The sequence below is a fragment of the Dendropsophus ebraccatus genome, chromosome 2, assembly GCF_027789765.1.
Source record: "Dendropsophus ebraccatus isolate aDenEbr1 chromosome 2, aDenEbr1.pat, whole genome shotgun sequence".
Lineage (NCBI taxonomy): Eukaryota > Metazoa > Chordata > Amphibia > Anura > Hylidae > Dendropsophus > Dendropsophus ebraccatus.
The window spans coordinates 48,330,269-48,618,626 of NC_091455.1; the positions used below are offsets into that span (position 1 = coordinate 48,330,269).

A 288,358-nucleotide genomic window follows, 5' to 3' on the forward strand; every position below is an offset into this window, starting at 1 on the left:
AGAACAGCCGCCGTTAAACAGGAACCTCCCGCGGTAGTGGGGCATACCGCGGGGGAGGTAAGGTGCTGGGATGCCCTTAATCACTCTCGGGATCTGATGGCTGAAAGCCCCTACTTAGAGGTGCTGATTGAAGGACAGTTGGTGAAATGTCTCATAAACACAGGATCGGAAGAAACCACAATGCCTGTGAACTTCTTTGAGAAAAACTTCAGCCATTTGATGAAACCTGACAAGGACACTTTGATCAAACTGACAGGAGTAAACCAAACTGCTATACCTGTGTTTGGAGTGGCTTGGATGAAGATCAAACTTTGCGGACAAGATGTCGGCAAGAAGGGAGTGATACTTGTAGAGAAGCCAGCTCGAGATGGAGCCCCAGTTGTATTGGGAATGAATATTCTGCAAGAACTAGATCGACTAATTTTTACAAAAGAGGGCCCAGGTTATTGGAGGAAGACAACTTCCAGCGGTTGATCAGAACATGTGGTATCCGTAAAAGCATCCCTGCGGGAAAACCCATTGGGGCAGTTTATGCTTCTTATGGAACTACCTGCACTGTACCTCCCCGTCAGTAAAAGATGATGCGTATGCCTATTGGAGGGCACCGGAAGTTAAATGGGATAGATGTGCTAGTGGAACCCCTGGGCCTGTCAGAAGCCAGCCGAAGTCCTGTGGTCGCCAGAACAATTGTGACAGTGGAAGATGGACAAGTGTTAGTCCGGTGTATCAATGTACACGATCACGAAGTTACTTTCCATGCTGGAGAGAAGGTGGCTCAGCTGTACATGTTGCAAGGAGAGACACTTGCAGGTAATCAGTTAGCCCTACGGGCAGTAAAAGGTGAAACCTGGACCTTGGCAGTGGACCAAAATTCGGAAGAGGAACCTACACCTGAGTGGAATGGCAGACAGATTTTAGAGCAAATGGAGATTGATGCAAGCCAATTTACCACTGATCAAATGGAAAAGATTGAAGCAGTGCTGTGGGAATTTCAATCCACTTTCTCTCGGAGTGAGAAAGACTTTGGGTGCACAATGGCTATTGAGCATGAAATACCTACTGGGGATACTCCCCCGATTCGAGAAAGATATCGACAGATCCCACCTACTCTTTACCAAGAGGTAAAAACCATGCTGTCTCAGATGATAGACAGTGGGGTGGTGAAGGAAAGTCAAAGCCCGTGGGCTGCACCGGTGGTTTTGGTGAGAAAAAAAGATGGGTCTTTAAGGTTTTGTGTGGACTACCGGAAGTTGAATGCAGCCACAGTAAAGGATGCCTTTCCTCTGCTAAGGATTGAAGAGTCATTGACAGCCCTACAGCGTGCCAAGTATTTCTCGACTCTTGACCTAGCGAGTGGCTACTGGCAAGTACCTGTTGCAGAGAAGGATAGGCAGAAAACAGCCTTTATTCTACCAATGGGACTATATGAATTCAACAGGATGCCCTTTGGGCTGACAAATGCTCCGGGAACATTTCAACGTCTGATGGAACACTGCCTCGGTGAATTGAACTTTGAGTCTATTCTGATCTACCTGGATGACGTGATAGTACATGCACCAACATTTGAAGAACATTTGAGGAGACTACGGCAAGTGCTTAGTAGGCTCCATAGCCATGGCCTTAAGATCAAACCAAGAAAGTGCCATCTCTTCCAAACTAGTATAGAATATCTGGGACATGTGGTATCAGCTGAAGGAGTTCGTCCTGCCGATAGTAAGGTGGAGGCTGTGAGCAAGTGGCCACAGCCTAAGACACTTCGGGAAGTAAGAGCGTTTCTGGGGCTGTCCGGTTACTACAGAAGATTTATAAAAGGATTTGCGAAGATTGCTGGACCAATACATGAACTCTTGAGAGGGACCTCACAGGGTCCGAAGACACGCCCTATATCATGGGAACTGCCACAGCAACAAGCATTTGAGAAACTGAACCAATCCCTGATTAGTGCCCCCATCTTGGCATTCGCTCAATATGACAAACCATTCATATTACATACTGATGGAAGTTTGCACGGGTTGGGAGCTGTGCTAGCCCAAGAACAGGAAGGTCAGGAACGAGTTATTGCGTATGCTAGTCGGTCCTTACGGGACTCGGAACGAAATCCGGAGAATTATAGCTCCTTCAAGCTCGAGTTGTTGGCTCTGGTCTGGGCTATAACAGAGAAATTCTCAGGATATCTGACTGGGGCACATATCCTAGTAAAAACAGACAATAATCCATTGGCCCACCTGCAGAATGCAAAACTTGGCGAAGTATAACTTTACCATCAAATATTGTGCCGGTAAAGACAATGCCAATGCTGACGCACTATCCAGAGTTGCCTGTGATGTCCCCATTGGAGAAGTTGATGAAGAGGATGAAGGGACTGAAATACCTGATCTTGGTCGAGTGCCTCGACAGTCACCTGTGGCAAGCTCAAGTGGGGTGGCAACTGGTAGCACAGTGCTACTAGGGAAGACTGAAGAAGAATGGGCCCAAGTGCAGAATGATGATCCGGACTTACAGAAGATTAAACATTGGGTTGAAACTGAGACCTGGCCCAAGCTTGAAGTACGAAGTCGTTTGTCTTCAGATGGATGGAAGCTATTGCATCAATGGGATCGGCTGAGAATCCGAAATGGGGTTATGTACCGAAGGGTGTTCCTGCCTACGGATCTTGAAGAGAGGTGGCAGATAGTAATACCTAGTGCTCTGGCCCGAAGAGTGGTCCTCGAAGGACATGAGAAGGGTGCCCACTTTGGAGCAGAAAAAACATACAAGTGGGTGCAGAGACTTGTATACTGTCCCCAGTTGGAGCAGATTGTCCGTGATGTATGCCAAAAGTGTAGAGCATGTGAACTGGCAAAACCTCCGGAGCAGAGAGCATCAATTCAAGTGATTCAAACACCTGCGCCATTAGAGATTCTGATGATTGATTACATCTTGATCGGACAGTCGGTGAGTGGACATCAATACTGACTTGTGATGACTGACCACTTTACAAAGTTTTCTGTGGCAGTACCCACCCGAGACCAGACTGCAGAGTCAGCTGCCCGTGCCATATGTAGACACTTCATCCAGGTGTACGGATGCCCAAAGTGAATTCATTCTGACCAAGGAGCTTGCTTTCAAGGAAAACTGATGGAAGGGCTGTGTCGATTGTATGGGATTAAGAAGTCACGGACAACACCATACCATCCACAGGGCAATGGAGCCTGCGAGAGTTTCAACAGAACACTTCTACAGATGCTCCGCACTCTAGAGGCTCAACGTAAGAGACGTTGGCCTGAATATCTGCCTAAGTTGCTCTGGGCATACAATAATCGTGTTCATAACACTACAGGCTATACTCCGTACATGCTGTTGTTCGGGCGTCCAGGACAAGAAGTTGCTGAAATGAACCTCAACCCTCCTTCCAATGAAGTGTCTAGAACAGCTGACTCTTGGGTGCAGGAGCACCAAGACAAAATGCGGACCATTCAACGGGTGGTCATTGAAAAGTTGCAAAAGCAAGTCCCTAAAGATCATACACCTGTGCAGACGGTACCATTGTTACCAGGTGACAAAGTATTGGTTCGTGCAAAGCGTCCCACTGAGAAACTGGACAACCGCTGGGAATCACAGCCCTACATTGTAAAACGACAAGTGTTTTCAGAAGGTCCAGTCTATGATGTCCAAGTGGAAGACTCTGATGGACCGACTAGAAGATTACACAGAAACATGCTCAAACCATGTCTTTCAGAAGGTCGGTCCTCACTTGATAACACAGGAGATGTTCAGCAAAGTCATTCAGACCCAGTGCGTCCAAAGGACACAGAGTGGTGGCTGTTCACTATGCCTCCTGTGCAGACTGAGGAGACACGTCCTGTGATGAATGGTATCCCACAAAGTGCGTTACCACCCCGGGAGGAGATGGATGCAATTCCTACACCAGTACTGCAAGACACAGGCATTCGCCGATCGGAGCGCTCCACGGCAGGTATTCCCCCTCAACGATATGCAGCAGACGAGTTTATTTGGTAGAGTTGTCGGGACGCCAACCTTTTAGTGGGGTGGCATGTAAGATTGTGCAGTTATTTGCTATGTGTCATATATTCTGCAGTAAATACTTTGGTCAGTAGGTGGCAGTGAACTAGTAAACTGCCCATACACGTTATATATGTAGTACTGCATGTGAATGTAAATATTGTTTTCAGTTGCAAAGTATGAATATATGTAATTTCTGGGATGTTTTGGACTCCTACAAGCCTATCAGTATACTGAAATTGCTGTTTTGATATCTTATATGAAAGATAAGTTATTGCATCATCACTTTAGCAGGAAGTGGCTGTGGTTGTCATAGAGATGCCTCCGGTCAGTTGGTGCCTATGCTGTGGATGAGGGAGAAAGAAATCTTGGAGCTGATGTTAAGGCTGCGATTGGGGAAAAAGACACAGAAATAAGTAATGTTTCCCCTGAGGTTCAGAAAGAGGGGATTCTGAATGAAAAGAAAGACCCCAAGGACTTGTGAGTAAATCTGTGCTGCATCCAAGTACATCACACAGTGCTGATATAGAGACTGACACCTCATCATTAAAGAGATTTATCTGCATAACAAGTGTTTCACTCTGGGAGCTGGATCAAAGTCTTTATAAGGGTATAAACCTACACACCGTATACGCAGCAGATATGCAACAAATACGCAGCAGATTTGTTGGTACAGATTTGATGCTGTGTTCAGTTATTTAGATCTAATCCGCTGCGAGTTTGCTGCGTATCGCAGCAGTAAATACGCTGCATATACGGTGTGTGGGTTTATACCCTTAAGGAAAGACTGCATTTACCTTAGGATTACAAGTTCACTGTTGGATTACATATAGTATTGCGCAATACTTAGGGTGCACCCCAACAAGAGATCTGTCTGGAAGAGATTGTTATAAGAAGACTTGCTTTGGTTATCTGTTTAAGAGACTTTGGGAACATAAGGGTAAAATTGTTTGTTTGTTTGTTCTTATATGCAGTGTTATATTACTGTGCAGTTGTTTCTATTATTACTGTATTGTATAGATTCCCAGTCTTTTCTTATCACTTTACTTATTAAATCTTTTTACTGGGAACAAAAACGCTGTTTGTGTCTGTGTGGCATCATGTACCTGCTGAACCTGTAGGCCCAGTCCTCGGCTCTCTTTCACAGCTACAGGAGACGTTTAGTTGAGGTGACTGCTGCAAAAGGAGATCTACAAGTTATGAAATGCAAGTGTTCACTTACTTTTTCTCTCTGCACTGTGGATCTTTACCTAAAAGACCAGAGAGATTGCACCAACATTACCATAGCCCATGTGCCACATTAGTAAATAGGCAACAATAAAAGACTCAAACAGAGCCTAAATACTTAGGCCGCAATAGTAAATATGGGTCATTGTGAGTACATATTGGGTGCTTTGATGTTATGTACAGTATGTATTTTATTCATCAAAGTTAGAAGGGGGAAGAGAAACATTTGGAAACTTCTCTTTCTAGTATCTCCATCTCCCCATTCTGATTGATAAATCAGATGAAGACACAGATCTGAAATCCACAGGCACAGGAAAAAGTAAATGTCTGTGGTACTATGGGACAACCCTAGTTGATACTTCAAATTTTTCTAGGTAAAGGGGTTTCCCCCACTGCAACCCCTTTTCTTAAAGGGGTACTTCAGCGAAAAGCTTTTTCCCAGTAATTAAAACACATTACAAAGTTATACAATTTTGTAATATGCTTCAAGTGAAGTAAACTCATTCTTACCTAATGAATGTTGACCTCAGGCTTTTCTGTGGCAGCCATTTTGTGACAATGACATCATCAAGAGGGAGGTGGGTCTAAGCCCTGTTAGCCCAGCCTCCCTTTGTCAGATGACTCAGGTTGCTCAGCTCTGATTGGCTGAATGAAATGTAAGTCATCTAATAGTTCTACAGTCAGTTAGACATCACAGGAGACAAAGTGCATCATTGGAAAGCCCAAACCAGGAAGTGAAGAAAAAATGAAGACACGAACTGGAGTTTTCTCCTCTAGTCCTTTAAGCCGGACTAGAGCACGTACACGTTATAATGGGGGTTCCCAATCAGTACTTCCTCCATTATATGTGGCATATAATAAAACACAACATTATAAGACACTAGGTAGCTCCATCCTTTTTATATGTTCTCACAAAGCTTCATCAATATGTCATATTTTAGCCTTTACATCTGGGAAGCATGCCAGTGGCATTTAGGTAGGGATATATTTAAAGAGGTATTACCACAGCTAGTTATGGCCTATGCATAGTATGGGGGATATCAACCTGAATGCTGGAGGTCTGACCTATCCATCTTGAGGACACAGTCCTCCCCGCAATGATTGGAGCGCTCACTGCACCTGTGTGACCACCGTAGCCTGTGCTCCATTCATTCTCTATGGGGCCACCAAAAAGCAGTTAGCCCCCCAGCGATCAGCTCTAGATTAGACCACTTTCAATCAGCTTGTAATCTCCTATCCTACAGATGGGCAACAACAATCTAAGATGGGAATATCTCTTTAATATTAGGCCCACAATGCCAGCATGTTAAGAGCGTGATTTACGCCTGGTTTCAAATGCTGAAACAGAACATTTTAATTCATGGTGACAACACTTTCAATGTTGTTGCTGATCCCAGTGCTATTAATGCTGGACCCATGCATGCTCAGGCATATCACATTGTGGGTGGGAAATTTCAGTTTGCCGTTAAAAAAGTGATACAGTTACATTTGAAGCTAGTTTGAAGGTACTTTCCAGGTTTGTGACATAAAACCTGATTTAAACAGTGGAAAATGTGTGTCATTAAAACCTAATAAAACACAAATGTGACTGAGAACACGACCTCTACTCTACCGAGAAAGGACCTGGAACACAAGGGAACTCCTGAAGAAAAGCTTGAAAAATAAATAGGATTTTATTATGTGTTGTATGGATGTTTTTCTTATTGCCTTCATGCTGATGTAGCCACATGATTCATTCAACGTCGGTTTGAGAAATCATTCCAATAGGAATCATAGATTCATAAGACAAATGTGCAATTCTTATACCGTCTATAAGGAGTCCAAATATGTAACCATAACAAAACGTTGTAATGGAAAGTCGAGATTGTTGCTTTATCCATAATGTCCATGTCCACAATGTCCTGTAAAAATTGTACAGTAAATAAACTGTGGTTCAAATAATAATACACCAAATAATAACCAATGCAGATGGACAAGCTGATATCTACCTGATAACTAGCTATTTTTGCCTAGCCCGTACCTGTTACCTAGCTGATACCTGTTACCTAGATGATACCTGTTACCTAGCCCATACCTGTAACCTAGCCTGTACCTGTTACCTAGCTGATACCTGTTACCTAGATGATACCTGTTACCTAGCTGATACCTGTAACCTAGCCGATACCCGTTACCTAGCCCATACCTGTCACCTAGCCGATACCCGTTACCTAGCCCATACCTGTTACCTAGCCGATACCTGTTACCTAGCTCATACCTGTCACCTAGCCGATACCTGTTACCTAGCCCATACCTGTCACCTAGCCGATACCTGTTACCTAGCCCATACCTGTTACCTAGCCCATACCTGTTACCTAGCTGATACCTGTCACCTAGCCGATACCTGTTACCTAGCCCATACCTGTTACCTAGCTGATACCTGTTACCAGGGCCGGATTAAGGTTGGTGGAGGCCCTGGGCGACAATTTTGTTTGGGGCCTCTCATTCCCCCCACCCACACCCACAAAAAAAAAAAGAAAACTATACAGCCATCCATACAAATGGCTGCCTTACTGTAGGGGATTTATAATGTTCATGAACATTATACACGGCTGTGACACCGAGCTCTTCATAAATTGTAGTGAAAATGTTTGTAGATGTTAATTTTTTTCAAATTCAGTGTTGAAAACTGTCAGTTTTCATTTAATTTCATGTGGGGCCCCTCTCTGCCTATTATCAGTGTGAGATCAGTGGTCCAAAGTCAATTTTATTTTTAAATCATAATTTTGTGTTTTTACTTTGATGCCCATTTTTATGCCAACCGTGGGGTCCTTTTGGCCATATTTATCACCAATCCCCTCAGGGCAGCTCACTTACTAGCAGGTTATGAATATTATACTAATATTATATAATTTACTAATAATATATAATATACTAATATATAATTTTCTGTAGGAATAATGGCTACAACAGGAAAAATAAAAATGAATAAGAAACTGCTGAATAAGAAACCAACTTCAGCCTGGTTAATCTAGATGCTATATACAAGCAACATGGCAGCCACTATGTGGTAATGGGGACAGAGGCTATTTGTCCAGCAGTACAGCAATACTGTGCACTGTGCCACTGAAGGGGTATTGGGTCTCACCGCAAAATGTGGGCATTGTTGTGGATACTGGGGGGGGGATGGCATTAAGGGGGCAATGTGGAGAGTAGCAGAGCTGTATGTGTGTGAGCATTAATAAAAGATATGTATGTGTAACAGGCAGGTGTGTGTGTGTGTGTGTGTGTGTGTAACAGGCAGTGCTGTGCTGTTTGTGTGTACATTGAAGGGCTGGTTACCTGCTCATACGGACATGAGGTCCTCTCCATACACATCCTTTCCGACAGCTTGCAGAGTCTGGCTCCTCCCACATCACATGGGCCTAACATCACCACAGGTCCTTTAGCTCACACTGAGCAGGGTATCCCGTCCTGCAGCTGCCCTGGTGTCCTGTCTCCCAGCCATATCACAGTCCTCACAGGGAGAAGAAGGAGTCACAGGACACACAGGCTGCTGCAACCATGGTTAGCAGCAAACAGTGAGGATACACAACACTCTGTGTGAGGTTGTGTATCCTCTACTGTTTGCTTTTTTTTCACAAACCCTACTTCCATGTTTGGGCTGGTGGAGGCCCCCTAGTGGTGGAGGCCCCTGGGCATGTGCCCCTGGTGCCCTCCCTTTAATCCGGCCCTGCCTGTTACCTAGCCCATACCTGTTACCTAGCTGATACCTGTTACCTATCCCATACCTGTTACCTAGCTGATACCTGTTACCTAGCCCATACCTGTTACCTAGCCCATACCTGTTACCTAGCCCATACCTGTTACCTAGCTGATACCTGTTACCTAGCCCATACCTGTTACCTAGCTCATACCTGTCACCTAGCCGATACCTGTTACCTAGCTGATACCTGTTACCTAGCCCATACCTGTTACCTAGCTGATACCTGTGTACCTAGCTGATACCTGTTACCTAGCTGATACCTGTTACCTAGCTGATACCTGTTACCTAGCCCATACCTGTTACCTAGCTGATACCTGTTACCTAGCCCATACCTGTTACCTAGCCCATACCTGTTACCTAGCTGATACCTGTTACCTAGCCCATACCTGTTACCTAGCTGATACCTGTTACCTAGCCCATACCTGTTACCTAGCTGATACCTGTTACCAAGCTGATACCTGTTACCTAGCCCATACCTATTACCTAGCCAATACCTGTTACCTAGCCCATACCTGTTACCTAGCTGATACCTGTTACCTAGCCCATACCTGTTACCTAGCTGATACCTGTTACCTAGCCCATACCTGTTACCTAGCCCATACCTGTTACCTAGCTGATACCTGTTACCTAGCTAGTACCTGTTACCTATCCCATACCTGTTATATAACCCATACCTGTTACCTAGCCCATACCTGTTACCTAGCTGATACCTGTTACCTAGCCCATACCTGTCACCTAGCCCATACCTTTTACCTAGCTGATACCTGTTACCTAGCCCATACCTGTTACCTAGCTGATACCTGTTACCTATCCCATACCTTTTACCTATCCCATACCTGTTATATAACATATACCTGTTACCTATCCCATACCTGTTACCCAGCCCATACCTGTTACCTAGCTGACGTGTCGTCTCAACTAGGGATGTCACGATACCAGAATTTTGAGTTCGATACCAATACCAACTTTTTTATTTCGATACTCAATACCATTTCGATACTTGATTCAATATAATGCTGTTTTCTGATTCCCATAACTTTTAAAATCTTTGAGCCGGTAGGGCTGTCTGAGAGTCTTTTTTTAGTGCGCAGTGATTTGCAGCTTTGATTGGTACCGTGTTTGCATATATGACTTTTTTGGTGCAAACACTGTATACTGTGCGAGATTGGGAAGGTAGTATGGCTGACACACAGTATAGTATGTTGGGGGTAGTAGTTGTATGGCTGACACACAGTATAGTATGTTGGGGGTAGTAGTTGTATGGCTGACACACAGTATAGTATGTTGGGGGTAGTAGTTGTATGGCTGACACACAGTATAGTATGTTGGGGTAGTAGTTGTATGGCTGACACACAGTATAGTATGTTGGGGTAGTAGTTGTATGGCTGACACACAGTATAGTATGTTGGGGGTAGTAGTTGTATGGCTGACACACAGTATAGTATGTTGGGGGTAGTATTTGTATGGCTGACACACAGTATAGTATGTTGGGGGTAGTAGTTGTATGGCTGACACAGTATAGTATGTTGGGGATAATATTTGTATGGCTGACTCACAGTATAGTAGGTTGGGGGTAGTAGTAGTATGGCAGATGCACAGTATAGTAGGTTGGGGGTAGTAGTAGTATGGGAGATGCACAGTATAGTAGGTTGGGGGTAGTAGTAGTAGTATGGCAGATGCACAGTATAGTAGGTTGGGGGTAGTAGTAGTATGGTAGATGCACAGTATAGTAGGTTGGGGGTAGTAGTAGTATGGGAGATGCACAGTATAGTAGGTTGGGGGTAGTAGTAGTAGTATGGGAGATGCACAGTATAGTAGGTTGGGGGTAGTAGTAGTATGGGAGATGCACAGTATAGTAGGTTGGGGGTAGTAGTAGTATGGGAGATGCACAGTATAGTAGGTTGGGGGTAGTAGTAGTATGGGAGATGCACAGTATAGTAGGTTGGGGGTAGTAGTAGTATGGCAGATGCACAGTATAGTAGGTTGGGGGTAGTAGTATGGCAAATGCACAGTATAGTATGTTGGGGGTAGTAGTATGGCAAATGCACAGTATAGTATGATGGGGGTAGTAGTAGTATGGCAGTTGCACAGTATAGTAGGTTGGGGGTAGTAGTAGTATGGCAGATGCACAGTATAGTAGGTTGGGGGTAGTATTAGTATGGCAAATGCACAGTATAGTATGATGGGGGTAGTAGTAGTATGGCAGATGCACAGTATAGTAGGTTGGGGGTAGTAGTATGGCTGACACATAAAACAAGTAAAGTATATTGGGGGTAGTAGTAGTATGGCTGACACATAACATTAGTATAGTATATTGGGGATAGTAGTTGTATGGTTGACACATAGCTATACAACTACTATCCCCAACATACTATACTAGTGCTGACCCAGCACTAGTATAGTACATTGGGGATAGTAATAGTTGTAGTGGAGTAGAACCCTCACCTCCTGCTCCATGCTGCCCGGTCCCGGCGTCACCCCCCCCCCTCCCTCCCCGCTGTGACTCCCAGCCCCCACACACAGGCCGCAGCCTCCTCACTACGGGACAATCTCCACGCACGGAGCGGCATCTACACAGTTAAATAGCCGGTGTAACGAGCTGCTCCGTATGCCGCAGCCGATGGCTTTGGAGATTATCCCGTAGTGAGGAGGCTGCGGCCTGTGTGCGGGGGCTGGGAGTCACAACGGAGCACAGCCCAGTATAAATACCGCTCCATTAGTGACAGCGGCATGCCGTACCCGGACGGCCCGCGCAGGTTGCAGACCAGGGGTCGGCCGGTGGGAAGTGTGGGGTTAACCCCCGGCCGTGACACATGTGCTGTGGCACGCTGGCTCACTAACCTGCTTGATCGGGCAGCATGGAGATGGAGCAGAAGTTGGTGAGCTGCGTGGGGGAGAGAGATGACACCGGGACCAGGCAGCATGGAGAAGGAGTTGGTGAGCCACGTGGGGGGTGGGGAGCACACAGAGAACACGGCCGGCGCTCAGATAGCCGCCGGCCGTGTTCTCTGCACTATACTCTATGTTAAGCTGCGCTATTGCACATCTTAACATAAAGTATCGATACCAGGAAATCCTGGTACCGAACCGTTTTTTTGCCCCGAATATCGATATTAGTATCGATATTTCGGTGCATCGTGCATCACTAGTCTCAACACGTGAAAAAATTATCTTCGGATTAATTACAAGAAAAAATATTGGAAAACTTTTGATTTTTGATAGGTCTTGTGTGATATACAGTAGTAAAGGAACTCTTGTTTTGCAACATGACCTAATATGTAAATTAATGTAAAGAAAGATAGATAGATAGATAGATAGATAGATAGATAGATAATAGAGAAAGAGAAGATAGATAGATAGATAGATAGATAGATAGATAGATAGATAGATAGATAGATAGATAGGTAGATAATAGAGAAAGAGAAGATAGATAGATAGATAGATAGATAGATAGATAGATAGATAGATAGATAGATAGGAGATAGATAGATAGATGGATGGATGGATAGATAGATAGATAGATAGATAGGAGATAGATAGATAGATAGATAGATAGATAGATAGATAGATAGATAGATAGATAGTATATAGAGAGAAGATGGACGGACGGACAGACAGACAGATAGGTAGATAATAGGAGTGGTGCAGACTACTACACATCACCTGTATGAGAGCGTTTGCAGCAACAGTGACACCTACAGGACATTACTGGGGAAGGTGTGCTGCTGTGGTTTGCTATTACATACTGAATGTATACAAACAGACAGTGCAACAAATAAACTGAAATTGTAACAACATATAGTGTAGCATAAAGGGTATAGAACATATTTAAGGACAAAACAGGAGGAGGCTAAGGAAGGCGAGGGTAGGGATATGGTGTGGTATTATGGTATCAGCATCAGCAGCAGGACTAGTGTGAGAACTTGGCAGGACGGCTTAGGGCTTTACCATAGGAGTCCCTGAACTTCCATTCTGGCATTTCATCTAATAAACTGTAAAATATCTTTTGATTCCTCTATAATACTAGAGCATATAACAGTGCTTTACACATTGTATCTAGTGCAGCAAGAAATTGCAGGCACTTACTGTACTTGGACATTTTATTTGCCCTGTGGATCTAGTACAAAGTAAAATTCATGATGGAGCATCTCACTTATTCTCTACCAATACACCTATAACTGGATGAAACTATACGTCTCAGTACATTACATTTAATCTAATCAATTGAAGAGCTGAGACGGTCCAAATGACTTTTTGCCACACGGGCAGACACCAAAATCATAGTACATGGGGGCCCTATTACAGGTTTGGCATTGGGGCCCAAAAGCTTCAACATGAACCCATATGGCCTGTCCGCCTGTCTTATACCATGTTATAATCGCCATTTTTATTGTGCTTTACAAATATTTCTTATACTTATACAAAGTCTATTGATAATTTGATATTTTCCTGGATTTGACCGCTCTCATCAAGGTCACGTTACGGTAGCTGATAAATACAATACAGCACTGTTACCAGTGGCATATAATGGATATAGTGTGTGAAATATCCAGATCATAAACCATAGCAGCATGGTGCATTCCTGTAACAACGTCTGACCTTTAAGGCACTGTGCTACTTGTACATAAAATGCTGATTTTGAAAACTGTCAGATAAGATATAGAGATGACATAATAGCTCCTGGTAAGCGACCATTATCAGGTTTCAGTAAAATGCCATGTGAATTCACTAAGGTCTGCCTTGGTTTTTGTATGCGTCCTTTGTTTCAGGATGTATTTGTGTAGACACATTGCCCCCTTCTGACAAGACTTCTTCACTGTCATTGACCTGATTCTTCAAAGCAAGGAAGGAAAGGTAATACTTCAAGAATATAGAATTAAATAACATAGTTTTGTCAGACATAAGAAAAAATGTGGTGCCTCCATACAACACTGCTTTATAAGGATATTTTCATAGAAAATACAAAGAAAGCCAATGATTTCCCTGTTTGGCTGCAAAACTAGGATTGGACTTTTTGGGCCCCAAGCGACACAATACTAAATTATTTTATAACAAACCGGGTAAATTATTACATGGTCATAGTCAGCTGACCTCATAGCAGTTTTGTACCATAGGGTTACCCAGTGTTTCCTGCTTTTAGTCTGCATCCCATCTTGCTACAGCATGAGCCTAGAATGTCTCCCTGCTTCCCATGCTTTGCCCAGTTCTCTGCCACAGTTTGTACATCCACAGTTTGTAGGGGCTTTGCTAAGCAATAACCCATGGGAATGACCTAGTAGAAATGGCAGACATGGCATAATGGTATCAGTGTGTTAGTGTGATCTCTGCAAGTAATGTCAGCACATACCAGATAGGTACAGGACTGGTGTGTAATGTGAATGTTATATGTACAGTTTAGGTCCAGTGTTTGGCTCACAAACACAACGAGTACACACAACATATCTTTTGTATTAATCACGGCCATAGTGGAAAATTGTAACAACGGCCATAATTATTACAAAAGATACATTGCATTGAAGTCAGGAGGAATTCCAGCCAGTGTATACACATAGGGGGACATTTATTAAAAGGCAAAAATGACTTTTTTCGGTGCAGATGAGCCTGATCGGCAGAAAAATATTCGCAATTGGTCTATTTTTTTTTTTGCATCGGGCCAATCTGCGTTACCTTCCTCAGTGGGGCTGAGAGGGGGCGTTACAGGGGTGCGGCCTCTGCGTGCGCCGCATAGGTTTCAAATTATTCGCACGTTATGCGCACTGGATTTATGTAGAGGCAGTGGCCATCTAGGTGCATGCATAAAATAAGTATCCTGCATATAAGTGGTGTGTACAGTAGTGGCCTAGGTGTAAGTGGTGTGTACAGTAGTGGCCTAGGTGTAAGTGGTGTGTACAGTTGTGTCCTAGGTGTAAGTGGTGTGTACAGTAGTGTTCTAGGTGTAAGTGGTGTGTGCAGCATACAGTATATCATATGTGTAAGTGGTGTGTGCAGTATGCGCCCTAGGTTGTAAAGGCCCTATTACACCAAGCAAATATCGGCCGTATTCGTCCGATACCAACCGTTATGGCCGATAATTGTTTCGTTTAATAGAAGACAACGATCAGCCGACATGCACGATGTCGGCTGATCGTTGACTCTCAACAGGCTGAAATGGCAACGATCAGCCTGTTAACAATCTGCTGCCATCGCTCTGTGCAATAGGAGCTGTGACAGCAGACTGCCGCTGTCTCCTAGGGCTGCCCGGACGATCTGGGGAAAGTGCTGGAAAAAAGTGGTGTGTGTCATAGGGGGAGAGAGTGTGAGGCACCTAGACCAATGATTTGGTCAAAACTAGAGATGAGCGAACCTCGAGGGGGGCAGTATATATATTGGGCTGGATATTCTGTCAGAAACCGGTCAGCAGGACAATACAAGACAGTGAGCCCTGACGCTGAACCCCGCCCACTGTCCCTACCTGCTTGCCGCAATCCGCCCTAAGATGGCGGCGGGCAACTTGGCGGCGGTCCCTGTACTGGCTTTGTGAGACACAAAGACAAGACAGACAGACAAAACATAATAAAGAGTAGTCCACAGTCCGGGTCACAATAAACGGGCAGCACAGTACAAAATCACAATCCAAAAGCAAGGTCAATAAACAGGCAGTATGGTCAGGGGCAGGCAGCTAGCAGGAATGGTCAGAAATACAGGCAAAAGGGTCAGAATAAATATAGCAAGAGACGCAGAACCAGGCAGAGACAAGCTAAATATCCGGCACTAGAATGAGCCTCAGCCAAATACTTATAGGGAACAAGGAGACAGTTCCAGACCCCTATTGGACAAGGCTCCTGGTTCCAAACAGAATCACCTGCGGATCAGAACTGGCAGCAGTGTAATGGTACTTTTACACGGTGCGATAATTCGCCCGATCGCACGATTAACGATTTTGAATGAACGATGTTTTTTTATAACGATCAGCGTTTAGAAGGAATGATACATCATACGGAAAAATCGTAATGCGATCAATTTGCAATCGCTTAAGCCTATCCTACACATAGGTGAAATCGTTGAAAGACTGTTTACACTGAACGATCTGCGAATTTTTTGCGAACAACCAACAATAATTTGAGAACATGTTGAAAGATCAAAATGAACGATTTCTCGCTCGTAGTTTGATCGTTCGCTGCGTTTACACGTACGATTATCGTTCGAATTCGATCGTTATCGTGCAAATTCAAAAGTACCATAACTCCTTAATAACCAGAGCACACAGCAAACGGGTGGGGCTGAACACAATACTAGAAATAGGCCAGTGTTCAGACAAGATTCAGGTTACTGCACAAGACATACAAAACACTGAATATGAGCACCATCTCAGCCGCGCAGCACGAGCTGAGGGGCGCACGGAGTTCATCCCAGGCACATTCATGACACACCACTAATCAAATGCCGAACGATTGGGTCCAGATGGACTCCAGCATGCTCGAGGTTCGCTCATCTCTAGTCAGAACCAGAGCAGCAGAACACACAAGTTAACTCTTTATGCTCCTTCAGCTGTCTAGAACTAGACTAGAGGGAGAGTGAGACACCAAGTAAGACACTCATCCCAGAGTGTGACACCTGACAGTAGACAGAGCTACCTTTTTACAGGTGGAATACAGAACTTAGTGACACACATGTACTGGGACACTACATCATCACTATACACAGAAAGTGGTGACATAAATAATTTATCCACAACATAAGTAAAATGCTGTGGCTGAAAATCTACAGGTAAAAGTCGCATTAATTCTAATTGGGGTGGTTTCAAACAAAGAGGAAAATGTTGGTTTTTTTTTGTCTCTTTCTCCAGGCCACAGACTCACTGAAGTACTGTCCATCACAAAAACCGCGAGTGCCTAATGGCAGATCCAGCCCTGACTGTCATTAAATATAACTTTTGACATGCCATCAGAAAGTTATTGATTGCAGCTGGTCTAACTGCTGAGACCCTCTGTGATCAGGAGATATAGTCAGGGAGAGAGAGTGGCAGCGCCATCCACTACCCAACCATATCTCACCTAATTCCAACCAAGTCTATGAGGCTACATTGTTTGAAGTAGCGATCAGCCAGGGAGTGGATCACACTGCTGTCAAGCTTTCTCCCTGGCTATATCTCCTATATTTGCCTGATAACATTTCAAAAGTTTAACAACAACGTCTCTTTACGGAATTGGTTCTGAAAGCCTGTAGAAGGTGAAGCGGAAGTGGGGTGGGGAGGGTCAGACAAAACTGGAGAAGAGGAAAGAAAAGTCAGGTAGCAACTGAGAGGGAATAATGCATCATGGGAATAACAGGCTCTGATATGTTGGCACTGCCATTTTTTTTGTTCTTAATGAGGCTTTTTTTTTACATTTTTACAATGAACTGCCACCAATGGCTGCATCTGGAACTGCAGGGCAGCACTAGAGACACTAAGTCTTTCCTGTCTAGTCTAATAACATGTTACCATTAGAATAGACATTGAAGGGTTAATCTGCGTTAGAAAAACATGGCCACTTTCTTCCAGAGACAGCACTTTTCTTGTCTCCAATTCAGGTGTGGTTTGCAATTAAGCTCTATTCACTTCAATGGAACTGAGTTTCAAAACCAACCACTGGAGACAACAGTTGTGCTGTCTCTGGAAGAAAGTGGCCATGTTTTTTTTTAATGCTGAACAACCCCTTTAACCCCTTCCCACACTAGAACGTAAATGTACACCCTGCTGCAGATGGGGGGCTTCAGAGAGGGGTCGTGCAATGACCTTGCTCTGAACTGACAGTTGCATTTAAATGGCTCTAAATAGCAATCCCTGGTGTCTAGTGGGGGATTTCCCCCCACAATGTGATCGCAGTGGGAAGATCCCTTCATCTTACCCGGCCAGGCCTCAGCGTCGCATTGACGCTGATCCCGGCTCAGTAATCCATACATCTTGGCTGCAGTGTCCTAGAGCAATATAGCACTGATCCAATGGATCAGTGCTCTATTATGTATACTCCACTGCACTCTATGAGAGCTAAGTGTAGTTGTATGAGAATTCCACCAGGGGGACTTCCAATTACTGTGCAAAAAAAAAAGTGTTTTTATTAATAAAAAAAACCCATCCCAAAACAAAAGTTTAAATCACCCTTTTCCCATTTTATAAATAAAAATAAATAAATAAATTAAAAAGTAAACACAAACGGTATCGCTTGCGTAAGCGCAAAAACCCGCCAAAGTGCAAAACTGCTGATTTTTTTTTTTTGTCACATCAAATCCAGAAAAATTGTAAGAAAAAATTATCAAAAAGTTGCATATTTGCAAGCAAGCTACCGATAGAAAGTACAGATCATGACGCAAAAAATAACACCTTACACAGCCCCATAGACCAAAAAATAAAAGTGTTATAAGGATATTTTAAACACAATTCTTTTTTTAAAGGTTTAAATTTTTTAAAAGCAGTCAGGTAAATTAAAACTTAATATAAATTACATATCATTGTAATCGTACTTACTTGAAGAACATATATAACATAACAGTTTTACTATAGAACAAATGGCGTAAACACAAATTGCTTTTTTTTTTTTTCACTGCGTAAAATTAATATTATTTTTTTTTTGTTTCACAGCAAAGGAGCTATGGCCTTTGCCTATGGCCGAAGAGGAGAAAATAAAAGCACAAAAATGAAAATTAGCCCTGTCCTGAAGGGGTTTGACTTGGGAAAACTGCTTGAGCATCACTCTGTAGAAGAGCAAGCAGGGATAACTGTCAATCACCTTATCAAAACAGATGCATCATTAATGCCATATGAATGGTTTCTCCAGGACATCACTGATTCTAATATCTAAGTTCCCCGGAGAAAGACTGATGTGTGGATGCCAATCTAGTTGAAAGAAACAGACATCCGCCCATCTAATGCCACCTTATCAGATATCAAAGTAGAGGAAGTATGCAGAGTTGTCACCTGCCAACCACCATCTGAGTTGTCACCTGACAATCACCGGCAGGAGAGTCTGTTAAAAACTTTGGATTTCAAGGGACCTTATTGGAAGTCTATCAAAACTACAATGATTCCTCTAAGACAATGAGTAAAATGGTTACGCAGCCTGCGGCAAAAAGGTCTTCTAAAGATTACGTAATAGCCAGACCTCATCTCCTCAAAAAAAAAAAAAAAGGAGTTTTACGATTTTTGACCCAAAGATGGAGTTGGGGCAGGTCTTCCACCTCTCCATTCGATTTCCCCATTCTGGCACAGGTCTTCAAAACATATGCGTGTATCTCGATTCTTCTTAGTATATGTGCATTTACATCACTTCTACCAGTCATTCGGGTCTTTTTAAATTAGATTTTTGATGTTTTTGTCAGCATTCAACCTTGTAACTGTAAGAGACAGAACTACATTTGATAAACTAATTTCAAGTAAACAGACCAACAGGGATCTAGGCCTAGACATATAATCTATACTAAGATGATTAGATTTTCTTATGTGAAAGCCTTGAAGAACAATCTATAGTATATGTATGTACAATTGCCTTTGGTACATTTGTTAATGTAATTTTGTGCAAATGTATTTATGATTATTCTCCACCAGTATCTTGTAACTGGAATATATACTAGGAAGAAGTAGAACCCATAACTATATACACCTCTATCACATAGGAAAGGTCAGTCAGCAAAGGTCAGCCTCTTGGACAAGTTACAGTAGTTAGCTGAACTTATGTCACACTGGCATTAGGGGTTTTGCAGACTTGCCCCATTCTCTGTAGGCCAGTACAGTGTCACGGAGGGTTGGGGCACAACCTGAAAGATGTCCAGCCTGATGGTATGGTGATGCCCTTGGTTTGTAGGGCAGAAAGAAGGCCAGACACTTGAGTAACCTAAAGTAGCCACAAGGTCTACAAGCTCTTACATAACGTGGAGATACAATCTCTTTAACAACTTAAAAAGCAGACTTTAACCAAAGCTAGGGCACCTCACAAATTGTAGTGATGTATGTCCTAAAGTTGTAAACTCCGTTCCAGCCTGTGCATAGTTGCCAACAGTCCTGGTTTTGTCCCAGTAAGCCCTGCCCTGTGGTGTCAAGCCCCACCCCTATACTTTTAACTATAAACACTCCTAAAGAGGCTTATGATTAAAAGTAAACTGCCCTCAAAGAGTTAGAAATCATTGGTTCCTTGCTTTGTCAGTCACTGTTTTGGCTGCAAGCAGTATTCTGCCTTAGGGTGCCTTCACACCTACCGGATCCGCAGCGGATCTCACTTCTGCGGATTCGCAGCGAGATCAGCTGCGGATCCAGTATCATTCACCCCTATGATAGCACACTGTGAATATGTGCATTAACCACCTGCTGTCCGCAGCCCCGCCGCCACATTCCCCATCCTCGGCCGCCGCATTCCCCATCCTCGGCCGCATCCAGCAGCCCGCATCCCCACATCCCCCCATCCCCGGCCGCATCCTGCAGCCCGCCGCCGAGAGCATACAGTACCTGCTTGGCGGCCAGATCAGCTGAGCGGGACCGGAGCCGGGAGCCTCACTGCAGCCGCGCCGCCGAGCAGGTATTGTATGCTCTTGGCGGCGGGCTGCAGGATGCGGCTGGGGATGGGGGGATGCAGCCGGGGATGGGGGATGCGGGCTGCGGGATGCGGCGGGGAATCAAGGCACATATTCACAGCGGGATGTCAATCCCGCTGTGAGTATGTGCTATCATAGGGGTGAATGGTACCAGATCCGCAGCGGTTCTCGCTTCGAATCCGCAGAAGTGAGATTCGCTGCTGCTCCGGTAGGTGTGAAGGCACCCTTAAAGTGACTCTGTACCCACAATCTGACCCCCCCAAACTACTTGTACCTCCGGATAGCTGCTTTTAATCCAAGATCTGTGCTGGGGTCCGTTCGGCAGGTGATACAGTTATTGTCCTAAAAAGCAACTTTTAAACTGGCAGCCCTGGGTCAAACGGCCATGGCCTACAATATCTGTGCCCTAACTTTGCACCACCCCTCCGTCCCTCTTGCCCACCCTCTTCATTATTAGGAATGCCCCTAGAACATTTTCTCCTGTCTGAAGATTACAAAGGTGCCTTAACAATCCAGCCCATGTGCCGTGCTGACACAGATGATAAATAGAAAACAATCTGCCTGGCGCATTCCTAATGATGTGGAGGGTGGGAAGGAGGGACAGAGAGGTTGTGCCAGCCTAATGCATACACAATTTAGGCTACGGCCATTGGGCACAGGGCTGCCAGTTTGAAAAAGTTGTTTTTTAGGACAATAACTGCATCACCTGCCGAACGGACCCCAGGACAGATCTTGGATTAAAAGCAGCTACCTGAAGGTACAAGTGGTTTGGGGGGGACAGATTGTGGGTACAGAGTTGCTTTAAGCCACTCAAAGCTGCTCTCTCCTCCAGGATCAAGGTACGTGGCAGGGACATGATTCATGCAGCAGGGCCTGAAGAGAACATGGTGGTGAACTGCAGGGAGCCAGGTAAGTATGTGTGTATGTTTTTTTTACATTTTTCTCTTACTAATAGGGGGATGCCCATCTGAGTGGTTTATTCTAATGGAGGGACGGGGACGGGGGGGGGGGGGGATACAGATATAGATGGTGAAAATAGTTTCCCAGCATCTTTTATTGTAGACAGTCTGATGTGGTCGCCCATCCTTTCCAGTATCTTGTATTGTAGTCAGTATGATGGTTGTCACCCACCTTTCCAGCATCTTGTACTCAGTGTGATGGAGGTCATCCAGCTTTTCCAGCATCTTGTACTCATGTGTATGTTCCTAACTGTAAGGTCCATACATTGAGGACAATATAGGGAATATTGTGCAGGAAAAAAAATCTACACCGATGACAAGCCACACCCCGGAATAGCACACTCACAATATACCACGTCCCCATAGGACGCATCCACAATAAACCACACCTCTCATCAAAGCCTAAGTGTCCTTGGAAAAAATTCAAATCAATGCAACTATGCCTGTGCTGTGTCAATGATGGTCTGCAATTTGGCAGCCACTTGTTCCAAGGCCCTGCCTAAAGCCCTGTAGAAGACCAAGTGTGATGCGATGAGTACATGTACATCTTCTCCCCATAGACTGTATAAAGCTCATTGTCTGCTTTACTCTCTCCTTGTCTTTTCTATAGAAATGACCAAGATTGGATCACTGGGTGAAGGTTGTTTACAGGAGCTGTAACAACCGCGAGCAAGCCTGGGTATACGGCAAACTAAGAGAAGGTCAAACATCCTTGTCATAGACTGCCAATAACCTTCAGTTAAATAGATGGTTACAGAATGTTGCGGTCCTAGTTCCCTTCAACCAATTTTTCCGTATCGATGTATGTTACACACATGGAAATCTACAGCCATAATTATTAGTACTAGATTGACATCACAGCAGTCTATAGGCACTGTCATAGGTTCTTCCCATCCAGTACCACTGCTGTAACTCTACTTGATGCTACATACTTGTCCTCTTCCCCATATCCCCTTCCCCTTCTCCAGCTGACATAACAAAGGATAATGGGGTGCACCTTAATGGGATGTGTCTGTTACAATAAGCGATCATTCCGCCCTTACGGTAACCTCAGTGAGATAATCGGAGTCATCAAACTATTGGTTTCTGGTTATAACTGAGGTACTTGCTTACCAAAATTTACCCTAGAGTCATTACCCCTAGGCAAGCCTCGTACCCACAGCTATGACCTACATTGGAGACTTATTCTCTAGATTTTTGTTCCTTTGCTTATTGTAAGGGTTTCCATTAGAGATGAAGCCCCAAGTTTACCTATAGACACATAACCATTCATGACAGCTGTATTTCCTTATGATGTGACCTCTTTCAGCACCTGCCACAGTGCAAAAATTTTCATGAATGGTTTGAGGAACTTAAAGGGGTAGTGCGGTGGTAAAGAATTATTCACAGAATAACACACATTACAAAGTTATACAACTTTGTAATGTATGTTATGTCTGTGAATCGCCCCGTTCCCCGTGTCCCACCACCCCCACCCGTGTACCTGGAAGTGTGGTGCGCTATACTCACCTGTCACGTGCCGACACCCGTCTCCGATCTTCAGTGACGTCTTCTTCGGCCGGCCGGCGAACAGCTCCGCCTGTTCCGAATGCCGGCCGCCCTCTGCAGCGTCATCCGATGCTCAGCCGCGATTGGCTGAGCATAACTGTGCTCAGCCAATCGCGGCTGAGCACAGTTGTGACGCGGCGGAGGGGGGACGGGCGGCAGCGACTCGGCCGTCCGTCCGAAGATGACGTTTGGCACAAAATGGCGGATGGCCCTTGACACGGATCAGGTAATGTATAATGCATCAACACTTCCGGGTACACGGGTGGGGGTGATGGGACACGGGGAAGGGGGCCATTCACAGACATAACATACATTACAAAGTTGTATAACTTTGTAATGTGTGTTATTCTGTGAATAATTCTTTACCGCCGCGCTACCCCTTTAACAAATAGTTCAAGGTGTTGACTCCAGATCTCAATACGATCAAGCATCCATGGGTTGAGACGGAAAAACAATTCTGGTCCATAGAGGCCTCCCCTGCAATCTACAGTAACATTTTGGTGCAAGGCCTGTGGAGTCAATGTCTTAAAGCAGTGCTTCTCAATTCCAGTCCTCAGGCCCAGGGCAGTTTCTAGGTCATTTTGACAACAGGGCGAATTTTGATAAAAGCGCCCCCCCCCCCCCCCCTCGGTCAGTTCAGCTCTGGGAAGGAAGGGGCGGGTTACTCGGGCTACTAGGAAGAAAACAGTAATAATGCTTACTGCTGTACCCTCCATATAGTAATAATGTCTCCTGCTGTACCCACCATAGTAATAAAGTTCCCCCCTCTGCCTGCAATAAACCTACCCCCCCCACACACACACACACTATCCCACCTGACCCCCCTACACACACTATCCCACCTGACCCCCCTACACACACTATCCCACCTGACCCCCCTACACACACTATCCCACCTGACCCCCCTACACACACTATCCCACCTGACCCCTCCTACACACACTATCCCACCTGACCCCCCTGCACACACTATCCCACCTGACCCCTCCTACACACACTATCCCACCTGACCCTCCCCTACACACACTTTCCCACCTGACCCCTCCCCTCCTCACACTATTACACCTGACCTCCCCACCTACACACACTATCCGACCTGACCTCCCCCTACACACACTATCTCACCTGATCCCCCTACACACACTATCCCACCTGACCCCTCCTACAAACACTATCCCACCTGACCCCCCTGCACACACTATCCCACCTGACCCCCCTGCACACACTATCCCACCTGACCCCTCCTACACACACTATCCCACCTGACCCTCCCCTACACACACTTTCCCACCTGACCCCTCCCCTCCTCACACTATCACACCTGACCTCCCCACCTAAACACACTATCTGACCTGACCTCCCCCTACACACACTATCTCACCTGATCCCCCTACACACACTATCCCACCTGATCACCCTACACAAACTATCCGACCTGACCCCCTACACACACTATCCCACCTGACCCCTCCTACACACACTATCCCACCTGACCCCTCCTACACACACTATCCCACCTGACCCCTCCTACACACACTATCCCACCGGATCCCCCTACAAACACTATCCCACCTGACCTCCCCTACACACACTATCTTACCTGATCGCCCTACACACACTATCTTACCTGACCCCCCTACACACACTATCTCACCTGATCCTCCTACACACACTATCCCCCCTACACACACTATCCCACCTGATCCCCCTACACACACTATCCCACCTGACCTCCCCTACACACATTATCCCACCTGACCTCCCCTACACACACTATCTCACCTGATCCCCCTACACACACTATCCAACCTGACCCCCCTACACACACTATCCCACCTGACCTCCCTACATACACTATCTCACCTGACCTCCCTACATACACTATCTCACCTGACCCTCCTACACACACTATCCCACCTGACCTCCCTACACACACTATCCCAACTGACCCCCCCTACACACACTATCCCACCTGATCCCCCTACACACACTATCCCACCTGACCTCCCCTACACACACTATCTTACCTGATCCCCCTACACACACTATCCCACCTGACCTCCCCTACACACACTATCTTACCTGATCCCCCTACACACACTATCTCACCTGATCCTCCTACACACACTATCCCACCTGACCCCCCTACACACACTATCCCACCTGACCCCTCCTACACACACTATCCCACCTGACCTCCCCTACACACACTATCTTACCTGATCCCCCTACACACACTATCTCACCTGATCCTCCTACACACACTATCCCCCCTACACACACTATCCCACCTGACCCCCCTACACACACTATCCCACCTGACCCCTCCTACACACACTATCCCACCTGACCCCCCTGCACACACTATCCCACCTGACCCCTCCTACACACACTATCCCACCTGACCCTCCCCTACACACACTTTCCCACCTGACCCCTCCCCTCCTCACACTATCACACCTGACCTCCCCACCTACACACACTATCCGACCTGACCTCCCCCTACACACACTATCTCACCTGATCCCCCTACACACACTATCCCACCTGATCACCCTACACAAACTATCCGACCTGACCCCCTACACACACTATCCCACCTGACCCCTCCTACACACACTATCCCACCTGACCCCTCCTACACACACTATCCCACCTGACCCCTCCTACACACACTATCCCACCTGATCTCCCTACACACACTATCCCACCTGACCTCCCCTACACACACTATCTTACCTGATCCCCCTACACACACTATCTTACCTGACCCCCCTACACACACTATCTCACCTGATCCTCCTACACACACTATCCCCCCTACACACACTATCCCACCTGATCCCCCTACACACACTATCCCACCTGAACTCCCCTACACACACTATCTCACCTGATCCCCCTACACACACTATCCAACCTGACCCCCCTACACACACTTTCCCACCTGACCCCTCCTACACACACTATCCCACCTGACCTCCCTACATACACTATCTCACCTGACCCCCTACACACACTATCTCACCTGATCCTCCTACACACACTATCCCACCTGACCCCCCCTACACACACTATCCCACCTGATCCCCCTACACACACTATCCCACCTGACCTCCCCTACACACACTATCTTACCTGATCCCCCTACACACACTATCTTACCTGACCCCCCCTACACACACTATCTCACCTGATCCTCCTACACACACTATCCCCCCCTACACACACTATCCCACCTGATCCCCCTACACACACTATCCCACCTGATCCCCCTACACACACTATCCCACCTGACCTCCCCTACACACACTATCCCACCTGACCCTCCCCTACACACACTATCCAACCTGACCCTCCCCTACACACACTATCCCACCTGACCCTCCCCTACACACACTATCCAACCTGACCCTCCCCTACACACACTATCCAACCTGACCCTCCCCTACACACACTATCCCACCTGATCCCCCTATACACACTATACGACCTGACCCCTCCTACACACACTATCCCACCTGACCCCCCTGCACACACTATCCCACCTGACCCCTCCTACACACACTATCCCACCTGACCCTCCCCTACACACACTTTCCCACCTGACCCCTCCCCTCCTCACACTATCACACCTGACCTCCCCACCTACACACACTATCCGACCTGACCTCCCCCTACACACACTATCTCACCTGATCCCCCTACACACACTATCCCACCTGATCACCCTACACAAACTATCCGACCTGACCCTCTACACACACTATCCCACCTGACCCCTCCTACACACACTATCCCACCTGACCCCTCCTACACACACTATCCCACCTGACCCCTCCTACACACACTATCCACCTGATCTCCCTACACACACTATCCCACCTGACCTCCCCTACACACACTATCTTACCTGATCCCCCTACACACACTATCTTACCTGACCCCCCTACACACACTATCTCACCTGATCCTCCTACACACACTATCCCCCCTACACACACTATCCCACCTGATCCCCCTACACACACTATCCCACCTGACCTCCCCTACACACACTATCTCACCTGATCCCCCTACACACACTATCCAACCTGACCCCCCTACACACACTATCCCACCTGACCCCTCCTACACACACTATCCCACCTGACCTCCCTACATACACTATCTCACCTGACCCCCTACACACACTATCTCACCTGATCCTCCTACACACACTATCCGACCTGACCCCCCCTACACACACTATCCCACCTGATCCCCCTACACACACTATCCCACCTGACCTCCCCTACACACACTATCTTACCTGATCCCCCTACACACACTATCTTACCTGACCCCCCTACACACACTATCTCACCTGATCCTCCTACACACACTATCCCCCCCTACACACACTATCCCACCTGATCCCCCTACACACACTATCCCACCTGATCCCCCTACACACACTATCCCACCTGACCTCCCCTACACACACTATCTCACCTGATCCCCCTACACACACTATCCAACCTGACCCCCCTACACACACTATCCCACCTGATCCCCCTATACACACTATACGACCTGACCCCTCCTACACACACTATCCCACCTGACCTCCCTACATACACTATCTCACCTGATCCCCCTACACACCCTATACGACCTGACCCCCTACACACACTATCCCACCTGATCCCCCTACACACACTATCCTATTGTGAATTCGAAGCAAATTGCGGATTTAGTGTGTTTGAAGGCACCCTTAAGGAACTTTTTTTTTAAAAAAGCTTTTAATTTTTTAAAAGATGTCAAATAAAATAAAAGTTATACTTAATTGTTAGCGTACTGACTTGAGGAACATAGATAACGTCATTTTTACCATAGTGCAAATGGCGTTCTCTTTCCAGTTTTCAGCATATTTAATGGAAAAATTAAGTCTGTAATTGCAAAGTACAATTAGTGGAGCAAAAAATAAGGGCTCGTGAGGGTCTGTAGGTGTAAGAATACAAGCGTTATGGCCTTTTAAAAAAAAAAGAAAGTGCAAAAGCGAAAATAGCAAATCTGCTTGTGATCACAACACAAAGTTTGGATTGGTTGGTGTCTGGTTGTTAAGATGGAAACAGGATAAGTGCATGGTTAGCTGCTATCTTTGTCTTGCTGATAGTGACGGCTGCATGGTAAGTGTATGGTGTCTGTCTCCTGCAGCGAGACAGAAAAGGCACGAGCCTGGGAGAGAAGCACAGTATATCCACATGTTCCACACTGGTGCTTCTTCATCATCATCCCTGATGACACGAAAAAAGATAAAAAAATAAATAAAATCCTACGCCTAACCTGATGTAACTTTACTATATGCTACATACTTGTCCTGGTGCCCATCCACCTTCCCCCTCTCCAGCTAACATTACAAAGGATAATGGGGTGCATTTAAGGGTCCATTTACACAGAAAGATTATCTGACAGATTATCTGCCAAAAATCTGAAGCCAAAGCCAGAAATGGATTTGAAAAGAGGAGAAATCTCAGGCTTTCCTTTATGACCTGATCTCTGTTTATAGTCTGTTTCTGGCTTTGGCTTCAAATCTTTGGCAGATAATCTGTCAGATAATCTTTCTGTGTAAATGGACCCTTAATGGGATGTGTCTATTACAATATGCAATCATCCCATTCTTATGGTAACTTCAGTGAGATAACCGGAGTCACCAAATGGTTGGCTTCTGGTTGTAACTGAGGTACTTGCTTGCCAAAATGGACCACAGAGTGATTACCCCTAGGCAAGCCTCGTGCACACACCTATCACCCACATCAAAAACTTATTCTCTGGACTTTTGTTTCTTTGCTTATTGTCAGGGTTCCCATTAGAGAGGACGAACTTAAAGAAATTATGGGTTCACATGATCCTGAAAGCTCAGCATTTAAATACTGCCTCTTGGAGAGCTGCATCCATCTTCATAGGGGACATAGGGCTGCAATCCATCTTCTCCAAGCAGCAGGATTCAAATACTGAATGTTTGGGTTCCTGTGAACCCAAACTTACTGTATGTTTGCTCTTCTCTAATTCCCATTTAAAGGGGTTATCCAGCACTACAAAAACATGGCCACTTTCCCCCTGCTATTGTCTCCAGTTTGGGTGGGGTTTTGAAACTCAGTTCCATTGAAGTAAATGGTGCACCTGAACTGGAGACAACAGTAGGGGGGAAAGTGGCCATGTTTTTGTAGCGCTGGATAACCCCTTTAATATCAGACCAGCCATTGCTGAACTTTTTCTTTTGTGCTGTTATACATCATACTGTACAGTAGATGGCGACAAAGTACAAGGTAAAAAGTTTACACCTGGCTGAAACAACTGTTTCCTTGAGACACCCACAATGGAAAAGAAGATAAAGAAAAGAATATAATTTTTTTTATGCATTTTTACTTAAAATTTTGAGAGACCAGACTTTTCTATAATCAGATTTGTCCATAGTTCAGCTATTACCAGATTAATGTTACTTTAAATAGATCCATAGAGCTCCACTGTACTAATTTAATACAAGTGACTATCATTATCAGGGTAGTTTCATGTAGTCAGAAATTACAGGATATCTTAAGCGAAGTTGTATTTCCCACAAGAGATTCATTTTTTCATTGCACCAGTGCAGTGTCGGACTGGGATACCTGGGGCCCACCAGAGGAAATGATCTTTGGGGCCACCAATATATAACCAGTGGGATACGACATGCTGACCCGCTTTTTTCCTGGAATCATCTGTATCTTTGACAAACCCGTGTGAATAACATTTTCAGTCAAACTAAAACTATCAGAATACCCTACATTTATACAGCTCTCAGGGTATGCTGGGAGTTGTAGTTTCTGAGTTGCCAACCTTTTAATAAATCACTGTGTGCAGAGTCTCCTGGTGGCTGCAATCTGTGGGTGACAACCATCAGCCCTGAAGGTCCAGCAATACATCTGTCCACAGCGGCAGTATCAGAGGATTGTACTACTGTACTACAACTCCCAGCATATCCTGAGGGCTGCAGACTGTCAACTTGGGCCTTGATCGAGCAATGTATGTGTGTGTGTATGTATATATACTTCTTTGGTAACAGAATACAAACACTGGATTCTAATCCTACAGGTTACAGTATCTTCACATCTCTGCAGTTCTGCTCTGTGACCCTCTCTTGTAACTCCAAATTGTAAATGAGCGGGGAAATCTTCATATATTTTAATTGTTTAATATGATAGAAATTCCATTATCATCTCCTTGGTCAATGCATATGGGGATTGGTCACTGAGTATCACTTTAGGCAAGGTTTGTCTGTTTGCGGATGACACACAAGGATGCAGCAGGGTTGTTATTATCCTGGAGGTGTCAGTAATATGGAAAATAATTTAGCTTTACTAGATATGTGGTCCTGTCACGACTGGGGTAGTGGATCCTCTGTACCGTCACCAGCGATGGCATAAACCGCACCAGGGAGCGGAGTCTAAGGGGCCGCTGGTTTTCACCAGAGCCCGCCGCAAGGCAGGATGGGCTTGCTGCGGCAGGAGACCCCCAGGTCGCTACCCCTGGTTTGGTTTGCTAGTGACGGCGGGCAAGGTGTAGCAGAAGTAGTAGGCAGGTGACTGTGCAGACGGTGGTCTTAGGTGTAACCGCAGGTGGCAGAGACAATGGATAGGAATCACGGGCAAGGGTAACGGTCAGGAACAAAGGTCAAGGGCAGCGGACAGGAACAACAGGGAGCTGGGCCAAAATGCTATGGGAAGCATGTGGAGGCTCCAACACGAGGGACAGGGCATGCTGGGATTTATAGGAAGTGATTATGTGAACATACCAATTAGGGGCGGACTGGCCCTTTAAATCTGAGACAGCCGGCGCACGCGCGCCCTAGGAGGCGGGGAGCGTGCGCCGGCCGGTACAGCGAGTGACAGGAGCGGGGCGAGGTGAGGCGCTCCCAGGGGCTGAACTAGGAGCAGCGCCGGGTCCCTGCATGTGGGCACTGGCGGCTGCAGGATACAGGGAGGGGGTGCGGCGGCGGCCCGGAGCATGGGACGCCGCCGCAGCTCTGACAGTACCCCCCCTTTGGCCTCCCCCTCTTTCTAGTCTGCAAGAATTTTTTGACAAGATCCTGATCCAGGATGTCAGTCTCGGGTTCCCAGGATCTCTCCTCAGGACCAAAACCTCTCCAATCCACCAGGAAGAAACGTCTTCCTCTGACAGTCTTCATTGCCAGAATGTCCTTCACAATATAGACATCGTCCGAGACGGCTTGTGGAGAAGTAAACGGAGACTTACTGGAGAATCGGTTGAGGACCACTGGTTTTAAGAGGGAGACGTGGAAGGAGTTCGGGATCCGCATAGTAGGGGGTAGACGGAGTTTGTAGGTGACCGGGTTGATGCGTTTTAGCACTGAAAAAGGTCCGAGGAATCGAGGACCCAACTTGTAACTGGGAATCTTAAGTCGGACATATTTGGCCAGAACCCAAACTTTGTCACCAGGGAGAAAGTTTGTAGCAGGTCTTTTCCTATTATCCGCCTGGACCTTCATGCGGTCGGATGCCTTGAGCAAAGACTGTCGAGTCTGTCCCCAGATGGACTGAAGGTCTGACACCAGTTCTTCGACGGCTGGAACCTCGGAGGACGAAGAGAGAGGCAGAGGAGGACGAGGGTGACGACCATTGACTACATAGAAGAGTGACTTGCCTGTGGAACTCGAATCCAGATGTTTGTATGAAAACTCCGCCCATGGAAGCAGATTGGACCAGTTGTCCTGGTGAGCAGAGACGAAGTGTCGTATATAATTGCCCAGGACCTGATTGACCCTCTCCACTTGCCCGTTGGTCTGGGGATGATAGGCTGAGGAGAAGTCCAGCTTCACTTGAAGTTGTGAACAGAGAGCACGCCAGAACCTGGAGACGAATTGTGAGCCTCTGTCTGACACGATATGAAGAGGAAGACCATGTAAGCGAAAGATATGCTGAAAAAACAACTGGGCCAGACGAGGGGCGGATGGTAGTCTAGCCAGAGCCACAAAGTGAGACATTTTGGAGAAGCGGTCAGTAACCACCCAAATTGTGCGGGACTGTATTTCCCGCAGATGGGGGCAAGTCTGTGACAAAGTCCATGCCTATGTGGCACCAGGGACGGTCTGGAACTGGCAAGGGCTGTAGTAGGCCGGCAGGTCTTAGACGGGAGGACTTGTTCTTGGCACAGATGGTACAGGAAGCCACAAAGTCCTTGACATCTTGAAATAGGCTGGGCCACCAGTAGTGGCGGGAGATCAGTTGCCCGGTCTTTTGGGCTCCAGGATGCACGGCCACCAAAGAGGAATGTCCCCACTTCAAAATCCTTCTCCGAAGTGCAGGGCGTACATAGGTCTTACTGGGGGGCATTCTCTGAAGAGCCGAGGTGGCGACTGGCATAAGTCGATCAGGAGGTATGATGTGGCGAGGAGACTCCTCTTGCCCCATGACATCAAGTGCTCGGGATAGGGCGTCGGCTTTCATGTTCTTTTCAGCCGGACGAAAATGAATGACGAAGTTGAAGCGTGAGAAGAAGAGCTACCACCTGGCCTGCCGAGGATTGAGGCGTTGGGCCGATTGGAGGTAAAGAAGGTTCTTGTGGTCCGTGAAGATGTTAACCGGATGCCTAGCTCCCTCCAGGAGATGACGCCACTCCTCCAGGGCCAACTTAATCGCCAAAAGCTCTCTGTCACCAATAGTGTAGTTCCTCTCAGCAGGAGAGAAGGTCTTTGAGAAGAACCCACAGGTTCTGGTCTTGCCTGAAGTGTCCTTTTGTGAAAGAATGGCTCCAGCACCCACCGAAGATGTGTCGACCTCTACAGAAAACGGCTTGGTGGCATCTGGGCGGACTAGAGCAGGTACAGAAGCGAAGGCTGACTTTAAACTTATGAAGGCTTGCTTAGCCTCGGGCAACCAATGCCTAGGATCCGCCTTTTTCTTAGGGAGAGCCACGATGGGTGCGACCAGAGTAGAGAAATGTGGGATGAACTGCCTATAGTAGTTGGCAAATCCTAGGAAGCGTTGGATTGCTCTGAGTCCCACAGGGCGTGGCCACTGAAGAAGTGCTGAGAGCTTGGCTGGATCCATCTGTAGACCTCGGTCGGAGACAATGTACCCAAGGAAGGGAAGGCTGTGCTGATGGGAGATGCACTTCTCCAGCTTGGCATACAGACGATTGGCCTGTAATCGTCATAGAACCTGACGTACTTGTGTTACGTGGGTCTGCAGATCGGGGAGAAGACCAGAATGTCGTCAAGATAGACGATGACACAGACGTAAAGAAGGTCACAAAATATATCTTTGACGAATTCCTGGAAGACCGCCGGGGCATTGCAGAGGCCGAATGGCATGACCAGATATTCGTAGTGCTCATCTCTGGTGTTAAAGGCGGTCTTCCATTCATCCCCCCCACGGATTCTGATGAGATTATATGCTCCCCTGAGATCCATCTTGGTGAAGACCCGGGCTCCGCGGAGACGATCGAACAATTCGGGGATGAGCGGAAGAGGATATAGGTTCTTCACAGTCACGTTATTAAGGCCCCGATAATCTAAGCAAGGGCGGAGAGAACCGTCCTTCTTCTGCACGAAGAAGAATCCTGCGCCGGCAGGGGACATGGATTTAGGGATGAAGCCCTTCAGCAAATTCTCCCGGATATAGGAGGACATCGCCTCAGTCTCAGGAACGGAGAGAGGGTACACACGACCACGAGGAAGAAAAGTCCCGGGAAGGAGGTCAATGGGACAATCATATGTCCGGTGAGGAGGTAGAGAGTCAGCCTCCTTGGCAGAAAAGACGTCAGCCAAGTCTTGGTATTCTGCCAGTAGGCCTGATAGAGGCTTGACGGGGTCAGGTGATGTCACAGGACACTTGAGCCGAGGGGACTTCAGACACTGGTTTGAACAGTCCAGACCCCAACTTAGAATCTCCCTGGTTCTCCAGTCTAGCTTAGGGGAATGTAGTTGCAGCCAAGTTAGTCCCAACAGGATGGCAGAGGAAGAACGGGGCAGAACGTAGAGGGAGATCTTCTGATGCAAAGCGCCCATCGGAGCGTTAGTGATGCAGTCTGAAAGTGCACGACATCAGTCAGAGTCTCGCCGGGAAGATAGTCAGGGATCTTGCAAGCCGGGTCACTGGTAACTGCCATCTTTGGACCAGCGTAGCTGCAATAAAACTGCCTGCAGACCCAGAGTCGAGGAAAGCAGTGGACTGGTGACTCTGCCCAGAGGGTGCCTAAATGGAGACTGGCATAGATAACCTTGGAGAGGTGGCATTCACACCTAGGGAGGCCTCTCCCACCGGACCTAGGTGCGAGCGTTTCCCGGACGCTGAGGACGTTGGGGACAGCTCAGCCGGAAGTGATCAGAGCCACCGCAGTAGAGGAGAGTTCTCTCATCGGGAGTCAGATGTGCTCGTTCCACCTGCATGGGTTCCTCCGATGTCGGCTGGGATGCAGGGGTGACAGGATTCTGGAAGACCGGTGCCAGCCGGAGATGGCGACAAGGTAGGCTTAGTCGCCGTTCTTGCCGAACCTCCTCCTCTTTCTCAGAGAACCGGATATCGACCCTGGTAGCCAATAGGATGAGGTCATTCAAGGAGGTCGGAAGATCTCGGGCGGACAGCACGTCTTTCACCCGACTGGACAGGCCCTTCTTGAAGGTGGCTATCAGAGCGGCCTCATTCCAATCTAGTTCTGCTGCCAGCATGCGGAATTGGATGGCATACTTGCCAACGGAGGAACTCCCCTGTACGAGGTTGAGGAGAGCAGTCTCTGTCGATGAGGCACGGGCTGGCTCTTCAAAGACAGCGAAATTCGACCAGTAAGGTCTGGAGGTTGGCAACAACCGGATCATCTCGATCCCACAGCGGTGTAGCCCAGGCCCGGGCCCTACCCTCCAGGAGACTGATGATAAATGCCACTTTAGAGCGCTCGGTGGAGAACTGGTTGCTTAGGAGTTCGATATGCATGGTGCACTGGGTTAGGAATCCTCTGCACATCTTGAGGTCTCCACCGTATTTACTTGGGAGCACCAGTCGAAGGTTCGGAGAGGGTGCAGGAGGTGATACAGTTGGAGGCGAGCGTTGAACTGTAGCACGCTGCTGTAAGGCGGCAGTCAGTTGTTGGATCTGCTGCGACTGTTGCTGGATCTGCTGGGCGACCCCTCTAGCGATGTCAAAGATATCTGGCACCTCGCCGGGATCCATGGTTGGAGCCTACTGTCACGACTGGGGTAGTGGATCCTCTGTACTGTCACCAGCGATGGCATAAACCGCACCAGGGAGCGGAGTCTAAGGGGCCGCCGGTTTTCACCAGAGCCCGCCGTAAGGCGGGATGGGCTTGCTGCAGCAGGCGACCCCCAGGTCGCTACCCCTGGTTTGGATTGCTAGTGACGGCGGGCAAGGTGTAGCAGGAGTAGTAGGCAGGTGACTGTGCAGACGGTGGTCTTAGGCGTAACCGCAGGTGGCAGAGACAATGGATAGGAATCACGGGCAAGGGTAACGGTCAGGAACAAAGGTCAAGGGCAGCGGACAGGAACAACAGGGAGCTGGGCCAAGACGCTATGGGAAGCATGTGGAGGCTCCAACACGAGGGACAGGGCATGCTGGGATTTATAGGAAGTCATTATGTGAACATACCAATTAGGGGCGGACTGGCCCTTTAAATCTGAGACAGCCGGCGCACGCGCGCCCTAGGAGGCGGGGACGCATGCGCCGGCCGGCACAGCGAGTGACAGGAGCGGGGCGAGGTGAGGCGCTCCCAGGGGCCGAACTAGGAGCAGCGCCGGGTCCCTGCACGTGGGCACCGGCGGCTGCAGGATACAGGGAAGGGGTGCCTTAACCCTTTCACGACCAAGTAACTGTATGTCCTCGGTCGGGTAGGGGAGTTCAGAGCTGGGGTCACGCGACCCGCTCTGGACCGCCGCAATCCTGGGTTCTATTAACAGCCCGGGACCACGGCTATTACCGGGCACGGTCCGATCGCCGTGCCCCCTAATAAGTCATTTAGATACAGCTGTCATGGCTGATAAATTGCTATTTATTCCCCATCCCTGGTGTCCCCCCCATCCCCCCCCCCCCCCGTGATGTGATCGCGGAGGGGCGATCCTTTTAACTTACCCGGGATATATGATGTTGGGAAACTTTGTAAACATAAATTATGTGTAATATGGCTTTGTCATTTTGAACATTTCTGAAATGCACAATATTGTAATTAAAAAAAAAAACATTTTCTAAAACCCTCAAAAAAAATAAATAAATAACTTACCCGGCCGGGCCTCAGAAAGCCTTATAGACCAAAAGATAAAAGCGTTATAAGCCTGGTCATAGAACAATTTTAAGGAGCATCCAGATCTTTAAAAAAATATATATAAAAATAAAAGTTACACAAGTTACATATCATTGTAATCGTACTGACTTGAGGAACATAGATAACATGTCAGTTTTACCATAGGACAAACAGTGTAAGCACAATTTCACTGCGCAGATATTTTTTTCCGGTTTTGCAGCATATTTTATGGAAAAATTAAGTCTGTCATTGCAAAGTACAATTAGTAGCGCATAAAATAAGGGTTTGTGTGGGCCTGTAGGTAAAAAAAAGGAAGTGCTACGGCCTTTTAAACGAAAGTTTGCGCGGTCCTGAGGGGGTTAAAGGGGTTATCTGGGTAACAAAAACAATATTCTAAACCAGGGGTGTCAAACTCGAATACACAGTGGGCCATATTTAAAAAATTGTAGAAAGTCACTGGCCAACCTTAATATTTTATGAAGATTGCATGCAGTCTTTCTGGCACTGTCAGAGCAGCGTGCGGCGTTCCTGGCACTGCCTATCCTAAAGTAATTTTCCCCACATGGTAGTTACCCATTATATCCCTCAAGCAGTAGGTAATCCCATAATTGTGCCCCATGTAGTAGCCACCGCAAATAGTGCCCCACATACTAGCCAGGCCTACTATTAGAGCCCCACATAGTAGCCAGCCCTTCCAATAGTGCTCAATATAGTAGCCAGCCCTCCAAATAGTCTCTTATATTGTAGCCAGCCCTCTTCAATAGTGTCTTATATAGAAGTCAGTCCCTAAAATAGTCTCTTATATAGTAGCCAGCCCTCCCCAATAGTCTCTTATATAAAAGCCAGTCCCTAAAATAGTCCCTTCCCCATAGTTTTATATAATAGCCAGCTCTCCCCAATAATCTCTTATGTAGAAGCCAGCCATCCCCAATAGTGTCCCATATAGTAGCCAGCCCTCCCCAATAGTGTCTTATAAAGTAGCCAGCCCTCCAAATAGTCTCTTATATAGTAGCCAGTCCGAGCGGCTGTCCGGACCACACATATTATAATCTGCTGCAACGTCAGGTGGGCCAGATTTAATACAGCAATGGAAAAGCTCAGCGGGCCAAAAATAATGGCACTGCGGGCCAGAGTTTGACATGACTGTTCTAAACAATCCCCCTTCCCAATACCACCCTATGTCTAATATACATGTATAACCTACAGTTTCTTGCACCCTTTCACAGTTTTTTTCCCCTCATACTTACTACTCCAGACATCTAAAATCATTTTCTCTATGTCCAATCTGACCACGCTCAGCTCCCTCTTCCCCCCTCCTTTTGTAGACACAGGACATGTGATCTCTCTGAGGGCCAAGTTAGCTGCCTATTGACTTGGTAACCCAACCCACCTGTGCTGCTTCCATACTTACATGTGTCCCTGAGCCTAGGTTTCTGTAATATGAAAAGTTATAGTTCTGTATCTGCTTGCTGTCAGTGAATGCAGATATATGTACCTGTCTTTGTGTTGCAGCTCTGTATATTGTAAGTGTTATGGATGTTCTTAGAGTCTGGATGTAACTAGAATGTTTTCATTCAAAGTCATCAAGCAGAGATCTAAACCTACATAACATTCCCACCCCCGGTAAACATATGCCGTTATGCACCACATAGCTACACCATGCGAGCATCAGCTCTACTACACCAATGCGCGTGACAGCTCTGCTACATCATCAGCTAAAATGGAATACATATTGGGGTGATATGATGCAAAATCAGTGAAAATTACTGAGCAATAGTAACGACAGTAGTGGGCAGGAACGAAAGCTAAGGGGGCGAGTACACAAACAGACCAATCAGGGAGATGCATGATGGGAAATGTAGTTTTCTATCTTGGATATAGATCAGCTTTTAGAAGAACTTGTAACTAAGGCATGGCAGCAGCTAGAAAGACAGGAAACGGCTCAAAATACTCAGGGAGACTTGGTGAGCTAGGTTTGAGAGCATTTTATTTTTTAGCTCTTAAAGCGACTCTGTACCCACAATCTGACCCCCCAAACCACTTGTACCATCAGATAGCTGCTTTTAATCCAAGATCTGTCCTGGGGCAGGTGATGCCGTTCGGCAGGTGATGCAGTTATTGTCATAAAAACAATTTTTAATCCGGCAGCTCTGTGTCTAACGGCCGGGGCTTACATTTGTATATGCATTAGGCTGGCACACCCTCTCTGTCCTTCCTCCCCGCCCTCCACATCATTAGGAATGCTCCAGGCAGATTGCTTCCTATTCCCCACCTGTGTGTATAATGAACATGGGCTGGATCGTTAATACATCTGTGCAAAGCTCAAACAGCAGTAAATGTTCCTGGATCATTCCTAACAATGAGGAGGGTGGGGAGGAAGGACATAGAGGTGGTGCCAGCCTAATGCATATACAAATGTAAGCCCCGGCCGTTAGACACAGCGCTGTAGGATTAAAAGTTGTTTTTAGGACAATAACTGCATCCCCTGCCGAACGGACCCCAGGACAGATCTAGGATTAAAAGCAGCTATCGGAAGGTACAAGTGGTTTGGGGGGGACAGATTGTGGGTACAGAGTCACTTTAAAGTCTCCAGTTCAACCAGATATAAGTAGGAGATTGTGATCCCGCTGTATAGAGCTCTAGTGAGACCACATCTGGAATACTGTGTCCAGTTCTGGAGACCTCACCTACATAAAGATAATGTTAAAATAAAACAGAGTCTAGAGACGGACCACAAAAATGGTTGAGGGTGTGAGGAATAAAATATATCAGGAAAGATGTTGAGATCTAAATCTGTGTAGTCTGGAGGAAAGAAGGGAAAGGATGGGGGGTACATGATCGAAACCTTTATATATGTTAAAGGACAAAATAACGTTCAGCAGGGAAGTGTTTTAATAAAAAAAACTAAACACAAGAACAAAGGGACCTAATCTGAGATTAGTTAGGAAAAGGTCAGAAACAAGAAAATAATATTACTTTACTAAAAGAGTAGTAGATGCTTAATACGAACTTCTAGGAGATGTGGTAGGCCAGAAGAAGGGTGGAACAGCTGTTGCCTGAGGGGGCATGTCCTGCACGGAATAAAGCATTAGCCATATCCTGAAGATCGGTGAGTGCTGGATTTGTTTTTCTCTACACCTGTGTATATGTATGGACTTGCCTTTGCATCTCTAGCACCCGGACTGGCAGCGTTTAAAAAAAAAAAAATGTTTTATAAAGGTCTGTAGCGTTGCACCGATTTCTTCTTAGTGGCCAACCTAGATAGATAGTGTTTCTCTGCATAGCTGATTTAAATGAAAAAAACGGCTGTTTATGTTAAGTTGCCATGCTGGAATAAACAGAAGTTTTTTTAATTACAATATCGCTTGTTGGATGCTGTTACCTACTTTTCTCTACGTTTATGGTCTCACTTAGGACACTGGGACTGGCAGCTATGTCAATCCCGCTACTGTGTGTTTTATATGCATTGAAGTAAGGGTCTGTTGGTCCATGTAAAGAGGAGAGTGAGGAGAGTCTGTATTTTTTGTCACTATTTATTTTTCATGCATTGTGATGTGGGCTGTTTATTGTCCGTATACTATTATGTCAATATTATTTATGTACTGTGACATCACTATTGTACTGTGACATCATCAGTGATATAGTAGATAATGTAATCAATAGTCCATGTGATTATGTCAGCAGTGGTGTCATAGATGATCTCTTTAATGATGTCATCAGTTATGTCTTTGGTGAGGTCATAGTTACGGTATGTGCACACTATGGAATCCCAACGGAACACCCGTTGCAGATTCCGCAGATCGCACACGCTCATGGACTCTGGCAGCTGCACGCATCCCCGCTGCTACCATAGGTTTCATTCTATGGTTTGCCATATTCCACCGTTTGCTCGAAGAATGAACCCGCTCATTCTTTGGGCGGACGGCGGATGATAATGTAGTTGATATTGTAATTGTTAATGTCTGTGATGAAGTCATCAGTGATGCAGTTGATTATTGATTATTATTAGTTCATTAGTGACCATCCTGGGCATGCCCAATCTTGTCTGATCTTGGAAGCTAAGCAGGATTGGGCTTGGACAGTACTGGGATGGAAGACCTCTCAGGAATACCGAGTGCTGTAGACCATTTTCGGCCTTCAAGTCTTGCCGTCTTCCCCTGCCCAGAAAGCATTGGTTAGGGCTCTATTTTGGATGTCAGCATGAAAGCATGCCAGAGCTACAAGCCAAATGTCCCCAAAAAAAGGCCAGTGGGCCGGAGCCCTGCTGCTGGTGGCAGCGGCACTCCGAGCCTTCCTGTGTGGGCCCCTTGTCCATCCGTCCGGCCAAATGAGCTCTTTGGCCCTGTAGCCTGAGGTGTGTAAATGAAAGTGTTAAAGGCAGTGTGGGTAGATCGAAGATTTTGGCAGGCCAGGCGCCCTAGAAAGGAGAAGCCGGCCGAAAAGCAGATTGCGGTCACCAGCAAAAGCATCTCAACTTCTTCCTTGAATAGACTCCTGGAAACCTTGCAACCTCCCGTGTTGCGGGCCCGGACGGCTCTTTCCTGCACACCCTGAGTTACTTCTGAGCCTGTGGAAGCCCTGCACCCAACCCTTTAAAAGACAGGCACCTACTGGGAGTGGGGGGAAGGGGGTTGGAGTCAGTGATGTGGCAGGTTTTCCCTGGGTGGAAAGAGCTGCCTTTAGGACCCCGCCCTCCCCAATGGGGCCAGAGAGGTGCTGGGATCTACAGCTTGAGAGCTCTTAGCCTAGCTCCAGGCTCGGGAAGACTCCTAGGTAAAGGGAAGGAGCGCATCTGTCTGTGCCCCGTCGCATCCCTGCTGGCATGGGCTGCTTTGCCTTATGGAAGAGGGGTGGGGGGCGCTACCACCCGACCAGCTCTGCAGTCTGCGGGCCTGCAATGTGCAGGGAGGTGGCTTTCTTCGGCCACGGAGTCACAGATGTCAATGGTGAGGTCACCGATGATGTCATTGTTGATGACATCAGTGATGTCATTGATTATCCCATCAGTGATGTCTTCGACTAGATCATTACTGATATCATTATGTCATCAGTGATGTCATCAATTATGTCAATAAAGATGTCATCCATAATGTCATTGTTAATGTCATCAATGATAACGTAAGTGATGTCATTGACGATGTCATTGATTATGTCACAATCTTGTAGATTATATCTTTTTAGGGGTCATCGATGACATCAACAGTGATGTTGATGCTATTGTCAATGGTGAGGTAATCTGTGATGTCATTGATTATTTCATCAATGAGGTATTAATGATCTTGTTGATTATGTCATCAGTGATATCATTGGTATCTACAGTGATGTCATTGCTGATCTTGTCAATGATGTCATTAGTGATGTAATTGTTACTGTCATCAGTTGATTATGTTGTCAATGATGTAACCAGTGATGCAGTGAGGTCATCAATTATGTCAATAGTAATATCATTGATTATGTAATCAGTGATGTCATAGTTAAAGAGGTTGTCCTACATTTTATATTGAAAAAGGGAATTTGTAATCTGTCCCTTTCCCTTAGTAGTTTTCTCTAACCTTTTTTCGCCTCTGTACCCCTGAGCATCCTCTGTTCATGCTTTTTGGATTTGTGTTTGTTTACATAAAGAACTTCCAGGTCACAGGGGTGAGCAGTGACCTCACAGCTCTGCAAGCCTTTCACTCCACCCCCACTTAAATCAGTTTGGATGCATAACCCCACCCAATTACTGACTGTTCCCTTACTGGCAGGAGCAGGATACAGAAAGAAAACCTGACATCTATAGATGAGCGAACCGGGTTCGAGTCCATCCGAACCCGAACGTTCGGCATTTGATTAGCGGGGGCTGCTGAACTTGGATAAAGCTCTAAGGTTGTCTGGAAAACATGGATACAGCCAATGACTATATCCATGTTTTCCACATAGCCTTAGGGCTTTATCCAGCAGCCACCGCTAATCAAATGCCGAAAGTTCGGGTTCGGATGGACTCGAGCATGCTCAAGGTGCGCTCATCTCTACTGACATCTCAGGAAGTAAAGAAAACACAGGCAGAGTGGTCATGTGACTGAGCCCGAGAACACAATAAGCGTTCTAATGTACAACACCCACAGAGGTCAGTGCAATGCTAGTTTATTGAAAAATTCCGGACAACCCCTTTAATGTCATCAGTGATGTCATTATGTTATTGGTGAGGTCATCAATGATCTCCTCGATTGTGATCAGTGATATGACCGATGATGTCATCAGTGACACAATTGATCTTGTTGATGATGTGAGCGATGAGCTCATCGAGGATGTCACTGTTACTGTCATCAGTGATGTTGTCATTGATGATTTAATCAGTAGTGAAGTCATCAGTGATGTCATTGAGGATGTCATCAGTGATGTCATACATAATGTCATTGGTAATATAATCAGTGATGTTGATGTCATCAACTATGTAATCGAGGATGTCATCAGTGATATAATTAGTGATGCAGTCGATTATGTAATTGATTATGCCATCACTATCATGCCCCCTAATAGGGGGAATCTTCCCACACAGGACCAGAGGATGCAAGGTGGCATAAAACCAATCTTGATCTGATGGTTTATACCACTAAACATGTGGCCGATAATTATATTGCCGCCACATAATGCGATCAGCCAGCGTATGAGCACATTCTGCATAGGAGGCTTGGACCTATAGGCTACCCCTCAAGTTCACTACACTATATAGAGTACTGTATGTTTAAGGCATTCAACTCCAAGCACGACGGACAGAACCCATGAGCACCTCCAATTTTGAAATCAATGTTGTTAGGTAGGAGGTATTCAATAAAAGTAAGCCACTTACAAAATAAATGCATCTGCAATCAATCCTTTATTCATCCTCGCAAGGATTTTTATCCGTGGTATTAAGTATAATGTGTTCAGCCTTCTCTGAGCTCAAAAGGACTAAATAAGAATTTATATCAATTCTATTCAGTTCTTTAAACATAAGGTGGCTTCTTTTTTAACTAGATATAGATTCTCGTGAAGATATCAGGATCAAGTTTCTGACCTTCCAAAGATGATCAAGCAGCAGGCGAAGTGGAGAGAACAGCAAAATAACTAATGGGATAAAAATACCATTGATCCCATATAGGAGGAGATCTTTTGATGAGTGATGTTATATAACAGAAGAGGCCATGTTATTCACTATGTATGCTTGTTTTTTGAAGTTTTATCGTGAGATTACAAAATGGGACCTTTTCTTTTGGTCTAAAATAGTGGTACCATAGTCAAGTAAACGAGAATGTATCACATAATCATTTAAAGGAGTAGTCTGGCGGGGTGGTAAAAAATCCTTTACATCTGGGAATTTATGGAACATAATAAAGAGTGTATATATACCCGCTCCTGGATCCCGCTGACAGTCTGCAGATCCCCCCTGCAGCGTCAGGACCTGGCTGACGGATCAGGCAGGACAACACTGCAGTCACTGACTGGCTGAGCGGGGTAAATCCTGCCCTTCAGTGACGTGGCACCCGCGGCAGCATCCCTTCCCCGCTCTGCCCCGCAGCTGCTGAAGGCTCCAGCCTCGCATCGGCATGCTCCTCTCTTCTGCTTGGCTCCGGAGCTGAAGAAAAGCTTCTGACCAATGTCATATGACATCCGGAGCCAATTAGGAGAGGGGAGAAGTGCAGAGACAGTGTCATCCTCCACTGCTACTGCTTTGTGGGTGAGTATATGTATGTATCTGTGTGTGTGTGTGTGTACTAATGGAGTGTGTGTGCAAGTTAGTGCTCATGTGTGGCTGAGGCAATACTACAGCTCCCAGCATGCTCCTGTGTGGATGTGGTAGAACTACAGCTCCCATCATGCTCCTGTATGGCTGTGGTAGAACTCCTCCCAGCATGCACCTGTGTGGCAGAGGTACAACAACTCCCAGCATGCTCCTGTGTGTCTGTGGTAATACTACAGCTCCTAGCATGCTCCTGTGTGGCTGTGGTAGAACTACAGCTCCCATCATGCTCCTGTATGGATTTGGTAGAACTACAACTCCCAGCATTCACCTGTGTGGCTGAGGTAGAGCCACAACTCCCAGCATGATCCTGTGTGTCTGCGGTAGAACTACAACTCCCAGCATGATCCTGTGTAGCCGTGGCAGAACTACAACTCCACCATCCTAAGTCACCCCCAATGCTCCTCGCCCAGCAGTATGATCCTTCACTCCACCTCCCCCTCAGAGACAGTATCATACTCCAGCGGCAACAGCTCCCCGCGGACCAAATATAGCAGCAGTATATAGTCTGGCCGCCACCGCTCTGAGGGACAGTGAGAACTGGCCCCCTGTGTAAAAAGTTTAGAAACCCCTGCTATACACTATGTGGGGGGGGGGGGGGAGCCAGGATGCTATATTGTATGTGGGGGCTATACACTGGCGGGGGGGGGGGGGGGTAGCATGGGGGGAGGCATTTGCCTTTTCTGCCTAGGGCACCAAAATTCCTTGTCCCGGGGCCCTACTTCTTTCCTTTTATTATGGTTACAAGCCTGGGTGTAAAAAAAAACATTACTAGGAAGATCTCATATATTTGTACAAAAACACTAAATTTGATACCCATTCTTGGTACTGTAACCCACACAATGCTGAACACAAGGTTCCATGTATGTTCTGCCTAGTAATTTGTAGAGGAAAAATTATGTTCTTGAGCATCAATGCCTCTTCTGATGGATCCCATGATTTGTCCAGCACAGTGTTAGTTCCTACAGAGCTTGGGCATGGATGCTATCTGGGAACTGTGATTTGTGGATTTTATAGCACCACCCTTAGGATTCAATAATGAATTTACATTGTCTTTACTTATATCATCTATCATAGGATTCTCTTGTGTAAATACAAAGAGAAGTGGCTTTTAGTAGATTGGTCATTTCAGTACACCCAGATTATTTCTGAGGCAGCCAACACTTTCAGATGAGAACCAAGTGTAAAACACATGGGGGTTACCATTTAGTCACATGACTAAAGTTGCCAATATTCTCTCAGTTTTCCTGAGAATGAAACAGGAAAATGACGCAGTCATCGTCTTACCTTTCACAGGCTGTATCTGAGCATGGGGGCACAGGTAAGATTTGTGGATGTGGTGTATACGGTTAACTAGCTGATGTATACTGTCTGATGATGATACATAAGACATTCACCAAGAGTCCGACTTGGTTTGCAATGATGAAAGAATTCAAAAACTTTATTGACCTATAACCTGATTAGATTATGCCAGATGAGAACCAATATAGTACAGAAAGTTGTACAGAATTTTACATAGAAAACTTTACAGGTCTGTACCATATACATCTTGTTGAATAACTCTACATCCACTGCAATAAGGAATGCTCGACACTTTAATCTGTTTCTTGTTTTGTTACCATTGAAGCACAATTCACAGTAGTGATATAGTTCCTGGAAAAAAAAAATTATAATAATAATTTTCCCACAGGCCAAACCAAGCCAAATTTACTTTTATATATTTAACATTAAATTTCTGTACAGAGTGAAATCTACATCAAACAAAGGAACATAAGTATAACAGCGGACACTACCTAGACTTGCTACAATGATTCAAGTTCCAGGTCACTGGAGGAATTGCTCTTAATTTTATTCAAAGCCCTACTATTATTTTACAGGTAATTCAAATGCGACATTGTCAGCTGAAAAGTCAGCAGCAGTAACGTCAGGGCTAAAAGAGAGTATTACAGAAAACTAAAAAAATATTCTTTTTTTTTTTAATTTCAAAAAAACCTAGTGCATTCCATAAATGATAAAATAATGGGAATCTGCAGCAAATCAGTGAGAAAATGAGAGAGCAAAAAAGAAAATCAAACATTGCAGGAAGATCGGCATATAGTGTTTTATGGTTTATATTACAGACCTGCACATCTGTACATTTTACCCCATAGATGTTAAAAAGTTCATCGATAAGCAGAGTGCAACATAAAAAAACAGCAACATCAGATTCCTTCAACCTTCACGACGCTAAAAGGGTTAATCCTTCCACGTGAAAGTAACCTCGAGGAAAGCTGAATTTTGCCATTTAAATCGCTTATGCAGCTGAAGAACAATTTGTAGGCCTCGGAATCCTAAAAGTTCATTTTATACGTTGTATACAAGTTGTACATCCCTGGACCTGCTGTATTGTACAGCAATAAGGGGTCTGGAAAGAGAAAATCCAGCTTTGTGCTGGAAAAAGAAGAAAAAAAAAAACTGTACAGAGACGGTGTTCACCACAAGACAGTCTGGAGTGTAATGAAGTGACAGCGTCCTCTTAAGCAGCTGTACCATTAAAACCGCAATAGAAAACCATTCTCATTCAAAGGTTATCTTGAGAGGAAGGCCTCTGCGTCTTCTCCTCTGTGGACTTAAAATCAGTAGCCTCCACACTTTGTCCTGATCTGTCGTGGTCCAGATCCGGGGGAAGAGAGATTTTAAAAACAAGCCCAATTCGATGGAAAAATCTTCTGAGGATTGCACGTAGTTCCGGAATCAAGTCAAAATGGATGGTTTCACACAGCAAGGGATAATAAAAGGAGGCGTGAGCCTTAAACTGCAAGAAGGAAATAGTAGGTTATTAACCTGACACATTTGTCCTATTCAGACGCTAGGTGGTTGATACTGTGGCAAGGGGGAGGTAAAACATACCCGTTCATCACTGATCTTCAGGACTTTAGTCAGGAACAGTAACAGGAGATTAGTCCAGGCTTCTCGGTGACTTTCAGATGTGAGGGTTAAAAAGTAACTCAAAGCTTCGCTGCAAACACTGCAAAAAAAAAAAAAGCACATTGTAGTACATCCCCAGTCATGTACCTAGATCGATAGAGGCGATGACAGATAGACAGGCAGGCGTATATGCTTACTTGAGTAACCGTTGCTGAACCTCATCCCAAGCGCTCTTGCGGCTTTCATCCATGTACATGCGGAATAGGATCCGCAAACCACAAGCAAGGCTGCTCGTCTCTTGTTTCAGGAGGTTTGGCTTTGATTTGCCCTTGAAACCTTATAGGGGAAAAAAATCAATAAAAGTTTGCTTCTTTGGTTATATACCAATAAGACAAACAATAAAGACCTTCAGTAAAGCCAAGTTGGAGGCTACAACTCCAGCACAACTATCCAGACCAGGGGTGTCAAACTCAGGCCCTTCCAGCTCTTGCAAAACTACAATTCCCATCATGCCTGGACAGCCAAAGCTTTAGCTGTCCATGCATGATGGGAATTGTAGTTTTGCAACAGCTGAAGGACCTGAGTTTGACACCTGTGATGCAGAGCACTGATAAAGCGGTGTCTTGAACTAGGCTTCAGTACAGGCATGTAAACATCTACGATTGTTCCCAACCTGTGGCTCTTCAGCTCTTACAAAAGTACAGTTCCCATCATCACCCGGTAGTTGAAGCGCTACACTTGTTAATGTTCAGACATCCCACAAAGAATGAATGAAGCGCACATGCTGTGAGCCTCATTTGTTCAGGGGTGAGTTTTCCTGTTCTCATGACGGGCAGAGGTTCCATAGTCGGACTCCATGGACCCACGGGATAGGAAATGACGTTGCATCAGGCTGAGGGGGTGCGTAAAAATGCTATGCATTATGGGATGTGGTGCAGTGTACCCTCTCTTTTGACTATTTAGTGGGAACTAATATGTTCAATCCAGCATTAATAAAAAATCTGAGAATTTCTATGAACTAAACTCATGATAGGTATAAGTGGGCTGTATGTGATCCATCTCCTCACAAGATGTCGTAGTACTAACCTGCCTTCCACAGAGCGGTCCTCTGCTCATTATTAGAGTTAAAAGCTTTTGCAAATCTGTGAGATTCAAGGAGACAGTCGAGGAGTTTGAAGAGTTGTTGAGATGTGAGGAAACGATACATGCCTTGATCCTGAGTGTCTACGTGGACATCAAAATGAACTGCGTCCCTCTGTAGATGACAGAAAGTTACAATCTTTTTACCTGTAGATGTCAAACTCCGGCCATGACAAGGGCAGAGATTTCTTCAATGCTACTGGATCATAATATAGCTCTCATAACTATTTCTCTCCACTTAGGATGTGCAAATATGCAACTGTATTGTGTAAAGAGAACCAAGGGCCCTCCGTAATGGGCTCAGCAATCAGCCAATGAACAAGCACACGTGTGTTTTGTCAGCTAATTACATAGTCTTGACATGATAAATATCCTCATTCTTTGGCTGAACTTTTTAAAACTAGATGTGTGGCTGACAAATGACAGAATTTAAAGGCAACAGGAACAATCATGTATACGTTCATGTAGCGTTGCCTGAATGATAACCTAGCTGATTAATACAACCCTTAAAGGAGTGCCAATGCTGTTTATTGGTGCTTGCATCAGTCTATTAAGTACCACCCTTAGGACGGGTTCACGCAACGTATGACACTGGCCCCTCTGTGACATGGCAGTGTCACAGAATGGCCGGTGTCAGTGAAGTTCATCCTAGCTGGTACTGCACTACCATTGATTTGCAATGCGAGCACGTTCTGCTGTGTGCGCATTCCAATTAACCATAGCAAACAATGTAAAGTGTGGCCAGAGACACACTTTACATTGTCTGCTCTGTCAGTCTAGTGCGGCCGCTATTCAACGAATAGCGGCCGCACAAAACTGACATGTCATTTTCTTCTGGAACCGCAAGGAATCCTGCCCAGAGTGTATACACTCCAGCTGGGATTCAATGTGATCGGCAATTTCATTAAATAACGGCCATGGTTGCAAAACTGAAACTAACGAAATTATACAGAGTGCGAACTTAGCCTTAAACTGGCCATAGGGGTACAGATATATATGGATAATAAAACCAATCATGAGTGTTTATTGGCTAAGCTGATGGGAATCTTTTTGCCACCTGGTGTTAAGTCTATGTCTCTATGGCCAGCCTCATATGATATTTAATATATTTCAAGGCATTCTTCGTTCTTTATTAAAAAATACCAACTCTTTCATCATATTACAACTCTGGCATGGACACCTTGTAGTTGGCTCTCTCTCAATGCCCTAACAACAGACGCAACTTTCTCTGGAAGTTCATTACTTCACAGCTGCCAATGCTGTGCAGAAATGATCAATAACATGGGACTGAGTCTTATACTAATATTTGCTATCACTGTACAATAATCGCACCTAATGGCCACATGTTACAACATTTTGTTGTGCTAATTTAATTAATAGAAGGGACTGTGGTGTATCCTGATATGACTATCCAAAATACAGACCTTTAAAGTGGTCAGGCTTAAAAAACATGGCTGCTTTCGACCAGAAACAGCACCTTTCTTGTCTTAAGTTTGGGTATTGTTTTGCAGCTCAGTTCCATTGAAGTCAATAGAGCTTAATTGTAATACCACACACAACCTAAGGACAGGGGTGGCGCTGTTTTTGCAAGAAAGTAGCTGTGCTTTTCTGTATTCTGGATAACCCACTAGGTACATAGCTTTGGGTTTTTTACATGAACAGATCGGAGCCAGTGCGGGGATGCTGTTGTCACAGTCCTTTTTTGAACTACCACCCAGTTCCTGAGCACTGGGGGCAGGCCGACTGGCCTCCAGTATGACGATCTGCTCTCCATTCTGTGGAACGGCTCTATTAGAATCAATAGAGCTGTGTCATGGAGAGGAGATTGTCCCACTGCTCCAGGGCGGGCTGGTGCTCAGTAACAGGCCGGCACCGTGCGCGGGAATTGGGTAGTGGTTCAGAAAATGGGCCGTGCCATCGCCGGTCTGTTTAGATAAAGAACCCAAAGCAATGTACCTACTGCTACATTCGCTTTAAATATGGTTACAACATTCCCACCTGAATAATACTTTCACTATTATTTTACATTTTCCACAATGGGATAACACACACCTGAGCGGCAGCCAGATTCTCTGCATCCTCTTTCTTACTGGTTGCTGGGAAGAAAACAATATTGTCGATGGTCTGAATGAGCTCAAGCTGCACTACACATTTGATTAACAATGCAGAAAAAAGCTTCTGTTCTGGAAGTTCTAAAAGGGGGGAAAAAAATCAGAAAAAAGGCAAGGAAAATCATTAATCTCTGGAAGAAGTAAAAGTCCTTTTCATGTTCAAAGACACTTGTTATCTTCTACCTTCACAAGTTAATTATTGACAATTTCCTATGCCTTGTGGACATTAAAATACATAATAATCCGAAGTTGAAACCAATGACATTTGCCGTATGAGAAGTGCCGACATAAAAGTAATAACCTTGCAGCAGCAGGAGGATAATTCGTGTTATTATTCCCTTACTTCAGTGAGTGCTGCTGTGCACTTTACCAGGCAGCGCTCCAATTACATCCTGCCCTCAACGCTACTTACTTCCTCCAGATCGTATCAAGTACGAGTCCTCAATAGCTACACTTGTTATTCCAGGCTGGATACTCCGTCTTCCATCTGCTGTCCGGGGCTGGATGGAGTCGTGGATATCCACAGACTTCTGAGATATAGAGTCCTGACGGAGACACAAGTTTACCTTGGTTAAAGGTTTTTATTCTGTTTTATTTTTATTTATTCATTTATTTTTTTAACACCAACTAAACAACAATAAAAGACTAATATAGTGTCCTTCCCCAATACAACTAAAATTGATTAATCTGGAAAGCTTCAAAAAGATCATAAACAATTCAATGTAAACTATCCCAGGCAACAAATATTGGGCCTGAGCTGTACTACCAGACACGGCTACTACCACACGTATGGAGCTATGACTGGTAAGCAATCAAAGGGATACCACGCTTGGCTGGACCCCCCACTCTCCTAATATTCATGATCTACCCTAAGGAAAGGCCATCAATTTTGAATCTATAAATTAAAACTGGTTGGGTGACGCAGCTGGGAATCGCCCAGACATCCTGTGGTTCAAGCAGCATGAAAGTGGCAACAAATGGACACCCAAGTGAGACGTTGACATATTAGACAGTATGGATATGAGCACATCCCTTCTTCTACCAGGGCATAGGTAGAAGTGGCTAGTACAAATCAGTCACCATTACTGAATAAACATGAACCATCGGATAAAAGGAATGGTCAAGGAAAATACAGTAGCTCTGGGCCTGACAAGTGTTCTGCTAACATGTATGGGCTCTTTTACACAGCCTGATAGTATGCATCAAAATGTGCTAGGAGCGATATTGCAGAGTATTCAAAACGAGTAATGGAGTAATGAAGTAATGAAGGCTGCACATACAATATCTGGGTTGTTCATGCAGGCATTTAAACGCATTGTTATTGGCCACACATCCCTGGTTTAGAAAAGGAAATCAAAGTCTCTTACATGGCCAGATTACAGGGTAAATGAGAGTTCCTAGGAATAAGGTAATACAACACTTACCAGCTGCTTATCAGACTGCGCACTCAAATCAATCTCTCCAGCCGCTGGCTTCCATGTTAACAACCTGGGCAAATATATAGCGGAAGATTTAGAACAGATACTTTTAGAACCTATTCACATTTAGTTTTATGTAACATATGTAGCAAATGTATCCATAGTGCCAAATTTACACAACTGATGCCGAGAGTGTGTTCTTTAGACATCTGTATGCATCTGTATAACTTTTTCCCCCCACTATAAAGGAAAGTATAATCTACTACGTTTTCTGACACAGCAACAGAGTAAAAAAAGGTAAATTTTGCCTACAGGTAAAGCATGCAGCGTACATCATGACTTTACATCAGAAAAAATCCCTGTCAAAAGGCAAAAAACTGACTTGTACCAGCATTCTAGGGCTGTAGCTTTATCTGAACTGTATGTTCTTTTATATAGTACCATTTAATAGTTGCATGCACAACAGAAGTGACGGTATTCCCCAGGGATCTTCCTACAGTTCCCTTTAGACACTTACGCATGTGGAATTGTAGTCTTGAAGATGTCTAGCATACAGTTGCCGGTTTTATCCCAGATCTCCAGGGTAAATTTCTCTCCATTAAGAATAACAACATTTTCTAGGCAATTCGTTCCAGATCGAGCGAGCTGTTCATTATCTGCCACGGAAAGTGAAATTACATTGGTGAGAAAACAGAATATGTTCGACCCTATCTGCTTTAAAAAGAAGCCATCACTTTGCTTGTGCGGCAGAATACCTGTTCAAAACTGACAGGTTCAGAGTCCGCTCCTAAAGCGAGTGGTGTACTATACTGCTGGAAGCGCCATAGTCTTGCTTTGTAAGTGTATTTTAAAAGGGCATTACCATCAGGACATTTACGGCTCATAGGTGGAAATTCCAGAGGTGGGACATGTACTTATCATGAGATGAAGGGCCCACCGCCCCATTCAGCTGTCACTAATCGTCCAGGGTAAGGGTCCATTTACACAGAAATATTATCTGACAGATTATCTGCCAAAGATTTGAAGCCAAAGCCTGGAACAGATTATACACAGAGATAAGGTCATAAAGAAAAGACTGAGATTTCTCCTCTTTTCAAATGCATTCCTGGTTTTGGCTTTAAATCTCTGGCAGATAATCTTTCTGTTCGTTCGTTCGTTCATCTGCTGGAACCAGATGGAGTGAACTATCATTCTGAACTATCATTCTGTGTAATATGGTGATCGATTTCAGGTAGCTCTTGTCTGCAATTGTTTATCATTAAAAATAGCTTGGTCTAATAGGACCCTTACTCTACACACCTTAGCCCACCTACAAATAAGAATATGGCAGAAAACCTGCAGACAGCAGGGATCACATTTTAATGAAACAACTTAAAGAGACTCTGTACCCACAATCTGACCCCCCCAAACCACTTGTACCTTCGGATAGCTGCTTTTATTCCAAGTTCTGTCCTGCGGTCTGTTCGGCAGGTGATGCAGTTATTGTACTAAAAAAATACTTTTAAATTTGAAGCCCTGTGCCAAACGGGAGTATTTGTGCCCTAACTTTGCACAACCTCTTTGTCCCTCCTCCCCACCCTCCTCATCATTAGGAATGCTGCAGGCAGATTGCCTTCAATTTCCCACCTGTGTCAGCCCGGCACATGGGCTGGATCGTTAAGGACCTGTGCAATGTTCAGCATAGAGAAAATGTTTCAGTGGCATTTCTAATGATGAAGAGGGTGGGGAGGAGAGACGGAGGGGTGGTGCAAAGGTAGGGCACAGATACTCCCGTTTGAAAAGTTTTAAAATATTTTTTTAGGACAATAACTGCATCACCTGCCGAACGGACCACAGGACAGATCTTGGATTAAAAGCAGCTATCCGACTGTACAAGTGGTTTGGGGGAGTCAGATTGTGGGTACGGAGTCGCTTTAAACAGCAAGAATAACGATAGGTATTGTTGTAGTTCACACAGTTCACTGAGGGAACGTACCTTGTTGTACACACCAGTAGAGCTGAGAGAAAATATCATCCAGCAAGACATCACTGAGCACTTCAAAGTACTGGGTGAAGACATCACATATTGCATAGAGTGCATGATTGCATGTTGTAGTCATCCATTCCGCTTTCTGAGAACAAATGTTATCAATCAGATTCATTTATTGTATTTCAAGTCACAATGCTAAAAAAAAAACATCCCCAAAGGCGCTCAGTGCTTCCCATTTTCCATTCCGACACGCAGGAAGTGTCTGCTCAACCAATCACCGGTTATATAAGTGACCCGCCTCTGCCAGTGATCAGCTGATCAGGCGTGAGCTAGAAAACTGAGCAGCAGGACCAGCACCGGTATATTAATATAGATACATCACAGTAACGAGGAAGTCTACAGAAATAATAACATAGTAGAAGCAAAGTACACACTGACAATCTCACCTCAGTCTGCTGCTCCGGTAGTTTCATATTATCAAAGATCCTGAAGACGATTCTGAATAAATCCTGCCACCAGTGCTTCTCAAAGGTGTGTCCATAAGTCTTCATAACCTCAAACATGACGGTCAGGCCCCTGAAGATAAAGGGAAATAAGTTTATGAACAAAGATGGAGGCGTTTTACCAAATCTGCCATCTTTATAGGTCACTAAGCCCATACACAAGGCAAGGAAACATATTTATCCAACAGGGCCGAGTACACAGATTCATCCTGTTGCCATCCTCTACAGCAGTCTTTCCCAACGTGAGGCTCTCTCGCTGCTGCACAACTACAACTCAAAGCCTGTTACGCCATGATGGGAGTTGTACTTTGGCAATGGTAGAGCCACCGGCTGGAGAAGACTGCTGTAGGTTATACAAGCCAATAATGTAAGTTCTACAATACAGTATGCTCCCATCAGATCTTACACAGTGTAAAATAGAGAGTCCAGCATGGGTCCTATTTAAATATACACGGACCCAACATACAAGACACTTCAGGCATATCTGTACATCCTATTATGCATAATGTCTCTCTATGTCTAGTGTATTTTATTTATGGGGACATTTATCTCTGACAGTATAATCACAAACAACCAGAACAGAATAAATACCTTTAAAACTGGAATTGCAAATACTGATTGTTACCTGGTTCTTACATCTAATTTGCATCTGTTGATGATGCAGGACAGCTCAAACAGAATGGGGAACCATCCTCTCACCCACACACGGTCTTCAGGCGCTACATTCATGTCATCACTTGTGTATTCCTTGAAAGCCTGCAAAGAAAAAATAAATAAATAATAACTGACATCAGTCAGAACATATAGGTTTAACCTTTTTATAACATACCTCACATAAAGGTTTAACCTTTTTTTTCCAGAATATAAAAATTTATAAAGAAACTTTTTCAAGGAATTCCTTTTAAAATTGTTTTTGATTATGTAGAGCAGGGGTGTCAAACCTTTGGCCCTCCAGCTATCACAAAAACTACAATTCCCATAATGCCTGGACAGCCAAAGCTTCGGCTTTCGGCAATCTGGCATGATGGGGATTGTAGTTTTGTAACAGCTAAAGGGTAAAAAGGTTTGACACCTGTGATTTAGAAAGTAAGTACTGGGAATCCAAACTACGCAAGGACAACCACAAAGAGGTTAGGGTTTAATCTTGCAATTCCCAAGGTCTAAAGACATACTTATCTACAAAGCATTTCTTCTTGACATGTCTATGTTGATATGGCTGTGTATATGTAAAGGTATGTAAATCTGAGGAATAAGTGGCCATATTAATTAAACATTTTATAGACATATTTATTGAGTTCTGAACAATCTACAAATGGGTCACAGTAAGGCATTATATCTCAGGGAATAAATGCAATTGCCTGTTTATTTGTATGTTGCTCATTAGACTGGTAAGTGACATCAATTTTTTTTGTTTTAAACTCCTATTGCAGTAGTGTGACAGATGGATTTACATTGGAATTAGAGCTAATAGCCACAATTATACTTTTATCTGAGCAAGGTTCATAAAAATCAGGATGAAACCTTAAAAATACTATTTAAATCTGCTGGGATCCGCATTATTATCAGATTTGAATATAACCCATACCTGTGGCCGGTCAGAAACGTATTTAGCACAATGGCGGATGAGACGTATGGCTTCCATGCTAGTATCTGGGAAGGCTGCATTACACGCAAATTCAGACAGACATTTCACTGCATCTTGGAAAGAATCAATGGTGGCAGGAAAATGTTTTTCAAACACGAGAGCTGCAAGAGAGATTAAAAGGGTCACACTCAATATGTGATCCATAGTAGGAGATAGATTCCCTTTAAAGGGGTTGTACAGTTTAAGGCTGGGTTCACACTACGTATATTTCAGTCAGTATTGTGGTCCTCATATTGCAACCAAAACCAGGAGTGGATTAAAAACACAGAAAGGCTCTGTTCACACAATGTTGAAATTGAGTGGATGGCCGCCATATAACAGTAAATAACTGCCATTATTTCAATATAACGGCCGTTGTTCTAAAATAACAGCAAATATTTTCCATTAAATGGCGGCCATCCACTCAATTTCAACATTGTGTGAACAGAGCCTTTCTGTGTTTTTAATCCACTCCTGGTTTTGGTTGCAATATGAGGACCACAATACTGACTGAAATATACGTAGTGTGAACCCAGCCTAAAACATTTTTCTCCCATTCTGACCCTTTGCCAAAGTTATACATACCACCCATATGCTTCCTGTACCAGGATGGTCGTTTTCCCTGACTTTGAGCCCCCTCTCCAGCTGCACAGAAAGTCCTGTAGTTCTGAAAATCTCTCTGACTGTCGTCAGGTGGGCGGTCCTGTCAGTGAGACAGTCTCTCCTTATTGGTCCCTTCCTCATGGCTAACTTACATATCTGGGCGTATGAATTCCTATTGGTGTGGTACACTGCCGTGCTATGTCATCCTGAGGAGCGGCCATATCCCCCTTTATCTGTGCTACAGTATCAATGTAATAACAGACTGTGGTCCTGCAATGTCCCTGTATGAACATCTAATCTCTGCTGGAATACAGCGTCTTCATGATGTAGCAGAGCTGAGTGTCACGTTAGTGCTGCCATGTTCCTGGAGGTAAGCTTCTCCAGGAACATGGCAGCACAGTAGAGAAACTCAGGGAAACTCAGACATCAGCCTGTCGCCGCAGCTGCCTCTCCCTGGCACCCCTCTACATTACTACCCCCCACTCTCCAGGAGCCCCCGCCAGTAGTTGCTCGCTCATCCTGTAGCCGCCGGTGGGTACATCAGCCTGCGGCCTCTTCTCGCTCCGCTGGTTACCTCCGGCGGCCTGCCCAATCAAGTAGGACCCCTCTCCAGCCTGCTGCCCAGCCTCCTGGAGTCCCCGCCGGCCGCTGCTTGCTTGTTCAGCAGCCACCGGAGGGGACATCAGCCTGCTGCCGCCGCCTCTCCCCTCTCCGCCTCTCGGCAGCAAGAGGCTGATGTCCCCTCCGGTGGCTGCTGAACAATATCATATTGGTGTAACAAAAATTTTGATAGTTTTTTATTAATGTTTTTCTGATATATAATTTAATAAAATCAGCAATCCTGGTGTGTTTTTTTCTGTCTACGTCGGTCACCATGCGGGAACAACAATGTTATATTTTAATGGATCGGACAATTCCGCACGCTACAATATGTAATATGTTTATTTTATATTTTTATAATGGGCAAGGGGGCATTTTAGACTTTTATTGCACTTTTTTTTTTTTACACTTTTTTCACTGTAAAAGATGCAATCATTAGATTGCATGTACTGATCTATGCTATGCCATAGCATAGCATAGATCAGTGTTATCGGCAATCTATGCATAGAGCCTGCCTGAGCAGACTCTATATATAGATCACCGATCCAACAGGATGGAGGTAAGAGGCTTACCCCTGCCAGTTGGTACAAGCTGATTCTGTCACTGAGTACCTTAAACGCCACAATTGCTATAGATCACAGCGTTTAAGGGGTTAATGAGACGCAGCTGCCTCTAATTATCCTCAGCCCCGGACACACTGATGTGTGCAAGACCGCTCTCACTGCAAAGGTCCCACACACATCAGCCCCTCAGTCAGGAATGTATATATATATATATATATATATATATATATATATATACATATACATTGCTACTGCACGGGTATGTAAAGCAGAAACGTATATATACAGATTACTGACGGGAAGGGGTTAAAGTAGGGGTGGGGGACCTCCAGCCCACTGAGATCTCCCAATGCGGCCCACTGTCCTCGTGTCCGATAGTCGCTGCAAACAATATAACACTGAATGTGGCAGCAGCCAGACACAGGAGGATGCTGTGCGTGCAACACATCATCTTTTTCCTGTGGGCCATGTACAATGATGTCATTTCATTGTGCACCGCCTGCAGGAGAAGATTGGCACAGACTACAGGAGAGAGAAGAGGACACTGGCAGCACGGGAGCGGAGGAAATGTGAGGGGGATGTTTGTTTTTTTAAAATTTGGTACAGACTACCGGAGGCATCACTGGGTGTTAACCAGGACTACCAGTGTATGGCCCTTAAATGGTTTTATAAATGCCCGAATAGCCCTTGAAAAGAAAAATGTTCCCCACCCCTGCTTTACAGCCCTAATGACGGGGGACTAGAATCTTGTCGCACAAGTCTGAAAACAATGTCATTGTATTCAATGTAGTTGTTATACACACAGAGCTGACAAATACTCACTGACTATGTGCCCAGTGGTCTGAAAGGCAAGCTCCACTATACTCTCATCCTGGTCTGATGCAGCCAAGTGAAAAACTGAGAATATGTTTTTCCAGCCTGAGCGAATGTTAGCAGCTTGGGAATTTACCATCTGTGCAATACAGCGAACAACCATGTCCCGAATGGTTGGTGACCTTAATAAAGAAGGAACACAAACTATGTGAGTGGCGCTGAAGTCATGGAATATACAGAATAAAATAATATGTATGTGCATTACTATTTAAAGACATACAATGAAAAATAAATGGCATAAAGAACAAGACATTACTGTAGAACATTCTGCCCTCATGGTGACACTATGGGTAATGTGGATGCGTCTGTAGCTGTACATTCATTGTTTAGGTAAGGGTTTGGCATGTGGTGTATATTTCTGGTATAACAAGAATGTATGACATAAATGCCAACCTTACTACCCATACTGCTTTGTGTCTTCATTACATGCCAACTACCTGTATTCCTGTGGATAGGGGAAAAGTTAATTTTTCCTGGACTATCCCTTTAAGGCCCTTTTACGCAGGTTGATTATTGTTCATGAGCATTGCTAGGGCCGAACATTCACTCAATAATCAGCCCGTCTAAAAGAGCCAGCGGTCAGCCGACAAGTGAGCAAACGTCAGCTTGGCCAATTTGATCCATTACTAGATGTACATTTCTGTGTCTAAACACAAGAGGGGAGATTTATCAAACACGGTGTAAAGTGAAACTGGCTCAGTTGCCCCTAGCAACCAATCAGATTCCCCCATTCATTCCTCACAGACTCTTTGGAAAATGAAAGATGGAATCTGATTGGTTGCTAGGGGCAACTGAGCCAGTTTCACTTTACACAATGTTTGATAAATCTCCCCCAAGATGTGCAACCAATAACAATGTCTTTAAATGGATGCACAAAAAAGGCAGTGATAGTATGTGCGGCCTGACCGCTCAATTATTCATGCCTGATTGGAACTCGTTTGCAGTGTACACGGGCCGTGCAAGAAGAGGCTTTCTGGTTCAACACTTTTTATTAGATTTTCTCCAACAGGCTTTCTACTGGGAGTTCCAGCACATCCATGAGTTATACCGAGTAATACTGATCATCAGAATTACCTTCAACTGGGTAAGATCAAATTAGGGAAACAATGCAAGACCAAGGCAACACTGTACAAAGTCAAATAAAAGAAGATATTGTAAACTCACCTATTTCTCTTCATAATGTGCTCAAATGGCCTTAAGAAATCTTTCTGGAAGCGGAAATTTGCAAGTTCCCCTTTTTCTAAAAATTTCATAGAAAGCTGTCTTAAGGAATCTACTGCAAAGATGGCAACATCCTCATTTGGGTTACAACCAACCTGAGAGAGAGAGAAATACACGTTTAGAGCCGTGTTGTATAATTTTCGATTGTACTTTCGACATTACATATGCAAGTCTTGTGCAGACGCCACCAGAGGAAACAGCACCGTAGTAAAATAGCACAGGGAGTCTGCCATCAGGTGGTGCAATATGATAAAAACCAGAAAATAGAAACAGATTAGAAAAAAATACACGTTCCAGTAATAATACTCCCTGAGTTCAGCAATCTGTTTCTCTTATGGCTCTACTAGGCATTGCTCCCACCTAGCCAGAATCCTGCTCCACACTGATGAGGGGCAACACCCCGAAACAGCTGTATGTGGATGGTTACCTAGCCTTGGTTTATCCCTTGTCATTACATTGACTTATAGGGCCACTTAATATGGTGGTTTCCTAACAGGAGCTGCCTCTCGGCTGGGTCCTTCCCGGAGGGATATCTGGCTAGTCCTGTGTTTTGAGACTCTTCAATGAGGCTCCACGGGCTCTTCTTTTTCATAGTAATAATACATACATACATTTTATGTAGGTGATACTTTCAGGGTATTTTCTGTTTTTGCAAAAAAAAAAAAAAGGGATGATAAAAAAAAAAAAAACGATGCAAAAACTGATATATTTGTGTGCATCCGTTTTGATCCGTTTTTCCATTGACTTCCATTATAAAAGAAACTGATCAAAACACATTCTTTTTTTAACTTACACAAAAACTTAGCTGACCTTATTTTTGTGTATGGTAAAAAAAAAAACATGCGTTTTGATCCTTTCTTTTTATAATTGAAGTCAATGAAAAAAACGGATTAAAACGGATTAAAACCAATGCACCCAAATGCATCTGTTTTCCGCAAAAACGGATGAAAAAGAGGGATTGCAAAAACGTAGTGTGAACCCAGCCTGACTTTAATATGGAGGCCAAAGTCTGCAACAAATCTGCAGCATATCAATGTGTGAACATTACCTTAACAGCTCTCTTTTAGCTTTTAGAAAACCCCCACCATCTAATGTCGTGCAGCAACAGAGGGTAAAGAGTCCATATATAAGTAATTGTACAGAGATGCAAAGGCCGATTGTACGTATTATCACCATCAATCTTACCTTATTAAAATGATCTCCAATGACCTCCCATATCCTGGACCACTGGAGTCTGATACGACCCATGTTGTAGTAAGAGATCTCAACAATTTTCTGTAAGCTAAACATACGTGGGTGTGTGGGGGACACCAGTTCATCCATTGAAACTGCACAAAGCCAGCGCACAAAATCCACTGCAAGCACAGAATGGGTTCAATTTAATGCTATACAACAAGTCTAACTATGAGATTAGAGAATGGTGAAAGCAAGAAGACAGGACTGTGGTGAAAAATTGGAATAAAGATCACCAACGCTGTTGGTTACAGGGATGGGTGTGAAATATTTACCTATAGCATTTCCATCCAGCCTCGTAGAGCCAGTGAATATTCTGCAAAGAGATTTATTGCATTTTACACTGACAATTTTAGTATAAAAAACATTATAAAAGCAAACTTGTCCGACATCTTCTATAAACCATGACAACTTTGTCCATGTGTGGATATATGGATGAAAGTAGTCAGGCTTGGGCTCAGGCAAATATATGGCAATTTGGATAATAATATGGTATTTCAGACACATTTTTAAGATATTGGAAACTGATTTTTGCTCCTGTTTCACCGAGAAAGAATGCCTTTCGAACAATCTATCAGGTATTCCGCTGTACCTCGCACATTGAGTCAGCTCTTAAAACGCTAATGAGGGGGCATTATACCCTGGCCAAGTTGTCCCAGATACAGAAGACTTCCTCTGATAGATGTTGGTGTAGTTGTCGGGAAAAAGGAGACTTGCTACATATACTGTGGAGCTGCCCCATCATCCAGCTGTAGTGTCAGTCTTGTTTTAAGATGTTTACTTCGGTACTCCCATCTGGGCTGCCGAAACCACCCCAATAGGCTCTCTTATTTCTCCAATTGTCCGCCATCCCCCTAAAACATAGATACTTGGCCTGCATTTTTCCATCCACGCCAAGACGGTGTTGACACGATATTGGAAATCGGACAAACTCCCACTAGAATCAGAGTTAGTAGATGTGCTCAATAATACTTACCAATTCGAAAAAGTGATAGCGAGAGGTTCTACCTCTTTTGATAAATTCGTCCGCAATTGGGGCTATTGGAGTAGTTCTAGATATTGTGTGAACCCATGATGAAGAAGGTGTTTCCGGAGCCAAAACTCACCATGTGTTATTATGAATGTGGCGCACCCTTGACGATACCTTACTTCTACAAGCTAACCCTGAGGCACGCTCTAATGACTTGTCTATTTATGATTATATGAAAACTCTTATTAGACTTTTCGCTGTGTACCTGCTCTTATGTTGTATCTTGGTTCTGCCGGAAATTTCCTTTGTTCATACCTTTATTTCTCTGTTTACTGTTCCCAGGGGTGTTTACCCGGAGTTCCTATTAATTTATGCTGTCTATATAAGCGATTCATATGTATTTTGTTTGTAATAATTATTTTGAAAAAAAAAAAAAAAAACTATTGAAAAGAACTATTAAAAAAACTATTGAAAAGAAAGTAGTCAGGCTTTATAGAAACCTTTTATGGAACTGCATTAGAATCAGAACCTGCAACCTCTCTAGTGCTGTGAGTAGGATACTGTGAAGGCCGGTTAGCACATTGCAGTAGCCATATGTCCTCTTTATTCTCAAATAAGGGGTGCTCCCATCTGGGACATTTACAGTATATCATATATGTCTAATAAATGCAGGGTCCACCTCTGGGACCCGCACTCATCTCAAGATTGAGGCTCCAAAGCTTCCTTCTTTCTGGTTGTAGCTGCCAATGTTGATCAGGAAACCAAAAACAGCATCCCATACAGGTTCATGGGGGTTGTGTAAATAGTGTAAGACCATGTGATCATAAAGGTGGTGCTACATTGTTTATGCAACTCCCATTAATATCAATGGGAGTTATACAACTGCATAATACAGCATCCTGACCACCTTAATTCTCAATCTTAAGTTAGGTGAAGGTACTAGAGATGGGACTCCAGTCTTTTAGACATTTATCACTGACGCTGCCACAAGCCCACAACCAAATATAATCAACTACAAACCACTATAGGACTGGTCAACTTTTGTAAACCTTACAGATCCATACCCATGCTACCAGGGACAAAGAGAAAAAGCAGCGCTCCATAGCACAGGTCAAGAGGCAGAGTAGGTGTGAGCACAACAATAGAGGCTCTCACCTGTGGAGGTTGTGCAAGGGGAGGCACAACACTCAAAACAGCTTGCATAAGAACCGCAGCCACTCCCCACGTAGATCCGACCAGGATCGTATGCAATACAAACAGAAAACCTCCTCTCAGTGTAGGGGAGTTATTGGGGCGCAGGTCCAAGGAATATACAGTGATAGGAAAAATATTTTATTTTAAAATTCCATAAAAAAGGTAAAAAGCGACACAACGCGTTTCCAAACCGGACTGGTTTCTTTTTCAAGTGTCAATGATTGACACTTGAAAAAGAAACCAGTCCGGTTTGGAAACGCGTTGTGTCGCTTTTTAGCTTTTTTATGGAATTTTAAAATAAAATATTTTTCCTATCACTGTATATTCCTTGGACCTGCGCCCCCAAAAACTCCCCTACACGGAGAGGAGGTGTTCTGTTTGTATCACATGCTACCAGGGAGCCTGTTATCATCAATGATTTTCTATTAAACAGAAATTACTTGCAAAAATGAAATAATAAAAGCCTGACCCCCTCTACTGCTGCCATGTCATGCAGATAATCCCCTCTGTCTCCCCGGGTCGGGCCACGGCTTCTCCGCTGTGAGCCACTCTCTGACAGGCAGGGCTAAAAAGGTTGCGGGGAGGGACGTGGTGTTTTGTGACGCTAGCCCTCTGACAGTTATCGTACATGGTACGCTCTCTGGCCTTTCACTGACATGCTTACACAGTGTTCCTGCTAGCTTGTGCTCAGCCATCTGGAAAATCCCATCTTGATGAAAGATTCATTTGTGATAAATATTACAGTAAAAGCTGTGATAAGTCTCCAGACTTCAGGGGGTAATGGAAAAAACATGCAGAAATAATGGGAACAACTCACTTCTGATTTGTAATTTAGAACTAGCTGGCGACACAGATGTCCTATGTCAGTACTCTAAACCGCAGGAGTCATTTACTCATTTTTTACATCTTTGGTACAGTCTGAGCCACATAATAAGCTGTCGCTATTAGCTATAGCTGCAAAAACTGCATATTATTAACCTGACCAGAGTTCTATTGTTCTACCTCCCACCTACTAATACTAAGCCAGCAATTGACTGTCACTAGTAAGGCGCAACGCGGCTCCTCTGCTGCCACAAATGGCTGTGTTGGGAACTGCAGGGCTCCGGAAGAGAGCATCAACCTGTCAGGCCAGTGCTCGCTTTCTTCTCGTTCCCTGTTCCGTACACAGCAAAATAATTTTTCTTTAATAAAGTTACATAACTTTACGAGATATATATATATATATATATATATATATATATATATATATATATACACACTCCTCTACCTTGCTCTTTTAGGACTTTAATCCAATAAGCAAAGGCACATCGCCACTTCAATCATTGCTCAATCCTTTATCTAAATTGCATGTTCATACAGTTTTAACAAAAGACATGCATCGACACTTGCACACAAGGAGTAGGCTGGCATGAGGAGGAATAAGGCTTTAAGCCTTTTGAGACATTGGCAGACGTGTGAACGTTGATGTTCTCCATGGAACACTATCCGTGAGTGCAGCTAGTTGCTCCATGTGAGCGTTATTATAACATGTTGATAGCCCTGGAATAGGGCGAAGGACTTAAAGTGACACTGTCACCTTCTTTTTGCATTCTGACATCTCTACACAGGTGTAAAGGGTAAATTTAGCAGTTTTCATACCTTATTTTATATCATACGTCATGGTGCTTGTTCAACTAAAAAGTCATCTTTTATCAACTGCAGATTGTGTTAAGTGGGCTGGGCCTCGCGGCATTAGCACCACAGTTGGCCCCACCCCCTCGCCGGCCATTGGAACAGGCTGGCCGAAAGGTCTAGACCCCACCCCCTTTACGTCGGCCAACCAACGGGCATTGCGGCTTATAAGACTTGTATACTGTTGGACTCCTTCAGGACTTTCCCTGTGACATCTTCCAGTTCCTCAATCTTCTTTCTACTTCTAACACAACTCAGCTCACCAGTCTGATCAACCAGTCACTGACTAAGGCAGCACACTGCCGAGACAAGTTTGTCTTGGAAGTAGAAGGAAGAACGTCACAAGGGAAGCCCAAAGAGAGGTAAGTATGTGTTTGTTTGTTTTTAGCATCTTCTAAAGGACAATACAAGTAGCCATAAATTGCAGCCTGAGTTCTGCTAACAGAAGAGCAACTTATTTACTGGTGACTTGTATATCTACCTACTTTCAATGCTAATATATAATGTATTGGGATGATGGAAAAGAAAAACATACCTGTCCACTGCCACCACAACACTTTGGGAACTTGTCTCCCCTATAGATTCCTGGATACTTGCCATTTGCTTCCAGTCAACATTTCCTCCAACTTAAAATAAATAATGAAAATAATGAATATCAGAACTAAAGTGCAACTTACCCTGCTTCATCTGACAAGTGCAAACACTTACCTAGGCCCACAAACTCATCTGAAGCCTGGTCTTTGGTTCCAGTGAATGACCCTTCTCTGTTCCGCACCGTGCCAGAGATGTATCGTGGTTTCACTCCGGTGCCTATTAACTGTGCCAGTTCAAGTTGGCTGATACACTTCAATATCTGTGAAGCAAAAGGGAAACATGTTGTTTGTAGGAAAAAATATTGATGCGTTTTTTTGTGTTTTTCTATGAAGAGAAATCATGGTGTACTCTTTTGTGGAAATACAGAGGTTTTCATAGGAACTTATCAGGTCATTCTATAAATATTACAGTGTACCCAAAAATTTAATTTATTACTTCAGTACGAGGCTCTTGTGTATTGTTATTGAACATCCTGTGGGCAGACTTTCGGCCGTTCAGTCACTCATCCTCACATCCTGATTAATCCTCATGCAGTAAGCACTTTTGTTGTATATTGGGGAATCGGTGAGTCCCTAAAGCAGAGGTATCCACATGAAATCGCATGACTTTAAAGTGTCACTGTTTTTTTTTTGTTTTGTTTTTTGGCAGAAATTAATAGTACAGGCGATTTTAAGAAACTTTGTAATTGGGTTTATTAGGCAAATTATGCCATTATCTGCATTCAAATAGACTTTTCCCAGGAGGGAGATTAGTCGCCAGCAGAGAGCAGAGAACAAAGGATTACACAGTGGGGGCTGTGTGTAAGCCGGTATTCAGAGGTCAGAGAGGTCAGTGCTGACTGTCAGAGGAGATAGCCCAGTGATGTAGCTGTAAATTAATTCTTTGTTGTCCTGTTTTGGTGCCTCATCTCCCTCCACCCCTCCCCTCTCAATAGAAAACCATGAAGACAGGGGGGAGAGCTTCACACTGAATTTTTCATGATAAAAATGCATTTTTCAGCTAATAGACCCAATTACAAAGTTTCTTAAAATCGCCTGTACTATGGACTTCTGCAAAAAAATAAAAATAAATAAAATTAAACGACAGGGACACATTAATGCAGATTTTTTGTGGATTTCCCAGCAGGAAACAGCTGGCATCTAAAATTACACAACTATGGCAATGCTTCCATGGTCCCACAGTCTCTGACTTCTAGCTTCCAATGCTGAACCATGTGACTGCTGTAGCATTGATGTATTGGCACAATAGGTCATCACGGTGCTCAATGAAAATTGCATGTGACTGCGACCTGCTTGCCACTTCTCAGCAATTTGGCTATTTTTTTTTTTTTTTTTTTACCAGCAAGTGTAATAAAGTTGCGCCCAAGAAGTGTCACCAGTTGATGGTTTTGTGGACCTCAAAAGCACGCATATGTGTGCAGGAGGCCTTACTGACTAGGTAATATATAAGTAGTTCTTTCTCATGGTTCTACCATATGTTTTCTCCATTGAGAAAAGTAGCATAAAAAGAAGGCGTACGTAAAAGTAACCTTCTACCCCACCACCACATAAATCTGCCCAATACCTCGTGCCATGAACTTCCTAAGTAGTTTCCATCGGTATGAGCCACAGTGATGAGAGTTTTGATGGTATCGATGTTCTTCTGTTTCATCTCCGTAATTCCAGAGCTCACGGTTAATAATGTAAACCTTGCGAGGGCTTGTACATAGGCATCTCGTTCCAGCTGGAAGGTAAAGAGAGGCCGTTAGTGCAACATAGACTATAGGAATGTACAATGTTCTTACAACTCCATCACTATACGCAGGATCTGAAAGTACAAGCAGAACACATACTATAACAACTTTCTTGTCTGAGTTATATTGTTCTTAAAGTGTTAATCTCATTTTCATGTGGAAGATGAACAACAAAGCAATATCTTGTACTGATCCAGATATACAATATATTAGAGTATATGCCGCATTATAGTTACCGTCTTATAGGCTTCATATGTGACATTTTCCAGCATTCCTAGCTGACTACATCACAGCACCCAGCTTGTTCTGGAATTGTAGTTGTGGCTCTGGTATAGGCTGGTATATAGAGATTTATAAGCAATGCTGTCTCTGTAATACCATCTATAGGGAGCTACAGTGTGGAACCATAAAAGAGCTGTCAACCATAACTAAGAATTATCAGCCAAACCACGCCCCTTTCTTGTAGAATAGACACCTGATTGGCTTATAATTGCTAGTCATGCTGCACTGACTTACATGGCAGCTACCTATAGGTGGCACTAGAGGGACTATCATTTCTGGAGAAAAGATATCTTGCACACTTGATAGAAAAATAGATGTCTGATCTGTAACTGGCCATTCATAATTCATATTGCAGCAGGTATTCCTGATTCTTACAACTGTGCAGTTCAACCTAAGAATGCAATATTCTGCAGAGTTTACGACACGGTCTGAGTTATCTACCAGACTGGCTGATTTCCTTTTAGAGGGTGCCAGAGAATTTCTTGCCTGTTTCATAAGAGGAGCACACAATCCACTTGAGACAGTGAACTATGTGTGACTCCAAGTCTATGGTGAATAATGTACCTCCTATGCTTCACTACACGTTATAGATATTGCACTGTGCAAGAGTTGGAGCAGTCAAAGTACCTTAAAGGGCTTGTCAGCTGGGAAAATACATGTTCATGCCTTTGGGCATAGCCTGGCAATAAGAAAAAAGGAGAAGAAAAACATACTCACCTGTCCTGGTCCCATATATATTACAGTCCTCAAGCTCAGCTGAACAGAACTGCCTCCTTTCCCTCTGACATGCAAAAAGCACCTGTCAGCCAATCACTGGCCTTAACACTGACCTAACTCAGCAATAAGGACTGTTCCACTGAGACTGGAGACAGCAAATGTTAAAGTGACACTGTCACCCCCTTTTAGCATTCTGACTGCTCTCCACAGGTGTAAAGGGTAAATGTTACAGCTTTCATTACTTATTTTATATCACACCTCATGGTGCTTGTTCTGGTAAAGTCGTTTTTATCACCTGTGGATTGGTATATGTGGGCGGGGCCTTGCAGCCTTTGTGCCACATCATTCCGCCCCTAGCGCCACTTAGCCCCGCCCCATCTGTGACGTAATCGCAGCATAGGCCCCACCCCCTGAGCGGCCATTAGTGTGGGGCAATCTAGGGAGTGGGGCCTATGCTGTGATTACGTCACAGATGGGGCGGGGCTAAGTGGCGCTAGGGGCGGAATGATGTGGCACAAAGGCTGCAAGGCCCCGCCCACATATACCAATCCACAGGTGATAAAAACGACTTTACCAGAACAAGCACCATGAGGTGTGTTCTAAGTATAAGTAATGAAAGCTGTAACATTTACCCTTTAAACCTGTGGAGAGCAGTCAAAATGCAAATAGGGGGTGACAGTGTCACTTTAAAGACCAAGGCAGACAAATCTGCCTTGGAATATAAGTTTTTAGCCCCAGCCACATCGTGTGTCAAGATGGGTCCGAGAAATGGGGACCGGTGGCAGCCCAATGAGCATGGCAATTTCAGCAGTGTGGGATCAAGGAAAAGACTAAGGGGTCATTCACATGTTTGCAAAATACTATTCTGGGGATGTGTGAATGACCCCATACTCTTCTCCTCAATCCTACACCATTGAAATTGCCATGCTCACTGGTTGGCCACTTCCTGGTCCCAGTTTGACCATCACTGTCTCCAGTCTAGGGGGAACAGCATTTATTGCTTGTACACTGTGTAAGTACAGCAGCGCAATGATTTAAACAGTTTTGGAGCTCCAAGGTCGGGGTCCACAGAATACTGTCCATGCACTGACAGTATTTTGTGGATGTGTAAATGGACGCCTAATCCTTTAAATATTTTTTCCTTTAAGTGTTCCTATGACTTTAGAAAGAAAAAAAAATCTCTTTACTGTAAATCTACACTCAGCTGCCAGTATTTCTACCTAGCATCATGTGCGCAACTCACCTAGCAGAAGAGAAAAGGCATTTTTTCTTTGTTAAACTTTTTTTTTAACATTCTGGAGAATCTTTAAAGGAGAAGTCCGGCCAAAATTAATTTTTGATATGTTATAACTTATGGAAAGTTATACAAATTTCTAATGTACATTAATTATGGGAAATGCACATACAGGGCTATTCCCCTTAATTTAGTAGATCAGGAAGTGTTAGAATTCTCTCAGATACAGTGACGTCACGACGAAAGGTGTAATTCCTATGGAGTGTCCAGCAGGGGGCGCTCTATATGTAGACGTCTATGGGACTTTATTGCGGATCGGCGGGCGGCGGGAGTGCGGCGGATCGGCGGGCTATGATATCCTAATGTACTGATTGAATAGATTTATGCAATAGTTTGGAGATGTATTCATTCAATAAAGCATACAGTACACTACATTACATTACTTAACATAGAAATCCATAGAAACAATAAAGTCCCATAGACTTCTACATATAGAGTGCCCCCTGCTGGACACTCCATAGGAATTACACCTTTCGTCGTGACGTCACTGTATCTGAGAGAATTCTAACACTTCCTGATCTACTAAATTAAAGGGGTTATCCAGCACTACAAAAACATGGCCACTTTCCCCCTAATGTTGTCTCCAGTTTGGGTGGGGTTTTGAAACTCAGTTCCATTGAAGTAAATGGAGCTTAATTGGAAACTGCACCTGAACTGGAGACAACAGTAGGGGGAAAAGTGGCCATGTTTTTGTAGCGCTGGATAACCTCTTTAAGGGAAATAGCCCTATATGTGCATTTCCCATAATTAATGTACATTAGAAATTTGTATAACTTTCCATAAGTAATAACATATCAAAAATTATTTTGGTTGGACTTCTCCTTTAAGTATGAAACCCAATAAATGGAGAGTAATGCAAGCCTCTGAAATTTACAGCAATTAGAAAGATCTATCTAATGTGGCCAGCTGCAGGGATGAGTAAATAGTAAGGCTGGGTTCACATAAACACAGTATTGTCGGTCAGTGTTTTAACTGAACCCAGAAGTGCAACCAACACAGTGAAAAACCATGATGGAAAGACTTGTAACCTTCCCTGCGTTTTAGAACTACTCTTTGGTTTAGAATACTGACCAAAAAAGGCTGTGTGTGAATCCAGTTTAAAGGAGAAGTCCGGTTAAATTTTTTTTTTTATATGTTATTACTTATGGAAAGTTATACAATTTTCTAATGTACATTAATTATGGGAAATGCTCATATACTGCTATTTCCCTTAAAGGAGAAGTCCGGCGAAAAAATTTTTTTTATATGTTATTACTTATGGAAAGTTATACAATTTTCTAATGTACATTAATTATGGGAAATGCTCATATACTGCTATTTCCCTTAATTTAGTGTATCAGGAAGTGTTAGAATTATCTCTGAAGCAACGACGAAAGGTGTAATTCCTATGGAGTGTCCAGCAGGGGGCGCTCTATATATATAGAAGTCAATGAGTACCATTGACTTCTATATATAGTGCGCCCCTGCTGGACACTCCATAGGAATTACAGTGTATGTAATGTAATGTTATGTACTGTACTTTTGTGACTTCATGAATACATTTATGGAATACTTTGGGGAGCAAGTGTCCTTGCTCCCCAAAGTATCCCATAGATGTATTCAATGAATACATTTGCAGGGCACCGAGCAGAGAGGGAGAGAGGTGCCATCTACCTCCCCCCTCCCTCCCTGCTCGGTGCTGGGAACATATACAAAGTACTACTCCCCCATTATCTGCAGATAATGGGGGAGTAGTACCTTTTACTATCCCTATCACCGCCCGCGCCGCTGCCGCTCACACAGGGGCTGCTTTTCATGCCCCCCGCCGCTCACCCTCCTCCTCCCGCCTTCAAACTTACTATCGCGCCGCTGATTCCCCGCCGCCCGCGCCGCTCCTCACTATCCGGCCGGCCACTGACTCCGTCCCGCCCGCCCGTTCCTACGCCCCGTTCCTCAAACTATCTGGCCGCCGCTCTCTGTTCTTGCGTGCCGGCCCCCACCCCGGCCGGGGACACCAGGAAGCCCCGTGCTCCCGGCCGGGGTGGGGGCGGGCATGCAAGAGCAGAGAGCGGCGGCCAGGTAGTGTGAGGAACGGGGCGTAGGAACGGGGCGAACAAGGACACATGAAGTCACAAAAGTACAGTGCATAACATTACATTACATACACACACTGTAATTCCTATGGAGTGTCCAGCAGGGGCACACTATATATAGAAGTCAATGGTACTCATTGACTTCTATATAGAGAGAGCCCCCTGCTGGACACTCCATAGGAATTACACCCTTCGTCATGACGTCACTGGTTCTGAGAGAATTCTAACACTTCCTGATACACTAAATTAAGGGAAATAGCAGTATATGAGCATTTCCCATAATTAATGTACATTAGAAAATTGTATAACTTTCCATAAGTAATAACATATAAAAAAAATTATTTTGGCCGGACTTCTCCTTTAAGTAGAATAAAATTGTAGACCAGGAGCAAAGGTGCAAGATTAATAAAATGGCACTGTACTAAACTATATCAGGGTATGTGCACAGTAAGGAATCCTGGCGGATCACCCTGGCTTGCTACCCATGCGCATCTCCGCCCTTGTCATAGACTCAGTCCGCCCGAATCTGTCAGACCATAGAATGAAGTCTATGGGACTGGCTAAGATTCGTGCGGCCGTGATCGGGGCAAGCTGCAGAATCCGCGACGGGGTGATCTGCCTGGATTCCTTAGTGTGCAAATCTTAGGCTCTGCATATATCGTGTTTAAACTTTTTTTTTTTTTTTGGCATGTCAAAAGTTATTAAAGGTCGGGGTCTCACTTCTAGGACCCCCAATGATCAGGAGAGATTTTAGAACCGAAAATGAGATCTAAAATAAAACTATACCAGAAATAGCTTCTTGTCCATTTCTGGATGACTGGCTATCCTTCTAGCTACAGAATGGCCAAAATGATAATTGTAGCAATTCCTCCTTCGCAGTGACTGGTAGAACTTCATCCATGTATGAATAATAAGTGCAGACGGAGTTTATTAATTTATAGTAAGCGACATCTGGGGCTGGAGTAACTCTGCTGGCTGGCGAGGAAGATGGCATCTTATAGGTAATGTAAGAAAATGTTAAACTCGTTCACGGCCATTTTTATTGGTAATTGTCATTTTATAGAATAGTTTAGTCGTGTAGGTTTTTTTGGGTGATCCTCTAGTATCTGCTCTAATCCAGCAGGACGAGCAGCCCAGGAGGTGCACACAGCTGTTTGCATTGATGCTAGTTTTAGTGCCGCAAATATATTCTGATCACAGGGTAAAGAGGAAATTAAAAGACATTAATAGCAATGCCCCAAGGAACATTACTACTAGGAACTGAATATTACAAGGTGAGATGGTTGTGCCCTTGGATAGAAGAAAGTGATTACTGAACCTCTGTTCTAATAACTACACTGAACCTATTCCAGCTCGTATCTGGGAGGCAATTATGGAAGTCAAAGTGACGTATGTAGAATTTTATTATTCTATTTTTTCTTTCTATGTATAATAAATGAGTAAGAAACTATATTTAGCTGGTAACATTAACCCCTTCATGTCAGCTAAATGTTTATATACGTTCCTACTGCCGATGCCCCGTCTAGTATGAGCATGCATAAATGTTCCTGACGCAAATCGGTATTAATGTGTGCAGGGCTGCTTCAGTGTGATCAGGCCCGCACACATTAGTGTCCCAGGAGCCGTGGATAATGATAAGCAGCCGTCATCATGCAGCTGACTGCCGTTAACACTTCAGACGCTGCGATCTATAGCAATTGCAGCGTTTAAGGGAGTCAGTCAGAGGAGAAGCATGACCAACCTATTAATATTGTTCCTGGACTGTGAACAACATAAAAGGAAAAAAGGAAAAGAAAAAAAAAACACTAGGATTGCAGATTAAAAAAAAATTATATATGAGCTATCAAAAATTCCCCTTTACACCAATATGATGTAAAAACTATAGATCATGGCCCACAAAAAGAGCCCCCAACCAGCCTGTAGGTGAAATAATAAAAGCATTATGGCTCTTGAAAGGCGAGGGGGAGAAAACTGCTTCAGTGTGACCTGGACATCTGTGCATCCTCTTCAGAAACTTTTAATCTCACCCTTGTGCGCTACTTGTTAGCCGAGTTATGCCACAAGTCTTTTGCCAAGGACAGACATAAGATCACTGCTGTTTCTCAGTAACTAAAAATCTCCCCCACTTGCGGTGTACACTTCTTCTTGTGTATATAAGCAATCTATTACATGTATCTATACTGAGCATAAATGTCAAGGTTTACATTTATGACTTTTCTTACACCCCAAAATATTCACCTTGCTTGGCAAGGCAGACCGAGGTTCACCTGTTACAGTGACCATACACCTTTAATCACTCCCATTTACCCCATATACATTTGCTTGATATAGCCAAATGTTCATGGCTTGTGAATGAAGAGGGGCGGGGGGAGGGAGGTAAGCCGCCACCTGACAATCGGTTGGGCAGCTTAAATCCTACATAGTGGACCGTTCCTTCATGAGAGTCAAGAGCTCTCCATACATACATATACATACACACACACACATATATATATATATATATATATATATATATATATATATATATATATATATATATATATCTCAGAGAGTTGTCTGGTCCTGCAATTTGCACAGTCAATTTAATTTTTACAATAGTGTATAGGGACCTTAGCTTCAGGCTTAAGACAATGATCAACAATTACCTGGATGCTGAAGATGCATGCAATCCTTATTGCACAGCGGATTCCTTCCAAACACAGAGAGGCAACTTCAGTATCGTCGCAGTCCTGTAAGCCCACACTAAATGCCGCAAGAAACGGTGTCCATGCCAACTAAAGAGCAAATAAACATCTTAATGTAGCGTTGACCTGTTATGTCAAAACCATTAGTATAGCACCTAAATCACACATCAGCAACAAAGAGCTGATGATAAGTTTCTGTAATCAGCTCTAATAAACTTTTGTATGCAAGGAGAATATCTCACCTTAAACATTGGCCTGACATGCTCCAGATGAGTGGCACTGGTAAAGGGGGCCTGGACGTGACTGACCGCCTCCATTAAAGCCTTGGCTGTCTTTGCCATCTGCTCCATTTCCAAGTTATAAAGTAACCTCCTCTGCTTTTCACTAGCAACACCTGGAAGGAGAATAAAAATGTCAGACCTTACACCTACTATGTCCCCTGTTTAGACCACAACATTTCAGATTTCCGATAATACGTCACTGCACTGGGTTTAAGTCCACCATTCTACTATGTATATCTAGTATCTACCATATTTCTCACAAATGTACAACATAGTAATGTATTTGACACTAATGTTATTTCACTTACTTGGCTTGGATGATTTAGTGGTGATTGCCAGCTCCTTTGTCTCCTTCATGGAAATCTTCTTCCCGGCAATCTCATTGTAGATAGCAGACAGATATTCTTCGGGAAGATCCTTGCTGTCATTAATACCTCGATTCATTTTGATATACTGTTCTTTTGTCATCTTGTTCTTCACCTGTGTCACATAAAAGAAGACAGAGTTATTAAGAATGAATAACGTGCGGCATGATGAAAATCTCTCTGTGTCTACCTTGTATTAATGGGTGTTCCCATCTAAAGAAGTTATCACCTATCCACAAGATATTAATAAGATCAGCGATCTGTTTGCTATATTTGTCTACTAGGTACTTCTCCCACCTAGCCAGAATCCAACTCCACACTGATGAGGGGCAACACCCTGAAAGCTGTCTGTGGATGGATACCTGGCTTAGGTATTTCTCTGGTCATATCATCAGACTCGTAATGGAGTTGGATATTTACTGAAGGCGTCACTTAAGATGGTGGTTTGGTGGTCTTCGTACAGGAGCTACCCCTTTGCTAGGTCCTTCCCTGAAGGGATATCTGGCAAGTCCTGTGTTTTGAGACTTGTAACTGAGTCTCCACAGATCTTTTTGCATATTCTCAAGATAGGGGTAACTGGTTGGTTGAAGGGTGTTGGACCACCTTCTTATTTATGAGAATAAAGATGGAAAGTCCCCCAAGTGAAAAAATAATACATATAAAAATATTTATAACATATTTGGTAACACAGTGTGCAGAATTGTCCGACCTATTAAAATATAATGATAATGTTCATGCATGGTGAACAGCGTAAAGAGAAAAAAAATACAGGATTGCTTATACCATATATATATATATATATATATATATATATATATATATATATATCGATCAAAAATTTCCATTTACACCAGTATGGTACCAATAAAAACTATAGACCATAGCACAAAGAAAATGATCCCCCAACCAGCCCTGTAGGTGAATTAATAAAAGGGTTATGGCTCTTAAAAGCAAGGAGGAGAATATTGCTTCCAGTGTGATCCAGACATCTGTGCATCAATAAACTTTGGTCGTAAAGGGGTTAATACTTACACCCCATTTATTTGTGGGTATTTTGGATGAGGAACACATGCTACTTATGACACAGGAGACATTTTAGGTAAGCACATGTTCAGTACATCCGCCATAGGAAACAGCTTTATTAATATTATGTAAAATTCAGAGAAATCACACTTCTCTATAACATACCTGAGGGCTGTGAAGATCTGTTGTCAGCATAATGATGGAGTAAGCCAAAACATACGCCGTGTCTGCACTAGCAAACAAGGTTTGTCTGTAGAATAAAGAGATATATAAAACATAAAAAACAAGTTCATACAATAAAAGGAAAATAAAGGTGACACAAATAAGAGGCTAAGTGCTGTATAAAAGCTTTTAAGCCATTCAGGACCGGGCTCATACGGTTCAAACGTTTTACAAAAGCTATTATTTTTCCTTAACAGCAATAATCTTGCACAGCGGCTCTGACAAGCAGTCACATAAAGAAATATGTACGTTCTTGTGCTAAATTAAATTGAGGAACTATAAATCTCTCATGACATTAACACGCTAGAGATGATACCAGCTCGCATTGTGTTTACATACTACATCTAAGTACTTTATCCCATTATATAGCTGCCAGGCTGTGTTCCCCCCGCTTAGTCACAGCCATGACAGGTCAAAGCAATGGTAAGTTCTACCACCACAACTTTAACGTAAGGACGTGTTAACACCATGGATTTTTGTCAAGGAATTGTTGGGTCACTTTCTTGTCTGCGGATTTAAAACTATGGCATGGATACTTATTAAAAACAACAGGACACAATTGAATGTTTCCTCCACTACTTCTGAGACAGGCCGATATCAGCAGTGACACCCCGCTCAGCCAATCACTGGTTGTGGTTCTGTTCCGCTGCAGTCAGTGATTGGCTGAGCGGGCTATCACTGCCAAGATGATTTTGCCATCTGTCTTGGAATTAGCAGCTAGCCCAAAGATGATACAGGGGGACCCCTAGTGGGCATGTTAGGAGAGTATGTGTTATTATTTTCTGTTTAGCCCCAGCAAAATATAAAAAGCTTCTTGCTCGGAGTACCCCTTTAAGTCTAGTTTAAACATATTAGTAAATGTATCACATCAGGTTATCACTTAAGCTTGTGCTGTGTACAATGGGGTGAGGTCAGCTGCCATCTCATTAGCAATAGCGGGCAGGATTGCAGTCAATGGGAACACCTCTATTATCAAGCTCGGCCATAAAAGTCCATAGGTTTTAATGTAAAGGTGACTAATATAAAGTAATACTCTGGAGCTTCTGTTTAAAAAGCATCTCAGACAAGATGCACCCTCCCTCTGCACATTGAAGAAAATAAAAATATACTAATAAAAATTTTAAAAATGATCAGTAAAAAAATGGTGTCGTCTTAATTATTAAAAAAAAAAAATACTATAGTGATAAGAGAATAGTTCCCATAGAAGAGATAGGAAGCCTGGCAGAGAATAAATCCCAGTAGTGTAGCTTACCCCTGGTTGCATTCCAAGTATCGAGCAGCAAACTTCTCCATCAATCGATCAATTTTCTGGGCTTCACCCGGGAGGCGGAATCCTTCCAAGAACATTCGGAGAGCGGATACAAAGTCTTTTCCCAAAAAGTCATGCTGATCTACATAGGCGTACATGACTTCTTTGTTAAATTTATCATTGTCTCCTAGGAACTCTCCAACCTGAGTCTGTAACATAAAATATGGACCCAATGAAGTGTAACGTCAGAGATCATTGAGCCATTTCAAGCCAAAGACAAATTCATACATAGAAAATCTTTGTGTTATCTTTAGAAGCACTTCTTATAAAATATATTTCATTTACCCTGCAGTGGTTTTAGGAAATGTGTCCACTATTCAGGACCAGCATCTAGGGTGGAAGCGGTTACAAAGAGTCTCGTTGTGGAGGACCTTGCACATTCATGTACAGCAGACTACTGCCTTGATGAGTAATTTTTCCCTGCTACTATATTGATTTCCAACATCTTACAGCTTACAAAATAATGTAATAATCTTATCACTTGTGACCACTCTAGCCCCCCTGGTGGACCACCCTGTAAATATTAAATTGCTTTCTTATAATATAAGCAGGATACTGGTATGGGGTGTGTATGGGGCCTCCCAATGTGCTCTTAAGAGATGACATTTATTAATCATGTCGTATTTCAAATGCCCGATCCTTTTATTCTAGAACAGTTACGTCAAACTCTGGCCCGTGGTGCCATTATTTTTGCTTTTCCATTGCTGTGTTAAACTTAGCCCACCTGACGTTGAAGCAGATTATAATATGGCCTGTGGCCTAGAAGTATCTCAGTAGTGCCCCAACGTTGGCAACGTGGTGAAGTCATCGGGCGCCTCCTGCAGCCTCTGAAGCCGCAGGAAGGGTGAGTCCAAGCTAAGGGGGCAGTCATGAACAACTACAGTAGGGTCTGGCTTCTTTTTTTAGAGACTATTCTTGAGGACTGGCTTCTAAATAGGAGACTGCTAGGGAGGGCTGGCTACTATATAAGACTATTGGAGAGGGCTGACTTCTATATAAGACACTATTAGGAAGGCTGGCTTCTACATAAGAGACTATTGGGGATGGCTGGCTACTATATAAGACACTATTGGGAGGGATGGCTACTTTATAAGAGACTATTTGGAGGGCTAGCTAATATATAAGACACTATTGGGAGGGCTGTCTACTATATTTGGCACTTAGGAGGACTGGCTACCATATAAAGACACTATTGGGAGGGCTGGTTACTATATAAGACACTATTGGGAGGGCTGGTTACTATATAAGACACTATTGGGAGGGCTGGCTACTATATAAGACACTATTGGGAGGGCTGGTTACTATATAAGACACTATTGGGAAGGCTGGCTACCATATAAAGACACTATTGGGAGGGCTGGTTACTATATAAGACACTATTGGGAGGGCTGGTTACTATATAAGACACTATTGGGAGGGCTGGCTACAATATAAAGACACTTCTGGGAGGGATGGTTACTATATAAGACACTATTGGGAGGGCTGGCTACTATATAAGACACTATTGGGAGGGCTGGCTACTATATAAGACACTATTGGGAGGGCTGGCTACTATATAAGACACTATTGGGAGGGCTGGCTACTATTTTGTACACTTAGGATGGCTGGCTACTATATAAGACACTATTGGGAGGGCTGGCTACTATATAAGACACTATTGGGAAGGCTGGCTACTATATAAGACACTATTGGGAAGGCTGGCTACTATATAAGACACTATTGGGAAGGCTGGCTACTATATAAGACACTATTGGGAGGGCTGGCTACCATATAAAGACACTATTGGGAGGGCTGGTTACTATATAAGACACTATTGGGAGGGCTGGCTACTATATAAGACACTATTGGGAGGGCTGGCTACTATTTTGTACACTTAGGATGGCTGGCTACTATATAAGACACTATTGGGAGGGCTGGCTACTATATAAGACACTATTGGGAAGGATGGCTACTATATAAGACACTATTGGGAAGGCTGGCTACTATATAAGACACTATTGGGAGGGCTGGTTACTATATAAGACACTATTGGGAGGGCTGGCTACTATTTTGTACACTTAGGATGGCTGGCTACTATATAAGACACTATTGGAAGGGCTGGCTAGTATATAAGACACTATTGGGAAGGCTGGCTACTATATAAGACACTATTGGGGGCTGGTTACTATATGGGACACTATCGGGAGGGCTAAGTACTATGTAGGTCTCTAATAGTAGGCCTGGGGCACAATGGGATTACCTACTGCTTGAGGGATATAATGGGTAACTTTCATGTGGGGAAAATTATTTTAGGATAGGCAGTGACAGTGCCAGAAAGACTGCATGCAATCTTCATTAAATATCATGGTTGGCCCGCGACTTTGTCCAATTTTTTTATTTTGGCCCACTGTGTATTTGAGTTTGACACCCCTGTTCTAGAAGAGATAATCTGCTGCTATGAGTAATCTAACAGTGGTTAACCCTGCCCTCTCTGAGCCAGGTCAGGTGTAGGGAGGGATCGGGAGAGGCAATAACACTCCAACATGTATCTCCTATGCAAGAGTAAGAACGGCCTTAAGAAAAAAAAAGAATAAAAACAAAATATCTGTAACGTTGAAGGACCAGCCTTGTGGAAACGTATTGGACAGAAGGAGATAGGTCACCTGGTGGTGCTCTCTATCAATGCTGGACGAAGCTCACCAATCTCTGCTGCAAATAAAATGAAGTAGGTTTCACCTCAGAGAGGAAATTCAATCTTAAAATCCTATTTCTTTACAGCAGAGAATGATATTCCAGACTTTAGTAAGTTGGATAAAAATTTCTATCTGCAACCACCTTTGATTTCTCATGAACATGTTGCATTCTTCACTAATAGATCTGAATAGAGAAATGGAATTGTAAAGTCTGAAGCATGGTTCCAGGTGAACTTCTTAGAGATCCAAAGGAAGAAGGGGACTAAACTGTGTATCACGGGAATCATCCAGGTTTTCCAGGAACTCTCTGCATCACTTGGTTTGTCCTAGTGTTCTCTACATAGAATAGTCCTAAAGGGTCATAATACCTCTATATGAACATCATGTAAGATTACATCCTTACAGAGAAAACGGTGAAAGGGTGATCACAGTGAACATGTTATTCCTTCCTTTCCCCGAGAGGTACATGTGAAAATTGTACAGGTTCCCCAAACAGCGTGCAGTCACTCCTGTCATCTGAAGTTCAGGTATCTATGGCTAGGACCACGCCAGGTCGCTTCCGTGCACCAGTCCTATTTTGATTCAATTGGGCTCATGTACAGAAATAACCCAGCATGGCCATATCCATAGACACCTGAACTTCAGGTGGCAGGAGTGACTGCACGCCGATCAGAGAGAAATCATAATGATGGGTACACTTAAAGGGTTTATTCAAAATTAGAAAAACATCCTCACATTTGCCCACAGTATGTGTGCTGTATAGAAGCTTAGTTCCATTGAAATAAAGGGAGTCAAGTTGGAATAAACTCACACTCTGGTGAAAAAATCCTTTCAATTTAACTGGTATCGGGAAGCTATATAGATTTGTAATTTACTTCTATTTAAAAATCTCTAGTCCTTCAGTACTTATCAGCTGCTGTATGTCCTGCAGAAAGTGGTGTATTCTTTCTAGTCTGATGCAGTGCTCTCTGCTGCCACCTCTGTCCATGTCAGGAACTCTACAGAGTAGAAGAGGTTTTCTATGGGAATTTGCTACTGCTCTGGACAGTTCCTGTTGGGGACAAAGGTGGCAGCAGAGAGCACTATGTCAGAGTGGAAAGAATACACCACTTCCTGCAGGACATACAGCAGCCAATAAGTACTGGAAGACTTATAATTTTTAAATAGAAGTAAATTACAAATCTATAAAACTCAGTGTCCCTGACTGACTGAGCGGGGCATCCATCAGTCAGTCGTGATGTTGTAGAAGGGAGAGAGGGAGAATGCAGGCGGGGGTCAGGGAGTGGGACGTAGCACTGCAGGGGCATGGGGACCAGTAAGTATTTAAGTGAGGGTTTTTTTCCCTGATGGACAACTTCTTCAAGGCTCCCATACATATTAGTGAAAGGTTATCTGAGCCCAATGATTCCAGTAGGACCATCCAACAATTTATTGTGTATGGTGGCCTTTTAACTTCCCCAGGCAGATTTCTGCTGCCCTACCTATTTCTGTCATGGCTGTCTGGCAGCGGCTTACTTAACTTTCTTTCTTTTTAGGGCAGACAGACATTAGGCTGAGCCAATGATTAATGTGTACAGCATGTGGTGAGATAGCCGTAGGCTGAATAAGCATCCACCTGGCAGCTATGGAAAGCATATGGGTACATGTAGCTTAAGAAAAGGCTGTGTAATTTATTTACACCACCAAGATCTGATATTTTACACCATTGAGCATAGTCTTAATAAAAAGGCATCTCTTACGGAATCTAAACGCTCCTCTTGATGCAGGAACTGGGCAATGTCTTCTGGGGTATTACCCAACATCCCTTGCTCTTGCAAATACTGGATTCCTCTTTTTGGTTTCTTATTAAATCTGTATAACGGATGATAAAAGAAAAGAAGATATGACCGTACAGCGAGTGCTAAGTGTGCTGCAAATAACAAATTCCAACTTCAAAGTTCGAGCAGAAATCACTTTGAGACACGGACAAAATTGTAAGTCAATGTTTCTGAACCTTAAATACCCTGGAAAATAATTTACAGAAGACAGAATGTTATGATCAAGAGAAAGCTTTATAGTTTAGCTGGAGAGATGCTACCCGGAGTAGCAGATGCTGGTGCACTCAGCTAGATGACATTAAATCAAGTGCCTCATCCAAGCCATCCAACAACAATGCTCTACAGCACAAATATCTATCATTCGGAGGCTTTTAGTGCTTGTCTGTCTGGGCTGTAGCTGCGGCTTCCTTAGATATGGCTTGCTTTTACGCTGAAAGCTGCATCCAGGGCTCCACAGTGTATCTTTTGAAGTAAATATTTGTTATTCCAAGCTGAGACATCTCATTTATAGCTGTATAAATCTGACCATCAACAAACTTCACTGATAAAACTTTTGGGAAATTTGTCATCATACATCAGGACTACCAACATGAAACAAATTACATCATTAAAACCCTAAATAATCAAGTGGAAATTGGGTTTAATAATAATTATTAATTGGATATCTACTTGCTAAAAAAAAAAAAAAGCATCTTATAAAGCAAAAAATCCAGAATTTATAGAAGTCCGGCAAAATTTTTTACTAAGGTATTGTACTGCCCCCCAAAAGTTATCTAAATGACCTATATACACTTATTACGGGAAATGCACATAAAGTGCTTTTTTCCCTGCACTTACTACTGCATCAAGGCTTCACTTCCTGGATAAAATGGTCGGGTTGTGACATCACCATGTTATCCAGGAAGTGACATCACCATTTTATCCAGGAAGTGACATCAGTAAGTGCAGGGAAAAAAACACTTTATGTGCATATAAGTGTATATTGGTGATTTATATAACTTTAAGGGGGGCAATACAATACTTTAATAATAATAAAAAAAATCTCCTTTAAGTTTTTTTCATACCAGGTATAACCAGGTCACACTTGTTTAGAATTTGCCATTAAAGGGCAAACCTGTCCCTATTTTCCTGCTGTTTGACCACGAATCATCAGGGCAGACGCCAGCAGCTTCTCTTAACCTAACCAGCTTTGATAGATATCTCTGTTTGTGTATAGGGATCTATGGATCAAGACAAACTGGGCAGGGAGAAGCTACCAGGAGCCTTCCTGATGACTTGTGGTTCAGGCAACATGAAAGTGATGACACGGTCTCTTTAACTAAACTGCTTCTGGCACTATATGCATGCTGAAAATATTACACGTACAATTTATTTTTCTTTTAGGGTCTATTCACACGTCAGTATATTTTCCAATCCGCAAATTTTCACCTGTATTGCATCCATAAATACGGACCCTATAGTTGTATTGGGTGTGTCAGTTACTGTCCGTACTAGGGCCTGTCCTTTTTTTTTTGCGGAACGGATTGCAGCCCAGTACACAACACGGATGTGTGTATGGGTCCATTGAAATGCATTAGTCCTATTTTTCTGCGGATCCGCAATTGCGGACAGGAACAGGATTTGTGAATAGGGCCTTAAACCGATGTCAGAAATCTAAACAGATTTGTAAATCACTTTTATTAAAAAATGTACTAATCCTATTCCCTGTGCTTTCTTTCTAGTCTGACAGAGTGCTCCATGCTGCTGCCTTTGTCAATGTCAGACCCCTAGAACAAACCTCTTTATTCTATTGCTCTGGACAGTTCTTGACACAGACAGAGGTTGCAGCAGAGAGCACTGTGTCAGACTGGAAAGAACGCCACAACTTCCTGCAGGGCATACGGCAGCTGATAAGTACTGGAAGGCTTGAGTTTCGAATCAGTATAACTTTTTTTGAAAATATTTTTTGCTCCACAATATTCCTTTAAAAGTCATTTCATCATGAACTGCAGTAAAAATAAATACGCGCTTGTACACGTACATCTTGCTTCCCTTGATGGACACAGAAGTCAGTAGTTTATTCACTGCTAAAAAAATAGATTAAAGAACAAAACACTTCCTTCATGTTTAGATGGCAAAAACAAGATGACAGCCAGAAATGAGAAATAAAGGTCAGCGACATTGTGAACAGTCAGTGCGACTTACAGATCTATGCCTTGCTCTATGATTTCTTTTTGTTGTTTCAAGACTTCAAACTGCTCAGGGTTATCTGTGCCAGACATCTGTGTGCTGTAGCTGCCAATGCCCGAAGAGGTGGTAGAATCCAGAGAGTTCAGGCTTCCGTATCGATTAATGGTCTCTGGGTGTTTAGTTTCATTTGTCTCTTGCTCTACGGGTTTCTCTTGACCTGTTGCATGAAAATAGAGAAATAAATTTGTCGGCAAATAGAAAGAAAACAGAGGAATATTACCACAACCGTTAACCTGTTAAATTACTGGCAGTGGGCATATTGTTAAAATAAAGAAAAATAATATTTTATAAAACAACATAACACAGTGGGTTTAGGAGCCAGTAGTGATGGACCTGAAGCTATTACTTTTCATTTTCATTAGCGTGCCCAACTTTGTTCTGATGCTGCCAGGGCTTACGACATCCCATGATTGGAATTACCAATCTTAATCTGAAGGACTACAGTTCCCATGATTCTTCTCACAAATGCTGCCTTTATTAAAGGAGAACTCCGGCGGACCAAAAAAAAAAAAAAAACCACCACAGACACACATAGCTTATATACTTACTATTCCTCCAGTGACTATTGCCAATTGAATCTCCCGCCGGCCGTGTCCCCGTCATCTCCGTCCGCCGTCCTCAGATCTCCCCCACTTATGGGTTGCAGAGCAGTGAATGGGAGAGAAAAGGCTGCTGGTGCACATGCGCACTGGCAGCCTTTTCATTGGCTGGAGCGCATCACATGGCTTGCTCAGCCAATCAGGGGGGGAACGGGGCGAGATAGCTTATTAAAACACATTACAAAATTATATAACGTTGTAATGTGTGTTAATTAGGCTTAAAAAGAAAATCGACGGAGTACTCCTTTAAAAGTTGCACGCATGCCCTGTTTGGACAGCAGTGCTGTACTCCCTTGTCTGCTATCACTTTGCTAACTGATTCTGCTTTATCTGCTGCCCAGAATGTGAAACATGATCTCACACATCTACATCTCACTGTCAGCACACAATAAAGAACAAGATGATGCCAGACCACACAGGAATGTATGCATTGCTTGTGTGATCTGGAAACTGACAGCACAGATATATGCTTATCCGTTCCCTCAGTTTCCACGGCCACACGAATGATACAAGGATCGTTCTTGTGGTCCAGCCACTCAAATAATGGCACTACAAATGAATGTGATCTCTCTGATCGGTGCTCCTTTGTGGTCCTGGCTAGCCAAAGATTGCCTAATAAAAAAGGACCTTTACATAGGCATCCTGCTAGAGACTGTAAATTAATATGATTAAGGTGTGTCATGCAATTAAACCATTTACACGTTTCTTTCAAAGACTTCAAAAACCCCTTTAAGACCAGATTAAATTATTATACAATGCTTAAAATATAAATCCTTTAAAAACAGATAATTTCCCATTTACTTATCCTTACCGAGGGTTGACTGAGAGTTTGGATTCACATACAAGTCTTTGCTCCACTCTACCATACATTTTAAAATGGAAACCAAGCATTCCAGGCCTTTCTTCCTCAGACTTAATTCCTTGAAAAAAAAAAAAAAAAAAAAAAAAGGAACGCGTTACAAGTTGTAAAAACACTTTCACTCTGTAACAAACACATGCACATTACTGTCAATTTCATCTACAGAAAACACTCTGCCTTTCCATTAACCTCCCTTCAAGCTTTCATTGACATGGTAATTAGTCTGTCTGATATCATGTACGGAGAGGAGAGGCTTATGCTGAGACAACTGCCTGCATTTCTAGCCACTTAAGAGCAATCTGTCACAATGTCTCTCTATTTTTGTTGGGTTTTTCAAATACATTTAAGGGAAAGACAGACACCTTAAAATAGTTTTTTCTTTTTTTACAGAACAGGTAGCCGCTTTATTATTCCTTACATCAATATACTGTATAAAGCATGGATGGGGAACCTTGCCCCCCCACCAGCTGGGGCAAAACTACAACTCCCATCATGCCTGGACAGCGAAAGCTTTAGCTTTGGCTGTCCAGGCATGATGGAAAATGTAGTTTTGCAACAGCTGGGGGGGGCGGAGGTTCCCTATCCCTGGTATAAAGCACGATTGGGGAACCTTCAGCCCTCCAGCTGTTGCAAAACTACAATTCCCATCATGCCTGGACAGCTGTTCAGGCATGATGGGGATTGTAGTTTTGCCACAGCTAGAGGCCTGAAGGTTCCCCACCCCTGGTATAAGCCACATTCACTAGCATTGTGCTGTACTTTGCAGTTTTTCAATGTGGAACCCACACAAACACGCTAACAATTCGGAATGTAGCCTAACATTCCCTTCATGAAGATCCATTGCAGATTTTATGAACTGATATCAGTGGAAAGCAGATTTCATATAGATTTCAATGCAGAAAATGTGGAAAAAATTAAAAATAAATAATCTGTGTGTGAACATACTCCTTCATTGAGCAATAGCCTCTTTGCAATGAGGACTGGAAGATTTCTGTTCTGCAGGACTCAGCACGGTATCATAACATATCATAATATAAACCAATGTGTAGTTCCCTTTTAAAATGGCCTAAAGCGGACTGGTCAGCAATGTACAAGATGGCTTCTTACCCTGAATCCGTCACTCCAGCGTTGACATAAATGCATTTAGAAGGTTCATGCAAATTGGAAGAAGATAAAGCCAAAGGGGCATTCCTCTAGGCTGCAAAAGCCCAGCAATGTTCACAGAGAGGGCATAAGGGCGTTAGTTAGAAAAGAAGAGGGCTGCACAATGCTGGTCTTTTGCAGTCCAGAAAAACGCCCCTTTGGCATTATCTCCCAATTTGCATAAATCTCAGCGCTGAAGCAACAGAATGAAATCAGACCGATATTGCCTGATTCAACTAAGCTGGTGGAGCTGTGTTTAAAAGTCCTTTCACAGTGTCTTTAATTGTAGAAGATTTAAAAAGGGGTACTCCAGAGAGGGGGAAAAAAACATTTTCAAATCAACTGGTGTCAAAGTTAGGGTGGGTTCACACACTATGGAAACCGCGTGGATAAGTTCTGGCGGATTCTGTTGCTCGTACCCGCTCACGCGCATCTCCAGGCCGTGCTATAGACACCATTCTATGTCAATTCTCTCGGCGGACGGCGGAATGCGCCCGACCATAGATTGGTGTCTATGGCACGGGTGGAGACACACGCGGCTGTGAGCAGGTACGAATGACGGAATCCGCCGGAACTTATCCGCACAGATTCCGTAGTGTGAACCCACCCTAATACAGATTTGTAAATTATTTCTATTTACAAATTTCAAGTCTTCCAGTACTTATCAGCTGCTGTATGTACTGTAAATGGAACCTGACACTTCCAGTGCTCTCTGCTGCCACCACATTCCGTGTCAGGAAATGTCCAGAGCAGGAGACGTTTCCATGGGGATTTTCTCCTGCTCTGGACAATTTCTATCACAAACAAAGGTGGCAGCAGAGAGCACTGTGTCAGGCTGGAAGGAATACACCACTTCCTGCAGGACATACACATCCATCTGTAGACTCTCTAGGCAAAATTTACGACCCAGGAATTCATGGCAGATCCACTTCAGGCTGGGGCTTGCATGAGGGGACAGGACTGTGGCGGTAATCTCTCCATAGCTGTAACCCCTCTCCCCCCAGAGAGCGCTGCATATATGTGCCCACATCTGCCCTGCTCATTCCTTCATGCTCCCTGCAGTCTCTGTCAGTCCTTGTGTTTCCCATCCTCTCCATTACTGTACAGTAACTTATAATATCACAGATTCTGCTGTTTCTGAATATTTGTTTCATCTGTTTTACATGTTATTCAGAATAATAAATCATTATTTTTGGGGTGTGGAACCAATTATCTGCATTTCTACGATTTTTTATGGGAAAATTTGGTTTAAGAGTGGACCTGGATTACAAGCACGCTCCCAGAACAAATTATGCTTTTAATCCAAGGCACCACTGTATATAGAAAAAGAGAAGATGACATGTGTACAGCATTGTATATTGTATATATACTATTTGCATCATAGTTTTGTATCCACTAGTACAGACAAGAAATGTAGCAGTCGCAGTTGTCTATGGCATTTTCTTCCCCGCTCTGTTATATACTAATTCCAATAATCATTTATCAGACCAGAGTTTTTCATTGGCCGACCTCCATATAGATTGTATAACTCCATGTAAATGTCCTGTAGGCATCCAAGCTGAAAATGACTGGAAAATTAACAAAAATACTTAGATTTGAAGAATTTGGCCTAAAAACGTCAAGTGCGGGGAACATTACCCATTAACTAGTAATTACATACCTGAACGTTTGACATGCCAAGTTCTTGACTGCCTCTTCCTTGAGCAATCTTAGAGAGATCATTAACCAATCTCTCAAAGATGTTTGCTGCATTCAAGTCACAGTCGTAATTGACATAAATATCTACGACGCTCTGTGCATCTGTAGGAGACATGGTAGAGAGGAGAGACGATCAGGATCAGTCGCTCGTACACTAATGGTATTTGTCTATGGCAGACAAGAGGGGTGGGCGCAGGATAAACAGATACTTCATACCTGCACAGATTCTTGTCAATGTCTGAATAACCATCCATTTGTGATCAAATGAACTCGTGGATGTTTCCAGAATGTAAAGGAATATTTCTTTGAAGAAGACCTGAAAGAGATAAAATACACAGTTATAAACACTACACTATGTAACACAGACTCAAGGTCCCCATATACCTTATACTTTTGTTGGCTGTGGTCAGTACATTGGTCTCTACCGACCAGCTGACAAATAATGTTGATGGTGATAGGGGTCAGACATGATGGAAAGTCACTGTCCAACCCCTTTGTTCTGGGAGAAATAAGCCGCAGCAGGAGCACTCTGGCTGTGGCTTAATCCCTCCCATAGAGAACACGGAATTGGTCGCCGTGCCAAATGTTCCTGTGTATGGGAAGGACCGGCCCAGACAGAAGAGATAACGGATGGCTGAGTGATCGTTCAGTCATCAGGTATTGAAGGTTTGCGGCCAGCTTTATTCCTCATATATGTATACACAGATCAAACACAACAGGTCATTTAATGCAAAAATGTCATGCAGATTTATTATCTAGAGTTCATCCATATAAGCAGCTGTCTATTAGGGGGTGCAAATCATAAAGAGGACCTCCTGGTGCCCCCATTTTTGTAAATACTTGTTTACTGGCCACGGCCAGTGATTGGCTGAGCAGCCTGTCACTCCAGACACTGCCTCTAAAGTTGCACCGGCAGTTGCGGAAAGAAGCCAGGAGAACACAGAGTAGTAAGGAGAGGTAATATATGAACTTGGCTCTGTAAGCAAGCGTTGCTCTAGCATATCGGCACTCGTTTACTATAGTGATTGGGCCTTCTAATACGGCCCGAAGAATCGTGAAACATTAAGGTGTACCTATCATTAGAAGGAGAAAAAAAAAACTTTTGACATTGCAGAGAGTGGAGCTGATTGCTTCTTTCCTTGAAGTCTATGGAGCCTGCCTTGTACAGTAAGACAGGCAGTAAATAACATGATATGCATATGTATAGGTAGGGTGAACAAGCCAGTGGGCTAATGGAATGGACGGTGCACTGAGGGGCCGGGGAAAGACCCTATGCACCAACGCAGATTACTTACATATATGGTTTATAAACTATTACTCTAAAAAGGTAAACTGGATGAAGATACAAAGATCATCGTTGGAATCCTCATCACTTCACCTACACTGACAGGGGTATCATTTATAACCTGCTGTTAGTTCCCCTTTATTATTATGGCACCTCCATAACTTTTAGTATCGATAGTAACCATGAAATTAACAACATATATGCGACATCTGTAGCTATGTGGGCATGCGGCTTATACTGGTTACCCTTGAAAACAGTACTTAGGATGTACTCCCAAAATGACTATCTATAACATGAAACCTACCTCAATCTGCATCTTTAAGTGCAATTTGAAGTTTGATAACAGGGTCAAAAAGATGGAGAGAGAAAGCTCAAAGACTTCAGGAACGGATGAGACACCGTTTTTAGACAGCGCAACACAGAGGTACTGCTTAATAGCATTGATGAACATCTCATTGGTCTTGAAGACGGGGCCTGCATTCTGCAGGATGGACAAAAGCAGCTGCAGTGATAATACCTTTGAGCGCAACTCATGGGACCTAGGAGAAAAAAAAATAAAAATGCATATGATTATATTATACCACTTAACATAGCACAAAATAATATATATATATATATATATATATATATATATATATATATATATATATACACATACACACACACACACACTATAAACCACCACTCTCATTATGCTGCAATGCACCATATCTGTAAAATTCAGCAGCCTCCTTATATAGCTGGTGTCTGTAAAGAGCAATTTATTCTGCATTATTGAGAGGAGTTTACTGTTCCTGTGAGCCATGTGTTCCCTATGGACTGCTCCTTACTTTATATACAATGTGAAGCTGATGGCGATGGGGAAAAGAGGACAACATTTCTATGTACAGAGCTGTACAAATGAGAAAAATAATAGCTCCACATCTTCCCAGCAATCTGTAACAAATCCATTGCATGGCTTATAGCTTTTCTACTACCGCAAATTCAAATGCATAGGAGAAAATGACCATCAGATTCTCCAATATGCTGGGAAGAGTCCACGATCATTAAAAGAACTACTAAACACTTACATAACCAAAATGCTACCCCATGTTCAAATGGAGAATATAACCAAGTGAGAATAAAGCACTGCATGTATAGCTATTTGTGAGAAAATAGTCATTCTGAATGGCCGCATATATTAGATGAAACTCCGGCGAAGCCATTAAAGGAGAAGTCCGGCGAAAAAGTATTGTATTGGCCCCCAAAGGTTATGCAAAACCCCAATATACACTTATTACGAAAAAAGTTTATTAAGTGCTTTTTTCCTGCACTTACTACTGCATGAAGGCTTCACTTCCTGGATAAAATGGTGATGTCACGACCCGACTCCCAGAGCTGTGCGGGCTGTGGCTGCTGGAGAGGATGATGGCAGAGGGATGCTCAGTGTCCCTCCAGTGCCCTGTGTCCCTCAGTGTCCCCCTGCCATCATCCTCTCCAGCAGCCACAGCCGCACAGCTCTGGGAGTCGGGTCGTGACATCACCATTTTATCCAGGAAGTGAAGCTTTGATGCAGTAGTAAGTGCAGGGAAAAAAGCCCTTTATGTGCATTTCCCGTAATAAGTGTATATTGGTGATTTGTATAACTATTGAGGGCGAATACAATACTTTAATAAAAATTTTCGCTGGACTACTCCTTTAAATCACATGTACAGTATGGGGGCCTTCTGACTTTTTGATGGTATCAGGGTAGATGTGAAGGGATGGAACAGGGCAGCTGGATTTCAACATAACTAATCATTTCAATAAGCAGTCACCAGAGGAGTCTCTTAGCAGCTTGTTTCCCTTTCTCTATTTAGATTAGGCTGGACCCACGCCACGTTTTTTAAATCCATTTTTTTCATTCGCTTTATGCAAAAAACGGATGCAACACGCATGCAAAAAACGGAAGCATTTGAGTGCATCCATTTTGATCCGTATATAATATATGTTTGCTGCACCCCACTTTAGATGGAAAGTAATAGTAAAAAGTATTATAGGTAATAAAAGGTGTATACTCCGAGTGCACTACTATTCCGACGCCCAAGAATGTAGAGAAGTGTAATAGTGAGTAGGCTCTCAAGGAGTATGACCTAAAATGTATTAACAGTACGTATATTTAATATCTAACGTCTATGAAAGGCAATAATAATTAGCGTTTATCTTTGTCTTCTAAAAACAATGTTAATTCATGCATCAGAAACCATAATAAACATGATCGTAAAAAGCAAGTAATAAAACAATAGGACAAAATATACTTAGATTCAAAGTCATACAGTATGAATTGCCAAAGTGGACTGTCCGCGCAGGGCCCTTGCGCTGACTGTTCCCATGTATGGAGATCGTGGCTCACATATAATGGGATATTTTTAGGATGTTATGAATTATAATGACTTGATATTGCACTAAATGTTCCAGACCATTTTGATCAGACTTTCCATTTTTTTTTTTTTTTTTTTTTTATAATGGAAGTCAATGGAAAAAACTCAAAATGGATGCACACAAATGCTTCCGTTTTTTCCTCTTTTTTTTTTTTTGCATAAAACGGATGAAAAAAAAATAACAGATTTCAAAAATGCAATGTGAACCCAGCCTTACATGTATGCTCAGGCAAGCCAAGCATTCGTGTTTTTGGGTGACAGCAGAAGTCGGGCCTTGATCTGGGTCCACCAACTTCAATACACACAGATAAATCAGCCTCCCAGAGATACTGTGCAAAGAAAGTGGTTTATTTCATCAAATGCCTAATAGAAAAATGTAACACTGGCAGCTGACACTGTATTAGATGGGATAACCCTCTATTCCTGCACAAAATCTCTGGAGCGCTGTGTTTACTCTGTCTGACAGATCTCCTCACACACAAACCCAGCTCGACCTAATGTATTTGTCTTCTAAATGGGTAGCGGGAACAAAGCTGCTGCCAGACAGATTCCTCTGACAACAGCTTGTCTCCCTGAGAATAAAAGGATTGGACAGCTAAAATCTGTATATGTAACGCACACACACAAATAATGTATGACAATATATTCTCCCTTAAAGGATTACCTATAAAATGGGCAGTACATCGTGGTGTGAGTTCACACACCTCTATGGTTATTAGCCTGATAAACAGCTGTAGAGGAGAACCATTGCTATCTGTGCGCTGGGAATTTATCTCTCTCTATATTGTTATTGTACCATCTATAAATAAAGCATTACTATTGGAGTGACACTCTTACCATATGTCTAGGTATTCTGCAGTGGGCAATTGGATACATTAAAAGGAGTGCTCCAGAGGGGGGGAAAAAGCTCATAAATCAACTAGTGCCAGAAAGTTATACAAATTTGTAAATTACTTTTATTCGAAAATGTAATGCCTTCCAGCTGCTGTATGTCTTGAAGGAAGTGGTGTATTCTTTCCAGTCTGACACAGTGCTCTCTGCTGCCACCTATGTTTTTTACAGGAACTGTACAGAGAAGTAGCAAATCACTATAAAAAACCTTCTGTGCTCTGGACAGTTCCTGACTTAGACAAAGGTGGCAGAAAAGAGAGCACTGTGTCAGACTGGAAAGAATACACCACCTCCTGCAGGGCATACAGCAGCTGATAATTATTTTTTTTAAATAGAAGCCATTTTCAAATCTTTATAACTTTCCGGCACCTGTGGATTTAAAAACATTTTTTCCCCGGAGTTCCTCTTTAATATATGTCAGGTGCCTGATCGGGTTAAGCTGGGTTCACATCTGCCTTTCTGTTCTACATTTCATTTCCATTAGTCTGATCTGTTCAAGCATTCGAGAAACAGAACTGAACTGGCCCCACTGATTTTAATGGGTTCCTTTAAGTATCAGTTTTAGTCAATAAATATTTCAAATTTTTTTTTTTTTTTTTGCACAGAGAAAAAGAAGGACAAGAAATAAAACATTCATTCACATTGAAGCAGGTTTTATTCCCATCCACGTTTAGGATCTGTTCAATTTCTACATGAACAGATAAGATTACCTTGATTTAATAATACAAGCCAACATGTAGAGTACTGTATTAGGGTGCAGAAAGGAGGACCATAAAGTGGCATAGATACAGTATCTGGCATTGGTATGGTACACAATGGAGGGCAACGTTCAGGTACATGTAGTGTATAGTTTATTATTGTACCTATTGTAATCACATAAGTATCAAAAAAAAAAGTCTTCAGCGTGTTATACGTAGTATATAATAAGGTAAGGAAAGGTCAGGAAGAATAATTCCATTCAGCCTGCAGACGTTATGTGTGACAAACGCTTCCTATAAACCTGTTATTACAGCTGGATAGTAATGGAGACTATTACACGCTTGTTAGTTTGTCCTCAACTTCTCTTTTTATGGAGGAAAAACAAAGAGAAGTGCATAATAATTTTACCTAAAGGAAAAGAGAAGCCGCAGCATCTTGTGAAATATTTATTCAGCAAGGAGCAATTCTTGGCTGAGTTAAAGTGAGATGTGATTCCGATATGTGAGAAAATCCCCGGGACGGGTAAAAGGTGGATCAGACGGCAGATTGGGATGATTTAGTAACCCCGACTTCCTATAATAGCAGGATTATTTCACAGTAATTGTTCTGCTGTATTTTCCAAATCATAAAGTCTTTACGATCCTACATGTACAGCGATATTATCTCTTCTATTCTCTGTTCCTTACACATCTCCGAGCGAGACAAGAGCGGCTTCATTTCGGGAGTCTGGGGCGGCTCTAGCGGCACCATAACTTTTGCTAAATAAAAAAATGCTCACTGCCCCCAGAGAGTAGGAACACAAGAGGCATGATACTGGATTCAAGAAGCTACTTCAACATTATGGTATAAAATCCTCTCCAATATGTGATGGGAACAACGTCAGAAGTGAAACACTCAGAAGCACATCCAAGGCAAACAGAGATACAGTTTACTATAGACACTGATCATAAATCACAATCACCCCCAATTAAAGGGGTTGTCCAGCGAAAATCTTTTTCTTTTAAATCAACTGGTGTCAGAAAGTTATATAGATTTGTAATTTACTTCTATTTAAAAATCTCAAGTCTTCCCATACTGCTGTATGTCCTGCAGGAAATGTTTTATTTTCACTCTGACACAGTGCTCTCTACTGACATCTCTGGCCAAGACAGGAACTCTGTTTTCTATGAATCCCCATAGAAAACCTCTCCTACTCTGGACAGTTTCTGTCTTGGCCAGAAATGGCAGCAGAGAGCACTGTGTGAGACTGAAAATAAAAAATATTTCCTATAATATATTTAGTAGCTATAAATTACAAATTTATATAACTTTCTAACACCAATTGATTTGAAGGAAAAAGATTTTCGCTGGATAACCCCTTTAATGGACAACTCACAATGCTGAACTTGAAAACAGTCAGTGCTCCCATAAAGAATGAACAATGGCTGCGGAGGCATGGTGGGCAATCTATATATTGCGGGGAAAATATATAGAGCATATATATTGCATCCCCGCTCTCAGGATTGTGGGGGGCCCCAAGAGATCGGACCCACATTTAGCAGCTTGTTATCCTACACTATGGATAGAGGATGGCAATATCCCTTTAACTATGTGTATTGTACACTAGGACTGTTGCTAGAACCTGCATGTAAAGGTGTTAAAGTGTCACTGTCCTTTAATTTTTTTTTTTTTTTTTTTGCAGGAATGAAAGATAATGGTAATTATAAGAAACTTTGTAATTGGGTTTATTAGCCGAAAAATGCATTTTTATCATGAAAAAGCAGTTTGAAGCTCTCTCCCCCCTGTCTTCATGGTTTTCTATGGAGAGGAGAGGGGTGGAGGGAGCTGAGGCACCAAAACAGGACAACAAAGAGTTAATTTACAGCTACATCACCGGGCTACCTCCTCTGAAGTCAGCAGTGACCTCTCTGACCTCTGAATACCAGATTTCCCACAGCTCCCGCTGTGTAATACTTTGTGCTCTGCTCTCTGCTGCCGACTATTCTCCCTCCACTTCCTTCACTCTCCATAGGTTACAAAGGGCTCGACTTATGTAAAAGAGTCGGGATTTCCTGATAATGAGCAGTAGATGACCGAAAGGAGGGGGGGGACCCTGGGGAAAGTCTTTTTGAATGCAGATAATGGCATATTTGCCTAAAAAACTCAATTCTTAAAATTGCCTGTACTATTGATTTCTGCAAAAAAAAAAAAAAAAAAAAAAATGACAGTGGCACTTTAAGGGGACCCCTTTTTTAAGCAACAGTGCTAGTGTTTAAGATAGCTAGATAGTTTAGGAAATATTGTCATCTAGAGGAGTAATCCCCTATCCACAGGGGACAAGCTAATCGATGGCGGTCTGACCGATGGGAACTTCACTGATTTTGAGAAAAGAGAAAAAAAATTGTCCCCATAATAAATGTTGCACAACACGTGTTTGTGCAGTAAGTTCTATTCTTTTTCTATAGGGCTGCTGAATCATTACATGGTTTGGCAATGTTCTACGACTCGACAGAGAATGAGCAGGACACTTTCCGTGCATGCACAGTGCACACCATTCATTACTGGCTCTCGATAGGGGGTCAGGGTGGTCAGCTTTCTGTTCATTATTGTTAAAACCAGTTAAACACATTTAAATCCCTTGCTATGGGGAAAAACTGCTTTGTTCTCAACTACTAGCATCCCAGAATGGACTGTGGTGGGGTACAGAGATAATATTGTACACAAACCTGCTGTGCTAGATAGCTAAAGGGGTATTCCACTCAAACAAGTCCCTGACTGGCTTTATCTGCAACATTGTAGCTTCTTTGTAACACTGGGAGCTACAATGTTGTGGATAAAACCTGCCAGGGATTTGTTTACTTCAGCCATCTCAGAAGGGAGGGGGGTGGAGGGGGAGACAGAGAAAAAAGTTCACACACAGATTTTTGTGTCTTCAGTAGAAAGCAGCAGCTGAGAACTGGGGGAAGGAGAATGAAAAAATAATAACAAGTATGGAATGAATTGTTAGTCTCATGGGCAGCAACATATGAAAAGTTTTGTTTGAGCGGAATACCCCTAAAAAGTGTTAGTGTCCCTTTAAAAAAACGGCCTTAAGCCCCTATTACACGGGGCGATTAAGAGGAGCAAACAAACGCCGACCTGTCAGGTCAGCACTTGCTTTCTTCTTGTTCCCCGCTCGCTGCTGCTGCTATTACACACGTCGGCAGCAAACTAGTAAGAGCCGGGGGGGGGGGGGTGACCAGGTGATCGCTAGATTGTCCGGGCAGCCCACAGAATACAGCGGCAGTTTATTGCTGCCCAATCGTTGTTGTTTCAATATGTTGAAAGGCAACGATCAGCCAACATCGTGCATATAGGCTGATCATTGTCTTCTTTTACACTAAGCGATTATCGGCCGTAACAGTCGGTATCAGCCGAATACGGATGATAATTGCTTTGTGTAATAGGGCCTTTACACACTATGTTACTATGAAAATATATCATAGCCATATACAAATCACTTAAACATTCTACTATAGCTGAGATAAAAGAGAGAAGAGAATATGCTTGTGTGGGTTCCAGCTGCCGGCAGACGTCTATAGACACAGGAGATTTTGTACAAATAAAACCTGGATACTCTCCAAGCTAATGATAAAGATACGCCGACATTCCTCGAGCCGATTAAACCCATTTACACACAGTGAAGAACCATCCATGTTGCTAAGTGATGATTACAATGGTTTTCCATCATAGGTATGAACCATAACAGCGGAGTCACCGAGTCCTATTATTTACAACACAGCCTGGAGCTTGGCCTCACAACGCACTATTTGCAAGACCTGAATATTCAACGACTGCAAAAGGGAACACAATAACCTGTTATTTTATCATATCTCATTCTGTCAATCAGAACAGCCTGCACCATGCCGGCAAAAAAGAAAACTAAAATATAAAAACAAAATATGGGTTATAGGAAAGTGACAAAGGAGCGGGAGGGGAAATTACTGAAGGGCCCTGCTAAAAAAAAAAAAAAAAAAAATTAAGAAATAAATCAGGAGTTCTCTAATGCTCTGCTCACACCACCACCCATATGTCAGACGCATTCCCTGGATTTACTTCCATCATATACACCACAGTCATCGGTCCATTATTGTATGTTAGCCACATACGCCACACTATACCAATGTACATCGGCCTCTTTCAGCCATGATATTTATAGAGGTGTCGGTAATATGGACAATGATTTTGCTTTACTAGACCTCACCTACTAAACAATATTGATAAACCAAAACGGGTCCAAAGACGAGTTACATAAATGGTGGAGGGTGTGAGGCATAAAACCCATAAGGGACTGTGCTATAAGGACCACTCTTGCTCTTGGGCCTCATTTGGATATACAGACATCACACAGGCTGTTCTAGGTTTGTGGAGCAGATGCAGGCTGGCATAAGATATCCTGCATGCACTTACCAGATAATAGAGAATTTTAATTTCCTGTAGTTCTGCTGTCACATCTTTAGATCATTCTTATTCTTGAGGCGTTACTGTCATTTAAATTAGCCATGGACGTGTGAAAAGTTAAGATAGTCGGGGGTCTCAGTGCCCCTCTCTGACTGTAAGTCATTGAAGGATGAAGCATGCGGCAGTAGTATACTTTATTCCCCAGCTCATTACTCGTTCTGACTGACTACGGGAGATGGTCTCTATTATAAGTCTAAGGAGCCTGTCTCCTGCAAACAGTTAGCCTGCGTGCAGAGGCGGAGAGTGAAGCGTGTTCCCATGCTCCTCACCTGTCTATAGCTAACTGTGAGAGTGGGTCTTAGCTCAGGGACCCTAACCTACCTTAACTTTTGACATGTCTGTGTTAAATATCAAATGTTACATTTAAACAACAGTAATTACAATGATGGCCGCCACAATAGTTATGTACTCGGGGCTGTATCCTTTAAGCAAGGTGATCCAACCACTGCAAGAAAGCAATCAAAGAAACTCCAGTGCTTCACTGATGATGAAGATGACACATTTCAGGCTTCTTATTGTACTTTTACACGGAGCGATAATTCGCCCGATCGCACGATTAACGATTTTGAATGAACAATGTTTTTTTTTATAACGATCAGCGTTTAGACGGAACGATACATCGTAAGCAAAATTCGCTATGCGATCGTTTAAGCCTATCTCACACATAGGTGAAATCGCTGAAAGAATGTTTACACTGAACGATCTGCAAATTTTTTGCGAACGATCAACAATGATTTGTGAACATGTTGAAAGATCAAAATGAACGATTTATCCCTTGTCGTTTGATTGTTCACTGCGTTTACATGTACGATTATCGTTTCGAATTCGATCGTTATCGTGCAAATTCGAACGATAAATCGTTCCATGTAAGAGGACCATTAGTCATTGCACCATGATTAAGGAGCAGAAGAAGCCAAAAACATATCAGCTGTTAGCTGTATAGTGGGATGTGCGATGTTTGAAACTTCATCATTGAAACACTGGAGTTTCTTCTTGTGATTGATGATTTACCCTTTAGAAAGAGTGAGCTGGAAACACTGTTGCCTAATGTCTCCAACATAGTGGCCACATAGCTATCCATAAAGCAGCCTGATATACGGTGTTCACGTGGTATCACAGTGACAGGAAGCAGAACACTGATTGCATCCAGCTTCCTGCTCATAGTGATCAGTGTACAGAGCTTAGTGCAAGTGTGGGGCTGGGCTCACACGGTGTCTGTGTTTACATATAACACACACAATTTAAGATTCATGAGGAGAAAAAAAAAACATATGTTAAATGGATGCTTAAAAAGGATTGTGCCTTGGATAATAGTTTCCAGTCATATTTCAGGGCTCCTAAAGGGGCCAGGGACCAGGTTCTCTTCCTTCTGGAGGAGGTCACTTTGTATATGAGGGGGTATTGAATGGGCTATAAGATGCCACACACCTTTGACTGCTCTCCACAAGCAAACCTCATGCCTTCTACTATCTTCTATCCAGATGGGAGAACCCCCCCCCCCCCAAGCAGCTATCTACAGATGGGTAACTTCATTTGGGCAGATTCTGGCTTGGCTAATAATCGCTAGTCATGTTTCAAGGCGGGAAGGGTATCTCAAATAGGTGGCAGCAGAGAGCATGCTCTCTTCTTTCTGGAGGCAGGCTGCATTGAAATAAATATATATATATATATATATATATATATATATATATATATATATATATATATATATATATATACACACACACACACACACACACACACACACACACACACACTTTTTTTTTTCAATTGCGGGCAGAGCAATTTGCCATTTTAAATTATATCGCAGTTGAAGGTAAGTGCTCCACTATGCTCATACTGTACAACTATAACCTATATCATCATACAGCAAAAAAGTCACGTGATGGCCTGACCGCTCAATGTCAGTGTCTTTCCTCCATCAGGCCAGCAAAGAAATGCCCTACATGATGTCACATCTCAGGCGGACGGCCAGATGCTGCAGGTCACTGAAACATCACTTCCAATTATATGACTCAAAGCATTAATGTAACTGGGAAGTGTCAGAATACTCTATCCGCTCATGTTTCTTTAGAGATAGTTTTCCTAAACTGGGAACACACTGCCCTTTTGACCTTTTTACACGGAAAGAAATTAGAACGATATGAACGCACACATGTCCTCATACAACCAGCACAAGGGACTGTGCAATAATAATTCAGAATCTTTATTTTTATTACAGGAAATATTAGGGGACATACATCATCCGCTCAGTCTACAGGAGATTGAAAGCAACAACAATACTTACTTTGGGTCTGGTGGTCCATCAGACAGTGGCTTCATAGATAATTTACATAGCGACCTGAAGACTAGGAAGGCATCCTTTTGTAGGATATGAGAGAATTTAGCACCAGGAGTAGGTCCTGACATATTTCCAGATTCCTGTAAAGAAGTGAGGCACATGCTATGTAATACTTGGTCACGTCATTTGTAAACATGTATCATTGTGTCAGTATTAGCAAACCAATGGGATATTTTCCCAGTTAGCTCTAGACAGATCTTAAAGGGGCCTATTAAGGTAGGGCTTCATGGTGCAGAAGCTGGACAGCAGTGAGATGCAGCCATGATGCAGTTGAGAACCATGCGGACAGGCTATCACACACAGTTCTTGCACAATCTGCAACCACAGAATTTATTCCATAGGTGTCAAGCTTGCGGCTATCCAGCTGTTTCAAAACTACAATTCCCATCATGGCTGGACAGCGAAACTACAGCATTGGCTCTATAGGCATGATGGGGAAACGTAGTTAAGGCTGGAGAGGCGCAAGTTTGACGCCACTGGGGTTATCCAGCGAAAATCTTTTACTTTCAAATTAACTGGTGTCAGAAAGTTATATTTGTAATTTAATTCTATTTAAAAGTCTCAAGTCTTCCTATACTTATCAGCTGCTGTGTGTCCTACAGGAAATGTTTCTTTTCCATCTGACACAGTGCTCTTTGCTGCGTCCTCTGGCCGAGACAGGAACTGTCCAGAGCATGAGACATTTTCTATAGGGATTTGCTGCTGCTCTGGACAGTTCCTGTCTCGCACAGAGGTGGCAGCAGAGAGCACTGTTTCTGCCTGAAAAGAAAACAACATTTCCTGCAGGACATACAGCAGCTGATACGTATGGGAAGACTTGAGATTTTTAAATAGAAGTAAAATACAAATCTTTATAACTTTCTGACACGCTAATTTCCTGCAAAACTGTGTTGTCATTAACAATCAATAGGAGACAGCATTTCCATAGCAGCCACAAGTGCACTGCAGCTGCATCACCATAGCAATAGCCTAGCTTTTTCCACCGGGAGACCTACTCCTAAAAGAAGAGTCTAGGTTATCCCATATAGTGATCTACAGATCCCTAAAATAACCATGCAGGTACAATAAGTGCACTTATTAATGCATTAAATTATTCACGTTAAATGGTATAGAAAAATAGTGGTTGTACTGTACTAGTATAGTAGAATAGGGCAGCTCCATGTATATAAACACGAAGGCAATATTACTATACACACTGATGTAAAATATGTCTCCAATATTGTGAAGAAATTACAGGAGGCTTGGGTATATTACACTATATTCAGTACAGAGAGCTGATCCTTGCCTGAGTGTCATTGGAGGAGACGGACAGCCTGTCATCTGGTAGGGAGGGTGTGTACGCCATAGATATCGGTGTGCCAGGTATACCATTGGCATGAACAGCATCCCCATCACTGCCATCCTCTGTTGTTTTTGCAGTACATTCATTATGGACAGTCTCATCATCTGGGTATAAAGTGGAGTAAACACAAGTGGATTAAAATGATACCAATACATAATAAAATATAATAAGAATATTACATCTATGTCAAGAAATTTAAAAGGGTAGTTCACCCCAAACTTTTTCTTTCAAATCAACTGGTCGCTGCAAGTTCTAGAGATTTGGAATTTACTTCTATTTAAAAATCTCTCGTCTTCGAGTACTTATCAGCTGCTGTATATCCTGCAGGAAATGGTGTGTTCTTTCCAGTCTGACACAGTGTGCCACTTCTGTCCATGATAGGAACTGTCCAAAGCAGTAGCAAAACCCATAGAAAACCTCTCCTGCTCTCCAAACTAGAAAGAATACTTCTTCCTGCAGGACATACAGTAGCTGATAAGTACCTGAAGATTTGAGAATATAAATTACAAATCTCTGGCACTTTCTGGCACTACTTGATTTAAAAGGAAAAAAAAATAACCCCTTTAAGACCCCCCCAAACTTCAGACCGCGGGGTAATTTAAGACTTAAAAAGAATTTGGCGTATGCAACATTACAGTATGTCATACAAAAACAATTCACAGAAACAAACACAGCTTAATAAGTAAAAGTACACATTAGAAGCAGCAACAATTACTGGGATCACATGGGGCACCAGCGGGCAGCGCACCATGGCAGAATAATAATAGCAGCAATTAAATAAAGCACAGGAGACAGAGCTTGTATGAGTATAATGTGATAAGGGCCAGGTGCTCGGCAGGCCGGACTCGTCTGCTGGTGAATATTGTGCGTCGGCAAAGTGCATTCAAGTTTATAGAGGCCGGGGAACAAAATGTGCTGAAAGTTATTAACTATCTAAATGAGGATTTTAACCTTGTGCCCTAAAAGAAAAACTGCATATTCCCTGCAGCTATGATACAGGAACACAAGCGGCTTCTCAGCTCCACTAATCACATAGAAAAAACAAGCACGGCTACAAGAGAGCAAAGCATGCTGCGTGTTACTACTGTCTCATATCTGGCTCAGTTTTCATTTTAAAGAAGTTATGGAGGACTGGAAAAACAAAGCAGTCTTCTTCCACAAACAGCGCCAGATCTGTCCTCAGGTCGTGTGTGGTATTACAAGCCAACTCCATTTACTTCAATCGCAATGAGTAGCACACTCATGAGGACAAGGAGGAAGGCGGCAGCTATGTTTTCTAACCCTGGATAAAGCTTTAATGTGTCACGGTTGTTATAACTTTCAAAATCTACAGAAGATGTGATATAAAACAAATTTGTTTTTTTTTGTTACCATGCTATAAAACAAAGCTGTACTTGCTTGTATCCAGGTCCAGTCTCCTGAAGGCAGCTTTTTAGTCTTGTGCAGGTTGGGGGGGGAAAAAAAAAAGACTCAACACAGTACAGTACAGAGAGTCATGGCTCAATGTGTCCATCAATCACATGACTGCCTTCTCTGTGACCGAGACATCCTGTGTTTAGTCGCTTTTTTTCAATCAGCACAAGACTAAAAAGCTGCCTTCAGGAGATTGGACCTGGATAAAAGTAAGTATAGCTCTGTTTTAAAGCATCATTTTCATCATAAAGCATCGAAAAAATGTAAATTGCATACCATACACACTGCACATCTACTGCTAAATTAGTTTTTGAAAGTTATAATCACAGTGACACTTTACATTTCAGTGACACTGAATGCTCCCCGTTACCAAGGCTAGTTTAATACAAGTATGTTGCAGCACTTAGGCTCATTTGGCTCAATATATGTGCGGAAATTACTTCATAGTTATTTAATTGCCTGTACTTTATGATCAATTTGCCCTTGCTGTAAAAGAATTCAGTTCTCTTCATACATACTTACTGGTATATACGTAATATATGGGCTGCTATGTTTATGTATAAGTACTACTTTATTGTGTTTTTAACCTAGTGGACTAACTTAAAAAGGCACATTACTGTGTCTATGAGAGTAACGTGCAACAGCAAAGGAAACAGATCTGACTATTTATACCTTTACTTTAGTTGTCTTAGGCTACAATCACCTAACAAAATGCTTTCTATGATCGTTCTAAAGTGTCATAGAGGAGTGGCCAGGGCACTGAAGGGCAGCAAAGTCTTCTGGCCACGTCTCTATGACACTTTGAAGCTCTCAGAAAGCTATGAATAGGTATGAATAGTCTCACAACTTACATAGCAATGTAGCCAGGTAAGCAGCTTGGGATGTCTTTTCTAGCTGTCACTTTACCTTTAAGAAGAGCTGCTGTGGAGCACAAACAGATGTTCTAACAAGTAAATTACCACAAATACAGTAACTAAGAGAACATGGGAGTGTTAGGGCATGTGCACAGTGGCTCCGTGGTTAGCACTGTAACCGTGCAGTGTGGCCATCTTAAAAATGGAGATAAGAGAGTTCTAGTATGGTGCAGTGAGTTGTGCATATAAGAACAGTGCTTAGCGGTCTTTGGCAGCTCCATAGAAAAGGAATTGATCAGGGGCTCGCATGCACAAAATAAGACTATGGTGCCCTTTCTTGAGATGGCAGTGGGTCCAGCGAATGAACTCTAACCAGGAGGAGACACAGCTTGGGGCTATGTTCACACATTGTAAGATAAAGCTAAAATACGGCTGTAATTTTGAGGTAAAAATACAGACATATTTTCAATACAATAATGCGCTCCGTTAAAGTTAATGGGAAATCTGATGGCAGTGTACACACCATATAGAATAATGAAAATGGCCATGTATGCATGTGTGGTGGACTGAAGATCTGTTATATAAAACCTGGTCTGGGTAAGGGATTGGTCTTCTCAAAGCGGTGGTCTTTGGGAGAGGTATCATTGTAAAGCTTTAAATCAGATCTTACCTCCCACTACAGACTTGAGCATGTCCTGTATTATAATGTGAATAATATCCTGGGTGTTTTCTTCACACTCATTACTACCATCTACTCCTATTGTCAAATCCGGTTTGCCGTGATCTAAAGAGAAGAGCGCATACACGAGGTTAAAGATACAACAATGAAACCAAGACAAATCAAAGATTTATGGTACTAAGCCTTGCTAGGACTCGTGGTCTGGGCAAAATGTAGCAAACAATGGATAAAGGGAATAAAGCAAGAATAGAAAAGCAGAAAAAGGAACATTACTGGACTTGACGTGAACATTACATTCTTTTGAACCATGGCCCTCTATGACACGGCTCCATTGACTGTAATGGAGCCGCGTCAAAAGGGGTTTCCTCCCACTTAGGTCGGGCCGGCCTGCCTATAGTTATTCAACCCGGGTCGGTGCTCGGTAATAGACCAGCCCTGTGCGTGGGAACTGGGACATGCTTCTATTCATGTGCTACACTTAAAGCGAACATTTGCTTTAAAGGGAACCTGTCACCCCCTGTACCGGGGTGACAGGCTCCCGACCCCCTGCTACAGCCCCCTATACTCACCTGATCCTGCCGGGTCCCGCTTCTGGATCCGGTCGGGTCACGGAGATATCAGCCGCTGCAGCCCGGCGCGCGCGCTGAGAGATGAGTCCAGCTCTTAGAGAATGACAGGAGAGTCCAGTGCTCCGTCATTCTCTATGAGCGTTGGACTCATCTCTCAGCGTGCGTGCCGGGCTGCAGAAATCAGTAGTATAAGCGATTTTAAGAAACTCTGTAATAGGTTTTATCAGCCAAAAAAGCCTCCTTCTGTACTCAAGAAGCAATTTCCCAGCCTCCCCCCCTGACTTCTTATCTGTGCATTATTAGGCAAACACGTCTTCATTACAGAGAAGCCAGTGAAGACGGGCTCTGCTCTCTCCATTGTAAGCCTATGAAGGGGGGAGGGGCTGAGGGAGATGAGGGAGCAGGAAGAGGTGACATGAAGGTCAGCTGTTTGTAGACTGTCTGGGCAGCTAAAACGCTAAATTCAGGTGTCAGAAAGGTCAGTGCTTATCTAGGAACTTACTGAGAGAAGATTGCAGGGTGTTGTGCTGTGCAGGACTGCTCCGTGCTCAGTCACTCCTAACAGCCCCTCCCCTCTCCATAGCCACATAATGGAGACAGAAATCCTGCTTTATCTGCAGTGAGGGGGGAGGCTGGGAGATTGCTTTTTCAGTCCAGAAGGAAACTCTTTTAGTACATAAAACCTATTACAGAGTTTCTTAAAATCGCTTGTACTATTGATATTTAAAGGAGAAGTCCGGCGAAAATTATTTTTTTATATGTTATTACTGATGGAAAGTTATACAATTTTCTAATGTACATTAATTATGGGAAATGCTCCTATACTGCTATTTCCCTTAATTTAGTGTACCAGGAAGTGTTAGAATTCTCTCAGAAGCAGTGACATCACGACGAAAGGTGTAATTCCTATGGAGTGTCCAGCAGGGGGCGCTCTATATATAGAAGTCAATGAGTACCATTGACTTCTATATATAGTGCGCCTCTGCTGGACACTCCATTGGAATTACAATGGATGTGTATGTAATGTAATATACAGTGTTTTTGATTGAATACATTTATGAAATACTTTGGGGAGCAAGTGTCCTTGCTCCCCAAAGTATTCCATAAATGTAAGCAATCAGTACATAACAGTAAGCCCGCCGCCTGCCGCTGCCGCCGCTGTGGACTACTCTCAACTACTACTCTCCCCACCTGCTCATAGCATGTGCAGGTGATGGAAGAGTAGTAGCCGGGTTATATGGCTGAGATCGCCGCCGCGATGCCGCGCAGGGGGAGCCGCTCATCACTGCAGCTATCACCCCCCTCCTGCTGCTTCCTTACTCTATGTGATAGCTGACTTCCTGCCGGGCCGCCGCTCTCCGTTCACACGTGCCGGCGGCCGGGCAGGAAGTCAGCTATCACATAGAGTAAGGAAGCAGCAGGAGGGGGGAGCGGAGGGGGATGATAGCTGCAGTGATGAGCGGCTCCCCCTGCGCGGCATCGCGGCGGCGATCTCAGCCATATAACCCGGCTACTACTCTCCCATCACCTGCACATGCTATGAGCAGGTGGGGAGAGTAGTAGTTGAGAGTAGTCCACAGCGGCGGCAGTGGCGGGCGGCGGGCTTACTGTTATGTACTGATTGCTTACATTTATGGAATACTTTGGGGAGCAAGAACACTTGCTCCCCAAAGTATTTCATAAATGTATTCAATCAAAAACACTGTATATTACATTACATACACATCCATTGTAATTCCAATGGAGTGTCCAGCAGGGGCGCACTATATATAGAAGTCAATGGTACTCATTGACTTCTATATATAGAGCGCCCCCTGCTGGACACTCCATAGGAATTACACCTTTCGTCGTGACGTCACTGCTTCTGAGAGAATTCTAACACTTCCTGGTACACTAAATTAAGGGAAATAGCAGTATAGGAGCATTTCCCATAATTAATGTACATTAGAAAATTGTATAACTTTCCATCAGTAATAACATATAAAAAAATAATTTTCGCCGGACTTCTCCTTTAATGTTTTCAGAAAAATGACCCTGAAATGACAGTTACGCTTTAAATATATTGCCATTGGCCACATATCCTTTATTTACACAGGGGGATGTGTGCCCAATAACAATAAATTTCACAACTTGCACAGAAGATGCAATCAGCTGACAAGCAGGCAGTTTCACACTCCTCGGCTGATCGCTGACACTTTTACACTGGCCAAAGGAGTATTTCCAACAACGCTCCTTGCACACAATCGGCTTTTACGCTACATTCATATCAGTGTCGGATGCAATGGTAAACAGAATGAGGCCAGAGAGCAGCACAACGGACAAAAAACAGAGCTTGGCAGACCTCACTGACTTTAACGGGGGACAGGGATCCGGTATTGCACAAACCATACCACATGCATCACTTGTGAATGAAGTCTTACAAAGGATTAGCAGAAACCTGTCTCCATTGTTTTCCCAGAAACAATGCCATTCTTGTCCTTAGTTTGTGTGCAGAGAGGCAGCTCAATGCCATTAAAGTTAATGCAGTCCAGTTGTAATACGACACACAACCGGAGGACTGGTGTGGCACTGTTCTTGCAAGAAAGCAGCTGTGTTTTTCAAATCCTGGATAAACCCTTTAAGACCAAAACAACAAGCGACCATGGGTGTAATGGACCAAACCACCAATAAGATCTCTGATGCTATAAAGTCTGGGTCATTAAACTTGCTGTTAGGCCACGACCTATCGCTATAACGTGGCTGCTACAATGCAGCTACATTACAGCTGTCTGAATGAGGCCTTGGTGGAAAGAAACCTTCATCATCCTCCTCTATGGATGACCATGCTTACAGGGCAGTAAGCATTGATCCTATAAGGCCATACAGAAGGCCATAATGCAGCTACATTTTAGCATTGGTTTCAGAGCTGCACATCCCGGCCTGATCACAGGTCTAGTGGCCTGAATACCTGAGATTCCTATGATGTCAGGCAGGGACTTGCAGGCACAATAAGAAAAGTGCTTACTAAATCATGAGAACTCGAGGGTGCAAACCATAATATTTAATACTATCTACACAATTACAAGAAATTATACATAGAGTCCAGATGACTTTTAGCCACATACCTTCAGTGTGTGCAGACTGGCCCACATCCGGGGTCTCATTCTCTGTGGTTTGAGCATCGTAACCATTTTCCTGTTTGGCGTTTTCTTCATAGCTCGGATGTCGGTCCATTTCACCTTCCTGCTCCAGAGTCTGCTGATCGGTCTGCTCCAGCATGTGTCTCATCTGTGGCAGTTCCAGCTCATGGTGGCTTATTGGAGAGTGCTGCAGATGATGCTGATGTTTGTGCCGTTCCTTCTCCATATGTTTGGCTTCTTGAAGCTGAAATGTGAGAGATCCACCTTTACACAAAATATGTTATTGTACAGCCTTTGATAAAACCTGTTAATGCTGCTGTATTTAAAGCGAATGTACCAGCAGTACATTCCCTTTAAGCTTTTCACACGGACAGAACAGCATCGGCGCAGGGAAGACGGTGCTGCAGTCCTTTTTTTCAACCGCGGCCCGTTCCTGTGCATGACGCCGTTCTATTCCCGGGCGCCAGCAGAGGCTGAAGCACTAGAGACAGGCCGGCCCGCCCCCAGTAGGAGGAAACCTCTGCCCCTAGCTGATGCGGCTCCATTGATTCTAATGGAGTAACTCAGAGCACCATAGGCTGCAATGGGGCACATCAACGATCTATGGGTATAAGAGAAACAGATTGCTGAACTCAGGGAGACCAGCCAAACAACAACACTGCTGGCTGCTAGTGAAAGCGCTCAATGCAGTGAAGTCCTAGGTGCATTGCCCCCTGGGAAACATGAATATGCAAAAGAAGATCTATGGGTATAGCAGCGGAATAATTATCTCACCAGATCGAATAATGCTGTATGCAAAGATTTTTGACCTGCTGCAACCCAACCGGAGGGAAACTATGTCAGATATAAGCGAATGCAATTTTAAAGGTTAGAGTAAAAGGAAATTCTGTACTAAGATGTACAGGTGTGGAACTTGGCTCTGTAGATCATAGTTTATCAGGTTTTCTCTGTCAAATGCCCTCAAGCCAAAGAAATATCTAACAACAAACGCCAAGCTGTGATCTGTTTATAGGAGTTTATACAAATTTCTCTCTGTAACATAAAAAATAACCCAATATCATTGCAACACTTGCAGAATAAAACTGACAACCATATTATAGAGTTACTGAAGCGTTACTGTCAAATAAACTTTTGACTTTCATCCAGACATGTCAAAAGTTTACACTCGTCGGGGGGGAAGGGGGGAGGGGGCTCATTGTCCAGTCTAACCTGCAGAAGACCAGCTCCATAGACTTGCAATCGATTAGATTCAGTCGTGCGGGGAGTGAAGCGCACAGCAGCTATATCCAATAAGCAAAAACTTTTATCATATCTGGGCAACATGTCAAAAGTTTATTTAAAGCGAACCCATTTACTTACCGCTTGGTTTTCCATACGTGCAAATATTACATTTAGCATCTGCGTCAGGGTCGCCTTGGCTGTGGTCTGATTGACAAGATTTTTGCTGGCTAGGTAGATGTTGTAACATGTTCTTACTGCTTGTAGTACGGTGCCTTCGTGAATCTCTATGTGCTGTGAAGTAACAGCTGTGAGCAGGGCCTGGAGAAATAAGGGGGAGAAAAAAATATTAGTGATGCAAAATCGTCATCAGAAGGTGTCTGCAATATAACTAATACAGTCTCTAGCCTTTGCCAAGTACAAGGGAACTTTACCAATGCAAGTACACCAGTTCACTGTCCTTATTAAGACTGAAGCCAACATACACATTAAAGTGAATCTGCCAGGTCCGTAATATGTACTTAGCTACAGACACAGGCAAATAGGGGATAGGGAAATAAAACAAGTGACGCTTTTGTCTTTGCTTACGGCCATTTGCAAAGTTATAAAATTGCATTTTTCCTGTGAAGCTGAAGTGCCACAGCTATCAGCTTGTAGTATTTTCCTTGGAATCTGAAATGCCACACCTGTCTGCAGCTCCACCTGGTAGGGACCTGACCGATTCCCTTTAAAGCGACTCTGCACCCACAATCTGACCCCCCAAACCACTTGTACCTTTGGATAGCTGTTTTTAATCCAAGATCTGTCCTGGGGTCCGTTTGGCAGGTGATGCAGTTATTGTCCTAAAAAAACAACTTTTAAATTTGTAGCCCTGTGTCAAACGGCCTTGGCCTAGAATATCTGTGCCCTAACTTTGCACCACCCCTCCGTCCCTCCTCCTCACCCTCATCATCTTTAGGAATGACACTGGCAGGATTTTTCCTATTCCTCTGCAGTGAACACTACACAGGTGCCTTAACGATCCAGCCCATGTGCCATGCTGACACAGCTAATGAAAAGGAGAATACCTGCCTGGGGCGTTCCTAATGATGGAGAAGGTGGGGAGGAGGGACTGAGGGGTGGTGCAAGGTTAGGGCACAGATACCACGGCAGGTTGGCACAGGGCTGTAAGTTTAAAAGTTGTTTTTTAGGACAATAAATGCGTCACCTGCTGAACGGACCCCAGGACAGATATTGGATTTAAAGCAGCTATCTAAAGGTACAAGTGGTTTGGGGGGACAGATTGTGGGTACAGAGTCACTTTAAGGAGGCATTCACATGTAAAACGTACAGGATCCACAGTGGTTTTCACATTCCGCTGCGATCCCGTGTCCTGTCATTTTCTATGGCTTTATATACTTGCAGTGGATTTTTCATTCCACTGCGAGAATGTATATTTTATATGACATTATTGCATCATTATAGTAAACAGTACAATAAGCTCAATTCCACATGAAGTGCTGTCTCATTGCTGAACATTAAGAGCTGCTGGCACACAAATGTTCCCTGCAACCTTTGTGGTGCTGCTTTTTGCATGTAAACACCACCCAAAACTATAATGGACGGGTAGCTTTCTTTAGCGATTTTTTATTGATCCCTTTATGAACCGGCAGCTCTGTTAAGCTTGTCTTGCCTGTCTGTATGAGATGACAGCAGATCACTGCTGCAATTCTCACAACTGATTATGTCTGTGGAACAAAGCAGCACATTCTTATTAAATATGCATTACTATCTTTATTCTAGAAATCCCAGGAGAAGGCACAAAATGTGTTTTATTTTTACAAAGAAACTTCTCCTTTGGAAACAAGGCCACCGTGTACTCCTCTATGTATGAGAAGCTTTATATTTTACAAGTACATTACCTTTATGATTTGCAGCTGGACATCTTCATCTGTTTGGGGTCCTTGGAAGCAGCCGCATATAGTTTCAATAATCCTGTCGATTAACTTTTTCCCGGGTGTTGTGCTATCAGGTGCATTGCCAGTCAAGTGTCCATATGCAATAAGTTTCTATAGAAAAAAAAACATTTATTTACATGTATAACATTTCTTGTAACCATTAGAAAAATACACATGCAAGTCCACAGATGAATACTCCCAAAGTAGAAGACTCTTAATGATAGAAACACTGTGACAGTCTATCATGCTGTATGATCTCCAGTCCAAGTCTTCTCCGAGCTGGGTGGTAAATTAAAGTGCTAATATGGTCATGAAAAAAAAAATTGCAAGGGCACACAATCTAATTAGCTATAGCAGATAATGTAAAGTACAGCTGGAGCCATACTTTACATTGTCTACACAGTCTATTTTGTACGTCAGCATCTCTTTTTAGGCTAAATTCATAAATAGTAAAATAATAGCAAAATATAGCTGCATAAAACATATAAAACACAGACGTATTTATAATCCAATAATGCGCTACATGAACGTTGATAGAAAAAAAAAAAACAGCTGTCCATGCACACATTGTAAAAACTTTTTTTTTTTTTTTTTTGTGCAATGTGTGCACAGACTGACATTTTTCAAAAGCACAATATTAGATTAGAAAAACAGCAGTATTGTTCCTTAGTTTATGGCAGTATTTTGTTTTTATTTTACTGTGTTTGAAGAAAGCCTTTACAGCATACTGACCTATACCTCAAATGTATGACAAATAATATTGTAAAGAGTCCCTAAGGCTGTGTCACTAGCATTGAACTTGTCCAGCCACGGAACCCTCAACAAATGCTCTTTAGAAGAAAGATAAATGCTTTCATCTGTGGTCTACATCTCTTTTCTTGTTGTCAGTAACTGGAAGAATGAAGGGTTTTTTTTGTTTTTTTTTAAGCATTGAACGATAAAGAAGACACAGGAGGTTATGTGAAACAGCCATCAAATGAGAGCAAAATACCAACCTGCAAACAATCCAGAGAAGTGCTCACAATCCGCGGGCATTTGGACTGGCACGCAAGCTCAAAAGGTAAAAAGTACTTGTCGGCTTCAATAAAAGTAGCCTTAGATTTTACAGGCGGAAGGGTGCTAGAACCGGCCTTTGCATCTCCTTGGGGAGGACTGAGAAAAGCAAAAGAAAATATAGGACAGTTAAAATACAGCCCTTGTCTACAGGCACCTACTTAGCATTAATATAAGCATAAAGTAGCTTGTGGCCTAAATATGTGCTGAGAGAACCTTTGGTGAATTTTAGAAGTAGAGCCCCTTTTTGTGGCCCATATAATGCACACTCATCTCAGTATTCCTACAGTGTCTTCTGTTTCATCCCATCTCAGCTGCATCAATACACTTTACTACTCCAAAAATCAGCTGACTGCCTGAGAACTATTAGGTCAGATGCCTCCTGGCAGCTCTCTGACCCCTCTGTCCCTTCTATGGGGTATACACATAAGCATTTACATTGTTATTTAATAATATCCTATATGATTATTCCCGTTTAGTGTATTTATGCATTACACAGGGCTGATCTATGACCATTCTACTGTGCAATGACAAAGGTCTACTGTGCTGGTGTAGTAGATAGTATTCATGTTAACATGTGGAACAGTCTACCACCGGATCTGGTCACAGCAAAAACAGTAGAGGGCTTCAAAACCGGCCTAGACAAGTTCTTAGACCAAAATAATTTAGTTTTTTTCCGGGTTTTTTTTCTTTAGCTTTAGTAGTACCTGTCATTTAAAAACCTGCATATTCTGACCGAGGCATCAATATCTAGAATATTTGTACTTCACTTTTTTTTGTAATGTTTTGTGTGTGAAATTTAAAGTTATAACATTGGCCACTAGGTTTTCCAATGTTAGCTCCACTGTCCATTGTCAATGAATGCATGTGAATAATTATAGCAATTTTGACGGTGACTAGGAAGTGAGGTAGATTCAAAGCTCTGCTCCCATGCGGTCAATCACAGTGCAGGGAGCCGCAAAAGTCATATAATACGTATAAATGCATAAGACATACCTTTGCTTTTCTGCTTCACACTTTATTTCCTCTGTAAAGGAAGAAAAATATAAAATTAGAAAAAGTGTTTTTGGGGTTTTTTTTCAAGTTAAAAATAACTTGAATCAAAGTCTAGAACAAATATAAGCCGTGGTTCAGTCACACATAAATGTCACCCAGTCACTGATGCAAACAACTCGTCTATCTGATTGTCACGGAGCCTGCCGGTAATCTGTAGGCTACGATATGATTGGTGTCAGAAAGTTATACAGATTTGTAATTTATTTCTATTAAAAAATCTCAAGTCTTCCCATACTTATTAGCTACTGTATGTCCTGCAGGAAATGTTTTATTTTCAGTCTGACACAGTGCTCTCTGCTGACATCTCTGGCCGAGACAGGAACTCTGTTTTGGTTTTCTATGAATCCCCATAGAAAACCTCTCCTGCTCTGGACAGTTCCTGTCTCGGCCAGAGATGTCAGCAGAGAGCACTGTGTCAGACTGGAAATAAAACAAACAACATTTCCTGCACGACATACAGCAACTGATAAGTATGGGAAGACTGCAGATTTTCTTAATAGAAGTAAATTACAAATTTATATAACTTTCTGACACCAGTTGATTTGAAAGAAAAAGATTTTCGCTGAATAACCCCTTTAATGGACTGAACACACTCTTAAAGTCACTACGTTTCTGAAACTATACTATTATATTGTAGAACTCCACAGTGTGGTCTGCTGAGCAGAGTCCTGCACAGTAATAGCATACTTACAGGAAATGGGTTGGCAGACCACATTTAGTCCATTAAAGTAAATGGGTAAGATCCATTATACCCTCTAGCTGGCATACACATGCAGGTACAATCCTAACTACTAATATATAAGGAAAGGTCACTGCTTTTATAAGGCTGTATAACACCTTTATGCATTAGGACTCTCTTGTACAGATACTGGTGTAATGTTTAAGGGGGGCGGGGGAGGTCGGGGGAGCATTACATTTGTATTTTAACCCTTTGAGGACCAGGCCCAAAATGACCTAGTGGACCGCATAACTTTTCATTTTTGCTTTTTTTGTTTTTCCCTCCTCCCCTTCTAAGAGCTCCAGCACTTTCAGTTTTCTATCTACTATCTAGCACTTTCAGTGCTTGTTTTTTTTTTTTTTTCAGGAATAGTTGTACTTTGTAATGGCGTCTTTCATTCTACCACAACATGTATGATGGAACCCCAAAATTATTATTTATGAAGGTATAAATTGGTGAAATCATAAAAAAGAAACCACCCAAAGAAGAAAGCATATGCACAAAAAGGTAGCACATCAAAAAAATCTTTATTATAACACTATCATAAATGTAATACAAATATAAATGTACAGGAGTAGTAAAATGAGGGAGACAAAACCCCAAATACTGCTCTACATTAAAATCACATTACAAGGGTTTTCTCTCCCTCATTTTACTACTCCTGTACATTTATATTTGTATTACATTTATGATAGTGTTATAATAAAGATTTTTTTGATGTGCTACCTTTTTGTGCATATGCTTTCTTTTTCTTTGTGTGGTTGATTTATATGTATAAGCATTGGTTTAGCACTCTATGATTACTAGTGGTGCCCACTACTTTTTGTATATAAATCGTAAAAAAAAAATGCAATATGGTAACGTTTGGGGGGTTCCTGTGTCTACGTAATTCTCTATATGGTAAAAGCGACATTATACTGTTATTCTAGAGGTCAGTCCAAAAAAAAAACATATGCAGGTTTGCACAGATTCTCTAATGTTATATTTTTTTTTTTGTATGAAATCCTTTTTTTTTTTTGCAATTAATTATTAATAAAATGGGCTGTGTGACGTGTAATTTTTTGCGCCATGATCTCTAGTTTTTATTAATACCATATTTGTGTAGCTCGGACGTTTTAATCACTTTTTAATAATTTTATTTTTATATATATTTATATATATATATATATAATGTAACAAAAAATCGGCACTCCTGGCACTTTTTTCCCTCTTTGTTTACGCTGTTGGCGATGACGATTATTATATTTTGAAAGAACTGACAATTATGCACACCACGGTATATAATATGTTTGTTTATTTATTTATTTTTATATGTTTCATTTATATAAAGGAAAAGGGGGGTGATTTTAACTTATTGGGGGAGGGGCTTTGGGGTGTTTTTTAAAAAAAATGTTTACTTTTTTTTTCTTTTTCTTTTACACATTTTAAGTTCCCCTGGGGGACTTTTACTTGCAATCATTAGATTGCAGTCAATGTACAACGCTATGCCATAGGCAAAGCATTGATCAGTGTTATAGGCGTTCTGCCTGTGGCAGACTCAATGAGCATATCGCCGATCGGACCACACAGAGGAAAGTAGGAGACCTCCGGCGGTCCGACGTAGGGATCGGGACTCCCGCAGTCACACTGCGTGGGTCCTGATCGGTAAGTGACAGGGGACTGCCCCTGTCACTTACACTTAAACGCTGCGGGCGTTTAAGGTGTTAATGACAGGCTGCACCACGATTGCTGCAGCCTGTCATTAAAGGTGAGGGCCGGGATGCTCCCTGCAGCCGGCCCCCACCTTTTGTGAAGTGCACTCTGCTCCGGAGTGCGCTTCATAGCACAGAACGTACCGGTACGTCTAATGTCGTCTAGGCGTTAAGCGCTTTTTTTTTCATAAAAGCGCGTGACAGGCAGCAGCGGGGAAGTAGTCATCTGGGTGGCTCCCTGCCCGTATCTAGTCACCTCGCTCTGCCTGTCAGCGCGCTCGGAGGAATGATTGACAGGCAGAGAGGCCAGTAATGGACCTCTCTGCTTGTCATTCATCCCCTCCGAGCGCGCACAAGGAAATATGCTGGGAGTTGCAGTTGTGCAGTAGCAGCCTCCAAACACAACAATAACTGCCAGCATACCTTTTTGTGCACTACAACTCCCAGTATATCTCCTTGTGCACAAAGTAGTATGGTGGAAGTTGTAGTGCACAAGAAGGTATGCTGGGAATTGCAGTTGAGCAGTAGCAGCCACCTGACACAACAACTCCCAGCATATTTCCTTGTGCACAAGAAGGTATGCTGGGAGCTGTAGAACACAAGAAGGTATGCTGGGAGTTGTAGTGCACAAGAAGGTAAGCTAGCAGTTGTAATGCACAAGAAGGTATGCTGGGGGTTGTAGTGCACAAGAAGGTATGCTGGGAGGTACAGGGGATTTAAAAAGTGTAAAAAAAAAAGTGTTTAAAAATTAAGAACATCATAATACAAGTTCTAATAATTCCCGCTTTTCTCTTTTGTTCAAAAATGTAAAAAAAAAAAAAAAAAGAGTAACATTTTGTAACATTTGGCACCATTGCATGCGTAATTGCCCGAACTATAAAATGTAACATAAATAAAGTGATCAAAAACTCACATAAATTAAAATTGTGGTATCGGTATCGAACTCAAAATTCTGGCATCATGACATCCCTACTGTAAATAAGGGTCTATTGCAGGAACTGCAGAAAGTTATAAAGAAAGTTAACTAATGTAATCTATGAAGAAAAAAAAGCTTTAAAGTACTTATAGAGAACATGTGGAGACTTCAAAAAACATTAGCAGCAAAAATCCACTTGTACAGATATAGGCACTGGGTGTAGCTTTAGTGTAATGGTGTCCGCAAAGACTGCAACGATGTCCATAGACTGTTGGGGGCACAATCACTGAAATAGTCCCCATCAGGAACGTATAGGTGGTAAGAACCAATGGCTCTCTATGTGATGCAAAGCTACAATTTCCATCATTTGAAGTTTCCACTGTCAAAACTACAACTGACAGTGGCATTTATACCTTCCTGAGCCTGCTCCACACACAGTGGGGGTCATCTAATATGTGTAGTAAACCTGCTAATGACTGCCATCAGTGCTCGCGCCAATACAGCCATTTAACCGCACCTGTCAAGTGTCTGATTGACAACCCCAGCAACGTGAGTGCCATGGTGCCAACAGTTAAAGGGGTTGTCCGGCGATAAAAAATTATTCACAGAATAACACACATTACAAAGTTATAAAACTTTGTAATGTATGTTATGTCTGTGAATGGCCCCCTTCCCCGTGTCCCACCACCCCCACCCGTGTACCCGGAAGTGTGGTGCGCTATACATTACCTGTCACGTGCCGACCACGGTCTCCGATCCTCAGCAGTGACGTCTTCTTCGGGAGGCCAATCGCGGCTGAGCTTCGGATGACGCTGCAGAGGGTGGCCGGCACTCGGGAAGATCCGCCGGCCTCCCGAAGAAGACGTCACTGCTGACGATCGGAGACCGTGGACGACACGAGATGCGGTGAGTATAATGCACCACACTTCCGGGTCTAGCGTGGGTGGGGGGAAACACGGGGAAGGGGGCCATTCACAGACATAACATACATTACAAAGTTGTATAACTTTGTAATGTGTGTTATTCTGTGAATCATTTTTTATCGCCGGACAACCCCTTTAATTTAAAAAGGGTAAGGTGTATACTCATCCTCCATCGCTGCTGGTGACTCTCTACTAATAGAGTCTGGCTAAGGCAGGCTGATTAGCAGAGCACTAACCTCACTGATCTATGCCCACTGATCTATGCCATACCATAGCATGGCATAGATCAGAATAAGCAGTTTATTGATTATTAAAGGTCCCTAGAGGGTAATTAAAAAAAAAAAAAACTAACATTCTAATAATTCCCCCTTTTCACATTTAAAAAAAAGATAAAAACATATTTCCTATAACCGCATGCGTAATTGCCAGAACTATTAAATTATTACATTTCTGATCTTACACAGTAAACAGTGTAGGTGCTAAAAAAAAACACCAAAGTCCAAATTTGTTGATTTTTGGTCACACTGCATACCAGAATTATTTATTATTATTATTATTATTATTATTAATAAATAAAAAAGTAATTAAAAGGTCACATATATACAAATGTGGTACCAATCACAACTACAGATCATGGTGCAAAAAAATGATCCCTCTCACAGCCCTACAGACTGGAAGATAATATTACTGTAATAGTCACTATTATAGAAATCAGAATACGGCAATGTTAATATTGTATCACAGCAACAGTACGGACCTGAAGAATATAAAGAACATGTCAGATTTAGGCTGGGTTCACCCTTGCGTTTTTAGCATACGTTTAACGGATGCGTTTTTTTTAACGAACAAATAAAATAGCGTCAGCAAAGTTTTTGTGTCCGTCAAAAAAAATGAATCCGTTTTGATCCGTTTTTTTTTTTTTTTATTGGAAGTCAATGGAAAAAAAACGGATCAAAACGGATACACACAAATGCATCCGTTTTTGTAATCCGTTTTTCATCCGTTTTTTTTCAAAAAACAGATGAAAAAAATGTATTGCAAAAACGCAGTGTGAACCCAGCCTTATTACACGGTGAACTGTGTAAAAAAAAAAAGTCTAGGGGGCATTAGATCCTTAGGCCGAGGGGTGAGTTGCGAAATACTAAAGTTTGTATAAAACTCAGAATTGTGATAATGTGATATCCCTACTCCACATACAACTGGTGACAGTCACAAGAAATCTATCTGAAGTGATTTCTTACAATTGTCAGGTCATGGTCGCAGCCACTTGTGGACACATTAGCCGCAATGTACCAGGATCCCTGCAGTGCGACACAGCGATCCGTACAATCCAAGGCCATAGTTATGGTGTAGCCCCCGCCTTATACATATATCGTGTTGCTATTGTATGTATAATGCATAACAATAATAACTTTTCAGAGAGGATTATTACTGCTTTACAGATTGCTGACAATGACCTTTACAAAGCGCACAGAGTCAATGGTATCTTATCCACATGTCCAACATATAACCATTGAGATCTCCACCCAACAGCAAAGAAATGTCATGTTCTTCGTACGCTCTCGGCTTTCACATGCCACAGATCTTGCACCTTATTGCGCTATTTGCTGTATAAGCCATTGATGAAATCGGGTCATTCAATGTCTTATTTTATTTAGCTATGTCACACAATAAAACCGTATTCTATGTCCGTTCGCACAAATCACTGCACAATGTAAAGACGATGGCGTGACGGGAATCAATCACATGCTGCCCTTTGTTCACCAGGAAATGTGAGTGAGCTTTGGTTACATTGTACACAGGGGCTGAAAGAAGGGAAGAGAAAGCATGAAACGCTTCATTTTTATTTGATGCTTTCATCTCAAGAGGATCCATCAAGAGAATATGTGAGCAGAAAACGCGGGGATAGCCGCATATGTCTTATGAGAAACAGTTCACACGGTCATAGGTGTCTGCATGTATGTATGTATGTATGTAGGTATGTATGTTCACAGGCAGCAGTATCCTTTATGTGGGGACTCTAGTCTACAAGGTAAATCTATACATATATACAAATCTATACATATATATGGGGGATTAGTCGGCAGCAGAAAGCAGAGAACAAAGGATTACACAGTCGGGACCTGTGTGAAAACCAGTATTCAGAGGTCAGAGAGTTCAGTGCTGACTGTCAGAGGAGACAGCCCTGTGATGTAGCTGTAAATTAACTCTTTGTTATGTTGTTTCGATGCCTCATCTACCTTCACCCCTCCCCTCTCCATAGAGAACAATGAAAACGGGGCAGAGCTTCAAACTGCTTTTTCATGATAAAAATGCATTTTTTGGCTAATAAACCCAATTACAAAGTTTCTTAACCCCTTCACGTCAGCAATCTGTATATATACGTTCCTATTGCACATGCCCTGTGCAGTAGGAATGTATATATACGTTCCTGCTTTGACGGGGCTTTGTGATGAGAGCGGGATCGCTGCAGAGATAGAGATCCCGCTCTCATCTGTGTACAGCACCGGAGATAATGAGAATCAGCTGCGATCTTCGAGGTATCAACTGCGATCTTCAAGGCACTTTAGTCTATCCTTAACAATTCTAGATTGTCTGTAACCCCTCCAGGTTGCCCGTAACCAAGGCAGGTAGTACATAACCACCCCAGGTTTCCCGTAACCAAGGCAGGTAGTGCATAACCACCTCAGGTTTCCCGTAATAATCCCAGATTACATGTAACCCCCCTGATTGCACGCAACCACTGCAGGTTGCGTCTGACCACCGCACGTCGCCTCTGACCACCGCACCTTGCCTCTGACCACCGCAGGTTGCGCATAACCACCCCAGCTTGCCCGTAATCATGCCAGATTACATGTAACCCCCCAGATTGCACACAACCACCGCAGGTTGCGTCTGACCACCGCACGTCGCCTCTGACCACTGCACATTACCTCTAACCACCCCAAATTGCCAGTGACCCCCTCCAGATTGCCCGTAACCACGCCAGATTACAGGTACCCACCTCAGATTACCTATTAGCACTTTATCCGTAACCCCAGCAGGTTGCCTGTAACCACCCCAGATTGTCTGTAACCACCCCACGTTGCCCGTAACCACAGCAGGTTGCCTGTAACCACCCTAGATTGTCTGTAACCACAGCAGGTTGTCCGTATTCACCCCACGTTGCCCGTAACCACCCCAGGTTTCTGTAACCACCCCAGGTTGCCTGTAACCACCCCAGGTTGCCGTAACCACAGCAGGCTGCCGTAACCACAGCAGATTGCCTGTAACCACCCCAGATTGTCTGTAACCACCCCAGATTGTCTGTAACCACCCCAGATTGTCTGTAACCACCCCAGATTGTCCATAACCACCCCAGATTGTCCGTAACCACCCCACATTGCCTCTAACCACAACAGGTTGCCTGTAACCACCCCAGATTGTCTGTAACCACAGCAGGTTGTCCGTATCCACCCCACGTTGCTCGTAACCACCCCAGGTTGCCTCTAATCACCCCAGGTTGCCTGTAACCACCCCAGGTTGCCTGTAACCACCCCAGGTTGCTTGTAACCACCCCAGGTTGCCTGTAACCACAGCAGGTTGCCCGTGACCACCCCATGTTGACCGTATCAACCCAAGATTACCCGTAACCGCCCCAGATTACCCGTAACCACCTCAGACTGCCCGTAACCACCTCCAGATTACCCGTAACCACCCCAGACTGTCCGTAACCACCCCAGACTGTCCGTAACCACCCCAGACTGTCCGTAACCACCCTAGACTGTCCGTAACCACCCCACATTACCTGTAATCTAATTTTTTTATTTTATTTTAGTAACTGCGCTATTCTAATAACTATTACTAGCTGCGGTTTTGCTTCAGCAAATTTGAACTCCTTCCCTTCTGAGCCCGGCTGTGTGCCCATACAGTGGTTTATGCCCACATATGGGGTACCGTTCTACTCAGGAGACCCTGCGTTACAGATTTTGGGGTACATTTTTTCTCCTGTTCCTTGTGAAATTTAGAAATTTCAAACTAAACCAACATATTATTGGAAAAATTCAAGTTTTTCATTTTTACTGGCCAATTTTGAATACAGTGGTGCCTTGGATTACGAGCATAATTCGTTCTGGGATCGTGCTTGTAATCCAAATCCACTCTTAAACCAAAGCAAACTTTCCCATAAGAAATCATAGAAATGCAGACAATTGGTTCCACACCCCAAAAATAATCATTTATTATTCTGAATAACATGTAGGATGAAGCAAACATTCAGAAACAGCAGAATATGTGATATTAAAAGTTACTGTACAGTAATGAAGAGGATGAGAAACACAAGGGCTGACAGAGACTGCAGGGAGCATGAAGGAATGAGCAGGGCAGATGTGGGCAAATACATGCAGCACTCTTTGTCCAGGGAGAGAGGGGTTACAGCTATGAAGAGATTACCTCCACAGTCCTGTCCCCTGATGTAAGCCCCAGCCTGAGGTGGATCTGCTATGATTTGGAAGGTGAGGGAGACTTCCTGGGTCAGAGTACAGTGCTGTAGACCCCGCTATGCAGACCATGCTTCTCCTCCACTCGCGCTCCCACCCAGTACAGGGAGCTCTTAAACCAAAGCAATGCTCTTAAACCAAGTCACAATTTTGAAAAACTGTGAGCTTTTAAACCAAAACGCTCTTAAACCAAGTTACTCTTAAACCAAGGCACCACTGTACTTTCCTCTAATATCTGTGGGGCCAAAATGCTCATCCTACCCCAAGATGAATTCTTTGAGGGGTGTACTTTCCAAAATGGGGTGACTTTTAGGGAGGTTCTATTCTGTAGACATTACAGGGGCTCTGCAAACGCACCTGGCGCTCAGAAACTTCTTCAGAAAAATCTGCACGGAAATTACAGATTATGGGGTGAATTTTCTCTCCTGTTCCTCGTGAAATTGAGAAATTTTAAACTAAAGGAACATATTGGAAAAATTCGAGTTTTTCATTTTTACTGTCTACTTTTGAATACTTTCCTCTAATACCTGTGGGGTCAAAATGCTCACCACACACCAAGATGAATTCTTTGAGGGGTGCACTTTCCAAAATGTGGTGACTTAAGGCGAGATTTTACTCCGCTGGCACTACAGGGGCTCTGCAAACACACCTGGCGCTCAGAAACTTCTTCAGCAAAATCTGCATTGAAAAAGCTAATTGGCGCTCCTTCCCTTCTGAGCCCTGATGTGTGCCCATGCAGTGGTTTATGCCCACATGAGGTACCTTTTCACTCAGGAGAACCTGCGTTACAAATTTTGGGGTACTTTTTTTCTTTTGCTCCTCGTGAAATTGAGAAATTTCAAACTAAACGAACATATTATTGGAAAAATTAGAGTTTTTCATTTTTACTGTCTGATTTTGAATACTTTCCTCTAACACCTGTGGGGTCAAAATGCTCATCCTACCCCAAGATGAATTCTTTGAGGGGTGTACGTTCCAAAATGGGGTGATTTATGGGGTTTTTCTCTCTGCTGACACTACAGGGGCACTGCAAATGCACCTGGCGCTCGGAAACTTCTTCAGAAAAAACTGCAATGGAAAAGCTAATTGGCGCTCCCTTCCTTCTGAGCCCCGCTGTGTGCCCATACAGTGGTTTACGCCCACATATGGGGTACCGTAGTACTCAAGAGAACCTGCCTTACAAATATTGGGGTGCTTTTTCTCTCATGTTCCTTTTGAAAATGAGAAACTTTAATCTAAACGTATATATTATTGGAAAATTTAAATTTTTCATTTTTTTACGGCCTAATGGTGAATACTTTCCTGCAGCCCCTGTAGGGTTAAAATGCTCATTATACCCCTAGATTAATTCTTTAAGGTGTCTAGTTTCCAAAATGGGGTCACTTATGGGGGTTTCCAGTATACAAACCTCCTAAATCAACTTAAAAAAAGAACTGGTCCCTAAAAAAAATCAGTTTTGGAAACTTTCACGAAAATGTGGTAATTTGCTGATAAATTTCTAAGCCCCGTAACACCCTAAAAAAGTAAAATATGTTTATGAAATGAAGCCAGAATAAAGAGGACATATCGGTAATGTGACTTAGTAACTAATTTATGTGATACGACTTTCTTTTTTTAGAAGTAGAGAATTTCAAAGTTCATAAAATGCAAATTTTTATTTTTTATGATATTTTGATGTTTTTCACAAAAAACACACAAAGTAGTGACCACATTTTGCCACTAATATAAAGTGCCATATGTGACGAAAAAACTATCTCAGAATCGCTAGCATACGTTAAAGCATCACTGAGCTATAAGAGCATAAAGTGAGACAGGTCAGATTTTGAAAAATGAGCCTGGTCTTTTAGGTGCAAATAGGCTTGGTCTTGAAGGGGTTAAATCGCCTGTACTATTGATTTCTGCAAAAAAAAAAAAATTAACCGACAGTGACACTTTAACCTTGGATAAAGAAAAATAAAATAAAATAGGCCAAGAGAGCTGCAAAATTTTTAAGCAACAATGAAAATGAGAAAGAGAAAATGTTAATATTGTTCTGTGCCAGATGTAATTTCTATTATTCCTTAGTATAAGAGCAGCTCTGAGCGCTGCCATCTGAAGTAATGCTCCTCAATCTGCTGTCAGTGTCTGCATTCACAGCAGCAATGAATAGTACGACATGCGCTCTATGTATTAACACCTCTTACTGTACAATGCAGGTCTTAGAGAAGCAGAATATAGCCCGGTGTCGGGGATTACCATCTGTGAATAGCGCAGCCAAATACACTGATCAGCCGAATATTACATCGATCCTACTTATCCGACCCATCATCGGGGCATTTATTACTATTATTTTCCTGATAGCTTATAACCCTCTTCTTACCGGCCTGTGAAGAGTGAGCCACTCTACACAATCAATTGCTTTAATAGGTATCGTATACATGTGTTACCAAGGCTCATGGGATCCCACAAGGCTATGTTCACACATCGTTCTTTTGAGAGAAGAAAAAAAATAAAAAAATTAAAAAAAACGGACACTGATTGAAATTAAATCTGCTTCCGTTCTTTTCTGCAGGGGTGGCATTGCATTGAATTGCATTGTTATTTTAACATCCATTCTTTAGAATCATATTATACAGACTACTGCCTCCCATCACCCGCTCACTGGCCGGTCCAATGGTTGTCCTTTCCTGCTAACCACTAGATACTGGGAACAACCCACCAACTGTTCTGGAGCTGCTCTTATCCAGTCATCACTATTTGACCCTTTTAAGATTCGTGCTAAGGTCCCTGCTCACCTTATGTTTTTGTCGGTCGTACCCCAAACTCCCCTCCCCCTAAAGGACACAAGAACATTTGGCCGTGCTGAACGTTCCTGTGTAGAGAACAAAGGAGAGACAGCTAACAGCTGAAACATAGGGTACTATTACACTGAACGATAATCGGCACTATCCGGCCGATTATCGCTCCGTGTAATAAAACAAGATCGTTGTCATCGGCTGATCGTTGATATAGGTTTGGACTTGTCGGCCACCGACTGCGCATCGCTATGTGTAATAGCGGTGCACGCCCAGCGGCTAACGATTAGCAAAGTAAATACATTACCTATCCATGGTTCAGGGCTCCTCCTGCGCTGAGCTTCTTCCCGGGGAGAAGCAGACCACAAGAGGAGCCCTGGACCATGGATAGGTAAAGTATGCCAGTTTAGGAAGGGCTGCAAGGGCATCGGTAACGATGTCAATGCCGCCCTTGTTAAACAATTATCGTCCCAGGTAATTTTTGATGTGTCGTCCAGACATGTCAAGAGATTATATTGCATGGAGTGTCAGTCCTGAGATCGTCTGCGATTTCTATTCATAAGCGGGTGAAGTAAGCAGCAGCGTGCTCCACTCCCCGGCCAGCCAAAAGACCCAACTCATCCGCTCTATAGACTATAATGGAGCAAAGGAGTCAGATCGGGCAGCCAGGTGAGAAGTAGAGCTTCACCAACTTATGATTGCAGCAGATCTGAGGACTGAGGCCCAGTACGATAAATGACCAACAATTTACGTTTACCTCAACTATTAGTTTTAATATTTAGAAGCACCCCAGAATTTATGCCAGAATTTGGTGCAATTTTTGGCATACCTAAGGGGCCTTTTACACTGGCCTGTTATTGGTAATGAGAGTTGCTAGGATGCCCGATCCTCAACTAATCACATCTTTTGGGCCGTACTAAAATATATCGCTATCGGCTATCAAAGTAAATAGGGGTTGTACAATCAACAGAAACATAAATGGCCTCGCAAACAATGTGGAGATCATCTGTGCGGCCTGGCAGTGCGACTGATCGTGCCTTGTGAATGCACTGCAAACAAGTATCTATCTCACTGATTGGCGCTTGTCTGTGTCCTTACATTTCCCCATATTGGGCCGTGTAAAAAGACCCTGGTGCTTCACTTTTTTCCCCTGTCCCTTTTTACACCCATCAAGATTGTGAAAAACACATAGTAAATTAGCACCAAAATTATAGTGCACTTGTATTAGTAAATCTGTGCCATTCTCTTCAAGTAAGGAAGGTCCAGCGGCCGCCCAATATTTCCCACTTTCCTCTTTGAAGTCATGAATGAGCAGTGATAAAACCGCTTCCCGTATCTAATGTCTGGCATTTTCCTACATCAATAGCATTAGAAAACAATCCTTCCCCTATAATTACACATAGCAGCAGGGTTGTACGTATACACCAGGGAGCCCCGTGTCAACAGGAAGAACCGTGCACAATAATTGTTCTTTCATTTGTCACATTAACTACAAGCAGATGACCTTAATCTGGACCTGCGAGCGACTATTCCAGCCGGAGATTGTGAAGGTGACAGAGCGAGAATTGCTCCTCTAGGTAAACAAGACCTTATACAGCAACAGTATAAGGAGGTAGGCAACTCTATTAGAGTCTGAGCCTTTATATGAGCCTAGAGAGAAGACACCACGAGAGCCGATCACTCACGTCTCTTCACAGGTCTAGAGCCAGTATTATCTGCCTATAGATAATAAGTATATAGAATGGATCAAGCTGCTGAATATCACATGAACAACTTTCAAGTTTGCTTTTTCCTCTTCATGTTTTAAAGGTCATAGGGTTGCTTGCATTTTTTCCTCTACAGACCCACATGAGCCTTTATTTTTTGTTAAACCAGTTGAAGTTTGCAATGAAAACTTCCTTTTTCCATTAAATATGCTGCTAAAAAATTCTGTGCATTGTGAAATTGAAGAAAAAGAAAAATTAAAAAGAACACAATTTCTTTCTTTTCGGGAAGTATTGTGTTTACGCAGTTTGCCTTATGGTAAAACTGACATGTTATCTATGTTCCTCAAGTCAGTATGATTACAATGATGTGGAACTTGTATAATTTGTAACTGCGTTTGAAAAATTAAAACCTTTTTAAAAAAACAACTAAATGTGTTAAAAATTGCTCTATTATCCTTATAATGCCTTTATTTTTTGGTCTATGGGGCTGTATGAGACGTCATTTTTTAAGCTATGATCTGAACTTTCTATTGGTGCCTATATGCAACTTTTTGATCACTTTTTATTACAATTTTTCTGGATTTTCTGCAATTTTGCACCTTTTTTTTTTTTTTTGCGCTTACGCTGTTTACTGTGTGAAATCAGCAATGTAATAATTTAAAAGTTCAGCGGATTCCGCACGCAGCAATACCAAATATGTTCATTTTTATTTATATAAAGAGAAAAGAGGGGTGATTTAAACTTTTATTATAAGGTAGGATTTTTTATTGATGAAATTTTTTTTATTTTTTTACACAGTAATTTGAAGTCCTGGGGAACTTCTATTTTAACTATACTGATCTCTCATGGAGATCAATGTAGTACATATCTGTGTTCCATTACTATGGGCTGCTGTCCACCTACTATACCACCAGTGATGTGCTTTACATAGTATCTAAAGTTTTGACAGCCACATTTAAATAGCTAATAGCTATTAGCTTTAAAAACAGTGGTCTGGCTGGTGTATATATAGTTATAGTATATATATTTATATAATAGAGTATGAATACACTATGGAGGAGATTGCTCAAACATGGTGTAAAGTGAAACTGGCTCAGTTGCCCCTAGCAACCAACCAGATTCCACCTTTCATTTTCCAAAGAGTCTGTGAGAAATAAGAGGTGGAATCTGATTGGTTGCTAGGGGCAACTGAGCCAGTTTCACTTTACATCATGTTTGATAAATCTACCCCTATATCTTTATATATCAACATTATAACTGTATATATACACCAGCCACTTTTAGAGCAGAGTGGTGGTCGGTAACCTAGACATCGAGCGTTCAGGGGGGGGGGGGAGCTGCATGTCAGGAGAGGGTGGCAAGTTTACTAAACAAATATAGTTGCAAAAAAATATAACTTGAGGAGTCCTTTAAGTATAACTATGTTATTTGAGATGTTATAGTGCATGAACATATTTATATTTTTATACCAATGCAGTAAGAACAAACAAACAAAAAAAAGTCTATGAAATGTCTTTTATTAAGATCTTACTATAAAAACCTTGGAAAAATCAGCATTGTGGCTGGAGGGAAAAGTAATGGAGGCGGCATCAGGAGGGAGCGCTGCAATGACTAAAACCAAGAGAAACGACAACCAAGGCTGTGAACAAATCTATAAAAGAGATGATGCTTGACAGACAGCTCCCTCCAGTCTATTGGCAGCCGGGTATCTGTAATCTGTGTGTTCTGTAGGAGACACTTCTATAGCTGTTCACAAAGTGTTCCTCTGCTCAGACCCCAAGGGAAAGCCTGGCAGTCAGTGTTCCGTTTCCCTGCAGCGCCACCACTGGGGGTGATCCCATAAACAAAATATAATGCACAAAAAAGCACAGACGTCTTTACCATTTGTATAGACTGCTCCGAGCACAAGATTCAAACATTTACAAATGATCCCAGTCTTACATCATGGCACTCAGTCAGGAAACTACATCTCCCAGCATGCATTGCACCTCAGAACCAACTGACGGGTACCCGACCTTGTCTTGTATCATCTGCCCACCACTGGTTTGATATGCTTTTACTTTGCACAGGAAAAACAATATCTATCTTTCAAGCTATCAATTCATCTACATAGAGAGAGATGAAACAACAGTGTCTCACTCAGGAGACGCTATTGTTTTCCCGTCCTTGGTCAGTTAATCACAGTTGATGTTGGTGGTTGGGGTTACAGATGAGGTGTTACAGCTTGCCTGTAAACATAACAGACAGATCATGTGACCTCTGTCTCAGAAGGAAGGGGGAGGACAGAGGAGTTGAGACAGAGTGGAGCAAGCAATTAGGATTTTCAACATCTTCAGGGTGTAAGTCAGGATGTGCTTCAGACAAACAGACCAATTCATGTAATAGAAACCTATTAAAAACAAGCTTAGATTATGGGTGGGTTAAATGTTTATTAACCGGAGTTCCCCTTTAAATAACATAACAAAGAGCTCATACACATCAATGTGTTGCCTGTTAAATGAAGGACAAATCCTCTGGAGTAAGAGGCACTCTATGTAACCACTCTCTACACTGGCCAAGGTTCCTATCTTGCTGAATCCCGTCCAGCTCATGGCTGCCGGAGTTGATCAGGAACATGAAAATACAAAAGCCGGCTGTTCTATGCAACTGCTGTATAATTCCCAATGACTTTACAGAGACACCACAGATGGGAATACCCCTTAACCCCCATAGAAAATAAAATCTTATATACAGTAGTTCTTAGTCAGACACACTTTTGTTTCAAACACATGCACAAAGAGAACACAGAAACAAAGAAAATGCTAAATAAATAAATAAGTAAGAGTTCCAGCAATTCCTTGCTTAATCCCCTACTTCCCTTTCATCCTATTTTGTCTCATATTGCAATTAAAACTGAGAAATATATAAAGAGATATTTTCTGTGTCCCAGGAGATCAGCAATCCCCCTCCTCCTCGCTGCCCTGTGTCTGGCGGTGTCTGTATGGATCCTCAGTGACATTATACTAAGCAGTTGTCTTTTTTTATATGTTTATCTCCTGGTTACTTTTACTATATATTTCTAGGTTCCGATAGGTAAACATGTTCCCCAACCTGCAGCAATCTAGCCGTAGGAAAACCATAACTCCCATCATGCTTTTGGCAGTTCGGGAATGGCGAGAGTTGTAGTTCTGCAAAAGCTGGAGGGCGACAGGTTAGGGAACACCGCCCCAAAATATGATTAAGGTAAACGGCTCCTATAATTTCCATTAGTGACTACTCGAGCACTATATACTGCGGGATAAAGCGGGAAGGGACATGCCACCATGGTAATTGCTCGGGGACCTGGAGACCTGACAACAAATTAATTAATCTCTTTATTATGCCATACAATTAGATGGGGAGATAAGGCGGCTTAAATACACATGTAGTATGCAAAGAAAAACCTGTTCTGGGAAAAAAAACAAGTATATCCTGTGCTTCCACTATCAGACAATACAATCAATGAAAGTTTTCTTACTGCTCACGCATCTAAACTAGATAGTCAAATACAAGTAATCTGATCCTTCAACGGTCACCATTGCTGATATGGGACAGGACCCGTGGCTATGACAAAAACTACTATAGGGCACAGGAATGGACTACAACGGTCCTAGATCAAAATAATGTAACTTGGCCTCCTACAGCAAACAGTAAGAGAAGTAGATCAGGCCATTGAGCATTGAAGACTGCCCAGGACACTGTCTCTACTCATGGCTTATAACCATAGGACATCAATTTTAAGGTAAAAAGAAAAAAAACTTTAAATCTGTTTGTTTGACGGGTTCTGTTTGGACTGTGGATTGTAGGCAACATCAAATAACTTAAGCTCACTAAGCTATTTTGTCTGGTAAGATACCGGACACCATCATAGAAACCTGACAGACCCCATTAGAGTTCACGATGATCATACTAAAAGAACTTCCCTTTGACTTAAAAGAAAAAAAAAGTTGCAGAACAGAAACATAGTAATATTAACAGTGCGATTTCAAATCATGCTAATACAATCTTTAGGGTTTGATTGGCTGGGTCTCCCATCAATCCACACCGATCAAGAGAACGAGCAGGGAGAAGCGCACAGTGTCCTGTTGCACTTCCCCGTGGTCAATGATCTCCATTATGCCATAGGCTCTATCCAGGTTTTCCAGGGCTCCCTATGGTTGCATCCAACTTCTTCAGCCAGGGAACTCGAGCATGCTCAAGTTGCTCTAATCTCTTATCCCCATCTATAGACAATAATGAAGCCATAAGGACGTAGAACGCTTCTTCCCACTTGTATTCTTCATCAGCCAAAATGTATGTAGAACTGTACAAATGCTCTCAGACCATGGAGGCCTGGGCTCTTTTTCCATAAGCTTTATTTTTTTTTGGGGGGGGGGGAGGGTGGAGGGGGGGGGTAGCTTCACACGTACCGGATTTGCAGCAGATTTCATGCTGCGAGTTTGCTGCAGATCCTGGTAGTGTGAAGTGAATGGGTCACATACCCGCAGCAAAATTTTCATTCCGCTGCCAGTATGTGACCTGGCCCCTTTAACCCCCAGCATCCCGCCGCCCGCAGCCCCCGGCCCGGAGCAGGTAATGTATGCTCCGGGCTAGGGGCTGTGGGGGGTTAAAGGGGCCAGGGCACATACTGGCAGCGGAATGAACATTTCGCTGCAAACTCGCAGTGTGAAATCTGCTGCGGTTCCAGTACATGTGAAGCTACCCTTTAAGGTGAGTTCACGCTACAGAACCTGAGTGGAGAATTTCCGACGGACTCAGTAGTTCGTACCTGTTCACGGCCGCGATGAGGATGATGGTAGAGGGGACACTGAGGGACACAGGGCACTGGAGGGACACTGAGCCTCCCTTTGCCATCATCCTCTCCAGCAGCCACAGCCCGCACAGCTCTGGGAGTCGGCTTGTGACATCACCATGTTATCCAGGAAATGAAGCCTTGATGCAGTATCAAGTGCAGGGAAAAAAGACACTTTATGTGCATTTCCCGTAATAAGTGTATATTGGGGATTTGTACAACTTTTGGGGGGCAATACAACACTTTAATAAAAAAAATTGGCCAGACTTCTCCTTTAACAATAGAGAACACTTGAGTTGTATTTGCTGCCTAGGATCTGAAGTAGTTTAACAGGAGGAGAAGAAGGAGTAACATTATTATTTCAGGTTTCTCCAGCATTCCTAGAAAAGCCAAAATAGCACAATAAAACAATGAACATATAGAAATCGGCTTCTAAAAAGCATGAATACGAGAAGTGACAGGCTAGAAAGGAAAATGATTAATAATGCACTACGGTCAGGTCCGACTGCGGATAAGAAGCCAGCGTCCAGTTACCTCGCCACAATGACACAGTCGTAAATAGGACAACACTATTCATTTATTAACAGCACCGACTCATTTTCCAAGTACCAGTGGTCGGTCAGGTAAGTACAGGCTGAGGACTATAGGAGGCTGGAAGGGCTGGACGCACCTGCTGCTCCTGCACTACAGAAACAGCAATTTCCCAATTCATGGACTTGTTCCCATCAAGTGCAGGCGTGCTCCAGTAATAAAGCCGCAAGTCGAGAGGAAATAAAGTTCTCGGCTTCTTATAGGATCAGTCCCTGTGATCTGTGTGAGAGCCGTATATTTATTACCCCATCGGTGGGAAAGGCTTTCCTAATCCCATAGGAAGGAATGGGATCCTATCCATGACACCATAAACACAGCTACTGAGTGCAGAAGCTCCATGCTGTGCATGACAAACACAGTGTGTGCCAAAAATAAGTGCTTTCTCCTGGACGGGATCCCATCGTATTCTTGGTACAAAAATAAAGCAAATAATATGCTCTCAACCATTGCAAGTGAACAGGATCTGCAGCTGATTTTCTGCAGCAGATTTCATTTAAATAACTGAACACAGAATCAAATCTGCTGCAGATCTGCTGCAGATCCTGTAGGTGTGAACGCACCCAAAGGGGTTTTCCAGGCTTAACAGACTGATGAGCTATACACAGGATCCCTCATAAATCACTGGCACCCGCCTTCATCAGCTGTTTGGCGCCTGCAGTACACAGTGAACGGGTTGGAAGCAGTTTGTTTCTATTCACTGTGGACCCGTTCAAGTGAATAGCAGCTGCAGGTCCTGCCACTACACGGTAAAGGAGATGACTGCTTCCATCCCCATTCACTGCGTAGTGTGGGTAATGACAGCTGGGTGTTGGGGGTCAGCACCATAGTATATCATGTGATTGGCGAGCTATCCCGTGGATAGGCAATCAGTCTCTGCTGGCATCTCTGGCCGAGACAGGAATTCTGTCTCAGTTTTCTATTAATCCCCATAGAAAACCTCTAAGTAAGCTAATAAGTATGGGAAGACCAGCGATTTTTTTTTTTTTATAGAAATAAATTACAAATCTATATAACTTTTTGACACCAGTTGATCTGAAAGAAAAAGATTTTCACTGGACAACCCCTTAAAAGGCAATGGGGGAGGGAGGAGGCATTCATGCTGTATCTCAGCCCAAATTCTATGACACTTCAGCTTAGAAGGAAAACAGGACTTTACAACTTTTCAAACAACCATCAGCTAAAAGACAAGTATCATTCTATCAGCTACCTTTCTATGTCTGCAATTTTGAGCATCATATACTACAGAGTCGACAGATTCCCTTAAGGACCATATTACAACCATATTTTTGTATTTCATCAAAGCAATCTGAAATAAAACAAGAAACCACTCTGCAAAAGGCAGAAAATACTACTGTATGTAGTATGTAAAGTGTGTAAAATAGAAAGGGGTGTAAGCTGCCTACATCCACCAATCACAGCTCAGCTCACAGTTATTTACAGGTATTGTAAGATGAAAGCTGGGCTGTGATTGGTTGCTATGGGCCATTTACACCAGTTTCTATTCTAAATACTTTGATAAATCTGGGCCAATATCTCCATAGTAACAGACAACAAACTCTGTGTAGTCTGACCGTGACCCTTCCTTTCTATCTGACCTCTATGAAATGCATGCTAGCATTAAGTAGGAGACTAATGGAATGTAGTACGAGACTGCCGAAAATACATTATACAGAATTTCTTTGTTGTCTGTTACCATGGAGACACGGCCTGTGTAAAATCTGTAGAAACAAAAACATTACATGTTTTTTTTCAATTAAAACCTATAAATGGTTTAATTTCTAATTTTTTTTATGTATATAATAATAATAATATACACTTTATAATAATATACTTTATTTGAAATATCTGACAAGCCTTGTATGTAGATGTGGGTATAAATACACATAATATAATTCCCAAACACAGTATAAAAGTGGGGAACTAAAGTTCAAGGGAAACTAAAATAATTATTAACTGCAGCTGCTCACATGGTAATGCAACTCTGTAAGCAAAATTACTTTTAGTTCCTCCTCTTAACATTTCCATTGCAGCATCCATGGAAAAACTGCTTTTATTTGCTAGTCCAAAGGGTCAAAGAGGAGTGGCTGGAGCACTGAAGTGTCCTGGGCTGCAGCGCCTCTACGCTCTTATTCTCCCCGCCCCCCCAGGCAATTTCCCACACATGCACCGTGTAACCTCAGAGTGTCAAACGTATGGTAAGCGTTCCCCCTCAAGTGGTGTTTTCAATGGTGAACACCAACCACTCAGTGACAAAGAAGAGAGGGAGAAGAACAAGCTCTAGCACTGTCAATGATGGGTGATGTGACGATGTGCACGTCATATGTAAGGGGAAAAAAAAGATGTAATAGAGTGGCCGGGCCACACAAATAATCCCTGTATCATTCCTGCAGCCATTTAAATACTATTATAAATTGCTATTGGCCGCACATCTCCTGTTTACACAAGAAGATGTGCGACTGGTAAACAATCCTTTTTAGAACTGCACAACAGATGCGATCAGTCGAGGAGCGTTGTTTTCCCTGATCACTGACACTTTTACACAGGCCAATTATTGGCACCTGGAAAAGAGCCCTAACTCCCTAACGTATAGCTTTGACATATAGTTATGACCCATGCTAAAATGACACTTATTTATCCAGCATCGAGAAAAGGGGGGGGGGGGGGTCTATAGATATGTTGGATGTCTATGTTGGAATATTTCAGCTCAGTATCTGTTCACATAAAGGGAGCCTGGCACTGGCTGATCCTGAATAAAAGCCTTAAAGGGGTATTCCAGGGGAAAAAAAAAAAAAAGAAACACTTTAGAAGTCAGGGTGATAAAAAAAAATAACAAATAAAACATATTTCCCTGCCTGATCCCACTGCTGCTGCTATTCCGACAGCTCCAGGTCACTGTTGTCCTTGCAGGAACTGACTGCTTGACCAGTCGCTGACTAAGCCGGGTCACCTATGCAGCCAGTGACTGCACTACAATGCATCATAGGAACCAATGGTGAGCAGCGGGGACCAGGAGCTGTCAGACCCTATAGAAACGGATGAACTGTGATGACACCTCCAGGTGAATATTCTATATGGTATTCTCTATTATGGGTATAAATATTTTCTCAATTTTCTCCGTACATTAGACCCTGTAAATACAAGGCACTTGCTCATTTCCGATGTGTTAACATAAATCAGTTCCCGTTTAATTAAAGTCTCCACAGATCCGCCATCTACCGCCGACTCGCCTCCCTGTAACATCGCACCCTTCACTTTAATTAAAAAGTTGTAAGAAATGTCAGCACGATTACTTAAGACTGTAAATTGAGTTTGCAGGAAGCTTCATCAGTGTGATGTACTGTACCTGCTCGCAGTTTCTGTTTAGAGACTTTGGGAAGACAGTAGAAGTGCGGTAATGATCAAAGTACCAAACAACAAGGGTTTCGGACAAGCCCCTTTACTCCATCCAGGGGGCAGCACATTTAACCCCAACATACCAGACATTTTTAGTCTGCTGAATTCATTCTACAAAGATCTAGACACACTCCACCCACATAGAGCATCACATGTTAGTATGGGGAATGTATAGCTATAGTACAGGATGGCACCTGTATCTGCAGGGATAGCTTTCAAGCCTCGGTGCTAATGCCTGACGCCGCAAAGCTGTAACACTGTACAATGTATATAATACAGTGATGGCACAGCGCCTACCCCGATAGATGTCATAGGCGTTGTGTCAAGATATGATATGTCATGTTATCAGGTGATTCAAGTTCATTAAAGGGGTTATCCAGCGCTACAAAAACATGGCCACTTTTGCCCCAATCTTGTCTCCAGTTCAGGTGTGGTTTGCAATTAACTTTAAACCCCACCTAATCTGGAGACAAGAGCGGTGCAAAAGTGGCCATGTTTTTGTAGCACTGGATAACCCCTTTAAGTACTGCGGTTAAAGCAGAATAAAGGGGTTGTGCCATGAAGCAGAGTTGGTAAAATCGGATGTGTCATAGATGTTTGTGTATCTATAAAGTAACATGTTTCCCTGTACTGTTTTACTCCCCCATGGATTAAATCACTTCCTGGTTTTCTCTCTGGTTTATGATCCTGCTGTTGCCATGAAACAGTTGACACATTCCCACAATCCCCCTTGCCTGCAGGCTCAGTGGAGACCAAATGTCAGTACTTCTTGTAGATTGCAGTTGAACTGAGCATGCCTGGTGCAGCTTCATGGGTCATAACCAAGGGCAGCAGGTTATCAAAACAATGCAGACACATGAGAGATTAGTAAGTCTAGATTTCCAAAACAGGACCGTTTCAGAAAAGTTTGTACATTAGTTTCACATAATGCATACGTTTAGACCTAGTATTCTTGCTACAACCCCTTTAAGTAAAACTGTGGTCCCTGAAACACTTGATAATCGTCTATAATGTTTATAGTGTCTGCTATAGATGTGCACTCCGTTTTTTTTACACGTACACAATAGAATAAAGTTGATAAAAATGGATGATTTTAAAGGGAACCTGTCACCCCCCGTGCTGGGGTGACAGGCTCCCGACCCCCCGTTAGAGCCCCATATACTTACCTAATCCCGCCGGGTCCCGCTTCTGGATCCGGTCGGGTGATGAAGATCTCAGCCACTGCAGCCCGGCGCGGGCGCTGAGAGATGAGTCCAACACCCATAGAGAATGACAGGAGAGTCCAGCGCTCCCTCATTCTCTATGAGCATCTCTCAGCATGCGCGGCGGGCTGCAGCGGCTGATATCTCCGTCACCCGACCGGATCCAGAAGCGGGACCCGGCGGGATTAGGTGAGTATAGGGGGCTCTAACGGGGGGTGACAGGTTCCCTTTAACCATATGATTGTCCGCTAAATTTCACAATCCTTTTAGTAAGCCATTGGCAGACGGTAACTGTCTGGGAAGAAGTTGTCTATGTACAAAATTTAAGACATAGTCGGAAGAAAAATCTTTTATTCAGCAAGGATTTTTTATCCATAGTCTTACAGGAAAGAATGGAAATTCTTACATCATTCTGTTCAGCCGTTTCCCTGATATGCAGGAGAATGGGCTTCATTCTTCACCACTCCATCTACCCTACGGCTGCTGATTGACAGCTTTCTGCCTATACACAGTATAGATTATCAACTATTAATCAGGAGCCAGTGGGCAGAGGGAGCTGGTGCTCATGAATATCGAGGATACTGAGCACATGCACATAATGGAAAGGACAAGTGTGAGTCCTTGTTATTCAGGAGGATGTTTCTGAATAGCACAGAACAATATAAGTGATAAATCATTTTGTTTAGCTTCTCTGTAACTAGTTTATGCTACTCTTAGAATGGGCAGCATTAACCTACTGACAGGTTAAAGCATCATTTTAATTAAAAAAAAAAAAAAAAAGAACATTAAAATCCCACACAGAGGAAAATGAGCCGGCTGTTAATTTTTTACAGTGAGGATATAAGCTAGCCATAGCTTATATCCTAGCTTATCCTTCTCAGAACAATAGGGTTAGGTGCTATAAATCCAACAAACCCAATCAACTTCTCTAAAAGACATCTGTTGGTGGAGATGATGGGAGGTCGCCATATACCTTAGAGAGTTGGCCGAACCTGCTGATCGTATAATAAGGTGCATGGGCACTTTAAGAGAGTTATTCAGACTAAGAAAAACATAGCTGCTTTCTTGCAGAAACAGCTCCTCTCCTGTCCTCAGTTTGGGTGTGGGTTTGAAGTGATTGGACCTGAATGTAATATCACACACAACCGGAGGGCGAGGGTGGTTACGTGTATGCTAAAAAGTAGCCGTGCTTTTTAAAAAAAATAAATAAATCCTGGATAACTCCTTTAAGGCTGCTGCATTCAATGAGCCCCATATAACAACATCAGGAAAGGAATACAGAAAAGCTGTAACTTTTTAAAACCAGTGACACATGAATATTACTGGTGATACACATCAGATAAAGGTTAGCTCAATACTGGTGGCCCTGGACAGCTAAGTAATATGTATGGCCGGCTTCTCATTCTTGCCCAATGGAAGAAAATTGGGGGCAGACATAGATCATGCAGTTGGAGTTTAGGTGTTCTCTGGGAGATAAGCGGATGAAATGGCCACAGCCACAGCAGTTACCCGACATCTACTCAATGTATACAGATACAGAATTCTGTCTGCTGGAGGAATACACTCCTACTGCACACCTACAATGTATACCACTGTATGGACGGAAGCTTATCCTGGCGTGAATGGCAAACACAAGACTCCGATACAGTATACACAGAGTCTACATACAGCAATACTGATATAAAGGTATACAGTACAGACTGTGACGCAGAACCATGCAGTGATGGAAACACCCATTATACTCTATGAGAAGTGAATACAGCAGAGTGAGCATGCTTTTCTGTCCCTGTATAAGTTACAGCCATAGATGTTTGTAGTGATACGATGCAATAAAGTCCTCTACAATATACAGTGGTACCTTGGTTTAAGAGTAACTTGGTTTAAGAGCGTTTTGGTTTAAGAGCTCACAGTTTTTCAAAATTGTGACTTGGTTTAAGAGCATTGCTTTGGTTTAAGAGCTTCCTGTACTGGGTGGGAGCGCAAGTGGGGGAGGGACATGGCCTGCATAGCGGGGTCTACAGCCCTGTACTCTGACCCAGGAAGTCTCCCTCACCTTCCAAATCATAGCAGATCAACTTCAGGCTGGGGCTTGCATCAGGGGACAGGACTGTGGAGGTAATCTCTTCATAGCTGTAACCCCTCTCTCCCCGGACAGTGAGTGCTGCTATACTGTGCCCACATCTGCCCTGCTCATTCCTTCATGCTCCCTGCAGTCTGTCAGTCCTTGTGTGCCCCATCCTCTCCATTACTGTACAATAATTTATAATATCACATATTCTGCTGTTTCTGAATGTTTGTTTCATTTGTTTTACATGTTATTCAGAATAATAAATCATTATTTTTGGGGTGTGGAACCAATTGTTTGCATTTGAATGATTTCTTATGGGAAAATTTGCTTTGGTTTAAGAGTGGATTTGGATTACAAGCACGGTCCCGGAACGAATTATGCTCGTAATCCAAGGCACTACTGTATGTCATTTGTTTTACTGTACATTGCACTAGCCTGTATGTAGGTGTAGCAAAGCAAATACAGGACATTTTTTATACAAGAGCTCCTTATGTATACAACGGGTCTATGGGTTCAGAATTGTGCCCATGGACCCTGGCCTTTACCTACAGCATGACCTCCAGATCACTGACACAGTCCTGCCTACACACAACTATTACAGTATCATTACACTTTCCAACCATAATAGCTGCACAACACAAATGCAAATAATGATATCAATAACACGTAAACAAACAGGCCTTAAGGGTGGATTCACACATAACAGAATCACAGCGGAATCCACTGTGATTCCCATACTGTCAGTTTTATAGGATTACACATAGGGCTGGGCGATATTGACCTAAATCAATATCGCAGTTAATCGCACATGTAGCCGCGGTAACGATAATTATGACACGCCCCTTTTTGCAAACCACACCCACTTGCCGTGCCAAACTGACGACATTTTGATTAAAAAAAGTAAAAAAGAACTCTGAGCAGCAACCCGTGGTTAGTCTATTATCATTATTATTATTATTACTATACAGGAGGTACATAGGGATGGGGGTACGGGTGTATGACTATACAGGGGGGGGATAGGGGATGTATGACTATACAGGGGGGGCACATAGAGATAGGGATGTATGACTATACAGGGGAGGTGGATTGGGGTGTATGACTATACAGGGGGGACAGGGGTGTATGACTATACAGGGGGGGACGGATTGGGGTGCATGACTATACAGGGGGGACGGATTGGGGTGTATGACTATACAGGGGGGGACGGATTGGGGTGTATGACTATACAGGGGGGGACGGATTGGGGTGTATGACTATACAGGGGGGGACGGATTGGGGTGTATGACTATATAGGGGTGTATTACTGTACAAGGAGCACAGGGAGGTGTATGCTGGGACCTGTAGTCCCCTCAGTACAGGGCTGTAACATAGGAGGAATGAATGGGCTGCAGCAGGCAGAATGCCACACACAGCAATGTCTCCTATAACTTATCCTGCCTGCTGCAGCCCATTATTCCTCCTATGTTACAGTCCTGTACTGTACTACAGGAAAGCCGCTGCCAAGTGCTGCTGTGACATGGCCGCGTCCCTGCACACACAGGACAACATGTGCATGCCGCTCCCCCCTCCCGGACCAGTCCCATCCAATCGCCCCCACACCCGGCCGGCGCGGCCATGTCACAGCAGCACTTGGCGGCGGCTTTCCTGTAGTCCCCTCAGTGTGCAGGGACGCCGTACCGGACGGGTGGTGGGCGCTTTGGCAGGACAGGTGCGGTGGGACGGAGCCTCGGACCGGACGGGTGGGTAGGGCGGACAGGTGCGCGGACCGGACTGGCGGTCGCTTGGGGAGGGGGAAGGGGGGAGCATTCTCACCTGGACCCTGCTGCTGCTTCTCCACCTCCCGCTGATACCAGCGCTAGTGCCGGGCGGCTCGTGTGTGTGCGGGGGGCTCTGACAGGACGGGCGCAGGGACACAGAAATACAAAAATACCGCAAATACCATCCTGGCCAAGTTGAAGTCGGTGAACCGACGCCAGTGAAGGTATCGGTATTTTTGCGGTATACCGCCCATCCCTAATTACACACTTGCAGTGGAATTTTCATCCTGCTACGAGTATGTAACCGCTGTCCCCCTTAACCCCCTGTGCTCCGGCCTGCTTCTGGGGCTCCCGGCATCCTGACATCCCACTCAGTCAATCAGTACACTGTGCCGCTGCACCCGTTGATTGGCTGAGGGGACGTCAGAAAGCCGGGAGCCCCAGAAGCAGGCCGGAGCACGGTCCGTTAAAGTATTACATGCTTGCAGCAGGATGAAAATTCTGCTGCGACTATGTCATCCTATTCAAAGTGGCAGCGCGGGAATCGCAGTGGATTTCGCTGCAATTCCTTTATGTGTGAACCCAACCTAAAGGGGTACTCAAGAGTTTTCTTTATTTTTTATTAACTTTGTATAATGAAAACTTACAATTATACAGTCCTCTGTTTTCCTAATCTCTTGTTATTATTCACTGGAAACCTTCAGCACTCACTTCAGTGCATAAAAACCTGTTGTTTATGCCCCATAAATCAAGTGATGAGCGTGAGTTGTGGGGGACTTCAGATCATAGATTGATGACCCATCATTAGGTTAGCCCATCACTATATAGGTCAAAGGAAACTCCTTTAATGACATTTACCCACAAAACACAATCTGCATGATAGGTGATCAGTGCCTGATCTGTGGGGTTTCAACCAATTGGACACCATTGATCATGAACATTTGGTTGGATGGAGCGGTGTTCAGACATATGCGCTGCCACTCGACTCTACTCTATCAGGCCGACATGGCAGAGCCCTGTACTATTATGTTGAGTCCAACCATAAAGCTGATTAGAAAGGCGTTTGTGCGTGTTCAAATGCCACTCAATGCAACAAGTGGGACACTGGTCCCCTGTTTTTCTGGTCAACAGTTAATGCTTAAAGGGGTACTCCAGATAAATACTTGTTTTCAAATCGACTGGTGCCAGAAAGTTACAGATTTGTAAATTACTTCTATTTAAAAATCTCCAGTCTTCCAGTACTTATCAGCTGCTGTATATCCTGCGGGAAGAGTTGTACTCTTTCCAGTCTGACACAGTGCTCTCTGCTACCCCTTCTGTCCCTTACAGGAACTGTCCAGAGCAGGAGAGGTTTTCTATGGGGATTTGCTACTGCTCTGGAAAGTTTCTGTCACAAACAGGGTTGGCAGCGGAGAGCCCTGTGTCAGACTGGAAACAATACACCACTTCCTGAAGGGCAAACAGCAGCTGATGAGTACTGGAAGATTTCAGATATTTCAATAGAGTTAATTAACAAATCTGTACAACTTTCTGACACCAGATGATTTGAAAAAAAAAATCTCCCTTTGGAGGGCCACAATGGAACCTGTAAGGGAAGCAGCCATGTCACCAGTGTGAACACAGGCTTCCTTGAGTGTATCTGCTCAAAGGAAAGCCGTAAGACACGTGGCCCATACTCTGGAAGCCAGCACGCTGTCTCCAGGTACCATGCTGCTATGTACTCCTATACAGCCGGTGGAGAGAGATGGCAGAATAAGTGTATTTCACATGAGCGCTATCACCCAGGATGCAGCAGTCACACCGGCACACAGCAGAGGTGACACTGCGCTGTATCTCCCGCCTGTGGTGCCTGTTTGCTTTGCTGTAATGGTAAACGTGCAGCCCTGACAAACCAAGTAATGTCCAGAATACACAGCTTCAGGGGTCAATTTATACTGAATTACTGAGACCCATATCCAGCCGTGATGCTTCTGTACTGACAGACCTGGACGTGATTAATTCATCTCACAGCGGCGAGGGCATTCATGTCAGAGAAGAAGACCTCACAATCCTCATGCTGCCCTGTGGACTGGGGGCCCAGTCTATACCCATTGCCACTAGATGGTAAGAAATGGGGCAAGACTCTCTTCTTGAGGATTTGCATTATTGGATTGCATGATGGATTTGGGAGCAAATATAGTAACAGAGCATTGTTGTAGCTAAGGCTGGGTTCACACTACGTTTTTGCAATCCATTTTTTTTTCATCCATTTTTTGCAAAAAAAAAAAAACGGATGAAAAACAGATGAAAAAAAAACGGATGCATGTGTGTGTATCTGTTTTGATCCGTTTTTCCATTGAATTCCATTATAAAAAAAAAAAAAAAAAAACAGGTCAAAACGGATCCTTTTTTTAACGTACAGAAAAACGTTGTCGACCTCATTCTTGTGTCCTAACGGATGCACACACATGCATTCGCTTTTTACATCCCTTTTTTTTTTTTTGCAAAAATTGGATTGCAAAAGCGTAGTGTGAACCCAGCCTTATTCCCTGTATATTAGCGGAGCCTGTCCTAGCAGGAGAATAATCCAGTTAGCAGTATGTCCTACCTTATGTCTCCAATATTCTACATATTAAATATACTCCTAACTGCAGCCTAGCAGCGTAACTCCGCCATAGACGCTCTCTGCATGTGGCTCAGCTCTTGGGGACGGAGTGTTAACACAACACGCATTACTAAGTGAAAGCACCATCTGCGCTCCCGTATACCCCTTTACTTCACAGTACATGACCAGGAACAGCTCTGATTCATGTTTATTGGCAAGACTGCGTTTCGCCCATTGACTAATATTGGTAATGTTCTGACTATAAACAGAGACTGGGGAGCCGCCACATTACTGCCCAGCCAATCTGCTTATCCAGCAGTAAACCATATATCGTATCCATAGGGAGCTGAGGTCTACATACAAATGAGGAAGGAAAGCGAAGGCTGCTTAGGAGGCCCGGCCTATTCTGACAGCCCTAGCTGAGCGGCTACCATGCATACCTAATGTCCATCAAACCCTCTCGACCAGGGGAAGGCTGCTTTAATAACTATCTGCTCCAATGAACAGCCCTAGCATATGGCGAAAAACATCCAGAAGTTTTGTTTTTTTTTTCTATTGAAAACATATAAAAGCAAATAAACTGTGCAATATTTTATAGTCCAACGCGAAAACCAGACCAAGAATGATTTTATAACATTCAAATGGGAAAACTGCCAGCTCACTTCCACTTTCGTATTATTTATTTTTAACCGGTGAAATTATTCTGGTCCTAAAAAGTGCTCGGTACTTGTTCTGAATGGATTTTGCACTTCAAAACACTAGAAAATGGTGATGCTTGATTTGCATAAAACATTTATAAAAAATATACCAAAAAAGGCTTCAAAAACTACTCTAACAAAAAACACAAAAAGAAAAACATAAAAACGTAAGCCTCATTTTGCTTATTTGCATATTCTTGAATCTCAAAGTACAGTGTAACTGAGATCATTTCATGCACAAAATCACACCTCTAAATACTATGTGCAAACATAGCCGTAAGACCCTAATACACAGTAAAGAAGAGTCACCCGCACCCACCGACTATCTAAAGCACAGATCTCGAACTCACAGCCCTCCAGCTGTGGCAAAACTACAATTCCCATCATGCCTGGAAAGCTGGAAGACTGGCGAGTTTGATCCCCTGATCCTAAGTTTATGGGGGCCTCCTGAATCTGGTGTTAGGGAGAAGAAGGGTTAGACATGTTGGATTTCAATTGCCTTGACATGATTATGATGGCCTATACTAAGGATCAGTAGAAAACTCCCAAAAATCCACTTTAACATAAATCTGTCATCTGTAATCCATGTTTCGGACTGCTGATACTGCTATATCAAGGAGACTCCTGGTACCTTTCATAGATCCATTTGGGCTTCTATAACATAGAAACGTGCTTTTATATTCTGGTGCAAAGTGTCGAAGAGGCATTCCCAAGCCCCTGACATGCTGCAACGCCTTCTCCTTCCACCTCCCACCCCTTCCCTATCCCTGGTAGAAAGTTTACACTTAAAAGAATCATGCCGAACAATATACAAAACTGATAAAACAAAGGTCACCAACCATAAAACTATGGCGGCAGTGGTAGCGTCTGGTTACGTCAAGTCATGAGACAGGGTCACCTACAGAGCAGGTTTCTCCTGTTAACCCAGCACTGAGCAAATATTGGTAGGGTTGTAACCAGAAGCTTTCGTCTCTTTGTTGCGGACTCTTACCAAAATCTGCAGATCTTACCTAAGGGCCCTATTACATGGGACAATTATTGTACGAAAAATTGTTATATCATTCAAATTTAATCGATAATCGTTCTATGTAAATGCAGCCAACGATCGAAAAATCGTTCGTATGTCGTTGATTTCGATCTGAACCTAAAATTATCGCTAATCGTTCGCTGTAATTCCACATTTGCTCCCTAATCGTTCAGTGTAATTGCACATTGTTCATTGTTTTGCTGGGGTCAGATGGAGTAAACGATCATAGTAACGATCACAATAACGATCATAGTAACAATCATATCTAAAGACCATCGTTCTGTGTAATATGGTGAACGATTTACAATCTCATTAGTGATCGTTTATCGTTAGTCGTTTATCGTTAAAAATCGCTCAATGTAATAGGACGCTAAAAGCTAGGGATAAAGCACAACTACTACTCTTGTTCCCTAACCTGTGGCTCCCAAGCTATTGCTAAACTACAACTCCCAGCATGCCTTTACGGTTTTGCAACAGCTGAGGAGCCACAGGCCAGAGAACACTGCTGCCATGCTCCAGCGGAGTTATCAGAGACTGCCAGGGAAAGGGGAACTCCAAAGTTGAGTATAGTTAGTTTTTATTTTAACTTTTTTTTTAGTTTATTCAAAGACTATATAGGGCTGGGAGGCGCTTTATATATTATACCTGCTAAGGTGTACATATTCTATCTGCTGACTGACAATGGTAATACCTGCTACAGATGAAAGCCAGAGATACAAGACCTCACGTGATGCGGCTGAACATTAATCTCTGGCCGGAACATTACCGCAGGCAAAGCTACTACAGAAAAGATCGGCCTCCGAGATGAAAGTCCTGCACCACCATATGAAGAGAAGTCACAGTGACACATGACAGTCACACACTGCGGACTGTGGAAATAGAGTTTTTGTTCGTGTTCTAGCTATCTGTATACAGGCAATAATGAGGTCATTTCTATCCACAACACATTGTGGACAACTACCACACACCTGAACTGTAGATCCAGCATAAGGACAGCATAACTGCTTATATAGGGGCATTGTTACGATGTAAAGCAATACAGCCTCTGCCTCAAACACTATTAAAATAGTACTAAAATGTTCTGTTTTTTTTTTTATAATTGTGTTTTTATTAGGTTTTTCATATAAGGTATACAGCACAAAAAGACATAGTGAACAAGTTACAACAATTAAGTCGAACCGCATGTGATAATATCATAGATTAGCCCCACATGTGGGCAGCAAGATTTACAGTCTCACTGTTTAAACGGTGTTAGTAGATTCAGTAAAGATATTATTTAATGATGTAAACACTAGCGAACTAAGATGAGGGGGGAGAGGACGCGACAAGACCAGACACAACAAACAGAGGACACGGGGTAAGGAGGGGGGAGGGGGGCAAGGGGGAAAAATGGGTTAGTAAGTCAGTATTTCAGCTCTTAGGGCTGGTGTCGTAAGGGTGGTGGGTGGTTGTTAACATTTCTCTCCTCCCAATATACTTCCCACAGCCGCCAAACCTTTTTAAAGTGATCCATTTTATTGTCGAGCATAGCCGTCAGTTGTTCCATGTTTCTCACGTCTAGGATTCGGGCGCAGAGGTCCTCCTTCGTCGGAGGAGCAATGCGCTTCCAATACTTAGCAACCAAACATCTAGCAGCCGTGAGGACATGGAGCAGCAGTTTCAGGACAGTACGTCCTACCTGAAGCGAGGTGACATTAAATAGATAAAATACCGGATCTAGCGGAATTTCCAGACCCGTAATCTCTTTAAGCAAATCTTTGACCATATGCCAATAAGGTGTGATGGACGGGCACGTCCAGTAAATATGCGGTAGGTCCCCTCGGTCTCGTTGACACCTCCAACAGATATTAGAGATCGTCGGGTTCATAGCGTGTAAGATCTCTGGAGTGTAGTACCAGAAGAGCATTATTTTATATTGGTTCTCTTTGTATGTCACGCATATAGAAGTTTTGGCCGCTCTGTCCCAAATTATCTTCCAGACACTTATCGGTAGTTGCCTCCCAAAAAGATTTTCCCATTTAATCATATATGGGTACCTAACATCTGCGTCCACCTGAGGCTGTTTCAGAATTCTGTATATGTCTGAAATAAGGCCCTTGGTGGACACTCCTGCCCTGCAAAGTCGCTCAAATTCCGTTGGGATCGATACCGTAGTGGAGGAGAAGAGCGATATCATATAATGCTTAATCTGAAAGTACTGGTACTGCGCTGCCAGAGGGAGATGAAAGTCAGAGGCCAGGTTCGTGAAGGGTTTCAAAGTGCGATCCGCTGAGTTCACAATGTCTGCGAAGCGGAATAATTCATTTGCATACCAATGTTTCGTCATTCCACTGGTGAGACTGTCAGGCAATGTCGGGTGGAATAAGAATGAAGTCATTGGGGAGTGTTGGGATGCAAGGGGGAATTTACGCATACATGTATGCCAGATCCGTCTTAAAATGTTCTGTTTAAACAGCCCTACTGTGGACTATGCAAGAATTTGTAGAAATCTCATCCACGCGCTGTGTAAGCGTATGTGCACACTATGGAACTGGCCTGTGCATAGAATGGAGTCACAAGTGGGGAATCTGTAGTGGTTATCCACGTGGATTCCATAGTGTGCCCATACCCTAAGTCGGGAAGTCGCATCCTGCACTAACTCTTCAGCTCTTATGCTGCGGATTTATAATAAAGACAGCTTATTCTAAAAAAAAATTAAAATAATTTGCTCCATTATCCACAAAAGCTACGAATCTGCACGGTGATGATTTGCTGCTGCATATTTACTTTTTCACAGTGAAAAAAGATCAGCAACGTCTTCAACCCTTCTTCATAGCAACATAAAAGACTAGTGGAGGCTTCAGGGAAGTTTTTTTCCCCTTGGAAAAAAAAAAGAAAAAAATCTAAGCCAGCAGGATATCACTAGGGAAACCAGCAAAAACCCATTCAACCCGCAATAAATGAGTTAATCTTTCCAAGCATGGCTGTAAAAGAATATCATACATCAGACACAAGTGACACGAGGTATAACGGCAGATACAAGTGTATTTAAAGGGGTATTCCCATCTTACGGCATATCGAATCTCAATCCTGAGAAGGATGAAGGTTGGAGCTGGTATAAAGCTGCATCCCTTTCAAAATTTACACCTTGCACAGCGGCCCCATTTACTGTAGTATAATCACAAATAATCATTAGGAAACTCGACCGAAAATAATTAAAAAAAAAATCATATTTTTTTTAAATTATTAATTAATTATTTATTTATTTTTTTCCCTTTTAAATTTAGACAATATTTTCCATGAGAAAATTAGAGATTCTCTTTAAAATCTGAAGCAACTGTACAGATAGCCCCTCAAATTCACTTTACAAATGAATACAGCAAATTATGAGCACAGCTCTGCATAGCTTTTATACATAACCCCTCATTCTCTTTTAAAACATCTCCCTGTATAAGCACAAAAGAAACACTGCATCTTGCTATACAGTATACTGTACCCAGGGTTGTATTTTTTTTTTATTTTTTTTTCTTTTTAATCTCCCACCTCCCCTTCAGACTTGCCAGTAAATCTGGTGTCTTTTCGAGGAGGGGTTGGGGGGTGTATATGGTGGTATTGGTACGGTCTGGTGTGGGAGTGTTATCCAGTCACAGTATGGTGGTGGTATCCAGTCACAGTATGGCGGTATTGTTCAGGTTTGGGCTTGGTATGGTGGTGGTATCCAGTCACAGTATGGCTGTATTGTTCAGGTTCGGGTTTGGTATGGTGGTGTTATCCAGTCACTATATGGTGGTATTGGTCAGGTCTGGTATGGTGGTGTTATCCAGTCACAGTATGGCGGTATTGTTCAGGTCTGGGCTTGGTATGGTGGTGTTATTCAGTCACAGTATGGTGGTATTGGTCAGGTCTGGTATGGCTGTGTTATTCAGTAATAGTATGGCAGTATTGGTCAGGTCTGGTGTGGCGGTGGTAAATGTTACGCCTAGAGCTATTACCGACCATTCTACCAATCCTGTGGTGAGAATTCTGTCAGACAATATGCAGACAGCTGAGGCTCTGGTTTTGGTTGCATGTGGTGACGTACAGTAATGTGGGAAAGCGGCCTTAGACTGATCAGATATCAATATGATGTTCTCATAGAGCAGAAAATCATTTTAAAAAAACCCCAACGTGTCTTGGGCAGGACCACCCTTGTTCACAGCATAGACATAAAGATAGACAGCAAATGTCTGTGCTGTCTTATTTTGTGGATTCCTGTGGTTCTTGTTTGCAGCTTACTCTTACCAGTACTGTATAAAACAACACATAAGATACATCTGGTGCCTCCAAGCCTCTGAACGTGATGCATCTGAAGTGGACAAGAAGCATCAGTCCAGAAGATATAGTAGAGGGACCTGGGCTGTTTCCAGTTTTTCTCATTTAAAGGTTTCCATATTTTATACAGTGGCTTCAGGCTTGAGGTCACACACTGGGGCACGTCATAATGGACTATGGGAAGCAGGTCACATCATCCACCATGCATCATTGCTGATAGAGGTGTGAAGATCCTGACACCGCATCAGAGAACACAGTACCTGGAGCAATGTGCAGAACACAAGACGCCACAACCAATGTGGTGTCTATGACAGCTATCCTAATGCTTAGTGATCAGCTTTCTAAGAAAATCTTAAAGGGGTTATCCAGCACTACAAAAACATGGCCACTTCCCCCCCCCCCCCCCCTCGTCTCCAGATTGGGTGAGGTTTCTAAGGGTCCATTTACACAGAAACATTATCTGACAGATTATGTGCTAAAGATTTGAAGCCAAAGCCAGAAAAAGACTATAAACAGGGATCAGGTCATAAAGGAAGGACTGAGATTTCTCCTCTTTTCAAATCCATTCCTGGCTTTGGCTTTAAATCTTTGGCAGATAATCTGTCATGCGATAACGATCGAATTCGAATGATAATCGTACGTGTAAACGCTGCAAACAATCAAACGACGAATGAGAAATCGTTCATTTTGATCTTACAACATGTTACAAAATCGTCGTTTGCAAAAATTTCGCAGATCGTTCAGTGTAAACAGTCGTTCGCCGATTTAACCAATGTGTGAGATAGGTTTAAGTGATCGCAGAACGATCACAGAACGAATTTCTGTACGATATATCGTTCCGTCTAAACGTTGACCGTTATGAAAAAAAATCGTTACTCCGACACCGTTAATCGTACGATCGGGCCAATTATCGTTTCGTGTAAACGCAGCATTACTCAGTTCCATTGAAGTAAATGGAGTTTAATTGCAAACCACACCTGAACTGGAGACAAGAGAGGGGGAAAAGTGGCCATTGCCGACACTTCCCGATGTCACACCCAGCAGCGGGCTGTAATAAATGTTCACCATCCATTCTGAAATAAGCAAAGAGCTATAAACTCTTTACAACCCAGCAAGATGTTCAAGAGAAAAGATAAGAAAACCAATAGAAGGCGGCGGTAACCCGACAAGACGAGCAGACGCCTGAGGTACAGTCTCTGATTCCATCAGCAGCTCACAGAAGCCATTTCCTATTAAAGCTGTGAAAAAAACACATCCCATCTCGTGGAGCATATTAGTAAATATAGGTAGAGATTCACCTGTCCCTTATGGAAACATATACAGGATTCTAATGCAAACAAAGTGTCAGATCTGCCCCGATCACCGGCATCACTGTGACAGTACAAACACTCACTGATAGAGGAAACCACTCAGCCTAGGTACTAACAAAGTATGTTCTTCCCTCTAGAGCAGTGATTTTCAACCTTTTTTGAGCCGCGGCACACTTTTTATACTTAAAAAATCCCGGGGCACACCACCAACCAAAATGGCACTAAAACAGTACATATTATACATATAGTTAATAATATAGATTCTAAATGTATTTATACTCACTCAGTGTGAAACCTGGGCCTGTTTTCTTCTCCCCCCTGTGCTTCTCTCCACCATACTTCTCCCCCCTACTTCTCTCCTGTGCTTCTCTCCTGTGCTTCTCTCCACCATACTTCTCCCCCCTACTTCTCTCCTGAGCTTCTCTCCACCATACTTCTCCCCACTATACTTCTCCCCCCTGCTTCTCTCCTGTGCTTCTCTCCACCATACTTCTCCCCCCATGCTTCTCTCCTGTGCTTTTCTCCCCTGCTTCTCTCTGCTGTTTCTCTCCCCCATACCCATGTTTCTCTCCCCCCTGCTTCTCTCCCCTGTTTCTCCCCCATCCCCAGGTTTCTCTCCCCCATTGTTTTCTCCTGTTTCACAGGGGCACCATAGTTTAGGGAACTTTCCCCACGGCACACCCGACCATGTGTCGCGGCACACTAGTGTGCCACGGCACACTGGTTGAAAATCACTGCTCTAGAAACATATGTGCAAACTGACAACTGGGTGTTGTCAAAGGGGCATGTCCTTAGACAGTAGGATTCTATCATCACTGATTGAACAGTGTCACAGTGTGCAGGGTCACACCCCTTACTGGCAACACCCAACTGACAATGTATTAATCGATTCCACCTTGGAAAAAGCCATCATAGACGCAGGGCGCCGATTTACCACTGTGCACAGAGTTATCTGGGGTCTTTTACCACAATCAGTCCAAAAAGTGCTGTAGAAATCCTTAGTATTTCTGCCACATGTTGTACGAGGTATTCTACTCCCTGTAAGAAATACGTCAGGAGAACATAGCTTTCACATTGGGGTATAGACGGATCAAGTAAACTGAATCTAGTGAGGCGGTGCACCTGACAGGGATGGAAATGTCATCGGCATCAGAATCGCAGCCTCAGGCTTCAGGCCTAAAAATTTACAGTATTATATTTCTGCAGAGAAGTTACAACAGCCTGTATAGGCGTGTGCAGAGACTGGAGGGCCTTCCATACATTTTTCTGGTTAGTACTTTAAAACAGCCGGCAAATGCATACACTCACATATGCTCCCTGCTGACCGCTAACATTGTTTTAGGTTCTGTTCACATTACGGCTACTGCTTCCATTTTTATGCTTCCAGTCACACCAGTATGAACAGGACCCTAGCCCGCACACACATCTACCTGTATTTAGTAAACACGTACTAGCAGGACATGGGCACACACAGCGCTCCGGCTACACAGGTTACAACAAAAAGCTAAGAAGAGTCATTGTTTGAGGTTCACAAGCCATAGGGCCTTATAACACGGGACGATTATCGTGCAAAAAAATCGTTAAATTGTTCGTATTTAACCGATAATCGTTCTGTGTAATCGCAGGCAACGATCGAAAAGTCTTTGGTGTCGTTGATCGTTGATTTAGATCTGAACCTAAAATTATCGTTAATCTCTCGCTGTAATTCCACATTCGTTCGCTCAAGTTCTGCATTTGTCGTTCAGTGTAATTGCACATTGTTCATTATATTGCTGGGATCAGAAGGAATAAACGATCATAGTAACGATCGCAATGACAATTGTAGTAACTAATGACAATTGATCGTAACTAACGATTATCAGGGTCCATTTACACAGAAAGATTATCTGACAGATTATCTGCTAAAGATTTGATGCCAAAGCCAGAAACAGACTATAAACAGAGATCAGGTCATAAAGGAAAGACTGAGATTTCTCTTCTTTTCAAATCCATTGGCTTCAAATCTTTGGCAGATAATCTGTCAGATAATCTTTCTGTGTAAATGGACCCTCATTCTGTGTAATATGGTGAACGATTTCAGGTAACGATAAACAATCTCGGTTGTAATCGCTTATCGTTAGTCTTTAATTGTCAAAAATCACTCCGTGTGATAGGACCCATAGAAAACTTCTTATTTTTCCCTAAATAAATACTGTATACGAGAGTATAGGCTATAATGTCCTGCCTAAGGGCATCTAGTGAGAAAGAACTGATGTCCATTAGTTATAACAGTCCCCTAACATACAGTGTACATTTTCTAGTGTGCTCCTACGATATGAAGCCGCACACCCTTCTTCCCCCTTCTTGTTATAGATTATAGATGCAGCAAAGTGAAGCTGCATTTCATAGGAATACCCAGGAGACCCTGCACACATTCACACATGACAGCCTGGAATTCTGCCAACACAGGGAAGCATATACTATACTAGTAGTTAGACTTGGGATCACATGACCCAGCCGCCATAATGAATGGGTTCAATATACAGTGTTACCTTGGTTTAAGAGTAACTTGGATTGAGTGTGTTTGCAAGAAGAGCTCACAGTTTTTCAAAATTGTAACTTGGTTTAAGAGCATTGCTTTGGTGAAAGAGCTCCCTGTACTGGGTGGGAGGGCGAGTGGGGGAGGGGATGGTCTGCATAGCGGGGTCTACAGCCTTGTACTCTGACCCAGGAAGTCTTCCTCACCGTCCAAATCCTAGCAGATCCACTTCAGGCTGGGGCCTACATCAGGGGACAGGACTGTAGAGATAATGTCTTCATAGCTGTAACCCCTCTCTCCCTGGACAGAGAGCGCTGCATGTATTTGCCCACATCTGCCCTGCTCATTCCGTCATGCTCCCTGCAGTCTCTGTCCGCCCTTGTGTTTCCCATCCTCTCCATTACTGTACAGTAACTTATAATATCACATTTTCTGCTATTTCAAAATGTCTTTTTTTACATGTTATTCAGAATTTAAAAAAAAAAATCATAATTTTGGAGGTGTGCTTTTTAATTATTTCTTATAGAAAAAAATTTGCTTTGGTTTAAGAGTGATTTGGATTACAAGCGCAGTCCCGGAACAAATTATTCTCGTAATCCAAGGCACTGTACAAGGATGACACTAAGCTGGGATAATATAACGGGATTCTATATTAAATGGGCAAAAAGTAACAGCAACCAGGCGTATGTGTGTATAAGTACCGAGTAATGAGCACTGCTGTATACTGGGATCAGATGCTTATAGTAATATGGAGCCTCAGGGAATCTACATGTGGTTGTACACAAAGGAATACAGAAAGAGGTGGCCCACTCCATCGCTGGCCATATTACAGTCTGTGCACACAACATATCACATATTACACTAAATAAAGCGGATTCTGGATTGGGGCTTGCAGCATCAATAATACAGGTTAACACAATGTGACTTTTTTCCGGTACATTTTTCCACCATACACCATGTCCCTGTATGAACCGACCTACGTCATATATCAGTTTTCCTTCTTCACCGCTCCCAGCACCGGATAAAGCCATATATCAATACAATTTATTGTAGCCAAACAAGCCATAGCTCGGCACTAAGCTGTGTCTGCTGCCCCATAATTATATCAGCATTAGGAGCGGTCTGTGCGGAATAAGCGCTGGTTACTACTAATCTCTTTGGGGAGAAACGCAGCCTGCTTAGGAATAGCTAGCGCCTTCCATCCACAGATTCTTATTCACTATGGAAAAGCAGTAAGGAGGCCACAATCTAGCAGCAAACTAGATGACCTACTCTAGCACTTCTCCCCTCTGAACACATTTTATCCCAAATAGCACCAACATATCCATAAGGCTGTACACAAATCTGATCTACGTGTCCCCAAAAGAGCTCACAATCTACAGGCTTGTGTCTCCAGGCCTAGGTATCGTAGAGCCTCATAAATATCCCCCTATCTCCTCCGCCGCTCTCTCTTCTGTCCTTGTAATACTGCAATCTGCCTGCACACAGAGCATGGGAGCCGCAGATAAAAGCAGCATTGTGTGCTGGGCTCCTTCCTGGATCCTGGGCCTCACAAAGCCTTGGCCCCCTCCTTCCTGCCCATCTCTCTCCAGTACGGAGCACCTCGGCCTCCATTACCTGATACCAGGCATGAATTTTGAATGAAAGAACGGCACAGCGCGTCCCTTTGTTTCCTTCCTCCACCGACCCCTCCCTGATTCCATTCACTGACCGGCTACATTCACCTGTCGTCTGCTATGACTACACCTTGTGCATTTAACCAGTGAGGTACAAAATAAACATGGCTGCACATAAAAATGATACCTCTTCAATGAGCAAAAATGAGTAGTCTTGGCCCATCAGCCGCTCTGGATGAAAATCCTGACCTAAAATCCACAGCATCACTAATAGCAGCAAAGTGGAAATGCAAGAGATCTCATCCAAGCATTGTGCCAAATACAAACGAAGAAAAGGCCCATCAACGCCGATCATAATCCCGCAGCATGTACGCTCCATGGATTTATCGCAGGTCGTCCCTCATGACGTGCCAGTTAAAGATTTGCTGCAAAAACATTGCAGATCCGTGGCTAAAACAGGTTGAGGTTATGTTCACACATTGCGAGAAACAGCAGATTGAAAGCATCTAATCTGCCGGTATGTGTCTATAGGGCACGGGGCGCTAAGGATGAAGGACGTTTTCTTACCTTGATGCTAGGCGCCATTTTTGGGAACCTTGTAGTTTATTAGATATGTAAATGAGGAGGTTTGGTGCACTGGGGGCACATCAGTAATTGGTGCAGCATAATACCAGCAGTGACAAAGGAGTAAAGCAAGTAAATGGGTTTTTTTTGCAATACACCCACTCCCCGGGCATATATCAAAAAAGCCTCCTGCCCAGAGAAACCACCTGAATATGTGCAACCTGTGCACAGCTTGTCATAGAGAGGCTGCGGGAGGGTCACAAGCACAAAAAGTTGCTCTGAATATTAGAATTGAAGATTTTTGGCAGAAAAAGACCACTGGGTCCATCTAGTCTGCCCTTTTAGTATTTATTATTGTTTTAGGATAGATATATGTTTATCCCAGGCATGTTTAAATTCTGTTATTGTAGATTTACCAACCACATCTGCTGGAAGTTTGTTCCAAGTATCTACTACTCTACGTTGTAGAGAAGTCAAATGCTTTAATGGGTTGGGGTCCAACCAATCGCTAAAATGAGTGGGGAGATGTACAAGCTAAGCACATTCTCTTCCCAGCTCTGTGATTAAGCTCGACCCCTAATGTAAGTCTACTGGACCGTCTTGTCTTATTCAAGAGACTGCTATTACTAACAGTGCAGTGATGCAAGAATCAGCAGATGTGAACACTAAAGAGGCTGCTGTGTTTGCACACATGGCCCCTTTCAATAGGTGATCAGTGGGGGTGCTGGCAGTCAGAACCCCCTCGATCTAATATTGATGGCCCCATAATATTACATCAATAGAGGTCTAGCTCCAGGCACCCCCGCTGATCAGCCCTTTGCAGGGTGTGGATCGAGCGTTACGGCCTCTCCTACCATGTGCAGTAGTTTTCCTAGGCTATGTACTGTATCCACCTGTGCAGACATCTGCATATGATCTCTGCAGCTCCCATTCAGCGTGCACTGATTTGTTTTTTTCCTAAGGAAATAGACAGTGCCCGGTCACAACGTAAAGAGCTGCTTGGTCATAAAGGAAAGTAGGTCTGAGGTAAGGTGTAGCAGACATCTCCATAGTGATGCAGATTACTCATCCCACAACCTGCTCCACCTGTTACCTCAGGCCTGTGAAGGTTAACTTCTTCCCTCCAGGACGTCACATCCGCAGGGTGTGGAGGAGACATGCCGCCGCTCTCTCACATGGTACCAGTCCTTACAAACTACTTCTGAGGAGCAGACAGCAAAGTGTGAGCGTGCGGCCACCATTCCCTCATTACAGCCACATAAATATATATATATATATATATATATATATATCAGAAGCTAAGTATAAAGTGTCGGCCCTCTGCACAATAAGCTGTGAGAATACGAAGATTGACCAAACAGCCGGAGCCACTATGATAAATGTGAGGCATCCTGACACTGTCTGCTCTAAGCTTACACTGTCTAAGAATTAGAAACATTTCAGAAATCTGACAGTGTAAAGGAGCCGATAGGGAAAGACTGATGCTACTTCTTTTCTGTACACTTGTGATATGAGCAAAGAGCTAGAAACTAGAGTTGGACGACTGTACAGCAAGGGGGCAGTCAAATGATCCGTGCACGATCCGTAAATAGGGAAGATGTGCTACGAAATGGAATTCAGAGCTCCTGCCATTACAATGCTGGGCTCTCTGAATTACTTTCCATAGCACAACATTGTGTCAGTACAGGAGCACAAAGATTTGAACAGTTTCTGAGCGCCAGTCATAATCTAATGGTCCTTTTACACGGAACGATTTATCGTTCGAATTTGCACGATAACGATCGAATTCGAACGATAATCGTACGTGTAAACGCAGCGAACGATCAAATGACGAGCGAGAAATCGTTCATTTTGATCTTTCAACATGTTATCAAATTATCGTTGGTCGTTCGCAAAAAATCCGCAGATCGTTCAGTGTAAACAGTCTTTCAACGATTTGTGTGAGATAGGCTTAAACGATCACGAAACGATAGCATAATGATTTTCCCGCACGATGTGTCGTTCTGTCTAAACACTGATCGTTATAAAAAAAAAACATTGTTCATTCAAAATCGTTAATCGTGCAATCGGCCGAATTATCGCTCCGTGTAAAACCACCAAAAGTCCTCCTAAGATTTCCTTGACCTGAATGTAACGACTCATGATCCATTCGGGCTGGGTCTACACAGCGACTTATGGTCACATGACCAGAAACCAGCATCTCGCTCCCTGATCACACAACTCTGTCACTCATGCTAGTGAATGAGATCCCACCGAGACCCACAAGTGGCCAATTGTGGGTTGCAATGTGACTCCCATTCACATGCATGAGTGGTGATTTCCCTAGAGTTTATCCAGAAGAATATCTAATGGGGAGGATATATTTCAATATACAGTACCAGACATGGTGTCACAGCAGAAACTGAGAATTCAGGGAAATATTTGTTAAGCTGCTCTCTCATCAATAAACAAGATTAGGAAATCCTATGTAAAAACGTAGCTGTGTCCTGGTCCAGAGGACAGTCCCTGCTGGGTTCGTTACTGACGGAACATTATATGAGCCAAAAACATTACAAAACTGTGTAAAATCGAAGTTACACCTAGGGCCAGAATAAGAGGACGGATTTCTATAGGTGCCGTATTACAGATCACATGCTTGAGGCATCAAGGAGGTTTGCACTGATGACTGGAGATGTTAGGAGCTTCGCTATTATTGCTTTGATAATGGATTATCTCTTGCCAGGATAGGCCATCCATATCAGCCTGGCGGAGGTCCCATCCTCAGCACCCCTTCCAATGATATGCTTGACGGGATAATGGAGCCCAGATGAGAACTGCAGTCTCCTCAATATCTACGTGTACTGTAGCAGCGGTGCGAGGAACTGCAGTATCATCCTATTCCAGCGTATGGGATAATCCTCCGGTTATTTGCACCGCTGCTACTAATAGTGCATCAGTGATAAAATGAACACAGTAAACAGTGAAGAAGTTGCAGCACTCATACAATGTAGTCCCTTTAAGCAATGTGTAAACGCGGCTGCTGGGATTTGAATCCCTCCAATGTAATATTGACAGCCTAGCCTGAGGAAAGGTCATACATTTTGTAAGGGCTGGATAACCCCTCGCAGCACACAGGCTAAAGGCCCTATTACACGAAACGATTATTGGCCGTATTCGACCGATAATCGTCTTGTGTAATAGAAGGCAACAGTCAGCCGACATGAACGATGACGGCTGATCGTTGCAGTCGTTTATCTTTCAACATGTTGAAAGAAAAACGACGAATATAGCAACAATCTGCTGCATGTAAAAGGAGCGGCAGCAGCCGGCCCCTGCTATCTGCTATGGGCTGCCCAGACGTTCTAGCTATCACCCCCCCCCCTGTACTCACGCACTCGCTGCTGACGTGTGCAATAGCGGTAGCAGCGAGCGGGGAACAAGGAGCAAGCGATCGATTACAGCGCTCATTTGCTCCTCTCAGTCGCCCCGTGTAATAGGGCCTTAAGTGCTAGGGCCTGTTAGTTTCTATCTGGTCATGCTTGATTTACAGAAAACCTGCCAAGAGTCTGAGCTCTGCCGATCTAATACTGGTGTCCTATCTTGGGGACAGGTAAAGCTGGATAACCCCTTTAAAGGGTCTGTACCACTAATCATCTTCATTTTAAAAGGTCCTCACTGTTAGTCTGGATAGTCTATGTGCAACCTTATGACCTCAGAGATCACAGCATAAGGGACCCCCACTATGGAATATAGCCCTCTGCAACAGCAATATACTGGAGCTGCTACTTCTCAAAGCTCGGGTGATGGGCTGTATAGCCGCTCTCCAGCATTTTAGAAGAAATCCCCCCACCTGCCGTTATTAGCCAGATTGGTCGGGGGGACCCAGAACTAAGAGGATTAGCGGAGATTATGGGAATGGTGGAATGTGTTCACACACACTGGATTCTGTCAGGTTTCAGGCTCAGATTCCGCGGATAAATTCTGATATAATCCCCCAGCATACTGTCAGTCATACATATGAACGGAGTATTTTAGTATTATGGAAAAAAAACACACAGCAGACTGCGGCAGAGAGACAAGATTCAGCTGGGGATTATGTTAAAAATCCACACCAACATGTCCAGTGCAAATCCCAATAGTCTGAACACATCCTTAGATATCATAATAGGGGATTTTCACAACATGTACATATGTAGCATGGACACGTGTTTGCGTCCTGGTTATGGAAGTGATCGCCATGTGTGAATGAGGCCTAATAGAGGATGAGACATTTCTAAGATCATGGAAGCAGACACCATAAGACCACAGGAAGGCACACACAATCCAGCTATGGGAGAGTTATAATGGATGGCCGGGTGTGAACTCTCAGTATGGTGAAATATTAATGTTTAAAGGAAAAACGCCAATCCCTTCAATACTTTGAGGAGCAGCCGAAGAAGAGATCAGCTACACAACAGATTCAGCTCAGATACCCTAAGGCCCAGGCATCAGCCGCAATCTTATGTTCTACACCAGTGGTGGGAATCCTGCAGCCCCTCCAGCTCCCATCATGCCTGGACAGGAACAGCTGGAGAGCCACGGGGTCCCCGCCACCGGTTTACACTGTTAAAACCAACACAAGTTGATCTTGTTCCAAATACGTGGATATACCGTAGCAGAGTCTGCACTGAAAACACGCAGTGAAAATCTATGAACAATCTATGACATCAATGACTCGCCGGGGATAGTAAAAGTCAGAATATGGTCGATTTTCTGCACCGATTTTTTCTGCTACCTGTGGACGGGTTTTAACCCTCCATTCACATGTATTGTACTGGAAGTTGATGTAGGTTTGTGGTGCAGAATCCAGAGTGTCTGTGCCCACCAGGGTATGAATTATATTATACCTATGTAACACACAACAACAGTCACAGGTGACATGTACTCTACTTCAGCTCTCTGCAATCCTCTCTGCTACATACACAGCCAGGTGGCAGCAGAAGGTGAACTGGCTAAAAATGGAACCACAGGCAGGGTAATATCAGGTACAGGTGGCACCAGAAAGCAGAGCAATAACCGGGCACAGATGGCACCAGAAGGCGGAGCAATAACCAGGCACAGGTGGCACCAGAAGGCAGAGCAATAGCCAGGCACAGGTGGCACCAGAAGGCGGAGCAATAACCAGGTACAGATGGCACCAGAAGGCGGAGCAATAATCAGGCACAGGTGGCACCAGAAGGCAGAGCAATAATCAGGCACAGGTGGCACCAGAAGGCAGAGCAATAACCAGGTACAGATGGCACCAGAAGGCAGAGCAATAACCAGGCACAGATGGCACCAGAAGGCAGAGCAATAACCAGGCACAGGTGGCACCAGAAGGCAGAACTATAACCAGGTACAGATGGCACCAGAAGGCAGAGAAATAACCAGGTACAGATGGTACGAGAAGGCATGACAGAACAAGGCAGGGTAATAGGAGTTACAGATGGCACCAGAAGGCAATGCTATAACCAGGTACAGATGGTACCAGAAGGCAGAGAAATAACCGGGCACAGATGGTACCAGAAGGCAGAGCTATAACCAGGTACAGATGGTACCAGAAGGCAGAGCAATAATCAGGCACAGGTGGCACCAGAAGGCAGAGCAATAACCGGGCACAGATGGTACCAGAAGGCAGAGCAATAATCAGGCACAGATGGCACCAGAAGGCAGAGCTATAACCAGGTACAGATGGCACCAGAAGGCAGAGCTATAACCAGGTACAGATGGTACCAGAAGGCAGAGAAATAACCAGGTACAGGTGGTGCAAATACAAAATGTCACTAGAATGATCACTAACACAAACTTGCAGCACTGATGCTGCTGTATATACACATGATAGGACATTGCTGCCATTGTTACTTCTCTAGTGCCATCAGCGGGTCCCAGATCTAGACCGGCACCTACCGCCACCATGAAAGGAGTGGGGGGGGGGGGGGGCTGGAATCCAAAAGGAATCTAAGGCCTGGACCATGTCACACAGGTAAGGTCCTGGCAGGACAGTGGAGCTGCATGAGCCCAACACTGCATCCTGGTATGATGCCACATTTATGAGGGGGTACACAGGGGGCTTTTCATGTCCAATTCGCTGAAACCTAACAGCACAGACTATATATATATATATATATATATATATATATATATATATATATATATATATATATATATAGAGAGAGAGAGAGAGAGAGAGAGAGAGACTCCCTTAGAAGGACAGCGGACATCTAACGTATACAACACTGTAGGAAATGTAAGTGCTCCCTCTCCAGAGTGATCACATCTTGTGTTTACCATTATATGTACTAGGACTCTACAAGAGCAAATCACCTGACAGCTGTCATTGCTGCAAAGCTACCAGAAAGTGAAAGCTACATCCTGACTGGCTGTTAAGGGCTGGTGCTACCAGCATGCACCGTGTCAATAAACCTTTCATCTGTGTCACGTCTCCTCCTCCTGTCACCATTGTCACACACAGCAGTCACCAATTACCATAAATTGTACACTGGTGTCACACACACACCACACCGCACATCTCCGCCACCTGTCACTTACTGTCACACACAGCATCCACCACTGACCACACACTGTACAATAGTTTAACGTTTACTCCTCCATTCACCATTGTCACACACACCACTAACTGTACAATGTACACTAGTGTGCTATCTCCTCCTCGTCCTGTCACACACAATACTAACCAATTTTTGTACACTAGCAGGAAATCAACTTCTCCTGTCATCAATTTTCACAGTTAGCCACATTGTACACTGTATCACGTCTCCGCCATACACACATTGTACACTGTATCACGTCTCCGCCTACCGCCATACACACATTGTACACTGTATCACGTCTCCGCCTACCGCCATACACACATTGTACACTGTATCACGTCTCCGCCTACCGCCATACACACATTGTACACTGTATCACGTCTCCGCCTACCGCCATACACACATTGTACACTGTATCACGTCTCCGCCTACCGCCATACACACATTGTACACTGACAAATTTCCTCCTCCTGTCAACTACTATTACACAGTGATCACCACTGACCAAACATTGTAAAGTGTGATATCTCCTCCTGTCACACACAAACCACATTATACTAGTGTGATGTCTCCTCCCCCTGTCACCTATTGTCATACACACAACTGTCCTCACATTACACACTAGTATAATGTCAGCTCTTACTATCAGTTTCCACTGACCTTACAATATACACTAGTGTGACATTTAATTGTCATGTCATCTAGTCAAACAGCAGCCTCCACTGGCCAGAAATTGGACATTACAAAATACCTCCTCCTGTCTATTCTTGTCACACACAACACACTGTACACTAGCATGGCATCACCTTTTCCTGTCACACACAGCAACCACCACTGACCACATTGTACACACACAAGTGACTTCACATTATGTGCTAGTGTCACCTCTTCTCCTTCTGTCACCCACAGCAGCTACTACTGACTCATTGTACACTAGTGATGTCTCCTCCTCCAGTCACACACACCCCTGGCCACACATTGTACAGTAGTGTCACTTCTCCTCCTCCAGTCACACACATGGCATTGTACACTAATGACATCTCCTCTTCTGTCACCATTCTCATATAACAGCCACCACTGACCACACATTATACAGTAGTGTCACACACCACACTGCACATCTCCTCTACATCTCACCATTATCACACATTGTAGACTAGTGGTGTCTCCTTCTGTCTCTCACGCCACATTGCACATGTCCTTTGTCACCATTACCACAAGCTGCACACTATTCTGACATTTCCTCCAGTCACACAAACCACATTGCACATCTCCTTCACCTGTCACCATTATCACACATTGTACACTAGTGTGATGTCCCCTCCTCCTGTCACCATTATCACACATTGTACACTAGTGTGATGTCCCCTCCTCCTGTCACCATTATCACACATTGTACACTAGTGTGATGTCCTCTACTCCTGTCACCATTATCACACATTGTACACTAGTGTGATGTCCCCTCCTCCTGTCACCATTATCACACATTGTACACTAGTGTGATGTCCCCTCCTCCTGTCACCATTATCACACATTGTACACTAGTGTGATGTCCTCTACTCCTGTCACCATTATCACACATTGTACACTAGTGTGATGTCCTCTACTCCTGTCACCATTATCACACATTATACACTAGTGTGATGTCCCCTCCTCCTGTCACCATTATCACACATTGTACACTAGTGTGATGTCCCCTCCTCCTGTCACCATTATCACACATTCTACACTAGTGTGATGTCCCCTCCTCCTGTCACCATTATTACACATTGTACATTAGTGTGATGTCCGCTCCTCCTGTCACCATTATTACACATTGTACACTAGTGTGACTTCTCCTCCTGTCACCATTATCACACATTGTACACTAGTGTGACTTCTCCTCCTGTCACCATTATCACACATTGTACACTAGTGTGACGTCTCCTCCTGACACACACATCACACTGCACACTAGTGTGATGTCTCTTTCTCCTGTCACCATTATCACACATTGTACACTAGTGTGACGTCTCCTCCTGTCACCATTATCACACATTGTACACTAGTGTGACGTCTCCTCCGGTCACCATTATCACACATCACAGTGCACACTAGTGACATCCCGTCCACCTGCCCCCATTATCACATATTGTACACTAGTGTGACTTCTCCTCCTGTCACACACATCACAGATTGTACACCAGTGTGACGTCTCGTTCTGTCACACACATCACAGTGCACACTAGTGTGACATCTCCTCCTGTCACACACATCACAGTGCACACTAGTGTGATGTCCTCCTGTCACACACACATCACAGTGCACACTAGTGTGATGTCCTCCTGTCACACACATCACAGTGCACAGTAGTGTGATGTCCTCCTGTCACACACATCACAGTGCACACTAGTGTGACATCTCCTCCTGTCACACACATCACAGTGCACACTAGTGTGATGTCCTACTGTCACACACACATCACAGTGCACACTAGTGTGATGTCTCTTCCTCCTGTCACACACATCACAGTGCACACTAGTGTGACGTCTCCTCCTGTCACACACACATCACAGTGCACACTAGTGTGACGTCTCCTCCTGTCACACACACATCACAGTGCACACTAGTGTCATCCCGTCCACCTGCCTCCATTATCACACATTGTACACTAGTGTGACTTCTCCTCCTGTCACCATTATCACAGATTGTACACTAGTGTGACGCCTCCTCCTGTCACACACACATCACAGTGCACACTAGTGTGACATCTCCTCCTGTCACACACATCACAGTGCACACTAGTGTGACATCTCCTCCTGTCACACACATCGCAGTGCACACTAGTGTGACGTCTCCCCCTGTCACACACACATCACAGTGCACACTAGTGTGATATCTCCTCCTGTCACACACATCACAGTACACACTAGTGTGATGTCCTCCTGTCACACACACACATCACAGTGCACACTAGTGTGATGTCCTCCTGTCACACACACATCACAGTGCACACTAGTGTGACGTCTCCTCCTGTCACACACATCACAGTGCACACTAGTGTGACGTCTCCTCCTGTCACACACATCACAGTGCACACTAGTGTGACGTCTCCTCCTGTCACACACATCACAGTGCACACCAGTGTGACGTCTCCTCCTGTTACACACACATCACAGTGCACACTAGTGTGACGTCTCCTCCTGTCACACACATCACAGTGCACACTAGTGTGATGTCCTCCTGTCACACACATCACAGTGCACACTAGTGTGATGTCCTCCTGTCACACACATCACAGTGCACACTAGTGTGACGTCTCCTCCTGTCACACACATCACAGTGCACACTAGTGTGATGTCCTCCTGTCACACACATCACAGTGCACACTAGTGTGACGTCTCCTCCTGTCACACACATCACAGTGCACACTAGTGACATCCCGTCCACCTGCCCCCATTATGGCACACTGTACACTAGTGTCACACACACACTCCCCTGGGTGCACACTAGTGGGGTCCTGCACCGTCGGCCCCTCCTCACCCCCGGGCACCGTGCCCCCCATTGTCCCCGCTGCTCACCTAGCGCCACCTCGCACGCCTTCCGCAGCTGGCTGTGATGCGCCCTCTTCACCTCCTTGTCGCTGAGGATCTTCTCCAGGGCCCGGGTGAGGAACATGTCGGATTCCGCTGTGTAATGCGCCTCCTCAGGCTCAGGGCTGGCGTCAGATCCCGGCTAATGTCGGACCGTGTCTTGTGCTGCGGGTGGAGGTCGCCCCATCACAGCCCGGGCAGCTGCAGTCACGGGTGGCGGGGGAGGTGCGGGTGTCGGTGGGGGAGGCTGAGGTATCCGGATCCCCGGGACCGGCGGCGGCTGTCAGTGTGACGGGCTCGGCTGCTCAGGGAAGCTCGGCTCTTCTCCTCGCCATGTTGGAAGGAAGCGACGTCAGGAACGGACCCGCCCAGAGCAGACACTGCAGCAACACCCGGGGGAGGGCCGGGGACGGGAGAAGGTGGGGACGGGGCGAGGACCGGGGAGCACACCGGCGGCGGGAGTGCGGGGTCACCGGGGGGGCAGGGGTACACCTCCCGCCCTGTGTCACACACCGGCACCGGGGCTCTCACACACCATACACTGTATCCGTTCTATCAGGAAACTTCACAACTTCCCCAATGTCACTATGTCTGCTGGCTGTCACTGACTGGAAACCTGTAATGGTGGGCTGAGGGTAGACTGGTGATAAGCAGCTCACCTCTTAGGACCTGGTCACACCATCAGGTTATTTATTAAAATCTCCCTTATAGGTTTCCTCCACATATGACCTGTCCCACGGGTCCTGCAAAATAAAACCCTGTATACTGAAAATGTCCCGGACACAATCCCTATAGTGAGCCTGGTGGACGTGGACACAATCCCTATAGTGAGCCGGGTGGACGTGGACACAATCCCTGTAGTAAGCCGGGTGGATAGGGATACAATCCCTGTAGTGAGCCTGGTGGACGTGGACACAATCCCTATAGTGAGCCGGGTGAACGTGGACACAATCCCTGTAGTAAGCCAGGCGGACGTGGACACAATCCCTGTAGTAAGCCAGGCGGACGTGGACACAATCCCTGTAGTGAGCCGGATGGACGTGGACACAATCCCTATAGTGAGCCGGATGGACGTGGACACAATCCCTATAGTAAGCCAGGCGGACGTGGACACAATCCCTATAGTGAGCCGGGTGGATAGGGACACAATCCCTATAGTAAGCCAGGCGGACGTGGACACAATCCCTATAGTGAGCCAGGCGGACGTGGACACAATCCCTGTAGTGAGCTTGACGGACATTTACACAATCCCTGTAGTGAGCCGGGTGGACGTGGACACAATCCCTATAGTAAGCCAGGCGGACGTGGACACAATCCCTATAGTAAGCCAAGTGGACATGGACACAATCCCTATAGTGAGCCGGGTGGATAGGGATACAATCCCTGTAGTGAGGCGGATGGACGTGGACACAATCCCTATAGTAAGCCAGGCGGACGTGGACACAATCCCTATAGTAAGCCAGGCGGACGTGGACACAATCCCTATAGTGAGCCGGGTGGATAGGGACACAATCCCTATAGAGAGCCGGATGGACGTGGACACAATCCCTATAGTAAGCCAGGCGGACGTGGACACAATCCCTATAGTGAGCCGGGTGGATAGGGATACAATCCCTGTAGTGAGCCCGATGGACATGGACACAATCCCTGTAGTGAGCCCGATGGACATGGACACAATCCCTATAGTAAGCCAGGCGGACGTGGACACAATCCCTATAGTAAGCCAGGCGGACATGGACACAATCCCTATAGTGAGCTGGGCAGATGTACTATACATCAACCAGTTTTCCGGCATATACCACAAGCCGAGTCAGTTTTTTCGATGTGTAGCCTCAGGCTACAGTCCCACCTTCCTGAATTTTTCATGATCGTATATTATATCCGCAATCCGCAAGAAACACATCCGTAATCGGTATTTATGCAAATCTGTAAAAGTGAGGCGTCACACCTATGACATCAGAATTACAGAACGGGTTACAGGTTATTACACGGATCTGAAAAAGTAATGAATAAGTGGATAGTCCAATAGGAATGACTTGGTCCTCACTATTGTCCAGACTAACGTGTGGAACATGTGACTGTGGCTCAGATGCCGCTGGATGTGTATAGAGACGCCTGTGCGCTGGTGGGGAATTATTTAGTCCTAAAAAATCCCCTCTTAGTTTTCCCCAATTTTTGGCATTTAGGCTGAGGCTACATGAAGACAGCAAACCGCACCTTAGTCATGTGATGGGGATATTTGTGTGACACGCTGTTGCATGACTTTATTACCAATGCAATTTAGCCGTAGAAAATCGGTGACAACTGATAACCAAAAATCCATCAAAGATGGAAGCTGCTGCAACACGGCCCCACTCATTGCTATTACCTGCATCATTGTAATATAACATTGCAGTCTTCATGTCACATGACCAAAGTCAATATGTAGCCCCAGTCTAAATCCCAGTGCACATTCACTCTCTTAGGTCACGCAGGATTAGTGTTATGGTGCATTTACACGGAACGATTATCGTTCGAATTTTCGCAATAAAGACCGCATTTAAGCGATAATCGGCTTGTGTAAACACAGCGAACGATCAAGCGACGAGCAAAAAAATCGCTCATTGTGATCTCAACGTGTTCTCAAATCGTCGTTGGTCATTCGCTAAAAATTCGCAGATCGCTTCGTGTAAACAATCTTTCAAAGATTCACCCTATGTGTGAGATGGGCTTGAATACGATCGCAATAACAATTTTTCAAACAATTTTTTTAACGATTTAGTTGTCTAAACGCTGATTGTTATAAAACCAAATCGTTGCTTCAAAATCGTTAAACGATCGATTGGGGGAATTATCGCTTTGTGTAAACGGACCACTAGGCGGACTTGTGAAACTATTTGGGTTCGGCAACTTTCTCCAAACCTGAACGCTCAGCATTTGACTCCTGCTGGTTGGAGTAGTTGAGTTTCGCCATAGGCTGTATCCATGTTCTCCTGGCACCCGTAGGGCAGCAACTGACTTCTCCAGCCGCCATCTCCATTCCTCAGGAACACTACTATACTTAAGGAATAGTTCATGTCAGAATAATCCTAGAAACTATTTTTTTTTTCTAGCTCCTATTTCTTTTGCCATATTGTTATTGGCTCAGAGGTTTACATACAGTTAGTATTTGGGAGCATTTCTTGTACATTGTATAATGTACACAGAGATTTAGGGCCTTCCATGAGCTTCTCACCATAAGTAGGTGGCATATTCGCTCCTGACAGAACTGGTGTTACTGGGTCAGACTTGTTGGCCTTCTTGCTGGCACATGCCTTTTCTGTTCTGCCAGTACATTTTCAGTGGGATAGAGGTCCAGGCATTGTGATGCCCTCTCCATTACCACCAGTCTGTTGTCTGTAAGGTATATCTGTAATCTTCATCCCCGCCCGTTCTCCAGTTCTAACTAAGGCTACGTTCACACAGAGCAAAAGGAGCGGATTACGCAAGGAAATATTTCCGCCTGAAATCAACTGACGCTGAATTCCGAGCAGAATATAAGCAGAATGTAAGCAGAATCCCTGCGTATTCTGCTAGGAAAGTGTTCAGCTCGTAATCAGCTCTTGACAAATTCAGCGAGGAATACTCGAGGAATCCGCGCTGAATCCGCATGCATTCAGCGCTGAAATTCAGCGAGTATTTGGTGAGTAAACTAGACTATACCAGAACATATACTAGAATCCTTCTCCCCCCCTTTTCCCCATTTCCGAGCTGATTCAGCGAGTAATTTCCGCTTGTATTACGCTTGTATTCCGCGCTGAATACGCGCGTATTCAGCGCTGAAACAGAAAATCAGAGCCCCATTGATTTGTATAGGCTTCCGCTAGCGGAAGAATGAACATGTTCATTCTTCTGGCGGAAAGCGGATTAGTTCAGTGCGGAAATTCCACTGTGTGAACTGCAGAGCAGAATTTCCATTCAACACAATGGAAATTAGCTCTGCACCTATTTTAACGGCTGAAATTTCAGCGCTGATTCAGCGCAGAAATTCAGCTGCTTTTGCTCAGTGGGAACGAGCCCTAATAGGACTCCTGCAGGGAACTTACTGGACGTCATATGGTTGCCGCACCCAACATCATGGAATGCATCTCTCCACACCCGAACTGAAGGATGGGTGGGAGACAAGGTCTACAGGTGCACTTTAAGCCCTTTTGTCATTGTCTATTTAAAAGACCCACTTGCCTTTAGGCTTTTAAAAGTTTGTCCAAAGACAATGTAAACTATGCATCCTGCCTGCCCATAGTATAAAGCAATAAACAAGCCGTACTTATAGCTGTGTGCTCCCATGGTAAGTACATGCTCTTATCATCATTAATCAGGTACACACGGGACTATTGTTTGCATAATGTTTTTTTATTAAACATAGCCATTTTTGGTGATTTTTTAAAAATTTTACTATCTATAGTAATATATAAAAAAAAATCCTGCACTCTCATTCTCACCACTGGGGCCAAAGCCAAGATGAAACTTCCTTCTCTGTCTGTATTGATAGGAGGAGGTTGCTATGATCTGTACAGTGGAGACAATAGCAGCTTCTTGTGGAATGACCTTTTCACAGGTCACAGAGCGCGCTCAGTAATGTTTCACATTTATCTCTAGGGGACAGGCTATTCTCGGCTATTCTCGATTGTTGTCTATGTCTATGAGTAGTGCAGTAAATCATGTCACAAAGTGCTATTAAAAACAGCTCAGGCAAGATGACAGCCCCCATAACAATGTACAAAAAGTAAAATAAAAGAAATTACAGTAACAAAATAGAAACAAAGTAGAATAAAAACAAGTTTTAGTATCTGACTGTAATCATGAAAAGAAAATCTAGGTGGAGCATTCCTTTAAAAAAATAACTTGTGCTGTTCCTCTGCCCTATGGAGCTGATCACTTCCTGGTTTTCTCTCTGGACTGTGACCCTCCTGTTGCCGTGCAGACACTTTCCCACAATCCCCCTTTCCTGCATGCTCAGTGAAGACTAACTTCCAATACTAATGGGACAGATCAGGAGATTGTAGTTGAACAGAGCATGAGTGACCCTAAATGGTCGGTGCACAAATGTGGGTTGTAACCAAGGCAATTTTCCCTCCCGGGCCAATTTTTTTCAGTTTTGCGCTTTCATTTCCGTCTCCTTGTGTTTTTTGTTATTTTTTTACTTTACCAACTTTAAGGTTTATTTCTTTTATTTTTCAAAAAAAACACTGACAAATATATTAACACAAAAAAAAATTTAAGGTAGTAACATATAGTCCTGTCCCAGACCTTCAGCTGACGTTACCTCCTTTCAGTATATTAACCCCTTGCCTCCGCAGCCTGTTTTGGCCTTAATGACCAGGTTCATTTTTCAAAATCTGACCAGTCTCACTTTATGCGCTTATAGCTCAGTGATGCTTTAACGTATGCTAGCGATTCTGAGATTGTTTTTTCGTCACATATGGCACTTTATATTAGTGGCAAAATTTGGTCATTACTTTGTGTGTTTTTTGTGAAAAACATCAAATATCATGAAAAATTTGAAAATTTTACATTTTATGAACTTCTGAAATTCTCTGCTTCTAAAAAAGGAAGTCATAGCACATAAATTAGTTACTAAATCACCAATATGTCCTCTTTATTCTGGCATAATTTGGGAAACATATTTTACTTTTTTAGCCTGTTATGGGGCTTAGAAATTTATTAGCAAATTATCACATTTTGTGAAAGTTTCCAAAACTGATTTTTTTTTTAGGGACCAGTTCTTTTTTTAAGTTGATTTAGGAGGCTTGTATACTGGAAACCCCCATAAGTGACCCCATTTTGGAAACTAGACACCTTAAAGAATTAATCTAGGGGTATAATGAGCATTTTAACCCTACAGGGGCTGGAGGAAAGTATTCACAATTAGGCCTTAAAAAAATCGAAAATTTTAATTTTCCAATAATATATATGTTTAGATTAAAGTTTCTCCTTTCCAAAAGGAAGATGAGAGAATCTGCACCCCAAAATTTGTAACACAGGTTCTCTTGAGTACAACGGTACCCCATATGTGGGCGTAAACCACTGTATGGGCACACAGCGGGGCTCAGAAGGGAAGGAGCGCCAATTAGCTTTTTTAATGCAGATTTTTCTGAAAAAGTTTGAGCGCCAGGTGCGTTTGCAGTGCCCCTGTAGTGTCAGTAGAATAGAATCCCCCCAAAAGTCACTCCATTTTCGAAAGTACACCCCTCAAAGAATTCATCTTGGGGTAGGATGAGCATTTTGACCCCACATGCATTAGAGGAAAGTATTCAAAATTAGACAGTAAAAATGAAAAACACGAATTTTTCCAATAATATGTTCGTTTAGTTTGAAATTTCTCAATTTCACAAGGAAAAAGAGAAAAAAAGTACCCCAAAAATTGTAACGCAGGTTCTCCTGAATACAACGGTACCCCATATGTGGGCATAAACCACTGTATGGCCACACAGCGGGGCTCAGAAGGGAAGGAGCGCCAATTAGCATTTTCAGTGCAGATTTTGCTGAAGAAGTTTCTGAGCGCCAGGTGCGTTTGCAGTGCCCCTGTAGTGTCCGTAGAAAAGAACCCCCCCAAAAGTCCCCCCATTTTGGAAAGTACACCCCTCAAAGAATTCATCTTGGGGTGTGGTGACCATTTTGACCCCACAGGTATTAGAGCAAAGTATTTAAAATTAGACAGTAAAAATGAAAACTCGAATTTTTCCAATAATATGTTCGTTTAGTTTAAAATTTCTCAATTTCACAAGGAACATGAGAGAATCCGCACCCCAAAATTTGTAACGCAGGTTCTCCTAAGTACAACAGTACCCGATATGGGGGCATAAACCACTGTATGGGCACACAGGAGGGCTCAGAAGGAAGGGAGCGCCAATTAGCATTTTCAGTTCAAATTTTGCTGAAGAAGTTTCTGAGCCCCAGGTGCGTTTGCAGTGCCCCTGTAGTGTCCGCAGAAGAGAACCCCCCCAAAAGTCACCCCATTTTGGAAAGTGCACCCCTCAAAGAATTCATCTTGGGGTGTGGTGACCATTTTGACCCCACAGGTATTAGAGGAAAGTATTCAAAATAAGACAGTAAAATTGAAAAACTTGAATTTTTCCAATAATATGTTTGTTTAGTTTGAAATTTCTCAATTTCACGAGGAACAGGAGAGAAGCTGCATGCCCAAATCTGTAACGCAGGTTCCCCTGAGTATAACGGTACCCCATATGTGGGCATAAACCACTGTATGGGCACACAGCCGGGCTCAGAAGGGAAGGAGCGCCAATTAGCATTTTCAGTGCAGATTTTTCCGAAGAAGTTTCTGAGCGCCAGGTGCGTTTGCAGTGCCCCTGTAGTGTCAGCAGAAGAGAACCCCCCCAAAAGTCACCCCATTTAGGAAAGTACACCCCTCAAAGAATTCATCTTCAGGTGCAGTGAGCGGTTTGACCCCACAGGTATTAGAGGAAAGTATTCAAAATAAGACAGTAAAAATGAAAAACTCTAATTTTTCCAATAATATGTTCGTTTAGTTTAAAATTTCTCAATTTCACGAGGAATGGGAGAAAAAATGTACCCCAAAATCTGTAACGCAGGTTCTCCTGAGTACAACGGTACCCCATATGTGGGCATAAACCACTGTATGGGCACACAGCAGGGCTCAGAAGGAAGGGAGCGCCAATTTGCTGGAGCAAAACCGCAGCTAGTAATGGTTATTAGAATAGCGCAGTTACTAAAATACAATAAAAAAATGAGATTACAGGTAATGTGAGGTGGTTACGGATAATCTGGGGTGGTTATGGGCAACCTGCGGTGGTTACGGGCAACCTGCGGTGGTTACGGGCAACGTGGGGTGGTAACGGGCAACGTGGGGTGGTAACGGGCAACGTGGGGTGGTTACGGATAAACTGAAGTGCTTATAGGTAATCTGGGATGGGAACCGGCAACGTGCGGTGGTCGGGGGCAACGTGTGGTGGTCGGGGGCAACGTGCGGTGGTCGGGGACAACGTGCGGTGGTCAGAGGCAACGTGCGGTGGTTAGAGGCAATCTGGGGGGAATTACATGTGATTAGGGGCAACCTGGGGGGGTTACAGACAATCTGCGTTGGTTATGGGCAACATGGGGTGGTTACAGACAATCTGCGGTGGTTACGGGCAACATGGGGTGGTTACAGACAATCTGGGGTGGTTACGGATAAACGGAAGTGCTTATAGGTAATCAGGGGTGGGTACATGTAATTTTGGGTGGTTACGGCAATCTGGAGGGGGTCACTGGCAACGTGTGTGAGTTAGAGGCAACGTGCAGTGGTTAGAGGCAACGTGCGGTGGTCAGAGGCAATCTGGTGGGAATTACATGTGATTAGGGGCAACCTGGGGGGCTTACAGACAATCTGCGGTGGTTATGGGCAACATGGGGTGGTTACAGACAATCTGCGGTGGTTACGGGCAACATGGGGTGGTTACAGACAATCTGGGGTGGTTACGGATAAACTGAAGTGCTTATAGGTAATCAGGGGTGGGTACATGTAATTTTGGGTGGTTACGGCAATCTGGTGTGGTTACGGGCAATCTGGAGGGGGTCACTGGCAACGTGTGTGAGTTAGAGGCAACGTGCAGTGGTTACGTGCAATATGGGGGGGTTACGGGCAATCGGGGCTGATTACGGACCATCTAGAGGGGCTCACTGGCAATTTGGGGTGGTTACAGGCAACGTGCGGTGGTTATGGGCAACGTGCGGTGGTTATGGGCAACGTTCGGTGGTTATAGGCAATGTGTGGTGGTTACAGGCAACGTGCGGTGGTTATGGGCAACGTGCGGTGGTTATGGGCAATGTGTGGTGGTTATAGGCAACGTGCGGTGGTTAGTGGCAGCGTGCGGTGGTTATGGGCAACGTGCGGTGGTTAGTGGCAGCGTGCGGTGGTTATGGGCAACGTGTGGTGGTTAGTGGCAACGTGCGGTGGTTAGTGGCAACGTGCAGTGGTTATGGGCAGCGTGCGGTGGTTATGGGCAACGTGTGGTGGTTAGTGGCAACGTGCGGTGGTTAGTGGCAACGTGCGGTGGTTAGTGGCAACGTGCGGTGGTTATGGGCAACGTGCGGTGGTTATGGGCAACGTGCGGTGATTACGTGCAATCTGGGGCGGATACGGGCAATCTGGGGCGGATATGGGCAACCTGCGGTGGTTACGGGTAATTTGGGGGGGCTAGGGGTAATCTGGGAGTAAACTGCAATTATTACTATAATAAAAAGTGTGTGTTTTATTTTTTTGTATGTTTTTCACTTTTTGTACTTTATACATTAATTTTCACTGTATTACTATGATTACTGTGATATTTTCTATCACAGTAATCATAGTTCAGTGACAGAGACCAAATTGGTCTCTGTCACTTAAAATTTTCTGAGATAACTGATTCTGGAGCGCATGCGCACTTCAGAATCAGCCTGGACGTCGAGGAGGACGGAGCTCCGTGGATCAGGTAAGGGGGGGTGACTGGGGGGGGTGGGGGGCGACTTGGGGGGGGGCACGGTGACACTTTTTATCCCCTGTCACCAATGATTTATGGTGACAGGGGATAAAAAGTGCTGGCAGCACTGGGAACAGGCGATCGGCGGTATATAGTATATACCGCCGATCGCCTGCTCCGGGACCACACGGGGGGGTCCCTGATCACTGCCCCATGCTCTCCGCTACCTCCGGTGGCGGAGAGCATGGGGCTTTGATCACTAATTCATTCCATCCCTGCGAACAAACATCGTTTGTTCGCAGGGATGGGGGCGGCCATCTTGGATCTGATGGCCGCCCGGGTAGGGTGATCGGGGGGCTGATCTGGGGTCTGAGGGGACATTTTTCATCTCCCCCCACCGTGGATTCACGGTGGGGGGAGATGAAAGCTATCGGCGGCGCCGGTAATGCCCGATACCGGCGGATCGCCGCTAAAACGGTAGTAGCGGCAATCCGCCGGTATCGGGGGATGAGGGGAGGGGGCCAGGGGACACAGATTGAGTGGCGGTGGGGGGAGGCAGCGTTCTGCAGCCTCCCCCCGCCGCCCGATCGGCGGGGGACACTGAATCTCCCTATAGACGCTGCGGTCGCATTGACCGCAGCGTTTATGGGGTTAACTGCCCGGGGGGAGCGCGGCTCCCCTCCGGGCAGTGGCACAAGAGGAGGCTGTGTGACACAGCCTCCTCCTGCTGCCCGATCTCACCTAGGGACAGAGGGGGGAGGCAGGGAAAGCATGACGTCCAGGGACGTCATGATGCATTCTGCCACTGCTTTTCATGACGTCCCTGGACGTCATATTGGGGGAAGGGGTTAAATTGATATCCTAAGCAAAGTTATCCAACTATTTCAATTCAAAGGGCCATAGCGTTTGCATTTTTTCACCTACAGACCCACATGAGCCCCTTTTTCTTTTTTTTTTGCAAAACCAATTATACTTTGCAAAGGCTGACTTAATTTTTCCATAAAATATGTAGAAAAAACGGAAAAAATTATTTGTGCACTGAAATAAAAAAAAAGTGCAATTCTTAAGATTGTTTTTTTTTGGGGGGGTTGCTCTATGACATCAACTGTTATCTATGTTCCTCAGGTCAGTACGATTACAATGATATGCAACTTTTATACCTTTTTTTATTTGATGGCTTTTAAAAAATTAAAACCTTTTAAAAAAAAACTAAACGAAAAGTTCTTCAAATTGCTCTATTCTGATCCTTATAGCGCTTTTAGTTTTTGATCCATAGGGCTGTATGAGGTGTCATTTTTGAGCCATAATCTGTACTTTCTAGTGGTAGCTTGCTTACGTGTATGTGACTTTTTGATAACTTTTTATTACATTTTTTCTAGATTTAACCCCTCACCGCAAAATGACAATCCTGGAACGTCATGTAAAGCAGATCGTTCCTGCAACATGACGTTCCAGGAATGTCATGCTGGGCCTGCCTCCCCCCGCTGTCCCTAGGGGCGATCGTGTCACACAGTCTCCTCCTGCTGCCCCTGCCCAGAGGGGAGCCGTGCTCCCCCCACAGCAGTGTCTATGGGGCAGCCGGAGGGAGATCTGCTCCCTCCAAACCCCCTAACCCCCCCTCGAGCCGCGCTTCGGGGGGTTTCCATAGCAACCCAGGCGCTGCTATATGCGTCTGGGCTGCTATGAATGAGAACGATCAGGCCCCTGCACTGAGGCAGGGACCTGATCGTATGAATGAGCTGTCAGCTGTTCTGACAGCTCATTCATTCTATAATGCATTACAGCACTAATCATGTGATGTAATGTATTATAGATGTACCTGAAAAGTTAAACTTAAACACACACACAAATACATAGATAAATAAACAAATAAATTAATTAAATAAATAAAAAAAATATACACATTCCCAACCCCAACCCCTTTATAAATGATCCCCTGTGAATAAAATACACATATTTGGTATCACTGCGTCTGTAATGACCCCGTCTATTAACCTGTTACATTAATTATCCCGCCCTATTAACACCGTAAAGAGAAAAAAACTAACCAAAATGAAATTTTTTGTTAATTCCGCTCCCTAAAAGAATAAATAAAAGCCATCAAAACGTCACATGTACCCAAAAGGTGTACCGCTAAAAACGTCAGCTTATGCCGCAAAAAAAAAAAAAAGCCCTCACATAACTCCATTGTTGAAAAAATTTAAATATTACTGCTTACAATATGCAAGACATAAACAGTATTTATAGTATAAATGCCATAAACTGTAACAAAAGCTATATAAAATGGATATCACTGTAATTGTACCGACCTGAAGAATAACGATAGCATGTCATATGTGACGTATAGTAAACGGCGTATAAAAAACAGCTGCTTAATTGTGTTTTTTATTCGTACCACCTCATAAAAGATGTAATAAAAAATGATCATGGTGTCACTGTCCCCCAGAATGGTACTGATGGAAACGTCAACTTGTTTTATACAAATATTTTGGCACTGGAAGGCCTCTGTGACATGGTGTAATGGCTAAAAAAAAACTGAAATAAAAAAAAGGCCCCAAAATTCTAAATTTATGGGGGTAACTAACATACAGGCCCCACAAATGCACTTCAGAACTGAACTGGTCCCTAATAAAATCAGAATTTGAAATTTTTTTGAAAATTTGAAAAATCGCTGCAAAATATCAAAGCGCTCTAACATCCTAATAAGTAAAAGGACGTTCACCAAATGACATCACTATAAAGCAGACATGTTGTAGATGTTGCAGTAATAATTAGTTTATGCGGCACCACTATCTTTCTTAGAATAAGAGAATTTGGAATATCAAGTTTTTGCATAAATGTTTTTTTTTTTTTTTTACATAAAACTACTGAATGTACCAACCAAAATATACCACAAACATAAAGAGGAATATGTCATGAAACCACAATCTCACAATAACCGCAATACATACATAAAGAGAGACAGGTCAGATTTAAAAAATAGGCCCCGGGCATGAAAGAGGATGTACCACTAGGTACATCCTCTTGAATTTAACACACTGATAGAACAGCCCCGTCATGGGGAAGCCGGTGCCGCGGTCCGTTTTTCGCGCACGGGGGGTGACAGATTCCCTTTAAATTCAATCAGTGGTACCTAGTGGTACATCCTCTTTAAGGCTGAAACAGGCTAAAGAGGCAAGGGGTTAATGTGACAAAAAAAAACAAAAAACTATTTAGCACTTTGGCATTTTTTTGCCCTTACACCAATAAATGTGCAAGATCAGGAATGTGCTAATTTAATAATTTGGGCCATTCTGCATGCGGCAATACCAAATATGTTTATTTATTTATAAAATGACAAAAGGGAGGTGATTTATTAGATGAGGGGATTTTTTATTAATTAAAAAAAACTCATTAAGAGGTTAAAGGGGTACTCTACTGAAAAAAAATCTTTTCAATCAGCTGGTGTGAGAAAGTGCCAAAGATGTGTAATTTATTTCCACAAAAAAATCTCCTGTACCCTCCACTACTTATCAGCTGCTGTATGCCCTGCAGAATGTGCTGTATTTTTTTCAGTCTGACACAGTGCTCTCTGCTGCCACCTTTGTCTGTGTAAGGAACTGTCCAGAGCAGTAGCAAATCCCCATAGAAAATCTCTCCTGCTTTCCAGACTGGAAAGAATACACCACTTCCTGCAGGACATACAGCAGCTGAGAAGTACTGGAAGACTGGGGATTTTTTTTTTTTTAATTAGAAGTAAATTACAAATGTCTGCCACCAGTTGACTTAAAATGTATATATATGTTTGCTGAAGTACCCCTTTAAATGTTTCATTTAACATAATGAATTGGTTGAGACCTGTTCCCAGGGATGTACAGTACCTGACTGTTGGAGGACCATGATTCTTATTCTTGAAGCAAAGTGGCAAGTAGGCCTTAAAATCCTGCCACTGGTCACCTCTATCTCATGTGATGTAATTTAGCCTATCAGAAGCTTATAAAACCATTACTTAATTTTCTAGAATTTTCCAAGCTAACCCGATGTGTCTGGCCACCTAATACAGCCTTTAGCTAAAGCCCTGTCCTCATGTTCCATTCTGGATTTATTGAGGGGGGCAGAATTCTCAGTACATCCGGTAAATCTATGACTGACACTCAGGAGTTGGTTAACACATTCAAAGTCATTGTAAATCAGGTGTGAGAGGAGGCCACACCTCCTCTGTGTCATGCCACGCCCCCTTCTTGGCTAATGAGTGCAGTGTAATTGCGGGGTGCTGATCAGTCACCTGGCAGGCGCTGTTCTGTCACTGTTTTTTTTTGTTTTTTTTTAAAGCATATGGTACACATCCATAGAGCCCAGGTAGCCATGCTGTACATGTGCGGCGTATATTTCCAAGGGCTTAACCCTTTGAGGACCAGGCCCAAAATGACCCAGTGGACCGCGCAAATTTTGATCTTAGTGTTTCCGTTTTTCCCTCCTCCCCTTCTAAGAGCTCTAGCACTTTCAGTTTTTTATCTACAGGCCATGTAAGGGCTTATTTGTTACAGGAATAGTTGTACTTTGTAATGGCGTCATTCATTTTACCATAACATGTATGATGGAATTCCAAATATATTATTTATGAAGATATAAATTGGTGAAATCGCAAAAAAGAATGCAATATGGTAACGTTTGGGGGGTTCCTGTGTCTACGTTATGCACTATATGGTAACAGCGACATGATACAATTATTCTATAGGTCAGTCCGAACACAACCATATGCAGGTTACACAGATTCTCTAATGTTATATATGTATTTTTTAATGAAATCCTTTTTTTTGGCAATTAATTATAAATAAAATGGGACTATTGTGACGCTTATAACGGTTTTATTTTTTCACCTATGGGGCTGTATGGGGTGTCATTTTTTCCGCCATGATCTCTAGTTTTTATTAATACCATATTTGTGAAGATCGGACGTTTTGATCACTTTTTATTAATTTTTTTATATATATAATGTAACATAAAATCGGTAATCCGCGCACTTTTTCCCCTCTTTTCGTGTACGCCGTTTACCGTTCGCAATGACACTTGTTATATTTTAATAGATCGGACAATTACGCACGCTACGGTATATTATATGTTTATCTATTTATTTATTTTTATATGTTTTATTTATATAATAGGATAGGGGGGTGATTTCAACTTTTATTGGGGGAGGGGTTTTGGGGTAGTGTGTTGGTGTTTTTAACTTTTTTTTTTTTACACTTTTGAAGTCCCTTTGGGGGACTTTTACATACAATACTTTGATTTCTACACTGATGAATGCTATGCCATAGGCATAGCATTGATCAGTGTTATCGGCGCTCTGCTCATTGAGCCTGCCTGTGCAGGCTCAGTGACCAGAGCGCCGATCGGACCGCATGGAGGCAGGTGAGAGACCTCCTGCAGTCCGTTTTACCGATCGGGACCCCCGCAGTCACACTGCGGGGGTCCCGATCGGTAAGTGACAGGGGACTCCCCCTGTCACTTACACTTAAACGCCGCGGTCGCGCCGCGATCGCGGCGTTTAAGGGGTTAATGACACGCGGCAGCGCGATCGCTGCAGCGTGTCATTGCCGGTGAGGTCCCGGCTGCTCACTGCAGCCGGCCCCCACCTCCTATGAAGCGCGCTCCGCTCCGGAGCGCGCTTCATAGCGGGAATAACACCCAGGGCGTACAGTTACGCCCTGGGTCGTCTGGGGACAGACTTCCATGGCGTAACTATACGCCCTGGGTCGTCTAAGGGTTAAAGGGGTACTCCGGCGCTGATAAAAACAACAATCAATCATAAACATAGTTTTTACATTTACCATCCCTCCTGAGTCTGTCTCCGTTTGAATTTCTCGCTGTTTGCAGGTCCCTGAAGCTCCAGTTGGTGGCTTTATTTTTTCTTCACTTCCTGGTTTGGGGTTTCCCATGATGAACTTTGTCTCCTGTGATATCTAACTGACTCTGTAAAACTGTTAGATGGCTTACATCTTTCTTAGCCAATCAGAGCTGAGCAACTTGAGTCATCTGACAAAGGGAGGCTGGCCTAACAGGGCTTAGACTTGATGATGTCATTGTCACAAAATGGCTGCCACAGAACAGCCTGGGGTCAACAGTCATTAGGTAAGAATGAGTTTACTTCACTTCCTGGTGGTGGTTGTGTGTGTGTGTGTGTGGGGGGGGGGGGGGGGGGGGGGCAAATATAGGGAAGGGGGGCAGATAGGTGACTGAAGCATATTACAAAGTTATATAACTTTGTAATGTGTTTCAATTACTGGGAAATAGCTTTTCGAAATACAAATGAAATTATCTGCTTGTAAAGATATACAAAGTAGATATTCTAAGTGTATGGAAACTTATGGCTTCAACTCTCCTGTCATCTTGGCATAACTCCTTTATCCCTGTTAAAAAAAAAAATCATATACAGAGGTGTAATATAAGTTAGGACTACTTAGTGTGTTAACCTGAACTCCGGAGACTGTGACTGTACATGATGAAGTGGATGGAGAAGCCCTAGGACGCGTTCAGTGATATTAATAAAACTGATCCGGTTACCTAAGGCGACATTGTGGCCCAAATCCTTTGTTTCCCGCCTCTTGCCATAGAGCAGTGATATGTAATGCTTACACAGTCTGGATGTGCTCTTTAGAATATTACTCATAGTTACACTACAGTATTAGATGATATTATTCACAGTTCAGTTACCATGGAAGCCTGCAAGACAGAGAACATCTGTGAATTGTAATTGTCCTGTATTATTTTCTTATCTACTTCACATAATGATCCTCAAATGTAGAACAATGCTCGAGTTTTATGCGCCAACAAAGTACAAAAGAGGCGTAAAAAAACAGAAAACTATTGGGAACTTTCTGAGCTCTGCGCTGATCTGTCCAAGGTTTTTTCATCATAGAAAGAATCAGTTTATTCTACCTTATGATTATAGGAAGAGACCCGAAGATACTACACTAATAGAGATGAGCGCAACTCCAGCATGCTCACATCTGATCGCTTAGCGGCGGCTGAGGAAGTTAGATGCAGCCCTAGGGAGTCCTGAAAAACATAGATACACCCTGATTACTGGTACACATGCTGTATATTTATTATGTGTCATAGGGCAAGAAAATCGTATGTAGATCTGTATAGCTAGAGGTATAACAAGTAGGAAGAGGGAGATTATGATCCCGCTGTATAGAGCTCTGGTGACATCACTTCTGGAATAATGTGTCCAGTTCTGGAGACCTCACCTACAAAAAGGATATTGATAAAATGGAACAGGTCCAAAGACGGGCTACACAAATGGTGGACAGTGTCAGGTATAAAACATATCAGGAAAGTGTCACTTAAAGTGTCACTTTCGGTTTAATTTTTTCCATGGAACAGACAGGGCTTTTCATTACTTTTCATTATCTTCAGTTGGAGTATTGGGCGCCTACCTTTGCGTGCAGGCATCCCAAAAATTGACTTTTGTATATTTGTATATTCTCCCCATATGCTAGGTCTATTTTTTCCTCTTATATTCATCCCTAATTCAGCCCCACCACCATATCCAGCACTGGCATGCCGTTCTTGAGAACAGGACTTAGGGATAGGGATTGCACAGGGACTGCAAATTGGTACCATCTCCAAATGTTGCAAAAATGAAATTGTTTGGGAATCTGCATATAAATACTTGATGAAGCACCTTCTAAGATAGCTCATTGTGTCACACGTTACCTCTCCTCTTGCTATAGTGCCTGTCCTGGGGGCATATGGTAGACTAAAGGCCCTATTACATCAAAGAATTATCGGCTGTACTTGGCCGGTTACAGGTGGTTACGGACAATAACTGTTTGGTATAATAGCACATGTTAAAAGACTACAATCAGCTGACATTGTGCATGTCGGCTGATATTGGTCTTTCAACACGTTGAAACGGCCTGATCATGAAAGTGACATTGCACTGAGCCACAGGAGCGGCGGCAGCAGACCACCACCGACCTCAAGCATCACCTGGGCAGCCCCTCCCACAGCTCCCTGTGACTCCTCTTGCTCACTGTCTGTTCATGTAATAGCATAGGGAACAAGGAGGAAGCAAGTGCTGAACTGACAAGTTGCTTCTTCCTTAAAGCGACTCTGCACCCACAATCTGCCACCCCCAAACTGCTTGTACCGTCAGCTGCTTTTAATCCAAAATCTTTTCTGGGGTCCGTTCAGCAGGTGATGCAGTTATTGTCTTAAACAACAACTTTTAAACTTGCAGCTCTGTGTCAAATTGGCGTGGCCTAGAGTATGCATGCCCTAGGATTGCGACGCCCTTCCTCCTGCCCTCTTTATCATTTGGAATGCCCCTGGGCAGGAATTTTCCCATTCATCACTTGTCTGAACACTGCACAGGTGGCTTAACGATCCAGCTCATGTGAAGTGTTCACATAGGTGATGAATAGAATAAATTGTTCTAGGGGCATTCCTAATGATGGAAGGAGGGACGGAGGGGTGTCGAAATCCTAGGGCTTAGATACTCTAGGCCACGCCAATTTGACACAGGGCTGCAAATGTAAAAGTTGTTTTTTAGGACAATAACTGCATCCCCTGCCGAACGGACCCCAGGACAGATCTTGAATTAAAAGCAGCTATCCGAAGGTACAAGCGGTTTGGGGTGGTCAGATTGTAAGTACAGAGTCGCTTTAATATTGTGCCATGTAATAGGGCCTGTAAGGTTCTTTTTCACTAAAAGGTCTTGCGTGGTCACAATCAAGTGCCATTCAGTGAGATCAGCGCTTGTTTGCAGTGACTTTACAAGGCACAACTAATCACATCGCCAGACCACATTAACAATCATTACAATGTTTGGCAGCCATTTAAATACATTGCTATCGGCCACACATCCCCTGTTCACACAGTAAGGTTTGCATGTTCCCTCTCATCACCCGATTGCTGTCACTTTTACACAGACTTTCGGCTGAATGAGCCTTTTTAGGGTTGTGTGAAAGAGCCTTTACCCTAAATTGGTTTGTTTCACCTATATGAGCCTGAATACATATTAGCTAATGTCCCCAGTAATGGTTTCTATTATCATTTTTATTTTTATTTTAAGAATACAGAGACGTGTATAGCAGGTCATCATCAATCGTAATAGTATAAAATCTCATATGCTGGAGACAACCAGCCACAACCTTTCTTGTGGAATGTCTTAAACTTCTGAGGCTTCTTCATCTGTATCCTCTGAAGGTTTTGCTGACATGTTAGCTGCGCAATTGACCCCAGTAGGCAGGGCAACTCTTTACACTGCAGGTGGTCAGCCTAAAGATGTTGGTTTGCCATGTCCCTGCTTTTATTTGTATTGTATTGTAGTATCTTAATTTAGTTACTTTTTCATTGTTTTCCAGTTTGGGTGTAGGTTTTGCAATTCAGTTCCATTGAAGTGAATGGGGCTCACCTGAACTGGAGACAAGAGTGGTGCTGTCTCTGGGTGCGTTCACAGTACAGAGTTCTCGCGGATAACATCCCGCTGATTTTGACGCTCACCCTGCTTGACTCTCTGCCTGTGCCATAGATTGCATTCTATGCTCGGGCAGATTCCGCTGTCCGGTAGGTGGAATCTGCCCAAGCATAGAATGGAGTCTATGGCACAGGGGGAGAGTTAAGCAGAAGTGCGTGGGGGCGAGTAGCAGGATGTTATCCGCGAGAACTCTGTAGTGTAAACACGACCTGTGGAAAAAACTGCCATGTTTTTCTACCATTGGATTACCCCTCTAAAGAGAGCATGTCTCTATGCAACTCATTGATATTTTAGTATTAAAGGGATTACCAACTTTTAGAAAAAAGCTTCAACCACTTGAATGCAGCAAACACCTTTGACATAAAAAATGTGTAAAAAGTTAGTGGTTAGTCACGTTATATTAAAATGTTGCACTGAAAGATCGCACTAAGTTAGGGGTGGCTTCAGGGGGGCTTCTGGCTTCACTGGATCTTATGTATCTTCCCAGCTTCATTTCCGTTCTGATTCCTCCGACAGCTCGTGGGGGATCTTGTCTTGTGCTGAGAGACACAGATGCTGAAGAGTATGTGATGGAGTCTGCAATGTGTACTTGCCTACCTATCTGTTCTGTGATACAGTACTGCTAGTGGGATCTACCCACCATGAAGATATAAAGGGGTACTCCGGAGAAAAAAAAAATTTCAAATCAACTGTTACTAGAAAGTTATAAAGATTTGTAATTTTTAAAAAAATTCCAGGTGCTGTATGTCCCGCAGGAAGTGGTGTATTCTTTCCAGTCTGACACAGTGCTCTCTGCTGCCACCTCTGTCCAAGCAGGAGCTGTCCAGAGCAGCAACAAATCCCCATAGAAAACCTCTCCTGCTCTGGACAGTTCCTGACATGGACAGAGGTGGCAGCAGAGAGCACAGTGTCAGACTGAAAAAAATACACCACATTCTGCAGGATATACAGCAGCTGATAAGTACTGGAAGACGAGATTTTTAAATTGAAATAATTTACAAATCTCTATAACTTTCTGAGATCAGTTAATTTAAATACTTTTTTTTTTAATGGAGTACCCCTTTAATGTTTGCAGATTCCAGTGATTTGTTGATCTTACTTACTTATCTAACTATGAGGCGTGTGTTTTACTTAAGGGGAACCTGTCCCCTCGACACCCAGGGCAGAGCCTGCCTGACCCCCTGCTATAGCCTTCAATACTTACCATCTCTTTTCATTTGCATATTGAGCGCGCAGACCATCAGGCGTCAATTTCTTCGTGGTGTGACCAGCTTCTGTAGCGGGACCTGCAGGAGCGGGTGAGTATCAGGGGCTTTACCGGGGGGTCGGGTGGGCTCTGCCCCAGGTGTTAGGGTGACAGGTTCCCTTTAAGGTAGGTAAGGATAACTGAAACATTGACTTTTGGGAATATAACATTTCAAAAATTCAAAATAAAACTACAATATTTGTCAATATTTTATGAACACTTATTTATAGTGTAATGCGGCGTCCCGGACCACATGCTTTAAAATCAGCCAACAAGTGAAAAAAAAAAAAAAAACAATAAAATATCTCTTGTTTCTTCAACGACATTTCCTCAGCAAATGCATGGTGATGTTCTTAACCGCTAGCATTGTTTCTATACAAGTAGGCCGGATTAGACCCTCGGGTAGAAGAAATCCATAATATCCAGTGTCTCGAAGTTCAAATGCAAATGTGTACGGGATGCCAATATTATAGGCCCAGTCCATAGAGCTGCCAGAACTCAAATCTGAAAGACAAGGATTTACATATTCATTAACTAGCAGTAATCCGTGAAGAAGCGTTTGTGAAGTGTTGTTGGGTTTGTTATTGTTATCAGCTGTAATGACAAGTGGAGAATGAGACACCTCAGCAGTTGTGTGAAGTCCTATCCAGGCCGTGGCGCAGAATGGAACATCATTGTCATTGTTTTTTGTTTAATGCACATAAAATAACAATACATGCAATAAAACTCGTAATTCCCAGGTGAGTGCTTGTACCATGTTTTCCTCTTTTCTTACAGGTTTGGAGCTACAAAGACTTCCCGCCCTGTACTACAGAGACCTCTCAGCTTCCTCATGCCCCGGTATCTCATTATTTCAGAGCTCATGAGGTATTGCTTGCATAAGTAAGAAGCCTGGTAAAGTGTGTCAGGTATCTTATTATTATTCATGTAGCCACAGCTTGAAATCTTCTGCTTGAGCGTAAATAAGGATTAATCACGATAAAAATTCATTTAATCAATTTTTCTACTGTACTTTGATTTCATTTTTCATTGTTTTCTCTGCTGGCTGTCAGTGAATGGAAACATTGAAATCCTAGCACCAAAGATCATAGGCAGAACAAGTGTTATATAGTGAATACAAGGTCAACCAGTTCCACTCGTAGACTAATTTCCACAAGTACATTGACACATAAGGAACAATTTATCATGCACTTGCACCTGGTTACTGATTTTTTATTTTTTTTAAAGCGACTCCGTACCCACAATCCAACTCCCCCAAACCGCTTGTACCTTCAGATAGCTGCTTTTAATCCAAGATCTTTCCTGGGGTCCGTTCGGCAGGTTATTGTTTTAAAAACAACTTTTAGTCCGGCAGCACTGTGTCTAACGGCCGGGGCTTACATTTGTATATGCATTAGGCTGGCACAACCTCTCCTTCCCTCCTCCCCTCCTCCCCGCCCTCCTCATCATTAGGAATCAGTAGTGGATAATAATAGGGGTGTGACGGGCGGCAGCCCGGGGCCCTGAGCTCCTGGGGGGGCCCATGACCATCCAAAAAGACTTATACTTTCAGTGGTGTACTGTCTCCTGGCTACACTTCTGCCATGATTTGCAAAAATCTAAATTTTTTAATGGCAATTTTGCACAAATCAGGACATCATGCCATTATCTTTCCTGTTCTATGAACGGCAGGCTATTGCTGCCATAGTTACAGTGGGGTGGGGGGGCCCAGGCTTGGTGAAAAGCACGGGGCCTATGGTAAAGTTAATCCGCCCCTGTTAGGAATGATTTGAGGAATGCTGTTTGAGCTTTGCACAGGTGTATTAACGAACCAGCCCATGTTCATTATACACACAGAAGAGGAATAGGAAGCAATCTGCCTGGAGCATTCCTAATGATGAGGAGGGTGGGGAGGAAGGACGGAGAGGTTGTGCCAGCCTAATGCATATACAAATGTAAGCCCCGGCCGTTAGACACAGCGCTGCAGGATTAAAAGTTGTTTTTAGGAGAACAACTGCATCCCCTGACGAACAGGACAGAACAGGACAGATCTTGGATTAAAAGCAGACACTTGGCACCTACAGCAGACACTTGGCACCTACAACAAACAATCAGCCCTCCTCTTGTCTCTGTCCCTATATCACTCTGTTAGTCTCTCCCTGCTCTGCTCTAACTGCCTGCTGCCATCCTGCTCTCTCCTTCACACACAGCCGACTGGCCACCTCTGTAAATGAACCACCTTATATAGAGGGTGAGGGAGGGTTACTGACATCACAGAGATCAAACAAACCAAAAATAAAGTGCCCTAAAGGTAGGTAATCTGGATGGTTCAAATACCAAAACAAATTTATAAGGGCCAAAAGCCCAGATCACATCCAGTAAACCTACCACTAAGTAAAACGTAACTTTTAATAACTTTCAAATAGAAATAATAAGTATAAAGTTGTGCTCATTAAAATCACAGAGCTTCCATAACCTTCTACAGTGAATCAACCTATATCTGTATAGTCATAGTAGCTGCAGACTACTGACTACCTCGTAGTATATTACTATCTAACTGGGCTATGAAAGCAATGAATTTAAAATCAACCGCACAGCCCCTCAACTAGTTTCACCCACACATGGGCTTCATCAGGAGGCCTCCTCCTGATGAAGCCCATGTGTGGGTGAAACTAGTTGAGGGGCTGTGCGGTTGATTTTAAATTCATTGCTTTCATAGCCCAGTTAGATAGTAATATACTACGAAGTAGTCAGTAGTCTGCAGCTACTATGACTATACAGATATAGGTTGATTCACTGTAGAAGGTTATGGAAGCTCTGTGATTTTAATGAGCACAACTTTATACTTATTATTTCTATTTGAAAGTTATTAAAAGTTACGTTTTACTTAGTGGTAGGTTTACTGGATGTGATCTGGGCTTTTGGCCCTTATAAATTTGTTTTGACATCACAGAGGGGCCTGCAGCTGATTGGACCGGCGCTAGGAATTATGGTTAATCCCTTCCTACCACGTAGTGATGCTCCAGACAGCATGGGCGGCCGCTATTTTGTTTTTTTGTGACTTTCCTTAACGAATTGGTGAGAATTCGCTTTGTAGAATGAAGCGAATTGACGACCCAATTTACAGCGAATTTTGATTTGCTGGATTCTCTTTGCACATCTCAAATCAGACACATTCAATTTATTACTATACAGAAGCTTTTCATTCTGGAGATAGTAACAGATAAGTACAGTAGAAAAGTGACACTACGGCCTTAAGAAATCGAGAGAAGGCAGAGCAATGTTTTCTCATCACATACTCACATAAAGTGCTGGATGCCGGGCCATGTCTGTAACGGATCCCATAAGCAGAATTTATGGCCTGGACAGCTTTATTTGCAGCTGATTCCTGTACAGGTATAAAGTAAAAAGGCAATACAGTATATTATATATAGTGCACAAACCCATTATTATAGAAAAACCTGCAATATTATGTAGCAGTAACAGCAAATAGTGTACGTCTACAAATTTGGATAAAGTTGTTTATGAGTATAAAATGACCTACCACACACTTGTAGTTGGGAATGGCATCATACTGGTATGAGTAGGGGTAGAGCACCATTTGGGCATAAGCATGGAATGATAAGTATATTTTAATATATTTTCTCCTTTTCTGGATAAATTGAGCAACGGCCTTAACTTCTGGCTCAGACTCGGGATATGGTCCACAGTAAGTACTGTCACATGGATTAAATGAAGCACCTTCCTCTGTGGAAAAAAAAAACATGTTGGAATAACGCAGTCAGTAATTTTGCTGTCCTGTTGGCAAGATTGTTCTTGCAATATAGTTGCATACATTAACCCCTTCACGTCACCCCTTGTAGCAGGAAAGTATATAAACGTTCCTGGCTGTGAATGGGTTTTAAAGTGTGTGTTTTATTGCCATCCGCCCTGCACACATTACAGTCCCCAGACCTGGGAATGACAGGCAGCCGTGATCCCACAGCTGCCTGTCATTACCCCCTTAAACACCACAATGTAAGCCACTTACCTCCATCCTGTCAGATCGGCGTTCTGTAAATAGAGTCTGCTCTATCAATGTACAGATTGCCGATAATACTGATAACTGCCATGCTATGGCACAGCATTCATCAGTATATGCAATCAGAGCATTTCATATTAAATATGCAATACAAAATGTGTAAAAAACAAACAAACAAAAAAAAACAATTAGGTTTGTTACCCACTTTCCTATTATACAAATAATTAATAAATAAATAAATAAACATATTACATTTCATAGCGTGCTGAATTGTCCTATTAAAATGTTACAATAATTTTACTGCACGGTGAAAAGCGTAAATGAAAAGTTAAAAAAACAGGATTGCTGATTTTTTAAAATTATATTTAGAAAAAAGGTAAAAAAGAAAAACTATCAAAATTTTTATTTTACACCAATATGATACCAATAAAAATAGATAAGAGATAAATAGAGATCATGGTGGGACATTGCATTATTTTACACCAGTGACCTTGGTCATGAAGCGGTTAAAATTAGTTCCTCTGGTTCACGTACAATGGGCTATACTGTTTTGCTGCTTACTCTAATGTGTTGGTTCATTCCATAGATTTGCATTACATACACTCACCGCAAAAATGTATTTTCCAGTTCCTGTTAGCATCTACTCCATAGCAGTTAAATCTCATTTTAGACCTTGTTTTTCTCCAAAACCGATCCTATATGTGCAAGTGAGAAAAGACTTTACATACATAAATATTCATTGGAACACTGAAAATCAGCATATTCCTTAGCATTCCACATGAAAAACTGCATGCAACTTGCTAAAGTCAGGTAAAGCTTCATTTCTAGGGAAACTTTTGCCCGGATGGTTGGCCTAGTCTATTCCTGTTGGTTATATTCACAGGACACTGTCAATACATTTGTGCAAGAATGAACTAAAAATATAGAAAATGGCTCAGCAAAAAACCTTACATGTAAACATATCATTAGGAAGGTGTTGTGACAATGAGCAGATGACAGGGTGTCTAGCTGCTGTGATTCCAAGCCATGAGGTGAGAACTATCAGCAAGTGCCTAATTCCACACCATGGAGTATGAAGCATTAGTCCTTGTGATACACAGCCATGTGTGTGAGAAAACAGCAGACCCCTCTATTAGCCCATAATCCCATAACTGGCTATTGGTGTGTTTACACAGAGAGATTTAACTGAACGATTTTTGGAGCCAAAGCCAGGAATGGATTTGAAAAGTCTGTTCCTGGCTTTGGCTTCAATGATCTGTCAGATAATCTGTCTGTGGAAACTCACCCTTAGAGAAAATGAGTCTAATAAACCAGACAGCCCCTTCACTTGCAGGAATAATTAGGCCGGCTTCACAATCTGAACACTCCGATTAAAACTTTCGACGCGTCTCTGTGACATCCAGAAAGAAAGTTGTCTGACAGCATCCAGTAGTGCAAAAGAGCAAGGATTTATTAAAGGGAACCAATCACTCCGAAATTGCCCCCATTGATAAGGAAACGTGCTGGTACATGACCCATCACGCTTCCCAAACATCCCCCTGTCCCCTCCGTTCCCTCCTTTATTACCCCGCAATCTTACATTTGTGAAGTCCCGCGCCGTATGCTAATCAGCCCCAAGTAGTCATGGTGGGCTGAACTAGTCATGGTCCTGGGCGTAGTTATCCGGGTCTTGGGCGGCTTCCAGCGCCGTAATCACGCCCAGAGGGGCGTGATTCAAAGACCTGCGCTCCGCCAACGTCATGGAACGCAAACGTTTTTGTTTTGTTTGTTTTTTATTTGTGTTTTGCATTTTGCATACATACTGTATATGGCTGGGTTCACATACAGTATATATCAGTTAGTATTGTGGTCCTCATACTGCAACCAAAACCAGGAGTGGATTGAAAACACAGAAAGGCTCTGTTCACACAATGTTAAAATTGAGTGGGTGGCCGCAATTCAAAGGACAATATTTGCTGGTATTTAAAAACAACGGCTGTTGTATTGGAATAATGGCCGTTATTTACCATTATATGGCGGCCATCCACTCAATTTAAACATTGTGTGAACAGAGCCTTTCTGTTTTTTCAATCCAATCCTGGTTGAGGTTGCTGACTGAAATATACTGTGTGTGAACCCAGCCTTTATATGTATTTTTTAATGTATATTTTATATATATATTTTTATTTTTAATCACATCCTCAGTTCTCAAATGAAATTGAATATGCAATCGCTTGTACAGTACACTGCCGTAGTACTAATGTGCTGCACCATATATTTGCCTCTATAAGTGGTTCAGCGAAAAAAAAAAAAACAGAATTTTTGCAATTAACAGGAAATAACTTTGTTTTGATGTGTAGTAAATGGTCCAATATACCAATAAGAACACACTGAACCTCAGAATTATCGCAAAACAATAGAGATGAGCGAACCTGGAGCATGCTCGAGTCCATCCGAACCCGATTGTTCTGCATTTGATTAGCGGTGGCTGCTGAAGTTGGATAAAGCCCTAAGGCTATGTGGAAAACATGGATATAGTCATTGGCTGTATCCATGTTTTCCAGACAACCTTAGAGCTTTATCCAACTTCAGCAGCCTCAGCTAATCAAATGCGGAATGTTTGGGTTTGGATGGACTCGAGCATGTTTGAGGTTCGCTCATCTCTACAAAACAATGAACAAACTTTATTATTAAAAGCACGTTTAGGCGATACCTTTTCCGAGGGGACCTCTCGAAAACGGCTTTGCCAAAACATGTGTCGGGGTGGGGGCAGCCAGGGGAAATTACTGTTATCCATACATAGGTAATATTACTTATCACTTCCTTTCCATTTCTTTTTCATAGTCCTCACTCTTATGGATATTCACATGCATTGTTAGATGGCCTTTCCGTATGTGTCATTTATAGCACTTAGTTCTTATTGATTTGTGACATGTTTTCTATCTATATATAATCTTGTGGCACTAACAATGGTCAATCTGTAGTGGCCCCCCTGTTCTCTTTTTTGCTTTTTTTTTTTATTTCTTTACAGCCGTGGTTCATTGTTTTTTTATATCTCAATAATTTCTTTGGATACATATGCTTTTAATAATAAAGTTTGTTCATTGTTTTGCGATAATCCTGAGGTTCAGTGTTTGCTTATTGGTATATAGTTAGCAACTAGAACCAACTCCTTATTGTAAGGCTATGTTTACACAATGTCAAAAATAGAGAAAAGGTGGCCAATTTTCATATATTTAAAATAACGTCAGTTTTTGCCATGATTTAACACTGCGATGGCAATACATTGAAGTCAATGAGAAGACTGACTTCCAATGCACACAATGTATTGAATAACGGTTTTTACAATGGACGTCAAAATAATGAACATGATCATTATTTTCGGACGTCTTTTGCAAACAGCAGACTTTTTATTAGTTGTTCACACACAGTTTTTCTTTTATCACTGTTCTTTCTCCGTTTTTACTATTAAATCCAATGGACTTTTCAATTAAGATACACCCAAAGGCCAATTAGTAACCCCAAACTATAATAATGTACCAACAGCCGGGGGAGGCTAGACAGCTAAATGACGTCCGTTATTTTAGACTCTAAATAACGGCCATCATTTTAAATGGAACTTAAAAGACGTTGTGTGAACATAGCCTTTAGGATATTCATATGCATTGTTAGATGGCCTTTCCGTATGTGTCATTTATAGCACCTAGCTCTATATATAATCTTGTGGCACTAACAATGGTCCATCTGTAGCGGCCCCCCTGTTCTCTTTTTTGCTGTTTTTAAAATTTCTTTACAGCCGTGGTTCATTGTTTTTTATATATCATGAATTTCTTTGGATATACTGTATATGCTTTTAATAATAAAGTTTGTTCATTGTTTTGCGCTAATCCTGAGGTTCAGTGTTTTCTTATTGGTATATAGTAGAGATGAGCAAACCTCGAGCATGCTCGAGTCCATCCGAACCCGAACGTTCGGCATTTGATTAGCGGTGGCTGCTGGATAAAGCCCTTAGCCCTTAGCCTAAAGCTTTATCCAACTTCATCAGCCCCAGCTAATCAAATGCCAAACGCTCGGGTTCGGATGGACTCGAACCCGAACCCAGTTCGCTCATCTCTACTATATAGTTAGCAACTAGAACCCACTCCTTATCATTATAATACTTATACCCATTACAGTATTTTATGTACTTTATATCTCTGTATGGTAGATTTCTGCTTACTGCTTTTTTGGTGTGTAGTAAATGGTCCTGTAGCAAAAAAAAAAAAAAAAAAAAAAGGAAAGTCCTTGCTATTTGGCACATGTGACAGACCCCTGAATATCTAATTCACATCAGTAATTAAAATAGAGCAGATCTGGTCTGTGATAATTCCCTTCAGCGGACCTGACCAGGCTCATGGATGTAATGAGGCTTGATGGTAATATTTCCCGGGACCTGCTAATTGGCTGCTGACAACATCAGTTATGATGAATTAGTGATAATTGTCTGCACACATTGCATTTACTGAATGGATACATACATGAAGGAAAAGATCGCAGAGCTAAATATAAACATCATATTTCCATTGCTGACAAGGTATTATTTCCCATTGTCACCTCACAACCAAAGTCAAACTGCATGTCAGAGCCCCCTCCCCACTATGGATCTGGTAGTAGACATTCACTAGTATTTTACTATCTACTATTTATATCCAGATTGAATAGAGCTCTAGGTTGGGTAAACGTTTATATTCCTTTTATTATGTACAACCTTTGATCTCTTCCCTGTACATGCTAAGTATTCACTTTAATCAGCAAACCACCTGGAAGGTATTTATATATGGAAGCAATAAAGTCATTCCAATTCTAACATTACCTTACTATGAAGGTACTGTACTTTACTCTATGTAGGAGAGTGAGAGTAGCAATCACTACCAGCTTCTCTGTCTTAAGGCCCTATTACATGAAGCTATTATAGGCCGTATTTGGCCAATTATCGCCCATTACGGCCAATCACTTTGTGTAATAAGAGGCACGATGTTGGCAGATCGTTGTCTTTAAATGTCTTTACATGTTGAAAGACAAACGACCAGTATAGCAATGATCTGCTACCATCATTCCGTGTAATAGGAGCGGTGGCAGAAGACCGCCGCTATCTCCTATGGGGTCCCCGGACGATCTAAAGCTCCCGCAGCTCCCGTGCCCCCCCTGCACTTACCTGCTCGCTTTTGGCGCGTGTAATAGTGTCGTCAGCAATCGGGGAATGAGGAGCAATTGAGCGCTGACCTGACAGGTCGGCGCTTGCTTGCTCCCGCTGATCGGCCCGTTCTTATCAGTGGTTCGGGGGTCATTTGTAATGAGAGGGTACATATTATATTATACGTAGGGAAATTAGGCTCTGGGTGAATGCAGATTGACCCAATGGCTAGCTGTAGGCAACCCAGACCTCTTAATTAAAGGGGTTATCCAGTGCTACAAAAACATGGCCACTTTTCGCCCTCTCTTGTCTCCAGGTTAGGTGTGGTTTGCAATTAAGCTCCATTTACTTCAATGGAACTGAGTTCCAAACCCCACCCAATCTGGAGACAAGAGAGGGAAAAAGTGGCCATGTTTTTGTAGCGCTGGGTAACCTCTTTAAAGCAATAATGACAGAGTAGTTTGAAAGTCTGTGGGTTACAAGGTCGCCAAGAATGGTGACCCAGTGGTGCCTGAACCCACTAGAAATGGGAGTGGTGGCACATTGCTCAACTGTGTTATCAGAATCCACTTTCACTTGTAATAGGATCCATGTACAATGAGGTGCCCTCTACGGAGGTATATAGAACTATCAGGCTCCACACCCTCTGCAGACCCACCTCCCCTCTCGTAAAACCAGCCTTGTTTCATGGCTCCTTGGTGGACACTGGCATTTACCTTGTGCATAATATTTTCAGTAGGCAGCCTGCCAAATTCATTAAGTTGTTCATTGCAGCAACTCTATAATCTGGCTAATACATAGAGGTCTCAAGCTGATTATCCACCTCCCTCTATGACATCCATATACTGCTATGTTCTGAGTAGACAGCACATTTAAAGGATAACACACCTGTAATGTACAACATTTAAAATTTGTTCAAGAAAGCACCATGATGTGGTTAATCTCTGTACCTCTTGGTCACTGTATACAAGGACATGCGGCTACTGCAGTCAATCACTGGCCACAGTGGTGACCGACTACAGTAATTGGTTCCCTGCAGTAGTCACATGTCCATGTAAGGAGGGCAAGGAAATGCAGAGACCGCTGATGTGATAGATCCCTTTAAGGGTGCCTTCACACATACCGACTCGCAGCAAAAAACTCCCTGCGAGTTTCTGCTACAAGCCGAGGTCCTGGAAGGCCCCTATCACTACATACAAGCAGTGGTCTGAAAGACCGCTGCGTGTATGTAATGCAGCTGCCCCCTTAACCCCTTCGGCTCCCGCACCGGTCCTGCACCGCTGTTTCCATACATTACCTGGCTCTGGCTGCACGGTGTCCCGGCGTCTTGCTCTGCCGCCCAGCCAATCAGTGTGTTGCCCAGCCGCAGCCACTGATTGGCTGGGCGGCAGAGCAGGACCCTGTGCAGCCAGAGCCAGGTAATGTATGCAGACAGCGGTGCGGGACCGGTGCGGGAGCCGAAGGAGTTAAGGGGTCGGCTGCATTACATACACGCAGCGGTCTTTCAGACCACTGCTTGTATGTAGTGATAGGGGCCTTCCAGGACCTGGCTCGTAGCAGAAACTCGCAGCAAGTTTTTTGCTGCGAGTCTGTATGTGTGAAGGCACCCTAAAAATGTATAGATATGTAGTAAAGAATCCAGACACTCATCAAGTAAGAAAATGGCTATTTGTTTAGTGAATCATCAACAGCAATTGATGAAGGACACTTGGCCGAAATGCGTTCATGCTGGTTGTCGATGACATGCTTCTCCGAATAAATAGCCATTACCCTACTGGGTGAGTGCCGGGATTCTCTACTACATATCTTCCCACAGTATCGGCACAAGTAGGGTAAAGGCTTTAAAGCCACAGCCAAAGTTTTCTGACGCAATGTGCCTGCACAGATATTGTATGACACAGCACCTCTGCAGGGTTTACAAAGAGCTCTGTGATGGCAGCCGAGCTGTGAACATTGCCAAGAAGGAGCCTCCAGGCAAGTCAAAAGGTGCATCAAGTGTATCATATGGTATGAGCCCCTGTGAAGCATAAACTGGAGTTTGCTTAGCTGCCTGGTCTAAGTTTGTGCTATCTAAGTATGTGTTAGGATTTAGTAAATCTTTCCAATATGTATTCAGTGGAGAAATCTCTTCTGATCCCCTCGCCTTTTCTCATGTGGTCTTATATTCCTAGTAGAGATGAGCGAATTTACAGTAATAATGAAGCGAAGCCCTGGGAAAAGCTGGATTTAGTCCTGGGAAGCCAAGAGAAGTCATGATTCTGTATGTAGAAACAGAATGCCTTCTATATTATTTAATCCCAGTTCACTTTTCGCCTCGGGAGTGCTGTACCTATTGTTCATCTATCATTATGTCTCCTAGTCTTTAAAGGGGTACTCCAGCAAAAAGCTTTTTCCTAGTAATTGAAACACATTACAAAGTTATATAACTTTGTACTATGCTTCAATTACCTATCTGCCCCCCTTACCTATCTTTTCCCCCTCAATCCCCCCACCAGGAAGTGAAGTAAGCTCATTCTTACCTAATGACTGTTGACCCCAGGCTTTTTTGTGGCAGCCATTTTGTGACAATGACATAATCATGACGGAGGCGGGGCTAAGCCCTGTTAGGCCAGCCTCCCTTTGTCAGATGACTCAGGTTGCTCAGCTCTGATTGGCTAAGCTAGATGTAAGCCATCTAACAGTTTTACAGAGTCAGTTAGATATCACAGGAGACAAAGTGCATCATGGGAAACCCCAAACCAGGAAGTGAAAAAATGAAGACACTAACTGGAGCTTCAGGAACCTGCAAACAGCGGGAAATTCAAATGGAGACAGACTCAGGAGGGATGGTAAAGGGGTGTGAAAACTAGGTTTATGATTGATTGTTTGTTTCTTTTTTTTTTATCAGCGTCGGAGTACCCCTTTAACCTTGCTTGTCCGCGTTGTCTCCTGTAATTTATTATTAACAAAACTTGTTTTGAATAAATTCCAACAGGTAAGTATTGGTTGGATGACAATCTCCTTGTCATGGGATAGTGGCTAATCTGTATCAGTATTTTTATTCTTTCTAAAGGTCCCCATACAACTTATACTTTTGTTGGCTGTGGTTTAGGTGCTGGTATAAAGTGTATTTGTTTCTATTGAACGACCACTGACCGATGATTTTGACGATGATAGGGGATCGTGTTTGATGGAAAATTACCACCTCACCCCTTTGTTCTGGGAGACATAAGCCACAGATTTCTCTGTCTGCGGCTTAAACCTCCCCATAGAAAACACAGGAATGCTTGGCCGTTCCAAATGTTCCTGTGTATGGGGAGGGCAGGAAAGACAACTGATGGCAGAATAATGGTTTGACCGCCAGTTATTGAAGACGTATGAAGACATGATACTGATATACATACCTTGTGGTGTCACTGATGCTTATCTATAGATATAGGGAAGGATTATGCCTAATCACAATATGTGGTAGATTTATGACAACTAGAGAAAGAGATTTCTGCACCTGTGGCCCTGTCTTACTATGTACCATTGTAAAGATACTTACATGAGTCCAGCTATACCGATATCCATCTACATTGAACACTGGCATCACATATACATAGAGAAGGTCCATGATCTTTCTCATAACAGGGTCGGTTTTATAGGTATTAACAGCCTATAAATAAGAAAATAAATTCATTACTAGCAATTGTTTTTTTTTTTTTAAATATATCTAGTGAATATGTCTTTATACGGGGGTAGTAATAGTAAGAAGTATAGTAAATACCTCCTTTACAAACCACTGACAAAATGCTGGACCAATCCATTCTCTTGCATGAATTCCGCAGTCAATCCACACTTCTCTCTTGGAGGACTTCTTGGTAGAAGATGGTTTGGCTCCCAACTGAATGACAAGAATCTTTGTTTAATGCATTTTTATAGAATCAGGGTGTATAACAATGGCTGCAGATTAGTGTAACCCACATGGTGGAAAATAAAGGTACTGTCTGCAAAACAGATCAGTCAGCATTCAAGACACATCAGCCAACACTGTCATTAAAGAACTGTCATTAAAACAACTTTGCATATTCTGACAGCAGCATCAATATCTTACATATTTGTAATTCACTTTATAAAAAAAATAATTCTGTATGTAATTGGAAGTTATACCATTGGCCACTAGGTGTCGCTGTTTCTGCTCTTCTGCCTGTTGTCACTACAAGTTAGTCTATGACAAGTGCAGGGCTTGGACTAAATACAGGAAGTGTGGGCAGGACATTCATAACTGTGCTCTCCTGTACTGTCATAGGGAAGTGGGCCCAGCAGCAGACTTCTTAGGACCCTAATGGGCGTTCACATCAGCGCGGAATCCAGACTGCTATCTGTTTGAATGGGAGGGCTCAAGCATCTCCACTCTCCATGCCTCTCCGCTCAAAGAATTGACATGTCAATTGTTTGAGCAGAAAGGCGCGGAGAGTGGAGGTGTGAGAGCCCTTCCATTCAAACAAATAGCAGACAGGATTCGGCACTGAGACCATGCAGGGGTTCCGTGCGGAATTTCAGCGCCAATTCTGTCGTGTGAACGGGCCCCAATACACGGCGCAATAATCTGCCGAATTAGGCCAATTGGGCAGATTAAAGGTCCATTAAATAAAGACAACAACCACCTGATGACAACGATCGTGTCTTTTGGTCCTAAACTTAAATCATCTGCCACTGACCAGGCATCAATACATGTAATAGCGATGCTCGGCCAATGGCTGATGAATCTGTGAGTAATATTTAATAAAAGTTCATACATTATCTCTCGGTGTTCTCTTTGCTTATCCCTGCTCCTTTCAGCCACCAATGCAACTTCAGAGCTGGTCTCTGAGGTAACAGGCTGCTTAGCCAATCACTGGCCGGGACAGGTCCACTGTGGCCAAGTTGCACCGGCGGCTGTGGTGAGCAGGTGAGAGCAAGAAGAACACTGGGGAGCGTGGAGAGGAAATATAAACTTGAAAGGAAGTATAAACTTCACTTTTGAAGCAAGAGCTGCATGGACATTGCTAACTATACACACATATATATATGTATATATATATATATATATATATATATATATAAATATATATATATTTATATATATCCTTTGCTGTATGATCATTAAGCCGTGTAATAGGCTCAGTAAAGTAGCATCGATCCAGCAGATTGGCGCTCATTTACTATAGTGATCGTGCCATTTAATACGGCCCTTAAGCTGGGTTCACACACTGTATATCCATCGGTCCGCCATTCTTCTTTTGATGACAACTGATGGCAAAAATGCATCAGTTGTCATCAGGCGTCCTATCCTTTTTTCCATTAACCATCAACATCAGACGACAGAACAGTGCAAGCTGCGTTCCACCATTCAGCCTGTCCAGCGTTCCGCCAGGACATAGCGCTGCATGCTTTGTTATGTCCTATTTAAGTAAATGGATCAGTTCAAAGATCCATTTTTACCACCGATGCTTTGCTGCTTTGTCGGGGGGAAATGCCACTGGATTGCCTGATAAATGTAAACCCAGCCATATAGAAGATTAGGTAAGCCATTTTTAAAGGCCACTGGAAAAGATTTTTTTTTTTTTTTGCTGGAACACCCCTTTAAGCAGGAGCCATATATTTGTGAGTTGAAGAAAAGAGAAATCTCAACATCATTTGGAATTTTTCATTTAGTGATATAAAAACAGGCAATGGTTCAAAGCGTTATCACAAAGAAAAGCAATGCTTGGATTTTTTTCACAAGTAGTGTTGAGTGGACTTGCAAAACTGTTTGAGTTCGGCAACATTCTCCGAACCTAAACGCTCGGCATTTGACTTCTGGTGGCTGGAAAAGTTACTGCCAGGAAAACATGGATACAGCCCATGACTGTATCTATGTTTCCCAGGACTCCCCATCCGACTTCTCCTGCGATAGGGAGCCAAATGTTGAGCGTTCAGGTTCGAAGAATGTTGCCGAACTCAAACAGTTTTACAAGTCCACTCAACACTACTTGCAAGTTATTCCTCTTACCTTGAGCACATACAGTGGCCTTCCCTCATAGGATGTTCCCAAAGAAAACATGTGAACAAGATTAGAATGAGTCTTATTCATGTGATGCATCCACTTTACGATCTGGAATTAAAGACATTTCATCAGATTTCTGAGTAATCACACAATTACATTGCTGTACACTGTACCCGGGCAATGAGTCTTTTATTGAATACACTGATACATGCCATATTTAAAGTCAATGCACTGTAAAAAGTACAAACGTAAATAAAAATAGATCTGCAAGCTCTCTAGACAAGTCTGGTTTAGTAGGTTTATTCATGTTTTTCATTTTAAAAAACTCAATTCTGGAGAGTGTGTTCTTAAAGGGGTACTCAAGCAAAAATCTTTTTCTTTCTAATCAACTGGTTTCAGAAAGTTATATAGATTTGTAATTTACTTCTATATAAAATTGCCAGTCTTCCAGTACTTATCAGCTGCTGTATATCCTGCAGGAAGTGGTATATTCTTTTCAATCTGACACAGTGCTCTTTGCTGCCATCTCTGTCTATGTCAGGAACTGTCCAGGGCAGTATAGGTTTTCTATGGGAATTTGCAGCTGCTCTGGACAGTACCTTTCGGCCAGAGATGTCAGCAGAGAGCACTGTTTCAGACTGAAAAACAAACAAACAACATTTCCTGCAGGACATACAGCAGCTGATAAGTATGGGAAGACTTGAGATTTTTAAGAAGTAAATTACAAAGAGTACCTCTTTAAAGCCTTGTGTTGTGCCTTTCATCTATTATTTCTGAATTGTATAAATAATTGACAGTTCAGTATTACAGTTCTTATTGTCAATGGGGTCCCCCCCAATATATAAGCATAGATGCTGGATCAGAGGATGTTTGTTTTTTTATTTTGCTTTTGAGCTATTTTTACTTCTTTATACTCCCGGCCAACATCTTTAACTTAATACAATTTTTCATACAATTACTAAGTCTTCACTTCTTTTGGGGATTCTAACCTTTACCTTCTCCTGGGTGCAGATAGACACTTGTACATTATTTATAGGCAGTCTTTCCGCATGTTGCTGTACACAGCGTTGTGTGTCCCAGCAGGTGAATGTAGCCTGAGAAAGTTATAGTCAATACTCCTCTATGATCAATGCAGTTAACAAAGCTGAGTAGACGAAACACAACAGGCTGCATTTACAGTCCATTAGGCAGTTAATAAAACTGCTGTGAAAGTTGTAACTGTATTTGCAGTAGTGATGTGTCAGTGTTATGGCAGAGGAGCCAGCCAGATTCCACTGCGGCGGAGGATGGTCAGCTAATGGTGAGAGGGAGGGACAGTATACACCAGGGATGGGGAACCTTCGGCCCTCCAGCTGTTGCAAAACTACAATTCCCATCATGCCTGGACAGCCAAAGCTTTAGCTTTAGCTGTCCAGGCATGATGGGAGTGGTAGTTTTGCAACAGCTGGAGGGCCAAAGGTTCCCCATCCCTGGTATAGAGTGTCCTTTTAGGCAATATGGTGGAATTAAAGGGAATCTTTCACTAGGTTTATGTCGCCTTAATCGAGGGCAGTATAAACTAGTGACAGAAACGCTGAACGGATCAATGTATTACTTACATCATTCTGTTCAGCCGTTCTCCTGATATGTGGGAGAATGGGCTTTATAGTGCAGCACACCCTTCAAATGTTGGATGACAGCTGTCTGCCTATATACAGCATAGATAGACAACTGCCAATCAGTAGCTGGGGGGCTGAGTGTGCTGGTGCTCATGAATATCCAGGATTCCCGAGCACATGCACATAATGTAGAAGACTAGTTTGGCATGCTCGTTGATATTCGAGTCGTTTATATTTAGGAGAATATCTCTGAATCAGCTGCACAGAACAATGTAAATGATACATCATTCTGTTCAGCTTCTCTGTCACTAGTTTATTATACCATGAGATAGGACACCATAAACCTACTTACTGGGTCTCTTTAAAAGTTGGCCTTCTGCAAATTATAGTGTGTAACAAGACCTAGGTGAGATGACCACCCAGAATTGTGGTGGAAAATGGTCTCCAGCAGTGTCATCCATTTTAAACAGTATATACTATATAAGCTTAAAGTGTCCTGGATAATGTTGTAGTTTCTTACTCCAAATTGTAAGTCTGCAAGGTCAACACAAACATAGCGGAGGCTGCACAAGCTCTTCTACCCTTTCAATCAGATGATCGGTAGGGATGTCGGGAGTTGGACCCCTGCCAATCACAAGGATAAGCCATTGGCTGGATAACTCATTTTATATGGTATTTTAAAATGAATTTACTAAACTAGACAACCCTCATATCCTATACCTGCACAATGTGAGGTATTGAGGCCATAATGCGTACGAACCCCATTGGATCCAATGTTGTTGGATGCATTATGGTCTCATTGTGTCTCCATATCCATGGAGACCCGGACTTCTGGATTAACAGAGGTTCTCGCCACTTATCCGGAACCAGCCAATTGTGACAGGTACACGTGAAATATTATTATTTTGTTAGCTATGCTTATGTATATCTTTTAGTAGGTTTTCTTTTCACAATAAGTGTCAGATCCTGCCCCGTGCCACGTAACCAAGAAACCCAAGGTAAATCAGTGGGAAGTGGGACCATCACAGTTGTCTGCACAGAGAGCAAGGATAGTAGCGCTCAACCATGTACTTCTCTCCCTGCTCTTGTCCTACACAGTTGTCCTACTCATGTCTCAATATTTATTTATTTTTTAAGAGCACTTTCATACATCCAGTTTTCACACTGACTATGACAGAACCATACCTCTTCAAGTGGATGGTAATCTTCATAATCATATTTTGGCAGTGATCTACGTTTTCTTCTAGATTTAGAATGATTCTGCTTTTCAATCACATTTTGCAAATTCTTTACGAGAATACTGAAAAAACAAAACAGGAAAAATCTATTTGACCATATACTTTATTAAAACAAACCTATCATATTGCCTTCCATTTTTCAGCCTTCCCAGTAGAATTGTACAGTAAAATGGAGAAAGTGAGGACAGGGATGCAGGATACAGTTACTATATGTCTGGGAGCCTATATGTGAGGGTGAGAAGGAGGAGGAGCAAAAAAAAAAGTAAAAAAAAAAAAAAAAGTTTAAATCACCAGGAGGGTAGGGAAGCCTAAGGTGGGCTCTTCGCTCTATATAGGCCCTATAGAAACTGTATGGTATATTTGACTCTACTAGTATCTATGCCCTTGTCTCCATTCTCCGTCTCTGCATAGGAGAGCTGATAAATCTGTATAGTATCCTCAGACATCTCATACATGAATTCATTTTACAACTTTCTGAGGGTCCATTTACACAGAAAGATTATCTGACAGATAATCTGCCAAAGATTTGAAGCCAAAGCCAGAAATGGATTTGAAAAGAGGAAAAATCTCAGGCTTTCCTTTATGTCCTGATCTCTGTTTATAGTCTGTTTCTGGCTTTGGCTTCAAATCTTTGGCAGATAATCTGTCAGATAATCTTTCTGTGTAAATGGACCCTTAGCCAATATAAACGAGAATATAAAATGATAGCCTCTTTATAGAGCACGGTGGAGTCTATTCCACGTAGTAGAACACAATTTGCACAAACATTTGAAAAGAAATTGATTGATTCCCCCATCTTTCTACCATGCTGCTTTCTAATTCAGGTTTGTTCTTTGTTTAATTACTCATTGAAAAAGCCCGAGCATGTGGGGACACTGGATACAATGAATCAATTTCATTCTTGTTAATCCAATCAGCGTTTCAGGGAGATTGTTCTTCAGCAGAAACACTAAACCTTCCCAGGGGGGTAAACCGCGTGCGTAAATGGTACGAAAATATTTTCGGTTCACATTTGTTTTTATTCATAAATGTATTTTCTCGTTTACAGCTAAAAACAACAACAACAACTAATAATTGATTTCCCTGCAGTAATATATGTGTGCGCGGTGTAGCGGGTATGCTGTATGAAAGGTGGAATATTACTAAGTATATATATATAGTCACTGTTTGCGACATACACTTAGGTTATTTTCCCACAATGTATTATTTTTGGTCATTTTGAAATAAGGCTGGGTTCACACTGCATTTTTGCTGACTGTTTTTTTTAAATCAGATTTATGCAAAAAAAAACAAACAAAAAAAACCCATACATTTGTGTACATCCATTTTGATCTGTTCTTCCATTGACTTCCATTATAAAAAAAAAGGATAAAAAAAAAACTGATCAAAATGCATCCATTTTTTTAGCGTACACAAAAATGTGGTCTTCTGGGAAAAGTGTATATGTTGTGTCCTAATGTACACACTCGGTGAGCCCCTGAGTGTGTGCAGTTGTAGTAAATGAGTGCAGTAAAAATAAAACTCCCCTCCCCTCATTCCCCCTCAAAAATATAACTCACCTCCCCTCATTCCCCCTCAAAACTCTTCCCTGTTCTCTCTTCCGACACAGGCAGCGTGTGTTACAGATGCTGCCGGCATCGGAAGTCATGGCCGCATGTCACTGCTTATTACAAGGGGCCTTGACTTCCAGCAGTGCCAGGATACCTGCAGCAATTGGGGAGTGTGTGAGAGTTGCGTTTGGGGGTAGGTGTATGGGGATTGGATGGAGAGCCCTGAGCCCCGGGTACATTTAATCTACTACTGCGATTGGCGCTTCTTTGCAGGGCCTTTACATAGTATAAAAAATCGTTGCATCATTTGTTAGGCCATTTAAATGAATACTTATCTGCCATGTTTAGACAGAGAGCCGTGGGGCCAATAACAATGATTTTACAAGCTGCACAAAAGATCCAATCAGCTGACAAGCAGGCATTTGCTCATTGGTTGATCGCTATTAAAAAATCTCGCTTGTTTCGGTACTTATCAGCTGCTGTATGTCCTGCAGGAAGTGATGTACTCTTTTCAGTCCGACACAGTCCTCTCTGCTGCCACCTTTGTCCATGACAGGAACTGTCCGGAGCAATAGTAAATCCCCATAGAGAACCTCTCCTGGTCTCCAGACTGGAAAGAATACACCACGCCCTGCAGGACGTACAGCAGCTGATAAGTACTGGAAGACTTGAGGTTTTTTTAATAAAAGTAAATGACAAATCTTTGACACTTGCTGTGACCAGTTGATTTTTTTTTTTGTGAACTACCCCTCTAGCGATAATTGGTCCATCTAAAAGGGTCTTTAGCCATGTTTATATGGAAGCAAAAACAGATGTATGACAGGTACCACGTGTCTTCTTGACCTAATAATTGTCTAACACTGTCAGCGGTTTGGAATGGGAATTATAGCTGACAGATTTACTTTAAAATAACCGGGGACATGCCTTATTGTATTACTATATGTAAGTTATACTGCAGTATCCTAGTATCCTAGCTTTAGTCAGAACAGTTCTTGAATATATGTAAAATGATGGGCATTCTTACCTGTGCTCCACATTGGCTCTTCTCAGATACGTTAGCAGAGCCTCAGAGCTGGTATTGGATATGTGGACGTCAGTGACTGTGTTATTCAGGATGTTTCCAAAACTGCTGGGCTGCCATAGATCCACCTACAGTGCAGGAACCAACCTGTAAGTCATATCCATGTAATGTACACAATGACACAGGCACTTACTGTATAGTACAGCAACTATGGAGAACCAGTATGGTCTACACACCATAGAGAACACGTTCTAATGATGGCATACAGGGATTTAAAAAAGTTTGTGCCCCTTTCATGTAGTTCCCTGTCAGTATCTACTTATCATACTGCACAGCATATAGGCGAACACACATGTTGTAGCATTTTAAACCATGTCCCTTTCCAGTAAAGCCATGCTCCTTTCAAGACACTGACCATTATTAAATGAGAAATGAGTGTATCTGAGCGCGCAGGTTTGTCTAAACTCGAAACACTCTGATTACCGGTGACTGAACTAGTTGGATGCAGCCTTAGGGAGTCCGGGAAAACATGGATAAAGCCTGTGGCCTATAGATGTAGGCCAGGCCAAGCCTTAGAGCCCTATCACACAGAGCGATATCGGCCGAATTGGCCCGTTTCGGCTGATTATTGCTCCATGTAACAGAGGCAATGATCATCAGCTGATCATTTCTTTAGGCCCTGGCCTAAAATCATCGGCCACCAACCGCGCATCACTATTACATGTAGCGATGCGCGGTTGGCGGACAATGATTTTAGATCAGGGCCTAAAGAAATGATCAGTCAATGATCATTGTCTCTAGGGCTGCATCCAACCCAACAGCTGATGATTGTCGAAACAGTAAATACTTAACCTGTCAACATTCCCGGTCTACTCCTGGCTGACAGGCCGTTCAGCCAATCGTTGGCCAGGATCGCTGTGACCAGTGATTGGCTGTCAGCTCAGACAGGCTGTCCTGAAGCCACAGCGTGCGGTGCCAGGATGGATATAGAGCACAGGAGAATAACAGGACCGTGGAAAGGTGAAGTATTTACTGTTTGGGCAAGGGCTGCATGGACATCGCTAATAATGTCCGTGCAGCCCTTGCTAAACATTTATCAGCCTCCGTAATAGGCCCAGTGATCTAGCAGATCGGTGCTTGTTTACATTATTGATTGGGCCTTCATCAGTCTGCGTATTAGGACCCTTAGGGCTGCATCCAACTTCTTCATTCACTGGTAATCAAGTTCAAATTGTTTGGGTTTGGATGAACCTAAGCGTTCTCTAGATTACCTCATCTCTATTAGTTGACTGTACTGTACAACAAAACTTTCACCAGAATTTTTTGGATCAATATGGCAGCAGTGTCACATGTCAGGGAGACACCATATGGCGGCACACAGAAGACGCCAAACTGATTAATTGGGGCTACACGAAACAAAAGGCTTGATTCTTTACAGGGTCTACAATTCAGATATCTCAGGTTTAACAAGCCTCCTATTATGAGAAGCCTGGGCACAGAAAGCCTTGTCAGCAGGCTAGGCATAAACTCTCCAGGATCTTGCGGCAGCAACACTATATCCATGAAAACATTATTAATTATGCAGTGTGCATGCTTATGCTTTATTCTTTCACTGTCTTTGAGGGAATTCGGGTAGATATGCAAAGGAACATTATTAAAGCATAATGATGCTTCTCTGTTGCACCATACTAGCTTAATGTTTACTTGGCCTACATCATCTTTAAGGGCTAGTAGGCTTTTACCAAAAACATTATTTTTTTTTTTAATTCAATAAAAATTAATATTCCTCGTATTTTTCCAAAATCCCTACTTGCTTCCAGTCAATGGAAACATTCATTGTTTACATCCAGCCAGTGGATAAAAATTTGCCTTGGTCATGTGGTGCAAACATGTGGTGCATAGCATGGCTGTCAGAGCTGTGCGTCCAATCACATGACCAGGACAGATTATTGGGCTGTGTTTTCATATGCATGTGTCTGAAACCATGTCCCCCTTGCGTTCTCCAATGGCGCGTAATGTTTTGGAGACATTGATAACCACATGGAGGGTGGATTTGTACACATGCTGTCACTACAATGTGGAGTAATTGCCTTAGCATTACTGGGCTCAAAGAGCAACTCCGTTGCTGGACTTTTATATGGCAAAAGCACGTCGACCGCACTTTTTTTTATCTCCCTCTGCCATCTTGTGTTGATGGCGTCATGTAATTTATTTAAAGGGGGAGGCTGGCCTAACTCCCGTCCCCTAGGTAGGCCAGCCCCCCTCCATAGAGGGCCGTGTGTGACTAGGCAGAAGGTGTGTAAAAGGGGCAGGAGTTTTAAAGAAGGGAAGGATGATGACATGACTGGGACCCGAGGAGCATGCTGGGAGCTGAACCCGGAAGTAAAGAAGAAATTAAGACGCAGATTGAAAGTCTAGGGAGGTCCAGGAACTGCAGGAAACTTACATGGAGATGGACTGAGGAGTGAGTATTAAAAATATGATTGCCAGTTTTGTTTTTTTTCTGTTTAGCGTTGGAATTGTCCTTAGTAATATTGTTTATAACAAGAAAAACAGTTGCAATGAAGCCTGGTAATGCTGATCACATGATAAAGCCCAGACAGTAATTTTGACAATATTGGAGATCACACATAATCCACTAGGCTCTAATTATGTAAACAAAAAAAACAGAACAAAACTATGAATGTCTGGACGCAGCCTTATCCACTGGAATAAAACAATGAAACCTCGTAATAGATGACAGCGGATTCAGAAGGTGTAATGCAAAATATAACTTTTCGTTATCTGAAAAAAATAACATTACAAGCTGAAACTGGAAAACACCTAATATACCAGCAAGTATCAGTGACTAAAAGGTACACTGAAAAGATGACAGGAGTACACATATGCTTGTAGCTGGAAAAAGGGCAGTGAAAAGTTTTCAGACAAGTACACACTAAGGCTACATTCACAAATAGTTTTAGAGCCCATTAATTTCAATTGGGTTGTTCTCACCGTACATATATTTATGGATCCGCAATCTGCAAATATTGTATCTGCAAAAATTGCTGGCAGTATGAACTGTGATCCTGGCACAAATTGTCCCCTAAGAGAGTATGTAATTTTTGCTGACCCATCATTTTTTATGGATGAACAGTCTGTAACATCCGCAAATCCATCAAAAATATGGATGAGTAATCGTTTTAAACCATTACCACTTATTTCCCTTTTCCCTTTTTTTTCCTTATCAGCCAAAAATGCGGATTGTAGATGCAATATGGATGCATCAAGGATGAATATTTTTTTTTTTTAGATTGCCGAAAAAGATTGCGTATGATTACAGACATCATATATGGTCCTAGAAGACTACTGAACTTGTGACTGTCGCTTAAAGTGTCCCTGTTGTTATAACTTTCAAAATATAAATCAATTGTAGATGTGATATAAAGCAAGTTTGCAATTTATATTCATTATTTTATTTTTTATCATGGAGAACACGGCACTTTCTGTTTTCTGATTTTTTTTTTTTTCTCAAAAAACAACAAACAGTCAAAAACAGGAAGTCCTGTGTATCGCAGGCCATCTGAGCGCTCACAGAGAGAAGGAAGTCATGTGATTGATGGAGCCGTGACTCTCTGTACTGGCCGTAATTCCTGTGTTTAGTCTGTTTTTTCAACCAGCACTAAAGTCTAAAAATCTGCCTTCAGGAGACTGGACCTGGATTTCTGGTAAGTACAGATTTGTTTTATAGCATGATAGCATGATAACAACAAAATAAATAATGAATGTAAATTGCATATTTGCTTTATATCACATCTACTGTTGATTTAGATTTTGAAAGTTATAACGACAGTGACACTTTAAGGCTACATTCCCACACAGTATTTTTGCTCAGTATTTTGCAACCAAAACCAGGCCGTTAGTTGCCATCAAATTGTGGCCATCCATTCAATTTCAACAGTGTGGGAACATAGCCTTTATGTATTTTCAATCCACTCCTGATTTTGGTTGCAAAATACTGACCAAAAAAACTGTGTGGGAACATAGCCCTATGTTCACACACAGTTTTTCTTGGCCATCTTATTCTAAAATAATGGCTGTAAAATAATAAAGCTTTGCATCACGTGTTGGTGAAGCGATATGTCAAAATAAATAAAGCTGTGAACCCCCCTCCCACACACACACACACACTCGGCTTGATTGATGGGCCTCTCCCTGCACGTCTATAGAGGGAGATCTGTCAAGCCCAATGGGCAAGGAGCGAATACCACACTCCCAGCTAGGGTTTGATTGAAATCCAGCAGTGTATAAGAATAAATCATAGCGAACTGTTACAATCAAGTATGTTTCTGTCTCTCTACAGTTCAAACCACTGGTGGTATAACACAGCTGACAGGTACCCTTTAAGGGATGAATTGTCTGCCAAAATACTGAATAAAATCGACAGAATAAAGGTTATAAAGGCTGTTTCCTTATGGGATTTGCTATTTTCTGCCCAGCAGCCTATGCATTTACACGTGCTCATACAGTAGGTGCCCTAATTATACATCTTGTGTGTCGTATGTCTATGCCCGCTGCAATTAGTACATGCCGAAAACTGTGAATCCAGTCACTTAGCTGAGGATGACTTATTCAGGGGAGATTAAAGTCATAATAATCTAAGTCTGATAATTACTCATGTTCTGTGATAATCACAATGTCGGCAGTGACCACATACTGAGCGCTTTATCTTCGTTGGCTTTTTACTTTGCAAATCTGACTTCAGTAAAGGTCACGCACCTGTATAAGAACATAAAAATTTAATATCCTTCTCTTTTGTGAACGTCTGACTCTATGTTGGCTTGTTCATCGGAGACTTTAGCTAATTTATGAAATACAGATAAAAGGAGTATACATACTAATACAGCCTCCAGCCAAAAACTTTGCATCTTTTGGAAGTAGACGTCCTTGAAAAATTCTCTTTGCAGATAACTACCATTTTTTGTTTGATTGCCCTTTAGGTTATACATGATAATTGCTTGGTTTTAAATTATATACATGGAGCAGACTTGAAAATGAGAATTGAAAATGCTCCAGAATTTTGGTATAACTTGCGCCATAAAACTGGGGCAAAGATTGTAGCTTCAACTTAGGGATGTGGCTTAAGGGTACGTTCACACTTACCGGATCCGCAGCAGATTTCTTTTAAATAACTGAACACAGCATCAAATCTGCACCATCAAATCTGCTGCGGATCTGCTGCAGATCTGCTGCGGATCCTGTAGGTGTGAACGCACCCTAAGGCTATGTTCACACTGCGTAAACTTACGGTCGTAATTTTTCACGGCCGTGGATTTGCGTTCGCACATACGGTCGTATGTCCGATCGCACTTCCGACCATAAGTGCTAGCCGTGAACATACGGCCGTTGTTTAATGTGGCTTCCTAGCATGATTTCAAGCGGGCTGACACAGGTCGTTTACTTTAAATATAGCGCCCAGCCCGATATATTTTATATCAAAATCAAGTTTACTTTGGCAGATATCAGATGTACGTTCACGTCCGCATTGAAACTCACGGCCGTAGGTGCAGCATTTCCGGCCGCAAATAATGGACTTGTTCATTTTTCACGGGGCTGTATAAAATCCAACCATAAGTTCGTACGTAGTGTGCACTTCCCGGCCGTAGTTCCATTGCATTACATTCATATCAGTGAACCTCAAACTTACGTTCGTATTTTTGCGGTCGTAAATACGACCGTAAGTTTAAGCAGTGTGAACATAGCCTAAGGCTATATTCACACAATGTAATACAGTGGCTATTACTAATTAGCATTCATGATCATTATTAGAGGCCGTTTATATAACAAAACAGCCACCTTCCCCTTATTTGTTGTTGAAGTGGGAACATAGCCCAAGGCTGGGTTCACACTATGTTTCACACTACGTGCAATCCGTTTGCAAAACAAAGGATGAAAGGATGAAAAATGGGTGCATTTGTGTGCATCCGCTTTGATCCATTTTTCCATTATTTAAAAAAATGGATCAAAACGGATCTGTTTTTAACAGACACAATAACATAATCGACCTCATTTTTGGGTCCATTAAAAAAACGGATCCGTTTTGATCCGTTTTTTTTTTTTTTTTTTTTTTTAAATAATGAAACTCAATGGTAGAACGGATCAAAACGGATGCACACAAATGCAGATAAAAACCGATAGGAAGTGTAGTGTAAACCTAGCCTAGGGGTCCTTTTTGACTAGCCGATGCCGGCCCGATCAATATTGTAAATGAGCGCCGATCTGCTAGATTGGTGCTTGTTAAGGGGGCCTATTACATGGCCCTATAATTGTTTAGCAAGGGCTGCATAAACATCGTTAGCGATGTCTGTGCAGCCCTTGCCCAAACAGTTACTACTTTATCTGTTCACATTCCCGGTCTTCTCCTGCTCTCTGTGTGTCCCAGCACCACGCACTGCAGCTTCAAAGTGGCCTGTCGTAGCTGACAAGCCGCTGAGCCAATCACTGGCCGTGGCGGTCCCAGCCAGTGATGCATCACTCTTACACGTAGAGATGTGTGGTTGTCGGCAGATGGTTTTAGATCAGGGCCTAAAGAAACGATCAGCCGATGATTGTTTCATTGGCTGCTCGTTGTCTCTATTACACAGAGTCATAATCGGCCAAATCAGGCTGATTCAGACATTTATCGCTCCGTGTAATAGGGCCAAAGAGTTTTCCTATTGAATTCAAGAAGAAAAGATTATGTTTAGACTCAGTATTTTGGTTCAGTCAACCTAGTTTTGATGTTGATTCTGCATGAACTGTTCTTTATAATCAATCTCCTTTTTTGAGTTATAAACAGAAACAAAGTATAAAGGAAAAGCCTTTTGTATTCTCTTCTTTGGACCCAGTCCAAGCAAGAAAGATAATGCATAACCACACATGGAATACTGTGTACAGTTTTGGGAACCGGTATATAAGAAGGACAGTCCTGGCCCTCCCCGGACTCACCCACTCGCTGCTGCTGCGTGGAATAGCGGCAGCAGCTAGCGGAGACTGAGGAGCTCCTCAGTTTGCTCCTCAGAGTTGGGCCGTGTAATACGGCCTTTAGTTTAGAAAAAAGATGTCTTAGGGGCGATGTGATCATGTACAAATATATGAATGGACAGTACAGAGATCTTTGCAGTGTTTTATTTTTACTCCCAGGTCTGTAACCATGTTAAGGGGTCATTTTCTACAGCTAGAGGCAAGAAGGTTTCACCATCAGCATAGACGTGGATTCTTTACTGTAAGAGCAGTGAGACTGTGGAATTCTCAGCCAGATGATGTTGTCACGGTTAATTCATTAAATAAGTTCAAGGGAGGCATTAATGTTTTTCTTGGAAAATATAATATTACAAGTTATGGGCATTAGATTTCTGGTAATACGTTGATTCAGGGATTATTCTGATTGCACTGGAGTTGGGAAGGAGTTTTCTCCCTGTGATGGGGCAATTGTCATCTGCCTCATAGGTGTTTTTGCCTTCCTCTGGATCAACACAGTGGAGTTTCTCTAGGTTGAACCTGATGGACTCTTGTCTTCTTTTAACCTTATTAACTATGTAACTATGTAATGATAGATATATGTTTATTAGTGCACTGATCTGCCCTCCTATCGAATATTCATCCGGTGTTCTACGGTGATGAAGGATTACACTGCAGATTGCCACTCCAATATTAATTAGGAGGTCAGGCGGATCGGTAGTCCCGCCCCCAGTGCACCAAACTGCCTCATTTACATATCTAATTAACTACAAAGTTCCTGAAGGTTACCTTCATCCTCATCGCCTCATGCACTATAGGGACATATCAGCAGGTTCAAGGCTTCTAACATAGTAGCACACCATCAATCATGTTGTCAACTGGATTACATTGGTAATCTTACTCACTAGACGTCAGATATAGTGGGTAGGGAAGGGAGTCATGCCCTGGATCTCTAGGCAATTGCCACTGTCAGCTTTGTTTAAGGGACTCTATAAGATGCAAATATAATTGAAAACTGACAGAACAGAGAGCGAAGAGATACTTACTTTATGCAGTGCTGCTCACATTACATTCAATGGGGCAAGTTTAGAAGTGCAGTACTTGCTTTGCCCTGCACACTGGCAACTTATGCTACAACACTGATGGGGCACACCACAATTTTTGTTGTCATTGATCATACAAAAATCAGAGAAAAAAAAGTCCTTCTTGTGCCTCTATATATATCACAAAGTAAGACTCCATTGCAGGTCAATATCCATAATACTATCTTGTGCCAAACTACTTAAAGGGCTGAACGAACTCATCCACGTTTTGTTCGGAACCATTTGATATTAAGCGTCCTTGGCAGCTAACCTACACAGGTCAGCAACCTTCTTACATCAATGCTATGTGGTGTAATCCTTCTCTTTGCACAATATAAGGACTAAGAACAGAGAACAGCACATCTAATCGCAAGCCTGGTTAATGTAAGCCCCAGGTCCCCAGGCAATCTATTAAATTACTTGTTTGAGCCTGTTAGATACATTGAAAAACAAGAATAGCGCTGCAGGCTAGCACGGTTTCATCCTCTTTATGAATAAAAATAACAAAATAATCGAATTTTTGAATGTAGGCTTTATTACAAGGGCCACAAAATCTGAATTATGACTTTATGCCAAGAACTGCTGTGTACCATTTTTGTGAAAATTGTAGGGTTAAATGATTGCCTGGTGAAATCCTGTAAAATTTAACCCTATGAATCTCAGCCCGCAAGACTGATAATGTTCTATGCCAATTTTCAGGATAGCTATGCCTCTAATCCCTTCCGTTCGATACATGTCAGAAGTGATCTCAGAAATGGAGGGCAGTCAGTTCTGATGAGTAACTGCTGTCGATAAAAAGTAATGACCATGGTCATTCCCGGTTATTATACTTTTTATGCACGTGTTACCATACCATTGACTCAGTGCTCTGTACATGACCCCATAGACTGACTGCCCGCAGTGCCAGACTAAGAACTATACCACTAGAGCATGCATAAATGCAATGTCTATCTGATTAAGAAGCAATCCTATTTCTAAATTCTGTTCACATAGGGACAGATTTATCAAAATGGTGTAAAGTAGAACTGTCTCAGTTGCCCCTAGCAACCAATCAGATTCCTCCTTTCATTTTCCAAAGAATCTGTGAGGAATGAAAAGTGGAATCTGATTGGTTGCTAGGGGCAACTAAGACAATTTTACTTTACACCAGTTTGATAAATCTCCCCCGTTGTGTTTTTGAGATGTATACGGTAGTTTTATGTCTCCCAAAAAGGCTCCATAATAGTAAATAATAAAACATCCCTTAATTCCTGTACATATTAATTTTATGGGCGTAATTGTTACCTATATAAAATTAAGTGTTGCATCTGGTTTTCAGCTGCTTACGTCATAAAACTCTTCCATATAATTTGGGATTAAAAATTTCATACTGGTTTCACATATGCCAGTTTTTATTTTTTATTGTTTTTTGGAAACTTGTCATTGCAGTTTTTGTGCCAAAACCAGAAGTGGATTCAAAGTAATGGGTAAAATAAAGAAAGTGCTTATATGTCTCCTACCTGCCGCCAGATCCACTCCTGGCTTTGGCTCAAAAACTGCAGTGGCTGAAACTTGTTTTGCTGACTGTTTTCAGCTGGTAAACTGGCATTTCCATTGGCTTACACTAGAGATGAGCAAACTTTGAGCCCTCTCAGGTTTGTCTGAACCCCAGACGCTCGGCATTTGATTACCAGTGGCTGAAGACACTTCAGCCCCCACAGCGATCAGGACACAAGCATGTTTTCATATAACTATTAAAGCGACTGACCAATAGTATCACACCTATATGTGTGTGGGAACAAGACTCCAAAGAGAGCTATTGCATGACACTGTGATGGTACAATTCTACACTTTCCCTGATGAACCCTACTACTATCAAGGAAGGGGTAAATGCGTCGGAAGTGGACCCACTTGACTCAGATGGAAGTCTTACCAACCCATATCAGAACCAGAAGAAGAGCACTGGGATATTGTTTCTGTGTACACCACCACAACAGTAACACCAGGCGCACTCTCTACTTTATTGTACAACCCTGTGCTTGACTACCTGACACCCCTTGGATTAACTACTACCCAGGGTAAGATCCGCATGGTGTAGGGGATGTCTGACCCAAGCGGCACCTAGTCCATAGGCAGGGCATATCAGGCACATCTGTAGAACACCAGCCGTTACCTATATACCCATTCTTCTAACCTGTATATATTTTTCCATCAAATTGATGGATGTATTTTTGCACTTGTATATATTGTTCCCTGAATATAACTTAGTCTCAACAATCGCTAAATATGTCTACCACAGTTGTCATTTCTTTCCTATTTTTCACAGTGGCTGAAGAAGTTTGATGCAGCCCTAGGTAGTCATGGAGGTTCGCTTATCCCTAGTAGCAGTCAATGGATGCACAAATTAGCAAAATAGGGCAGCCAATGAGTGCCACATGTTGGCCGCATGCGACTGATCACATCCGAGGCCTGACCCTAATAGTAGGGACTCCCTTAGTTAGGATTTCAATCAATTAGTCAGAATGGAGCACAGCCACAGATCGTAGTTTCAGTAGACCCTACCTCTATAGTACATGCACAATCTAATTATTTCAAGAACAATATACAACCTCCTTCAAGAATACTTTGGGGGCACTTATTAAGACCCATGTATTGTGTGCTGGTCTTAATTCCCTTTCAGAGTCCTTACTAAAATTTACACCAGCTCTGAGTTAGTATAGAATTCTTCTACAATGAATGCCAATGGGCAAGAAACGAGGTTGAGGCGCTCAATTAGTTGTGCTGTCTAAAGGCACTGCCAACATGCGCCAATCTCTCTGATTGATGCATATTTGTGGCTGTTGGCAGACGAAGATTGGTGCACTTACCTTCTACTGTGCTGGCGCTGCAATTGTATTGTAAGAGTATTATTTATCCATGCACTGACAACCAATGTTCACCATGAGACGATCCTTCTGTCTTCTCCCTGTATTTTCTATTGCTGAACCAGATTACCAGGTGATGACCGTTCTTTCTTCCAGTCTGTAGACTGCTGCAGTACTGTTACCCACATACATAGGTTGTTTCTGACCATTATTTGCTATTGCTATCCTGTGTAATGTAATAACCCCTTAAGGCTGTATTACAAAGCACAATAATCCGAGGGGAAGCATACTATTACACGCACAGGAAGTAAGCGGGATCAGTGGGAGGGGGCACAAGGAGCAGTGTGGGGGGGGGGGCCTTGAACGATCCTTAGATCTTCCGTGCTGCCTGTTGAAGTCAGAGGTGGCTGTTCCTATTACATGGCTGCCCATTGAAATCAGCGACGGCCGTTCCTATTACAAGGCTGCCCATTAAAGTCAGTGGCAGCTGCTCCTATTACAAGAGCGGTTGGTAATTGGCCAAGAGAGGCTGATAATTGTTTAGTGTTATAGGGCCTTCATTTACTTTTGCCCCAAGCATATGCTGGGACTTATAGCTCTCCACATAAAAGAGTGGCCAGACATGCTACCAATGCGTAAGTCACTGGGTCAGCTACTAATTTCTAACAGAGAATACGAGAATCTACTAGTCTGCTTTCTGTAAGCTAGTTACTGACTCTGGAGATACAATATGACAATGTTGGGGGGGGGGGGGGGGGGGGGTTGAGGTGACAGGCTTACCTGCAGCTGACTGCACATATTCTTTACTTCATTTACTTCTTTCTCGTTCCGAGGAATCATTCGAATAACTTTATCTCTGTCATGAATTAAACAAACACGGCATGAGAGATAAAACGTGACCAGAAAATATCAATGCCAACATCTCAGCACATTTCTATGACATATTCTAGCATATTGGCTCTCTCTTCTGGAAACAGAGGTGCTGAAAGTGCTTCAAGCTAAGGAAAAGTAGACTCTGAAGGTGAATGGCACACAGTGTGTGTGTGTGGGGGGGGGGGCTGTTAGAGATCCTAGAGGAAAGACGTGTGCTTATAAATAAGCTTACACCTGGAAAGCAAAAGAGATGAGCTTGCCAACATACTTTATAGCATCTTCCATAGTTATATCTGGGGAATAGATCTCCAGACTTGATGAACACAGATATGGAGGGCACCCGATCCCTTCTCCCTTTTGGGTGGGTGGACATTGACCACAGGGGATGGGATGCTGATGCAGGGATCCAGGCAACACTAGCAGAAGCCAATAGGTTATCATGCCCCAATATGGTATATTCTTTGACATTTCCCCCCCTGCTATACAGTGGTGCTTGGTACTCCCTTCCCTTAAGGCCCAATTGTAGCCCCCCTCATGGGAGGTGTTTGTTATTTAAAGGGGTATTCCAATTTCAACAAATGTAGGTATACTTGTAGGGCTCATACCTACATTTATTTAGCAAACTTGCCTCCTTCCGCTCTTTTCCTTCCTTTGTTAACAGCTTGTTGTCTAGATTATTGACCACCACTCTGCTTTAAAAGCAGTGGCTGTGTTGACCCAATCATTTAAATCGGTTAATCCATGCTGTATATACAGCCATGTGGGACGTAAAATGGCTGGCCTGTTTTTTTTTTTCCCGTTTTTTTTTTGCAGCACAGATCCCGGCCCCAACAGGGACCCGTAACACCTACAGGTGTGCGAATCAAGCCATAGAAATGAATGGGTCCTCTTTCTGTGTGCAAGTACAAACAGAATAAACAGATGTGTGAAATGGGTCTAAGAGGATGTTCACCATTCTTTATCTTGTAACAAATCACAGATACAACAAACAGACAAATAAAGCTGAGCATTCTGTCTCCACAAGACATACAGCATCTCCATGAAATGAAAGGCAATCATTTTAATCAATAGCATGCCTTGTCAGGTGAAGGAGAGGACAACATACTGGAATCACTCACTGCTGAAGAAAGAATTATGGAAACATTACCAAAAAATATCAATGATTACTTTGTTGCTGCTCTTCGTTCTTTACTATGTGTGAATTCTATAGGAATGGTCCTCATTAATAATAAATTATATTCTACACCAAGCTGGGTCCAAGTTTCTTATAGACCGTCTGACAGATCAGCTCTCCACGATAAAGACTGTTTTTTTAATTTTCACTATTCATTTTCAGTTGGATTGCTATGAGAACTATTTGCGGGCCATGTCATTGACCTAGAATATATTTTCTTAAAGGAAGCTTTACCATTATTTGCTCTGTAATAAGAGCTAGTATAATTCTTAACATCAATGGAATGAAAAAAATGTAGGGTTTTTCTGTGCCGTCTCCTTTTTCTGTGCCATCTGGTACTTTTTCTCAAGGCACATAGTTTTTTTAGTTTTCTATCCTGATACCTTGATGCCTTTCTTTGTTTACATAGATGTTTTCCTTTTAGACCCTTCCCATTTTGTTATACTTACACCAGATTTTAGACAGCAATGAATTGGAACAACCAACATCTTTAGCCACACTCAATTTTGATTTTCCCTCTAGTTTTTATAACTCTTTCTATTGTTTCAATCAACAAGCTTTTTTAAGGTTTTTTTTTCTCTTTCACTTAACTAAGTTCTGTAGGTATTCTGTTGGTAAGGGCCCTATTACACCTAAAGATATTTTACAGATGAGAACATTGACCTAAAATTTCCTACACACTGCACTGTGCTATTACACAAACAGAAAATTAGCAGGGAGCAGTGGAACGGGCCACTTGAACAATCGTAAGATCATTCGGGCAGCCCATTAAAGTGTCCCATTAAATATGCAGCAGATTTTTCAACTTCCATGATCAGCTTACATTGTGCATGTCGGCTAATCTTTGCCTTTGAACATGCACTATTAGAAAAACTACAAGACAATTTTATATATATATTTTTTTTAAATCAACATTGAACAATTACATTTTTTCCCCCCACTAAATATACTGTAAAAGCATATGTCAGTAATTAAAAGTATGTACTTCTATTTGTTTGAGGTATGTTTCATGAAGAGAGGATATTTTATTTTGTGGTATACTGATTATTTAACAGTGTATGTCTTAAAAAAAAAAGTTTTAATACATCGCTTGACCTTATCAAAAGTGTTGTTTGGTGGGGGTTACACTGCCATGACCACCACCAGGAGAACAAGCTGGAAGTAGCATGTAGCACTTTTACATTGTGTCCAAGCAACCTTATAGACTTATGGAGGCAGTAAGTGAAAGATACAAAAACCCAGTTTACCCTGGGAGCTAGTGGGAGCCTAACCAATCAAAATTTTTGACATGTCTCTGTGACGTATCATTTTTTATTTATTTTTTCTTTTTTATGATAGTGGCTATTTAAGTTTTGCCATAAAATATTTTCTAATAGTATATCTAGCTGCACAATTTCTGCCACTGCAGGATCAGGGGATGACATCTCCGGACGGAGGACCTTATATGTAGGCATATAGTTCTGGCAATTCTCACAAATATACCTATAGCACAACGTGGATAGATGTCCTGTGTCAGCCACTGCCAACATAGGACCTTCTATCTGCAATCGCTATACATACAGGTTCAGTGAGTACCCAGCCACAGCGGTCCTTGCCAATTATCATCCTTTTTATGTTTTTGTGTTGTGTCATATAAATACTGCACTACACATTGAATCTTCACTTGCATATTTGTATATGTTCACCTATCCAGCCCCTGATGATTTCACCATACTGGTGATTGAAACGCGTAGGGCTAGGTGTTGGGATTTACATATGAGACTCGAGCATCACGGACATCCAGGCGACAGGGCCAGACCTATTGGCATTTTGTTTGTGACGTTCTTGTCCTTATAATGTGGAGATCGATCTAATATAGCCTCACCGGTACCTACATCCCAATCTGGGCGTATAGCCTGAGTGGTACCATTGGGCTTTAGGACACCGTATTCGCCATATATTCATGATATGACTGCACACAATACCCACTGGACAGACAGAGACTTATGGTGACAATACTACCACGAGGTTTGCCTAGTCTCGGTAGTCAGAGTTTCCTATAATGATAATGATGGGATGTTATTTGTGACAGTGTCTGTTTATGGAGATTTTTTGTTTTTTGTATATATTTTTGAATTTTTTGTCTTGGATAACTATTTTATCGAGTGAAATAAAAGTTGTATTTTAAGCTTATCCTTCTTCGATTTACACTGCACAATTTCTGCCAAGAATTCTCTCTCTCGCCATATATACAGTACATATATATATTTGACCACATTTCTCTTCTAAGCACCTTTTCCATATTTTCTCTTTTCCTTGTGATTCTGTACTTGGCACCTGCTGACTTGTGCATTCCGTGCCTCCTCACTCCTGCCAGGGCACATGGTGTCACCACAGGAGGTGAGCTTAGCACTGAAATGTAAAACAAGACTCTTACTCATTGCCACTTTCCATTGCCTAATAGTAAGGGGATTCAGCAAATATCCAGTTTAATATAGTTACTTTTCAGATATGTCTTGTTTAATAGCTTTATATCTTAATTTTAAAAAACATCAAAACTGCTAAGGGGCTTGTGAACAGTCTCATGCTTAACGCTTTTCTGAATCACAGATGGTTATTGCAACAAATATTGGCTCAGGAAGAATCTACCGGTTGGACCTCTCTGCACGGCAAGGAGGATTATAGTATGTAAATCAGCTTATAAGCGGAACTATGTACCTGCACTGTGTCACCTCTCCTATGGGATCTCATCATATTCACTATGACAGCAGCAAACTGCATAATAAAGTCACATTAGCACATAGACAATTCCTGGAAATGAATTCTTAATACATACTTGTGTAACGTTTCCTGGCAAGGGGCATGAGGATACTGAGTGCTGTATGTTCCATTACTATGTATTACCAAAGACAAATATATCAGTAATTATATGGGAAGTAGATTTATGTGCAATGTCAAGCAATCTCATTTCCATATAGTTCTGTTACAGAGCTCAAAACTGACTGGTTCCCTTTATGTAACCATAGAGATACTATTATATGTCAGCTTTTATTATTTCAATAGCAATGGTCTTCATTTACATGATCCAGTGTAAAGCAATGACAGCTATGACTTAATAGTGTGCCACCTGGTGTCCGAAGTGTACAGCAACATGCACATCCATCTGCGGTGCTGAATGCTGAATGCTGGCGGACACACATGCACAGTCACTGTCTACATCAGCGTTTCCCAACCAGGGTGCCGTGAGAACCCACCAGGGGTGCCGCGGGATCCCGGTGGGAAATGTGCACTGTCTCTTTAAGCATCTCGAGAAGCTGCGGCCACGCAGCTTCTCGGGATGCACAGATCGCTTTGATGTTCCGCCTGCACAGTGAGCGGGCGGAACATTAAATCGAGCAGAATGCAGGAGCAGGACCTGTCAGCGTCCTCCTCCTACATTCACTCCCATAGGCTGCCGGCGCTTCATACCAGCAGCCTATGGGACGCTGAGACTTGACCTCTCCGGCAGGCGTGATGATGTGACGTCATCACGCCTGCCGGAAGTCCCAGAGCCCGAAGAGGAGGAAAGCTGCTGCCTGCAGCCACACAGTGCGGATTAGGTGAGTAGGATGTTTGTTTTTTTAGGGGCACCTCTGGGGGCATTATTAGTTCATGGGGGCACCTCTGGGGGCATTATTAGTTCATGGGGGCACCTCTGGGGCATTATTAGTTCATGAGGGCACCTCTGGGGGCATTATTAGTTCATGGGGGGCACCTCTGGGGGCATTATTAGTTCATGGGGGCACCTCTGGGGGCATTATTAGCTCATGGGGGAACCTCTGGGGGCATTATTAGTTCATGGGGGCACCTCTGGTGGCATTATTAGTTCATGGGGGAACCTCTGGTGGCATTATTAGTTCATGGGGGAACCTCTGGGGGCTTTAATAGTTCATGGGGGAACCTCTGGGGGCATTATTAGTTCATGGGGGCCACCTCTGGGGGGCATTATTAGTTCATGGGGGCACCCCTGGGGGCATTATTAGTTCATGGGGGCACCTCTGGGGGCATTATTAGTTCATAGGGGAACCTCTGGGGGCTTTAATAGTTCATGGGAGCACCTCTGGGGGCATTATTAGTTCATGGGGGCACCTCTGGGGGCATTATTAGTTCATGGGGGAACCTCTGTGGGCATTATTAATTCATGGGGGCACCTCTGGGGCCATTATTAGCTCATGGGGGCACCTCTGGGGGCATTATTAGTTCATGGGGCACCTCTGGGGGCATTATTAGCTCATGGGGGAACCTCTGGGGGCATTATTAGTTCATGGGGGCACCTCTGGGGGCATTATTAGTTCATGGGGGCACCTCTGGTGGCATTATTAGTTCATGGGGGCACCTCTGGGGGCATTATTAGTTTATGGGGGCACCTCTGGGGCATTATTAGTTCATGGGGGCACCTCTGGGGGCATTATTAGTTCATGGGGGGCACCTCTGGGGGCATTATTAGTTCATGGGGGCACCTCTGGGGGCATTATTAGCTCATGGGGGAACCTCTGGGGGCATTATTAGTTCATGGGGGCACCTCTGGTGGCATTATTAGTTCATGGGGGAACCTCTGGTGGCATTATTAGTTCATGGGGGAACCTCTGGGGGCTTTAATAGTTCATGGGGGAACCTCTGGGGGCATTATTAGTTCATGGGGGCCACCTCTGGGGGGCATTATTAGTTCATGGGGGCACCCCTGGGGGCATTATTAGTTCATGGGGCACCTCTGGGGGCATTATTAGTTCATAGGGGAACCTCTGGGGGCTTTAATAGTTCATGGGGGCACCTCTGGGGGCATTATTAGTTCATGGGGAACCTCTGTGGGCATTATTAGTTCATGGGGGCACCTCTGGGGCCATTATTAGCTCATGGGGGCACCTCTGGGGGCATTATTAGTTCATGGGGCACCTCTGGGGGCATTATTAGCTCATGGGGGAACCTCTGGGGGCAATATAAGTTCATGGGGGCACCTCTGGGGGCATTATTAGTTCATGGGGGAACCTCTGGGGGCATTATTAGTTCACAGGGGCACCTCTGGGGGCATTATTAGTTCATGGGGGCCACCTCTGGGGGCATTATTAGCTCATGAAGGCACGTCTGGGGGCATTATTAGCTCATAGGGGCACCTCTGGGGGCATTTTTAGTTCATGGGGGCACCTCTAGGGGCATTATTAGCTCATGGGGGAACCTCTGGGGGTATTATTGGTTCATGGGGGCCCCTCTGGTGGCATTATTAGTTCATGTGGGAACCTCTGGGGGCTTTAATAGTTCATGGGGGAACCTCTGGGGGCATTATTAGTTCATGGGGGCCACCTCTGGGGGCATTATTAGTTCATGGGGGCACCCCTGGGGGCATCATTAGTTCATGGGGGCACCTCTGGGGGCATTATTAGTTCATGGGGGAACCTCTGGGGGCTTTAATAGTTCATGTGGGCACCTCTGGGGGCTTTATTAGTTCATAGAGGCACCCCTGGCGGCATTATTAGTTCATGGGGGCACCTCTCGGGGCATTATTAGTTCATGAGGGCACCTCTGGGGGCATTATTAGTTCATGGGGGCACCTCTGGGGGCATTATTAGCTCATGGGGGAACCTCTGGGGGCATTTTTAGTTCATGGGGGCACCTCTGGGGGCATTATTAGCTCATGGGGGCACCTCTGGGGGCTTTATTAGTTCATGGGGGCCACCTCGGGGGGCATTATTAGCTCATGGGGACACCTCTGGGGGCATTATTAGTTCATGGGGGCACCTCTGAGGGCATTATTAGTTCATGGGGGCACCTCTGGGGCATTATTAGCTCATGGGGGCACAGCAGGGGGCATTATTAGCTCATGGGGGCACAGCAGGGGATCCTACATACAGAGGGCATCCCACATTCCTGATCACCAGACCACCCTGATACATAGCCCCTTGAATTAACTGGTTCCAGAAAGTTATACAGATTTGTAATTTACTTCTACTTAAAAATCTTACTTTGGCAGTCCTGCAGAAAGTGACATATTCTTTCCAGTCTGACACTGTGCTCTCTGCTGCCACCTCTGTCCTTGACAGGAATTATCCAGAGCATTATCCTATAGAAAACCTCTCCTACACGGACAGAGGAGGCAGCAGAGATCACTGTGTCAGACGTAAAAGAATACACCACTTCCTGCAGGGCAGACAGCAGCCGATAAGTACTGAAAAATGTGAGATTTTTAAATATATTACAAATTTATATACCTTTCTGAAACCTGTTCATTTGAAAGATCTTTGTAGATTTCAGCTATACCCTTGTGTGCATGCGTAAATTGTAATAAATGTGGTGTGTGCCAGTTTGCACCTGGCACATAGATTGGTAAATCTCCCCCATAATGTTTTCAAATTTAACAAGCCCAAGTTTTTTGCAGTAAATGTACTGGCATTCTGGTAAACCCCTTTCACCTATGATGACATGCAGAGGTGAATAAATTCTAGCTTATAGTCACTCAGTTAGACTCAGTTAGTCAGGCTGTGTACCCACAACGGGATTTTATCGGGAAAAGACAGGCACCTATTGATCATGATCATTATTTGCCGCCATCATTACCAATAGACAGCCACCTTTTTCCGAAAAAATTCCATTGTGGGAACATAGTCTTATAAGGCTGGCTTGACACTGCCATAAAAGAGAGGTTTTTCTCCCCTCTCTGGCGTTCTTGAGGCTCCAGGTTTTATTTTTTATTTTATTTTTTTTTGGCGGGGGGAGGGGTATCACCTTTTGTTGTCCATCATGATCTAGATCATGTGATGGCAGTAAAAAAAAAAAAAAAAGTTCAGCACACAAAAACACCTAAACCACAAAAAAGATCACAAAGTCAGAAATGCTAGAAAAGAAAACGCAGATGCATGAAAATGCATTGTCCGTTTTTCTGGCTTTTTTTTTTTTTGAGGCCTAAAAAATACCACATGAAGAAAGAATGTGTGAGGGCACCCTAACGAACAGATTGTTTGGCCCAGATGACAGGAGTAATAATCATATCAGTAAATTAGACTCAAAAACCTGAGAATGAAATGAAAAAAGAACATCACAAGTATTTAATAAAGTTCTAATTAACCTTCAGAAGCGACTTTCATGTATTGTGATTCATTTTCTCATTTGTTGTCTTCCAAACACTAGAAGTCTGAATAAATACAATTAGTCACATATGCAAATCAGTGTTCTAACCATAGACAATCTGCATTCTGCTATTTCTGTAACCAGATGACACACAAGGAGGCACCTTTCAATGAGGATAGCTAAAACTGAATGAGAACATAGGGTATATGATATATTAAATTATGCATATTGTAGGCTAAGCCTTATTAGAGCAATTTGAGTATGGCAGGCATGGCATTTTAAGTGCATTTTTTAAGGTGGATCTGTCATCATTATCTATAGTAGTATTTAAGGGCACCATACTGTTATAACACACTCCTACTATGCCTCTCTGCATCCTCTTACCAATTATTAATGACCTCTATGAATAAAGTCAACCCTTTTTTGCATATAAAAAGATGTACATGAATAACAGCTATGACGTGATGTTAGAACAATAAATATGTCTTCTATGTTGTGACACCAAATGTTGTGTGTGGCGAGCACCAGGGACTTAAAATTGCCCCTAGCAATCAAACTCCAGCAGCCCACATACCCTATCATCCCCCACGTATTATAAATAGTCATGTATAATGCACACTGTAGCAAAATCTGCTTCATTTATCCGTGTCTCCCACTACTCCCTTAAATATGTGCCCCCCACAATCAGCACCTAAAAATAATGATATAACATAATCAGCTGTGGATTTGGTGTTGAGTTTGTATGCATTTATTTTAACTGATTAAATCAGCAGCATCAAATCTGCTATGTACTAGGTATGAATGTGCCCCCATATAGAATAGGTCCCCATGCTGTACAGTACATCCCCCATATAGAATACCCCCCCTGCTATTTACATCCCCCATATAGAATAGCTCCCTGCTGTGTGCATTCCACACATAGAATAGCCCTCCCAGTTGTGTGCATCCCCCCATATAGAAAAGCCCCTGTTGTGTGCATCCCCTATATAGAATAGGTCCCCATGCTGTACATCACCCATATAGAAAGTCCCGTGTTGTTCTCTTAGTCTCAACCACTGAAGAGGGCCAGTGAAAATGTTCATTGGTACAGGCGGCTGCGGCCCACTGACTGGTTACCAGTTAGGTCCTTCTGAGCACCATCTTAACAAATTAGCATTTTACTATTATTGGTTAAAATGCCAACTTAAAGGGATACTCCAGCTGGAACCCCTTTTTTGCCAATGCACAAGGAGGGGGTAGGTAAAAACAATAACATTCGCTTCAGTGCTGCCGCCCGCATTCCGCTACTTCCGTACCCTGATGTCCGGCTGCTTCCTGGCCTAAGGGGACAGTTGAGATGTAATGTGGTAGGCCCGCTAAGCCAATCAGCAGCAGAGGTAGGACACTGCTGTAGCCGCTGAAACAGTGGAATGAGGGCGGCAGCACTGAAACCAGGGTGGTAAGTGGATGCGATTGTTTTCACCCCCCCCCCCCACACTCCCCGGGCATTGATGAAAAAGGGTTAGCAGCCAGAGTGCCCCTTTAAGGCAAATAAGGGGGGAATTAACAAGTAGTTAGTAGTAGTAGTAGTAGTAGTCTAATGGTACTTTTACACGGAGCGATAATTCGCCCGATCACACGATTAACGATTTTGAATGAACTATGTTTTTTTTTTATAACGATCGGCGTTTAGACGGAACGATACATCGAACGGAAAAATCGTCATGCGATCGTTTTGCGATCGCTTAAGCCTATCTCACACATAGGGGAAATTGTTGAAAGAATGTTTACACTGAACCATCTGCAAATTTTTTGCGAACGACCAACGATAATTTGTATACATGTTGAAAGATCAAAATGAACGATTTCTCGCTCGTCGTTTGATCGTTCGCTGCATTTACACGTACGATTATCGTTCGAATTCGATTGTTATCGTGCAAAAGCCAACAATAAATCGTTCCGTGTAAAAGGACCATAAGGGTCCTATTAGACAAAGCAATTTTCATTTGTTTTCAATGATTAACAATAAATAATGGCAAACGAGCGTTTTTGAGAAACACTTGATTTCATTCACCATAACACACCACAGAATGATAGTTGTAAGTTACAATCATTACTAAGATTGTTTACTCTTTCTGATCCCAACAAAAGAAGGAATGATGTGTACATACACAGAAGTTTAGCAAGTATTTAGCAAACATTTGGGGAGGTCTTAAATTAGGCCCCACCCCCTTTCTCTGGCATGCCTCTAACTGAATTGTTGGCCCAACCCTGCACCTGGTGGACATAATCTACACCTGCTTCCAGCAGGGGATATGGCAGGCGTACGCCAGGGAGAAGGGGCAAATCTGTGCCTGGTCAGCTTAAAAATTGCGATCAATGACACACAAACTATTTTTCGATTGTTGCCGGCATACACACAGAACAATTATCAATTAAATTCGAATGAAAGAACAATTTTTTGCATGATAATCGTCCCATGTGATAGGGCCCTAAGGTGTATTGAGAGCTTTGCATAGGATACTAACATTTCTAGTTACAACTAGGAGATATAGAAGGGGAACAAACAAAACGGGAATGCCTGAAACTGTGGTGCAGGTCGGGAATAGAACTGTGGTGCAGGTGATAATTAAGTGAAATGGTAATTTATTTTTTGTATTAAGATGTGAATATGACCAGTAAGCCATTCTGCATCTGGAGGTGCCAAGTGGAAAATTCATATCATCACTTTCCAGGAATGTTACTTCCTTCCATTTGACTTCTGCTTCCATGTCCTTGTGTAAGGCATATGTAATACAGTAAATCTCCCTCATATTTAGAGCATGTAATTAAAACGCTTAAACCGACTAAATGGCTCTTTTAAAGGAGAATTAATTGCTTGACGCTTAATTAAAGGCATTCAGTTCCAATAACTGGTGTGGACATGTCACTGGTAAAGTGCTCGAGGGGATGTACATCTCACCCAGGTTGATACACAGTGTGAGATGGTGAGTCCAGGAGGCATCTGTGCTCAGCAGTGTTATGCTGCTGAGCTATTATTTATTATTGCCGGGCCTGGACTTACATGGAATGGCAGGTAGGTTTTGGTAGTGGGACTTGCCATTCCCTCCCCCTCGATCCAGTGTGGGTTTTGGGATCAGGTGAGCTCTGATCCCAATCAGCCTGAGAAGGCAAAAGCTGTGCTCAGTGTACAGGTCTCTCTCTCTCAGCCAGGAGTGAACAGCCTGCATGCTGTTTGGTGAGAGCTGGGAAGACAGCCGCTGCTGGGGCCTGTTCACACCCCGCAATACAGATCACTGAAGTGTCAGAGAGGTAACCTGCTGTATTAGTAAGCGCCCAGACGGGCAGGACTTTTTGTTTTGTTTATTCTCACTGCACAGTGTTGCTGTATTTATGTTGCTGGACCGTTTATGCTACAAATAAACACCCAAAGCTGTTTTATGAGCCCAAGTTTGCTGCCTGAACTGTGTCCAAACACACCATCCCCCGGGAAGATCCCTACAATTGGTGCTGCGGAGCGGGCAAAACGGTTGCTAGGGGCAACGGTGTGCATCAACTTGGCTACAGCTGCTTATGTCCTGGGTGAAGGCTGCGGCTTCACTCCAAAAACAGTCAAGCAACATGGAGGAGATGATGAAGCAGTTAATGCAAGTGAATATGCAGCAACAACAGGCTCTGACAGACGCTAACCTACGCCATGAGCAAGCATTGGCCGCACAACAACAGGCATTGGCCGCACAACAACAGGCTCAGGCAGCCGCTAAACAGGATCAGGCAGCCGCTAATCTGCGCCATGAACAGACAATGGCTGCACATCAGCAAGCAATGGCTCAACAACAGAGACTTATTGAGCACCTGATAGCAAAGCAAGAGGCGTCTGCAGGTGCTAATCCCCAGCTGGTGGCAGCAGCCGCGCCAGAGACTTTGTCTGTGAGAAGAGCTGTGCAGCGTGCGCTGCAAAAGATGACTGCTGATGACGATGTTGAGGCCTACTTAACTGTCTTTGAGCGTGTGGCTGAGCGAGAAAAGTTACCCTCCACTGAGTGGGCAGAGGTCATTGCTCCCTATTTAACAGGCGAACCTCAAAAGGCCTATTATGACCTCAGTGAGCAAGAGGTCAAGGACTATCCTCGGCTAAGAGCAGAGATACTCGCCCGACTAGGAGTTACTGCTGCTGTCCGTGCCCGGAGGGTCCGCAACTGGAGCTACAGTCTGGACAAGTCAGCGAGGTCCCAGATGTACGACCTGATTCATCTGGCAAGAAAATGGTTGGAGCCAGACACCTCTACTCCTGCCCAGATCCTAGAGAGGGTCGTGATGGATCGCTACCTCCGTGCCCTTCCTGCTGATCTACAACGCTGGGTGGGACAAGGCGACCCTAGGAGTGCCGACGAACTCGTTAGCCTTGTGGAGAGGTTCCAGGCGACCGAGGACTACCTCCGTGATGTTCCTGCAGCACCGTCACCTCCCCGGAGTGCCAGATCTGTGCCATCATCTGGTAAGAGACTTCCATCTATTGGGGGAGTGTGGAGGGGTGCCGATAGAGGGAAGAGCGCTCAGGAGGTGTCTCAGGGGCAAAAGACTGGTGGGGGACCCCGGTGGCTAAGTGGCCCTAAAAAGGACTCCCTGCCAAGGAGACCAGGCCCTATCCAGTGCTGGAGATGCCACGAGACGGGACATATGTCTGCCCATTGCCCTCTTACCTCTGAGCCCATGGAGTGTGACGCTAGCCGGCGTCAGTCGCTATTTGCGGAGCCGTCTTTTGTTGCAGTCACTGGACTAGAGACTGAACCACAAGTCTGCAACATTACTGTAAATGACTTTCCTGTTAAGGCGTTGCTGGACTCAGGAAGCCTTGTCACCCTGGTGCATGCCAGCCTGGTGACTGGGGACTTTGTGCCAGCAAGACATATGAGTGTGGTATGCATACATGGCGATACAAAGGTTTACCCTATAGTACGGGCTAATGTCGGGACTGAACTAGGCGCTGTACAATATGAAGTGGGTGTGGTTAAAAACCTTATGCATAATGTTATATTGGGGCGTGATTTTCCTTTGTTCTGGGCTCTATGGGGAAAACAACAATCCCCTGAAAGGAGTGAGGAGACCCCTAAGCCTATTGCATTACCCACGGTAAATGATAAAAATGTACAGGAGGAATATGATGCTTTTCCTTTGCAGGTCCTGGCTGGTGAGGAAGAGGCTCCTCCCACTGCGCAAAATGTTCCAGACTTAGAGGTGTCTAGGGATAATTTTGGTACTGCACAATTACAGGACCCCACTCTCAAAAATGCGAGAGAGCAGGTCACTGTTATGAATGGGGTACCTCAGGAACCAGAAGCTGAGAAAAAATTTCCACATTTTTCTATGACTAATGATCTCTACTACAGAGTCACTAAAATTAATGATGAGGTGGTGGAACAGCTTCTGGTGCCTAAGTCGTACCGGCGTCAGGTACTCGACATGGCCCATAATCATGTCCTTGGGGGACACTTGGGGACAGATAAAACACAGGAGAGAGTCCTCCAGAGGTTTTATTGGCCTGCGATTTATGCTGACATAAAAAAATACTGTGAGTCGTGCCCCACATGTCAGCTTAGCGCTCCAGTGTCGCATTTTCGCAGTCCTTTGGTCCCACTCCCCATCATAGAGGTACCTTTTGACCGGATCGCAATGGACTTGGTGGGTCCCTTTGTAAAGTCGGCTAGGGGACACCAGTACATTCTAGTTGTGTTGGACTACGCGACCCGCTATCCTGAGGCTGTACCCCTAAGAAACACTACCTCTAAATCAATTGCACGGGAATTGTTTTATATGTTTTCCAGGGTGGGGATCCCCAAGGAAATCTTGACTGACCAAGGTACACCATTTGTGTCAAAGGTGATGAAAGAGCTATGCAAACTGTTTAAAATCTCACACCTACGTACCTCTGTATATCACCCACAGACAGACGGGTTAGTGGAGAGGTTTAATAAAACCCTGAAACATATGTTAAAAAAAGTGGTGGAAAAGGATGGTCGTGATTGGGATCACTTACTACCTTATCTGATGTTTTCTATTAGGGAAGTACCCCAAGCGTCCACAGGGTTCTCTCCCTTCGAATTAGTCTATGGTCGTCACCCTAGGGGTTTATTGGATATAGCGAAAGAGACATGGGAAAGTGAGTCCACCCCATACAAGAGTGTTATAGAGCATGTAGCACAAATGCAGGACCGTATAGCCACTGTAATGCCCCTAGTAAGGGAACACCTCCAGAGGGCGCAAGAGGGCCAAAGCAGAATTTACAATCGTTCTGCAAGAATCAGGACATTTAGCCCAGGTGACCGGGTACTCATACTTGTTCCCACGGTAGAAAGCAAATTCTTAGCAAAGTGGCAGGGTCCCTATGAAATTGTAGAGAAGATCAGTGAGGTCAACTACAAGGTACACCAACCAGGTAGAAGGAAGCCTTTCCAAGTTTATCACATAAACTTGATCAAGCCCTGGAAAGACAGGGAATCCTTGGTGGCGACAAAGCCTGTTGGTCATCTGTCACCACCAATCCCTCCGGTCAGGATTGGTGACACCCTATCAGTATCCCAGAAGCAGGAAGCTAAGGAGTTCCTGCAGAAAAATAAAAACAAGTTTTCTGACCTACCAGGGCGTACGCATCTCATTAGTCATCATATTGAAACTAAGCCTAGAAGCAGAGTAAACCTTAAGCCCTATAGGATACCAGAAGCCCGGAGGGAGGCGGTATCATCCGAGGTAAAACGTATGCTTGACCTAGGAGTCATTGAGGTGTCCCAGAGCGAGTGGTCCAGCCCGATTGTGTTAATCCCAAAGCCCAATGGAACTTGGAGGTTCTGTAATGATTTTAGAAAGTTAAATGAGATCTCCAAGTTCGATGCCTACCCCATGCCCAGGGTAGATGAGTTGATAGAAAGGATGGGTAATGCCAGGTACATAACTACCCTCGATCTCACTAAGGGCTACTGGCAGATCCCACTCACTCCTAAGGCTAGAGAGAAGACTGCATTCTCCACCCCTGATGGACTGTTCCAATATGTAGTGATGCCATTCGGGTTACATGGAGCCCCTGCCACTTTTCAGAGGTTGATGGACTTGATTCTGCGACCACATCGTGATTACTCCGCTGCCTACCTCGATGATGTGGTCATTTTTAGCCCGGATTGGGAAAGTCACCTCTGTAAGGTCCAGGCGGTGTTAGATGCCATAAGTGATGCGGGGTTAACCATCAATGCGGAGAAGTGTGCACTAGCCTTAGAGGAGGCCAAATACTTGGGCTACATTATTGGGAGGGGGTTAGTGAAACCACAACTAAATAAAATCGAGGCAATACAGAATTGGCCTCAACCCCTCACAAAGAAACAGGTCAGAGCTTTCCTGGGTATTACGGGCTATTACCGTAGGTTTGTGCCAAATTTTGCCTCAGTTGCAGCCCCACTAACTGACCTGACAAAGGGTGCGAAGTCCGCAATGGTGACATGGACTCCAGAGGCCGAGAAGGCTTTTCAAAGCCTCAAGTCTGCCCTGTGCCAACAGCCTGTGCTAGTTACCCCTGACTTTAGGCGAGAGTTTTTGGTACAGACAGACGCCTCTAACACAGGGTTAGGTGCCGTCCTCTCACAGGTCGTGAATGGCGAGGAGCACCCGGTGATGTACTTAAGCAGGAAACTATCCCCGGCCGAGAAAAACTACGCCATAGTTGAGCGAGAATGTCTGGCAGTGAAGTGGGCCCTAGAATCCCTGAGGTACTACCTACTAGGCAGGAGGTTTAAGTTAGTGACAGACCATGCCCCCCTAACATGGATGAAAATAAACAAGGAGAAGAATGCAAGGGTGACTAGGTGGTTTCTGTCCCTACAAAACTTTAATTTCACTGTGGAACACCGGCCAGGGAAATTACAGGCAAATGCTGACGCCCTATCAAGGGTACACTGCCTGTGGGGACAATACGCTCAGCCCTCCGGTCTGAAGAAGAGGGGGGGGATATGTGGACATGTCACTGGTAAAGTGCTCGAGGGGATGTACATCTCACCCAGGTTGATACACAGTGTGAGATGGTGAGTCCAGGAGGCATCTGTGCTCAGCAGTGTTATGCTGCTGAGCTATTATTTATTATTGCCGGGCCTGGACTTACATGGAATGGCAGGTAGGTTTTGGTAGTGGGACTTGCCATTCCCTCCCCCTCGATCCAGTGTGGGTTTTGGGATCAGGTGAGCTCTGATCCCAATCAGCCTGAGAAGGCAAAAGCTGTGCTCAGTGTACAGGTCTCTCTCTCTCAGCCAGGAGTGAACAGCCTGCATGCTGTTTGGTGAGAGCTGGGAAGACAGCCGCTGCTGGGGCCTGTTCACACCCCGCAATACAGATCACTGAAGTGTCAGAGAGGTAACCTGCTGTATTAGTAAGCGCCCAGACGGGCAGGACTTTTTGTTTTGTTTATTCTCACTGCACAGTGTTGCTGTATTTATGTTGCTGGACCGTTTATGCTACAAATAAACACCCAAAGCTGTTTTATGAGCCCAAGTTTGCTGCCTGAACTGTGTCCAAACACACCATCCCCCGGGAAGATCCCTACACTGGAAACAAAACGTAAAGAGCGTTAACTCCTTCTATTCCTACAATGTTCCACTTCTACTAGACTAGAGGATGTACTACTGCTTCTGAGAACCACTTCATAATCTTACCTGCTTGACTAAACCTTTATGTTAGGGGTAAGATACAGAATCTAATACCCCACGGACAATGAGCTAATGTATAGAACTATTTGTTTTTCCTTTACACTTTGCAGATATTCATGCTCTGTGCAAGGTCCATATATAGTTAATAGTTAAAGTGTCACTGTCGTTATAACTTTCAAAGTCTAAATCAACAGATGTGATATAAAGCAAATTTGCTATGTACATATTTAATAACTTTTTTTTTAGTTATCATTGAAAACACGGCACTTCCTGTTTTCTGACTCTTTTTTTTCTCAAAAAACGGAACAGTCAGAAAACAGAAAGTCCTGTGTTTCCCAGGTCACCTGAGCGCTCACAGAGAGAAGGCAGTCATGTGATTGATGGACACATTAAGCTGAGATTCTCTGTACTGGTCGGAATTCCTGTGTTTAGTCTGTTTTTTCAACCAGTCAGAAAATCTGCCTTCAGGAGACTGGACCGGGATTTCTGGTAAGTACAGCTTTGTTTTACAGCATGATAACAACAACAAAAATTAATGAATGTAAATTGCAAACTTGCTGTATATCACATATTTACTGTTGATTTAGATTTTGAAAGGTATAACGACGGGTTCGGCGGCGGGGGGGAGCCCTCTTAGCCAATCAGTGACTGTAGCGGTGTCCTGCCTCAGTCATTGACTTGATGAGCGGGGCATCCGTCAGCCGGGTCGTGATGTAGCTGGAGGGGAGCTGAGAAGACAAAGGGCCGGAGATGAATATTTATGTTCCCCCACCCCCAGCCTGAAAATTTTTTTTCCCCTCCCCCGAGACTTTTTCTTTAATGACACAGGTGTGACAGTACAGTAGCTCAGAGATTTAAACAGTTTCAGAACTAACAGTATCATAATGAATAAAGATGCCGGGAGTACCAAAGTCTGTTCCATAGAACATTGCATATAGGGACTGTGCATTGAACATGTGAATGTAGTCTTAGGGTTGTTACACGATCTAAAACATATAATACAGTAGCATCTGAGCTCCAAGCATCTGAGGTATGAGTAGTGAATAGTGTTGAGCATAGTGATGGTGATTGAGCACCTCATGCGAACATGTGAACTGAACCCTAATGAACCACGCTTAAACAGCTAAACAACTGTTTAGCTGTTTTGGTGCAATGCTTACCTGTCTGTGCTTCCCCGGTGTCCTCCTCTGTGGCTCTGGTGTCTTCAGCCACCTCCAGCCCACTCAGCCAATTAATGGGCGAGATAAGAAAGCTAGTGGCTAGTGATTGGCTCAGCGGGCTGTCACTCTCCAGACAGAAGTGACAGCCTGCTGAGCCAATCACTGGCGATGGTGCTGTCTTAGCTCAGAAAGCAACTGGCTGAGTGGGCTGGAGGAAGCTGAAGACACCGGAGACACAGAGGAGGACACCGGGGGAGCGCAGACAGGATAGCATGTCCCTTTTTTTTTTTTTACAAAGAAGCTTGTGAAAATTTGGTTCATCAGTGTTAGCATTGCTGAATTTACTTTGCTCATCTGTAATAATTGCAACATTTTCTACCAGCAATGGATAGGAATCATGTCTTAAAAGGAACCCGTCATCAGAAAATTATTATTATGAGCTAATGTTTAAATTACGTTTTAGGCTATGTTCCCACTGCGTACAAACAACGGTCGTTCCACATGAATGGCCATCGTTTAACACTACCTACGGTTGAAATTATTGATCATGATTAGAGATGAGTGAGCATGCCCGTCCGAGCTTGGTACTCGTTTGAGTATTAGGGTACTCGATGGTACTTGTTATTTGGATGAGCATCTTGCGATACTCGAGACAATGGCATCTTCCTCTTCCTTCATGTTTGACGTTTTTTTCTCAGCCAGTCATCATGCAGGAGAGTCTTTGGGAGCTTGTAGCATCATGTGGGAACCCTACATGTCGATAGCAGCGATTGGCTGGGTAGATCAGATGACCTGGCATATAAGAATCAGGTCCCACGATGCTTGCTTCAGATGCAGGCTGGATGAGCATAGGGAGAGAGCTGCTGTCTGTCAGGGAGAGTGTTAGGCATGGAATTAGTGTGCGGTTAGGCAGGAATCCGACACAAAGAACCCAACAGTCCTTCTAAGGGCTTAAAATTTTTAAAACATTTTTTTTACTACTACTCTTGGCTGCTACTCTTGGCTGCTGGCTTGGACTTGTAGTACAGCTGTCAGTAGTCAATTTGTCCTGTTGCTGACATCCTCTTGGCTGGCTTGGATCTGTAGTTCAGCAATACCTATCCTCACTGTGCTGTGTCCTGTGCACGTGGTGCCTTAAAAAATTATCCAGCCCCAAAGGCATCCATACATGCTGTCCCTGCTGTTTCCTGTCCATTTCCGTGGTGTTTCCATCATTTTCTAAAGTTTGCGGTTTTCACACGACCTGCCCTGTGCAGAGCTTTGGTCCCTTGCAAAAATGCCTGAGTTTCCCATTGACTTCAGTGGGGTTTGTTACTCGAAACGAGCACCCGAGCATCGGGAAATATTTGTCTCAAGTATCGAGCACCCGAGCATTTTAGTACTCGCTCATCTCTAATCATGATCATTAATTCTGGGCATACAGTACAGTGTTAAACAATGGCCGTTCAATGCGGAACAGCCATTGTTTGTACAGCCTGTAAACAACCTCACTGTTTTTGGTGTTTGTATCCAATGTTGTATTTACGGTCTATATTATAAAATTATATTGAAATATTGCCGTTTTTAGTCTGACCACTAGAGCTAATAACAAGCCGAGACTTCCTGTTCTGTAAAGTTCACTGATCTAGATTTAATCTGCAAAATAAAAATCAAGGTGATACATTCCCTTTAAGTTCTATATTATAAACTGCGTTTTTTTTTTTGTTGTAAAAAATGAAATAAATGGAATTGTAACATTTGATTTAACACAGGCTAAATAAGTACACTTACTATTTTTAGCTTTCAGCATGTTGGATGGAAGAATTCAGCCATCTCTATCCTATATGCTGAATCTTATATTTTATCCCAGATGCAGCCGAGAATGAAATAGTTAAAATATTCTCCAATTACATAAAAAAGTCTGTATTTTACCTTCAAATAAAAAGTGTGAAACAGATTTTAGCTTTGTATAATGGATGTTTCACATATACGCACAATTTATAGAAGCCTCCCTGTATATATATATATATATATATATATATATATATATATATATATATATATATATATATATTTATACCGTGCATATGAAACGGCTGTTATGCCCGGCTTCATTTCTCTTCCTTTTTATAGAATTGGAGTTTGCAGCAGTTCCTTCTATCTTCATCTAATAGATGTGACAGTGTATTTCCACTGGCTCAGCATCACCGAAACGGCTGCTGATTCTTCTGCTGTTATAATTTGCGGAACTGTGTCTAGCATTGCCTTCTGCCTGTAGAAGAATATATTTTATACTTTCACAGTCACTGCTGCTCTTTATTATAATTTTCTAAATTTAGAGATGCACACGTATGCCTCTGAAATCAGTGAAACAGCTAACAGAATGATAAAAGGCTTCACGCAAGAGACAATCTTTGGAAGAGCAGAGAGACTTGCGGATCAGAAAGCGTTCTCTCCAGGACCATAGTATTCATGATGATCTTTCCTGAGGATAGTCCTTCAATACCAGATCCGTGAGAATCTGATTCCTGGATCCTCAGTCAGCTGACTGAAAACACTCTGTAGAGTTTACAGGCACAGCTCTGTATTTTTGATACTAGTTGTGCATGGTGTTCCAGCTCTTTGTAGCTTCAAGTGAATAGGACTGGGAATGGCACAATCACTGCTAAAATACAGAACTATGTCTGATTAACTAACAATGTCTGGGTTTCAAGAACCCTACACCTTTAAGGATTTGGTTTCTCAAACTGACAGATTTATTAAAGGGGTTATCCAGCCTTAGAAAAACCATTGCCACTTTCTTCCAGAAACAGCACCGCTCTTGTCTCCAGTTTGGGTGCAGGTTTTGCAAATCACATCTGAACTGGAGACAAGAGTGGTGCTGTCTCTGGAAGAAATCGGCCATGTTTTTCTAATGCTGGATAACCCCTTTAAAGCGACTCTGACCCCAATCTGACCCCCCCAAACCGCTTGTACCTTCAGATAGCTGTGTTTAATCCAATATCTGTCCTGGGGTCCGTTCAGCAGGTGATGCAGTTATTGTGCTAAAAAAACAACTTTTAAACTAGCAGCCCCGTGCCCAACGGCCAGGGCTTACATTGTGTATGCATTAGGCTGGCACAACCTCTCTGTCCCTCCTCATCATTAGGAATGCTCCAGACAGATTGCCTACTATTTGTCAGCTGTGTCAGCCCGGCACATGGGCTGGATCGTTAAAACTAGGGATGAGCAAACGTTTGAAAAGTTGGGTTCGGTTCGATACGGCGAACTTTCGTGAAGTTCGGATTTGTAGGAACCGAACCTAAAACGAACCTTGCTCTAATGGCTGAATAATTGCAGCTACAATAGTGGGAGTCTGATAGGGTATAGTTTTGTTTAGTTGCAGCTGATATTACAATGAAAAAAGTGGAAAAAATGAAAAGTGCAAAAATAGTGAAGAAAAATTATCCAAGGTGTAAGTGATTACACGGACATAGGACACAAAGTTCCTTGGACCCCGTAGGGTGGAAAACAGACATTTGACAGTGGAACCACCAGCAGTAATAGTACTGTATTGGACCCAGTGTGGTGGAGAACAGACAATAGACGGAGGAGGAGGAGGCAGTAGCACTTGATTGCACCCAGGCCAGTATGGTTGAGAACAGACTATTCATGGAGGAGGAGGAGGAGGATGTTCAGCCTTGGAGTGGTGGCCTGGGAATCTTCCATGATGATGTTGGTTACCGCACTTTCAAGAACACGGACAAGTGGGATGATGTCGTTGATGCCTGCTCAGAGTCGCATACTCAAAAGGGATCAACAATTGGCAGGACATGTTCGAAGAAACCTATGCACTATGAGGTTTATCACATGTGCCATACAAGGTGTATGACGCAGCTCTCCCTGCTGCACTGCAGAGAAAAGGTTCCTCACTTTGTGGGCTACAACACTTCCCACCGTTAGTTGACCTTGGGTCAGCCATTCATATATCTCCTCTCTTATGGTCCGGAGGAGCTCCTGCCCGCTGTGGCTTTGTTCACCCAGGCTCACAAAATGGAGGACAGCCTGAGAACGCCAGGCCTGACATTGTTGGTAAGACACCGGGGCAGGTTGGACTGCAGTCAAAGCGGTGGATGGTTGCAAGCTGGTGGAGGCAGAACTTGTGCAGAACTGGCCCCCTAAAGCACTGGGGAAGTGACAGTCGCAAGAATGGGCTAACTTTCTGGTGGTCTTCTGGGGGAATGTTGACCCAATGGGCAGTAACAGACATGTACTGCCCTTGTCCATAATTAAAGGACCAGACATCAACACTGGGGTGCACGGTCTTGGACACCAAGATACCCAATGAGTCGCCAACATTTTTCTACACAACTGTGCAGTGATGGGACAGCTGATGGGAATTTTATTTTTCCTCGGACAGTGATGGGACTTTTTTTTTCTCGGACAGTGATGGGACTTGGTTAATACTCACAGACAGCTGTCACATTAAATTTTTTATTAGGCAGCACCCAAGTATATCTGAGGAGACTAATTTAAGGTCTCACCCTAACAGTGGTGACGTCACACATCTTGATATTCACAGAAAACCAGGATACAAGGTATTATACGAGTAATAATCCCTTGTATCCTGGTCTAGTCTGTGAAAAAAGTAGAATTTTGTGTTGCTGTTGTTATTTTTACCAGATTCGTAACAAACTTTTTGCAAAGTTCGTAACGTATCTGGTTTGTTACGGTTCGGTTCGCTCATCCCTAGTTAAGACACCTGTGCAATGTTCAGCATGGAGAAAATGTTCCAGCGGCATTCCTAATGATGAAGAGGGTGGGGAGGAGGGACGGAGGGGTGGTGCAAAGTAAGGGCACAGATACTCCCGTAGGGCACAGGGCTGCCAGTTTAAAAGTATTTTTTTAGCACAATAACTGCATCACCTGCGGAACGGACCCCAGGACAGATCTTGGATTAAAAGCAGCTATCCGAAGGTCCAAGTGGTTTGGGGGGGGAGGCAGATTAAGGGTACAGAGTCGCTTTAATGTGTCCTATTGTCCTTAGTAAATCTAGTGTCTTTTTCACATGACAAAACTAAAACTTGATCATCCCGCCACACTAGAACTGGCTGATATTTAGAATAGAAAATTATATTTGTTTAATAAAAATGTTGATTATGGTGGGTTTTAAAGGGACACGCAACGACACACCCACTTTTCTGTTTTAAAGTACAAAATGTGTAGGTGTATCGGTTTTTAGAGTTATTTTGTTGTGCACAACATTAGTAAATATAGTGAAATAAGAAACCAACAGGAAAAAAGTGGTAAGTTACTGGAGGTAAGTAAATCTGTTTGTCACTAGCCCGTCTGCTCTGAAATCCCCCCAAAATTCTTATTAATCTGAATCAGAATTTTTGGGGATTCTCTTAACATAAATTACCAACAAGAGCAGGGACGCTTGTCAAAGATAGCAGTGCCTGCTTCTGTACACTCAGAGCCAAAGCATATACTGTATGTGTTTGTGGCCATCTAGAGGTAAGATGCAAGACTGTATGCATCATCACTTACACTCACTACATTACCTGTGCTTCACCGCTCAATGAGTATACAGCACAAACTTCCCAAGCACCATAGGAGGTTAGCAGAGGCTGTAAGAGAAAATATACTTTCTGCTCTGTGTGTCAAAGTGCTCAGGGGTAAGCTGCAGAGATTTGTAATTTACTCAAGTGTTCCAGTACGTATCAGCTGCTGTATGTCCTGCAAGAAGTGGTATTCTTTCCAGTCTGGAGAGCAGGAGAAGTTTGGAGATGGCTAATGTCATGAACAGAGATGGCAGCAGAGAGCACTGTATCAGACTGGAATATAATCTCCAGTCTGAATGTAAAGTAGAATACTATAGACTCTGTTAAATATGTATTACAGCTGTGAGTAACGGCAAACACCATTGGCTCACCTCATATACCACCGGGTCACCAGGAGGCATGAAAAAAAGTTCTTGTCGGTTTAGTAAACGTGTCCTACAACAGTGTTCAGCGTGGCTTTCACCGCCTAATAACTCAGGCTAGATTTATATATCTGCTCCGTTCGCTTAACTGCAGCCACCGTGCTCCGTTTAATAACAATAAATAAGACATTTATGGCCCTCCATCTGGTGTCTTCCATAAAGTAAAGCTGAAGAGGCTATGAAGAACGAGAACCACATTAGGAAAAAAATCTTTGTCATTATGAAAAGTCAGAACAATGAAAAGAAAGTTGACGTTTGTAGAATATAATTAATTATTCGGCTTCTAGACAGGAGACAAGAAACATTACAAAGTGAGACTCTAAGAGCAGTGTTTATGCTGGAGGTTTAATCCGGAGACATTTATAGCCGCCTTTGTCACCCGAATAAGAAAGATAGTTCTTCTATTATGGTTACAATAGTCTTTCTCCTCCGCATAACAAGTATTAATTCTCCAAAGTGACTCATGAATAGCAGGACTATTAAAATATAACATTCAGGTTATTGTATCCAGGAGCCATTAAATATTTCTTTATGTACTTATCTTTTTCACTGTCACAGTTATCTCGCTGTACTCTCTTTATGATGACAACACCTACAAAAATTTGTGAGGTTTAAACAGCAGAATTGGCGATAAATCACAATCTTTGTTCTATGAAGAATAGAAAAATAAACTTGACATTACGGGTGCGGAGGCAAACGGTAGAGATATGGCGTAGTCGCTGATCCAATGATAGTCGGCCATAAAGTGTGAAGTGTAGCTGTAACAGTGCGGTCAAACCTATATTTAATATCCTGAAATGCTAAGTGCAAAAGTAAACAAATAATTTCACATATTTATAATGTATGACCTGGCTGCGGTAGGAATAAAGCTCTGAAGTGCTGACGGTGCATGTAAGTAATCACAAATCCATACTCACTGCTCTTTCCAATGGCTCCAGCCCTGACGCACATTACAGCAATCATTTAGCAGTGATTTTATGACTAATACATTTAAGGCCTCGCGCACATAACCAGACTTTTATGGTGTCCTGTAACAGTCGGCTACAAAGGTTTTTGTTGAATTCTATATAGATCTATCAGAGGTTTTACTGACCGAGATGTTTTACTGACCGAAATGTTTTACTGACCAAGATGGCTACTGAACTGAGAGATTTGTTAAAAGGTTGCTTAAGGGTGGGTTCACATGTACTGAATCTGCAGCGGATTTCACCCTACGAATTTGCAATGAAATCCGCTGTGGATCCTTCCCTATCACTTTCAATGAACTTGTCATCACACTGAGAGTACGTAAAGTCAGCCCCCTAACCCCCGCGGCCGAGTGCATACATTGCCAGGTCCGCTCTCTAGTTTGTTTCAGGGGCTTCTGGCGCTCAGCTAATCAGTATGGACAGAGGTGTCCAGGCATAATGCGGGTTGTAGTTTTGCAACAGCCAGCTGCAAGTTTGACACCCCTGATGTTGAACTTGCCACAGAAGAGAGAAAAATACAGTAGATGTGTGAGACCATTTTTTAACCAAGGGGTTAAAAATAAGAACGTAAATTTTGTAGTTTTATCTCAAAAAAAGGAGAGTAAGGGTAGTATTACACGGAATAATAATCGGCCCCTACCGGCCGATTATCGTTCCGTGTAATAAAGACAACGATCGTTGTCATCGGCTGATCGTTGATATAGGTTCTGACCTAATTGTCAGGCGCCGACTGTGCATCACTATGTGCAATAGCCGTGCGCGGTCGTCACTGACGATTCGCAAAGAAAAATACATTACCTATCCAGGCTGCAGGGCTCCTCTTGCTCTGTGCTTCTCCCCGGGTCCCGCGCGCTCCAGCTTCAGAGCGTCCTGTCTCAGCTGACAAGCCACTCACACCGCTGAGGCCAGTGATTGGCTGAGCGGCCTGTCAGATCTAACAGATCGGCGCTCATTTACATCTATTATCCGTCCTTCATCGGCCCGTGTAATAGTACCCTAAACCACAGTTGTAACCAGCTCAGTAAAAAGCAGAGTCCATAGAAACTCCACAAAATCTACACGTTCTGGTCCTGACGGTCCTTCCCTCATGAGGAGTGCAAAATACATCAGATTTGTAAAGTCCTTATTATCCTTATTTTGATTTTATCATGTTTCAGTAAAGAATTGATGCTATAGTGCCAGCTATCTATTCTCAAATGAGAGTTTTATCACAAACTGTAATTGTGTTATTTGCCAACATAAATGTAAGCACACATATGATTTCATCTCTGATGCCCATAAAGGCTTCGTATCATGTAACAGTTGTTATTGCTGGACCGATAGATCCTTATTAACTTACAAACAAAATAATAGTATTAGAACTATGTCATCCAGCGTTAATCTATGGTCCGCAGCAAATTACATTATTGTGACAGGCAAAGCAGAATAGAACATGAACATTACACAGAACACAGAGCACGGTGACTCAGACTGGATAGCTTTTTTTTTTTTTTATCCTTTCTTACGTTTGTTCCATCCATATCGGTGGATACAGCGTCAGACAATGGTAAAGGTCAGTGGTAGAATTACAGATTCGGATACATTCAGTCCAAAAAGGGACTTGGTATTTGATGTAATTGCAGCCTGTATATGCGGCTTCTCATGGACACTGCATGACACAATATTTTTGCATTGTTATTTTATTTATTTATTTGTTTGTTTTGCTGCACTCCAACTATAGCTCTCTGTAAGCCAAGACTGCAGACCTTTTTTTTTTTTTCTAATTTGTTAAAGATACAGCTCCCTTTAAAAGGCAGCCCCATCTACCCTCTGCCCCAAGTAACACTCGCAGTATAGGGCTGGATTCACACGCTGTAACTGTGCGGCTGTATTTTTTATGCGGCTGTAAATGTGCGGGTGAAACTCCGGCCGTGGGAAAAAATAGACATGCGGCTCAAAACATACGGTCATTTACTTGGAAATCTGGTTCAACTAAAAATAACAAATAAAATGTTAAGAAAGTGATGGAAACACCTCTGGATGCATCTGGGAAAGCAGGGAACACAGTTTACATGATTCGCTATTACCGGGGTTTGCGATCCTCTGCACTATAGCCGATGTCTCTCATGGTTAATATATTGAATTAATAAAACACATTTTCTGTCTAATAAAGTCCCTTTTATTGTTCAATAATTAAATGTAAACGATTCCATCATTTTGCAATTAAATATACTGTTAAAATAAATATATATATAAATAAATGTATATTTATATATATATTTATTTTTTGACAGTATATTTAATTGCACAATGATGGATTCGTTAGAATTAAATTATTGAACAAAGAAACTGTATTTATTTAAACGAAAATGTGTTTTATTCATGAAATATTAATTAGTACAGAAAGCTCTATTAGCCGGTAATTCATATGCCGGCAATAGAGCATTCTGTACTAATCATCACTTTACTTTAATGAAAACATCAAATGTTTCTTCTAATTATGTTATGACAATAACATTATTAGAAGAAACATTTAGAATTATATGTGCGCTCAGCTGATTGGCTGTTCGGCTGAGCGCACATATAATGAGCCGGTCCGCAGCACAGTCACTTCATTGTGCTGCGGACTAGCGAAGAGGACACATCGGGGTGAGTATAGAGCTCTCCCCACCCCCTCCCCGGCACTGCACCCCTCCCAGCAAGGAAGGGGGGGTCAGTTAACCCCTTCCTTGCTGGGATGGGTGCAGTCTGACATCAGTCTGGCCCCCAGGGGGTTAAGGGGGATGCAATACATCCTCCCTTAACCCCTTGGGGGCCAGACTGTAAGCAGCGATCTGTAAAGATGCTGCATACTGTAAGGTGCACAACACCGCTCACAATGATGGGTGTTGTGCTCCTGTTTGTGTGTTTTTTGTGTGTTTCTCCCTTTTTGTTTTTCAGATATCGGTATCCTGTGGATTACGTCGGATTCCGTGGACTACGTCGATGACCAGCGGTTGTTCTTTGAATTTTTTAAATAAAATGGTCAATGAGGGGTGTGGGGGTGTTTTTATTTGAATAAAAAAATTTGTAAACTTGTGTCTTGTCTTTATTTCTTTACTTTATAGACTTAGTAGTGGAAGCCGTCTAATAGACGGAATCCATTACTAAGTCGGGGCCTAGTGTTAGCCGGTATAAAATGGCTAACACTAACCCCCTATTATTACCCCAGTACCCAATGCCACCAGGGGTACTGGGAAGAGCCGGGTGCCAGTGGTCCCGGAGCGTCAAAATTGGCGCTCCTGGACCGGGCGGCAGCAGGCTGGTAAGATTTAGGCTGGGGAGGGCCTAAACCAATGGCTCTTCCCACCCTGGTGTTACCAGGCTGCTGTCGTTTGGTTTTTAACCCGGCTGGTTATAAAAATAGGGGGGACCCTATGCGAATTTTTTTTTAAATAAATAAATAATTAAAAAAAAACGCATAGGGTCCCCCCTATTTTTATAACCAGCCGGGTTAAAAACCAAACGACAGCAGCCTGGTAACACCAGGGTGGGAAGAGCCATTGGTTTAGGCCCTCCCCAGCCTAAATCTTACCAGCCTGCTGCCGCCCGGTCCAGGAGCGCCAATTTTGACGCTCCGGGACCACTGGCACCCGGCTCTTCCCAGTACCCCTGGTGGCATTGGGTACTGGGGTAATAATAGGGGGTTAGTGTTAGCCATTTTATACCGGCTAACACTAGGCCCCGACTTAGTAATGGATTCCGTCTATTAGACGGCTTCCACTACTAAGTCTATAAAGTAAAGAAATAAAGACAAGACACAAGTTAAAAAATTTTTTTATTCAAATAAAAACACCCCCACACCCCTCATTGACCATTTTATTAAAAAAAAAAAAAAAAAAAAAAATGCTGGTCATTGACGTAATCCACAGAATCCGACGTAATCCCCAGGATACCGATATCTGAAAAACAAAAAGGGAGAAACACACAAAAAACACACAAACAGGAGCACAACACCCATCATTGTGAGCGGTGTTGTGCACCTTACAGTATGCAGCATCTTTACAGATCGCTGCTTATAGTCTGGCCCCCAAGGGGTTAAGGGAGGATGTATTGCATCCCCCTTAACCCCCTGGGGGCCAGACTGATGTCAGACTGCACCCATCCCAGCAAGGAAGGGGTTAACTGACCCCCCCTTCCTTGCTGGGAGGGGTGCAGTGCCGGGGAGGGGGTGGGCAGAGCTCTATACTCACCCCGATGTGTCCTCTTCGCTGGTCCGCAGCACAATGAAGTCACTGTACTGCGGACCGGCTCATTATATGTGCGCTCAGCCGAACAGCCAATCAGCTGAGCGCACATATAATTCTAAATGTTTCTTCTAATAATGTTATTGTCATAACATAATTAGAAGAAACATTTGATGTTTTCATTAAAGTAAAGTGATGATTAGTACAGAATGCTCTATTGCCGGCATATGAATTACCGGCTTATAGAGCTTCCTGTACTAATTAATATTTAATGAATAAAACACATTTTCTGGGAAATAAATTCAGTTTCGTTTGTCAATAATTTAATTCTAACGAATCCATCATTGTGCAATTAAATATACTGTCAAAAAATAAATATATAGATAAATATACATTTATTTATATATCTATTTTTTTTAACAGTATATTTAATTGCAAAATGATGGATTCGTTAGAAATAAATTATTGATCAACGAAAGTGTCTTGATTACAAATAAAATGTCTTTGATTAATTTAATATAGTAACTATTAGAGGCATCGGCATTCGGCATCATTGCCGGCTATTTTTGAAGTACTCCGTACGGACCGCCTGTCAATCCTCGGCCGCATGTTCAGCCGCAAACAATGGTCTTGTTCATTTTTTACGGGTCCGTTTACGATAGGGCCGTAGATTCATACATAGTGTGCACTGTGCAGCCGCATATCCTATACTTCCCAGCATACACACGAACCACCAAAAATACTGCCGCACAATTACAGCCGCAAATACAGCCGCACTCTTACAACGTGTGAATCGAGGGTAGTATTGTACTACATATTTTTGTGTTGATTATTGGTTTTGGGATGTGATGTTATTGGCAGCTGATGAAAGTATATAGAAAATAATAAAGTTATTACTTTGCTGGACCGCTGGGCTTCTCCCCCCTGTGGGCGCTGGCTTTGCGGCGGTGGTGGTAGCCGGCGAACGCTGCACCATGGCTAGAGTAGGGACTCATGTGTATCAGAAGACCTGCACGTGGTACATGAGGCAATATGGTTTAATCAAATTATATACTAACTTCTGATGTTGGTTTTTAAAGTAGTTGAACAAGCTTTTGTATCAACCATGGGTGCGATGTGCAACCATTTCTGTGTTCTCTAGACTTGTGCATAAAGTTATTACTTACCTGTCCTCACTACCCAGTGTCCTCCTGCCTGTTCCCCACTCACCACAGCCATTGCTGAACTTCTAAAGCCATCTCTGAAGTGACAGACCGCTTAGCCAATCACTGGGCATGGCACTGTCCTGTCTGTGGTTGGCTGATCAGCCTGTTAATGCACAGATGGGTTTAGAAGCTTCATCGGTGGGTGGGTGCGGTGCGTGGGGGAAAGCCAGGAGGATACTGGGGAGTGTGGAGAGTAAAACTATTATTCTCTATATATGCAGATCGGTGCTTGCTTACACAAATGTTAGGTTATATAACACGTCCCTAAGGAGTTGTGTGGTGCTGCCTAGCTTCCCCTTCCCTAGAGTAGAAATACATGTGGAACTGAAACCCTGCAAAGTACTGAGAATTGCCCAGGTCAGTCTGTTCTATGCTAAAAGGATACAGTGGAGGAGGAGAAGGAGAAAGAGAAGCCATATAGTCATTGGGAACAACTAAACAGAAGCCTCAGTGCCAGTCTTGGAACCTTTGGGCTTCAGGCCAGGCCTAGTCATTCAGCTTACCTAAGATAGCTACTTCCCAAGTTGCTTGTAGTCTGCAGATTGGCTATTCTGGAGAAAAATGAATACTTCAGGAGGCCTGTCTGGAACCAGCCGGTGTGAACCCCTCTTTACGGAAGCATAGATTGTGAATGCCCCCTGCTCTAGTGTCTACTTCCAAGTTCGGAAAATCTTTGTACTTTGAAATTCTGGGAATTTTTGTGTTGTTTGCCTTACTGAAATTAAGAGACTGGGTTTATTTATTTTCTACCCTCTTTCTGATGATTCTATCTGCACCAAAACACCAAAGCAACCCTACTTTCACCATGCCAGACACCTACACTAGTGTGACCAAGAACAGCAAAAGAAGTGCGCCCCCCCCCATCAACTGAAAAAGCCGATGGATCATAGGATGGCTTCAGACCTGCCTGACCATGACCAGTGCTACCAAACTGCCACCTAAGATATGCCTCAAAAACAACTAGGAGTGCCTTGAAGAACTGGTGTAAACCGTCTCTGACATGTTGGGACCTGAGCCTATAGGGCAAGCAAAAAAAAAGTCTTGAAGATCAGAGGATGGGAGGAAGGTCTTTCAATAACCAGAGATCATATGTGTGGATTAGGGCAGAGATGTATTGGGGGACAGGTTGTAGTCACCCTTTTATGTCATCAGTATATTGAAATGAAGTTACTGGGCAGTGAGCAGCCATGAAGAGACTGGAGCAGCGTGTAGGTGTATACATTGTGAGCTTTAGGTTTAGTGGGCACATTACAAGCCAGTAAGCTGTCAACATATAAGGAGATAATCAGTTTTATAAGGGAGTTGGGTGAAAACTATAACTACTGTGATGGAAATCAAGAGGATTACAGTTATATAAAAGAAAATCACCTTATTGTGTATAACAAATACTTGTCAGATTATGAAGATAATGTCTTTCATTCCAAAACCCATAAAATTTTTCCTTTACAACATTGTTAATTAATTAAATGAGATAAAATTCTATAATATTATATGGTTGTTTTGGATGAACGGATACCAAATGTGTGTAGACTTTAATTCTGTTTACATCTTTGAAAAAAATATATTATTTTTTCAGGTTGAAAAAAAAAAATTGTTTATTTTACCTGTTATGTTATTTTTAGTCCCACTATGGGACTTGACTGAAAGAGTCTTTGATCATTTTGATAGCATGCTGTAGTACTTCTGTATTGCAGTAAATTGTACCTGTCTGGACTAAATTTACACCTGGAGAAAATGCTTTGGACTTTACTTGTGGAATTTTGCCGGCTGGAAGATTTCAAAACGATAAAAGTTCCATACTACCACCAGCACTATATCAGGCTACATCAACACACTACAACCTATGGGATGACGTTTTGGGTTACAGGTAGGGATGAGCGAACCGGCCGAGGTTCGGGTTCGTATGAACCTGAACTCTCGGCGTCTGATTCCCTCTGTCTGCCCGCTCCGTGGAGAGGGTGGATACAGCCTGAGGACCACATAGAAAACTGGGATACAGACTATGGCTATGGCTGTATCCCAGTTTTCCAGGTGGTCCTCAAGGTTGTATCCACCCTCTCCACAGACCGGGCAGACAGTGGGAATCAGAAGCCGATAGTTCAGGTTCATAGGAACCCTAACCTCGGCCGGTTTGCTCATCCCTAGTTATAGGTGGTGCTCAGTTGTCATGAATATAGTGCACAGTGATACTTAAGAAATACCATACACCTTTGTTAGGCTTCCATCAAACAGCTAGATAGGCAGGAGGTCAGGCAGGCCTAGCATCTGAGAGACTAAACCCGCATCGTTTCTAGCCACACTATGTAGTAGTCTGGAGTGAGAGGATCTCGGGGAGGAAAGAGGTTATGATGAAGAAATGAAGCTATATCCTGTCACAGGCCGAGTGGTAATAACTCCCTTCCTCTTCCTGAGGTAAATACAGCCACAGAGGGTAAAGAGAGGGACTGCACCTAGGTGTTAGGTGATGATGGTACTTGTAGTTCCCCCTGGGGTTCCTCTATGACTGCTGCCTGAGGTGTTAATGAAGAAGCCCTTGATGGTGGAGGGGCAGAATAATTCAGACAACAGGGAGTTGAGGCAGTGAGGTGCAACAGTAACTTTTACTCAAAGTTGAAGCATAAGAAGTATATAACTTGAACATTTTCTTTGTGCTTAACATCTCTCAACATGGCCGACTGCCAGAGATGGGTCACTGATGTTACCATGGAGATTGTTGGTGTGTATGGGTGAAGTCGCCCATTTGTATGCTGGTAGGTAGTGAACCACAACCCAGTGGAATGGACAGGGCCGTATTTACCACTAGGCACCCGTGTGTCAGTGCCTAGGGCTGCACCTTGCAGAGGGGAGGAAAACAACTTTTTTTTTCTTTTAGCCTTCCACCACCCTTTCAGACTTGCCTTGGTCTTGTATGGCAGTTTTATCCAGTCACGGTATGGCAGTATTGGTCAGGTCTTGTATGGCAGTGTTATCCAGTCACACTATGGCGGTATTGTTCAGGTCTCACATGTTTTTTACATGTAGAGAAATGCATGTGGCCGAAACCACGTTCCCATTTCTTCCCCAGTAGTCATGTGCTGTTACCAGGATTATTGGACATGCGCCTATTGGTATGAGTGTCTGGTTTCGGCTGCATGTTGTGACGTACAGTAAATGTGGGAACGCAGTGACTGATCAGATATCAATATGATGTTCAGAAACTAGAAAATCATGATGCTAATTGGTAAGTGAAGATGGGGCGTCATAGGGTGTAGTGCCTAGGGCAGCAGCAGCTGTTAATATAGCCCTAGGAATGGGAGTCCTTTAAGGGCAACGTTTCAGGTCCCAGAAATGACTAAGGGTATTTTGAGAAGTTGCCCCTCAGTGTGAATATCTTGATGAGTAAGGGCCCTATTACTCCAACAGATTATCTGATATATTTTTTTAAGCCAAAACCAGGAATGGATTTGAAAAGAGGAGAAATCTCAGTCTTTATTACCTGTTCTCTATTTATAGTCCATTCCTGGCTTTGTCAGATAATCTGCTGGTGTAATAGAGCCCTAAGTAGATCAGGCTTGCTCTCTTGGTAAGTTCATCTATAACATAAGATCCTCCGCTCAAGAACTCCCAGATGTCGCCATTAGATGTACCTGCTCACAGGCTTTAGTCCCCTCAGTGGATGTTATTCCTGCTACAGCTGAACTCAACTACTCTTGGGACTACCTGTGCCAACTGCCTCTTGAGGGGAACTCATTAGAATAGCTCCGCCCTCTTTCTGGACCTTTCTCCTAGCTAATGTAGTACACTAAGAGCCAGTTCACACTGGGCAAAAATGGTGGAATTCCCTGTTGTCCTCAGTGTCCTGCAGTGTCTGAACGGAAGGGTGCGCATCTCCGCTTCCTCCCCTCTCTGCTGTGGAATTACGCCATTTTTGTTCAGTGTGAACTGGCCCCAAGGAGGCAGTTGGTGTTGCTATGGTAACTCCCTGAGAGTGGTGTGTGTGAATAATAAAGATGAGCCATCTCCAGCATGGGTCCTCTTTATAATACAATACAGAACAACCAATATTTTAATACATTTATGTCAATATAATATAGGGTCCATTCTCTGCCCAACCTTAGGGAAACCCTAAACTCCTGTACACTACAACCAGGCAATTGTTATTGTTCCTGAAGCTTTAGTGATAGGAAATAATTTTATTCCTCCTGGTATTGCCGAGTGTTAACCCTGCACCTCTTATAAAATCATTAAACCTTTGAGTCTAGTTCTCTTCATAGTCCCATATATATGTATATCCTGATGCACTTATTATTAGTGCTTTGCAGTCTCTACTACATGAGGTAATGACTGAGCGCCATCTGGTGGTGAAAATGATTTATAACTCCCCTAACTTTAGAGATAGTGCTGAAATTGTATCTGAACACCTAAATCCTGAAAATACAGATTTGATCCCAATTAATATCATATACGTATATATACATACACAGGGGTCCAAAACATTTAAATGAAAGTGGAGCTATTTTGTTTTTACTATTTATTAGTTTATTTATCTTCTGTGACACTGTTTTTGAAGTGTGAAAAGATACAGAGCTGCGACCAGTGATTGAGTGTGTTGTCACTTCCGAAATCTGTATCGAAGTTGGCAGTAAAAATGTTCAGTGGGGCACCCAAATATGCCACAGGAGGACCCCAGGGGCGCGTGATAAGGCAAAATTAGGATGTTCTATATAAGGGCAACAATAGAGAGAGAAAGAGAGAGAAATAGATAGATAGATAGATAGATGGATAGAGATATATATACAGACACACACATATACAGATACACACAGACACACATACACACACATATACAGATACACACAGACACACATACACACAGTCAGACAGACACACACATATACATGTGATTCCCTGTTCATTTCGAAGCAGCCAAGAGAAGTGACTTTCTGCCTTTATGTGAAGGACCAGATCCTCAGCAGTAACATGGAAGTATGGTTGAAGCTTCCTTCTTCACAGCTTTTTCGGATTGTAAAGCTGGTTTGGACTGTGAAAAGGAACTATACTATCAGCTGTCAGAGGGGGAAGAAGACTGATTCTGTCCAAAGCCTATTCCACTCAGTCTACCAACAGCCTGATGACTGTCATGTTAACAACATGGTAAATTGGGCAACTAAGGATGTTGTTAGCACTGAACGGTGGCAAGGGCAGTAAGACAGATACACATAGTGAGCCCTGGATGTTCCCGCCCACTGTCCCTGCCTACTTTCTACGGACAGCCCTAGGCGGCTGTGAACAACCACAAAGGCAGTCCTTGCTCTGTAACAAGTCAAAAGGCGAAACAAGGACAGACAAACAAATACATTAATTCCGGTTCAACAGTCCGGATCGGCAATGGCGGGCAGCAAAGGTACAAAATCGTCAGGCAAAGGAAGGGTCATAAGTCAAGCAGAAAGGTCAAGGCAGGTGGCAGATAGAGAAGTCGAAGAACGAGCAAAAGGATCAGGAGAACTATAAGTCACAGCAAGAATACACTAAGCCTAACAGGAACACTAATAGCCAGCACTGTCTGCTGGGCTTACACACTATTTGGGCAGGATCAGGGACTCTGATCCTCCACACAGCTCATCTGCACAGCCACAGGTTAACCCTGAAGCTGCCAATGAATAACAAGCAAGATGGGTGAGGCTGAACAAACCTAAACTAGACCTGTGTTCAGACAGGGTTTTGGAACTGCACAGAAGCACCAACTCAGCATCTTCTTGGCTGCACAGCCTGAACCCAAGAGCTCCAGTGCACAGACAGATATGGCATCTAGGTGATTAAATGGCCAGGATCTGAGTTATCGCCAAGGTCAATGTAGGTCAAAGGACACTGTATGTCCCTGTGTCCTTTGAAGCCCTAAATCACTGAAGACAGAGGACATACAAGCAATGAGAATGGAGTTGTTGCCCAGACTGAGGAACAACCACAGGAGGGACAATGATCTGCTACATCACAACAGGGACAGAATAGTTTACACGACTACCAGTGGCCAGAGTGGGGACTGAAACAACAGTAAGGCCTGGGAATCGGGAATTACTGTGTATTGTAAAGGAATATAAGTTCGAGTTGAGGACAAGATCGAGTAAAAACATGTTTGACCAGAGCTCTCCTTTAACAGCATTTTAGGACTTTGGGTATAAAAATGGTTTATAGCATTCTCTTGTTTTTAGTAGGAGAGTTCCATCACTACAGCAGGTCACAAAGCAAATCAGCAGATCCCTGATATTAGGGGGGTTACTGACACTATGCTTCAAGCAACTTAGAAAAACTGGGTCAGGATATCAAACTTTTTTTGTAGTGCTGTAATCGATTGGGCTTTATGTTTATTAGTACATTGCTTTTTATGGGACCTAGTCCTTGATTTTCTTATATTTTAGATTACTGGATGGTCAATGAAGTATACGTTTTATATGAAAAGTCCCATTATTGGGAATTTCTGCTCAGTACTGTGATCTCAGTCTTGTTAAATAAAAGTCTATTGTGTAGTCGTGTGCTAGAAATAATTGTACAGTGATGTTCTTATATTACCTTCTTCTTGTCTATAGCATAGTGATTTTCAACCAGTGTGCCGTGGCGCACTAGTGTGCCGCGACACATGGTCGGGTGTGCCGCGGGGAAAGTTCCCCAAACTATGGTGCCCCTGCAGATCGCCCCACTGCTGCTGTCCGCCTCACCTACTGGCCGCCTGTAGTGCCCGGACGTGCTCCTCCTATCCAATCAGCGGAGACCGGGAGCGTGGTGCGTCGCAGCACACCACGCTCCCTGTCTCCGCTGATTGGAGGAGCACGTCCAGGCCCTACGGGCATCCAGTAGGTGAGGCGGACAGCAGCGGCGACCATCTCAGAGGAGGTGAGGAGGAAGGGGGGGAGAGAAACCTGGGGATGGGGGAGAGAAACAGGAGAAAACAGCACAGGAGAGAAGTAGGGGGGAGAAGTATGGTGGAGAGAGGCACAGGAGAGAAGTATGGTGGAGAGAAGCATGGTGGAGAAAAGCATGGTGGAGAGAAGCACGGTGGATAGAAGCACGGTGGATAGAAGCACGGTGGATAGAAGCACGGGGGAGAGAAGCATGGGGGAGAGAAGCATGGGGGAGAGAAGCATGGGGGAGAGAAGCATTTGGGAGAAGAAAACAGGCCCAGGTTTCACACTGAGTGAGTATAAATACATTTAGAATCTATATTATTAACTATATGTATAATATGTACTGTTTTAGTGTCATTTTGTGCCATTTTGGTTGGTGGTGTGCCCCGGGATTTTTTAAGTATAAAAAGTGTGCCGCGGCTCAAAAAAGGTTGAAAATCACTGCTATAGCATACTGTATATACCGCTATTCTAGATCATATGACATGGCATCAATGGTTTATTATTTAATCTCATTTATTGCATATTCCAAAGCAAGAAGAGTGCAGGAAATGCAAATGAATGCAGATGGATAAAGGTTCATGCATAGTATTGTAACAGAAGAAAACACAATGGAGATATAGTGGAGAAGAAAGAAGAGGTAAAGCACAATGAATAGTCACAGGAGTTAGTGGACTCAGCTGAAACTAGTAAAATACGCAGGAGAAAACACTATTGGGCCTGGATCAGCATTCGATGACACATACTTGAATGGAATAAAGATTTTCTAGAGTTTATAATGAGGCCTCTGGTGCCAAGTTTCCTCCAGGTCTCACAGGACAAAGGACCACACGGCTGTAAGAATTGCCGCCTTCATAGACTTGTAGGATGGTTAGAACACCAAGGTCAAGGCTAGAGGATAGCCAGAGCAGCCAGAAGAATGAATGAGGGGCTCTGGGATTTGGTGGGAAGTTATTAGGTCATAATTTTTTCCATTCCTTTAGATATGTCAGCTATAAAGGATGGTAATTAGATATATATAGGAGAGAAGAGGTAATTTAATATTGGTAAAGCCAGCTTTCCAGTGTTATGCAAATAAAGATTAATAGCTGTGTAAAGAGAAGGCTCTACGGCTTCCTGATATAACATTATAATGCCTTGTACAGCAGTTCTGTGTTTGCTCAACACTCAACACTAAAGTCAGTGGAGCTTAGCGGGAAGGACATTGCACATGTACTATAAATTATGCCAGAAATTGGTGCAAATTATAGTAGAAATCTATTTCAGTGTGTGATGCAAGGACAGCCACAGATGGACCAATTTTTTTTATTAAGAGGCCTATCTATTATTCAGTCAGTGATTGACAGAGTGGGCTGTCAGTGCCGAGACAAGTCCGCCTTGGAAGTGGAGGCGGAATCATACAATGGAAATGGGGTGGGGGGAGATGCTGCAGGAAAAGTTAGGTAAGAATAGCATCTTTATTATTTTCTATATACCTGTAATAATACTATACAAAGTTTTACAATGCCAGAGTACCCCTTTAATACATTAATTTAATTTTGCATTACTTATTCTAGATAAAACTGGCAACACTTGGTGAGCTAAACCTGCTCGATCGCTACACTGTTTTAGCCCTGCCAAATGAAAGTATATGTATGGGAAACGAGTCACAGTCAGATTTTGCCATAGTATACGTTGGTGTATGTTTTGGTTGGCATTCACACATGCAACAGTAAATGGTGTGAACTAAGAAAGATTTGAAAGCAAAGCATCATCTACAAGCAATACACAGTACATAGATGCATATTAATGAAATACATGTCGATTTTGCTACGACTTTCCTGCTGAGGTTTATCCAACTGTTCAACCACTTCTCCAAGCCCCCCCCCTCCCCCAATGATGGTAGGGCGACTCTGCAGTCTGTTCAATACAATCATTAGTTGATGGCATCCCCCCCTTTAAACATCCATATGCTTAAATATGGACATATCTTGTAATGTGGTGGAGACGACACTTCTTTTGTAGTAGTGCTCGTGGTAGGATGGCGTCCCAGATAAGAAACTCCCGGCACTCACCAAGTAAAGTATTGCTTATTTATTCTGCGCAAAACATCATAAGGTACAGGAGGACGCATTTCAGCATATAGCAGTCATCAGCTGACCTAACTGCAAGCTGCAGGACCCCTTCGGTTGTCAATAGGACCTGGGCATGAGGATAGGTATGTTTATTTTGTTTATTATTTTCCCGCACTAAGCCTGTCTGTCTTTTTATTTATTTTATTTTTTTTTATTTCGTGGGACTTCTTCCCTTAATGTACATGGGTAGCATGCACAGCTATCTGATCCCACAAAGCAACTACTATAGCACAAACTGCTAAAAACATTAATACTGGTGTATGCATCACAGCTTGTTGTTTATGGGGCTGATGAAGGACATATTTCTATATCATGTGGTTGACTGAATGTCTATATGTGGCTCACCTGGGGAAAAGAAGATACTAGGATGCCAGACACCAGAAGGTAAGTCAGCAGAGTGTGATGCTGTGGGCAACGTTCTGTGGAGAAGCTTTGGGTTGTGGCTAAAGATAGTGACATAGTAACGTAGCTAATAAGGTTGAAAGAAAGGTCCATCAGGTTCAACCTAGAGAGACCCTACTGTGTTGATCCAGAGAAAGGCAAAGACCCCTATGAGGTAGACGACAATTGCCCCATCACAGGGAGAAAACTCCCTCCCAACTCCAATGGCAATCAGAATAATCCCTGGATCAACGTATCACCGGAAATCTAACCCATAACTTGTAATATTATATTTTTCAAGAAAAGCATCCAGGCCTCCCTTGAACCTATTTAAGGAATCGGCCATGACAACATCATGCAGTAAAGAATCCGCATTTTTGCTGGTGGTGAAATCTTCTTTCCTCTAGATGTAGTTGGTAAATCCACAATAACAGAATTTAAACACGCCTGGGATAAACATACATCTATCCTAAGATAATAAGAAAGAAAATACTAAAAGGACAGACTAGATGGACCCAGTGTTCTTTTTCTGACGATAATCTTCTATGTTTCTATGTAGATGATGCCCCCTTATCATGGTTGCATGCCTAGGAGTAAAAAGATCACTACTAAGACCTCTGTACTGTCCATTCATATATTTGTACATTGTAATCAGATTGCCCCTAAGAAGTCTTTTATCTAGAGTAAATAACCTTGACTAGCCAAACCCATTATAACATTAGAGAGCATCCACAGTATAGGGAAAAATTAAGTGCATCCTTTAATTTAAAGGGGAACTCTGGCCAAAGTCCCTGTGCCCCCAGAGCTCAGCATCACCAGTTTGCTCACCCATCTCCTGAGTCTACTGACTTCCTGCTTTGGTGCCTTCCCACATGAGTACCCACTGGACTTGAGGTAGCAGGAGCTGCAGAAGACCGGCAGCTATAAATGAGCTGCAATGCTGTACTGTGCTGTGCTGTGGGGGCACGGGGGCGGGTAAGTATAGATTCTTTATTATGTCCCTCCTCCCCACACCACCACCCTTTTAGCAGAAATCACCTCCACCAAATGGACAGACAGAATTTTAGATAATTCCTCTCTGTATATATGTCTTAGTTTGTCAAATATCTGGGATGCCTTGCGTTTACATGGCAAGCCACAGCATCCTGACAGGGTTAAGGTCATGACTCTGCATTGACCATTTCAAAACATAATTATTTTCAACTATTCATTAGTTGATCTACTTGTGTGTTCGAGCTCTTTTTTTTCTTTTTTGCATCGCCCACCATCTCTTTAGCTTGAGGTCATGGACAGCTGCCTTTACATTGTCCTGGAGAATGCTGTGATACACCTTAGATTCTTTGTTCTCTCAATGACTACAAATAGCTACAAACCGCAATGCTTCCTACCTCATGCTCCACAGTTGGGATCAGGTTATGGGGTTGGTGTGCAGTGTTTTTTTTTTTCCTACGAACATATCATTATACATTTCTGCTAAAACAGTAAAATCAGTAAAATCCAGCTTTATAATCTGTGAATAGTATCTTCACAGCAAATATAGCAAACAGGACCAAGATAAAGTGCTTGAAAACTGCCAGTAAACTATGTAATTTCGCTTTATAGGGTATAACGTATTATTTCCTGGATAGCGGAATGATTCACTCTGTCCAGGGAGGCTTAGTGCTGAGGACAGCCGTTAAAATCATGTGGAATTTCTCAGTACAAATAGATGCACTGTATTCCGAGTGATTGCATAAGATTCGGAATTTGGAGCTCTCAGCACAGTGTGATCATACTGTACGTGCTACGGCTTTGGTGTCTACTGACACATCAGACGTTTAGGATGGTGGAATTTCGTTTTGCTGCATAAATGAGACCGCACGTGTAGTATAATAATAATACAATTGTTTTTCCAGTGTTTCTGTATACGTGTTCTATGCAATCCTTTACAATATTTATGGAATCACCCAGGAAGTCACCTAGCAAATAAACATAGAGTGGGTCTGACTTACTAACGTCAGAAAATGGATGGGTTTTCATCTATTTTCTCTGTCGGTTTAGTGTTCTGACATATTTACTATAGATGTGCGACACATTTTTTCAAAAAACCCGTCAAACCCCTCATTTTTGTCCAAAACCCCGCCAAGTGGGCATGTCGCCAGTGTGTCATGGTTGTGTCCTTTAAAGTAAACCAGTCAGCCCTGTTGGACTGATATAGTTTTCTGGGGCTCCTGTGCAGCCCGCTGCTAATTTACTGGAGAAGCTTTACACTGGAGAAATTGAAGTTTTTGGCCTCTACTTGCCTCTCTGCCTGTCAATCATCCCCTCCAAGCATGCTGACAGGCAGAGAGTGGTGACTACACACTGGCGGAAGGCTGCCCAGATGACTACCTGCCTGCCGCGTGCCCACGAAATAAAATTTAATTTTCTTCTCCATTAAGCTGCTGCAGCAGCTGCGACTGGTATGAGCCGCGGGCTGCACAGGAGCTTTATACTGTGCTCCAGGCAACCATATCAGCCCAATTGGGTTCCCTTTTAAACCTGCCACAACCGACAGATTTACTAAGTCCTTTCGATCCAATGGGGGTCGCGTGCATTACAGCCTCATTGGGTCTCTGTATCCATGGAGATTGGATGTACTCTTAAATGAATGTGGTATTGTGTTTGATCTCAGTGTAGGAGAACTAATCCCGCTATGTGACAACCAGTTCAGCTTTTACAGAGCTTTTTCTGACTGCGTCTACTTAAACAATATTCATCATTTATTGACTGAAGACATTGTATGAGCAGTAGATGCCTCGGTTCTGCTCCGCATATCCTGAAGTCTCAGATGTTTCCAGGCACATTGCTTGTGGAATTAAGTCATCCAGGTTTGAAAAGAAAAAAACAGAGGAATTTATCTAAAGTGTCTTTAGTGCTGAGCATTGTTCCAGCTAAAGGCACCTACTTAGAAATGTTTGGATATCAACAAAAATCTGTCACTTCCAGCTTCCAGTTTATTCCCAAATACTTTGGTTAGTATGAGATTGGTCTCTTTTCAGATTTATTTTAAATGACAATATCACAGTCTTTTTTTGTTACTTTACGTGTATTTTGCCTTTAGGGTGCCTTCAAACCTACCGGATCCGCAGCGGATCTCACTTCTGCGGATTCGAAGTGAAAACCGCTGCGGATACAGTACCATTCACTCCCATGATAGCAAATTCTCACAGCTTTAACCCCCCACTGTCCGCAGCCCCGCCGCCGCATCCCCCATCCTCGGCCGCATCCCCCATCCCCGGCCGCGTCTTGCAGCCCGCATATCCCATCCCCGGCCGCTTCTCCCTATCCCCGTCTGCATCCTGCAGCCCACCGCACCATTGGCACCAGGAGGAACACTGGTAGGAGCTGATCTCAAGTATTAGCCCATGCACTCAACGGCTTGCAGAAGGGCACATAGGCAAAATGCAGCTTCTCCGACCCCTGAGTTGAGTAGAATGACCCCTCTCCGGGTGGACAGGATGGTTCCCTTGGGTGGTAGTCACACCTCTGGTGACTTAGCAAGGCATGCTAAGCAGAATCAGGAACACAAGAATGGGAACAGACAGTACAGAAGCTCAGGAACCTGTACTGGCCAGTGGCCAGGCCCCTGTAAGACAACACACTGACTCTGGATACAGCTAGTTCAGCATACACAAACTCTGGAGCAAGTGGCAGGAGACTGACTAACAGAATACTCATGCCCTGCTCCAATTATCCTTTTAACCAACAGCGAAGGTGCTCCCATTGGTAGAGAGAGGCCTGTAACTCGACAGAAGATTGGTCAGGACAGATGGAAAGACTTTTAGCAGAGCTGTGATGAGCCCAGAAGTAGGGGGGGGGGGGGGGGGGGTTGAAACAGTGCCTCCTCAAGCAGATGGCAGAGAAGGAAATGTGCAGTCACATACACAGTTAGTGTCCTTCACTATGTGCTTGCTGACAGTGGATAGAATACAGTGGAGCACACAAATGTAGAGTATACATTCCTCATCTACAGAATACCCTGTTAACCTGCAATAAAGCTGGGGGTGTAGCAAAAAAGTAAAATCAAAATTTGATCCAGGTCAAAGTAATATAAGAGACTTCTTGGACTGACCACAGGTCCTCTCTCAGTTGGCTGTTTTGCAGTTGCTGGCAGTGCAGTCAGGGTTGGCAATAGCCCCTTGACCAGATGATCTTCAACATGTGCTCCCTTCTGCCACATAGGTGTCTCTAATATTTGTCAGCAAAAGCATTTACACTTTTATTGAGGAATTTCTTTATAGCCAAGAAGGACCAAAGGCTTATCAAGATTTATTCTCTTGGCAGGAAAGTAACACTTCTGTGGAACGCATCTGGCTTTACACTGCGAGCATTTAGTCATTTAACCTTTTCAATGGCGGAGCACACATTTGACTAGAACTATGTAGGAGCTAGTATTCAGAAAGGAAGATATTGTGTAATGTATACTTTGTGTCTTCTGTTAGTAAATACAGTCTAAAATTAAATGTACAATAATTGGAAACATCCTTAAACCTCAATATTACAGCAACAGGTAATTATGAGTATTTTATTTTACCTTTTATGTTTGTGCTAAAGTGAGCAGCAGATGCCTCCCTTCCTAACAGTGTGTTCCCACCATACACTTCCTATATACGCAACAGGGGCAACCATAAAGGGGTTATTCAATATTAAACGTTATGCCTTAGAGGATAGAGCATACTTACCAATCCGATCTGTGGGGATCAGGTCACTAGTGTTTTTGCCAGGCTAGCTGCTTTTTTTATTGGTACTATTCTGGGGTACCTATAACTTCTTGTTTACTTAACAACAACCTTCTGTATTACTGCATAGTGACACCTCTATAGTGTATAGTTTAGAGCGAAAATTCCTGTAATTATGGCGGGAATCCCCACTCCTTTAAAGTAAGTAGTGGTTCACAATGCACCATTACTTACTGCTAGTTCTTACACTCTGTGGGCTGGGTGCGCTGCGTCTACTTATTGTATCATAGATTTATTGGCTGTATGGTGGAGCATTTACTCTGAAAGGACACTTTATTAGAGACACCCATCTCTTAGCATGTTTAACCATCTTTGGCTTTCAGAACCACAACAGTTCAATGTTGTATAGATTAAAAAAGTTCTGTAGGAATATTGTCCTATGCGGACAGGATAACTTCTCAGTATTGCTGCACATTAGGGTACTGAAGTGCTCTTAACAGCCTATTCTGTGGGATTCAGATCTGGGGACTCTGGAGGCAAGGGATGTATAGAAAACCTTCTGCCATGTTACCGGACTTTACAGATCTTGTGGCATAGTGCATTGTCTTGTCATAGGGTAAAAGGCTGCCATAGAGGGCTGAAGTAGGACCAGGATGCACCAAGAAAACATGCTCCTCACCATTATGCAGTCTCCACCAACCTGAAGGACTCACAGATTCATGCTTCTTATACCCAATTCTGTCCCCATCATCATGGTGCAAGAGAAATCTGGATTTATATGACCTGGAAATTAATTTCCACTGCCCAGTGATAAAAGTTTTGCTCCCTGGAGTCTTCCCTTTCTGTTTTCTTTTTCCATTTGGTGACCAGTTGTTATAACCCATCCATGGTAAGGGCTCGTTCCCACTGAGCAAAAGCAGCTGAATTTCTGCGCTGAATCAGCGCTGAAATTTCAGCCGTTAAAATAGGTGCAGAGCTAATTTCCATTGTGTTGAATGGAAATTCTGCTCTGCAGTTCACACAGTGGAATTTCCGCACTGAACTAATCCGCTTTCCGCCAGAAGAATGAACATGTTCATTCTTCCGCTAGCGGAAGCCTATACAAATCAATGGGGCTCTGATTTTCTGTTTCAGCGCGGAATACAAGCGTAATACAAGCGGAAATTACTCGCTGAATCAGCGCGGAAATGGGGAAAAGGGGGGGGGAGGAGGATTCTAGTATATGTTCTGGTATAGTCTAGTTTACTCACCAAATACTCGCTGAATTTCAGCGCTGAATGCATGCGGATTCAGCGCGGATTCCTCGAGTATTCCGCGCTGAATTTGTCAAGAGCTGATTACGAGCTGAACACTTTCCTAGCGGAATACGCAGGGATTCTGCTTACATTCTGCTCGGAATTCAGCGTCAGTTGATTTCAGGCTGAAATATTTCCTTGCGTAATCCGCTCCTTTTGCTCTGTGTGAATGTAGCCTAAGAATTAGAGATGAGCTTACTGGAGTGTGATTGTTTGGTATTTGATTACTGGTGGCTGAAGAAGTTGGATAGAGCCCTAGGGAGTCCAGAGAAATATGGATAAGCCCTATGCTGCATCAAACCTCAGCCACCGGTATTCAAATGCTGAACGATTGGAATTGAGCATGCTCGAGTTGCACTCATCTCTATTAACGAACAAACTAGTTATTTGTTAGTTGGACATCGTCATTGGATTTGGCTGCACTTTCCTTGAATGTGCACCAACTGTTCATCGAAATGATTCTTGACATGCTTATATAACCCTGTCCATCAACAATTTGCTTAGGATCACCTTTCGCCGATTACAACCAACATGATCGTCAGTTTCTAAAATCCTGGCCCTGGGCTAGTCTAGCTCTGATGACCATGTCTTGTTCAAAGTCTCTCAAATCACTTTTCCTCATTTGATATGCATTCACAATGAAACTGATCCTGAAAAACATGGTTTTGTGCTGCGTTCACAGGTCTCATTTCTATACAGAGAAGCACCAATCCAATCATAAAAGAGCAGAGGTATATATATATATATATATATATATATATATAACATACCTATCATTAGGCAACCACTCTCAATACATTTGCAGTCGCCCCTGCTGTCAAAAGATCGAGGAACTTTGGATATGATCACATCGGGTGAGTTCCAATCGCCAATCGGGAATCACTACCTAATGACAGGTACGCATTAATATGTCTATCGATTCTGTATAATTTCCCAATGTTTCCTTTTTAATGTTGCAATTTCAATGTTATGGAATGTAATTCTTATACAGCGATTTCACTATATCTAGTTCTAGCAGCTGCACACAGAGGGCCTCCCTATCAAAGCACATGGAGACACCAAATAACTGCTGCTCAGTTACATATGTTATCAATGCAAAATAATGAAAAACTCCTCTAAGCAATGTGTCTCAGTATCTATTAAGGGTCTTATTAGACTAAGCGATCTTTAGTTTTCTCCGATTAACGATAAACAATTGCCAACAAACGCTTTTGAGAACGGCCTGAAATCGTTCACGACAATACACAGAGCAATAGTCGTTAGTTACAATCGTAATTACCATCAAGATTATGATCGTTATTACCATTGTGCATAAACTCTATACTCCTGATCCCAGCGTACAAACAAACAATGGGTACATAGAACGAAACATTTGTGAACAATTAATGAATGTTTAACAATGATTTTATGGTCAGCTCAAAAGATGTGATCATCGAACACAAACAAATTATCATTAATCATTTGATAGTTGCCTGCGTGCACACTGAAAGATTATTCGAACGATAAAACGATTTTTCGTACGATAATCTTTCTGTGTACTTGGGCCCTTGGACAGGCCATGTACAAAGTCTGTATTGAAAGATGAAAAGAATAGTTGTGAATAGAAGTGTTCAGGAACCTGGGAATCCGTAGGCCAATAGGTTAAACGTAGTAAATAATAATAATAATAATAATTATATATATATACCGTATATATATATATACAGTGGTGCCTTGGATTACGAGCATAATTCGTTCCGGGACTGTGTTTGTAATCCAAATCCACTCTTAAATCAAAGCATATTTTCCCATAAGAATTCATAGAAATGCAGACAATTGGTTCCACACCCCAAAATAATGATTTATTATTCTAAATAACATGTAAAACTAATGAAACAAACATTCAGAAACAGCAGAATATGTGATATTATAAATTACTGTACAGTAATGGAGAGGATGGGAAACACAAGGACTGACAGAGACTGCAGGGAGCATGAAGGAATGAGCAGGGCAGATGTGGGCACAGTATAGCAGCGCTCTCTGTCCGGGGAGAGAGGGGTCACAGCTATGCAGAGATTACCCCCACTGTCCCCTGATGCAAGCCCCAGCCTGAAGTGGATCTGCTATGATTTGGAAGGTGAGGGAGACTTCTTGGGTCAGAGTACAGTGCTGTAGACCCCGCTATGCAGGCCATGCCCCTCCTCCACTCGCGTTCCCAACCAGTACAGGGAGCTCTTAAACCAAAGCAATGCTCTTAAACCAAGTCACAATTTTGAAAAACTGTGAGCTCTTAAACCAAAACGCTCTTAAACCAAGTTACTCTTAAACCAAGGTACCACTATATATATATATATATATATATATATATATGTATACCGTATATATATATATATATATATATATATATATATATATATATATATGGACAAATGCTGATTGCGGGTCAGCTCACCTGCTAGATCCGCCCACGGTGCACGGCAAAGCCCAGAGCCAGGGCAGCATGTACGAAGAGAAAAGTCCAGCACCAGTGTAGCGGATAAAAGCGTCCTTCTTTATTTAATGCAAACTCCACATACAAGAAACAAACATGCGATTTGTTGACGCGTTTCGGCGTCTCTCACGCCTTGTTCACAACATAGTATGATATATATATATATATATATATATATATCCCAGTAGCCACCATGAACATAGATAATTCAGCACATGTCTAAACTAGCTAATATCCAAGAAAATCCAATGTGTTTTTGACCTGTCAGCTTTGCCCTTATGTCTTCACCTTTGTATACCGGGGCACAGAGAGCACTTTCTCAGTCCGTGTAGCTATCCCCTTGAGCTCTAATTAGAGCCCCAGGTTCAGAAAGTGAGACCGGCCATTACCGCCCGGACAGGTCGGAGCCATATTTCTTCTTATATAAAGCAGCTGTATCTCAGTAATGACGTCTCTCTCTCTCTCTAAGTTTCTCTCTTGAAGGACACAAAATAAAGCTTTGATTTCTCCAAATAACAGGCTACTATTTCGCCATGGACACTGCGGGAGGGAAGGGGACGCTACTGCTTGAGACTTAGGTATCTCATTAGGAATTAGTCAGCGGCAGTAAATAGTGGCTTTCATTCCAACACATGCTTTACATTCCAAACGCCACAGTCACCCAGATGAGAGCCCCTATTTTATACGAACACAGCCACCTAACAAATGACATGAAAACATAAACAGCGCACATACGGTTTATATAAAATCAGTTACCATTTGTTGTTACGCGTTTTAAGATTTAAATCTCGGGAGCACAAATCAATATCACATATACAATTGTGGCCACATTCCCAAAAAATGAACAAAATATTTTGACGTGTATGAAACACTGACGTTTTATGGCTTCATATTTGGGACAGCTTTTTTAACCTCATAAAGGGTTATTCCCATGTCCAGTCTTCAGCCTCTATATGCGCTGATCCTTTGCTCCTTGCTTTCCCGCTGTGCCTGTTTTGTAGACAGGCCTATGTTGCACGTGTTCTCAGGACTACTTTACAGTAATGTATGCAACATTAGGTATTTGCAAACAGTGTGATGACAGGGATAAAATGGACAAAGTGACGTTCTTGGCGTTCCCATTCACCTAGTATGTGATGCTGCTGGCTCTCGTACTGGGAAAGCAGCCAGCAGTGTTATATAATAAGTGAATGGGAACAATGAAACAGAGCTGTACTCACGTCCCCAGTATGGGAGCAGGCAGTATGATAGAATTGGTGAATATGTAGAAGAACAAGAGATCCAAAGTACTCCTTCTCAGCTAGCTGTCAGGCCATGCTCTATCAGAGAAAAGTCCAAAGAAAAAACAGTCCAAAAAAAAGTCCAAAGAGTCACAAAAGTCAGAATGCAAAGAAAGTAACATAGGTCAATACATCGAACGTTTATTCCATCATGACACACAAACACATAAAAATTACAAGCGATGTTTCAGCCAAAAGAAAACCTGTTGGTTGAAACGTCACTTGTAGCTTATTTTTGAGCGTGTTTCATGATGGAATAGACTACTATTGTTGTATTGACACCACCTCATGGGACGCTGTTACATTCTTTTTGCATGCAGATAATTGGTGAATAGGGACAGGGGCTGTAGACTTTGTACACACACACACACACACAGTTAAAATTAAGTGGCAAATAACGGCCGTTGTTTTCAAGTAATGGTAAATATTTGCCATTAAATGGTGGCCATCCACTCAATTTCAACAGTGTGTGCCTTTAGGTGGTAAAGAGGCAATCCACTCAGAATTAAGTTTTGATTTGTTGCTGCCCAGGGCAAAACATAACAAATAGGCTATTCTTACCTTTCCAAAGCCCCCCAGTGTCCTTCTACGTTATCTTCGGCCCTCAGCTAAACTATCTCACCTGCATTTCTGAGATGGACTCGTAAAGCAGTGACAACCCTCTCAGCCAATTACTGGATTTGATGCTGTCCCATCTCAGTCAGTGATTGGATGAATCGTCTGCCACTGACAGACAAGTTTGTTTCAGAAGTGGAGACGGGATCGTTCAGCTGAGGACCAAGGATGACATAGGAGGACATCGGGGGAGGTAAGAATAGCCTGTTATGTTCTGGGCTAGGGCAGCAGCATATTTAAAGTTAATTCTGAGCAAAATGCCACTTTAAACATAAAAATGAACTGAAACAATGACCAATACAATCTAGATTCTGTTTTATGGTTGTTTCACATATGGAAAGTTTTCTTTACTGTCATTGTATATTCAAAGCCTAATAATTAAAGTAGACAATTTATATAAAACTGTCTATAATGAAAACCTTACATAGAAATTGCCAAGCCTAAGGCAAGAGTTTTATTGCAGTATGTAGTTACTTACAAACTGCTGAAAAATCCCGATACTTGCAATGATCCATGGTTTGAGTTTATGCAATCAACGCTGACACTGAGTGTTTTCTATTACTGATGCAAACATTTGTCTGGGTCTGGATATGTAACCTTATTCACATGGCAATGTTATATGTGGGTTCTTTAAGACTGTTCAGGGTGCAGTAAAGGGGTCTAGCACAACCCCATATTGCACTCTATATGCTGCCATGCAGTAACAGCAATTCATCTCTGGGATAATAGGGCTATCATACTGCATGCAATGAGAAGAAACTGCTGTGTAATGAGTTTATGGTTACCGGATTCTGAATCCGCATAACACAGATCCCAAATATTCCCATTTCCATCAAGCCTAAGAGGGACATTTATTAAGTCCGACGTTTTCTGCTCCAGACTTAAAAATGTCTCTGCAGCGCCGATACTACGGAGATTTATGAAGAGGCGTACTGCCTCTACTTAAATCCCAGGCGCGCCAGTGCGCGTGTCAGGAAACCTACGCCAGCTCAGAGCCGAATAAAATGATGAATAGAGCGGACTCTGAGTCCACGCCCCCTGTTCCGCCCCCTCCACACCCCATCCCCGCCCCCCCTGGTGTACCGGTCGGAAAGTGGCCAGATGTGAATATTTTATTCGCAAAACGGCCATTTGCTAATAAATTTATTTGCATCTGGCCACTTTCCGACAAAAAATACGCATTTTTACATTGATAAATATACCCCTAAGGGTAAAGCCATACAGAGCAGCACAAAATGTGGATAACAGGCGCACAGTTTTGCAGGCAAACTGCAGTGTTACCCACTATATTGCGCAGCCATTGGTAATCTAGTTGAAAGCTACCTCATTCAGATGTAGTGTTAGGCGCATTGTCACTCTATGTCACCTCAACTTTAGACTCGATTCTCCCCATCAGTAACTCTCTGCATTAGCATGGACCCATTCCATGAGAATAAGTGATCCCTGATGCAAATATGAGCCAAACAATGACTTGCCTTTCGGCACGGATCATGGCCCCAACATAGCCCCATAACACTTACGAAAGTATGGGGACATAAAAATATATGGGTACTTAATCTTTCCAAATTTGGGGACAGAATAAACCATTGTTTGGAAGGAGCCTTAGGCTATATTCACTCATATTTTTAAGGCCCATTTTGACCCTGTGTTCACAGACACAAAAGCCAAAGAATTTTAGATGTTTTTTGGCCATACTTTTGAGACATTTTGTCTATTTTTTGTTCCTTCTTTATACATATTTACATATAGTAAAAGCTATGCTGTTTTAGGCTGTTTTAGGCACACTACGTAAGAGACCCGCCGTTCCGTGACCTGGCTGGGTCACGGAACGGCTGGTCTCAGAAGATATCATTCCGGCCGGTACTGCAGTACTGGCTGGATGATCTTTAGCACCGCAGAGTTCTGATGCAGGCGCATCTGCGCGCCCGCATCAGAACTCCCCACAGCACACTACACATAGTGTGCACTGACAGGTTTTTCTGCGTCCGCTATTCAATGAATATGTCAGTTTTCTTTGGCACCGCTAGGGATCCCAGCTGGAGTGTATAGTATGTGTATACACTCCGGCCAGGATACCCTCAGAACAACGACCGTGATTATCACGGAACTTACGTTGTGCAAACATAGCCTTAGGGTATATTCACACGGGCGGGCTCGCAGCGAGATTCTTGCTGCGAGCCCGCCCGTGTGAATATACCCTTACACTGGGACTTTTTTTCCCCCAGAAAAATTATGTCTCCTAAATTTACCAAAATATGAGGCTTTGAAGTCAATCAGGGAAATAACAGACATTTTTAGGGCTGTAAAACTAACATTTTTTGGACGATCGCAATTACCTGTATTCATTCGTGTCATCCTGACCAACTTTTTTTAAGGGTACCTGTGAAGTTGCGCCCCTACTCATTCTTTAGATCTGCGTGAAGAAACACATTCAATGCTGGACAGTCAGGTTGCCAAGGCAACCGTATGACACCCAGCAAGTTTCATGCCCAAGCGGATTGCCTGTCCAAGAACTCATGCACTGAACTTGTTGGAAATCATACCATCATACCATTGCCTTGGCTACTCAACTGCACAAAGTGGAATGTGTCTCTCTATGTCTGATCTAAATAGCGGGTTGGAGTTAAACTTTACAAGTAAAGTGGTCCTGGCCAGGACTGTATTCTTTTATTATGTTATAATAATACTGTTGGATAGATATGAACATTATTTTATATTTTCAAATCACAGCGACGGACTTATACAGTGTAAACGGTGATAAATATTTATATATAATACATAAAAAATAAGTATAATGGTAAAATCCTATAAACCATCCTTGACATTAGGGTAATGAAAACACAGCATAGGACAATCCACTAATATATAACAAATGTGCAAGGCTCATTAAAATGTTATCATCAATTATTAGTCATTTCTAAGCAATGAGTTACAGATGTCAGCAGACTCAGACTTATCCAATGGGATTTGGCTCAATATTATATAAAGGTGCATCATAAACAAGTCTGTTTACAGCTCTCATAGGAGCACGTAAACCCCCACCACCCCCAAGAAAACAATCAGTTATCTGTTCTGTTTCTAATCTAGTAACGTAAAAAAAAATGTACAGTATTCCCAAAATGAAAATGTATGTCATTTTGACATGAAGTTGAGCAATAAACAGAGAAAACATGGCTGGTGGGGTTCTCTAGATGCACCTATCTTCAGACTGATACCTCCTCTACCCCCTCCAGCCTATTCATGGCCACCAGAGAGGTTGGAAAGCTGAAAACAGCACAATCCGGTGAGCTATGCAATTTGCGTAACTCACTTTGATTTTAATAGGAGTCACGCAAACAGCATAATTTGTGCTCTATACTGAGCAAATTGTGTAACTCAATAGATACGGCTACGCAATGAGACTAATGCATGTGACCCCCATTGGATTCAACAGGGGTCATGCCAATTACCGTCTCATTGCATCTCCATATCCATGGAGACATGAACTTCTGGATTAGCAGTGGATCTCGTTGCTGATCCAGAAGCATCCCATTGTGTTAAATTGAAAGCTATCATATCTGAAAATAATAGCATCATCACTGCAATACACACAATGGCTGCTGTATAATGCGCAACTACTCACATACCCGCAATAAGGCACATAGGGAGACATTTATTAAGTCCGGCGTTTTTTATGCCGGACAGGACCGATTCTGGGGTCACTGCCGCCTGAGGCAAACCTCAGGCGGCCGCCCCCTGAGTGATGGCCGGCATCGCGATAGCCCCCCCCCCCAGCCAGCCGCTCACCTGTCCCATGCCACAGCCGGCCCGCGCTCTCTGCTGTCTCCACATCCCGTCAGGTCCCGCAACGTCACCCTGCAGCTGTCATGGACCTCCAGGCTGTGGTGAGTGTCGTGCGGGTCAGGTCACGCGGGGCCGCTGGGGGGTGTTGCGGTTTGATGCGCCACCCGCACCGCATTAAACTGCCCCGGCGGCCCCCGCGCGACCCGATCGCCGCAGAGCATTTCCCACCAATCCCAGGCACTCACCACAGCCTGGAGGTCGATGACAGCTGCAGGGTGACGTCGCGGGACCTGACGGGATGTGGAGACATGCGGAGAGCACGGGCGACAGGACAGGTGAGCGGCCGCTGTCATTTTTGTTAAGTGATACTTAACAAAAATGACAGCAGGGGGGACATAATGCTGCCCCTGCCGGACCGCAAGATCTGCCGCCTGAGGCGGAAGGCTCATTCCGCCTCATGGAAGAAGCGGGCCTGGTGCTGGACATAAAAATGTCCTCGCAGCTCCGACACTACGGAGATTTATGTAGAGGCGCATTGCCTCTACATAAATCCAGTGCGCACCAGTGTGTGCGCAAGGCAACCTACACCAGCTCAGAGCTGGCGTAGGTTTCCTTATCATTTTTCGTTGCGAAAAATAATAAATGAAGCGGACCCAGAGTCCGCGCCCCCCATTCACCCCCTCCCTGCCCCACTAGCGAAGGTGGCGTAAAATGGCCAATTGCGAATAAATTAATTAACATCTGGCCATTTTACGCCAAAAAATGCAACTTTCTGGTTTGATAACTTTCCCCCCTAGTTCTAAAAGTCTATAAACACATATAATATGTACAATATGTACGATTAAACATTCAAAAATGGGTACAATTAAACGGATGTAAAAACGCAGTGTGATTCAAGCCTAAATGAACAGAGATTTGTGGTGCAGCATCCGAACATGGCCTTAGTGTACCAGCTCTCATGTAACAAACCCTCCACCTGTTTCAATGGAACATAGTCAGGAAGGTATTCAGCCTGGGGGTGTAAACAAGCATGCTCACATTCCCTGACATAAAACAGAGATCTTGAACAGGAGCTGAGACATAAAGTCCATTGGAAAGTTGCGAAGCTCTCCATCACACACTGGTTAAGCTTATAGCTCCATCACTTACAACAGATGGCTTGGATTTCGCCTTGTAACAATCCTCAAAAGTATTTTTACAAGATATAAGTTTATTGCTCACCCTAAAGCAAAAAATGCGCATCTTATGAGAGAAAAAGATACATACACGTACATACCTATTGTAGGCTCCATCCACTGTGGCCATCTGCATACCAACATCATTACTTTCTCGCTGCCCTTCGGTGGTGTCAGCATTACTTTTATGGTGGTAAGTGTGAAGGTACAGTATTGTGCAAAGGTTTTAAGCAGGTGGAAAAAATGCTCCAAGGTATCACACCTCCCATTGGTGGCATCTGATTGGCTCCAAATTTTTATTCCGCAGCAGAACAACAACCCTAGACATCAACCCTTAGAGCATGTTCACACTACGGAATCGGCAAGGAATTTCAGCGATTGATTTCTCATGTCAATTATTTGAGTGGAGCGTGGATTGTGCTTGAGAAATCACATTGAATCAATGGGACAAGAGGAACTTCAAGCGACATCCGCAAAGTGGATCCCGCTTGAAATTCCATGATGATTCCGAGCATCAGTACAATTGTGCTGACTGAGCTTTAACGACTGCACAGACCTTGCAGCCGGGTCTCCTATGGTGTTGGGGCTTCCGTGCAACATATAAGGGTTCACATAAAAAACACTGGCACCTAGTGGCGAAAGTACCTTTATCACCACTTAACTTTGAGAAAAAAGGGCTTTTGCGACAGGTGTGACGTAGGAAACACCCGTGGTGGGACACCACACAGGCAAGGAGGGTGGGGCCGTGCACTGATTGGTTGCATGCGACCTACGGGAGCCTCAGATGCAGCTGGAGTGTGGAGCAGGTAAAGTTACTTCCTGGCAGTGGGGCGTTAAGGGGGACGGCATTTACATACTTGCAGCGGGATGACAATCCCACTGCGAGTATGGACAGGGATCGTATTCGCAGCGGATTTCGCAGCAAACTTGCAGCGTAAAATTCACTGTGGATACGCTATGTGTGAACCCACCCTCAGAGCAGAAAGAAGACACTGTGACAGTATCACTTTAATTGGGCATTGTCACTACAAGTAACTTTTAAAATGTCATCAGGCATACACAGGAAAGTGCAACAGTAACCCGCAAGTGCCAGGGCATAGGCTCCTCCTGTCGTACACACAATAAATAAACTCTAAAGATTTTTTTTTTATGAGTTTCTTAGCAAACCATTTGACAAAACAGAGTTTGCCATCTCACCACGTTAAGGTGACCTCAGAGAAATGGTTCCTAACATTGGCCTCTCTTAGGCTCACATTAAGCCTACAAAACTGGGCATAAAGGAACCAACTAAACTCTGTTTAAATCACCCACAGGAGATGGGTGGATTGCAAGTTAGAAGAAGGTAGCCACACTTCCCACATATAACACAATGAGAAAAAAAAAACGCCAACATTCCAATAACACTGTTCACACTATGCAGGTTGCACACTGCTATGGCTAATATACAGACAAAAACGGGAAATGCAACAGCAGCTGCAAGTGCCAGACCTTTCTGTGCATACTCCCTCCATCGTAAACAAATAAAAAAAAACTCCTCTAAAGAGGAGATAAAAAAATATATAAAAAATGTAAAAAAAAATGCAGCAGCTACTTCCTAGCCAGCCGCTCATTACAGTAATGTTTTCTTATAGACTTACATTGAAAAATATTGATGGAATGAGCGGCCAGCTGGGGAGTGGATCGTGATCTCTTCATGGCTATATCTTCTGATCAGATTGCTTCTCAGCAATGAGACCAGCTGTGATCAATAACTTTTAACATGTCTAATGACATGTTAAAAGTTATTTGGAGTAACAGGTACACTTTAAGAATGACTTTATCGTAAAGAAGAACAAGGAGTCCTGATAGTGATAGTATGGCTCCAACAGCGCCCTGACCTCCACATCATGTCTGTCTGAGATTACATGATGAGACGTCCACAGAAGATTCATGAACACATAGATCCGTCTTTACCAGCAGTCACCTGCACCAAACTGTTCTTTGGCTCTTCTGTAACTGCTAATAAGATTTGTACAATCTTCAGGAGGAATTTTTGACCATTCATCAATATTTCTGAAATACCTTGCATACACAACCCTCTCCAGGCCATTCTACAGCATCTCAATAGGATTAAGGGTGATTTACATGTGTGCTTTGGGTCACTGTCTTGTTGCATCATGTAATACCTCTTCATCTGAAGGTCTACAGTCCTTACCTTCTTCTGTAAAATGTTTCAATACATTCTTAAGTATACTGTTCCCCTTAATGATTTTTTTGAAGCTTTTGGCTGTACTGGCTGTTTATATATCTCTATACCACCAATATCCACTATATCGCTATACCACTATCAGCATACGACCAATAATTGAATTCCAGCAACAGGAAGGAAAAGAAAATGGCTTCCAAACAGCTAAAGACTAATGACGATGTAGAAATATAGTTGACTAACTGTTTTTGTAAACTTACAGAATTCATGGTATAGCCCCCTTAAAACAATATTCCATAATGAAAATTATGTGGTAACGCATTATGAATATGTGCTTCTTTAGATACAGCAGTTTGTTCCTACTTTAAGGAGAAGTCCCAAGAAAATAAAAAGTAACAGGCAGGCAGGGGGATAATAATAAATAATAAATAATAGTAAGCAGCGGGAACATAACAAAGAGAGTATACTTACCCATCCCCATGCCTCCACATTGCTGCCTTGCTCAGCCAATCAGTGACATGGGTGTGACACTGCTGCAGTTACTGATTGGCTGAGGGGACAATCCATCAGCAGGCCTGTGAAGTTGCATCAGCAGGAGCCAAGAGGTACCAGGAGGCCAGACGAAAATGACATCCGGCAGCTGTCCGAGAGTGGCGCTACAGGGGCACAGGGATGGGTAAGTATACTTTCTTTATTATGTTTCCGTGTCTGTAATTTTTTTTTTGCGTGACTTCTCCTTTAAAGTATACTTGGCATTTCAGGTAGCTTTGTAGGATAAGCTGTCATGTGTGTGTACTGTGCTATTTCTGACAATTAGATGAATTGTGTATGAAATGTTCACAAGATTTCTGCTCTGCTGGTGTTAGCTTTCACTTATCCCTATGAGCCTGGACACTCTGTTGTGCTCTGATATACTGCACATACATAGTACACCCTTAGGCCATGTTCACGCACTGACTTACTTAAATAACATCCGTTTTTGATACTCAGAATAACGGCTGTTGTTTTCAGTCTTTAACAATTGAAGTCTATGTAAACAACAGCCATTAGTTCACACAATGCCTAGAATAATGGTCGTTGTTCGCAGCGGCCGTCAAATTAATGTGCAGGACATTTATTGGTGGTCATTGTTCGCTAATGGCCATTATTTTAAGTTGTGCCGCTGATTCAAGGAGTTTCCCCGCTGCTGGCATGATATTGACACATCATGCTCAGTGGGGAATGAATCTATTACATTCCTTCCCCCGTTGGTAACCGAGACACAGTGAATGGAGACGGATAGATCGTGAGTCTGTTTTTTCCCAGAAAATCCCTTTAAGGGTGCGTTTGCACGTACAGGATCTGCAGCAGATTTGATGGTGCAGATTTAAAGCTGCAGATTCAAAGCAAATCAATTCTGGGCCATCAAATCTGCTGCAGATCTGCTGCGGATCTGTTGCAGATCTGCTGCAGATTCAAATCTGCACCATCAAATCTGCTGCAGATACTGTACGTGTGAACGCACCCTTAGGGTGCCTTCACACACACACACCGGATCTGCAGCAGATCCGCAGCAGATTTGATACTGTGTTCAGTTATTTAGATCAAATCTGCTGCGGATCTGCAGCAGAAAATCCGCTGCGATACGGTGTGTATGAAGCTACCCTAAAGGATATTTGTCACAATAATTCTATCTCCAGATCGGCGTGCAATTGCAGCTGACACTGGAAGATCGGGTTGCCATGGATACATCTCACACCAGGAGAATTCCGTGCATGAGACTTATTAATTGGAATAGGGCTTGTGCACCGAATTTGCCTGGCATAGGGTGTATCCAAAGCAACAAAATCTTCCGGAGTCAGACATGAGAGCCAACGTCAGTGTAGCAAGCACTTCTACGCTGTCATCTTGCCCTATGTCTGCATTGTTTATCTTAGCACTTGCAGCAATAAGAGTCCTTGAAGATGGTTTGGTAAGTGCCTCCGTTTTCTTTCTTTGAATTGTGAATAAGAATTCTTTTCCTTAGTCAGCACCAGTCCCATACAGCTACATATTTCAGCCCACACTCCCCAGCTGTCCCAACGTCTCTTTTTCCCTTACTCTACAGTTTTACAGAGAATGATGTAAGCTACCACTGCTGTACCAGTCTAGATAATAGGGGGATAATGTAAAATTGCTGCTCAGTTTCCTACACATGTACTGATGCACCTGCGAAGAATATAAACCTGATTAGCTGAGAGTTCTACCAGAAGCAGCGGGACTGAAGAATTATTTAAATAAGAATTTCACTTGAAACGTGATAATATATAATCGGATCCCAGTGTGAACTCGGATCTCCACTGATTTCCAATTCTATAGAGCGACCAAACCCTCTGTTACTGGAAGTCTCCAAAACAAAATTCTAAGAAAAGGGCCACTCAGGTCAATGGAAATTGCTTCAGAAATTTCCAGTAACAAAAATGTCTGATTGGAGCCAAAAGTGCTGCTTAAAGAAGATGCTCTGTAGAAAGCTTAAGATGGGAGTTTTGGAAATATATCTATGACATGTTAGAATATGAATTGTTTCCCTCTTGGTGATATACTAAACCAAATTGCTCCATTCTCTTAACAATGGATTTGTAAGACCAGATAATTGCGGTATGGATTTCTGGTGGAAACCTTCTTTATTTGAATAAGAAAACCGAAAAAAGAGTTATTTCTAAAGTTCCCTCTAGTCTGCACTGTCTGGCCTCTGCTGAAGCACTGTCTCCCTACTGCTCTGTGACCCATTTAGATACCACAATACTCCAGTAGTTCCAGGTTCTTCCTCTCACTCAAAGGGCCAGTTTGCGTATTTGTTATTTCCTCCCCTCCCCCCCTTAACGCTGGGAATTATTTATAGAATGGAAATGTGCCCAGCATCCAGTGCCTGAGTGTTGTTGGTTTCTAGTATTCCTAGCAAAGATGTACCATTGTGTTTCTGTTATCCTGTGTATTCTGACCTTTGCCTGTTTCTTGAGCTCCTGTTCTGTCCTGTCCAGCGATCAACCGGGCAGCCCCCCCGGAAGCTCAGCATCCCCCCCGGCTCTTACCCCCTCGCGGTTGGTGCATGTAATAGCGCCGTCAGTGAGTGGGGAACAAGGAGCAAGCGAGCGCTGATCTAACAGGTCGGCCCTGGCTTGCTCCTCTGAATTGTGCCCTGTAATAGGGGCTTTAGACTCAACCCTGCAGCATGACCCAAAGCTAAACCAGTTAGAAGAAGAATGACAGCCCAGTGTTACCAGCTATCAGTGGAATGGGGACACCAATACAACCATGGTACACCAAATCTCACTCTATGCAGAAGAGGTTGTCTGATCTCTGTTAATACACCTGTATTGTGAGGCTTACATCTCACAATACAATCTCGTGAATTCCATTATGACTACAATCATGGGCTACTGCCCTCACACTCCCCTGTAAAATGTTTTGAGGCACCTTTAAATTAATAGTGAATAATTGTGGAACATCTAGTTGCTCTCTGGCCAGCCTGAGATAGTTACAGTGTTTCCATCAGTTGATCTTTTGCTGTTATCATTGGGTTCTTTCTCACTTCTTTCACAGTTGCCCAATCAGCTTTCGGAGTGATCCTAACAGGACGCCCACACTTGGGAAGTGTAACAAGAGTTCTGAATGTAAACAGTTTGTCCAACCAAGGATTTATATACAGTTTTATACAGGGGCGTAACTAGAAATGGCTGGGCCCCATAGCAAACTTTTGATTGGGCCCCCCGACTGACCACTAAACGGTCAAGTGAAGTCATAACTACATAACTGCTAGCTCTGGTCAGGAGTGCTTGCAGTTAAAGGGACATTTGCAAAACCCAGGGGACCAGCAGGGCCACCCGGTGCTGCAAATGATGACGGCTCAGGGGGCCCAGTGTATTGCAGGAGCAGGCCATGGGGCCCCCTGATGCAGCAGGCCCCATAGCAGCCGCTATGGCTGCTATAGTGGTAGTTACGTCCCTGGTTTTATACATCTTCATAAAACATCTTCTGAGGTCTTAAAAAGACATGAACAGTACAACTGCTTGTGTGTTATTAGTTAGATTGTCCCTATGCCACAGACTACAGCTAAAGCAATGGTTGCCTTGAATACTTTAATCCAGCAGTGTGTTGTTTCAGGATATCCTAATGCTCCAGGGATAAAGATAAGGCCAGTAATTAGGGAGTATTATGTGTATGATGAATGATATTGTACTGCACCCATGAAGTCAGGAAAAGTTATCCTAATGTGCCAGGGATCTGTTTATGGACAAGCTTGTATGGGTACAGGTTCTTCTGTATCTGCGGTATGGACATATGTAATAAATACACATCATATCCATGTGTCTGAAATCCCTGAAGTGGCATGGCTTTACTGTGGGCCAATCATGTCAGACTAATCTCAGTGATTTCTTTGATTATGTCACAAAAGTGTCAGATGAAGGTGGTGACATAAATATTGCCTATCTGGACCCCGGCAAAGCCTTTCATACAGTTCCCTATAAAGAGCTGATAGAGAAGTTAGAAAAAATTGGACTTAATTCCTGGATAGTTCAGTGGATTTGTGGCTGGCTGAAGGATAGATATCAGAGGGTTATTGTTATATATTCCGAGCAGAGACTGGTTACAAGTGGTGTGCCACAAGGGTCTGTTCTGTGTCCTATTCTTTTCAATATGTTTGTAAGTGACATAAGTGAAGGTTTAGTAGGTAAGTATAGTGACATAGCAGAAGGTTTGGAAGGTAAGGATAGTGACATAGGAGAAGGATTGGTAGGTAAGGATAGTGACATAGGAGAAGGTTTGGTAGGTAAAGTTTATCTGTTTGCTGATGACACAAAAGTGTGCAATAGGGTTGATATTCCTGGAGGTGTCAGTAATATGGGGAATGATTTAGCTTTGCTAGATAAGTGGTCCAAACTATGGAAACTGCAGTTCAATGTTTCCAAATGTGAAATATTGCACTTAGGGAGGAGGAATCCTATATCTGGGTATCACACTGGCAGTACTGTGTTGGCAAAGACTTCAGAAGAGAAGGATTTAGGGGTAGTAATTTCAGACAGGTTTAAAATGAGCCACCAGTGCAACCAGGTGGCAGGGAATGCTAATGGTATGCTGGGCTGTATAGCTAGAGGTATAACCAGTAGGAAGAGGGAGTTTGTGATCCCGCTGTATAGAGCTTTGGTGAGACCACATCTGGAATACTGTGTCCAGTTCTGGAGACCTCACCTACAAAAAGATAATGATAAAATAGAACAGGTCTAAGAATGGGCTACAAAAATGGTGGGGGGTTGTCAGGCATGTAATATATCAGGGAAAGACTTAAAGTGTCACTGTCATTAAAACATTTTTTTGTAGAAATTAATAGTACAGGCGATTTTAAGAAACGTTGTAATTGAGTTTATTAGCCGAAAAATGCATTTTTATCATGAAAAAGCAGTTTGAAGCTCTCCCCCCTGTCTTTATTGTTTTCTATGGAGAGGGGAGAGATGAGACACCAAAACAGGACAACAAAGAGATAATTTACAGCTACATCACCAGGCTCTCTCCTCTGACCTCAGCACTGACCTCTCTGACCTCTGAATAGGGGCTTTCAGCAGCTCCCTGTGGTGTAATCCTTTGTTCTCTGCTCTCTGCTGCCGACTAATCCCCCTCCTTCCTCCTCCTCCTCCTCCCTCCCCTCTCCATAGCACAGGCAGGATCCGACTGATGTAAAACAGTCGAGATTTCCTGATAATGAGAAGTGGATGACAGAAAGGAGAGGAGGGGGGACCTGGGAAAAGGCTTTTTACATGCAGATAATGGCATATTTGCCTAATAAACTCAACTACAAAGTTTCTTGAAATCGCCTGGACTAAAAAAATAAAAAAATTTACAGACAGTGACACTTTAAGTATTTGAATCTTTATAGTCTGGAGGAAAGAAGGGAAAGGGGGGGACATCATCGTAACCTTTAAGTATGTTACAGGACTAAATGAGATGCAGGAGAGGAAAATTTGCTTTTTTGCCTTAAGCAACTTCCCGTCATTTAGTTACTGTCTGATAGAATGGATGATGTCATCACACTGACATCCTACTTGTGAAGTTGTACTATTTAGCACTTTGCTCTTAAATTGTTCTTTTTTTTTTGTCATTTTGAAAAATAGTTTTGACATGTTCTCATTTAGTGACATGCATTCTTGTGGGCCAATACAAGTCACTGAACACCTGAGGCTGTCATGTCTTCCTGGCCTCACTCAATAAAATATGAAAGGTTAAAAATGATGATGTACTAAACCTCTAACTAAAAGCAGATGAGTAACAGACAGTACCATGAAATAGTACAGTCATCACCCTCTATTTATTAATCATACTACTCAGTATTCTCCGGATATGTGCAATTTCAGTAATACTGTCTCCGTTGTTGTTCACCAAAACTGTGTTGCAAGCATAGTTATTGTACAGAATCCCCACAATCACAAATCTTATGTGACTTTGTTTTATTCACTATTTTTTCTGTATAATAATTATAATGGGACTTGAAAGTATTACTGTCCAGAGACATGTCAAAAGTCACTGATTGCACTAGGTCACACTCCTGAAACCCGCTGTGTTCCTGAGATACAGCTCAGGTGAGTGCGTGGCAGCACACTTCACTCGCTGGCTATCAATAAAATCTGACATATTTGCTACTTTATAGTCTCTAGAGAGAAAGAGTCAGATGTCCCTGCTGGTCATGGAGTGAAGTGTACTGCCACACTCTTCCCCGATTGTATCATGCGATCACTGTGGGTCTCCAGAATGAGCCCTGCAACTTCCAACATGGACATTGGTGGCAGCAGAGGGGCCGGATTGACTTTTATTGCTGCCACCCAACAGATGTGGATACATAAAAAAAATATATATACATTTATTTTAATGAAGTTATATTACAAAGTAACACTGCTGTATTAAAAAAAACTCTCCAGAGTTTAAACTTTCTCTAAAACATTAGCAGTGGAAGTGCACTACTGTTCGCTAAATATGTCTCCTAAATACAGTATCGCCTGTTCTGGTAGGGCAATCACAGGAGCGCCATATAGTTCACATTATGATAGTTATGAGCCCCAATAATGACTTTTATGTTCCCCAGTCTAGATTCACTGTGTCTAACTTCTACATGAGATATTTTCATCATCTATAATAAGAGTTCATTTATAAAACTATTGATACATGGCCCCTAATATCTTGTAATTTATTCATAGGTTAATATTTCCCATGGGTCCTTTGTTCATCCTAAACTACACTTCTCAGTTATATACAGGTAGACTTCCAAGACAGTATGACGCAGTGTAATGCTAAAGGCTGGATTCACACGTCCCGTAAAATTGTCTGTGCTCACGGATCCGCGACCATAGACAATTTTAGGACCCATTCAAGTGAATGCAGTCATTCATAAGATCAGAAGATTCAGAAAGATTGGCACCACAAAAAAATAGGACATGTCCTAGTGCGGATCGTGGCACGGATCCTCCCTTCCCCACGCCTCCTGGCAGCAGAGATGACAGGAGTGCATAATGTGTGCTCTTTTCATTGCATCTGACAACTACTCACCTACTTCCCCCGGCTTACATGTTCACCAGAAATGGCGTGGACTACGCTGCCCTCTTCTCCTGGCACCAGCATGAACCAGTGTTCGTGCATTCCACTCCAATTCCGGTGAGCTTGTGTAAGCCGGCCGCCACCGGGGGAGTAGGTGAGAATTTGTCAGATGTGATGACAGCTCCTGCACATTATGCGCTCCTGTCATCTCTGCCGTCTGGCGACGGGGTGGGGGGGCTGCACTTGGGATTCTTGCCGCGATCCACGCCGGTCATCGCCGTGCAGATCGCAGCACAGAGACAATTGTAATAGTACGCATTAACCTACCAGCCTAGATAAGGATCTAGGTCATGATCTTAAGTCTGCTCTACCATCATTCCTGCAACATGATACCTTGTAAACACTATACACGGATCAGCCATAATGATAAAACCCCTGACCCCTGAATGACATTGACTATCTTGTCACAATAACCAGAGGCGACATATATCAGGTAGTGAGTGAACCATCAGTTCTTCAGATTGATGTGTTGGAGGCAGCAAAGATGGGCACGCTTAGTAATGTCAGTGACTTTGACAATGGTTAGAGGATCAGATCTTGTGGTTGTTCCTTGTATTGAGATGTCAAAAAGGACAACTTGTACACTGGCAATATTATCATGAAAATACAAAGTTCATTGATGCCCATAGGGGGCGCTAGCCTGTCTTGTCCAATTCCACACAAGAATTACTTGCTGAAAAAAGTTACTGCAGGTTATGATAGAATTAATACAACAATAATTCCAATATACAGGGAAAAAACTAAATAAATCGCATGTGCAAAAAAGTATACCCTGCAAATAGTCAATACCAATATGACAAGGAAAACTCAAGAGACTACCAAAATATACCACATACACTAATTGAGCACAACTTCCTAATGCGAAAAAAATTCCTTTATTATTTAAAAATTAATAAAATAGAAATGTCAAAAACATAAAGAATGAGGGAAAAGGTGATGACAGTACAACAATAACAAAGGTTATGATAGAAGGATGTCGGACCACACAGTACAGTACATCACAGCTTGATATGAATGGACCAGGAAGCTAAATAGGAGACAGGAGCATCACAATAGAGTATGGAGCAATGGAAGATGGTGGCCTGGTCTTATTTATCACCTATTTTGCATCATGTGGACAGCCTGGTGCTGATGTGTGGCCTACTTGGAGAAGAGAACGCACTTGAAGAAGATGAGAAGAAGACAGGTTGGACCTTGTCTCTTGGCATTTATGTGGATCTTACTGTGAGACGTACCACCTACGTATTGCAGACAGTGGGCTTAGGGCAATGCTCCTTCCACACTACAGATTCAGGAATGGTTTGCAAAATATGAGGAATAGATCAAGGTATAGACTCCAGAATCCCCAGATCTCAGCCCTATTGAACATCTCTGGGAAGAGCTGGAAAAACAAGTCCGGCCCATGGAGGTCCCACCTCCCAACTTACAGGACTTAAAGGCTCTTCTGCTAATGTACAGCAGATGTTCAGGGGTCTCGTGAAGTCTATGCCTCAACAGGTCAGAGGCTGCACTCCATAGCCCCTACATGTAGTGGGAGCAGAATGCGCTACTGTATGGGATGTTTATTTTCCCATTTTTCCATTTTGCAAACCCAGGCACTGCCTTAACTGTATATAGTATATAAAGGGTTTATTTAGTGTTTATTCTCTATATTTATAATGTAAGCATTATTCAATATACAGAATAGCTTGTATGGAGTGGGCCATGCTACCCTCCCCCTTCCCCCACAGCTATCCATAGGTAGAGGAACATGAGACTGGGGTTCCCTATTCTAGTGATCAGTAGGGGCCCAAAAATCCTCCTGTAAATTGGAAATAAATATTAATAGTTGGAAATTCCCTTCAAGGTAAAGTCATGTTATTTGGTGGTGAAATCCCTTTATAATTAAACCCTTCCTGGGGCTCCTACAGTACATTACTGTTAGTATTAGTATTGCTGATCGTGTAAATTTTACTATTGTTTAACACTTCTACCTATTTTGTGGATTGCAGCACATAGATCCCTCCATTCATTGAATAGCAAAACTCCTGTAAATACCTGTAAACAAACTCTAGCAAATCCTGGAAATCACATGGCTACCTTCTAAACTTTCCATCTCATGGACAGACATAGCAGTGCTGAGTTTGTCACTTGGCATACTGTACTTTCAGATCTATGGGGTTGCACACAAAAAAAGCAGTCGTGCAATAGAGTATAAAAAAGCGAATTCCACAAAAAGGTTACATTGTGTCAGTGTGGTTGGTTTTGTGGATTATTCCGTATTAAGGTGTGTATTTGTTCCCACATATATACAATAATGCGACTAATGCATTGTATCCAGTGATTTACTCATAGGCAAACATACATACGAACAGTACCCTGGTATTAAAGATTCTGGCTCAACAGTCATGAATTAGAATACAAAGTCATTGTAAATTTTTTCTATTCCTAGAAGACTTCATGACAAATCCAACTCTGCTACATCAGTAATAATTGCATGCAGCCTATGGTATAGTGTTAGTTATAATAATGATGTGAATAGTCTTACCCAGCATACCGGTTGTTATACAAGTGGCAATTGCCAGACAGCCAAGTCTGGGAGAAAAGGCAGAGATGAATGAGCTGTGATATTCTCCATGTGAGCTCCATCTTTCCAGAGCGCTGAGCTGGAGGAGATCCCGTCCTATACATCCATGTGATCCTGTGTTATTGTGCTGCTGGAGAGAGTTGAGCGCAGCTGCTGTGGAGTTGGTTGCAGCAGGATGTATGGATGACAGTAGTGGGAAGCTCTGCACTTGGGTGAGGATATTTAGTGTTCTGTCACTCAGCCAGGATTAGCATTCTGCACAGGGGAGGAGGGGGTTTAGGTCACATGTGAAGGAGAAACTGCTGCCCCTCCCTGCACAGGACCTCACTTACCTGGACATACTCACCCTGTAGCTGTCTGACAATGCACATGGATAGCAGCGGTCACAGCCTAGGAGAATACTATGTCTGGTTTGATAAACTGGAGTTTACATAGCTACATAGTTAATAAGGTTGAAAAAAGACAAGAGTCCATCAAGTTCAACCTACAGAAAACTACTGTGCTGACCCAGTAACACATACTTACTTTCTAATCCATCTCTGTCTCCAGGTAGCGATCTTGTAGTCTGCAGGAGGGGAGCCTTGATGTCTGGGCACACCGGTGTGTCACGCTGCACAATCTGTTCTCATAGGAGTGGCAGGAAGTTTTTGGATTTTTAGGTAATAAATTAACCTGTTCTGCTGTCACCTACAGCCCTCATCTAAAGGCCGCCAAGGGTCACTGATGCCGCCAGGCTAGACGCCATGGTGATCATAGAACCAGAAGCATTGCTGGTGCATTACCGGGACAAATACAGACTAGCAGTGGCTTATGGACCACCTCATAATTGCAATGCCTGTGACAGCATACTATATGATAGTATTATAGCAGTGATTACACCTCAGTCTTCAGGGTAAGCAGCACAACAGCAGTTTAATGGCTCCTTTACCTGCTCCCAGCCCTCGTAGGCCCAATCCTTTAATGAAAAGGCAAGATGGAGAAGTCACATTGATAAAACTGTTCAAGCTTTGAAAACAATCATAGAAGAAGTGAGCGGCACTACAAGTAAGACAGCAGGCGGTGTACTGCAATAGCAATGTCAGCAAATGATCTCCGGAGCAGACTGAGCAGGGCTAACTCACAAAACGTTCCCTGATAATCCAAACAACATAAGTAGAAAAAGACTCACTAATGTAGTCATCTATTTCTTGATATTAAAAAAAAAAATGGACCACCCCCTTCTGATGTCCGTATGAAGACTACATTGGTGAGTGCAACACTTTTTCTACTTATGTATCAGGAATGTGCAGTAGCCTGGTGTGAACTGGGCCTGTTTTTACTTTTGTGTGACACACCTGATTGCTTCTCAGCATCTGGCAATGCAGGAGTTACATTGCTCACTGCTAGCCTTGATTGCTGCAGCTGAGAAGTGTTTTTTTTTGATTGACATAATCCTCTGCCTGTCCGGAACCTTGAGGATCAGAGCGCTGATCCAATGGGGATCCGGACCGGTCTCTTGATCCTCATAAATGAAAGCAGAGCCAGTCCTTCTCTGCTGGCTATTAAGGTCCATACCCTAATCTCAGCTCCCCTTGTCTATTCCTGCGATCTCCATTCCTAATTCCTTATTCACTTATGCACTTATTCAGTATAGAGAACGTCTTTGTGGTTGTCCGCGGCTGCCTGGGGCCGATTAAGGCAAGTAGGTAAGGGACAGGGGATGGGTTCAGACTCGGGGCCCACTGTATCGTCTTGTCCCTACCTCCCCTGTCCTGACATTATGTTGTTTGGATGTTCATGCTTTGGGGTTCCTCCAGGTCCTAGCTACAATTGGCTAAACTCCAACGCCACAGGGATAGTGTCAGTATGGAGCTACCAAACATACCTATACTACCTGGTTGTCAGCTTAAATGGAACCAATGAGCACAATCGTGCTGATATAGCTCACAGCTGTACCAATTATATTGACTATGCAGCCCCCCTACCATACCAGCGCTGTCTTCAGCGGTATGTGCATATGCAGGAAAAATTGGTCTCTCTGTCTGTCAATAATCCCCAAAGAGCGTACTGACAGGAAGAGAGCTATGACTAGTCACTCTGACCACTCTATATGTCTCTTTGTCTGGCCGGATAAAGAGTCAACACCTTTAAGTATTTTTGGGAAAAATTCTATTTATGGCAAGAAGATCTATTGTTCTTATTAGGTGGCATGATCCTCACCCCCCACTATTACTATGTGGAAACACCAGATCAACACAGTGATACCATAAGGCCCCGTTCCCACTGAGCAAAGCTAGCGGAATTCCGCGACGGAATTGTCCGCCGCGGAATGCCGTTAGCCTCCCGCTCATAATGGGACTCTATGGGAGGCGCGCGCTCCTGCCCTGTCCGCGCTGAAGAATGAACATGTTCATTCTTCAGCGCGTATAGAGCAGCAGCGCGCGCCTCCCATAGACTCCCATTATGAGCGGGAGGCTAACGGCATTCCGCGGCGGACAATTCCGTCGCGGAATTCCGCTAGCTTTGCTCAGTGGGAACGGGGCCTAAGAGAAAGTTGTTTTTTTGCATAGAAAGTGTTCGAGATCTTTGGTGTCAATCACCGCTGACTGCTCCATCCACCACCGCTATTGCCAAAGAGACACAATCTCGCATCTGGCAATAACTCTTCCCTTAGATCTTCTCTCCTGGTCACCTCGACATCCTTTCATCCTTCCCCAAAATTGTGCCAACACTGACTCCCTTCGTCTGACTTAAATAACCAAATGTTTGTTTTATTGTGTGCATGTTTTCTTACATATGTACTTCATGGTTGACATCTGTAATACTTACCCTGATGATAACTTATATGTATATGATTCATGTAGACCACCATTATTTATTGATATATACTTGATAAAAACATGTTAAAAAAGTATTTTTACCAGGGATTTCGTTGGACACCATTATAAGTCAATGAGGTCCATCTAGCACCGGAATTATCTGTCTTTTGATGGAAGTCATAGATTGGTGTGGTTTCTGTAATAAATCAAAGCCACAAAGCTAATATTAGCGCAGACCTGGCGTGGAAAGAATGTATGTCTGTAAGAAATCTAGTCCATATGAATCCCAAGGGTTACATTAACTT

At 43.2% G+C, this 288,358-nt stretch overlaps 3 protein-coding genes and 1 pseudogene across 6 annotated transcripts; 1 reads left to right on the forward strand and 3 right to left on the reverse strand.

Moving 5' to 3' along the window:
• Positions 1-34,817: 34,817 nt before the first annotated feature.
• On the reverse strand, positions 34,818-35,225 carry LOC138784128 (protein LDOC1-like). The gene has a single exon (XM_069959642.1). It carries the CDS (start codon positions 35,223-35,225, stop codon positions 34,818-34,820), a length of 408 nt encoding a protein of 135 aa, XP_069815743.1.
• A 5,090-nt stretch (positions 35,226-40,315) lies between these two features.
• LOC138785072 (5S ribosomal RNA) lies at positions 40,316-40,432 on the forward strand (annotated as a pseudogene).
• A 5,058-nt stretch (positions 40,433-45,490) lies between these two features.
• On the reverse strand, positions 45,491-165,699 carry ARFGEF1 (ARF guanine nucleotide exchange factor 1). Of its 2 annotated transcripts, XM_069957486.1 has the most exons (39): positions 165,334-165,699; positions 113,532-113,562; positions 112,478-112,634; positions 111,447-111,593; positions 109,687-109,866; positions 108,313-108,571; positions 104,631-104,744; positions 101,637-101,797; positions 100,298-100,431; positions 89,847-90,081; positions 88,474-88,573; positions 88,220-88,359; positions 85,369-85,477; positions 83,914-84,115; positions 81,652-81,763; positions 77,184-77,389; positions 75,875-75,959; positions 74,630-74,801; positions 74,283-74,434; positions 74,002-74,130; positions 66,823-66,981; positions 65,374-65,518; positions 65,201-65,291; positions 61,106-61,146; positions 60,783-60,952; positions 59,541-59,692; positions 58,326-58,498; positions 55,699-55,859; positions 54,739-54,869; positions 54,057-54,186; positions 53,617-53,752; positions 52,159-52,297; positions 51,648-51,711; positions 50,636-50,768; positions 50,165-50,304; positions 48,059-48,227; positions 47,170-47,308; positions 46,955-47,072; positions 45,491-46,859 (listed from the first exon to the last, which is right to left on the reverse strand). In XM_069957486.1, exons 1-39 carry the CDS (start codon positions 165,428-165,430, stop codon positions 46,626-46,628), a joined length of 5,547 nt encoding a protein of 1,848 aa, XP_069813587.1. In that variant the 5' UTR covers positions 165,431-165,699; the 3' UTR covers positions 45,491-46,625. The 2 variants fall into 2 exon arrangements, with proteins under 2 accessions (XP_069813587.1, XP_069813588.1); XM_069957487.1 differs by lacking the exons at positions 45,491-46,859; positions 46,955-47,072; positions 47,170-47,308; ... (4 more) ...; positions 52,159-52,297; positions 53,617-53,752 and having other exon boundaries at positions 54,063-54,186; positions 54,750-54,869.
• Positions 165,700-185,734: 20,035 nt separating this feature from the next.
• CPA6 (carboxypeptidase A6) lies at positions 185,735-285,368 on the reverse strand. Of its 3 annotated transcripts, none has more exons than XM_069959970.1 (11): positions 285,217-285,368; positions 217,726-217,801; positions 206,046-206,170; positions 203,419-203,533; positions 200,642-200,743; positions 198,395-198,511; positions 198,173-198,283; positions 190,102-190,189; positions 189,018-189,220; positions 188,777-188,861; positions 185,735-185,998 (listed from the first exon to the last, which is right to left on the reverse strand). In XM_069959970.1, the coding sequence occupies exons 1-11, from the start codon at positions 285,357-285,359 to the stop codon at positions 185,811-185,813; spliced, it is 1,353 nt and encodes a 450-aa protein (XP_069816071.1). In that variant the 5' UTR covers positions 285,360-285,368; the 3' UTR covers positions 185,735-185,810. The 3 variants fall into 3 exon arrangements, with proteins under 3 accessions (XP_069816071.1, XP_069816072.1, XP_069816073.1); XM_069959971.1 differs by lacking the exon at positions 285,217-285,368 and adding an exon at positions 270,284-270,365; XM_069959972.1 differs by lacking the exons at positions 203,419-203,533; positions 206,046-206,170.
• Positions 285,369-288,358: the final 2,990 nt, after the last annotated feature.

Bases quoted from the DNA above. Each gene is read 5' to 3' on its own strand.
- ARFGEF1 (XM_069957486.1), bottom strand. From the start codon at position 165,430: ATGTTCCTCACCCGGGCCCTGGAGAAGATCCTCAGCGACAAGGAGGTG. The intron at 66,982-74,001 runs GTAATTGTTGAT...TTTACCTTCCAG, and splicing joins CATGCATCTTCAGCATCCAG to CTGGAACGAGATGCCTATGT. The intron at 48,228-50,164 runs GTGTGTGTTATC...TGTCATCTACAG, and splicing joins AGAATCTGGCTGCCGCTCAG to AGGGACGCAGTTCATTTTGA.
- CPA6 (XM_069959970.1), bottom strand. From the start codon at position 285,359: ATGTATAGGACGGGATCTCCTCCAGCTCAGCGCTCTGGAAAGATGGAG. The intron at 203,534-206,045 runs GTAAGAATGCCC...TTGTTTTTTCAG, and splicing joins AGAGCCAATGTGGAGCACAG to TATTCTCGTAAAGAATTTGC. The intron at 198,284-198,394 runs GTATTTACTATA...TCTTATTTATAG, and splicing joins GTCAGTGGTTTGTAAAGGAG to GCTGTTAATACCTATAAAAC.
- LOC138784128 (XM_069959642.1), bottom strand. From the start codon at position 35,225: ATGGATCCCGGCGAGGTGCCAGATATCTTTGACATCGCTAGAGGGGTC.